We start from the raw sequence: 281,563 nt of genomic DNA on the forward strand, positions 1-281,563 counted from the left end.
ATAATTGTCTGAGAACCGCGCGTTCCGTGGAGCACGTTCGTTTCAGTTTTTGAGGAGGTCTGCTTAAAAAATGGGAAACATTGACATACATATAACTAGAGGGTGTACTGTACTGTCTGCGCACACTCTCTCTCGTCTTAAAAAACGCTCAAGTTCAAAATGCATTGGTTTACATTTCGTTCTGTGTAGCACGAAAACATCAGAGAGACGCTCCTGTTCAGAATGCATTGGTTTACATTTCGTTCTGTGGAGCACGGTTATTTTTATTTATTTATTTGTTTACAGTTTTTGAGGAGATCTGCTTCAAAAATGCAGAAATGGAAATATTGACATATATATAACTAGAGGGCGCACTGTACTATCTGCGCACACCCCTTCTGAAGCCTCTCTCTCTCTCTCTCTCTCCCTCTCTCTCTCTCTCTCTCTCTCTCTCTCTCTCTATCTCTCCCTCTCTCTTTCTCTCGCTCTCGTTTCGTTTTGTGGAGCACGTTAGTTGTCTGAGAAACGCGCATTCTGTGGAGCACGTTTGTTTCAGTTTTTGAGGAGGTCTGTTTCAAAAATGCAAAAATGGAAATATTGAGATATATATAACTAGAGGGTGCACTGTACTATCTGCGCAATCCCCTTCTGTAACTGTGGTAGAAAATAACCAAATTCTATTACTTCAACTAACTAAGAGAGCATGAGGAATCGAGGAGTCCGGATCAAGTATGACAAGAGACTTTGTTGCTACCTGCGAACAAGCAACAACGAAGCCGAGTGAGGTTTGCAAAGACACTGCCGGGTCATAAGATCCCAGCCTTTTTATTTCCACATTCAAAGCTATACTCCATATGGTATGACTGCCCACAGCATGCTTATAAGATCTCCTTTTATGGTTAGGACGGTCTGCCATACATTCCTTTAAGTATGTGGTCATCATCCGCAGTTAATCTAAACATTAGGTGGACGTCGGTATGCCTTGGCCCCAGACTCTCTGGCGCTGTGTGAGTCTCTCCTATGAATTCAGAGGTGATTTTGCTGCTTTCCACTATTATTGAATCTACATGATATATAGGCCTGATAATACTCATAGTTAATATAAAAAGTAACGGTTAATTTCTCCCATATAACCTCTCTCTCTCTCCCTCTCTCTTTCTCACTCTCTCATTTCGTTTTGTGGATCACGCTAATTGTCTGAGAAACGCAAGTTCTGTGGAGCATGTGAGGTTCAGATTTTGAGGAGGTCTGCTTAAAAAATCGGAAATGCTGACATATAACTAGAGGGTGCACTGTACTTTGTACCTGTACCTACGGGGTCGTACACTGTACCTACGGGGTCATACAGGGGATTCTGTGTATCCAGGTTGCATGTTGACCAATGGGCTTTGTCGTTGTTTGGTTGTTGTTTGGATAAGTGGGGTTAACGGGTTTGGGGTCTTTATTGGTTGTTATTTATTTGTTATTTATTTGTTATTTATTGGTGTGTTAATTGTGTGTAGTTCAATTGTTGTGTGATGGTGACCATTAGTGAGAGTGTTGTGTGTGTTGGTCAGGTGTGCCGTGTTCTGTCACGTTCGGTGGTCGTTTATAAAGGCAGTCCGTAGTCGTGCGGTGTATGGGGCACCGAACTGCATAATTGGTTGAACCTGTGCTCCCGTCTCGTCCTTCCCATGCTGCTCTTTCTCTGTCTCGTTTCGTTTTGTGGAGCACGTTAATTGTCTGCGAAACGCGCGTTCTGTGGAGCACATTGGTTTCAGTTTTTGAGGAGGCTTAATCGGAAATATTGACATATATATATATATAACTAGAGGGTGCACTGTACTGTCTGCGCACACTCTCTCCCCTCTTGTCTGAAAACGCTCCCATTCAAAATGCATTGGTTTACATTTCGTTCTGTGTAGCATGAAAACATCGGAGAAACTCTCCCATTCAGAATGCATTGGTTTATATTTCATTCTGTGTAGCACGAAAAAAGTCAGACAATCGTGCTCTTGGACACGATTCAATACATAAACGTTTGTGTGCATGAGTACGAAATCACAGGTTGACGGAAGAGGACATTCAAATATACTGCAATGATCAATCAGGAGCCCCTAAAGGAAGTGATGCAATATTTGACTTCTGAGTCAAGGACAGTCACAACACTCTTAATAATGATTCAGAGGGTTAGTAGTTTAAAAAAATAAACATTTTTTAGCATAAAAAACGAGTTTGCCAAATGAATATGCTTTTGTTCGTTAAAAACTTATTTTAAGACGTCATTCAAACTTAATACTAAGAACAACATGTTAACTTAATAATGTGTTAATTTTGAACAAATATTTCTATGTCTTCCAAACAATAGAGAAATACTAAGTTAGTCCTGCTTGTCTATTTAGTAAGTTTCAACTGAACAGCTTTTTCAAAGTAAAGTGGCACCTGAACTTGCCCGGACTTGCTTGATTGCCACGGACTGCTGCTACAGCCACGCCGTGTCAACAGCAAGAGAGAGACCGGAGGAGAAACCAAAGTTTACAGCAAGCGTTTTTAGGGTAATTAACAGCAGTAAATGTCCCTTTGTTTTTATCCACAATAACAACTTACTGTCTCAGCATCCATTGCAAAAAACCCTTTTTTATCCCTCCCTAAGTGAAAACCACTTGGGTCTATGCTAAATGAGCAGCTTGAAAATAGTCCTCCGTACTTTTTGCTATCGTTGGCCAGATAGCCGTTTTCTGTGGATATGCTTCAAAGGCAGCAGGCCTTATGTGACGTGATTTTGCAGTTGACTTCTGTAGCGTTCACGCTTTCTGTTTAACCACGGGCCACGTCGGTTGTAGACTACACAAGGTGCACAGCTAAGGACTGAAGGAAAAAGAAATGAGGGGAAAGGGTGTGTGAAAGCTTTTTCAGTAGGGCGGGTGTGCAGTGAATCTGTATAAAAGCGAGTTTAAGTTCACTTCATGAGGTTTTCTAACATTAATATGAGTTCCCCTAGCCTGCCTGTGGTCCCCCAGTAGCTAGAAATGGCGTCAGGTGTAAAATGAGCACTAGCTATTGTGGCATCCCGGCCCCCAACGGGAGGGTCCGGGGGCTTGTGGTGGAGGGCGTGTACCACCGCCATCCACCAGCCGGCGGCAGAGAGCAACACAACCCTCACCCCCATCAGCCGGATGAGGGACACCTGGCCGGAGGGAGGACACGTGGGGGCAGACCTCTAAAAGGGGAGCGGAGGACTGACTCGAGGAGAGCGGAGATAAGGACGACACGGAGGCGCCAGAGACTACGAGGCTCGCGGAGACCCTAGCTCAGCATTACCGTTCTTATTGTGTTGCACGGCTTTGAATAAACGCCGGCAACGGCTTTCACCCTTGCTGTCCGCGCTGTTCTTACCACGTACCGGGCACTTGGGGAAACAGGCTGCCACATATGGTGGAGAATGCGGGCAGTCTGACGACCCCCTCTACAACCCCCCTCAGCCGACACGCAGAACCCGGAGGAGATTGCGGCGACGTCCGCCCAGCAGCAGCAGCGGGAGACCGCGGAGAGTCTAGCCCTGCTCCGCGAGGCCGTACTACGGCTCACCCAGCAGTCCGCCGCGACCGCCGCCGCAACCGCCGCTGCGACCGCCGCCGCGACCGCCGCCCCGACCGCCGCCCCGACCAGCCGGCTCTCCAGGCTGGGTCCCGACGACGACGTGGAGGCCTACCTCGAGATGTTCGAGGGGACCGCCCAGAGGGAAAGCTGGCCAGAGGAGCAGTGGGCCCATATCTTGGCCCCATTCCTCACCGGGCCCGCCCAGCAGGTGAGCCAGGACCTACCGGCGGAGGCCGCCCGGCAGTACCCGACCCTCAAGCAGGCGATCCTGGCCTACTACGGCCACAACCTCGCAGCCCGCGCACAACGCGTCGCCGACTGGCGGCTCGACGGCCGGGACGCCGTCCGAACGCAGGTCGCCCAGCTCACTCGGCTGGTGAAGCGGTGGCTGACGGCGGGGGAAGGGCCAAGCCCCATCGATCGGGTGATCATCGACCACACGCTCCGCCGGCTCCCGCCGGATGCACGGCAGATGATGGCCCACCACCACCCCGACACCGTCGACGACCTGGTCCGGCGACTGGAGAATTGGCAGGTGGCCCAACAGAGCGCCCGAACCGGGACCACTCCACGACGCGCCGAGACCCGCCGGGACCCACGAGGACCCGCGGCCGGGGCCACGAGACACCTCCCCGACCCGCCGAGCTGGAGGCAGGAGAGGAGCGAGTGGAGGCGCTGCTATGGGTGCGGCCAACCCGGCCACCTCGCTCGCGACTGCCCGGGGAACCGAGACGTGTCGATGCCGTCGGCCGACGCGGACCCGGGGACGAACCGGCCCTGCATGCTGGCGACCTGCTGGGCGCAGGGGACGTCAGGAAGCCCGACCATACCGGCGCGGGTGATGAACCGGGACACGCAGGCCCTCGTGGACACCGACAGCGTGGTCACTCTCCTCCGCCCCGACTTGGCGGGCGGGAAGGAAGGGGTTCCCATGGAGGTGGCCTGCGTGCACGGGGATACCCGGACGTACGAGACCTGCCACGTTGTCATCCGGACCCCGCACGGGACGTTCACGACGCGGGCCGGGATCGTACCCCACCTCCCGGTACCGCTGCTGATCGGGAGGGACTGCCCGATTTTCCACCGGCTATGGGATCCCGCGCGCGAAAGCCGGAGCCGGAGAGAACCATCCCGCAGAGGGCTGAAGGGAGCGCGACAGGCCTACGGGGCTACCAGGCTTCCGTCCTCCCCCGGAGGGCGAACGGAGGAACACCAGGACTCGGCGGGGAACGGGCCCTCTCCACCGGGGTCCCCGATCCGAGCGGCGGGAGGACCCACCGGCGCCGGGCCGCCGGACCCCGCCGACCCCCCGGAAACCCTCCCGGCCCCCTCCCGAACGGACCCCCTGGAGGCGCCGGAGAGTTCCCCCCTCACCGAGTTCTCGGACTTCCTTCCGGAAAGGGGGGAAGGCTCGACCCGACCCGGCCAGTTCGCCACTGCCCAGCTCCGAGACGAGGCGCTAAAACACGCGTGGAGCCACGTCTTGGCCCACGACGGACAGGCACGGGACTCGGTGAGTTACCCACAACACCCACACTTCAGCCCCAGGTGGGGGCTGCTATACAGAGTAGTGGCAGGAGAGGGCGGGGTGAGGGAACAATTAGTGGTCCCGCGACCGTACGTCAGCAAGGTGCTCTTTATGGCCCACACACACCTCCTGGGGGCCCATTTGGGCATGGACAAAACCCGGGACCGGGTTTTAGCGAGGTTCTACTGGCCAGGGGTAAAAAGGGACGTAGAACGGCACTGCCAGGCGTGTCCCGAGTGTCAGCGGGCAGCCCCTCGAGCCACGGCCAGAAACCCCCTGATTCCCATGCCCATAATAGAAACCCCGTTCGACCGGATAGCCCTCGACATCGTGGGGCCCCTCCCCAAAACCAGCCAGGGGCACCGGTACATCCTAGTGCTGGTGGACTACGCCACCAGGTACCCCGAAGCCCTACCCCTACGCGCGGCCACAGCCAAGGCGGTAGCCAAGGAGCTCATGCTTCTGTTTAGCCGGGTGGGGATAGCCAGGGAGGTCCTGACAGACCAGGGATCGTGTTTTATGTCCCGTGTGATTAAGGAACTGCTTAGCCTCCTCCAGGTCAAGCAACTCCGGACGTCAGTGTACCACCCCCAGACGGACAGCCTCGTGGAGCGTTTCAATAAGACACTGAAACAGATGCTGAGGAAGGCCATGGATGCTGACGGGAAGAACTGGGACCAGCTGCTGCCCCATGTCCTGTTCGCCGTGCGGGAGGTGCCCCAGGCCTCCACCGGCTTCTCCCCGTTCGAGCTGCTGTACGGGAGGAGACCCCGGGGAATCCTGGACCTTGCCAAGGAGGCGTGGGAGAGCCAGCCGTCCCCCCACCACACCACGCTGGACCACGTAGAGCAGTAACGGTGAGAGTCCCCCCGTACAGGGTCCCAGAAGCTCGGCGGGAGGCCATCCAGGAGGAGGTGGGACGAATGCTCAAGCTCCGGGTCATCGAGGAATCACGCAGCGCCTGGCCCAGCCCAGTCGTCGTCGCGCCCAAACCTGACGGGACGGTCAGGTTCTGCAATGACTTCCGGAGGCTGAACGAGGTCTCAGAGTTCGACGCCTATCCCATGCCCAGGGTGGACGAGCTGATCGAACGACTCGGGCCAGCCAGGTACCTCACTACCCTGGACCTAACCAAGGGGTACTGGCAGGTGCCGCTGACCCGGACCGCCCGGGAGAAGACGGCGTTCGCGACCCCGGGGGGCCTATATCAGTACACCGTCCTCCCCTTCGGCGTCCACGGGGCCCCGGCCACATTCCAGAGGATGATGGACCAGCTCCTACGGCCTCACCGGGCCTACGCCGCTGCCTACATCAATGATATAATCATCCACAGCGACAGCTGGGATGTCCACCTCCGGCAGCTGCGGGCCGTGTTGGGGGAGCTACGGAGGGCCGGTCTAACCGCCAACCCCGCCAAGTGCCGCCTCGGGCTGGAGGAGACGGCCTACCTGGGGTACCGGGTAGGGCGGGGAAACGTCCGGCCGCAGGAGAGCAAGGTGGCCGCCATCCGGGACTGGCCCCGCCCCACCTCGAAAAAGCAGGTGAAGTCGTTCCTAGGGCTGGTAGGGTACTACCAGCAGTTCATACCTGGCTTCGCCACGCTGGCCAGCCCCCTCAATGACCTGACCCGGAAGGCCTTGCCCGACCGAGTCCGGTGGTCCGAGGCGCCCGAGAAGGCCTTCGGGACCCTCCGGGAAGCCCTATGCTCGGAGCCAGTGCTCATAACCCCTGACATTTCTCTCCCCCTCATTGTGCACACAGATGCTTCGGAAGTAGGGCTGGGGGGAGTGCTGTCCCAGGTCCGGGCCGGAGAGGAGCACCCAATCACCTACATCAGCCGGAAACTCCTGCCCAACGAGAGGAATTACTCCACGGTGGAGAAAGAGGCCCTGGCCATCAAGTGGACCGTGGGTAAGCTCCGGTACTACCTGGTAGGTCGGGAGTTTACCCTGGTCACCGACCACGCCACCCTGAAATGGATGGCCAGCGCCAAGGACACCAATGCCCGGGTGACGAGGTGGTTCTTGGCCCTCCAGGACTTCCACTTCAAGGTGGACCACCGACCGGGCAAGGAGCACACCAACGCTGATGCCCTGTCCCGCCGGGATGCCTGCCTGGGTTGGGACCCAGCCAACCGGGGGCTTCATCAAGCGGTGAAGGAGTGTGGCATCCCGGCCCCCACCGGGAGGGTCCGGGGGCTTGTGGTGGAGGGCGTGTACCACCGCCATCCACCAGCGTGGGGGCAGACCTCTAAAAGGGGAGCGGAGGACTGACTCGAGGAGAGCGGAGATAAGGACGACACGGAGGCGCCAGAGACTACGAGGCTCGCGGAGACCCTAGCTCAGCATTACCGTTCTTATTGTGTTGCACGGCTTTGAATAAACGCCGGCAACGGCTTTCACCCTTGCTGTCCGCGCTGTTCTTACCACGTACCAGGCACTTGGGGAAACGGGCTGCCACACTATCCTGCTCTGCCTTTGAAAAAACAAAGCTCAGACGCGCTGATTTGGAATCTTTCTCCATATTTCGTCATACGGGGACATGTTACCTCCCCTTTCTCTGTTTTGCCCAATGAGCTACGACCGTGCGTGGCCACATGTTTGTGAGTTTGTTTGTGTGTGTAGTGTGTGTGTGTGTGCGTGTGTGTGTGTGTGTGTGTGTGTTGGGGTGTGTATGTGTGTGTGTTGGGGTGTGTGTGTGTGTGTGTGTGTGTGTGTGTGTGTGTGTGTGTGTGAATAAATACACTGTAACGCAAGTCTTGTACACTTTGTTATTTGGATAACCGTTCTGCTGTTGGTGTTATGGCGCATACCATGTCAGGTTCTCTGACATTCTCAGAGAACCAATGTTACCTCCCCTTTCTCTGTTTTGCCCAATGAGCTACGACCGTGCGCGGCCACATGTTTGCGTGTGTGTGTGTGTGTGTGTGTGTGTGTGAATAAATACACTGTAACACAAGTCTTGTACACTTCTTTGTTATTTGGATAACCGTTCTGCGGTTGGTGTTATGGCGCAAAGCATGTTGGGTTCTCTGACGTTCTATTGATTTCATTTACAGCGTTTAATTACACCAATAGACTACATTACTGTGCTTGGCAAACGACCCATCGCTGTAAAACTGAGGCAGGTAATTAGATTCTGGTTCTGCTTAATACCGCAGTGATCATGAAGACTGCACAAACACAATGATGAGGACAATTCATCAAATGAAAATCTTCATGGCTTCATGGTAATCTACTCAGGACAGGCCTGTTCACATGTGAACAAAGTGGACTGATACACAATATGATTTGTGGCGATTGGACCCCATGTATGTGATTTCTTCTCTTCTCCACAGAGGAAAGAAGCCAGGAACTCGCCAGTGGAGAGAGGTGGGGTCCAGACCCCCTGATGGAGTCCAGGCCCTCTGATGGAGTCCAGACCCCCCTGATGGAGTCCAGATCCCCTGATGGAGTCCAGAACCCCCTGATGGAGTCGAGAACCCCTGATGGAGTCCAGAGCCCCTGATGGGGTCAAGACCCCCCTGATGGAGTCCAGAGGCTGGCTGGATTCAAGACCTCCTTATGGAGTCCAGACCCCCTGATGGAGTCCAGAGCCTGGGGGCGGTGAGGTGGGGAGGCCTGGTCTCCCTGGATCTCTGGAGAGGGAAGGGGCCATTCAGGAGAGGGGAGAGGGGGATATGTAAGGGAGTGCCATGCCACTGGTTAACAGGCAAGGGGAAGCTGATTGGCCGTTAGCGACAGAGGTCAAGGGGGATGTAGTGTCCCTGTTATTACGACCACTCCACATTTAAAATGAATTACACTATATGCTGCTCATCTAGAGCAAACTGAACCCTGGGGTGTGACATAAGTCACAAGTGACCAAACAGGCGGCCACCCTTCATTATTCAATGCGAAATTGCGAAAGAGCGTATACTTTTTAAACTGTTTTTAAGTAATTATGCAAAATCAGTTAGCAGGTTGCATCTTAATACTGCAAGGAAAATACTACTGGCCCTATTAGGGGTTATACCATGAGTGACCTATTTACAGACCACTTTGGGCAGAATTGAAATTTCCGTCCATAACAATAGCCTGCAGAGAGAGAAAGCACTTGAGCCTGGGATAATCCTACTCTCTAGGAAGCCTCTCTCTCTCTCTCTCTCTCTCTCTCTCTCTCTCTCTCTCTCTCTATCTATCTCTCTCTCTCTCTCGCTTTCTCTCTCTCTATCTCCATCTCCTTCTCTCTCTTTCCCTCTCCCTCGCTCTCGCTCTCTTCTGTTATGTTCTATTATGTTTGTCTTTCTTTCTATCTCTTCCCTGTCTTTCTTTCTTGGGATTTTAATCAAACAAAATCGAACTCTCTGTCTCGCTCTCTCTTCCTCTGTCTCTCTCTCTCTTTCTCTCTCTCTCTCTCCGTCTCTTTCTCTATCCATCTCTCACTCGCTCCCTCTCTCCATCTCTCTCTGTCTCTCTGTCTCTCTCACTCCGTCTCTCTCTCCCTTGTCCATTATAATCCACAGTGCTTCCAGAGTCTGAATTAATTTGAAGTTCACACAATGAGCTTACGTGGTATTACACGTGCACACAAATTCAGAAATAGATTTTTATGTAGGAAGTAAACTAACTCTTAAAGTGGGATTCTAAGTGCACAAACACAAAATAAACACATGTCTTCTGAGGGTTCTGTTTGTTACAGTCTGCTGCTGTACAAAAGGTTCTTCTGAGGGTTCTGTAATAAAGGTTCTTCTGAGGGTTCTGTGTGGTACAGCCTGCTGCTGTACTAAAGGTTATTCTGAGGGTTCGGTACTAAAGGTTATTCTGAGGGTTCTGTGTGGTATGGTCTGCTGGTGTACTAATGGTTCTTCTGAGGGTTCTGTGTGATACTGTCTGCAGGTAAAGGTTCTTCTGAGGGTTCTGTATAAAAGTTTCTTCCGAGGGTACTGCGTGATACAGCCTGTATATTGGTAGATGTTGTTTTCTTTACTTCTTTACTTGACATGTTTCAACGGATATACTTCCGTCTTCATCAGAATGAATGCATTACAACTCATAAAGGATATAGATTGATTAATTGATTGTATCTCTCATCTATATATTGCCTATTTTGACCGGAGTTTCAGAGACACAACAGGGGGGAAGTTCTCATCTGGAAAATAAGTTATTCAAGAAACCCTGGAAATTATTTTATTGCAACAATCATGTTCTAAGGAGAATGCTGGAAGTATGTTAGAGGGTAATTTCGGTGTAAAATGGATTTGGGATATGTTTTGTATGACAACGAGTTGAAACGTTCGTTTTGGAGCACAAAAAACGCATATAGACGCTTTCTTCAGTTGGCTGTTTTTAGCCGATTCTATCAAAACGCTATAAACTTGGAACGATGGGAGCACTGGTTATGGTAAAAAACTAAAGCGCTATTTTAAACCACTTAAAAGGCTAAAAGTAGCCTGACACATCTTTGGTAGTATAATAAGGGTCTTAACATATAAAACGAGGCATTGAGAACTTTGTAAGTGTACAGATTGTTTATTAAAAATGATATTTTATACACACAATACCGTCAGTAGATCCCCGTCTACGCCATTTTGTTTTTAAGACTTGTTTTTAAAGATAAGTAGATTGGCAAACACAGATCTTAAGTGTTGCTGACGGATGTCACAAAAGAAGTGTCGGGCTACTTTTAGCCTTTTAAGTGGTTTAAAATAGCGATTTAGTTTTTACCATAACCAATTCCCCCATCGTTCTAAGTTCATAGCATTTTGATAGAATCGGCTATAAACAGCCAACTGAAGAAAGCGTCTATATACGTGTTTTATGCTCCAAAACGAACGTTTCAACTCGTTATCATACAAAACATATCCCAAATCCATTTTACACTGGAATTACACTTTAAAGTAGATTTACACCTCAGTGTGAACTCATTTTACAAACCTTAAAGGTCCAATGGCATGAAAATCTGACTTTATGAGGTTTTTCTAACATTAATAAGAGTTCTCCTAGCCTGCCTATCGTCCTCCAGTGGCTAAAACTTGCGTTCGGTGTAAAACCAGCACTAGGTATCCTGCTCGCCTTTGAAAAAATTTAAGCTCAGGCGCGCTGATTTGGAATGTGGCCCCATATGTTGTCCTAAGGGGCCAAGTTACCTTCCCTTTCTCTGCCTTGCCCGCCCAGAGAATTTGGCCCGCCAATGAGACAATGAACTACGACCATGCAAGCGCCACGTGTGTGTGTGTGTGTGTGTGTGTGTGTGTGTGTGTGTGTGTGTGTGTGTGTGTGTGTGATTACACACACTGTAGCGCAAGTGTATTACACTTCTTTGTTATTTGGTTAACCGTTCTGCTGTTGGCGTTACGGTGCATAACACGTTGGTTCTTTGAGGTCTCTGGTATTTCCACAATGAGACTGTAGTTTGGGTTATCTCAGCCATGTTTGAGAAGGAGTTGGGGGAAAGGAATTGTTGCCAGCAGGCAGCCGGGAGCGGGCAGTGCACGGTTCAGTCTACTTCAGATTGATGTGGAAGTGGAAGAACCATAGACGCCAGAGAACCTGACGCAGTCATTTGAGATTTATAATATCATCTGCAGGCGCAAACAGCTTTTGGCCATGATAATATGTATTATATGATATAAATATTATTTAGATATAGAACTCCAGGACTGTAACGCAAGTAAGTGTTAAGTAAGTGTTGTACACTTTGTTATTTGGATAACCGTTCTGCTGTTGGTGTTATGGCGCATAACATGTCAGACTCTCGGCTCTGGTATTTCCACAACAAGACTCTTAGTGGGGGTTAGGAACTTTGGCTTTGACTCCCTGAAGTACATGAACCACGACATGGAGGAGAAAGGGATTATTGCCCGCGATTGTCTCCCGCTTGAGCCCCGTTGCCCGCTGCCGAGGGACCGCCGCCTCGGCGCTGCCCGCTGCAGGAGGCGGTGGTGCCTAAGTGCTGCCCGCTGCCGAGGGATCACCGCCTCGGGCTCCGGTGGGAGACAATCGCGGCCAACAATCGTGTGCAATAACCCCTTTCTCCTCCATGTCGTGGTTCAGTCTACTTCAGATTGATGTGGACGTGGAAGATTCAGAGACGTTGGAGAACCCGACGCAGTCGTTTGAGATTCATAATATCGTCTAATATCTATATATTATGTGATATAGATATCTATGTATAATATGATATTATTTTGATATAGAGCTCCAGGACTCAGGAGTGTTCTAGAATATTTACAGAACATGGCCTATGGCTGTATGCGCCTCGCCATTGCGATACATCCACTGTAAACAGAGCGCATGGTACAGTGGCCGCAAGCTGCTCAGGGCCACACCCCCACCCTCCTCCTTTACCCGCCTCTCTCCTCCTCATTTGCATTAAAGCTACAGACACCGAAGCGGCACGTTTGGGGAAAGCTCAATGTGCGACTGGCTCGTAGTGGCTGTAATTCTGCACCACGGCTGAATTTCGGGAACGTCTTCAAGTACTCTTTTAGGGGCCCACTAATATCTATATTAAAGCATCCATAAAGTAGCATACCATGGGACCTTTAATGTTGTCCCTACTGAGTATTTCCAGATCTTTTCCAGATTTGTACATGAGGTTTGAAATTCCAGAAATATACACTAGCATTAAAAACGATTGTGCCAACAAAATAATGAATGAAACTATATTTGCAACAAGGATTTAGTTTAACAAGGATGCAACAAGTATAATACTTTTTCAGGAGGACTGCTTTGTGTTTACCATGTAACTCAAGTTAAGCTTTCTGTTTGAGTAATAGAATCAGGTCGTATCCTGTAAACTGTAGCCCAGTTACATAGCAATGTGTGTGCATGTGTTTGCCTGGGACACCCAAGCGTGGCCATGGCACACCTAAATATTTTCCAAATTATATCATTACAACGATTTGTTTTAATTTAAACTAAAATGTGACAGAGCGCAGTGCTCAGCGAGTGGTGCATTAGGACCGTGCAGTGACCAGTCTGGGCGCAAGCATTCGCAACAAAAGAAGCGGGGCAGTGAAGGAAACCCCCCTATTGGATTTTGCGATTCTATCCATACATTTCGGTCACCAAAGTACAATGTGGATTGGGTTAGTGGAGAGCGCGCCATTGCTGTATTTAGGATGATTTGGGGCAGCCTCCAGAAGATTCCTGATGATGGACCATGGTTTGAGTGAAAGTGGTTCTCTCTGATCTGGGGTCTGATCGCTTCTCTGCGGTTCTCTATTCATAGCCGTTCGTTTTAACATTTGTCAATTATTTTTATTTTGTTCATTCATCCCGTTGTATAAGGTCTCAAAAAACCAACTGAGGTCCTCGGACCGCATTTGATCAAAGTTGGCCTAATTGAATCAGTGCTCCGGTTATTGCAGCACGTATCGATCGCTCCGGACTCTGGTTTCCACTGGACACTTGCAGCAGTTATTCTAACAGCGTTCCGGTAAATCACTGTGAACTTGAGGCCACCCAAAATCTCACAGGCGCACCTTAATTATAATTTCTGGCTACGCCCCTGCTGTAGCCTCGGCAGACATCTTGGGTTCTCCTGTTTAGTCAGGTCATGTTTGCTGGTCCTACGGTGTCCCAGAGGGTTCATCATAGGACTCGCCCATCATGGGTTGGCTCCTCTGATGGCAGCAGACTCGTCTTCATTAGTTTGGACCTCTACCAATGCCCTGGGACATTAAAGTAGCAGACTCATAATAGTGTTGTCCTAGTGTTAAATCGCTGTGAAAAGGACTTAAGGACTTAAGATATATTGTTGAAAGGTAGAATAAAAAAACCTCTGAGGCCAGCAGGTGAATTATTATTGCACCACCCAGTACGAATTCCCTCCTACAAATCAATTTATCCTCCACTATGGCCCCCGCGTCTGAGTGCAGGCGACGTGGTGGAGGGCTGTTGTTCACCCGCGAGACAGTCCATCTTTACAGGCCTGATTACGACCAGCATGTGATCAGTGTTCTGCCTGGGATTCCAATTTGTACTGGTGCGTAACTCTGTGAATGCTGAATACTCTTTTTTAATGAGTGCAGGCAAAAGGCTTAAGCTTCTGAGATTCATTATGCCCCCTTCTCCCCCCGCACAGCCCTAGGCCCATGTTCTATAGTAAGAAGTGTGGAGGACCAGTGGGGAAAGGGGTCTGTAAACATGGCGCCTCGTGACTCAGTAATGGAATGGAACTCAACAGGAAATTGAATGAGAAGAGCAGAGAGCTCCCATGACTCACAAAACTAGGTGGTGATTAAAGTATGTCTGCGTACATGTGTGTGCACATGGGTTTGTGTAAGAGTGAATATGTGCATGTGTACGCATGCTTGGAGATAATTGCATGTGTGTTTGTGTGTGTGTGTGTGTGTGTGTGTGTGTCTCAGATAAGGTCTTTGGGCTCATGCATTTATAACCATTGTGCCCTCCATCCATCAGCAACACTTGCCTCATGACCAGCAAGTGATTGTTGAGCAGTAGTGTGTGTGTGTGTGTGTGTGTGTGTGTGTGTGTGTGTGTGTGTGTGTGTGTGTGTGTGTGTGTGTGTGTGTGTGTGTGTGTGTGTGTGTGTGTGTGTGTGCACTTGCTGGTGTTTGTGCAATTTTTATTTCTATGGTAGATGATTGATCAGTAAAATGTAACAAATACTTAAGTCTCCTATTTCTCAACAACAGATGTCCAAGGGATTCTCACATGACACTGCTAAAGACTCCCAAAGACATTCCTCCATCGATAGAAGTGTTATATGCCTGCAACAAGGCTGGCAGAAGGTGCTTTGTTGTGTGTTATGGACTGTTTCCGGTCAGCACTGGTGCCTCCTACTACCAAACACTGTCGATTTTTAGATGTGTGATAATGTCTGTTATCTGTCAAAGAGCGGGTAAGGAGTAACAACGACAAAAACATCAAATGGGAATAAATAGGTTAATTTGAAGCAGTATCCGGAACAAGATGGAAACGGAAGTCCCGCCCTCTATCTCACCATAACCGGCATAAATATGCCTTTCCAATTCACTATTTCTGCCAATCCTTGGACCTGTGTCACATCCCAATACCCCCGGCTGCCCGAGCCACATTCAGAAAGCTTTGTACGGTTTATATATTGCATCGGTTTACCATGCATGCATAATAACACACTAATAATGGTGTTTACACTGCAGAGATTTGTGATGGGCTAGGGTTCACACAGTTCAGTAATTGGCGGGAAACATTTACTGCCATTTTGATAGCAGCTCCTATTCACACATCACCTCTATTCCATTAGCGGGCTGCTGGGTAAAAGGGGATTGATGTTTATACATAGCTTAGGGGGGTTACATATACATATCTACTTGTATCTACTTGAAGAAGAGATATCATTTCTAAAGATGGTGATGGTGGTTGGCTGGGAACCTAGCATTAAAGGTTTGGCTGGAATTCAGTGACACACATAATGTTCCTTATCTCTATATATCTCTCTCTCACTCTCGTTCTTTGCCCTCTCTGCTCTTCTCTCTCTCTGCCTGAGGTGTGCAGTTGTCTTTTAAGTGCTTGCAGGAAATATTTATCCGCACTCCAAAATGGAATAATGACAGCAGAGCCTTCAGAAACACCCTTAATTACTGTAACTGCTTGGAAAGGCAGAAGAACAAAACACTTGTTGCCCAAGTACCTCATAAGTGTGGCTTTCAATTCCTTTTCCAGCGCGCACGTTATCGGGATTGCTACATCGCTGACGTAACAGAACAGTTAATGCCTGATGTTTAATAACACATTAATGATGCTTCATAATGCTTTATAAACACTTAATTCTTGTCTATGCCTAACAAAGCAAATGTAAAATAAAATAAAAAGCTAAATTGATCAATCCAGGTGATTAACAAGTTAAACATAGTTAATAACAATAATTTTATGTAATGGCTCAAACTGAGCTGAAAAGTCTTAAATAATGTTTTTTAAATGTTTTGAATTGATAAATCCAGTCTTTCCATCAAATACTTAAAGGGGAACTATGCAACTTTTTTGGCTTAATTGACCTTAATATAACAGGTTAAGAGTCACCGTGATGGTTCTATAACACTTTATGGGTTGATTGGTCGCTGTTTCGACTCCCCCTAGCGTATCTTGGCGGAAAAAGGGAATGTGCAAGTTTCTGCCGGCGACCCGCCGCCCACTCCCGCGGGAGTCTCGGGTCTTGCGAAGCACCGAATTGCTTTACTGCACTACAGACCTACAAACACGGAACCGGCTCGATATAAACACAAGTAGCGAAGCGATTGTTGCATTCGACATGGATCAGCCGACTAAAAAGAGACAGAGAAACCCAATGTCGGAGAAATGGAAGAAGAGAAAAGGGAGACTGACCGACAGAGAGGCCAGACACGAGTAAACGTTGGGCGAGCTTCTCAGGAATAGCGTGAACAGTAAGAAAAAGAAGACTGCAATTCGGATGCCGACTTGCCATGGCCATGTTGCTCTTGAAATTGTAAGTACCCTTGGGTGAACTTTGTCCTCTTTGTATTGTGGCTTCTTGATGTTGATAGTCTCTGTAAAAATGTGTTTGCTCAACCGTTTTGTTGTGAGCCCTGTATGTTTCTAGCTTGCTTGCTTGCTGGGGTCTTAGCTTACTCGCTACGAAACACGTTTGTTTTCATGGTTGTTTTGCTGTTCGTCTGTCTCCTCCCCAAATACAGGCTAGATCCCCGAATCCAGGTTCTTGTTTATTTAGATCACTAGACCGCTATTCGAATGCCTCCGATTTTTCTAAGAGTATATAGCCTATATCATGTGATATGTCCGCTGGCCATATAATGCAGTACCCTGCACGAGAGCTGCTAGTTAGCACATATTCATTGGTAACATAACCCGTTACGATACGTGAACCTCCATTATAGCTTTAGCCTTGTTATACCTTTGGTGTAGTTCCCCGCTTGTAAACATGTTTGTAAAAAGATTGCTTTGAATTTTTTCTTAGTTACAAGCGTTGGCAAACAGCATTGTTATGAGGCTTGATGACCCAAGACGACTCGGCCTGCCTGCCCCGGTACAGCCACCACCCACATCCGAACTTGTGCCGGTACAAGTGTCACGAGGAAATCCAGAACAGTGTAAATAATGGCAGTGTAAATAATTTATTTTATTTGTTAAATTCTGTTAAACTTGGGACTCCAACCAACATTTTATATTTTATTCTGAAAGTCCACGGCGGAAGTTTGTGTTTGAAAGTGTAGAAGCAACCAAGCTTACATTGTGTTCGAACGGACTACGGCTGAATATATATATGCAAACACTGGTTGTGTGTTGTCCCATGTTGCAGGTATGTTTGCTTAATGCTTTGTGTTGTAATACCACTATACGATCACTTAATGTTTTTTGTTTGTTTGAAAGTTTAGAAGCAACCAAGCGTACGTTGTGTTCGAACGGACTACGGCTGAATATATATACAGTGGGGCAAAAAAGTATTTAGTCAGCCACCAATTGTGCAAGTTCTCCCACTTAAAAAGACGAGAGAAGCCTGTAATTTTCATCATAGGTAAACCTCAGCTATGAGAGACAAAATGAAAAAAAAAAATCCAGAAAATCACATTGTCTGATTTTTTAAGAATTTATTTGCAAATTATGGTGGAAAATAAGTATTTGGTCACCTACAAACCATTTCTGGCTGTCACAGACCTGTAACTTCTTCTTTAAGAGGCTCCTCTGTCCTCCACTTGTTACCTGTATTAATGGCACCTGTTTGAACTCCTTATCAGTATAAAAGACACCTGTCCACAACCTCAAACAGTCACACTCCAAACTCCACTATGAACAAGACCAAAGAGCTGTCAAAGGACACCAGAAACACAATTGTAGACCTGCACCAGGCTGGGAAGTCTGAATCTGCAATAGGTAAGCAGCTTGGTGTGAAGAAATGAACTGTGGGAGCAATTATTAGGAAATGGAATACATACAAGACCACTGATAATCTCCCTCGATCTGGGGCTCCACGCAAGATCTCACCCTGTGGGGTCAAAATGATCACAAGAACGGTGAACAAAAATCCCAGAACCACACGGGGGGACCTAGTGAATGACCTCCAGAGAGCTGGGACCAAAGTAACAAAGGCTACCATCACTAACACACTACGCCGCCAGGGACTCAAATCCTGCAGTGCCAGATGTGTCCCCCTGCTAAAGCCAGTGCATGTCCGGGCCCGTTTGAAGTTTGCTAGAGAGCATTTGGATGATCCAGAACAGGATTGGGAGAATGTCATATGGTCAGATGAAACCAAAATAGAACTTTTTGGTAAAAACTCAACTCGTCGTGTTTGGAGGAGAAAGAATTCTGAGTTGCATCCAAAGAACACCATACCTACAGTGAAGCATGGGGGTGGAAACATCATGCTTTGGGGCTGTTTTTCTGCCAAGGGACCAGGACGTCTGATCCGTATGATGGAAAAAATGAATGGGGCGATGTATCGTGAGATTTTGAGTGAAAACCTCCTTCCATCAGCAAGGGCACTGAAGATGAAACGTGGCTGGGTCTTTCAGCATGACAATGACCCCAAACACACCGCCCGGGCAACGAAGGAGTGGCTTCGTAAGAAGCATTTCAAGGTCCTGGAGTCTCCAGATCTCAACCCCATAGAAAATCTTTGGAGGGAGTTGAAAGTCTGTGTGGCCCAAAAACATCACTGCTCTAGAGGAGATCTGCATGGAGGAATGGGCCAAAATACCAGCAGCAGTGTGTGAAAACCTTGTAAAGACTTACAGAAAACATTTGACCTCTGTCATTGCCAACAAAGGGCATGTAACAAAGTATTGAGATGACCTTTTGTTATTGACCAAATACTTATTTTCCACCATAATTTGCAAATAAATTCTTTAAAAATCAGACAATGTGATTTTCTAGATTTTTTTTGCCATTTTGTCCCTCATAGCTGAGGTTTACCTATGATGAAAATTACAGGCCTCTCCCTCATCTTTTTAAGTGGGAGAACTTGCACAATTGGAGGCTGACTAAATACTTTTTTGCCCCACTGTATATGCGAACACTGGTTGTGTGTTGTCCCATGTTGCAGCAAATAAACCAGTCCAGTGCTCCACCCAACCTGTCTCCGTGAGTTTTATGCAAGAAGCAGAAGAGCTGTGGTGTACCCAAGGTCACATTGGTGCCGTGACTTGTCGATCTCCTGCTGGACGGTGGCTTCTTCGGCGCGATTCGTCTTCTACTGCTGCTCCTCTGAGTGTAATCAGGTGGACATTTTATTTGGACTGTTGAGCTGTCAAAGAGCATATCGATTTTTTTTTTTTTCATTTATTTTTTCAGGTGCTCTTTTGTAATTACTTCATTGCATTTTTTTGAGCGTTGAATTAAATTTGTGACATTGAACATTTTACATTTTTTTTCACAATGAGTTTTAGTCAAGAGGGGTATAGCGCCCCTCGTGCCGTTGGCAGGGGGAGAGGAGTGTTGGGTTCTCCTATGTTCTTACAGTTTGGAACACCTGTGAACGGGCGTGGTATTGTTCTGGGGGGAGATGAGGGTACACCAGGGTTCCCTTTGATCAGTAGGGATGTGTCCCCTCCCCCAAGTCACCCTGTGGGTAATTCACATGAGCCTCAACACACCAGTTCTGCTCTCCCAAGCCCTGAGGCTCTTGCCAATGAGATAGTCAATCAGATGGGGGATGTAATTCAGCATGTTACTCAGAAGGTTGTGCAGAACATTATAACCCAGCTCAGCCCATCTGTTAGTACCCCTTTAACCAATGCTTTCGCTTCGCCAACCAACGCTGACATGTCTTCTTCAAACATGCTTGACGCCTCTCATGTACAGCTTGTATCCCACAGAAAATTTAAAGATCCCCCATGCTTCAGAGGGGAGAGCCCTGACTCTGTCTGTGAGAGAGTGGGAGGACCTCATGAGAACTTATATTAAGAAAAGCAACCTGAGACCTGAGGAACAAGCTGAGGAGATCCTTGTTCACCTTAGAGGTAAAGCTAAAGACATCGCCCGAGTTGGTACTAGAAATAGTGACATAGACATCACCCGTGACCCTGAAGCTATCTATGGTCTCCTACGAAAGCACTTTGACTCTGCCCCATGCTCACCTCTCCCAATAGCAAACTCTATACGACTCTGCCTGAGAAAGGGGAGGGGGCATTTGACTATTGGCTAAGGCTGCACCGTGCCGTTGACATTGCTGTTGAACGGCTGAAAGAGCATGGCAAGACGCTAGGAAGTCCTGGCACTGAGGTAACACTATGGACTATGGACAAGTGGACTGCTCATGAAGTTCAGGAAATCTTATGCGAGTATCATTAAGGTCTGACATCCACTGGTAGCAAGGTAGCAAGTGAGAGGGTAACAATGAATATACAGCAGACTGCTCCTCCACCACCTGTACCACCTACTGGGGGGCAGGGCGCGCCACAGTCGCAGGCCACAGACTCTGCTACCCTTGAACAGCTTATCAGCATGCTGGAGAAGGTGCTTTTGCAGAGACCTGTTCAGTCGGGTCCATCCAGACAGTCTGGCCCAAGACGTCCCGGAATTGAAGGATTACATGACGTACCTTGTTCTGTCTGTCGTGACACTGCTCACTCCACCTTCACTCACTGCCGTGACCATAGGCTCTGTTTTCAGTGTCACTCACCAAACCACTCGAGTCGTGCTTGTCCTGGCCACACAGCCTCAAACACTTGTCAGCAGCCGGAAAACTAGTGGGTCCACACTTCAGGGAGGACAGTGTGGATCATGATAGTGAGTCTCCCAGCTGTGACAGTGATGATTTGGAATCTTTGTATGAATCTCTTTGCTCCTTTGCACCATCTGGAAAGACAGTAATTTTCCAATCAACACACAGACTTCAGAAATCTGACAGCTTGTTCTACACTGATGTTTGTGCTGCAGGTGGAGCTCAGTTGAAAGCCATGATTGATAGTGGTTCCATGTCATGTTCTATAAGTGAAGCTGCGGCTGCACGTCTCTTGCAACACTGCCCTGATTTAAATAGTAGTCCTGCTGATGACATTGTTGTTGTTGGTGCTGGAGGTCACCATGTTTATCCAAAAGCAGTCTATGATTTAGAGGTGGTTATCTATGGCCTCAAGTTGCTCATCCCAACATTGGTCATCCCTGGACAGACAGACGACATGATTGTTGGTAGTAACGCTATCAAGCTGCTCATACACTTGATGAAAAAGTCTCAGGACTATTGGAGACTTCTAGCTGCACCAGTTGACATGGCAGATGATGACTGTAGCAAGTTCTTATCCCTGCTCTCCAACTCTGAAAAGTGGCGGGGGGGGGGGGGGGGCATGCCTGACAAGATCGGCACAGTAAAGTTAAGGCAGAGTATTACACTTGAACCTCTGTGTGAAAACCTTGTCTGGGGCAAGTTGCCTGTATCTGCACCTTTGTCAGTGGGGAGCACAGTTGTTGTCGAACCGACTCAGTCAAGATCAAGGCCCAGAAATGTACTGGTTGGCCGTGTTGTCACACCTCTGTGGGGTGACAGGTGGGTGCCCGTAAAACTGATCAATCCTAGCAGTAAGGCAGTGACTCTGAGGAGAAATTGCAAGATTGCAGATGTCTTCCCATGTGTCGCGGTTGAGGAACTGCCTTCACCTGAAAAGGTTTCTGTCAATATCCAAGATGTCTCACAGGGCTCTGTGGTGACAAAGTCCCCTCAGCAGAGGAAAGAGGTCTTAAACAACTTGGGACTACAAGACTTGGATATAGATGGCTGTGAGGTGTCTGATCAGTGGAAAGATCGACTTTTGGAGCTCGTTGTCAAGTATGAGTTGGTCTTCTCAAGGGATAAGATGGACTACGGGGAGGCTACGGACTTCGTCCACAAAATACACCTTGTGGACGAGAGGCCGTTTCGCCTACCGTACTGCCGAGTTCCACCAACACAGTACGAGAAGTTGAGAACCGCATTGAATGAGATGGAGGAAAGAGGCATTATCCGGAAGTCACACAGTGAGTACGCTTCACCACTGGTCTTGGTGTGGAAAAAGGATGGCAGTCTGCGCATTTGTACTGATTTCAGATGGCTTAATGCGAAGACTGTGAAAGATGCACACCCACTGCCTCACCAACCAGATACTCTTGCTGCACTTGGAGGAAATGTCTTCTTTTCCACCATGGACTTGACTTCAGGATTTTACAAAGTGCCACTTCATGAGGAACACAAGAAGTACACAGCCTTTTCCTCCCCCTTTGGCCTCCATGAGTACAATAGGATGCCCCAAGGTATATCAAACCGTCCCGCAACCTTCATGCGGATGATGTTATCGATCTTCGGGGACGAAAACTTCAGCAGCTTGCTCTGTTACTTAGACGACCTGAAGGTCTTTGCCCCCAGTGAGCAGCTAGCCCTTGAACATCTGGAGATGGTGTTCTCCCGTCTGGAAACTCACAAACTTAAGCTGGCTCCCAAGAAATGCCATCTTCTGAAGAGCTCAGTTAGGTTTCTGGGCCACATTATCTGTGCAGATGGGGTGAGAACAGACCCTGACAAGGTCAAGACTATTGCTGATGTAGGAGAGTCAGAGTTGATGGAAAATGATGGTGTCACGCCTTCCTGGAAAAAGATCAGGTCTTTCCTTGGCATGGTTTTTTATTACCAACATTTCATTGCTGACTGCTCTGCAAAAGCCAAACCTCTTTTCAGGCTCATTTCTGGACGTCAAGTTCAGTCTCAGGTAGGGCTGGACGATATGACCAAAATATCATATCCCGATATAGGTCATTCATATCCCGATAACGATGTATATCACGATATAGCACATTTTCTGTAAATTCAATGAAAATAAATAGTTATATATAAAATGATCACATGGAAAGGCCTAGTTCGTATTACATTTTGAATTATATACTAAAGAAAACTTACTCATGATTATTTTTCTCCTTTTATTTAGAAACTTTGTGCAAATTATGCATGCAACAAAATACAAAATATGAATGTATAAATATAAAAAGGTAAATAGAAAACACTTTTTTGGTTGGTTTTCAAAAATATTAAAACCAACCAAAAAGCTCTTCCGTCGCTGTTGTTTGTGGCGTAGTCTGTGTCACCACGGAAAACGCCACAAACAACATCCTTACACTTCGGCTGAATGACTGGACAGCTTACAATGTTTTGGTCACTGTCTTCATCTAGCCATTGGTGAGTATCTAAAACAATGTAAAAATATATTTCAGCAAGAATAAGAATTTTTATAGTAACAGCCATACATGGTAAACTATGTCTGCAATTGTGTTTCTGAGCATTTAAAAGCCAGTTTAAAAGCTTAAAATCCAGAATACTCCCCCTGACTTTGTAAACAATCAAGTCATGATTTTTCCCACCCCCTAGTGCGCGCCTCTATAAAATACAGTAACAATAAAATATAATTTTTAACTTAAAATAGTGGTTGGTTTGTGGCGTTATCCGTGGTGACACAGACTAGGTGATCCTCACGCAGTCCCCACGACTCAAGAGCTTCCCTGAGACCTCTGGCTATAATTTCTCCCGTGTGGTCATCTGGGAAATAGCTTGTCTGTAAACACCGACTGCAGAGTGTCCAGTCTCGAACAAAGTGTATCGTCAGGCTCATATAGGGATGTGTCGTTCGGCTCGACCACATATCTGTTGTTATAGCGTAGTACAATACCTTGTGGATTTCCTCCTCTACTTTGGCCCGACACTCTTGATATAAATGAGGCAACTGGACTCGAGTGAAGTATTTTCGACTTGGCATTGTGTACCTTGGGTCGAGTGTTCGCACCAACTCACGAAACCCCTGTTTCTCGACCGTGTAAATTGTGGCCATGTCTTTGCAGATGTAAATTGCAATGGCAGCCGTTATCTCCTTCCATCATCGGGAATCTTTGTCATATTGTGTGCCGCGGGCAAAAGCTTCTTGCACGGTCTGGCGTTTGTTTTGAGCACTCGACGACTGTATTTTTGTGGATTTCATCCGTAGACTCTCTCCGTACTGTTTGTCGTGATTCCCCATTGATTGGGGACCGGTTTGCGGCATAAGTACGTTTTTCTGGTCCGTGTCCGACTTTTCAAACCCAAACCACGTCCATGCGATAGAAGTAGCCCATCTTTTAGGTACAAGCTCACTTTCTCTTGGCTGGTCGTCAGAGTCCTTCTCCTGTTCAGAATTGTCACGTTCACTCTCCTCCGTGTTTGGTTGTGTTGCCTTCACGTGCTGTGTGGAAGAATGTAAAGCGTCGTCCAATTGACGAAAAATATTACCGTAAAGAGTGTGATTTGCGGCAAGACGATATAAACGATAGAGCATCATATGAAACGATACACATTTTTATATCGTCACACGATATATATCGTTATATCGCCCAGCCCTTGTCTCAGGCCAAGAAAAGAGCTAAGTTCAAGGAAAAACCCTCTGCCCCATTGGCTATGACACCAAGTGACTGGACTGGTGCATGTCAGGAATCATTCCAAATCCTGAAAAGTGAACTCACTCATGGTGTTACTTTGGCTCACCCTACCTTCGACCAGCCATTCATCCTTGCTGTCAATGCTTCTTTTGATGGCATTGGGGCCGTCTTTTCTCAAGTGGCACCTGGTGAGACAATTGCAAGGCCTGTGGCCTTTGCTAGCAAGACATTGACCCATTCTCAAATGAACTACCCCGCACACAGGCTGGAATTCCTGGCGCTGAAATGGGCCGTATGCGACAAATTCAGTCACTGGCTAAAGGCGAAACACTTCACCGCCTGGACGGAAAACAACCCCCTGTCCTACATTCTGACAAAACCACGCTTAGATGCATGTGAGCAGAGGTGGGTGGCCAAGCTGGCAGCGTTCAACTTCGATCTGAAGTACGTTCCAGGAGTTCAGAACACTGTTGCAGATGCTTTGAGCCGTGAGCCATTTGTTCAGTCATGTGTTGGTCACCGTTTGCTGACAGAGCCCTACATCGCATTATTGGACGAAGTCAACGGCGTTGTCAGAGGCACAGTGCAGGATGCTTTTCGGCTGACAAATAATTGTCAGGTTGTTCAAGGTGCAAGGGCAGAGCCATCAGACCTTAGTGATGTGCATGATCCTCAGACTGAGGGAAGTTCCATCAGCTCGGACGAGGTGTCAGCTGCACTGAGCGCTCATGGTGGTTGTGGTCATCTCAGTGCTAACTTACCGTTGCCACAGTTGCCTGACGAAGACCCTTCCACTGTGATCCCTCAGAGCCAGCTTTTGAGCCTGCAGGAGCAAGACCAAACAATAAGAGGAGTCCTGTTCTATGTGCAGCGAAAAAGGAAAGCTACCAGACGTGAGGCTGCAGCTGAACCTGCCTGCGTCAGTAAGCTCCTTATACATTGGAAAAAGCTAAAAGTACAAAATGGGATTCTGTACAGGGTAAGAAAAGACAACCGACTGAACAAAAAGTTGTCCCAGTTCATTGTGCCAGATGGCCATAAACATGAGATCCTCCTTGGTCTCCATGACAATGCTGGTCATCAGGGCCGTGCATGAACCCTCTCCCTCGCCAGAGAGAGGTTTTTCTGGGCTGGCATGGAAACAGACATAGTAAATCCTTTACGACGATGTGAACGATGCATTGTTGGCAAAACTCTTGAACCTGCAGCCCGTGCACCCCTTGAATCCATTCACACATCTGATCCAATGGAGCTGGTGTGCATTGACTTTTGGACAGCTGAACTGAGTGATAAAAAAACAGTTGATGTCTTGGTCATAACTGACCACTTCTCCAAAATGGCACATGCCTTCCCCTGTCAGAGTCAAACTGCGAAACACGTAGCTCGCCGATTGTGGGATGATTTCTTCTGTGTGTATGGCTTTCCCAAGAGAATCCATTCGGATCAGGGGGCCAACTTTGAGAGCAGGCTCCTAAGGGAACTTTTGGAGATGGCAGGGGTTAAGAAGTCACACACCACACCTTACCACCCAATGGGTAATGGTGTCACAGAGCGCTTCAACAGGACGCTGGGGAATATGTTGAGAACTCTTCCCCCAACTGCAAAAGCCCCTGGTGCTGCAGACTCTAATCTTTACAACTGTACTATGCATGAGACGACCGGCTTTGCCCCATTTTACCTCATGTATGGATGGGTTCCACGTCTCCCTATTGACGTCATGTTCCAGCATGTGGTTCAAGATGACAAAGTGATCAGCCATGGCGAGTTTGTCTCACGGTTGAAGCAGGACTTGAGTGAAGCCTCAGGAATTGCTCGGAAACACAGCCTTGACGAGCAAGCACGTCATGCCAGGCTGTACAACCGCAGAGTGAAAGGCTCACCACTGGCTATGGGTGATCGCGTGTTGTTGGCCAACCGTGGTGAAAGAGGGAAAAGAAAGCTTGCTGACAAGTGGGACTCTACACCATATGATGTTGTGTCTGTGAGGTCTGGGATCAACGTATACAGAATCAGAGATGCCATAACTGGCAGAGAGAGAGTTGTGCACCGGAACCTTCTCCTCTAGGTTGACTTTCTTACTGTGGATGAAACTCCTGCTTCCCTTGTCGACAAAGATAATCTGGATGTGGCATGTGGAAGTGGTCGAGACTCTGTGGAGATGAACAATGTAGATGGCTACAACCAGACTATCGACTGGCTAATCCACTCACCTGACCCAGTCCCCGTCAGTGTGGCTTATTCATCTGACCCAGTCCCCGTCAGTGTGGCTCATTCATCTGACCCAGTTTCCGCTAGTGTTGCTCACTTATCTGTGCCAGATGTATCTCAGTTGGCTCTCGGAGAAGAAGTTGATGAAAACACTGCTATTTGTTTGCAACCTTGCAGTGTTCATGCAGGTCAGGGTGGTGCAGTCACTACTAAATATGGGAGACATGTCAGACCTCCTAAGAAGCTGATTCATGAGATGTCAACACAGAAGGTTGAGCATACCTCTCCTGGTTCAAGTCCTGTGTATGCATTCTTCCATGGACTGTTTAAGTTCTAGATGACCAGGAGTTTTGTTTTCTTTCTTCTTTTTCTTTTTTTTTCCCAATTTTATAGGGGCTGCATCCAAATACTATTTTTTTGTACTTGAGTATGAAATGTGTGTTGCCTTGATCGAGATGTTCAGAAGGTGTATATGTCATCTTCTACTGGTCTGTGAAAAGTATTGGGCTAATTCTTTTGCACTCCCTATGGGGGGATTTTGTATCGACTGTACTTCGCATCGGTGGTTTGGGTCCACATTGAGCAACCCTAAGTTTTTTTCTTTCTTTCTATTTCTTTTCTCGTTATACTGCTCTGGATTTGTCTGTTGTTTAACTGAATTTAAAGGGGGTGTATGTAACAGTGTAAATAATGACAGTGTAAATAATTTCTTTTGTTTGTTAAATTCTGTTAAACTTGGGACTCCAACCAACATTTTATATTTTATTCTGAAAGTCCACGGTGGAAGTTTGTGTTTGAAAGTTTAGAAGCAACCAAGCTTACGTTGTGTTCGAACGGACTACGGCTGAATATATATATATATATATATATATATATATATATATATATATATATATATATATATATATATATATATATATATATGCGAACACTGGTTGTGTGTTGTCCCATGTTGCAGCAAATAAACCAGTCCATTGCTCCACCCAACCTGTCTCCGTGAGTTTTATGCAAGAAGCAGAAGAGCTGCGGTGTACCCAAGGTCACACAAGCATTTACACATAAACATAAATATGTCCCTAATCTTCCAGACACAGCATCTGCCGATGACAACTCTCCTGCGGGGACTAGCGACAGCATACCGTCTCGATCTCGAATCCATTTCCCTGTAATTCCGTACACAAGTGACGTACTTGAGCAGATACATAAATGTACGATTGCTGCGCAAATTGTTCATGCTATCGTTATGTATTATGTTGGCCAACACTCTTACACTGATCTTTCTGTTCAACAACCAAAGATAAAACAATTCTAATCTAGGATATAACATCTCCCCATCAACTATAAAAAGGATAGGTTTATTGTAACACACATACACCCTTACAAAATGTATAACCTTGTCTACTCTTTATGAACATCTACCTTGGACATGGCTCCATGCATTCGCCGGCTTCTTTGAAGACAAATGCACATGGCTAGCGTAGAAGTGGATGGGGAAGGGTCGTCAACGAGTTGTTATGACAGTGTTGTAAAATGTCTCCTCCGAAGCTGTAGGGCGAGCTCAATGTGAGCGCAAACCAAGAAAACAAGAAGTGGCCAAAGTTGCATAGTTCCCCTTTAATAACAAGCTGTGTTAGATGTTCTGGAGGGGCTGAGGTTCAGGGACTTCATCGTGGGGCTCACTGGTCCTGCTGAGGTTCAGGGACTGAGACGTAGGTCTCACTGGTCCTGCTGGTTCAGGGACTTCGTCGGGGGCTCAAACGTCCTGGAGGTGCTGAGGTTCAGCGACTTAGTCGTGGGGCTCAAATCAAACGCCACAGAAAAACAGCCCCAACAATATATCTTCATTAAATGATGCATACAAATATATAGACACACACAACACAGTCTTTGACATAAATCACAATAACCATAACAACGACACTCAGAAGCACAAACACTACATGGCCCCTGCCATTTGCAAACCAAATGAACTGTCCCAGAACAGAAAATAAAGCCCTGATTCCCATGCGGCACGCGTTCCCCATAGACCAGTTTGCCGGACGGACAGGAAGAAGGGTAGTTGAATTGTGAGCGTTGTGTTTTGACAGACAAATGAATGTATGGTTAACTGTGTGAATTATGTATCATGTTGCGCAAATAAATTAAGTGGATTAAACTGTGTTGTGTGGTTGTTGTTTGTAGTTTGGTGCTATGTGTGTATGCAAAGGTAAACGGGGCTAAATGGTAAGCTCTGGGGAAATGCAACATTCGCTTTTCACAGTACGTCACGAATGGTTTCTTCTCCAGATAGTTAACAACACCATATAAGGTTTTATGAGTTTGTAGATAAGTTAGACACAACAAACATGGCCTGTTTGCCATTTCCGCCCAAGTCAAGACCAACCAAAGGTTTACCTGGGCAAATTAAAACATGTAGGCGTGGCTTATTTACCATTCAACCCACTTCAAATATAAATTAATTCTTACCTGTGTTCGAGAGATGCTTCATGAACCAACTCCAGAAAGCAAGCTTGTTGACCTTGTGTCTCTTAATAAACCACATGATGAACATTTACCCCCTGATCTGAACCCAGGTCTGCAGAGCTGACGACCATCAGCTCTCTGCCCGGCCGAGAGGCCCGCTAAGATATGGCCTGGGGTTATTCTTGCCATTAACATTTCGATGAAATCTTTAGATTTCCAAAATGACATTAGGTTTCCATGGAGACCCACCTCAGAGATGATAACGATCAGTTCCATCCGCTGCCACACCCTTATGCCGGCAATGATGTGGTCAAGGGTTGTACTTAAAGTTACTTCAAATAACATTGCTCAGTCTCCAAAAATACATCATGGCATTAGGTTTACATGGACCACATCCTATGGAACCTTATCCAGGGCTGACAACTGATTGTAAGTTTGTAAGCAGATAAAGATGAATCATGAATCGCAGCATTATTAAGTGTTGATAAAGCATAATTAACATAATTAATTAATGGTTATAGTTTGTACATAGTTTGCTTGTATTTATTAGTCAGTCAGGCAATGCAATTATTTAATAATGATAAGTAAATGAGGACGAATAAATTTGGCATAGATCTTTTTCTCAGTTTAGGCCGACAAGTGTCACCAGGTCTCTCATTTATCTCAACGTATGTCGCCCGTACAAAACCATTGAGCATTGTTTTTGCAGTCGAAATCCACTGCTAATGAAATAACTAGGAGAAACAGCCGGCGAAGTAAAAGCAGAATCATCACCAGCAGTGGCTGGTGCCGACACCATTTACTCACAAAATTGGATTTTGGGAGCTTTTAGGAAAAAAGCAATCAGCGCAAGCTCTGACATCCCCTCTCGTCCTCTCCCTCTCTCTCTCTCTTGCTCTTTCTCTCTCTGGCTCTCGCCCTCACTCGCTCTGTCGCCCTCTCTCTCTCTTTCTCTCTCTCTCTCTCTGTCGCCCTCTCTCCATGTCTCTCTCTCTCTCTCTCTCTCTCCCGCTCTTTCTCTCTCTGGTTAATAGCATACCACAACGGAGTATCACAACATCAGAGAGAATCCTCATGAGAACTGATTGATCATTGCTGGCAGCGAGCTCCGCTTTGATTTCCCCCTAATGACTGCATGCAAACAAACGGCTGCATAAAGAAGACAACACCAAATTGGTTCATAAACGCGTCATTAATGGGAAACCGTCTCTGAACAGCGATGAGCGTTTTGACAAAAAGCACTGATGTGAGTTCAACACTTCTAATTGTCACTTGCTTTTGATGCCTCTGTGAAAACTAAACTTGTTGTCCTCTGGTTTGGGTCTCCGTCTTTACGTGGGGTTGATATGTTGCTCGCACGGCTTGGCCAACTTATTTTGGAGCACCTTTTCAAATGATGGAGCTAGCTCATTATTTTATTTAGCTGTATTCATCGTACAGGCTGCAGTATTTTGAGGGGGAAAATCCTATCTTGGATAATTAAAGCGAGTAGAATTTAAGGACTCATTTCACACGGGTTATATACAGTGATGGTATGAATCTCACTTGCCCAATCCGACCCAAACACACTGCAGTGAGTCCCTGTTGTGAAGCTCTTCAAGTGTTGAGTGTTTGCTTGTGGAAGGCCTAAGTCACCTGAAGCATTTAAGCATTCACTTGTGGAACTAGACAGCCTAATCCAGGCATAAGCAGGAACAGAATGAACAAACAAAAATACAATACGATATAGGTGAATTGTGTTCATCTTTAACACTTGTGAAATGACTGCCACTAATAGGAAACCCACACATACCAATTTTCATCAAACATATACACTTATTCTGTCACTGAAGAATGATCACATAAAACAACCAAGAAAACTGTATAGCGTGTGGGATGTGATGAAGCACAAATTGACTTTTCCTTTTGCGTGATCCCGGCTGGGCAGAGGATGTCTGACAGCTGTGATTGAAGAGGTCTGATCCCCTCATTGTTCCTTCTCATGTTTTCCTCCTTTGGAAATTGCTTGGGCCAAAAACAAGGGCTGTACGCACGCAAATAAAAAAGGGGAAGGTCAACGGCTAAATAAGGGATAGCCTGTGCTGCTCGTTCCCTGCGTCACAGCAATGATCACTGTGCCTTGTATTATGAATGTGTGATTAAAGTTTAGCAGATTACAAGCTGACCTCATTGCCTTTGCTTTACCTGAAGTGTAATTTGAATTCGGCAAGAGAACAGAGAAGGAGCATTCACACTATCAATCTTTTTTATGTCCGGAGATAGAATTCAATGGAATGGAATGGAATGGTTTGGCTCTTAATGACGTGCTGATATCATTTTCTAACCGAATGGGACAACAACATGAGGAAAATGCTTATTTCCCTCGATGACAACCAAACTCTGACAAATCGTGCGTCCCTTTCCACGCACACATAGTGACAAATGCACAGACACACACACACACAGATTCATGTACACACACACTCGGGCACTCACACATGCTCTTTCACGCTCCCACTCACTCTTCTGCACGCACGCACACACACACACACACACACACACACACACACACACACACACACACACACACACACAAACACACACACACACACACAAACACACACACACACACACACAGATTAACAGTCACATACACACATTCACATGCATACACTGAGGTAATTTCCACAATAAATGTAGTCTTTGTGCAGACTCACTATAATACGATGATAGGATGCATTCTGAAGTTAATGTTAAGGGAGTGGATTACAGCAACAAAAATAAAGTCAATTGGATTTGGTTCAGTGAGAATGTCCTGGCCTATCTTCGCCCTCTGATAATTTGCCCATTGTTCGGCCCTCTGTTTTCTACTTGTCTCAGGAACTCTTCCCGTCAGAAGCATGTTAGCTGCAGCTTAGCTGAGCTAACACAAGCTGACATTTGAGCGACCAACTTGACGTGGCTGTCAAGCATTAGTTTGGTCCGCTTGGCGCCACATGCTCTGCAGTGTTACTGTTGGTTTGTGTCGTCTACAACTTCAGCCTTGTGAGACCATCCACATATTCAAGGACGTGTTTCCAAGTTCATCTCAGTCTGGCCTCGTCTGGGTTAAAGCAAAAACAAACATTCTGCTGTCGAGGTAAAGGCAAGGCAAGGCTAGGCAACTTTATTTATATAGCACTTTTCATACACGAGGCAGACCCAAAGTGCTTCACACAGAACATTGTCATAAAATAAAATAAAATAATAGATAAGTAAAAGAAAACATAGGCAAAGTAAAAGAAAATGCATTGTAGAGTAATACAATAAAGATAGATATGTAACAGAAAAGAAAGGCTAGGTTAAAAAAAAGTATTATAGAAAGTGCAATGTATTTAAGATTTAGAGGAAAGCTAAAGCAAACGTAGAATTCTTCAGTCTTGTTTTTCAAGTGGTCAGAGTTGGGGCAGGTCTTAAATCCTCAGGGAGTTTATTCCAGCTATTTGTTGCATAGTAATTAAATCCTGCTTTCCCATGTTTCGTGTTTACTCTGGGGATAATTAGCAGATTGGTCTCAGAAGATCTTAGTGGTCTAGAAGGCTTATATAGTGGAAGCATATCAGTTAAATGTAGAGACCTGTAATGAGACCATTGCAGTAATCAAGCTTACTAGTTACAAAGGCATGTACAAGTTTTTGTAAGTCTTTGGTGGACATGAGCCCTTTATTCCCGTAGTACAGTTTTAACAATGACATAATAGGTAAGTTAGTAAGACTCAATAAATGGGTTTGTAATGCTTTTATTAACAACTATAAGAAACTCATGAGACTATTATTAATATTATCAAGCAATCAATGAATAGTTAACACGTTTCTTATAAGTGTTTATAATAAGTATTGTTAATCTTATAATCTCACAATAATGATGTTTATTATGTTATTATTAACACTTATAGTCTTATTAACACCAATTAATGTTAATAAGCATATAATAAGTGCTTATTACCTACTTACCAAGGCTTATTACATAGACCTTAATATAAAGCGTTACCAAGTTTTGTTTTACGCCAGATGCGTTCAACCTTCCTGCATTCTTTTTTCTGGGTTACAGAATCAGCTTTTCTCCAGGGTGCCTTTTGCTATCCAGAAATGGTTTTAACCTCAATGACTTTCAAAATGTTCAAATTAAAGTTTTCTCCAAGATCGTCAGCAGAACATGGGTTGAGAGCTGATAGCAAGGAGATGGGCTTTTTTAAAGTACATTAGAATGTTCATTGATACACCGTTTTTTGACAGTATTTGATTTTAAAGAAAACACAGAGGTGGTCAGTGAAGGGTCAGTCACAGAATGATCAGAAACATTGAGACCATTTGTGATAACCAGGTCTAGAGAGTGCCCCTTACAATGAGTAATCTCAGCCTAAAGCAAACACATGTTGGCCTTCCGTGTACATGTTAGTCTTTAACCTGTGATACAACATGTCTGCCCATCTTTAACCTGTTATTCAACATGTCTGTTATCTTTAACCTGTTATTCAACATGTCTGTCCTTCTTTAACCTGTTATTCAACATGTCGGTTCCTCTTTAACGCGATCTTCAGAATATCTCAGATATTGCTACCCTTTCCTTGGGTGCGACCGTTTACATTTCTTGAGGCAGACTGCAGTGCTTTTTTCTTCATCATAAACTAAACCTCCCGACCTCATCTCTGATTGGTCTTTTTTTTCCAAGGGTAAGATGTCAGCGCGGGAAAGCTGGACGGTCTCAGGGACGACCAAAACACCAGCTTATGGATCACATGCCTTGAGATCAGAGATGTGTTCAGCCTCATGTCATGTGGCTCCTGTCTTGCCAGTGTTCACCATGGGATACAATGAAGCTGATTTGTTCCTAATTGTCTTTTGATAATCCCTTGACCTTGTCCTTCCTTATTCATTTTCAATTCCACCACATAATACACCAGGATGCTGGGATTGAATGGGGTCTTCGTCTGAAAAATCACTCGCACGCACACAGACACACAGACACAGACACACACACACTCTCCACAAACACACTCTGATACATACACACTCACACATATACATACCAGTGTGAACTACGCATGCACACACAAACACACACACACACACTAAACACACAATCCCGCGTGTATTCACACACAAAGCCTCTTATATGTATGTGAGGTTTGGATCAAAAGGCTCTCAAGTGTATCCCTTTGTTAGAAAAAGAACACACACACACACACACACACACACACACCACACACACACACACACACACACACACACACACACACACACACACACAGCAGGCCAAGGGGGAAGTCAGATCAAAGGTGTGATGTCCAGTGCTCTCTGTGTCTGATCCAGCATCAGTCACTTGATGAGTGATGAGCTCTGAAAAATAATCCCACACTGAGCGGCCATATTATGCCTGCATTATCTGCAGGGGACCCTCAAGACATCATTGATTCAATTCGATTTGATTAAATTATATTACATTATATTAGATTAAATTGTATTACATTAGATTACATTAAATTGCATTAGACTGGATTAAATTGAATTAGAATAGATTGGGTTGGGATTTTATTATATCAGATAAATACATAATGAGATTCAATAAGAGTGGATCAGATTCAATTATCATAAAATCCAATTTCCACAATGTACGGGTAGTTGCATTAATGCAAAACTTTCCTTCAATATAATATACAGGACTGTGAAGACTGCAAAGAAGTCAGTATTGGTTGACTGAGTAATCCTGTTTTTTGGTCAGTATTCGTCAAATGTATGCATTTATGCTTATTCATCTTAACCTGTGAATGCAACACTGCTAACGGAACCCTGGCTGGGAAGACTTATGTTTTTTTGGGGTAATCTAATTTGTAATAATCAAAAAATAATGTAAACAGATTTCGGTATTCAAAGGTGGAACTACTTCAAATTTTCCATACCTAGAAAGGTTGTCTTTGTCAACTACCCCTCTTATTACTACCCTGAGGTGCGCTCAGAAGTGGCGAACATTGGCGAACGTTCACAGCGAGCGCGTTGACTTTAAACAATAAAATTTGAAAAATTGTAGACAACGTTCTAAACATTCATCTTAAACTGTAAACAAACTGTTAACAAAACAAATTTGACAAGAAAGGCCATTAGGTGCAGCCTCCATGATAATTGACGAGTTTACAAAAGAAGGACTATAAGTTGTCAATCTCGTAGAAAGTATACTGCAGACAAGGAATTCGGATGATTCAAGAATAGAGGGCTACGTCACCGAAGTTGTGCCCACTTACTGCAATGTCACGTTCAGATCACATTTTAGGATGCACAAGACATCAGTTGAAGTAAGGGTGTAGATAGTGTTATAGAGGAATAAAGACGTGATGTCACCGAGCTCTAGTCGGAGCTTACTCCATTTATTCAACTCCCTAACTCAGGCATGCATGACTCCTCTCAACAGTGCCAAACCAATTAGAACATGGCATGTCATAAACATGCGGAACATAACATGCATTGTTGCAGCAATGTCAAACATAACAGATAGGCTATATGAAACGATTTATCTATTGCTTTATGTGTAGGAAAGGAATTAATGTTTTCAATATAGACATAGGAATTGTTTAAATGTTGCATAGTTCTTGCTATAGTTTAGGGTTAATCTCCATCTGGGAGCACATATCTTGCAGTTCGTGATCCATGTGTGCTTGCGGAGAACTACCTCTTCTGACAGTTTGCCTACACACACACACACACACACACACACACACATGGATGGAAACAAACACAGTCACAGACGCATACACACAGAAATGAACCTGTAGGTGCCCTCAGTATCATCCAACGCAAAAAAAAGAGATAGAAATTAGGGTTTTATAGAATAATAGCGCTAGGGGTCAAAATGACCCCAACAACACCGATGTGTACAAAATGTGTACAGGACATGTTTTCCTTTTTTTGGTTAATTTCATGTTTTCCATGTTTACCCCATAGAGTTAGGAAAAGACATAAAAAAATCTAGCTGAAAAAAGTAGAGACTGTTAACATTGAATGGGGTCCAGATGACCCCTAACATAATAGGAAGGGTAATTCACAAAGCCGCTGAGACCTATTCATACTAAAGATAAATCACTAAGAGTGACGCCCCCTTACGTCGATTCTCGTGCATGAGTTTAGAAGCGGTCTGTATGGTGATTGGTTGTTGATTGCAGGTGGTTGCGGTGAAACTCATCCGCAACATCCACGCAACATAGGCTACAAATGAAATCCTATCAAATAGTTATGGACAGGACAGTTAGCAGAAAACATGCATGATGACACGTTTGTGCAGACCACGATAATGACGTTGCATACACATTAAAGAGAGAGAGAAAGAATAACAATAAAAATACATAAATTGCATTATATCAAGGAGGTAATTAGAAGTACCCTGTAAACTATTAACCAATGAGCATATTTCTAACCCTTAAACACTTAAAATATCAGCCCATACAGCCGTTCAAGTCCTCCTATCGTGATGAATGAAAGCCAAGACAAAGACATGAAACGCAAGCGATAGCTTGCTACTTTTAGGCCTAACATTCTTTGAGAATTGCTCTTAGTAAAAAAAATTAGGAGTCCTATATGTAAGACTGACACTTCCAGTATTTTTAGGAGATTCTCCTAAATTTGCCTTACTTTTAGCCCTAAGAGTCTTAGTGAATACGGCCCCAGAGAAGTAATAAAGGGTGGACTTTAGTTTAGCTACACCAGGGGCCGTATTCACAAAGAATCTTAGGGTTAAAAGTGGCTCATAAGTGGCGAATTTAGGAGAAACACCTAAATAAAAGGAGTTAATAATCTTAAAATTAGGACTCCAAATTTATTTTACTAAGAGCAATTCACAAAGTATTTTATGCCTAAAAGTAGCACCTAAGTCTAGGAGAGTTTTAAAGTCCCTGAGAGGACTCCTAACTCAGTAAGACCTATTCACAAAGAATCTGAAAATGGCTGCAGCCCGGCCGAATGCTTTGGAGACAATGGAAATGACTTCGGTCATTAAGTGTCATTCGGTTGTTGTTATTACAAGTTGACATTGTTTGGATTGTCTTGATTATGACAAGTTGACATTAATCAAAGTGACATAACTAGAAGTTGTCTTGTTCATGACAAGTTGACATTAATCAAAGTGACATTACCAGAAGTTGTCTTGTTCATGCAAAGTTGATATTAACCAGGATGGCATTGCCAGAGGATGTGTCCGTCATAACAACTTGACCTAAACAAAAAATGCACCTATTTTTGTTTTCATGAAATTTTGACATAATGATTATTATAATTAGACGTGCAAGGTTACAGACCAATTTGTTGGTAATATGGTAATACATTTATGGTAATAAATAATAAATAAATGGTAATAAATTGGTCAATTCGACCAATTGAAAGTGTCTATGGACTAAGTATTTTGGGCCAAATGTTGTGTGATGTACAAGACATCACATTAAACTAAGGGAACTATAGAGATTTTGATCTACCTCTTTCTTCTCTGAACCTTCGATGTAAGGTAACTTTCAAGTTGACTCGGTGGACTAGGTCCATCTGGCATTGGTGCCAAGTTGTGTCAGTGATAGACTTTTTGTAAGCCTGAGAAGACATCCATTAATCATGATGTTGGTGAATTTCAGGAGGGGTGTTCGAAACCAGGGTGAAATTACACATCTTTGTTTTATTTAAACACCAAATACTGATTATCATGAAACCAGTATGTCTTTATGCTATGTTAGGGCTGAACGATTTGTGGAAATAGTCTAATTGCGATTATTTCGACCAATATAGTGCGATTTTTCTTTTTAAAGTTCCTTATGTTCTGTATTATTCACTAAACAAGCAGTAAATCATTCTATAGTATGGCAAACACAACATTGAAGCAGTCAACGTATGAACTGCTCTTTTCTTTAGGCAAGGCCTATGTGTTGAAATTAATTGATGCACGAATTGATAATATAATATCAACTTGCAAAGGCCAAAATATGCATATGTGAGGTTTTCAAAGGACATTTTCTCAAAATCTATACAGTAAAATCACACGGTTCCGTGTGTTCAAGTAGTCAGTACAACGGATAATATGGTCATATCAGTCAGTGCCGGAATTTATCTATAATTTTGTCTATAGCCCACTGCTAACATAATGTAATTTGCAAAGGCCAAACTATGCATATTTGAGTTTTTCAAAGGACATTTTCTCAAAATCTATACAGTAAAATCACATGGTCACATGTGTACAAGTGAGCTATAAACAAAAATATACATAAGTACATAAGACCCATGTACCGGAAACGGAAGCATGCAACATACAAGCTCTTTGCAGACGAAGCTCAGTCTGCGCTAATCTTACTGAGGTGAGGGATGTTGTTGGTTTTGCTGCATATTTGAGCATGTAATTTGTTTTGTAGACAATGAAAATGTGTAATGTGCAACTTAAGGTGTTAGCATTAAGGCTATGAACATGCAGCCATTCATTCAACCATGCAGCCAGTCATTTCAACCTACACTTTGTCAAGGCACATTTTAAGAGTTTTATTGTAATTATACACGTGCGTCCGAGTGCTACAGGGTTTCCCCGTGGGTTTGTTTGCTAGGAGTGGAATGCTGACCTGTGTACGGTGTACTAGATGCTCAGTTAGGAGAGGAATGCTGACCCGTGGTGTACTAGATGCTCAATGAAACTTTTCTTTTGGCTCATGCAGGTATGAATGTTTTATCTGTTCTTTATGTAATATCAATGCTGGTCATATTTACGTTTGTGGGAATAAAGCAAATTGCATTAAGTATCTTATTTGATTTATTTTCATATTGTTTTGATAATTATATATTCTATATATTAGAGGTCTGCCCTAACCTAACTGAGGAGGGAAATGCTGACCCGTGTATGGGGTAAAAGATGCTCGGTGACACTTTTCTTTTGGCTATTGCAGATATACAAATAAATGTGAACAGCCAGCCTCCATTGTGGTCCAGTCCTTCCGCACAGCGCAACCCAGCAATGCAGCTCATGCAGATCTAAATACATGTGAACAGCCAGCCTCCATTGTGGTCCAGTCATTCTTCCGCACAGCGCAGACCAATTTATTCGTTACACTGTCATAATGGGGTCATGACAGCCAGTCTATCCTTCATTATATCTTAATGACAAATCAAATGGCGCCACTATACTTGAGGGCAAAGAATGTATTCATTACACTGTCATAATGGTGTCATGACAGCCGGTATATCCTTCATGATATCTTAATGACAAATCAAAATGGTACCAATTTACTTGAGGTCAAAGAATGTATTCATTACACTGTCATAATAGTGTCATGACAGTCTGTCTATCCTTTATGATATCTTAATGACAAATCAAAATGGTTCAACTTTACTTGAGGTCAAAAAATGTATTCATTACACTTAGACTTAGACTTGGCTTTATTGATCCTTTTGGGATGACTCCTTCAAAGGAAATTGAATTTCCAGTAACAATATATATACAATATAAGATAAAACAATAAACTCTAAGCTAACTATAAAAAGTAAACAATAACAGTAAGCAATAAACTCTTAGCTAATATAGAAAGTAGAGATAAGAATAGAAGTAAAACAGGATTCAAGTAAAATAAAATAAAATAAATGTAGAGAGCTGTATAGAGGATAAATATAGATAAATATATGGCTGTATATGGCATTGTGTTGTCATACAGTGTATAAATAAATAAATTATGAATAACAAATGACATTCGCAGAAATTAGCAGTTAAATAAATTAAATTAGCACTTAAATTAAGCGGTGGATTAGGTTATTGGACAAAAAAAAGAAGAAGAGTGTCCAGGTATGTATGTGGGTAGATTAGATTATTGTTATTGTTACACTGTCATAATGGTGTCATGACATCCAGTTTAGTGAAATATCCTGTCGCACATCTATCTGACCAAGTGCTAGGATTGGTCTGTAACCTTGCACATCTAATTATAATAATCATTATGTCAACATTTCATGAATACAAAAAGAAGTGCATTTTCTGTTTGAGAAGTTGTCATGACAGAGAGATACTATGGTAATGCCATCTTGGTTAATGTGAAGCTGTCATTATAAAGACATCACAAACAAATTTAATGTCAACTTGTCATGACCAAGACAACCCAAACAATGTAAACTTGTCATAACAACAACTGAATGACACTTAATGGCCGAAGTCATAAACGTTTATGACATGTTCATAACGTTCATGACAAGTTCATGACATCGTCATGTCATAGTTATGACAGTGTCATGTCACTCTTATGTAGATACCTTGAAATAAATTGTTACCGAAACCTATAGTTCTACTATTTAGATTTAGACTATTTAGACTATCTAATGATTATTATTATTAAAGTGATTTATTCCTATTAGTATTTGAACTAAATAATGATGATTAAAGTTATTTATCACTATTACCATATTAAAAAATTAAGGATTTTTAAAGATACATTTGTAAGATTGCCCCAATGTGTTTTAACCATCACTGATGGTTGTGATATTCCTAAATCATCGGCATTGCAAAGTTGCATTTTCCCTGTTCCCAAACATTTTATTTCGGGACAGATTGTGGTAGAAAATAATGAAAGTTTAAAAGGATACTTGCCAAATGTTGATATTGTAATGACCACAGGCGAGGTAGTGAGCGAAGTAAGTCCATAGGAGCTTTATTAGATTCCTCAAAAGGGGCCGACAGGCGCAGCTCAACCGGAACACTAAAACAACCGGACACACCCACACGGAAGGAAACCCCCGGGACCCCCCACTCAGAAGGCCCGCCCCTTCCTCTCAAACCCTGTGACGCTACATTACCCCCCCTTCACAAAGTTCCTCGCCCCGAGGAATCACAGAAAAAAACAGCCCCCAGAATAAACGTAACTTCTCTTTAACATGACGTGCCCCCCCACATAACAACAGGCACAACGCTGAACAAAATTACTAAACTCATCCTACCGATAGCAAACAAAGTCTTTTAAGTGCCCTGGTGTCCCCCTGGGCCGTCGAGAACCCCCTCCCCGGGCCTCCGGTACAAAGGGAACGGGGTCTTCAGCACCTGGGAGGGGGCGGGGGGCAAAGGGTATCGGATACAGGGGAGGGCCGGTTATCCCCGCCAGCTGGGGTAAAGGCGTCCGACCGAGGCCCCGCCGGTGTCGCCACGGGGGGTGGGCTTTGAGGCGGCAGGGCGGCAGCGAGGGGTAACGGGACCCCCCTGGGCCAGTGGGGAGGCACCCCCTTTGTACGGAGCCAGTCTGTCTCTGTGCAGTGCCACCCTTCTTCCTTTAGGTGGTAGGTGCAACCGGTACACCACCTCACCCAGCCTCTCCAGAACTCGACAGGGGCCCACCCAAGGACTGTCCAGTTTAGGGCATCTCCCCTTCTTCCTTTGGGGATTGAACACCCAAACTACCTCTCCCGCCTGGAAATGCCGGCCTTTGCTTTTTAGGTCGTAATTCCTTTTCTGCCTCACCCCTGCCCTCTGCTGTTGCTCCTGGGCAAATAGGTGGGCCGACTCCAGGCGATCTTGGAGTCTCCTGGCATACTCAGGGCCAGGGGAACAGTCTGGGGCATCCGGTGGATGACCGAATGCCAAATCCGCCGGGGTACGAAGCTCCCTTCCCAGCATGAGAAGGGAAGGCGTGCATGACGTAGACTCCTGCACGGCGGTGCGGCAAGCCATGAGAACCAGGGGAAGGTGGTTATCCCAGTCTCTCTGGTGCTGGGAGGTGAGGATGTCCAGCTGTTGGCCCATGGTGCGGTGGAAGCGCTCCACCAGTCCATCACTCTGCGGCCTCTGGGGAGTGGTGCGGGTCTTATGGATGCCCAGGCGCTCACACATAGCGGAGAACACCCGGGACTCAAAATTTCTCCCCTGGTCGCTATGCAATGTCTCTGGCACCCCAAAACGGCTGAACATGCCTTCCAACAGGGCGTCGGCGACGGTCTTCCTGATCGGGGATGGCATAGGCTTCGGGCCACTTGGAGAAGTAGTCGACGGCAGTGAGAACGAAGCGGTTGCCACGGTCCGAGCGGGGCAGCGGCCCGACCACATCCACCGCCACCCTCTCCATAGGCGCGCCCACCAGAAACTGCTGAAGGGGAGCATGTGAGCGCCCGGTGGGGCCCTTCCGTGCGGTGCAGGGGTCACACCGATGGCAAAAGTCCATGACATCCCTCCGGGACCGGCCCCAGTAAAAACCCTGGCGTAGGCGTCGGAGTGTCTCAGCAACCCCAAAGTGCCCCGACCCTGCGGCTCCATGCATGGCCTCGAGCACAGCCCCCTGTAGGCCCTTGGGAACCACAACCTGCCACCTCTCTTCGCCCGTGGCCGGCTCCTTCCAGGCCTGCTGCAGCACGCCCCGGCAGAGGCGCAGAGCCCCGAACTTGGTCCACAGTCCCTTGACATCTCTGGAGAGGGCGGCCACCTCCTCCCACGGTGGTTTTTGCTGCACCTCCACCCACTGCAACACCGGCTGAAGGTCGGTATCCTGCTCCTGCTGCTTTCTCCAATCGCCTCTATCTATGGTCTCCAACCCTCGGCAGATGACCTCCAACTGCTGCACCGCGGCGCATCCCTCCTCCTCTGCCCGCAGCTCTCTCTCGCGGGCCTCCTTCCTCTCGCAGCAGCGACACCCCTCGGCAGCGCAGGGCCGCCGAGAGAGTGCGTCGGCGTTGGTGTGTCGGGCTCCAGCCCGGTGTTCCACTCAGAAGACGTAGGCCTGGAGTTCCTCCAACCACCTGGCCACCTGCCCTTCCGGCTCTTTGAAGGTCATTAGCCACTGGAGAGCAGAGTGGTCAGTCTCACTGTAAAAGGCAGGCCGCAGAGGTAGTACCTGAAGTGACGGATGGAGAGCACTACGGCCAAGAGCTCTCTGCGGGTAACGCAGTAACGCCGCTCCGCCTTGTTAAAGGCCCGGCTAAAGTATGCCACCACTCTCTCTCCATCGGGCCCCACTTGGGAGAGCACCTCTCCCACCCCGACGCCACTAGCATCGGTGTCCAGCATGAACGGCAGCGAGGGGTCAGCTGGGGCCAGCACGGGGGACTCGCTCAGGGCACGCTGAAGGCTGGTGAACGCCCCCTGGCACTGCTCAGTCCACAGGAAAACATTGTCCTTTTGTAGCAGCCTGTAAAGAGGAGCGGCCAAGCATGAAAAACCCCGCACAAACTTCCGGTAATAGGAAGCCAGGCCCAGGAAGCTCTTGAGCTGCCTCTGATTAGCCGGGGTGGGCCAGTCTGCAACCGCCTGCACTTTCGCTTCCATTGTGCGGATACCCTCCCCCCCACTGTGTGCCCCAAGAACTGTACCTCTCTGCGCATGAAGTGACACTTATCTGGATCTAGCTTCAGGCCCGCTGCACGGATCCGTTCCAGCACCCGGCGCAGGGACTCGAGGGCGGAGTCAAAGGCACTGCCATGCGCTCGTCGATGCGCGGTAGCGGGTATGAATCTTTTTTGGTCACCCCATTTACCGGCCTGTAGTCCGGGCAGAGCCGCCAGGTGCCGTTCTTTTTGGGGACCATGACGACAGCGGACGCCCAAGGACTGTCACAAGGCTCAATTACGCCTGCCTGCAGCATGTCCTCCACCGCTTGGTCACACGCCTCCTGACGTGCCAAAGGGAGACGACGCGGCCGACACTTGATAGGCCTGGCCTCCCCAGTGTCGATCTCGTGAAGCACCAAGGGAGTCCGGCCCACGTCATCCTCCCCCATAGCAAAACTGTCCTGGAACTCCAGCAGCAACTGCCACAACCGCTCCTGCTGCTGGTCGTCCAGCCCCTCCCGGTTCTTTAGCCATATCTCCCTCACGGTCGGCGGCGACGCCCCCTCCTTCAGTCGTCGTGACTGGGCCTGGGCTGCTTGGGGCACATAAGTCCTGGGAAAGGTTACGGACGCCACGGGCAGGGGATCGCTGACTTCGGGCTCTACTGCACACACTGCCGGCGAGATGGACCCCACGGGCGGCCCCGAACCTGAGCCAGTGGGCAACAAAGCGATCACAGGCCCCCCTCGGAAGCTCACCGTGCCCCCGTCCAGATCGAGTCGGCAACCTGTGGCCTTCAAAAAGTCACAGCCCAGAATACATGGGTCCTGCACCGCTGCTACCCACACTGGGTGACGTACGTCCCCTCCACGGCCACAGGAACATAGCATGAATCCCCGTCACCGAGTCGCCCACCACCATCGCCGTCCTTGAAGCTTCGATGACGTCTGCTTCTGGGGGAAGTGGGTCTTGGCTCCCCCGCCTGTGCTGACGTGGCCCCTCCGTTTGTGGAACAGCTGGGGCGGGGGGAGCGGGGGAAGAACTGTTTAAGGTCCGCACATCCCCCCCTGTGCGGGCCCTGTGGCGTTTCCAGGACCCGCGCGTGGGGCAATCTCTGACCAAATGTCCGGGGTGGCCACACCCCCAACAGGCTCTTTGGTCGGGACGCTGTCGAATGCGTGACGGCTGCAGTGATACGGCCCTTATCAGTTCCGTAATTTCTGTCGCCCTCTCGGGCCCCCCTCAGTGACCGCGCCCCACACGATTTCCCTCTCCACGGCCATCTCCAAAGCCGACTGAAGAGAAATTGGGTGCTGTAATTGCACTTGAGCCCGCAGCTCCAGAGGAAGGAGGGCTCTGATGAACTGGTCCCGTGCCAACTCGCTCTGCACGCTGGGGGGCATGTGTGCATATGCCCTACGTGCCAGGCTCTCAATGTCATTAGCCAACACCCTTAGCGACTCCCCCGGCTTCCTGCAGCAGTTACCAAGCTCATTACGAAGGAGCTCCGGCTTCACACATTGTCCAAACCGCCTCTGCAAGGCCCCCACTAAAGCTCCATAATCCCGTCTCTCCCCCGGTGAAAGCAGCAGCAGGCACGACAACGCGTCGTCTGTGAGATACAAAGCCAGCTGCAATGCTTTAGCCTCTACTGTCCATCCCCCAGCGTCAGCCAGCAGTTCAAATTGAGCATGAAACGCCTTCCAGTCAGACCTACCAGAGTACTTAGGCGTCTTAACCGAAACGGCGGCAACTGGGACATGGGGGGCGGCAACTGGAACATGGGCGCCGCCATGTCTGTTTACCTCCCGAGCCGCGGGCTCCCGCTCCGGGCGCGCGGGAAGAGAAGACAACCCTGCGTCGGCCGCCAGCTTCCTTGCAGCTTCTCTCAACCCCTCTCTGGCCTCTTGGGAAGCTCTGCGAAACTCCCCACACGCGTCCTCTGCCCATCTGAACGCACCAGTCTCCTGCTCCACCTCCTCCTCTTTCACTTTCGGAAAAGACATGACCGACGCGAACTAACCGACACACTGAAACTAACGCTGTAGCCCGACCGCGACGTAAATCCAAAGTAGCCCTCCGCTTGGACGCACAACTCTCCACCCACTCCCGTCGTTTGTTCACTTCTGACACCAATGTAATGACCACAGGCAAGGTAGTGAGCGAAGTAAGTCCATAGGAGCTTTATTAGATTCCTCAAAAGGGGCCGACAGGCGCAGCTCAACCGGAACACTAAAACAACCGGACACACCCACACCGAAGGAAACCCCCGGGACCCCCCACTCAGAAGGCCCTCCCCTTCCTCCCAAACCCTGTGACGCTACAATATATATTAGTGGAAAGAAATGTACCAGCAGGGGGGGAGGGACAGCCTCCAGACTTTTTCAACAGTCATTCAAAAGCTCATAGGATGAGACAGACATCCCTCTTTAGCCAATGACATCAGTCTATCTCTCAGTTCACTTAGATGCAAAAATACGTAAGGTTAACTTAAAGCATGAATTATACAAGAATATAAGGTAAATATATTTACAATGGAGCCAAATGTCAAACACTTGATATTACCTGGCTTTCCTTGGTCAACAAGTGCTTGCATTCTGAGGGACATTTTTATGTGTTCCACATTCACGTGTTACCAAAGATATACCCCTGGCCCCTCCAAGACGGCTGGCTCATGTCACGGTGAGAGGAAACACAGGGCTTTCACTCATAAACCCATGTGTTAAGTCATGGTGCATTAAGATCAGGTTAATAAACAAAGCAACGAATGGATTTTTATCAAGACCTCACTTCATATAACTAATGTATAAAATTTAACTTAATGTAACTAATGTTTAATATGTAACCCTTTATGTACGTAATGCTTGAATTACTGTATGGAATGTATTTTTGGACATCGCCGGCGTGAACGTCAAGAGCCCGTAGTTTAGAGCATTGTGATTGGCCAAGGACATCTTGGGGGAGGCCACACAATTAGGATATAACGCGGAGCTCCAAGACTGTCCGCGAGTTTTTTGCAAACCAACTCAGGTGATGTTGTTACTCTCTGCGGTGACAATAAAGTCTTGATCATTCAACCCCAGTCCTTATCGACCTCTCGTAAATTGGTGAAGTATTAGACCGTGGGTTTTATCCACGGCAAGATCAAATTATTCCTGTTTGTTGGGGACGTTATTGCATCCCACACTAATTCAACCACAAGTTTGATACCCTCACAATTTAGCATATATCACTTTATCATTTCGCAGTCCTCTATTGTCTCAAAAACAATTTTGTCTCACAGCAGCAATTTTCAGAAACTTTGTGAACAGGTCTTACTGAGTTAGGAATCCTCTCGAGGACTTTTAAGCTCTCCTAGAGTAAGGTGCTACTTTTAGGTCTAAAATACTTTGTGAATTGCTCTTATTCAATCAATTAGGAGTCCTAATTATAAGATTATTAACTCCTTATTTTTAGGAGTTATCCTAAATATGCCACTTATGAGCTACTTTTAGCTAAACTAAAGTCCACCCTTTATAACTTCACTGAGGCCGTATTCACAAAGACTCTTAGGGCTAAAAGTAGCTCATAAGTGGCGAATTTAGGATAAACTCCTAAAAAAAATGGGCGCGTCAGTCTTACATTTAGGACTCCTCATTTATTTTACTAAGAGCAATTCACAAAGAATTTTAGGCCTAAAAATAGCACCTAATTCTAGGAGAGCTTAAAAGTCCTTGAGAGTACTCCAAACTCAGAAAAACCTTTCCACAAAGAATCTGAAAATGGCTGCAGCGCGACCGTATGCTTTGGAGTCAATGGAAGACTGCGAATTGATAAAAAGATATAGGCTAAATCGTGAGGGTATCAAACTTGTGGTTGAATTAGTGAATAACACTTCGATATTTAGCAACGGGGAAAATGCAACTTCGCAATGTCGACGATTTAGGAATATCGCAACTATCAGTGATGTTACAAATGTACCTTTAATCATCCTTAATTATTTAATATATAAATATAAATAAATCAAATAAACCATCATTATTTGTAATTTTGTCTCATGTACTAATAGTAATACATCGCTTTAATCATCATTAATTATTTCAAACAATAATAGGAATAAATGGTTTGAAGTAAAAAATAATATGACTACTCTTACTTATGATTACAATCTCATCATTTATTGTAAGATGATTTATTGTATTAAGTTTATAATCAGCTCAGTAGCAACTGGTCATGGGAATCGGACCAGTTGGGCTTTCGCTTGTGTTTCACGTCTTTGTCTTCGCTTTCATTCATCATGATAGGAGGACTTCAACAGCGGTATGGGCTGACATTTAAAGTGTTTAAGGCCCCGTTTACACCAAGGGAAAACGCAGATATTTCCAAACGGTCTGGCCTCTCATTTACACGAAAACCCTGTTTTTATCACAGAAAACGATTATTTCTAAAAACTCTGGCAAAAGTGGAGATTTCTGATAACGCCGGTTATGTGTTATCGTGTCAACTGGGAGAAACTGGGTTTTAGGTTCTCAAGCGTCACGTAATGCGCCAGAGAAGGGGAAAATATTAGTTTCTCTAAATACACTGCTATGTATAAACGTGGCCTAAGTGTTTGAAATATGCTCATTGGATAATAGTTTGCAGGGTGCTTTTAATTTTCTCCTTGATATAATGCAATTTACGTATCTTTTTCTTTCTCTCTTTTTAACGTGCATACAGCGTCATTATAGTTGTCTGCAAAAACTTGTCATCATACGTGTATTCTGCTAACTGCACTGTCAATAAATATTTGATAGGACTTAATTTGTAGCCTAGGCTATTTCCTTATTTTTCGTTGATTAAGTGGGCTTGTTTGTGGTAAGTTGCAGGTGAGTTTCACCGAGACCGCCTGCACTCAACAACCAATCACTGTACTGACCGCTTCTCAACTCGTGCATGAGAATCGACGTAAGGGGTAGTTACTCTTAGTGATTCATCCTTAGTATTAGTAGGTCTCAGCGGCTTTGTGAATAACTTTTAAGAAAGTTAGGCCCCTGGTGTAGCTCCATTCTGAATATCTGAAGCCGTATTGCCTAGCGTAAGAGATGTGATGCTGAGGTCTGACGATGTCCTCAGCGGTCTACCTGGTACCAGACCGGTACTAGTACCTGTTAACTGGTACTGGTAGACTGATATTGGTACACCGATACTGGTACCTGTTAAGTGGTACTAGTAGACTGGTAGCTGGTACCAGTACTGGTACGTACTGGTTTGATTTGATTTGATTTGATTTGATTTGATTTATTTGGAACACACACATCTTCAAGGGATAGAAAACAACACAACAAATTGCAAGCAATTATTTTCCATCATGGTCCCTGATGTTGAGAGACAGGACATACATCCACATAAAATATTAAACATCATCAATAAAAACATTATGGCAAAGAACTGCCACAATGTACAATGGTACTGGTAGACTGGTAGATGGTACCAGACTGGTACTGGTACCTGTTCACTGGTACTGGTAGCTGGTACCAGACCGGTACTGGTACCTGTTAACTGGTACTGGTAGACTGGTATCTGTTAAAAGGCAGCTGCACCAGGGCAGTAAGAAGAGGTGAAAGGTGTCTCATTCAAAACATGAATGTATATTAGGCTGTTGGTATCAACTACAACTTTATGAAGATATCTACATACCTTACTCTTTCAGTGCCAAAGTCAGACTGAGAGACAATGCCTCAGAAGGGAAAACCATTTTGTGAGTCTTGGAAACATCAAATTTATTGTTCTAACAGCTATGCAATTGTTTTCAATCCCCTCAGAAGACCATCCAGGCCAGTAGGAGGCAGTACAGCTTTATGTCCAACACAACAAAGGAACATTTAAGAGTATTTGATAGGCTTCTTCTTGAGCAGCAAATAAAACAACAGCATTGCATTCTAAATGAAAGAACGAATGGTCCCATTGTGTTTCTGCAGGAAGGTGTACTGGTGGAGTAACGCTAGGTTGCACACTTAACACCATTAGCCACAGGGAAACACATCGGTGTTCCACTAGGGTTTGTAGGTCGCATGCTCAATGTTTCTCATTACAATTCCTAAGGGTAAATGGAGGTCATGTTTGTTTTAAAACCTCTGTTCCCCCGGCCCTCCGGTCCAGACCAGAATACAGAACTCCACCAATTAATGGAAGGAGTTTTTCGAAAGCTTTATTTTGGTTTGGACTAGAGGTCTAAACACAATTCTAGGTTTTCAGAAATAGCCATTCGTGTGGACGAGGCCTAAAGTCAACCCTCCCCTATCCTTCATTGCACCTTTGTGAAGCAGTCTGCTGGCCTTCTGCCTCTGTTTCCTCTGGCTTATTCACCCAACCTAACCAACCTGCCCAACACACACCCAACGTGTGTTTGTGTGTGTTTGTGCATGCGTACTGTGTATGTGTGGATGTGATTGTGTTTTTCTCTGTGTTTGTGTGTGTGTGTGTGTGTGTGTGTGTGTGTGTGTGTGTATGTGTACGCATCGCTCTCTTGCCTCAAAGCCGAACTAAGCGGTGATAGCTTGAAGCAGAAGAGCTGTTAGAGATGATTCAATATAAACACATTCCTGTGCATCAGCATTACTGACACATGTCACACGCAGCCTGCACGCCTCTGCCAGCGGAGATTAGGACCATTGGAGTCCAGAAAGAGCCCTCTGTTTGGGGCCCATCAGCCTGGTTAGTGTGGGGGTCTGGCTGCTGCCCAGCTGTCAGGATGGCTGTCTGGTCCCTTGGCACCCGCGGCCCCCCTGTCTCTACACTAATTGTCCGGGACAGCCGGGGTAATTCAGCAAGGCAATTGGAAAGCACAGCGCTCTGCTAATGGAATCCTGACCAGAAATTAAACTCTGCAACCGGGAATGACAACAAGGTGATTGACAGCCAGATTAGAGAACACATGCAGAGAGAGAGAGAGAGAGAGAGAGAGAGAGAACACATGCAGGGAGAGAGAGAACACATGCAGAGGAGAGAGAGAGAGAGAGAGAGAGAGAGAGAGAGAGAGAGAGAGAGAGAGAGAGAAAGAGATCACATAGAGGAAGAAGAAAGGGAGGAGAGATGGACAGCAAGGTGATGGACAGCCAGATTAGAGAACACATGCAGAGAGAGAGAGAGAGAGAGAGAGAGATTACATAGAGGAAGAAGAAAGGGAGGAGAGAAGAAATCTTACAATCATTTTAATCAGCGTTAGAAAAAAGCATGTATTTTTATGGCAAAGAAACATGCAACAATAATATTTCATATAAAAAGAAACGCAGTAGAGGATAATCCATTGTGCAAAAATGGGTGTGATGTGTAAACTATCATCAAAAGAAATAAAAAAATAATGCGTAAGAAAGTCATTTAATTAGCGATCAGCTCTCTGTCAATTTCAGTCCCCCTGTCCCTACAAAGTAGAGGATGAGTCGTCTGTCAGTCCCCACAGGGATCACATCAAAGATATGTGTAAACTAAATCCAGAATAATCCCTCACTCTACAAAATGTCCTGTGAGAAAAACACATGTTCTCTGTGTCTCTGAGCTCAGTCCCAACATGCCTCTTTTGTCTTAATACTGCCTCAGTCTTATTGCAATAATGCGTCTCTAAATCTCTACCATGGGAATGTTGTGCAGACTCTCTCTTGGTACAGCATTAAACCCTTTATTACAATTTGATTTGATTATTTTAGTTTTCAGCGGATCCAAGGAAAACACAATGTTGGAACTAATGATAGAATTTTATGTATTTGTTGAGATCAACCGGGACACATTAGGAAATAGTTGAACATTTTCTAAATTTCTAAATAACAAATGAAGACAGAATGGTACATGAGGAATGACCAATCCTTTCAGAGCTCGGTCAGATCCGGTAATTATTGAATGGTTGACCCTCAGTCTAAGTGCTGGAGCCAAAACAGAGTCTGGTATGGCTTGCAAAGCAATGCTTTATAGGTGCTAAAAACAGAGAAATACTTCTACTTCTCTTTTGTATTTCAGTGATTTGTGTCATGATTGATGTCCTTTGATGAGGGCTGGATTGCTCTCTGATGTCCACAGTTTACAGCTCACATTACCGTGCTGACACACACACACACACACACGATGATGATACAATGATGCATGCCTGTGGGAAAATAAGTGTTTGCATGTAAAGAAAGGAAACAGCAATATTAAAAAGAATAGGATGGTGTCCCAGGAAATTCTACAATGGGTGACAGCTGTACATGTAACGTGAGCGTTTGGCTGAACCCAAGTGCACAGACGGGCGAAGAGCATGGAACAGTGTCAATCGTTTATTCCGATTCAGGATCGGCAGGCAGGATAGTCAGACAGGCGGGGATCAGGAGCAGGCAGGGTAGTCGGACAGGCGGGGATCAGGAACCGGCAGAATAGTCAGACAGGCGGGGGTCAGGAGCAGGCAGGATAGTCAGACAGGCGGGGATCAGGAACCGGCAGAATAGTCAGACAGGCGGGGATCAGGAGCAGGCAGGATAGTCAGACAGGCGAGGATCAGGAGCAGGCAGGATAGTCAGACAGGCGAGGATCAGAGAGCAGGCAGGATAGGTGGTAGATCAGGATTCGAATCGCGGGAAAGCACTGTGAAACACAACAGACAATCTGGCAGGGAATGTTTGGGAGGAAAGGACTGATATAGGGGAAACACAGGTGAAGGTGGTTGGGTTAATTGGGAGTGATCAGGGTGGCAGGCAGGTGAATGGGAAAACCAGGGGCGGATCATGACAGTACATGGTGGCTGTGTGAGGAAAAATCTTTCCGACCAAAGATGGACACCAAAGTTCTCCACAGTACAAGGCTGGCACGATTACCAGTGTTGTGCTGTGATTATGTCTTGTTGCTTTCGTCTTAACAGCGGCTGAAATCCACCTTGTTGTTTGCTTAGCATTCAAAGACAAATACATAATGTTGTGGCATGAGATTAAATCCCTCCCTCAAAACTTTATTCATGTTTTTAAAGCAATTATGGACCAAAATAAATCTTTCTTATTTTAAAAAGACAGAATGTCCACTTTATCTGGCAGTAAGATGCCTTGCAGGTAGGACCAGGTGGTTATTTAAAGTGCTCCAAAAGGTCTCATAGAGGCTTCCTGCTAACAGCTGATGCTCCGCTATCAGATTATACCTGTGACTCTACTTAGTGGTGCTGAGGCCAAGTCTCTCATATCCTACACCTGTCATGTCTGCTGGCGGTGGGCAGCCCAACATCTTTCTTAAATCAAAGTTCCACAACATTTCTCGTTAATTCCTTCCTTCCTTTCCCTCACTCGTTTCCTCTGTGGTTTCATGCAGAGCAGAGCTGTCTGTTGTTTGCTGTAAGACGGTTCACTTCGGCTCCGTTGTTCTTTCTCTAGCGTTGTTTCTCTCAGTGTTCTTGTCTTCGTCTGCCCATCTTCTCTCTCTCTCTCTTTCTCTCATGGTTCTCCTCTTATTCTGCTCCCCCCTCTCTCTCTCTCTCTCTCTCTCTCTCTCTCTCTCTCTCTCTCATGGTTCTTCTTTTATTCTGCCCATCACCTCGTTCTCTGTTTCTCATACCTGCTTGTTACTATTTTCCTCCTCCTTTTATCTTGTCCCTTCTCTCCCTTTCTCCTGTTCAGCGTGAGGTGATGCTTGCTTGCTTGCCTCCCTGTTGTCTTCTCCCTCAGTCCTCTTACCTCCTGCTGTTGCCCTGACAGCCGGGGTCAAATGGCCCAGCCCGCATGGATAATGTGCTCGGAGGGGGAGACGCTGAATTATGCGCTCCGCTGCAGGGGGCTGAAGACATACATAATGCTGCCGTCAAGCGCCTCAAGGTCAGGCAGTCTTCCTCATCCCCGCTGGATTCCAGCTGTAAAAGGGAAGATTAAAATATGGTTCTACCTGTTGACACACAGGCCTCTTCCTGTAACTGACTGAGCTGTTGCTCAGGGGGGATCAGGTCAGATGTAGACTGGAGGAGGCAATCTGCTCACAACCTTCATTTTGTGTGTGTGTGTGTGTGTGTGTGTGTGTGTGTGTGTGTGTGTGTGTGTTTGAAGATGGGTATAAATAGTAATAGAATCATTTCAGGGATGTACTGTTTAAAGTTATGCTAGTTAGTGCCAAATGTCCATCTTTTTATTAACACACACTGTAACTGTTAATTTATTGAATATAATTGAATGGGATTCCTTGGCATTCAGATAATAAGGGAATTGTTGAATATTGGCATTAACAGGGTATGTACATTTCAATTTGAAAAGGCCAATATAGCTGCTGGCTCAGGATTTTAGAGGCCTCATTATCCTGGTTTCAGGCCCCTTCCCCTCAGTCTAGTTGATGAGCTCTGTAGTTGGTATGAACTAGAGAGTGTTTATGTAAGGGATAATGTATAGAACGTCGGTCATTATCGGTAAAATAAGCCCCGACAGGACACCCTAAAGGCGCTTATTTTCGATAATGACTGATGTTCAATATATTATCCGGCTTATTAAACGGCTACTTGCCAAAACGAAAAAATAATTTAAAACTGTGTCTTTTTAAAATGTATTTGTTACCATTCGTAGTGTTGATTAGCAGAGAAATAGTTTGCCAAAAATGTTGACGTCGCTTAGCAGCCGAATATGCCGGGGTTGATTACCGGTCTAATTGCGGAGTGATATGAAAGACGTGTCTCAGAGGCAAAAAATCCCCTTTCCTTGACAGGGGTCAATTATGCTTAGCAATGGTCAATTATGCAAAAATAATTGATCACCGGAAGTTGGGAAGGTCCATTCAAGTGAATGAAGCATTCTACAGTATAAAGAAGAGCCGTGTAATAATTTACTTTGCAACATGTTGACTGACAACATGGAGTGCTCATTTCCACTCTGCATGCAAGCAACCACTACTACTGTCCCCTCCCCATCCTGCCCCTTCCACTTGTGGACCTTGTGTCCTCGTTTGTGAAATGGATGTCACCTGTGTTAATTTTTTATTATGATGAACTGTGTTTCGTTATTTAAAGGAGAACCTCTGACCCTGTTTCTAGGTAATGCCATTCAGTTTTTCATTGGTGGGCAGATCTGCCAGCTGTAAATGCCCTTCAACCCGCCCTTCGCCCTTCGATGACGCCTGAGGGATTATTCTCCTGCAAACTAGGGGTGGATGAGGGTGGAGGGGGATGGAGGAGGACGGGGGGGTATGGTGCCCCTGTGTGTCGCTCCCACTTGTCTCTGCCTTCCTGACAGCCTTTAGCAGCGTCCTGGTGTGTTCTGTATGTTTGGATACAGGTAAATGACCTGCGTTGAGCTGAGCTGAGTTTAGTTTCTATCTTTTGGGTTCCCCCTCTGTTCCTCTAAGCCTGACAACAACACTACAAATAAACATGAAGGTAGACATTTTGTTCCCATGAATGTGAAAGCAAAGGTCGGCAAGGTGCTGGCAGAGACTCCATGAAGATCAGGAGTGTAGGATCTGACGGCTTATATGCTGCCTGCCTTCTCTGGCACCCTCCGTCTCCTCTGACAGCAGAGGAGAAGAGAGGGTGAAGGTGTGTTTGTATGTGTGTGTGTGTGTGTGTGTGTGTGTGTGTGTGTGTGTGTGTGTGTGTGTGTGTGTGTGTGTGTGTGTGTGTGTGTGCGGTGTGAAGAGAGACAGAAAGGAAAACATTAATATAGGAGAGAGAAAGAAAGCGTGTGATATTGAGACAGGGAGAGAGAGAGATAGAAATAGAGGCAGAGAGAGCGAGGGAGGTTGTTTACCAAAGACAAACCCTGCCTCCACAGTTGATTTCAGATGTGAGGAGGTGCAGAGAGAGAAGAGATAAACAGAATAAAGCAAAGGAATAATTTAAGGTCAGTAGATCTGTCAGTGATTGTGGTGTTTTTGTCGAGAACAGGGAGTGTAGATATTTTCAGAGCCAGACATGTGCGATAAACCTGAATTTCAAAAGGATATAAGGTCTTGCAGCTAAATACAATCTTCTGCATCATTCTCAGCCTGTTCAAAGTTTGTAATTTTTGGACTTATAACAATTTATAATAAATATTAATAATTATTTCAAGATGGTACTATCATTATGATCTGATTGGCTCGACATATTCAGACGTATTTTCAACTTAATTCCCGTACAGCCAAAGAGATTGTGTGTAGTCTTTCTGTGAGATTATTAATAATAATGATTAATTAACAATCATTATTATTACAGTCAGGCTTATTCACAGTAAATTGTATTTTATGTTGACTGGTGTATTGCAAGGAATGCTTACTACTTGCAAATTTCATTTCATTTGGAATAAAGCTAAAGGTAATAATAAATAATATTGATTAATAAAGGATAATAATAGCTATTGACGAACTTGGCTATCATTGTTCTCCAATTCAGCAATGTCAAATATGAAAACATTTATCGATTCAGACTTGATCAAGTGGTATGGTAAGCTCTCAGTCTTTCCAACACATACATACTTAAACACTGTATGTGTGCTGCTGTGGCACAGCACAGCTGGAACATTTCTGAAGAGCGTTCAGCCCTTAAACTGCACTGCTAAGGCTTGATTAGAGAAACAGAGAAAGAAATGCCTCTCACACAACAACACTCAAATCTCTCCCTCTCTCGCACTCTTTTAATTTCTCTACTGTGGTGCAGTCTATTGCCCCCAGCTGTGAGAGGTGAGGAGTTTAAATAATTGACCACACATTGCTTACCAGTTTGCTTTGTCAGGGCCGTATCCTCATATTGGACCCTAGCAGCCCGATTGCAACATGCTGTGACACACAAACATCCACAGAAACCATTGAAATAGTGATATGACATTCACATTACTCCACTATTGGAGGCATTGTGATTTCGATATCTGTTTGAAGGCATCACTTAAAATGCACTTGAATGTCAAACCTTCACCAAATCTTTGTTCCTCTATTTGCTATTTAATTTCTTGGATTTTAAATGTTTTAGTGTGACTTTTTCTTCATATATATTTTTTTTTTTCTTAATAGTTAATTACAGTCAATGAGTTGTCCACAGTCAATAAAGCACCAGGGCCAGACCAGATCCGTTGCTGCTTGCTGAAGGCCTGCAGCAACCAGCTTGCAGGTGTCTACTGCCACCTCTTTAACTGCTCACTAGCTGAACACTCTATCCCCTCAGTCTGGAAATCTCCCATCAAATGCCCTGTGCCTAAAAAGAGTAAACCCACCTGTGATAATGACTATCGACCTGTGGCGTTAACATCCCTGGTCATGAAAGGCTTTGAGAGGCTAATTCTCACACAACTACAGGCAGAGGTCAGTAAGTACGCTGACCCGCTTCAGTTTGCGTACAAACGTCACAGAGGGGTAGACGACGCCACACTAACGCTGCTGCACGGAGCTTACACTTACCTTGAGAAGCCCAAGTCATTTCTACGGCTGGTGTTCATAGACTTTTCAAGTGCCTTCAATACTGTGCAACCCCTTCTAATGGGACAAAAACTTACCCAGATGGATGCCAATCCCCCATCTCGTACTCTGGGTCCTCTCATTCCTGACAGGCAGACACCAGAGAGTGAGAGTTAACGGCCACCTCCGCTCATCCAGAAGGATCTCTACAGGTACTCCACAGGGCTCTGTCATCTCACCAGTTCTCACCAGTTCAAACTCCGTAAACTCCAGGTCCACCAATCCGTTCTGACAGAATTCTACAGATGTTTCATTGAATCCATAATCACCTTTAACATATCTTCCTGGTTTGGAGCACTGTTCAACATCCATAGGAACCCACTAAATAGAATCATCAAACTGAGCAGCAAAATAATTTGACAAGAGCAGGAATCACTCATCAATATTAACAACCTAAAGGACAAAGCAAAAAGCAACACAAATCACCTTGGACATCACAAACACCCTACACAGCCAGTATTGCCTCTTACACTCAGGACACAGATACAGAGCCCCTACAGTAAGGACAAACAGAGCCCTGTCAAGCTTTGTCCCGGCATCCATAAGACTTTTGAATGATTGAACCCCTCTTTGAACTGTATCCTCTCATTTTAATACCTGGAATCTTTTAAACTTATTTATTTATTTCTCCTCCACTATGGAGGTACTACTACTATTTATTCAATAGGCTTAACAAGGATTTTTTTATTTTTTGAAATAAAGTTATTTGAATTGAATTGATTGGTCAAGCACAACAAAGTCTGACCATAATGACACAGCATTTCACTATTTCACAAACAGTGACTACCAACGTAATAACTAGCATTCCAATGGCCTCAATATGTTGCTAGCACCATATATTTCCAATCAATGGTGATAGGACTACAACTATGGTATGAATATGCTTAGCAAGGGTAAGCAATCTAGGAACTATATTTCTTGATTGTCCATTTGGAAACATATGTAGCTAGAATATTGTAGCTAGAATATATTAGCTAGAATATCTGTGAATACCTATTGTTCTAGTGGTTTGCTATTATTATTATACCGATATTTAGATTTTAGGATAGATATTTCTGTACAGTGAGAATTTCCGAAAACCTTAAAAATTCTTCTACTACAGAACGATAGTGTCAAATGAAAAACTGCAAGATCTATGGAATTGCCTGAATAAAAATTGGTTGTGGTTTCGATCGGGAAAAAATGGCAGAGTTATGGCAAATTCAATATATTCAGATTGGCGAACATTCTCCTGTCAAGTGTGTGTCTGAATGTGTGTGTGTGTGTGTGTGTGTGTGTGTGTGTGTGTGTGTGTGTGTGTGTGTGTGTGTGCGTGTGTGTGTGTGTGTGTGTGTGTGTGCGTGTTAGTGTGCGTGTTAATATTCCGGATTGCCTTTATCTCTGCTGTTGAATCAAATTTGGGGTACATATACATATCCCCGGTAAGCAGGTCTCGAAAAGGTTTGGTGCTGAAATACTCATAGGGCTATGATTCGTGGTCAAAGTTTAAACTATCAAAACGATCTGCATTTCGGCCCCAATGGATAAAGAATTCTGAAACTTGGTTTACATGCCTTATTTACATAGCTGCAAACACAAATAGGATATACATGATCTATGGACGGAATTGGTATTTATTGTGTACAAAATAGCTAAGTTATGGCAAATTCAATGTTTGCTAATTTGCAAACATTAATTTATGAACCCCAAGTCAGCTTTTGAAAGATGCATTTAGTCTTCACATAGAGGCCAACCTCCTGAACATGTGTGTTCAAATTGTGTATGGAAAGTTAAAAAAGTAGGTCACAGTGCCAATTTTGAACATTTTGTGAAACATGGCATGAAATAGAATAATGTTTACTGTTGAAAAGGGCGGCCTATGGGATAGGCAGTGTGGGGGTGACTGCGGAGGTATTTCTGAAGAACTGGAAGTCAGAACCAAGTCGATATGTGCAGAGGGGAGTAAATGAGCGGCCCCTCCCCAAGTGGTACAGCCCAGGTGGGCCGGACTGGCTTTGAACGGCTGATTCCATGGATGTACTTGAGTGTTCTGTGTTTTCCCGCGGATGTGGAGATGCTGTATGGTTATGCTGTTGAGAGCTTAAATAAATGGACAATATAAGTTGACTACGAACAATTATTGAGGTTTAACATTTTGTTCAGCTAATTTGACAACTGACAGCTTGAATTTCAGGTTGTACTTTTTCTTGGTTATGCCGTGGCATTTGAAGTTATCCAGTAACTACTGAGGAGTTACTGGTAAACAGACTAGGGATATTGTAATAATTAATCATTAGCAAACTGACCAATTGTTTATGAAAGCAACTGAATTTTCCTTTGATTTCACAATTAGTTATTAAATTAACAGGGCACTGACGGGATGATTGTCATATTTTAACAAAGATATTCACAATACATATGCATTAATGTTCACAATTAAGGTTGATTATGTGGCATTAGTAATGTTGAAGGCTTAAAAGCAATTGTCCACTGCTGCAGGGCACACTTTAAACCTGCCTCATTTGGTTTCAAGCATTGTTGAGGGCTGGCTTGGGTCCCACACTGGGTCGATTGGTAGAGCTGGATTTGACTGATGCTTAGTTGTTACTCATTCGTTCACCATTCATTTACCATTAGTGAAGCTTTTTGAATCATTCATTCACCAGTAGTTAAGCTTTTTGAATCATTCGTTTATCATTTGTTTACCAGTAGTGAAGCACTTTAAGTTTAGTTATGAAATCCCAAACCACTGTAGATGTAAGGCCTGGTAAAATGAAACAAACACAAAGGCATAACTTTCAAGCAATGCATTTCTCACAAACAAACACTGAACAAAATCTGACAAAAGAGCTGTCTACATCAACAAAACTCAATTTAAATGTTACTGATGTTTCATAAAACTGTCCTCAACATACTACACCCGTAATGTAGTGCAATTGTGTTGATGAATCCAATTGCGTGGTAAATCAAAACCGAATATACGGCCAATATCAAAACGGCTGCTAACTTTTACTCTTTAGCATCGCGCTAACAGAGCCTGTCCCCTCCCATCTTTTTAACTGTATTTATGGGACAGAGGCTGATTAAATCTGTATATTTTAGTAAGTTGGGTGTTAAAGTTAAAGTTTTAAACTACATGTCTGAGTTGTTTGAATGACAGAAGCTCCGCTAGCTCAATGCTAAAGCGCTAACCGGAGCTTACATAGCCTGTACCTTCCTGTCCTATTAACTGTATTTATGGCTATGCCTTTTTTTCTTTGTAATATGACCAAACACAATGGCCAGAAAACCAGCATCCTTTCTTAACCGTGCAAACAAAATAATCTTTGAGTTTTACATGTTCTCGAAATTTTCATTAATTGACGGTCCTAATGTTAATTTTCTTATAGAAGGGGAAATTTTGAGGTACCTGGTCAGGGCTTGGTCAGCCTACAAATCCCAGGTGTGGAGACTGAGGGGAAACTGCGCAGAGAGAAAACTAAAGAACCATCTCTCATTCATCGAGTGGACTCTTTGGTTGGCGAATGACCACAAAGATGCTTCCCTAGGCAGATTGTTGCATGACATTCTCCACTTATTCAAATTGTAGAGGTTGAATCAGTTTGCATTTTATGGAAGTAAATCTGTGCCATCGGGTTTTGAAAATAAAAGCCCATTGAATTATAAGCACTTAATATTTATGCATTGAAATAACGTATCTGAATTGTTTGCATCTGAATTTAACTCTTTACATTTTCAATTAATCATATTCACCTTTATTTTTCAATGTTAAAAAATTCAATGTTAAAAAATTCAACTCATATTTTCAAAGTCCCAAAATTCAACCAGCCAAAGTCACAATCAAAATTCGATGTACCAAATTCGGTGTTAACATCCGGGGACCCACGGAAGAGCAATCGATCCTAGATGCTAGATCTCGGTCAAGCAAGGAGAGCGAGTGGGCGCGTCATTCTCGTTGGATGCCTGACTCTCACGCGGGAGGACTAGGCAGATTTACTTAGCCATGTCCAACGGCAATGGCAGTAATAATGGTGCTTCGGTGAGTACATTTTTCTATATATATATGCCATTAGTGTGGTTTGTTTCTGTAAGATTCAGCGATGGACAATACTAACGTACACTTGTACATAGTGTCACGTCGTTTGTTGTCCAGTACAACAGGACGTCGAATTGAAAAATGCGGTCCATTGACCGCAATAAACCCTCGGCTCATCTGTTAGCTGCAACATAGTAATTTTCCCATGGGCATAATAAAAGTATATATATTATATATAAGCACTATGTGGGCCGGTATTACACCGAATTCTGCCACCCACCGAAAAGTGTGACCCCAGGGGACGTTGCATATTTTCTGCAATATGCACGAGTTTGAAGCGTAGACAGGCATGACAAAAACATACATAAAACATAAGATCTCCGCCCAACCAATTACCTTTTTATTAAAGGTGCTTAATAAATACATTTGATTGATTTGATTAGCATTTTACAGACCCATACAATGCATAGGGCGTTTAGTACGGTCCTCCACTGTTGCTTCTTTATCCATAAAAAGCTACAGTCAGTGTTAAATTACGCTGAATTACCATTGAGCATTTCCTATTATAGGCTACTGTGTAAAATGCTGTTTAGAATTAATGTTAGTATCAAGAAAAGAAAGACCCACCGGTGGGGTGAGATCTTATGTTTTATTTATGTTTTTGTTATAATGCACTCGTGCATGTTGCAGAAAATGTGCAACAGCGCCCCCTGGGGTCACACTTTTCGGTGGGTCGCAGAATTCCGTGTAACACCGGATCCGGCCCGCTACCGTGGTGCGACTCGAAAGCAGAGTCTATCAAATCATGCTACCCTATCAGAAGGGTACCCTATACCCGATTCTGCTCCGACTGCAGAATCACGTTATTTTACACCACTTCTATGCACACTGTAAGAATATGGGGAGCATATTTTGATGCTGGTTTATAACGTCTTTATTGAAGATTTCAGGGGTACAGTATGTGGATAGACCTCTATCAAATAATGCTCCCACTGCAGAATCATGTGTGGGTTTGTATATGCAATAGCTAATAATTATTCAAAAGATCTAATAATACAAACATTTTATTTTGAGTTACGTTATTTCAATGCATAAATATTCAGTGCTTAGAATTCAATGGGTTTTTATTTTCAAAATCCGATGGCACAGATTTACTTCCATAACTTTTATTGATTAATATTTAGGTCTATGACTGCGGCAGATTTTCAGCTGTAGATGCAGCATTTGAATTATAGACTGTTCTTATAGTCATGCGTTTTCTATCTATTGCTGGTTTACATTACATTTTTTTTTCTCCTTCTCCTAGGAAATACTGCTTAATCACCTGTTTGAAAGACTTCGTTCTCGATTGGAACATATTCTGGGTCGCATGCCTCTGGATCTGGACTACTTAGAGTTCACTTGCACACAATAACTTGTGTTTTTAAATGCTGCATCCTCTCAAATTGCTGTTTGTCCATCAATTTTAGATGCACTAACACAGCTATACAGTCAAATCAATTTAGAAAAAGAAAAAAGGAAGCAACATGTTTCAGTTTTGCAGTTTGAGGAAGGGCCAGCTGGGCGCCAGCGAACGGTCATATCCCCAGACTACCTTCGTCAACTTCTCGAACTTAATCTGTCTGTCCCTTATATTGCCAAACTCTTGGGGATGTCAAGAAGGACAGTTTACTGGCGCATGGCTGAGTATGATCTCTCAGTAAAGGCACTATACAGCACCATGACAGATGAAGAGCTGGACCAGTGTGTAAGAGAGATTAAATCCCGATAGCCTCACTCTGGATACCGAATGGTGAATGGACTTCTGCAAGCCAGAGGACTGAGGGTGCAGTATAACCGCGTCTGAGCGTCCATGCACCGTGTTGACACCACTGGTGTCATCTCCCGAATGGTCCATTTAGGATGCATTGCTTGACGGACATATTCAGTTCAAGGTCCCCAGTCGTTGAATCATATCGACACAAAACATAAATTGATTCGGTAATTATTTTTAAACAAATGCAAGTGAATTAAGATGTGTTTGACCTTAAGCAATGTAAGCAACTGTTCTGTGTTAACACTTTTTCATACTTGCAGAATGTACAGTTGACAAATTCTGCCTTTTACCTTTCAGCTACAACATTGTTATCTTTGGCGGCATTGATCGATTTTCCCGTAAGGTAAACACATTTGTCAGGAAAACTGTGGAATGTGGAATGATCTTGATGTGGAGCGGGGAAAAACCAACATTTCAAACCATCTCCCATGGCCCTCTTGACTTACCTCATTTCAACAGTTGTGATAACTTGCCATTCAATTCAAATAACATTTATAAAAGGTGAAAAATATATGTAAATATTTTGAGTTTTATTAACACTTTTGTTAACACTTATTAACAATTAACACAATTTTAAACTGGCTTCCTTTTTTCACTCTAATTTATAGATGAAGGCTGTTGAAACATTTAACAGTTTACGTCCACCTTTTTTTAAAAGCCAAATTGTGTAAAACCTAATGGATGTTGTCAAAGCTTTGATGTGAACACTGATTTAGGAGAAACTGTACATACTTTGTGTGCGCTGAATAAAACAATTCCAGATTTACTACACAGGCTAGGCTCTGTAAACAGGCATGTTGCTAGCTACGGTGGGCCCCTGTTTACATACCAGTTTACAGAGCCTAGGCTATGTAATAACACTGGATATAACAGAGGAAGAACTATTCCATTTTTTGTGTTTGCCAGTGGTCATAAAATTAAGAAAAGTAATAATTATAAAGCAAAAAAATGATGTCAACCATTTATTTATAGATGTTATGCTTCAAACGGGGTCAAACTGACTTTTGACTGATCTGTTTGACAGTCTAACCATAGGGCTAAACATTCAATATTTCCAACAGCCATATTAAAACATGAAAAGTAACTATCTGACACGACAGTCTAACCATAGGGCTCAACATTCAATATTTCCAATAGCCATATTAAAACGTGAAACGTAACTATCTGAAATGTTAAAACAAAACTCAAAAAAGCATAACTGGTGGATAATGTAACATCCAAAATCTAATAATATCTTTTTGCCTAAAATGTAAGAACTTTACATTATAGAGTGAGTCAATAATTGGAAAAAATATTAAGCTAATGCCTTCAATGTAGAGTGCAGTATCATACACAAAACCCTATAATGTAATACAAAGAAAAAGGTCAAATTTAAAAAAGGCTGTAAGTATCAGCAAATATTAAAGGGAATATCCAAAAGCTCCTTGTGAAAGTTTTTGGTCACCCCAGACCAAATCCTGTTTGGCATGATGAAATGCTGGCCAGAACATCAGTTTTAAAAGATGTATAATCTTTGTAATGCCCTGGGACCCGCAAGGCCTGAAAGCAGGTGGAGGCTGTGGGGTACCTGCCAGTGACTACTTCTAGAGAGGCTCCTTGGAAGGATCTCCCATCCAGTCCAAAATTTGACCAGATCAGTCAATTCGGTTGGTGTTGCTATGAAGGAGATTAAACAATGAAATTCACCAAAAATATATAAATGAGCTCAAAACAGCAACATTACAATGAAAAAGAATTCACCTAAATGTGAAGTAAATACTAAACATTTATGTAGTCAAATAACATTTTAATAGTACTTTCAAATGCATTGTGTAAACCTACCATGAGCAATGTACTGGACAACAAACGACGTGACACTATGTACAAGTGTCCGTTAGTATTGTCCATTGCTGAATCTTACAGAAACAAACCACACTAATGGCATATATATATATATATATATATATATATATATATATATATATAGAAAAATGTACTCACCGAAGCACCATTATTGCTGCCGTTGCCGTTGGGCATGGCTAAGTAAATCTGCCTAGCCCTCCCGCTTCAGAGTCAGGCATCCAACGAAAATGACGCGCCCACTCGCTCTCCTTGCTTGACCGCGATCTAGTATCTAGGATCGATTGCCCTTCCGTGGGTCCCCGGATGTTAACACTGAATTTGGTACATTGAATTTTGATGGTGACTTTGGCGGGTTGAATTTTGGGACATTAAAAATATTTGAGTTGAATTTTTTAACATTGAAAAACAAAGGTGAATATGATTTATTGAAAATGTAAAGAGTTAAATTCAGAGGCAAACAATTCAGATACGATATTTCAATGCATAAATATTCAGTGCTTATAATTCAATGGGTTTTTATTTTCAAAACCCGATGGCACAGATTTACTTCCATAGCATTTTGGTCACCTGCCGTAACACTGGCATGTGTTTTATGAAAAAAACATTAGTAACATTTAAATTTTGTTTTTTTTTGAGTTTTGTTGATCTAGACAGCTCTTATGTTTGGCAGATTTTTTTCAGTGTTTGTTTGTTTGTGAGAAATGCATTGTTTGAAAGTTAAGCCTTTGTTTTTGTTTAATTTTGCTATGCCTTTCATCAACAGTGGTTTGGGGTTTTATGACTTCGGCATGTGCTTCACTACCGGTAAATGAGTGGTGAACGAATGATAAAAAAGCTTAACTACTGGTGAACAAATGATTCAAAAAGCTTCACAAAGGTCAACAAATGGTGAATGAATGGTGAAAGAATGAGTAACAGCTGCATGACTTTACATGAAGGGACACAAAAAGCTTCACTACTGGTAAAAGAATGGTAAATGAATGTTTAAAGGGGACATATTATGAAAACAACACTTTCCCCGGGTTATTTGGGTCTCTGGTGCTGCCACACGCATACAAACTTTGAAATAAGTCTGTACATGCTTTTCTGAGTGAGATATGTATTTCTGAACGCACCTCGCCTACAGTTACACAACCAGCGAGTCAGTTTTGGCGCCGCTTCCTACATAAGAAGCAGGCACATTTTAATATTACCACCCACTTCTCCATCCCCCTCCAATACAAACAAGCAAGTCAAGTCAAGTTTTATTTATATAGCCCATTTCATACAAAGAAAGGTATCCTAATGTGCTTAACATAGCCATGAGAAAAAAAAATCACATTAAAATATATCATAAAAAAGATCACATAGATTAAAATAGTTAAAATAATTTAAATAAAACGAAAATATGGAAATTAACCAAATACAAAACACAATACACAAAATGCAAAATATAAAAGACACAACACAAGAAAAGAATAATAAAAGCTAGAGTAATGGAATACAGTTGTAAGAGTGGGTTAGTTAAAGGCATCTGCAAACAGTTAGTTTTTTAATCTGGATTTAAACATTTTGGGAGAAATCGTAATATGTAGGGGTAGGTGGTTCCATAGACGGACCGCATAGCAACTGAAAGCCTCTCCCTGCTTAGTGCGCGCCCTGGGTTGTACCAATGTGTACTTTTCTACTGATGTAAGTGTTCTGGAGGGACTGTACATTTTAAACATGTCTGCTAAATACAGAGGTCCTTGGCCATTGAGTGTTTTAAAACAAGCAAAAGGGCTTTAAAATCAATTATGTTGGTCACAGGTAACCAGTTTAGTGATTTTAAAACTGGTGTAATGTGATCTCTTTTTTTGGTTCTGGTCAGTAACCTCGCTGCTGCATTTTGAATCATTTGGAGAGGTTTGATTGTTTTCTGGGGGAGACCAGTAAAAAGACCATTACAGTAGTCCACCCTGCTGGTAATGAATGCATGAATAAGCTTTTCTTGGTGATATGAAGTTTTTTGCCTTTGCAATAATTTTTTAATGATAAAAATCAGATTTTGTGATTGCCTTCATGTGGCTACTGAAACTTAGGTCACTGTCAATAATAACTCCAAGATTTTTTAACGGTGTCACTACCTTAAAACATTTCGTGCCAAGTAGAGCGGCAGTCTTAAGTCTGTGCTCCTTTTTTCCAAAAATTATGACTTCAGTCTTGTACTTTAACTTGACTAAGACATTGATAGAGGGATTCTAGGGGGGCAAATTCACTAGGGGACAGGGTGTTAGGCTTTCAGTAGAAAAGGATCCAATTGCAGACAGATGGCTTGGTTTCAAAACTTTTTCTGAGTTTATTTCCAGCACGGCACAGGCAACACACTGGCACGATCCGACAGAGACTGATGGGCACACTGAGCTTAAATACCCACAAACCAATCAACACACATTAGCAACAGGTGTGTTCACAAAAAGGCAGCACTTCAAATAAAAACAGGAGTAGCAACTTAAGGATCCCTTACAGTACCCCCTCTCCTCCAGAAAGTCTTTTGAAAAAGAGAACGGTGGGGGTTGGGGGGAAGCTTTAGATGGACAGCAGCAGGGCCAATAATTATCTTAATGGGGTAAGGACCAATGAAGTGGGGTGCAAGTTTCCAAGACTCTACCCTGAGCGGAATGTCCCGGGTCGACAGCCAGACACGCTGTCCCACACGATAGGGAGGAGCCTTAGAGCGATGGCGGTCTGCCTGACTCTTCATCTTGACTGAGGCACACTGCAGAGCCGTCTGTGTCCTTCTCCATGTCTGCCAGCAACTGCGGACAAAACTGCGGACTTCTACCTCCTGAGCAGGGAATAGGGGGGGCTGGTAGCCAAGACAGCATTCAAAAGGGGAGAGGCCTGAGGAGGCAGATCGGAGGGAATTAATTGAATACTCAACCCAAGGTAGCTAGAAGCTCCAGGAGAACGGTCTCTCAGCTGCCATGCAAAACAACGTAGTCTAAAGTTGTTGGATTGCCCGCTCCGTTTGGCCATTGCTTTGAGGATGGTCACTGAGGACAAACTGACAGAAGCACCAATGAGAGTCCAGAAGGCTTTCCAGAAGTGAGACGTGAACTATGGGTCCCTGTCGGAAATTACATCCACAGGCAATCCATGGTACTTGAACACATGTGAAACGACTAAGGCAGAGGGATCTTGGGTAATGGACCAAGATGTACTGATTTGGAAAATCGATCAACAACTGTTTGAATAGTGGTGTTACCATCAGATGGTGGAAGACCAGTAACGAAATCCAGAGCAATGTGGGACCAGGGTCTCTTGGGTATGGGTATATATCCTCTTCTGCTGCTCTCCAACGAAGGCGGTCGCTTCGCTCTCTGCTCTCTGCTCCCTCTGCTCCCTCCCGGCTCTTATCTCTCCTGCCTCTGCTCTTTGTCTTGTGCTGTCTCTTTCTAAATCTGTCGAAGCCTCTCTCTGTATTTCTATCTGAAACCTAAATCATGGATCTGATTGGCTGGTCTCTCAACACTATTGATCAAATTTTCTCGACGAGAAAACTGGGCAAAGGAGAGCCCGCCTTCCCTGACAGAACGTTTGCAGCGGGATACACGATGGACTCCTGGGAGAAGTGGAGGCCTTTGTGTCTCGCCATACTTTCCGTCGAGGATGTTGAAGACGTCTACATAATTGGGATTGGGACAGGATTCCTGCTATCATAATCCCAATTATGACTCAAGTGATACTTGAATTTAATCACAAGCTGGAAGGAATTCTTGGACTTATTTACAAGATGGATACCATTCTGGAGAATTTGGACCGGGCATAAAGGGGCCACCAAAATTCGGCTAATTTGGCTATTTGGAATATTGCAGAGAGTACCAAAGGGACTTAAGGCAGGCAAAAATTGCAGAGTCGGCCTGATCCAAAGCAATCGTTATCTTTATTCGGCACCCCCACATCGGCCTTGGAAGGCTGATATCTCTCCACTCTCTTGGATGTTATACAGACAGTTGCTCTGCCCCCATAGCTTGAATGCGGAAGACATGAGGGGAAGAGGGTACCGGTCTTTGACTGTGATGTCATTGAGGCCATGATAATCAATACATGGACGAAGGGAGCCATCCTTCTTAGCAACGAAAAAGAATCCTACCCCCGCAGGAGAGGATGAGGGGCGAATTATGCCGAATTATTGGCTTAGTCCAACTATGATTGGATTAATAAGATGCATATATACACCTTAGTCAGACTATAATCGAATCGAATTACTCATTGTCGAATTAAGAAACCTAGATTATTCGATTGTTAGTCGAATTAAGCGTGCATGTAACGGATCGGATTGCATGGAATCGGATTTTGCGTTCTGTGCATGCTCAAGATTTTTCCCGGGGGCCGTGATCCGGAAGTATATGGAGAATATAGTCATGTTGTTGTCGCCGTCGAAAAACGGGAGACGGCAATTTATTTAAAAAGGTGGCGAAGAAGATGGAGGAAGCCAGTGTCGTGCCAACTTAGTTACCCCCTATAAGAAGTGTACCATCATCAACATGCATTCAGTACACGCTACGCTTCTGTTACGAGAGTAGCATGTGTGTGCGCGAGAATGGCAGTGTGTGTGTGTGTGAGTGAGTGACCTCAGTGAGTGAGTGGACGAGCGAGGAAAGCGAGCGGTTTACTCCAGCTTGACTCCTCCCGCTGCTCCACTGCCGGAGGAGTCCGCATACGACCGAGGTCGGAACAATGGAGCGTCAGAGAAATGACATGGACCCGAAAGTGAACTGACAGCTGCCTACTGAAAACATCTTTCTCGAATGCTGCGGCCGCCTGAGTTTGTTGTTGCTAGTGACGTAAAGAGGTCAACTGGTGGCTCTATTACCACTAGTTGAAATGGGCACAGCGCCACCTATCATACCGGGGTAAGAAATGCTTCGGCCAATGAATTGATTTTCTCACCGCCATGTATACTCGGACAATTGCAGTTGTCCGATTGAGGAGCATAGTCAAACTATGGCCTTAATCGGATTAAGCTGTGCATGTAAACATACTGAATGACTCCTGAATATACTTCTCCATGGACCCATATTCAGGTCGGGAGAGCGAGTAGAGTCGGCCCCTAGGTGGCGCCTTACCTGGCAGGAGGTTGATGCCACAATCATAGGGGCGATGAGGGGGAAGGGCAATGGCACTGGATTTACTAAATACGGCCTTGAGGTCCATGTACGCAGAGGGGACGGCAGACCGATCAGGAAATTCACCAGGGGGGTCCACAACTGCAGGGACAGGGAAATGAGCTTGGCAGAGGCAGAGTGACAAACAGGACGGGCTCCAGCCCAGAACCTTGTTGCGGACCCAGTCAATGTGAGGGTTATGTTTCTTCAACAAGGGATGACCAAGGACTACGGGAGCATGAAGGGACTCAATAATGTGGAGCTGGATCTGTTCACGATGGTTGCCAGAAACTAGAAGACACAGGAGCAGACACATGGGTGATATCAGCAAGCTTCCTACCATTCAAGGCATTGGCCACTAGGGGTGAATCTTAAGGAAGAATTTGCAGCCTCAATTGAAAAGCTAGTTTAGTGTCAATGAAATTCTCATCAACCCCTCATCAGTGGTTGCTGCTGACCAGCCCACTCTAGAGTAACAGGAAGCAGGATTGAGGAGGACTTGAAAACTCACCAGTACTCCTCGTCTCACTGATGAGCACCGCCTTTTGATGGACAAGAGACGGAGTAGTGGCCAGACTGACCACAATACAGGCACAAATTGCAATTGAGTCTCCGCTGCTTCTCTGTTGCTGTGAGGTGATAGTGGTTAATTTGCATTGGCTCTGGAGGTGTGGATGGGTTGGATGGCAGGGCAGGCCAGGCCGGATGAGGAGCTGCTCCTTCACCTGGTGCTCCGCCAAAGTTTCTGTGAGCTCTCCACTTGCGGCGCTGCTGCAGCCGGGAGTCCACAGGGACGGCCAGGTCCACAAGAGCTTCGAAGCTGACGGGAGGTTCCTGGGTAATCACTTCATCCTTTATGGTCTCTGAGGGACCATTGAAGAAAACGTCAAACTAACTATCTGTATTCCATCCACTAGAAGAAGCCAGAGTCTGGAAATCTATGGCATAGTCCGACACAGAACAGTTTCCCTGCCGGATATGCAGCATCTCCCGTGCCGCCTCTCTGCCGTGTTTGGAACGATCCAACACCTTCTTCATCTCTTCAGAGAATGTGAAGAGGTTGCAGAAGGTCTCCCTGGCTCCGCAGACTTCTGTGCCCCACTCTCTAGCTGGGCCAGACAACTGGGTAATGACATACGCCACTCTTGACGCGCTTGATCAGTAGGGAAAGCTGACAGTTGTAGTTGGAAGATTAGTTCGCATTGGGCTAGGAAAGAACGACAGGTACCTGGCTCCCCTGAATAGTGTTCAGGAGGGGGCAGACGGGGCTGAAGGGTTGGGCCGTGGTACGACGGGGTCCAGGGGAGCTGCTGCTGGAGGTGCCCTTGAGACTTGGAGTTGTTGAACCTGGGCTGCGAGATCAGTGAGCCCAGTTGAGATGGCCGTTATTGTTCTCCCAATCTCTTCCAGTTGCTGCTATTGTTCGAGGACCGTCTTCCACTGGCTTGCTTCTGCTGGATCCATACAGGTTGGATCGTACTGTTAGGCTTTCAGTAGAAAAGGATCCAATTGCAGACAGATGGCTTGGTTTCAAAACTTTCTCTGAGTTTATTTCCAGCAAGGCACAGGTAACATACTTGCACGATCCGACAGAGACTGATTGGCACACTGAACTTAAATACCCATAAAACCAATCAACACACATTAACAGGTGTGTTCACAAAAACGCAGCACTTCAAATAAAGACAGGAGTAGTAGGGTAGAGTCAAAAGTACATGGCAATCCAAAACAAACAGAAAAGCACATGACACCACCAACTGACCTTCAAAATGTAAATAAAAGCACATGTTGCCGAAAAAACAGGAACTTAAATATCAGGATCCCTTACACTGGGCAAGTCAGTTTTGGTGCCGCTTCCTACGTAGGAAGCAGGCATATTTGAAATATTACCACCCACTTCTCCATCCCCCTCCAATCAGAGCATAGATATGATTTTGTAACGGCAGAAACGGCACATTCTGAAGGGACTGAAACAGAGGGGAATAGCGGTAGGCAAGATTTTTTTCATTAAAGCTATTTCCATCAAACAGCTTCAAAAACATGTTTACTGGAACTCATATACTATGTTTACTTGTTGGGAAAACACCATAATATGTCTCCTTTAAAAAACGCTTAACTACTGGTGAACGAATGGTTCACGAATGAGTAACAACTCAATATGATGCATGACTTTACATGAAGGAACACAAAAAGCTTAACTACTGGTAAACGAATGGTGAACGAATGGTGAACTAATGAGTAACAACTCATCATCAGTCATATCCACCTCTACCAGTCGATCCAGTGTGGGACCCAAGCCAGCCCTCAACAAAGCTTGAAACCAAGGGCGGCAGGTTTAAAGTGTGTCCTGCAGCGGTGGACAATTGCTTTTAAGCCTTCAACATTACTAATGCCACATAATATAGCTTAAATGTGAATATTAATGTATATTTATTGTGAAAATCTTTATTAAAATATGACAATCATACCGTCTGTGCCCTGTTAATTGAATAACTAATTGTGAAATCCCAGGAAAATTCAGTTGCTTTCATAATCAATTGGTCAGTTTGCTAATTCACAGAATGATTAATTAATACAGTATCCCAAAGTCTGTTTATCAGTAACTCCTCAGTAGTTACTGAATAACTGTCACTTAGGGTCTACTCATTCACCACCCAGCCCACCAAGTCTGAATGTGGTTTTGTCTCTTTTGGATTTTGAGACGCATTTAATTTACAGGAAACAAGCACACTTTTACAAGACACAAGTTGACTCCTCATAGAATGAATGAGACATGTGTCTGTCCTAGGTCACTCAGCAGCCAACAGGCCAGGTCTGAGGTGACATATTCACAGCCAACGGGCCAGGTCTGAGGTGACTTATCCTGCTCACAGTCAACGTTGAGCATTAGTGGAGCGTTAAGGAGGGCTTTACAACACGCTCCCACATCGCTCATCCCACTTTACTAGCTGCTTGGTTAAAAGATTTGGTCAGGAGGTACCAAGTCGTTAAATGTGCATTTGGAACTTCAGATCAGACGATTGACCCTCTTTACCCAGAATGCAGTTCTGACCTCCAGTGCCCAGAATGCAGTAGAGAGGAGAAAAAGAATATGCTTTTATCATAAAACACTTTCATTTTGAATGAAAGGTTAAACATTCCTAAATGACAGCAGCAGATATCCAGCAGTTTGTATTGCAGCATATATTCTTTGTATTTTAGGCTACAGACCTGCAACACAATAACTGTTGTTACCTTTCGAAATAACACTAAAAGTGGAGCCTTCCTTATTTCTAGTTCACCTTTTCTGTTGGACAGTGAAGGACACAAACACAGAGCTGCATAATCATGAGGAAAACAACATTACCGTCCATTCTCCTCTGCATGGGGCAAGGACAGTGTCACCTTGTGACTCACAACACAACAGCCTCATGCTCATCCTCAGCTTTATCCTGAAGACTGCTGGCTGTGTGTGTTTCTGTCCCCCCCTCTCCCCCACTATATTCATTTTATGATCATTTCCTCTATGTCATTCCTCTGGACTTCATAATCACAACCATAACTCCTAACTATCTCCTGGCATGCTGAACTTTGTGTGATCCAACATGTGTCCAACATATTCCTGTATTTATGGTTTTGAAGGCTTTCTTTTACATTGACATTCTCTCCAGCAAATATTTATGAACTCTGCTCGGTCCTAATCAGAAACAGACGGTCTTTAAGAGGAACATCTCTCTCTCTCTCTCTCTCTCTCTCTCTCTCTCTCTCTCTCTCTCTCTCTCTCTCTCTCTCTCTCTCTCTCTCTCTCTCTCTCTCTCTCTCTCTCTCTCTCTCTCTCTCTCTCTCTCTCTCATTACCCATTATTTCATGAATTATACATATTAAATATTATATAAGCACATCGATCTATCTATCCGTCGTTGTGTTGTTCTGTTGTCCTTTCTGAGGCTTTCAATTCTGGTGAGTTCTCCATGGGAGCTAAACACGATGATGAAGAGTTAAAGCAGAATGACCACCAATCAGCAGAACCACTAGGCCTATTTACAATGGGTTGGAATGAATGCATATGCGGTCAACATTGTGCTCTGTCGCGAACTCTATGGTTGTGACGCATCAGTCTCATACTGCCACCTAGTGGTCAACCTCATAAGACCAGACATGTACATCAGATATCGTTTGTGGATGCGATTATTTTATTTGTATGAAATTGATTTCAATGATTTCATTGAAAAAAAAATGACACATGAGTCATGGAGTAAATTAAAATGGAATGATTGGCACCGATTTGTCCAGATTTGATTTGGTTGATTTGACATCCAACACATTTGCACTTAAAAAAAGCATGTTCTCAGAACAAGCTTTGTTTAATAAAAACAGAAACTCTCACACACTCACACTCTCTCTCTCACACACACACACACACACACACACACACACACACACACACACACGCACCACATTATATTTAGATGATGCATTCCTTGTCTCCGTGTGTTTTGCCGTCAGATCTCAGCTGTCTCTCACTCTGTCCGTCCCAGTCTGGTGTTTCTTAACATTCAGTCTGTCCCTCAACATTCTCTACCTTAATATATCTCCATCCCCTTCCCTGCTCCCTGTCTCTCTGTTCCTTGTCTCTCTCTGTGTTCCCTGTCCCTCTCTCTGCTCCTGCTCCCTGTCTCTCTCTATTTCCACTCCTTTTTTCTCTCTCTATTCCCACTCCCTGTCTATCCCTCTGTTCCCGCTCCCGCTCCCTGTCTCTCTCTCTATTCCCACTCCCTGTCTCTCTCTCTATTCCCACTCCCTGTCTCTCTCTCTATTCCCACTCCCTGTCCCTCTCTCTGTTCCCGCTCCCTGTCCCTCTCTCTATTCCCGCTCCCTGTCTAGCCCTCTGTTCCCGCTCCCGCTCCCTGTCTCTCTCTCTATTCCCGCTCCCTGTCTCTCTCTCTATTCCCGCTCCCTGTCCCTTTAAAAAAAAATTTAAAAAAAGAAAAGCGGCATAAATTGGTAAAAAACACTTCAGAGGAATTAAAAGAACTAGTACACAAATTTAACATAACCAAGTGCAAGACATCCTGCACATGAGACCAAGTGTATAACATTCTGCACATCAGAATGTTCCCGCTCCCTGTCCCTCTCTCTATTCCCACTCCCTGTCCCTCTCTCTGTTCCCACTCCCTGTCCCTCTCTCTATTCCCGCTCCCTGTCCCTCTCTCTGTTCCCACTCCCTGTCTCTCTCTCTGTTCCCACTCCCTGTCTCTCTCTCTGTTCCCGCTCCCTGTCCCTCTCTCTATTCCCACTCCCTGTCCCTCTCTCTCTTCCCGCTCCCTGTCCCTCTCTCTGTTCCCACTCCCTGTCCCTCTCTCTGTTCCCACTCCCTGTCCCTCTCTCTATTCCCGCTCCCTGTCCCTCTCTCTCTTCCCGTACCGCTAGCTGTCCCTTTTTCTCTTCTTTAAAATGTTAACCTGACCTTCCGTCTGTCTGTCTGTCTGTCTGTCTGGTTTTCTGTCTCTCCATCTCGCTGTCCGTCCATCTGTCTGCCGTGAGGCCAGCAGTTGCCCCGGTAGAGCATGTGTAACGGATATGATAGCGCCGTAATATCCAGTCTGTTCCACACCGTGCCTGCTGTTACACACAATCCTCCCCAACCTCCAACCAGGCAGCTGCCAACCCCATCTTAGAGCCCACCCCCCCCCCACACACACACACACACACACACTCGCATCGCTCACAGCCCTCCGTGCCGATGGAGTGGGCTGTGTGCGTGAGGCCTGGGGTGGGTGGGGGTCACCATCAGAGGGTGGTGCTCCAGTACTAGCAACTCGGCCCTACCTTCACTCTGGCCTCAGTAACAGGAGTGCACAGTGGCTCCATGAACTGAGCTGGGAGGTCACTTTTTGAATATCTAATGACATCTTGGTTTCTGGTTGCTGCCACTATGATGCCTCGCCAGATCTTACTGGCATGGATCCTAAGTTTACTTACCGGTAAGTGTGTGTAATGTCTGTATGTGTGTGTCTGTGTGTGTGTCTGTCTGTGTATGTGTGTGGTGTAAGAGTTGATTAGGAGTTAGTTGACACATTACTTATTATGTAAATGTTCAGCTGAATGTATTGAAGGCTGCTCCTTTAGTCTGCTATCAGGCATACAGCATGGGGACTGAATATTTAGACTTGATCTTCTATATCGTCTATATCATCTACGTATGCACAGACTTACAAACTTGATGCCTGAATAGTTTGTTAGTTCTTTATTCATTTATTTTGTACAATTGCTTCCCATTTGGAGGTGGTTGAGTATTGTTTCCCCATTACAGTCCCACAGTCCATAGAGCAGAGCAGCGTTCCTCCAACAGACATTACGGCCCCATACAAAACTACCCACTACTATCATGTTTTTTCTGGCCAAAATATAAAAAACAAGAAAATAAGTTGTCTTAGTGGTCCTCAAATAAAGTGTGATCAACTGAAAGACCCTGGCAGGATCATGGTAAATGTATATCCTATGATCATATGAATATCATAGATCAACATTTCTCTGTATTAAGGTTGATAAAGAAGGATCAAAGAACAGATAAATACTGCCCTCTAGTGGTTCTGAATGTGCTGACATCATCCCCCTTTAGTGGTTTCTAATTGGGAGCTGTACTTTTGCTGAATTCAAACAGATGGATAGCCCTTAATTCTGATGGATATTATGTATGGCAATAAAATAAAATAATTTAAGCTCACCCCCTACACATTCTAGCTGCACAGATAGCCAGGAAAATGCTCTAGGCTGGAAGCTCTCCTGTATCGGCGATAAGCTCACTGTCTTTCATTGTGTAGTGGGAAGAAAAAGAGAAGCAGATGTACTGCTGTCGAGCACCAAACAGCTCTGACCGACTAACCACTGAGTCAGGCATTAAAAGGACAGATACTGTTGCAGCCTGCAGCACTGTGTGTGCGTAGTGGAATGTACCTGGCGGTGTATTACACCTGGAGGCCTTCCAGGTTTTCTTCATCTGATGTTAGCCACCGTCCCATCTGGGCTGCTGCTGTTCTTCAACTTCCATCCGTGCTCATTTGTAGTAAAAGTGTGCAGCACTATATTCAAATCTCCCTTAGTGTTTGCAGAAAGACATTTATTTGGTGTTAACATTTCCATAATGATGATGATCAATTGATCAAAAACATTCAGAATTTAGGCTAGAGTGAGGATTGTTGTCAGATGCATGCATGTAAAACAAATATGGTGTTTAACCTCATATAACTGAACTGAGTGATTGACATGTCCAAGTGTCCCCTTCATCCCACCCCACCTAGTCTATTTTAGTCAGGGGCCCGTTGAAGCATTCATGAGAACATACTAAAAGGAGAGTAACATTCATGCTGATCACACACACACAAAGAAGGATTAAAATGGTAATCTACTGGGCAATTTTCGTATACACATGATCCAAGTCCAAAAAATAATATTAATACTTCTCATAGCATAAGAAGACGCTGGCCTCTTCGTTCTGAGGTCAGCAGCAGTGTTTCCGCTAGAAAAAAATGGTGCCGGTCATGTGACCTGGAAGATTTCATTTTAACGTTTTTTTTTATTATTTTTTTTTACTTCTTTCGATATTTGGCAGCTGTGAAGCGTGCCGCTGCTGACTTAAAAACAAATGTATCGAGAGTGTCTCTGCTGCTTGCAATGCACATAAGCCTTGTGACTCTTCCTTCCCCAAGGCAGCTTTGCTGAGCAGTCTTTAATAGAGTTTAGATCGGGCCCAGAAAATCAAGCCCAACCCGGCCCGAGCCCGTGCACGTTCTGTCCAAGCCCGGCCCGACACATTAACTGTAATTATGAGCCCGAGCCCGATTTCAACCCAACATTTTTTTATATACATGTGTAACTTCGTACACATTTGTTACTTAGGCCTACTCTGCTAAATATATATGTAAGGAATAATGTATAGAACGCCGGTCATTATCGGGAAAATAAGCCCCGACAGGGCGAACAGGACAAAAACGCGCAGCGGAGGTGCCTTGCTTCGCCCTGAAGGGGCTTATTTACGATAATGACCGGCGACGTTCTATACAGTACACGGCTACTTGCCGAAACGAAAAAATAACTTTGCATGGTGTCTTTTCACAATTTATTCGTTAGCAGCATTCGTAGTGTTGATCAGCAGAGAAATAGTGTGCAAAGACATTGACGTCGCTTAGCAACCGAAGACGCTTGGGTTGACAAGTTACCGGACTACTACCCATGCAAGTGAACGGAGCGTTCCACGGCATTGAGAAGACCCGTGTAATAAAGGCCTATAATAATTCTGTTTATGGCATAGATTTCTCCAGAGATTAGGCCAATAAAGCAATGATTAATTAAAAAAAACAAAACACAAACGCTCGATGAAATGCCCGGCCCGACCCGGCACGAGGATAATGGTGGGTAATATTGGTCAATCAAAACCCTCATTGTTTTACATGAATTGGCTAAACAAATGACCACTGTAGCATATTTAAACACAATTCAAATTGTGCAGAGAGAATTATTTCCATTGGTCATTCTGACCGGAGACATTTAGAATTTTTTTGTCCTCCTCATTTTTTTCCAGTCAATGACCGGTAATAACCCGACAACGGAAACTCTGGTCAGCAGACAGCGTAGGACCACAGAACTCCATCATGTCTCTACACCAATCTAATGACTTTATTTTGGCTTTGTCGTTTTGTCCAGAGTTAAAGGTCCCATGACATGCCACCAGGCTTGTAACGGCTAATCACACTCACACCTGGTGGCATGTCATGGGACCTTTAAGGCTTAGTTATGGTTCGACGTTGACGCAACACTAGGGGGTTTACGGACCCATTACGTCCTTGCTGACCCTCCTTGCGTCTACTATAAGGGCCTAGCGTGCGAGTCCCAAAAATTATAACCTCACGTCGAGGTGGGCTGTGATTGGTTCGCTAACTAAAACATGACGCAGAACCAAAACAGGTTCATGGCTGCAGCAAAGCGCCTGCGTGGTCATTGCGTTGCATCGACATGGAACCATAACTGAGCCTTAACACAAAAGTTCTACCTGACTGCTCCTGTGTCATTTATTATCTTTTTAATACAACAAAAAAGGCTTCAAATATCTGGAATTTGAACGGCTGCCAAACTCTAAGATTGAATCACAGAAGAGAAGAGAATTGAGGCTTGAAGAGTTATTCTTGGTCGGCTATAATTGCCAAAGCCAATTCTAGCCGGCCAAACTTGAAAACAAAAAAATAAAATATAATTCTTGGTTTGATTTCAGTGATTGGTTTCGTTATTTTGTTGACTTTTGCTGACTATCCTTAAGCGTTTGAAACTTCATTAAGCCATGAAGCCCAGTTTCGATTTCAATAGGCCTAACACTGTAACGATTGGCTGAAGATAGAAAAGAATTGTGAGAAACTGTAAACCAAGGATTACAGTAAATGTACAGATTTAACATGTGTGGGAGCCTAATAATGCCTGCGGACATTATATCATGGCCATTCTTTGCTCATAGACCATCTAGCACCCCCTGTTGCTACTGACAGTAAACTTATACTAATTAGTTAAAACTAATAACATGACCGACTAATCATAATTAAAGCAAACATTAGAGATGTATATACTGTCATCACTTAAAATTAAATGAATCAAAATTGAAAAGTGACTCACTGTCCGATCATTTGGAAATGTCCGGCCCGCCAGAAGTGATGATGACAATGTTTGTTTCTTCATGTGCTCCAGCAGTTAAATAAAATGGGAGTTCAAACATTAAAAGCAAGGAAAGGCAGTGATTGACAGGTCCAAGTGTCCCCTTCGTCTGGGCCTCTATTTCGGTCTGGGGCCTGGCGGGTGATTGACTGATGCTAGCAGGAAACCCAGAGACCACAGCAGACGAGAGGTCAAGGGAAGTAACAGTGACTGACACACACACACACACACACACACACACACACACACACACACACACACACACACACAGTTGTCAGGATTTTGATTTTAAGATAAAGAGGCAGATGTTGTCGATACCTGTTTGAAGGCTTTCTTCACAACAAACATTCACATACCGAAAATACCTCCATATGACCTGCTGGCACCAGGGAGAATAGCTCCTTAGGACCTGTGGGCACCAGGGTATTTCATGTGGATAGCTGCAGGCTGCTAACCTAGACACAATTTGAGTGTGTGAGATGAACACACAGCTGTTGGCAAAGCTGTTTTCACAAGGAAAAACAAAGAGAAATTGGTGCCATTTTTACGTTGATTTTGTGGATTCATTTCAAGCACATTATATATATATTTTTTGAGTCTATTTTTTTGAGTCTCTATTTTCCCTTTAACCTAAATGTATTCAATTGACTAAGTAATAGTCTAGCAGCAGACCTACCTGTTGATAACCATCAAGGGGTTGCACAGTATTAGGTATATTTTCACTTCTACAAATCCCTAGGTTGGTTTTCAATATTAGTACAATGGTAGTTATGGTGGATTTCTGTGTTTGTCTCTTCTAATTCGCTGCTAATCCATTCGAATCAGTGTTTCAACTAGATGTCACGTTAATAAAAACACGTTGTGTGTGTGTGTGTCTGTCTGTCTGTCTGTCTGTCTGTCTGTCTGTCTGTCTGTCTGTCTGTCTGTCAGGCCTGGCACTAGGCTCCGAGGCTGAGACCCGTTTGGTGAAGACCCTGTTCACCGGCTACAACAAGGTGGTGCGGCCCGTCAACCACTTCAGAGAGCCGGTTGTGGTGACGGTGGGGCTGCAGCTCATCCAGCTCATCAGCGTGGTGAGAGGCTCATCAACACATCTGCATTCACATTGATTCTTCCTTAGCGCAGGTGAACCCCTTCCCTATAACAAAGTGACCCATCACCACCATTCCTTTTAACATCGCTCAGGTTTGATGGACTTGGATACATTGCAGTCCCATTATGTCCCTTTTCACAAATTTCAACCAATTTTAGGAAGTCGTTAAATAATAATGATAATGATGATAATCACGGATTAGGTTGAGGGATATTCTGGATTCATGATTCAGCTTTGGACTAAAATGCAGGTTTTGTTTCAGTTGTTGCCAGTGTATTAAATTCCCTCAGAAACCCGCTTTCAAACCAGTCACAAAACAAAGCTACAAAAAATTGAAGCAGACGAAGGCCACTCAAGTTGGATTCTCCTCGTTTAGAAACGTCTCCAACTATCTAAATGTAAAGATCTTCTCTTTCACCTCCCTCCCCAGGATGAGGTGAACCAGATTGTGACCAGTAATGTCCGTCTAAAGCAGGTAAGAGATCCGCCTCTTGTTCTAATACCTCATGTGGCAAGGCCCGATGAGCAGAGCTTTAAAGATGTTCATTCTCCACAGAGGTGGACGGATGTGAACCTGAACTGGAACCCTGACGACTACAGTGGAATCAAGAAAATAAGGGTCCCATCGAAGGACATCTGGAGACCCGATCTGGTCCTATACAACAAGTGAGATCCACACATCAACAAACAAACTGTTCTCATTAAACCCTCTGAGGTCACTTTTATGGGTCAGCCTCTTTGGCTAACCACCGCAGATGATAAGGAGATAAATCAGGGGCCATATTCACAAAGCTCTTTATGTTACCGCTAGGAGTGCTCCTAACTCGCAATTTCTTTTTTTACGTAGAAGTTTTTATTTAAAAGTAATTCACAAAGCCGCTGATAGGGAAGTGGATTAGGGCCATACATGAGAAAAAAAATTGTTCTGACTTTATTCTCAGAATTCAGACTTTAAACTCAGAGTTCTGACTTAAATCTCAGAATTGTTACGATGCCGACCTACCGCAGTCGTCATTACCTGGGTACACAGCCGTAACCTATGTCGGTCCCTTCGTGGTGCGTTGAACTTGAGGTATGTTCCTAAGCTTTCCCTGGGTGAGTGCGATCTTACCTATCTAGGGAGTTAGGTGCGAGGTACCCACCACAGGTCCACAGCCAACGTGGGCAAACAGGGGGTTAGGTGTGAGGTACCCACCACAGGTCCACAGCCACCGTAGGCAAACAGCTCCATGTCCCGCTGCACCGGCACCTAGTCTCCTGTTGCCCAGCCCGCGCTTGGTATTCAGTCTTTTAATTCCAACGTGTATATATAAATCGAAAAGGTTCCCTCAATGAAGTGTCGAGCAACGCGTGTCCATCGGGTTACATTTCTATATACGAGTCCCAACTACAGAGAGCCACCTCCCGAGACTCTCACCTCACAACGGTCTACCCACTGCACCGTCCTTCAACGGATGACGGAAGGCGTGGCTGACGGATGGGGGAGTAGTCTTTGCAGAGGCATACGTCAGCCAAGCCCGAGCATACGCAATCTGATTGGATGACGGATCCGTCGCTGCCTGAAAAGTTGAACATTTTTCAACTTTCTTGACGAAGCCGACGGAGCCAACGGATCAGATGGATCCACAATGCATTGCGTCTCCGACCCATTCAAAGTCAATGGGATCCGTCCGTTGACGGATGCAGTGGGCAAGAGGGGGATGAGCACCTCAACACCGCCCCCTCTGTGTGACGTCAGTACTGAACCTAACCCTAAGCACACGCTACCCTACCGTAACGGAATTCTGCCTTTACAGTCAGAAATTCTGAGAAAAAATTCAGAATTATGAGTTTGAAGTCAGAATTCTTATTTTATTCTCAGAATACCATAGATCTGAGTTTAAAGTCAGAATTCTGACTTTGATCAAAGAATTCCGATTTTTTTCTCAGAATTCTGACTTTAATCTCAGAGTTCGGACTTCAAAGTCAGAATTCTGATTTTAAACTCAGAGTTCGGACTTTAAACTCAGAATTCTGACTTTAATCTCAGAATTCTGATTCTATAGTCAGAATTCTGAGATTAAAGTCAGAATTCTGAGTTTATAATCAGAATTTCTATTTGACGTCCAAACTAGGTCCAATATTTGGATGTCAAACCATGACCCAATTTGGATTTAATTTTGACGTACAACATTTCACCTTTGAACCGGGTAATGTTTTTGGACGTCATTTGGATGCATATGACAGCTGCAGGAAATGTATACATGATCCCACTGCGCAATGTACCGTCGGAGAGACGTCTTTTCTGTGTCATTATTGGTCATCAAATTTCGTTCCACTAAAGGGGTTGTTTTGTAACGCCAGGCGACGTCTTTTGTCGACGTCTACCAAACGTCTAATGTTGACATCCATGGGACCTCCGTGTAAGGGCTATTTATAGTCCAAATGTGAAGTCGGAGTGTCGTCTTTTCGACAGCAAATTTGGGTCCACTGAAGGGGTTGTTCGTGGCTGACGGATGGGGGACCAGTCTTTGCAGAGGCATACGTCAGCCAAGCCTGAGCATACGCAATCTGATTGGATGACGGCTCCGTCGCTGTCTGAAAAGTTGAACATTTTTCATCTTTCTTGACGGAGCCGACGGATCCAATGGAACGGATGGATCCACAATGCATTGCGGATTACGGATGCAGTGGGCAAGAGGGGTAACAAACATCTAATGTTGACGTCCGTGGGACCACCGTCCCACTAGGCAATGTGGTCTTTCTGTGTCATTATTGGACGTCATATTTCGGTCCACTGAAGGGGTTAGACATTTGGTAGACGTCGAAAAAAAGACAGTTGAAAAGAAAGTTGTCTGGCGTTACAAAACAACCCCTTCAGTGGACCGAAATTTGACATCAAAAAATGACACAGAAAAGACGTCACTCCAACGACACATTGCGCTGTGGGAAGTCAAAACTATAGAACTCTGAGATTAAAGTCAGAATTCTGAGTTCAAAGTCAGAATTCTAAGAATACAGTCAGAACTCCATTTTTTTGTGTGGCCCTAATCCTCTTCCGTACGCTGTGACCTACTCATACTTAGGATAACTAAGTGACATCCCCTTACGTCGATTCTCGTGCATGAGTTTAGAAACGGTCAGTACGGTGATTAGTTGTTGAGTGCAAATGTTACACCACACAGACAGCGACGGTACTAGTAGTGTATAAAGTTTTAAGACTGATCTCATATCCTCAACATACTTAGAGGATTTGCTGTACACCTAGACATCATCTAAATAAGGAATACATATTTTGTCTCTGAGTCCTTCAAGCCTCTCTTCCATACTGCATTGGAAAGCTGACGGTGCATTAGTGAGGCCAAATGGAATTTGGTTCCATTCATACAGCCCCCATGGGGTTGTGAAGGCTGTGAATTTCCTGGAGTCCTCGCTAATGTAACCCTGGTGGTAAGCTTTGCCCTGGTCCAGTACGCTGAACCAAGCGTTCCCACCCAGCCCATCAAGTATCTCCTGAATGCGCGGTATGGGGTGCCTGTCTGGGACTGTCTTTTTATTAAGCCCCCTGTAATCAATACATAGTCTCAGACTTCCGTCTCTTTTTTGTCACGCAAACCACTGCAGATGCATATGGTGAGGTGGATTTACATATGAACCCTTTATTTAACAAGTCCTGTATGTCAGCTTTTACCTCCTCATACAATGGTCGTGGTATGGCATTATAGGTTTCAGCTACAGGGGTATTATCATTAAGCACAATGTCCATTTGTAGATTTTTAATACAGCCAACTTCCTCTTTGTCCCTTGCAAATGCACTTGACTCTTCTCTGAGCATTTTTGTAACGACAGTTTGTTGTTCACTGGTCAAGTTGTCCAAGTTGGCAGGAGGACGGCCAAAAAACGTTTTTTTTTTTACGTCCCAAAAACCAACAGTCCGTTTTTACCAGTGATGTTAATTGGACTGTAAGCTCCCTGATTGCTGTGTTGTTCTCCTCCATTTTTTTAAATAGGGGGTTTTCTTTAGTTGGTTTGCTAGGTTTAGCTACAAGCACAGTGGTTTGAGACATTTTCATCTTCACTTCTCTCTACTGAGTTCAGATTTGCCCGATGAGTGGTTTTGTTGGTGGCTTTAATCTTTTGGGTCCTCTCATTTACATTTTATTGCGCAACCTGCATATTTTGTAGCAGCAGCTCATCACTACTTTCCTCATCCCGCAGATACATTCTCATTTCTGCTCTTACGTTGTCGTTTGACAAGCCTGTCATAATGGACTGTGAACACTGGCTTTGGACTAGCTCTTTGTTATATTTCAGGCCAGACTGGGCACGCTCAGATGCAAACAGTACCTTTTGACGCAGATCTAACACTCGGACCAGAAAATCTAGCGGTGTTTCCCCAGGTCCCTGCACAGCTTTTGTCAGTTGTTGGTACAATACAGTGGCATCCTTTAAATATCTCAGGATGCATTTCGCATTCCTATGTTTTAAAATATCAGTATGTAACTATAATAATAGGCTATATAGGAACATTTTAAAAGTATAACAAAAATGGAGGCCTATTCAAAATATTTACATACTATTATTTTAAAATGAAAGAGAAGTTTTGTTTTATATCATTTGTTTATATTTTATAAGTCGCTGACAGAGGAAACCCATCGCAACGGCAACAGAAATCCCGGTCGGATCCATCCGATTGTTTGTGTGTGTGTGTGTGTGTTTCTATTCTATTCTCGCTCATTTGTAATTCTCATTTGTATTCTTATCAATAGCCTACTCTCCAATAATATAAAAATAGGCTATATAGGAACATTGAGAAACGGCAATCTCATACTATCTTTTTCAAGCCACTGATTGTTCATATGTAGGGTACAGCTGGCGTGCCGTGTGAATACGCATAACTTTTCATTTACATTCATTCAAAATATTAACATACCATTTTAAAACGAAAGAGGTTGGTGTTTTGTTTTATATAATTTGTTTATATTGTTCAGTAGTATATGCCTACATGAGGCCGTAGCATAGTTAACAGACGAGCTGAGGTGGTGACGTCATCGAGTCCGCTGCTGTTCCAGTTGCAGGTGCGTACTCCCGGCCGCGAACTTCCAAGTCCGCAGTCCGCGTATTTGGTATTGAGAAACGGCTAGCCAGTGCTAAACGCAACATTGCGCACAGCAAACCTATTTTTAACAAAGAAGCCAACTAAAACAGTATAGACAAACGACTTACAGTACTAGGTTTAACATCATTTCGGATATGTATGCGGTGCTTTCCCTGGATCGAGAGACTCGAAGATACTCTGGCAACTTTTAGAGGATGGCAAAAAGCAGAAGAGAAACCGAGTTCTAAACAATCAACTTCGACGGCTACAGAAACATCAGTGAGTGCAAAGGCGTCACACATAAACGGGACAGGGAGCCGACTCCGTCGAGATTGCCTCCCCAACCCCGAACACCTATTGCTCCCCCAGCCCCTAAATTGTTGAGGCCAACAACTGAAAACAGAGCACGACAAAGTGTTACCGAGGTAAGTAAAAATTTAGAAACATAGCACATGCAATAGCTAATGATGTAAACAAGTGTAATGCAAGCACAATTTGAACAGTTCTCATGTTTATAGTCTAATGTAATGGAGAGTTTGATGACTAAGTTTTGGGGGTTGGATTGTGTTAGCATTAGTCCCATGTAGCTAGCTATGGAAGTAGCCTATGGGACTAGGGCTATGTATGGTCAGATTGGACAGATTGGAAAAGTAGCTACCAGTATCCCATCATCCCAACAAACAAAAATGAATGCCAATAAAGTATAGCACAGTATACAACAAACATTATTATGCATGTAAACAATAGTTACTGACTAAAGAAGATTTTGTTTTGTGTCTCAGGTGGTTATCCATTATCCCTCCTGGCCAAAGGCTGACAGGATAGTGTGTCAAGACAACACAGCAGGCATAGTGGAAGCCATCGCAAAGAAGAACTGGAGCGGGGCTGCCAATCAGCTAACCAGACACAAAGAACTCTTTGGACCACTCACTGAAAAATTCCTGCAAATCATAGAGGATGAGTGCAAGAAGATCTGCAGTCCCTCTACAGATCATGCTGTCCAAGTCGTCAGCAGCAGAGTTGAAGGCATTTTCATTTAAAAATTTGCAAGATCTCCAGCGTATGTCACCATTTTTGTTTTCGATTTTTTTTACGTATCACTAAACAGTCTGCTAATACCGCTTGTGCTGCTGCAGCTATAGCTTTGAGAGGCAGAGAACCCCGCTTGTCAGCCTTCTCATACTATGTGAATAGTGTCCTACAATATGCTGGGGTGAAGAAGGCAGCTTTTAAAAGACTTTGCAAATTGGGCATAACAACTAGCTACACTAATGCTGTTAGAAAGCAACTGGCAAATACTTGCAGAGAGGATTTTCAGCTACTGAATGTAGCCAATTAAATATTCCTCAAGGAAGATGAAGACACCAGCACAGCCAATGGTGGATCTGTTCCAGGAAGGGAAAACAAAGGTGCCAAAGGAGCTACCAGAACAAGCACACTTGATGGCGCTGTGAGGGACCTGGATGAAGCCATGCATAGCATGAGGCAGTTTGTCTTGTCAGGTAAGAAAGGCCAGTTGTTAACATTGTACAATTTTTTTATCCATTCAGCTGCTTGTGATCTTACTAATGTGGTCTAATAATAATAATTGTAAAAATATTAATAGCTTTAACTTACAGCGCCTTTCTAAGTACTCAAGGTCACTTACAATCTATGTGCTTTGTGTCAACACACTATCAGTGTCCTATTTCTGTTAAGGCTTGATGATTGATTTTTTTTCTTTTCTTTGTTTATTCCTTACAGATGAACCTACGCAGAGTACTCAAGGGAACACCACTGTCACATAGCAGGCTATTGGCGTCACCACTACTCCTTTACAGATGGAGCAGCAGCTGGGGTCTGATGGTGTTACAGCTGTGTCTGATGGTGTTACAGCTGCCTTCAGTACAATAACAGACACTGAAATGGCAGATCTGGGCATAGCAATATTGCCTGAAGAAGCACCCACAGAGCCAACTCCGCCATGCACATATTAAATTATATTTGACGATCTGGACTTCTTAAGCCGCACACACCACCAGTCTATCAACCGGGCGAAAGAATCAATACACTTGATCCACCACATAGCTTTGGAAGACAGAGTCCCTTCAAACCAACTCAACAGACACAAGCCACATTAGCCACTAACAGATTCCGACATTGAGAAATCCCTCCCTAGTCTTGACTCGCAAGGCCAAACGCGCCGCGATTATGTTGTCCTGGGAAGCCGAATCTTGACAAAGTACCTAGACGCCTTCAAGCCGCTATTATCGCCCGTGGTTCATCACATCCCTCACCAGTATTCTGCGGAAATGTCAGAGCCTTTGACCCACGTAAGTATTAAATGAACTACACTTAATTCTGAGTTTTGGCATTCTGTAGACTTTTTGACTTGAAGAAGCATACAACCTGGTAGTTAATTGGTATATATCACCCCAAACTTTAATGCTATTTCAATTCATGTGTTCCTTCCTCATAGCACCCCCTGGACTTCTTTTCAAAGATGAGAACCAGTCTACAGAGTTGGCTGATGTTCTACAGCATCTCCAGAATGAGTAAGTAGGCTGGGGTGGGCAAAACTGAGTCACATGATCAGCTTTGGAAGGGTATTGATTAATAAAGCTTTGACATCTACTTGGTGTGTCATGTAGGTATGTTCCAAAGGGCCCAGATGGACCGCAGAGCATTTTAGTCTGTGGTGACAGACTGACGGAGGGGAATAGCTGCGGCATACAGTGGGCCTTTGCAGAAGGAGAAAATGTTGACCACAGGCTGGAAGGCCTTGTCTTTAAGTTTGAAAATTGGCACACAATCAGAAACCTTTTTGAGGTGAGTGGCCTTATCAGGGCAGGACTGTTAATACTTAAAGGACACCTGTACTCTAAAATAACATCAGGCACATAACATCAGCACCCGCCCCTACACGTCACCACACCTAAGTTTGTTCACTTTTGGCACAATTTGGACAATTCTCTCACCCTGTGTACCTACTTATGTTGCCAGTGGTTTAGGGATAAGTGGCTGTTTGTTCAATTATTATGAAGGGACAGCACATTTACACTGTTATACAGGCTGCACTGTCACTACTTTACATTGTAACAAAGTGTCATTTCTTCAGGATTGTCCCATGTAAAGACAGATTCAATTAAGTACAAAAATGTTGGCATTGTACTTACTTCTGAGAGATACTGTAAATGTATTCATATTCATCAGTGTTTTATCAGATCATGTGATTTTTTTCCCTTCCTCACCAAATGGCTTTGTTGACTCAGTATAAAATGAATGGCATTTTAGGTCTATCATCGGGTCTTTTACAAAGAGGGTTCGGCAAGGGATCATGGGACACTCCTTGCCAATATGAATAAGTTGAGGTATTCATACCTATAATGAGTTTCAGTAAGATAGAAGTGCTATTTTGTGCATTGTCTTTGGTATTCTTTGTTGTTGTCCATTTAATATCTGCATGTTTGTTTTAATATTTGCATTCCGAATAAAACTGCATTTTTCACTGTTTTCAGGTTTTTCCCTTTAACCGATGAACCCCAGCCACCATGAATTAAGGATCGGTACTTCATCATGACTCATTCTGCTCTGTCCTGTGAAGGGGGATGTCGTCCAGCCTCCATGAATTATGGCTCGCTACTTCATCACTCATTCTATTCTGTCTGTATGTCTGTTTTTCTGTCTGTTATGTAGCTCAGGTGTGTGTGTGTGTGTGTGTGTGTGTGTGTGTGTGTGTGTGTGTGTGTGTGTGTGTGTGTGTGTGTGTGGTCATCTGGCGAGAGTCAGGTTAGGAATGTAGTCCAACCACCATGAATTACGGTTTGGTACTTCAACATCACGACTTCCTCTGCTCCAGTACATACTATCACCATCATCAATAACAAATCATCTTCTTACAGATGCAGCAATGCAAAACAAGGTCCACATGCTGCATTCAATGCCTACATGGAGTTTGTGCAGAAGGACAATGCAGCTCTCTTCCTGGCTGCAGCAATGCAGCACTTTGGACTACACAATGTGTCAGGTATAACACTTGAAAGAGTAGAGCTCTATTCTCACATTGAAACAAACTTCTAATCCCTGTTAAATGCCTGTATATCTAATACTAGCTGGTGCCATAAAGGCCAGTCACCCTTTTGTGCAAGTGCAGTGGTATTCACTGCACATGGGCAAAGAAATGTGCCCAGTCTGGACCATTCTGGGAGAGGCAAAATGGCCGCCTGCATCCTCTCCTTCATAAATACTCCCTGCCCCCATCCTACCCCTGATGCTAAGTGCCAAGCAAGGAAGCACTGGGTACCATTTCTTTGGTATGCCTCGGCCAGGGATCAAACTCACAAACTCCCAATCTCAGGGCAGACACCATCAACAAGGCCACTGGCCTGGTTAAAACATTTAGAAGAATGGTCCAATTTTATTGTTTTGTATTCTTATTTTTTAAATGTAACATCACAGCTAACATGCGTCTCACATTATCTGTCTTTTTAATGTCTCAACAGATGTCCCAGACGGCTTCATCCCCGACCACATCTCAACTGTTTCACAAGAGGACAAAAGGACCTGGCTGCATGGGGAGTGTCCCAAATTGTTGACAAATTTGTCATATTTGAGGACATTTCAGTCATTGTAAGCGGTGTCACAGTTACAGCCATTGACCTGCCCCAACAGGGAGAGAAGCTCTCTTGCCGTGCCAAAGGTTGCAAACGAGTGTACAGGAACAAAAAGGCTAGGGAGAACCATGAGAGAAGAGAGCATGGGTTGACAGTATCTCCCAAGGCAGTTCCAGATACAGACAGGCATAGTTCAGAGTTAGACCACAAAAACAACACACTGAGGCTAGGCTGGGTTTTGGCTTCTTCTTGGCTGACCTGCAGGATGCAGTTAAGGAAGGAGATGGAGAGAGGCTGATGCAATTATATACTGTAGCGTTGACGTCCGCAAGGCTTATGGGCATGCCCAGTATGCCTACAGTACACTCCTTCTAACCTTGCAGGTCAATGTTACACTTTCCCCTCGCTTAGCACACAGTCTGACCTGGAATAGGTTTTGGAATGGGAAGGGAGGAATGGGAAGGAACACTTCACTAGATCTACATCTAGAACACCTTACCACCTTTTTGAAACGCAGTGGTCCAAACCTGACAGATCAAACAGTAGACAGGGTCAGCAAGTCCATTGGGGTCCAGAAAATGTTGATGGAGACCACAGACAGAGAACTGCAGGTATCCAAGTCGACTGGCGTGCATCAGGCTGCTCGTCAGACTGAGGACTTCTAGTTCTGGTGGAGGTTTTAAGAGAAGCTGAGCTGTTCAAGGACCACCAAGGTAGAGAGTTCTCAGCATTCCCCCAATTTAGCAGAGATCTTCCATCCAAACTCAAGTGCACTAACCTAAGGGGATGGGTGAGGTCCAAATTGAAGGAGTGGCAAGATCACACTGTTTAAAATAGGTTGAGAATGACCCCGTATAATTGTAAATATTGTAAATATAAGTATGTGTTTTAGTATATATATTCAATCTTTTTAATAATATAACTAGTAATGTTTATTTAGAAATTAGTAAATATTTATATATTTACTTAATAACAGTAGATTCTGTCAACATTATTTCTAGCGTCATTATTTCGTACATTTGTTTGCATTTGTTGCTTTTACTTGTATACAAAATTATTTACATTGTTTGCAGTGACAGTCATTCAAGGTGATTAGTACAATAACATCTACTAGCCTGCTGCTAGTTTGACTCTGTATCGCTGCTGTGTTGTGTTTCGATTTCAAAGTCCTCATCTTGCTCATCAAAATAACCTGTGAAATCAATGTCTGGCTCTGTGAAGCTCTCCTCAGATAGAGTAGGCTCTGTGTATTCAAAATCGCCGAAAACCTCACTGACCATTAGGAGAATTTTCCTTGCATGTTGTACTCTAAATACTGGAAGGTTGTTTGTAATATAAGCAAAGTCAAAACAGATTCCTGTTTTGGAGTAGGCTCTACACAAACACCAGATGAACATGAACACATCGAGTGGCAGTAGGTGCAACAGAGATGACCCGGCTCCAAGCTTGGGGTGTGCTCTTCAAAGTGACTAAAGAGGGCTTTTCTAAAACAGCCCTGTGTCCCTGCATGAATCACTGCTTTCACTGCTTTATCAACCCTTGGTGATGCTTTGATAGCATACAAAACTGCATGTGAAGGTAAAGAGTTTCTCCCAGCCCGCCCAACCTGTTACACTATATCTTCCAAAACCTCTGGTGCCCCATACATGACAACATGTGAGACATTAGGAAAATTGAGGCCCATCCCCAGTGCAGTTGCAGCAATAACAACCCTGCAGATACCCTCACCCGCAAAGGATGCCAGCACTCTGTGTTTGTACTTTGGCAGTGTCTTTTTGTGGAACATTCCTATCGGCAGGTTCTCAGCCTTATGCTCTGGATCTCTGTCCACCCATGCATCTTCTCCAAGTTCGGCTTTGAGACGGCAGAACACTCTTCCAACTGCCTTGAGCGATTTACAGTAAATAATTATAGGAGACATCAACAGTCTATTCTCACTGACCTCCGTCACCACCCAATCCATGCAGTCAAGGGCATGACTAGGAACATGCTTCAGCCCAAGCCTGATGTTGCTTCTGTTCGGGCTCACAGTTACTTGAGTTGCCTTCTCCATGTGCAGCAGCTTGGTCACCCGGCCTCTGCTGACAATATCAGCAGATGCTGTCAAAGCCATGACAGGCGTGCCTGAAAGACAACACATGCATAATATGAAAAGGGGGGATCACAATAACCTAGGCAGCCACACTGCTTGGACCCTAATAACAATCTTACAGGATTAACTCACCTTCTTTAACAATGGATCGGAGTTCTCCCAGCCGAGCAAAGCTCCCTCTGAAGTAGGGCTGCACAATATATCGAATTTTTATCGCGATGACGATATTGGCTTCCCACGGTGACATGTTGTGTTCTCGCGATATTTTTTTAAATAATGCTTCCACAAAAAAAGGGAAAACGAAAAAAGAAACGAGCCCCGCCCATGCAGTATACGCTCTACCTCCGCTGCAAACCAAGCGCTCGCTGTACACCTGCGGTCTGCGACTGCGTGAGTACATCGGCGGCGGCGCGAAGCCTGGAAAAGACCGATTACTTTGAAAGACAAACACAATTAGGCCTACAATGTCTGAAGCAGTTGAGGTCGACGAGCTTGTCCCTCGTCGCGGATCTTCTTCCGTTATATGGGAATATTTCGGATTTAGGCCAAGTGATACAAACCAGCAAAAAACAATGTGCAAAGGGTGCCGGAGAGTTGTGGCTGCTTCGCATGGCAACACAACAAATTTATTCAGCCACCTGAAAGCACACCACAGAATCCAATATGAGGTTTGCATGAAGGCCAGAAGTGTTGCATCGGCTGCTAACGTCAGCTGTCCCGGTCCCTCGTCAGCTGCAGCTCAGACTTCAATCAAGGCTAGCATGTACAGCGCAACATCATATGCCTCCAAGTCACAACGACACACAGAAATCACCGATGCAATAACTTTCCATTTGGCAAAAGATATGTGTCCAATAAATACCGTCAGCAATGAAGGGTTTAAAAAAATGGTTAACACACTGGACAAAAAGTATGTAATCCCCTCGCGAAATTATTTTTCCACAGTTGCATTACCTGCACTGTATGCAAAACGCCGAGGAGAAATAGAGAGGGATCTCACAGCTGTCGAGTACTTTGCCACTACCACTGATCTATGGTCAAGTAGAACGATGGAACCGTACATGAGCTTGACAGTTCATTTCACCGATGATGATTTTGCGATGCAGAGTAGATGCCTGCAAACGGCATTTTTCCCGCAAGACCACACTGGAGAGTTAATTGCCCAGGGACTGAGGGAAGCGATGGCCTCTTGGGGCTTGCAGGAGGAGAGACTTGTCTGCATTACAACAGACAATGGGTCCAATGTTGTCAAGGCAGCTTCTCTCAATAACTGGACTAGGCTGCAGTGCTTTGGCCACAGGCTCCATCTAGTAATAGGTGAGTTGAATAATATATTTATAAAAAGATTTTAAAAGAAAATGCTGATTGTGTTAATGTGTTTGAATACTTTTTAAGAAACAATTATATTATACAGCGACTGTTCTTATCCCTGCTAAACTAACCAAATAAATGTACTTAGTAACAGAAATGTATTCGTATATTAGATAGGCCTACAACAATACTAATTTAATCTTGAATAATATGATTGGGGTTGTTGTTTATCAATTGTTTAAAAAGCACAAGAAGAGAAGGTTTAACTTGCTTTAATTTAACATATGTATATTTCATGTTTCTTTTTAGAGAACGCAATGAAAGACCCTCGAATTGACAGAGCAGTGGGTCTCTGCAAGAAGCTGGTAAGCAGCTTCTCTTACAGCTGGCGGCGTAAAAGGCAGCTAGCAGAGGCACAGAGGGAGTTGAAGCTGCCAGAGCATACGCTCAAGACCGAGTGTCCCACAAGGTGGGGATCAAGGCAGGCTATGATTTCTAGAGTCCTGGAGCAGCACAAGGCCATTGCTCAAGTCTTGTCCGATGACCGAAAGGCCAGACACCTCATCCCGAGCTGGCAGGACACAGACATCCTGGAGTCCATCAGTAAAGCCCTTCAACCTCTCACTGAGTTCACTGATGCACTTTCCAGCGAAAAGTACATCAGTGTTTCCTTTGTGAAGCCTGTCCTCCACCTGTTCAGGTCCTCCATCCTTAAAGTGCAGGATGATGAGTCAGATCTCACCTGCACCATCAAGAATAAAATCATGACCTACTTGGACGACAAGTACAACGACCCTCTCACACAGGAACTGCTAAATGTGGCCTCTTCGCTGGATCCCCGGTTCAAGCTAAGCTACACCAGTGAGGACGATGTTGGACCAATCCAAACCCGGCTGATTTTGGAGATGGGGAGGACTGCACATGCAGCCATGACAGTAGGTATTTATAATGAATAAATACAACATTTAATACAAATTAATTACATTAAGTGGATTAAATTTATGAATATAATCAAGCAATGTTAAATTTGTTTTGTTCTAGATCATTGATACTCATATTTTTCACTTTTCAAGGAGTTGGGCCAAACTGATCCCCATGGTGAGACTGCTGAGGATGTCACACATCCAAAAAAGAAAAAGACCTTGGGGAGCTTCTTCAAGACCACTGAGGGAACCACACCGAGACCCTCTCCCGAGCAGCAACAACAGGCTATAGCCTCTGAGCTACAGTCTTACCTACAGTCAGGTAACCTAGACACTGAGGAGGACCCGCTGAGCTGGTGGAGGGAACACCAGCGACTCTACCCACGACTCGCAAAGCTGGCAAAAAAGTACTTGTGCATCCCGGCTACAAGTTCCCCTTCAGAGAGGGTTTTTAGCACTGGGGGAAATGTGGTGACCTGCCTTCGCTCATCCCTCAAGCCAGAAAATGTTGACAGGCTGGTGTTTCTTGCCAAAAACCTGTAAACTCTAAGGCAGTGCCCTTTCTGCATAGTCCTGCATTTATTTGTTTTGATTTTTTTTTTCGCTTCTAGGAGGTCACGTGAATAATAACCTATTTTACAAGTTCAACATAAATCGTTTACAATTTAAACATTGTAGAATCTTTGCCCTGTTGTTTTAAGTTGGTGTTATGTTAATGTTATGTATTCAAGTTTATGTTATATATTGTGTTATGTTATGTATTCAAGTTTCTGTGAATGTTCAATAAAAAAATGTATCACTAAAATCAATGAATAATCGTGGTAAATAATCGTGATATCAATATTGATCCAAATAATCGTGATAATCATTTTGGCAATAATCGTGCAGCCCTACTCTGAAGGCTGGAACCCCTTTTGCAGCTTCGCCCCTGATTGGGAGAAAAGCGCTCAGTGAGTAAAGATAGGTTGTTCAACGTTAACATACAACACATACGGGGTTAGACTAGGTTTGTCTTTATACTTCTATGGGTTTAGGGTTAGCACTGGCTTAGCATGAGCAAACTAGGCAAGAAGGACCGGATGAAAATGGTCTCCACTCAATAGCACACGGGGTAAGTTGGAAATGATGCTATATGTCCAAAATTCTGAACATCCACTTTAAATGCATTAGCCTGGGAACTAGACACTCATATGCGCCAGAACAAAAACAAGGCATCACGAAACGAGCACTATTTTATTCCAACTACTAGGCTACAAATGTTCGTGCTATGACAGCGAACATCGTTTCACATGAAATAAAGAAACGTTAGTGACAATTGTAGGGTTTTTAACTTACCATTTATACGTGACATGAACCTCGTCGACTGATCCCCACTAGGTTCTTCAGGTACACCTCTGAAGCAAGCATGCTCCTCCATTTCTCGTTTAGCCACGACTCGGGACTTCCAAATACCAATGTCCGTGGAGGATTTCGTTTTCGCTTTTTCCTCCCATCTGCATACCTGTAACACCCAATTTTTCCAGCCTCTCTGATCTGATCCTCTATGAGAGCAATCGGGGGGGACACGATGATAACGATGGAGTGCTGCACTCGTCCTATTTCCTTCACTACCAGCGGAGCCATTTGGTAGATCAAGCTCTTGCCAAACCTGGTTGGGAGAAGGGCGAAAACATTGTTTTCCACCTACAAAAGCCTTCCAAGCCGTTCTCTGATGTTCTTTTTTTTTTTTTTTTCAATTATGTTTTATTGATTTTCTGTTATCAAACAAAGAACAACACAGCACAGAACTTGTCAAGTTACAAAAGAGTAATGAGATATAAAGGTCACATAAATACATATTTGGATCATATAAGCATTGTTTACAGCGGAGTCATGTCAAAGGAAGAGACTATACAAACTATTTATTTGTGAAAACAAGGTTTGTGCGTCCTTTCTGCAAGAGCTCAGCAAGATCACTAGGAAGATAATCAAGAAAGGGTTGCCATACATCATAGAAAGCATTGGTGTTACCTTTTAAAACAGCACTAAGACGTTCCATAGGAAAAACACGAAATGTTTCTCTGTACCATTGTGTAACCGAGGGTGGCTTCTCCTGAATCCACTGGAACAGAATACATTGTCTTGCTAAAAGCAGAAGTTTATACAATAAAATCAACTGTCCAGTGGGTAGAGGGAGCTGTGCCGTGGTTACACTCAGAAGGAACAAAACTGGGTCCAACTTAATCTTTTGGTGAAAAATTTAACTAAGCTCCTTAGCAACGTTTTCCCAATATCTGGATATTAAAGGACATTGCCAAATACAGTGGTAGTAGGTTCCTATGCCTTTATTACACTTAAGACAGAGGGGGGAGAACTCAGGATTAATTTTGTGTAGAAATTGAGGAGTACGTTGTATTCTGTGTAATATTCTATATTGACTCTCCCTGAGTCTGTTGCATGTATATATTTTCGTAGCAGACATAAAAAGCATTGGACCAGGCCTCTGTGCTAAGTTCAACCTCCAAGTCCTTTTCCCATAGATCCCTCGCTCTGTCAGAATTAGCAGAGTTTAAAGGCATTAATTTTTCATAAAAAAGAGAAATAAATTTCTTGTCATTGAGGGTATTCAAATTAAAATGAAGAAGGAAGCTTTCATTAGGACTCAACATTGGTTGATCATTCGGTAATTTAAGATTAGAATTTACAAAATTGCAAAATTGCAATAACTTCATCTTTATTCTAGCTTTCTTTCCGTGCCATATGAATTTAGACAACAATCGTTCAATATCCAAGATTACTTTCCTATTGATCTTTAATGGCAGCATCTGCATAGGGTACAATATCCTGGGAAGTATATTCATCTTAATTAAGCTTATTCTACCCATCCAGGACAATGGGAGATCAAACCACCTGTCAAGGTCACCTTTAATTTTTGTCAAGGTAACTTTGAAATTTAGTTTGTACAGCTCCTTAATATCTGCTGATACTTTGATGCCCAGGTAAGTAAAACCTGAGACCGACCACCTGAAAGGGAAATTGACAGGGGCCGCCCAGGGCCCAGAGCCACCTAATTGTAAGGCCTCTGACTTGTTGTAGTTAACTTTATACCCCTATATCTGGCCAAATTGATTAATGATTGATATTAAGGTAGGGATGGAGTTCTCAGGGTTTGTAATAAACAATAATATATCGTCAGCATAGAGTAAAATCCTGTATTCAATGTCTCCTAACTTGACACCAGAAAGCCCCTGGTGGGTCCTTATAACTTCTGCAAGAGGCTCGAGGGCGAGTGCAAATAATAAAGGCGAAAGGGGGCAGCCCTGACGCGTACCCCTGCACAAGGGGAAAGCATCAGACACTGAACCATTCACAAGGACCCTCGCAGCCGGAGATTTGTACAACACTCTGACCCACTCAACAAAGCCTGCACCCAAACCAAACCTGTGAAGAACATCGAATAGATACTCCCACTCCACCCGGTCGAACGCTTTTTCAGCATCCAGTGATACTGCAAGAACCTTGTTTTTAGTATTTTGTGCGAATTGAATAACATTTAGGAGCCGTCGGACATTGGAGTGAGAGTATCTACCCTTGATAAATCCTGTTTGGTCCTGCTTCACCAGAATGGGCAACACCTCCTCCAACCTCCTAGCCAGAAGCTTGGATAAAATTTTACAGTCAACCCCGAGCAAGCTTATTGGTCTATAAGATGTACAAAGATCAGGGGGTTTATCTTTCTTTAAAATTAGAGATATATGGGCGAGATTTAAAGTTGGTGGAAGTGAGCCCCCGTCAAATGACTCCATAAACATGTTAGTTAAAGGACCCACCACAAATTTTGACATCTTTTTATAAAATTCGGGACCAAAACCGTCAGGACCTGGAGCCTTCCCACTTTGTAAGGATTTAATTGTATCCAGGACCTCTTGGGCCGTAATCGGCCTACACATATCTATTCTGCTTTCCTCAGATAATGAAGGGAGTTTAATATTATCAAAAAAACTTTTCCTTGGAACTGACGTAGTTTGACACTCAGATGAGTATAAATTTTGGTAGAACTCTTTCATTATTTTACTGAGCATTTTGGTTTCAAAGTGTTGTTCACCCCTCCTGTCTCTGAGCTAGGGTATTGCATAGAACCCCGCCTTGCCCTGGGCTAGTCTAGCAAGTAGCCGGCCAGGTTTGCTACAGGATTCAAACAGTCTATGCCTGGCATAAAATATTGCTGATTCTGCTTTTTGAGTTAGAAGTTGATCTAAAGCAGATCTAGCTGCTTCCAATTTCTTCAACACAGATGTGGAGGAAGAAGCTTTAAATTCTCTGTCTAAGCTAACAATATCTCGCTCAAGCTCTAGCTGTTTCACTAATGTAGTCTTCCTTTTTGCGGCCGTGTAAGAAATGATGGACCCTCTAAGAAATGCCTTGCCTGTTTCCCATAGAGTAGATGCAGAAACCTCAGGTGAGTCATTTGTGGAAATAAAGAGTTCCCATTGATTTTCTAAATAAGTCACAAATGCAGGGTTGCTAAGAAGAGACGGATACAGACGCCAGTGTCTAGAAAAAGGGTCATGGTAAGGTGGCACCACTTCAATAGAGACTGATGAATGGTCCGAGAGAACACATGTGTTTGGTGCATAGACACTTCCTATAAGAACCCGTTCACCATATAGAAACCCAGTGATAGTAACAAAGTAACAAGTAACAAACCTCCCTTCTGTATCTCGAATAACTTTATCTAGTGTGAATGGAAGACATTTGTGGATAAGTATTGCTGCCCCTCTGCTTCTTGAATTGAAAGAAGAGTAATAAATTTGACCCACCCAGTCCCGCTTTTTAAAAAGTAGCATTTTTCTCTGTTGCTAAATATCGAAGTGTTGTTCACTAATTCAACCACAAGTTTGATAGCCTCACGATTTAGCCTATATTGCTTTATAAATTTGCAGTCCTCCAATGTCTTAAAACATTTTGTCTCACATCAGTCATTTTCAGATTCTTTGTGAATAGGTCTTACTGAGTTAGGAGTCCTCTCGAGGACTTTTAGGCCCAATCCCATTTCCACCCCTTACCCCTCCCCCTACCCCCTTACCCTTGCCCCTCCATAAAGGGGGGTAAAATGTTCCCCTAAGAAATGAGACACCCCTCCATTATGTTGCGTCATCATCGCTTAAAGCTTGCGGACTGCTATGTCAACAGAGGCCAAGAGTAGGCGTGTTTCTGAATGATAACTAGTAATAATAATAATAATAATAATAATAATAATAATAATAATAATATCAGTCTTGTATAGCGCATTTCTAGGACCCAATGCGTTTCACAAAAGAAAAAATAAAGTAAAAGGGCTCAGAAAACAAAAAAAAAGGATTCATGACAGCTGCCAAATTTGCTGGCCGGCTTTTCCTAAAAGCCCTCCATTTAAAGTGTGATCCTTTGGAAGCTTCATTTCAAGGGCTACGCAGCCCTACGTCTTGGCCTTAGCCCTTAACCCAAATGAGAATTGGGACAGCTCTACCCCTAAAAAAACAAGGGGGAGGGGTAAGGGGAAGGGGTAAGGGGTGGAAATGGGCCTTAAACTCTCCTAGACTTAGGAGCTACTTTAGGCCTAAAATACTTTGTGAATTGCTCTGAGTAAAATAAGGAGTCCTAATTTTGAGACTGACGCAGCCATCATTTTTAGGAGTTTCTCCTAAATTTGCCACTTATGAGCTACTTCTAGCCCTAGGATTCTTTGTTAATATGGCCTCAGATCATTTAAACTGCGATAATCCAGAACATAATAAGAGTACAGGGCAGAAGCAGTATAAGACAATTTATGAAAAGAAACCATGAATCTACAAACTAATAAACAGATAGTGTGTAAAGAAAGAGGTTGAAATGTTGGTAGACATTTGAGTTAGAAATGACAGTTTACATTATGAAATCAATGCATTAGTGACCATCTGATGTAAATATGTAAACACAGAGCCATCATTTCACAGTTCTCCTCCATCCATTGATCATTCTGGTTCCTCCTCTTCATGCCTCTGAACCCTCTGTGCGGCCTCCTTCTCCCTCTCTCTCTCCTCCCCAGTGCTGACGGGGACTTTGCCATCATCCATGAGACCAAGGTTCTTCTGGAGCACACCGGGCAGATCACCTGGAACCCGCCCGCCATCTTCAAGAGCTACTGTGAGATCATCGTGCTATACTTCCCCTTCGACCTGCAGAACTGCAGCATGAAGCTGGGCACCTGGTCCTACGACGGCACGCTTGTGGTCATCAACCCGGTGAGTAACCCGATGGGGGAACTTGTACACACAGGCACAAAAACACACGTACGCAGGCACACTTGAATACGTGCGCACTGAAGCACTCTACGAACGCACACACACACACACACACACGCACACACACACACACACACACACACACACACACACACACACACACAATCACCCTCAAACCGCACACACACACACAAACAAACAAACACACACACGTTCATACTCTCATACACACAAACCTACACACACACACACACAAATATAAGGGATGGAGATAGCCTAGTCTCTCCAGCCCCCTATAGGATCTGGGACTATCTCAAATATGCCTTACGCGTCCCAAACTATGAATGTGCATAAGGTCTATTTACTTTGTTGTGTTTTCCTTGCTCTTTACTGTGGTTTGTTGGTCCCAGCTTGTGAAACAGCAGCCGTGAGCCAGTGCAGAGAACACTGCACTCTAAGTGCATGCTGAGGAGTAATTCCACCTTGACTCTTTATAATGCAAAGGTAAAACATTAATTAACATTAGTTCATGCAGTTAGAAGCATTAGCTAACAGTTAACTGACTAATGGTGTTCATGTTAACTAATTAAATGACCCTTTAAAGCAGGGCTATTCAATTGGCGGCCCCAGGGCCGGGTCCGGCCCCTGAGGGATTTTGTACCGGCCCTTGGAGTGAAGTGTAGTTATTACATATGGGTAATGAAAAAAAATATCCGAAAAAAAAATAAATACTATGGTTAATTTTACATTATTTCGTGCAGTAGGAGGCAGTATGCACCCAATTAAGCCGGTGGCAAAACACGTAGAATATCTACCTGTTTCGGCCGGACATATATTTTGGGGGACCACACATGACCAATCAAAGAGGCCGATTCGCGCTCTAGTGCCGCGCTCTTTTGCCGCGCTCTGACCGCTCTGACTTTCTTTCAAGCCAAGCACGAAGTTTGATTTAAAAATGTCTCTCTCTACCTTAAAAAAAAGAAAAAGTTGACTCAGAGAACAGGCAGTTCAACAATGAATGGACAGAGAAATACGCGTTTATTGCCGTTGATGCGAATCCTGTGTGCTTAATCTGTAACGAGTGCCTCGCCGTGTGCAAAGAATATAATTTGAGAAGGCATCTCAAGACAACCCATGCTAATTTTGATGCTATTTTCCCACCGGGCTCTGCTGCTCGGAGGCAGAAGATAACGGGCCTTACATCTTGTTATGAGCAAAGACGTCGCATTTTGTTTCGGGCCTGTACGGATCAAGAGAGAGCAACTGCGGCATCATTACGAGTGGCATGGATATTGGGCAAAAAGAAAAAGCCGTTCACAGACTCAGAGACGGTCAAGGAGTGTATGCTGGCATCCATTGAGGAGGTGGTAACTGATGAGAACACACGAAAAAACATTATCGATTCGATCAAACAAATTCCAATTTCTGACACGTCAAATATGAGGAGAGTTGAGTCCCTTGCATCGGACGTTTTCGAGACGCTTTTGGACAAGCTGAGGAGGGCAGAGGTGATGTCTTTGGCCGTGGATGAGTCGACTGATAACAGTGATGTTGCACAGCTGTGCCTCTATGTGCGGTTTTTTGATGGGGAATGTTTTCGTGAGGATCTGCTTGGACTAATTCCCATGGAGGGGCACACTACTGGTGAGATTCTGTTCACCAAAATTGCTTCATTCTTTGAGGAGAATAACTTGGATTTGGCGCGCGTCAACATGTTGGTGACGGATGGTGCGCCCTCGATGGTGGGCAGGGATCAGGGGCTAGCCGGGAGGATGGCAGCAGCGGCTCCGCAGGTGAGATCGCTACATTGCTTCATCCACCAAAGCCTCCTGTGTGCCAAGCTCAGTGGTCAGTTAAAAGAGACCATGGACTCCGTCATGGGAATTATAAACTTCATCCGTTGTACCTCCAGTTTACAGCACCGCCTTTTCCGCAAGCTGTTGACTGACATGTCTGCTGAATATAAAGATTTGCTCATTCACAATGACATTAGATGGCTTAGCAAGGGAAACGCTTTGAAACGTTTTTGTGAACTAAGAGAGGAGATTCTGGTGTTTCTCCGGTCTTGAGTTGCAGGGCAGAGATAAAACAGTCGCAGAACTTGTGGAGAAACTTCATGCTTTTCAAAGAAAGCTCTCACTCTTCTCTGCTGATCTTTGTCCTGGCAAGATGCTCCACTTCCCCACATTGAAAAAATCTGGCCTGCAAATTACCGAGGTGATGTCAGGGTTTATTGACTCATTGAAAAACAATTTTGCCACTAGGTTTGAGGATTTCAGCATCTCCAGTGAAGTGATTAGATTTGTGAAGGACCCTTTCTGTGTGAATGTTGAGGCAGACTTTGCATTGAAAGGAAAAGAGCTGGTATCGTCATTGGATGAGGGGTCTTTACAACTGGAACTCATTGACATTCAGTCGTCAGATGACTTGCGACAGTCATTGCAGCAGGCAGGTTTTGAAAAATTCTGGACCCATGAGGTCAGCCGAGAGAAATTTCCGCATTCAAGGGGTCTTGCACTTTTTCTTCTGACAATGTTTGACTCAACATACACTTGTGAGTCGTCATTCTCACACATGAATGCCATTAAAACTCACAATCGCATATCCCTCACTGACCAGCATCTGCAACAGTGCTTGCGCATTGCCCTGACAACATATACACCTGACTTTACTGCTCTTGCCAAGTCAAAAAAATGCCATTTTTCTCATTAGATGGCAAATGTTGGCAAACTACATGCAAGGTAACAGGCATGTTAGTCAAGCAAGAAATGAGGATTTATTTTTGAACAGTATGATGCAATTAACATGTTATTCACCCCATATTATGCTCTTAATATTTTTCTTGATGTGGTATTATTGTTGAATGCCGTTTGAAATGTTTTGCCTTGATAAAGTGCCATGCACTGTTATGTTGTTATAGTTCTATTCTGTACCATACTATGCACTTTGGTTTTATTGTTGTTGGTGGATATACATTTGATGTTGCCTGTAACTCAAATGAGTGCAATCTTAAATACCTGTGATATGGCTGAACTAGACTGATTGTTAAGGTGTCTGATTTATGTTCAAAATGGAAAGAAGTGAGTACAGTAGTAGTCCATGCGTGGATTTATGGGGCAGTCTATTTTATTTTTTTAGAAGGAAAAAAGTGTGAGTTGGATTCAGTTACCATTTAGCTGCATTTCTGTTTTTAGCCAGTGGAGAAGGGGGACAGTTTGATTTTTCTGAGAATTATTTCCCTCTTTACTTGTAACACTGAAATTTATCTCCTCATTGTCAATTGAGGATAACGAGCTGTAAAGTTGGTACAGTTATGTGCTATTAAGTGGATGTTTTCTGTTAGTTAATTGCATTTCTCTAATTGTCTGTGTCTCGGATTTTTCAACATTGTATTACCATTTGAATGTAACAATGCCTTGGGCCTATGTGTCTTACTGCATCACAATGTTCATATGTTGTTCTGCATTTACAAAATAGATTATATTGACTCCTTCAGTATGTTGTTGTAATTTCTTTGTTACCATTATTACTCATATTCTCCGGCCCCTTATTTTGCCTCAGTTTCATGAACTGGCCCCAATTCCAATTTAATTGAATAGCCCTGCTTTAAAGGTACCTAAAGTGCTTTTACATTGTATTTACATAGACTTCATCCACTACCAGTATGTATATCCCAGTATGACCACCACACACTGGTCACAGTGGAGAGGTGAGGAATGAGGCTATCCAATCAGAGGCTGGGGGATGATTAGGGGGCCATGTTGGTACAAGGTCCAGGACACAGGGTTAGCCCCCCTCCTCTTGTGATGAGTATCAAGGGATGTTTAGTGAGCAGCAGGGGTCAGGATCTCGGTTTAAGCTCTTATTGAAAAAGGTGCGCTTCCCAAAGATACAGCTGCCCTCTGTCCTAGGGCCAGAGGGATGAGCACTTCCGGGTCGTTCTCTGTATGGTGACATGAGGCCAGAGGTAGGAGCACTCCCTAGTCCTTCTCTGTATGGTGACATGAGGCCAGAGGTAGAAGCATTCCCTATTCCTTCTTTGTGGTGATATGAGACCAGAGGTAGGAGCACCCCCTAGTCCATCTCTTTCCAGAATGATGAGCAATCTCTAGTCCTTCTCTGTATGGTGATATGAGAGGGAGGAGCACTCCCTAGTCCTTCTCTGTATAGTGATATGAGAGGGAGGAGCACTCCCTAGTCCTATTCTGTCCAAAAGGAGGAGCACTCCCTAGTCATTCTCTTTCCAGAGTGAGGAGCCCTCCCTAGTCCTTCTCTGTATGGGGATATGAGAGAGAGGAGCACTCCCTAATCCTTCCGTAGAATGCTGGAAGACCCAGCCTCTCTCTCACCAACAACGCTCCTGTTGGAGGCTGAATGCGCTGCCAAGTATAATATTTAGGTGTCTGAAATAGGAAACAGCACTGTCCAGAACAGCTGGTCAATGCCTTACACCAGAGATATTACAGAGAGAGACAGAACAGCTGACAGAAGAGTTAGGAAGGACAGCAGAGACATTGGGGCAGAGTGCTAGAGAGTATGAATGCAGGGATTGGGTGGTGCTACATCTCCCTCAATTACAACACGATCCACGATGTATCCATGGTACGTTGTGCGCGTATGTGAATATCTGGGAAGCTCCACATCGCGACCCAGAGAAGGTACACGGCCCATTGACAGTTGATGGATGGAAGGCCAAAATGGTCACATTCACGCCTCATTATACACTTGGATTAGTTTAAATCAATGCAAAATCCTGTGTTTTATTTTTACATCGTATTTTATTAGGCTGTATAATGCACCGTGGACAGCTGAATTAGACATAAATTTAAATCATTCCTGTGATGAGGTTTAGATGTTACCCTTTTGACCGTCCATTAAACGTTGATTGCACTAAAGAGATGTTGTGTATGGAGTAGTTTGCCCGCTCTGGGCTACTGTAGAAACATGGCGGCTACCGGCAGAGGAGATATAAATCTAGCTAACCAAAACACAAAGCTTCTTCACAAATCCTTCATGGGATTATACCCTTAACAAATTCAAACAGATTTAGGAATGTCATATTTCATTTCTGCCAGGTCTGTGTATAGAATCACGTCATTCTATACACTCTAAAGCTTGTGTGCCGTCCTCGGTATGTCTACTTATACCCTGACGGCCAGCTAAACTCTTTCCCAAAACACCAAGACACTGCAGAAGTATTTCTCACTTCCACAGGTTTATTGGAAGCACATGGGAAAAGGTGAAACTGCTACACACGAATAAAAAGGCAGAGAAATCTGAAATATCATTTGTAATCATCTCAAACAAATAAGCAAGAATATTTACTTGTAAACAGCATTCTTTTAGGTCATTACAACACTATTAGCGTCGTCAAATGACCCATGTGTGACCTAACATGGTATTCGTGTAGCCGTAGTACATTTGAAGTATCTTGAGATGAAAACTATCCAAACATTACACTAATGTCAAAATAGTGATGAATACTTTCAAATTAAATCAAAATACAAAGAATACTTACCAGCGATGATATGTAAAGCACAAGATGTTGACAGATTAAATTAAATTGTTCTGGATTTAACAGATTTGAACGAAACGCTTAACCAGCTAGACCCGACCAAGTGTTTACTTCCTGGAGCCACGCGATAGGCCGATTAGAACCCTGTGTCTTAAAGTGAACAGTTCAGTTCAGTTCAGTGGGAAACAAGGGAAACTTGTCTTGCAGTCTGGTACACATAAAAAACACAATATACACAAGAACACACGACAAAGAGATAGACAGAGGCTAATATAAGTTAAAAAACGGTCAAACTTATCTAGTCATCAGATTCAATTACATTTACAGGTATGTGCAAAGAATTGTGTAAATTGAGAAAACGTATTGCGCTAGGAATAAAAGAGTTCTTTGTCCTATTTGACTTAGAAAGAGGGACTCTAGAATAGAAACACATCCTGAATAGAAACGCATGGAAATGCATATTCCTGGAACACATAATTCTGTAATGCTGACTAAATGTAAAGCATGGATTCTTTACCTGTAAAGTTCAAATTCTTACTCACAACAAAACTCTACCCACCTGACGTGGATACACGTCACCCCACAGTCCAAGCACAGTCCATCCTTTTTTTTACTAAACAGTCCATTTACTGTGCCTCTGGAGGTAGAAGAACTATCTCATTGACTGGCCTGAGAAAGAGGCTAGTTCCGTCTGGTTTGATGATCTTCACCTCAACCTGGTGCATTTTCCCATCTTTGCTAGGAAAGGACTGTGTAATCAGTCCAAGAGGCCATTCATTCCTAGGTGCTTGGCTGTTCTTAAGGAGGACAACGCTTCCAGGCTGAATGTTTGGATTAGTGGACTGCTACTTCTTGCGGGCCTGCAGTGTTGGGAGGAATTGCTTCCTCCAGTGGCTCCAGAAGGTGTTGGACAGGTGCTGAACCTGGCGCCACTGGGACTTGTAAAGCTCGGCAACTCCAAACTCACCCGCAGGAGCAGGAACAATTTTCATCTTTTGTGTGAGAAGAGCAGCTGGCGTGAGTATGAACGAGTCATCAGGCTCCATAGTTAGGCCTGTCTCGATAACAAATTTTTCTGGGCAATAAATTGCCCCAGAAATTATTGCGATAAGCGATATATTGCAGTTTTGAGACCATTTTCAACTAATATAATGGTAATGGCATAATAATGCCATTAGTACAGCCTTTCGAAGATCATTAAACTTTAATTTTTAAAGAACAATGGAACTGGACGTCTGGAAGACATTTAAAATATGCAGAATAAATTAACAAAACAACCAAAAACAATAAATAAAATGGACTCTATTTTAACAAAAAATGCTCTTGAATGAAAACCAATAAATAAAATTGAAACACTAAATAAAAAGGATGTAAACAAGATTGCACTTCAGAAAATAATAAACATTAGGCTCAGACATAGAGGCAAACCTGCCAGTTAGGACCTTCGTGCAAACAAAAGTGCAAACTAACTAAAAACATGACTGAAAGCAGATGCCTCAACAGGTCATATGCAAATCTGTGGCTTCTTTAGTCTTGCAGATTCCGAGCAACAAATACCAACATGTTGACTTTGTGTGGCTTAAGGCAGGATCTCTCAGGAGTAGCAATGTTGCCAGCTGTGCTGAACATACTCTCTGAGCTGGTGCTTGTTGCACAAATGCAATGTATTTTTGGGCCAACTTGGCCATCAAAGGATATTTTCTTTGATTGTCATGCTACCACATCAAGGGATCACAAGCTGCATCAAGTGCATCTTCTTGGACAAATCTGGTCAGCTCTGTATCAGCCTGCACTCTTTTTGGTAATGAAGCCTGGGTCTGACTTGTGAGATGAGCTCTTTTGTTTTTAAGGTGGGTGTGGTAGCAGTAGGTTCATCCACGTTTCCTCCAACAGCTTTGCTGCAGCTCTCACTTCTGGCACCTTCTCCATTTTCTTCTTGCCCTTTTATGTCCAGTAGCTCTTGGACAAGGTGTTGTTTGACATCATCGGTCCAATCCCAAAGTGAGGTATAGTAAGGTATAATTAGCAATATGAAGAGCTGTTTGGGAGCCTCTTGTTGGTGAGCTGATCCAAATGATCCGGCTCACTAAAAAAAGGCAGAAATTCCTATCTGGTTGCGCATTGACAGTAGCGTTGTCTTGTTGTTTACCTTCCTAATTTCCGGATTTCCCTATGGTCTCCGCGGTAAACGTCATAACGCTTTGAACTGTGGGTAATTCCCTCAGGTGAATTCTGCACTGATGCAGACCCACGGAAAGAGCTCGGTAAGTGTGGACTCAAACCCTCACGCCTTTTGTAATTCGACATTGGGACAGCCCTAAAGCCTTAATACTTTTGCGAGAATGCGCATCAAAGTCAGTGAGTCCGGACATTGGGATTGGGCCATCCAATGCCTCTGCCTCCTCCATGCTGCCATGATACCTTGGATTCAAGATGGTGGCCTTTCTCAGGAGGACTTGGATTGCAGGTGATTTGTATTTTTCAGTCAGGACCCTGCACATGTTTTGTTTAATGCTGGCTGTCAGTGCAGTGTCATCGGGGCCTGGAGAGAGAAGGTCATCTTTAATCAGTTCCAGCACAGGTTTAACTGAGGACACTGTGACAGATTTTTCCCCTGAGAGGACGTCTGTGAAGTCATCTAGTGGTTTCATTGCTGCGTTGATGGACTCCAACACAGAAACGTCCTGCCAGGTTGGATTTAGGTGGCTATATTTTCTGTCTTGAACCAGGACACTTCTTATGGCTGGGACTATATCAACATTCTTAAACAAATACTACTTTTTACATTTCCATTAATTATCATTATTAATTTGTATGTTATATTATTTTTATGCGCTAGTGCATACATCTACAGTCTCAATTAGATTCTACAGGTTATTCTCCAAGTCTACAGGCTATTATAAAATAAGAATAACAACTCTTTAAATATTTTGTGCTGCAAATTAAACTATAGAATTGAGATTTATTGCACAGTAATACATTATACAACGAAATTCAGTGCACTGCACTCACTTCTGGACTCATTAAAAAAAAGTACAGTAATAAATAGTCAATAAATAATACATTCTCATCGTCTCATTCACTTAGTCAGTACATTCATGTCATCATGCACTGTACCATCAACTCAGTGCAATTGTATGCATTAGATGCATTTAATTAAACTATTAATGAATTAAACATCTCTCACCAGTATTAGACTGTGTTGGGGTAGATTAGCCTCACTCTGTGCCTTCCTCAGGTCTCTCCTCTTAAGCCAGCTCAGGTTGAATGCGTTGACCAAACTTTTACAGAGTCCTACTGCACGCGCTGTCCAATCTTTGTCGCTGTCCAGACCATGGCACACAGCAAGGTGGAGGATGTGGCCAAAGCAATTGAGCAAGGACCAGCCACGATTCCTTATTGCAGCAACAACGTTAGCACCATTATCTGTAGTGATACAGACTAGTTTGTGCTCATCCAGTCCCCAGTCTGCTAAAGCAGACTTCAGGTTTTCTCCAAGGATTTCAGCAGTATGATTATCTGGGACATATCTGGTCTCTAAACACTTGGGGCCCTAGCTTGCATCCGGCGCAATTGACTTAATCACTGGCGCATGTGTCATTGCTAGTTTGCAACTGGCGCAGAGCCTTCTTTTCCTTCCTGTGCCATGCGTCGGTAAATTAGGGAATGATCTTGCACCCCAAGGGGCGGTTCGGCGAAAGGAGGAGGCGTGGTCTGGCGCAAACGTTCCATGGTGCTATTTTGCAGTTTCAGAAACCACTTGTGCCACAAACCAGGAAATACCTGGTTTGTCAGTGGCGCGTTGAACAGCTGATATTTTAAGGGCGCATGCATAATGTTGCTTGTGCACCTCGCACATACATTTGCTTCTCTCATCTACCTAGCCACACATTCTTGGTAAATTATTTGGGAAAGAACAGCTGATACAGCAGTAATAAGTTGTACTTTTAAATCAATGCATCTGTAAACACCGTACAGCAAACACATATTTTCTTGACACAGACATCGTGTACATGCCCATAACTTTTAGGATTGATGAGTATTTGATTGTGAGAAAACATTGTTTTACCGCGAGTGAGTGTTAAAAAGAATGAATAAATGCGGGCGCGCGTGTGTGTATGTGTAAAATAATTAATGAATGCGGGCGCGCGTGTGTGCGTCCATCTGTTTAAACATACGCAAACTAAACACGTAACGCATAATACAGTCCATGGCAATGTATATTAACGGGGGGGGACATGCATATTAGGAACATAAGCCGATAACAATAATGCATACAATACTGAGGAAACGATGTTTATAATGTATTGCGTATATCATTAAATAGAACCACAGTTACCGCATATCATGTGTGTTAAGTTTTCTTTGCCAAAATTTATTTTCGGACTCAGTATTTCTGAAGTTGCGGAAGAAAACCTTATTCCATGTGTGAATTAGGCCATATTATTTGGCCATAAATTGAGCCATTTGAAGTTTGAAATTCATGTGCATCTGTCTCATCGGAGACTGCATACGCGCTGTCGAAATATCAACTCGTCAGATTCAAATGCGCTCATGGCTCTTAAAGGGGATCGGAGCTGGCACTCTCATTGGTTTATTGCACGTTACGCCCAAACCACACCTACAGGTAATCAGGCTACTTCAACCCTTTTTAGATTCGCGCCGAGCGCAAGAGTCATTTGCGCCCAGCGTAAACTAGCGACATCGCCAACAAACCGCCAACGAAAGCTACTTGCGCTTGGCGCTTCTCACTTGCGTGTCAGAAAAAAAAAAATAGGGCCCTTGGAGTGCAGGGTCCAGTCAGCAGTTTTGTAGTGCATGGTCAAACTCATATAGGGGGCCATGTTTTGTACCACATATCTGTAGTGGCAGAGTAAAATGGGATGTCTTTGATCTCCTTTAGTATGTCGTCTTTTACAATGTTGTACAGTTGTGGAATTGCCGTTTGTGACACGTATGTTCTCCCAGGCAATTCGTACTTGCTGTCAAATGTTTGCAGAATTCGTCGAAATGCAGGCTTTTCCAAGATACTAAAGGGCATCATCTCTCTAATGATGAAGCGAACTACACGTAAGTGAGCGCGTACCATTTTGCACTGTCCTGTTTGTACTTTGTTTGCCGACTAAACACCCCAGTGATTGTGGACTGTTGGGAAGATGGAGAATTCCGATTTGTTTGTTTTTTCCCAAGCTGGGAAAACTGCATCGGGTGATTGTGTTTAAGGTGAAGATTCAGGTTTGTTGTATTGGCGCGTTTCTTAATATTGTTTTCAAACAAATGCGACATGTTGGGTCGCTCAGGTTAGTTGGGTTTGAAGCCGAAGTGTTTCAAAACGGCAGCTGTCGCGTTTGGCCTAGACACCAACTCCATCTTTTTATTCCTCCAAATTTTTGTTCTCTTGCTCTCCTCCTCACGGATCTCTCATGCTGCACTCTGTGTAACGCCAGGGCTCCGTCTCCCACACAGAGACCATGCAACAAGTGACTGACACGTGACGAGGGGGTTTACTAGTTGTGCCCCAAACTCGGCCATTAAGGCAGCGCTGCAGGAAAGGCACCATTAACCATCACCAACTGAATGCCTAACCCTAACCCTGTCTTGAAGAATTCAGTTGGGGTAAAAAACAGCAGGCGAGAGGGCAGATACACTGGAGTAAAAACTTTTGATATCCAGTCTCTTTGATAGATAGACACGAATAAAACAAACGTGCAAATGGAAATTATTGCGGCCGGCAAAAAATTATCGCTCATTTTTATCGCGTAATTAATTGATTTATTGCTTATCGCGACAGGCCTATCCATAGTCACTGGAACAAGTGGCCTGTCATTGATGATCGCTGCAACTTGCAAAGTCACCAGCACTTCGAGGGTGAGCTTGTCTTTCAGCTGGAGGAACATTTAGTTGAAGGTCGTGCCACGGTGAGAGCGAATGTGTTTGACCGGCCTGCACACTTTTATTTTGAGCGAAGCCGCCTCTGGTCCTGCGTGAGGAGACGTTCCATGGGCTGAACACATCCAGACCCACGCAGGATAACGGAGGATTCTTTTCTTCCCTCAGACAATCCAAAGGCGAGCTGAACGGACCGCCCCCTCTGTAAAGTGCTTGAGAGACATGAGACGCCTCAGCGCCAGTGGGCTGTTGTCTGGGACCCGTGGGCTCTTGAAAGGTAATGGAGCCACCCAACTGTTGTTTGAGTCTTTTCGCAGTCCATCATCCATTATCTCCATGAACGTTGCATCTTGAATGGAGGGAGCCATCTGGTTGTCATCCCTGGTCCGCCTGTACACCGTGCATCCAAGGTGGTCGGTTTCACAGAAAGGCTGGTCCTCAGAATACGCTGGGGGCTCACTGGTGGCTTGGGTTTTGCTGAACCTCTCCTTCACATGGAACACGTTGGGGCACGCGTCGAAGAGAGTGGGCCGTTGCAGATCTGTGGTGTTCATGTGGAACGTGCTAATAGTCAGTGGTCCATAGACATTACTTAGGCACACAGTTCCAACAATGACCAACCCCAGTTCTAACTTCTGTGCGTAAGGCAGGTGAGGGCCATTCATATATTTACAGACTTTATGCACTCTCATAATGTCCTGTCCTAACAGAAGCATAATAGGGGCTTGTGAGTCAATGTCTGGGATGAGGTGTGCCACTGACCTTAGATGAGCATGATGAAGAGCTACTTCGGGGGTCGGAATCTCCTCTCTGTTGTTCGGTATGTTGCTACATTCTATGAGGCTTGGCATCGGGACGTGAACAGTTCCATCTAGAGACTCACTTCATAACCACTGGCCCTTCTGCCTGCTGATTGCTTCACTCCAGCACATGTTCTCAGTGTGTAAGGAGCGCTTGGACTTTGGCCGTTGAACATGTCAAAGAACTGTGGGTGACCTGCTGCTCTGCTCGTCAATAATCGCCTACAGTTTCAAGGCTTTTTTCTCTGTGGCCGGCTGGAAACACTTTGACGAGGCATATCTTCGAGCAGGAGCGGTCTGTGAGTTCCCCACCACAGACTTTCGTGCATTTGTTGGTGACCTGAGACTGTGGTGAAGCTTCATCCTCCTCCCCGCCGTGCTCAGAAGCAGGGTCAGCCTCCTGCTGCCAGGGTGTGGGTCCAGGGTGAAGCACTGTCTTGTGTCTGTTGCTCTTACATTCAAAACACTGAACATTGAGTTTGCAGTTCTTTAATATGTGAGACGAGGAAGAGAGACATTTAAAGCACACATTGTTTTCCCTGAGGAGTTTTTTGCGCTTGTCAATGGGCTTCTCACTGAATGCCCGGTACTTACGGGGAGGGTGTGGCTTTTTATGCAACAGACACAGTTTGTCGCCATCGTCAGATTTTGTTGGAGGCTCACCCATGTCAGATGTGTCTCTGGGTAACACCTCTGTCTTGTGGATGGACACTTCCCGCTGTCTGTTCGGCTTCCACGCTGTCTGTGTAGCCGATGAAGCTGAAGCTTGGGTCATTTGCGATGTGAGCCTGCTGGCTTACAAAATCGACAAAGAAGCCAAAGGGAGGATAGCTCACCTGGTTTTGACGCTTTTAGGCTGCACCATTATTCACCCACTTCTCCTGGAGATGAGACAGGAGTATCTGTACAATTGGTTTGACGCCTCTCGCCGTGTCAAGGAAAGCTAGGCCTGGTAAGTCTCCTTCAGCTTTAGCAGCCTGCAATTCCATCATTAGATCACCCAGCTTTGTCAGCTTAGGTCCATCTCGGTTTATCATTTCTGGAAAGCTGTCAATGCGTTTGAACAGAGCATTTTCTATTGCTTCAGCCGAGCCATATGTTAGCTTGAGCCTTTCCAATGCCATGGCCAGTCCTGCTTCTGGCTGATTGATGGGTATGGCTTATCTGCTCAATATGCTCGGCTGACTCCTTCCCGAGCCACTTTAGTAGAAGATCCATCTCCTCGCCCGGTTCCAGGTTTAAGCCGCTGACGGCAGTCAAAAAGAAACGCTTCCATGCTCTGTAGTTTCGGGGTTTGTCATTGAATTGAAGCAAGCCTGTAGCCACAAGCTCACGGCGGGCCAGATACCTGACAAAGTAATTTATGTGTGAACTGCCGTCTTTGGAGTCTGGCGGTAAGGCATGGCATGCGGGTGTAGGCCGGGTGTTGTGATTTTGTGGTCTGAAGTGGAGTGCAGGAGTATCATGCTCACCGTCTCCAGGCAACCTGTTGAATGGCTCGTGGCTGTCCTCGTATGCGCTGATGTAAGGCTGCTGTGAGACGAGACAATGTGGAGCAGTATTGTTCTGATGCGGATAGAAAGGACTGGCTTCAGGCTTTAGTGGTGGAGGTGGCATGTTGTGGCTAGGGACCGGCGCTGTCTTTGCCCGTGTGTCACCGTTATCACATGAATGTAATTCTGAATCCCTTTCTTTAAGTTGATCAAGCAAATACTGCTTTGTGCGTTGTGAGGCTTCTAAAGGAACAGAGTCTATGTTCAGGTCACAACTATGTCTCTTACTCTTTACATCAGCAGCAGCACCAGATCCTCCTTGCCACTCTCGCCCAGCTTGGCATAGCTGAATCTGCCCTTTCCTGGTTCACGTCCTACCTGATGAATCGCACTTATCAGGTAACATGGAATGGCTCCTTGTCCAAACCTTGCACGCTTGATACAGGTGTCCCTCAAGGCTCGGTACTGGGGCCTCTTCTGTTCTCCCTCTACACCAGATCTCTGGGCTCTGTAATTACATCCCACGGCTTTTCCTATCACTGCTATGCTGACGACACTCAGCTATTTCTCTCCTTTCCCTCATCTGACATAGCCCTGATTGCAACACGCATATCTGAATGTCTGGCAGAAGTCAGCACCTGGACAACTGCCCATCACCTGAGGCTTAACCTCAACAAGACTGAGCTCCTCCTAATACCTGGGAAAGATTGCCCACACATGGACTTACTGGTTACTGTTGAGAACATCACTGTATCTCCTTCTCCAACTGCCAAAAACCTTGGTGTAGTGTTGGACAATCAGTTATGCTGCACCGCAACCATCACTGCGGTGGCCCGATCCTGCAGATTTGCACTTTACAACATCCGCAGGATCCGGCCCTTCCTCACAAGGGAAGCAGCTCAGCTTCTAGTCCAATCACTGGTCATCTCCCGCCTCGACTACTGCAACTCACTCCTGGCTGGACTCCCTGCCTCTGCGATTAAACCCTTGCAGCGCATCCAGAATGCGGCAGCGCGCCTCGTGTTCAACCTACCAAAGTTCTCACATGTAACCCCCCTCTTCCGAGACCTCCACTGGCTCCCTGTAATAGCTCGCATCAGATTCAAGATGATGGTACTGGCATACAAGGCAGTCGATGGAACTGCCCCTGCCTACCTCCAAGCATTAGTAAAGCCACACACCCCAGCTCGATCCCTCCGCTCAACTACCTCAGCTGGACGTCTGGTACCGCCATCGCTAAGAGCAAGCAAAGATCGATCAGCAAAGTCACAACTTTTCTCTGTTTTGGGACCTCAGTGGTGGAACGAGCTCCCTACAGATGTCAGGACCGCAGAGTCGCTCACCAGCTTCCGCAAAAGACTCAAAACTCACCTGTTCAGAGTTCATCTCGACTCACCACCATTGAATGTTGTACGTCCTGGCACTTGTACATTGCACTTATTCAAGGTACTTAATTGTGTAGCATTTACAGTAGCTGCTATCGCTGCTTTACACGGGGAATGGGTTAGCCTAGCGATTGTAATACTTGCACTTGGTTCTATGAACGTCTTTACTGTACCGACAGCGATATATTGTTTCACTTCTTATGACAAATGTACTTATTGTAACAAATGCACTTATTGTAAGTCGCTTTGGATAAAAGCGTCTGCTAAATGCCCTAAATGTAAATGTAAATGACCCACGTGTGACCTAACATGGTATTTGTGTAGCCGTAGTACATTTGAACTATCATGAGATGAAAACTATACAAACTTGAGATGAAAACTATACAACGGCAACACTAACATCAAAATAGTGATAAATACTTTCAAGGTAATTCAAAATACAAAGAATACATACCAACGATGCTATGTAAAGCACAAGATTTTGACGGATTTGATTAAATTGTTCTGGATTGAACAGATTTGAACAAAACGCTGAACCAGCTAGACGCGAGTTTACTTCCTGGAGTCAAGCGATAGGCTGATTAGAACCATGCGCCTTAAAGTGAACATGTCCTGAATAGAAACGCATAGGAAATGCCTATTCCTGGAACACATAATTATGTAAAGCTGACAAAATATAAAGCATTTATTTTTTACTTGTAACATTAAACTTCTTACTCATAACAAAACAGCTTTTTCCATGTCTGTTCTTGAAGCCCTGTCTGAAAGGCTATAACAAATACAAAGTTATCATCTGGCCTTTCATCGCTATCTTCTTCTTCAGGAAAGTGACAGGCCAGACCTGAGCAACTTCATGGAGTCAGGGGAGTGGGTTCTGAAGGACTACCGTGGCTGGAAGCACTGGGTGTACTACACCTGCTGCCCCAACAGCCCCTTCCTGGACATCACCTACCACTTCCTCATGCTGCGCCTGCCGCTCTACTTCATCGTCAACGTCATCATCCCCTGCATGCTGTTCTCCTTCCTCACCGGCCTAGTCTTCTACCTGCCCACTGACTCAGGTAGGTGGTCTTCAACCTGCTGCCCACTGACTCAGGTAGGAAGGTCTTCTACCCACAGACTCAGGTAGGGAGGTCTTCTACCTACGGACTCAGGTAGAGAGGTCTTCTACCCCCAGACTTAGTTAGGGAGGTCTTCTACAAACAGACTCAGGTAGGGAGGTCTTCTATTCACAGACTAAGGTAGAGAGGTCTTCTACCCACAAACTCAGGTATTGAGGTCTTCTACCTGCTGCCCACAGATTCAGGTAGTGAGGTCTTCTCCAACAGACTCAGGTAGAGAGGTCTTCTACATGCTGCCCACTGACTCAGGTAGAGAGGTCTTCTCCAACAGACTCAGGTAGAGAGGTCATCTACCCCCAGACTCAGGTAGGGAGGTCTTCTACCCACAGACTGAGGTAGAGAAGTCTTCTACCTGCTGCTCATTGACTCAGGTAGGGAGGTCTTCTCCCACAGACTCAGTTAGGAAGGTCTTCTAGCCACAGACTCAGGTAGGGAGGTCTTCTACCTGCCCAGACGCAGGTTGTCTCGGCCGTTCTTCATTTGGGCGGTGGGTACAGAAGATGAGGTCAGCTTGACTTGGTTCCAAAGATTTCAAGCACTCGCGACTTCAAAAAAAAAAGTTTTATTTTATTGTTTAAATTTATTTTAACATACAAAAATGAACCAAACTGTCTTCTAAATCAAGAAAATGGTACTGGAGAACTAAAAAACCTGTATAATTAATATATGCAGTCGAAAGACTTTTTTAAACTACCACCTCTTTCCCTTGACATTTCGTGTCTGACAAACACGCACCTGGCCTTATATTACCTGGGTGGTGCCAAGCCTGCACACCAACACCTACAGGTTAAATGCAATAAATACATTTCCAGCCTGCACTTTTGCTGCAATTACATGTGACTATCTTTTCCACATGGACTATTCCCACATCTTGGCGAGGACATTGTATTTTCATAAATAATAAAATAATAAAAAGTAAGACCCAAAGAAAGTAAAGCAGAAAATCAATATCCCCAATTAAACGTCTGCGACACAGGTAGAACAACCTCAGTGCCTCTTATCATGTGGGGTCTGAAGTAGGCATTTAGTATTAGTCCATCTCGGTGCTCCTCTCTCTCATCGTGTTCTGGTGACTCTCTCTCTCTCAGGGGAGAAGATGACCCTTTCCATCTCATTGCTTCTCTCTCACTGTGTTCTGGTGACTCTCTCTCTCTCTCATCTTGTTCTGGTGACTGTCTCTCTCTCAGGGGAGAAGATGAACCTGTCCATCTCGGTGCTGCTCTCCCTCACTGTGTTCTGGTGACTCTCTCTCTCTCTCAGGGGAGATGACCCTGTCCATATCGGTGCTGCTCTCTCACGTGTTCTGGTGAATCTGTCTCTCTCTAAGGGGAGAAGATGACCCTGTCTATCTCGGTACTGCTCTCTCTCACCGTGTTCCTACTGGTCATCGTGGAGCTCATCCCGTCCACGTCCAGCGCCGTGCCACTAATCGGAAAGTACATGCTCTTCACCATGGTGTTTGTCATCTCCTCCATCATCGTCACAGTTATCGTGATCAACACCCACCACCGCTCGCCCAGCACCCACACCATGCCCCACTGGGTCCGCAAGGTACAGCTGGGAAATGGGCACATACAGCACAACATGTACCCCCCACACAAATAAACCCAGATACACACAAAAATAACCCAGATACACATCCCACACACAGATAAACCCACATCTTGTCTGCTACTCTTTCTCTTAACCCTCTGTATATGATTGTGCGCTCTCTCTCTCAGGTGTTCATTCAAACCATCCCCAACATGATGTTCTTCTCCACCATGAAGAGACCGAGCCAGGAGATCTGCCAGAAAAGGCTCTTCCCCATCGAGATGGACATCTCTGACATCTCAGGTCTACACCAAACACAACACCCACACACACAGTTTGTAAATGAAACTCTGATTCTGATGTTGAAACACACGTTTGCCATGTAAACATGCTAACACACACAGGTGCTATGCTACAAGTGTAAGCAGACTCCGTAGTCCGCTATAACCTTTGACCCTTTTCCTGTTTGAAGGGAAGCCCACCCCGACCAACGTGCCCCTGAACTCCCCAATCACCAAGAACCCTGAAGTGCGCAGCGCCATCGAGGGCGTGAGCTACATCGCAGAGACCATGAAGTCAGACGAGGAGGCCAACAACGTGAGTCCATACTGCCTCTTCAGTCAGCCATACGTATCCAGTATTGTTAGCACAAAGGTCAAAATGTTAAAATGGAAATTTATGGAGTGTTCATAAATTAATTTGTCATTTTGAAATGTTGCACCAGAGTGCAGCACTGAGCGGTTGCAGGTCACATGAGATGAGGTGACAGTGAGTTAATTTTTTCACGCTTCCGGATATGCACTTTGTTTGAGGTATGTAAATGGGTGAGACAAAGGCCCAAACAAACTAAACTGGGTGCACATCAATGTAAAGATGACTGCATAGATGCTATTGGTTTTCAACTTTACAACCTGCTGGAAACACCTGGCAAGCTTCGAACAAAAAAATCGTGAAATCTTGAAAATAAACAAAATAAGTTGTCAAAGGAATCGTCCTATGTTGTGCTCTATGCCATTTTCGTCAAGTATTAATAATCCTCTGATCAATGCAGAGTAGATACTGTTATAGCGTTAGACTGGAGCACTAGGTATTGGACAGTGATCCCTAATGTGTACAATACTAACAGAACTGAGGATTATCCAGAAGAACCTTGTATTAATGACCAGATGGGTTGTATATCCACATTGCTCAGAATCAGTGGTCTTGCATGTGTCGAGGCGTGGCCTGTTGTTGACCCTGAGTCCCCAACCCCTCCAGGCGGCCGAGGAGTGGAAGTTCGTTGCCATGGTGCTGGACCACATCCTGCTGTGCGTGTTCATGGCTGTGTGCATCATCGGCACGCTTGGGGTGTTCGCTGGACGGCTCATCGAGCTCAACACGCTGTAGTGAGCATGCCTCCTCTGAAGGCAGAGTGGTCCACCTGCATATGGAGCCCAATACACAGAGAAGGACTCCTTCTGAGTCTGCAGTTCACCTTTTCATAATACACATCTTTTTGTGTATGATGCAGTTCATTTTGCTGATTATTAATTCCAGGTCATGAAGACCCAAACATATTCAAAGACTTGGACTTAGCTAAGACAAGCAAGCATTAGGGGGACCTGGTTAGACATACCAATACGTCTTCCCATATGGATGATATGACATTTATATCTGCTTCATTAATCACCAGCACTAAGTCAAATGACTTAGTGTTATTCTGGCATATCATATGATTATATTATTGGATTGTTTTCTACTTGTTTACACATTGTTGACACATTGAGGCATGGTTTGATTGAGTTTCCCGGCCTATAAAAATCTATAAAAAACATGAATGGGTGGAACTATAGTCTGTTAAATCCCCATGTGTCCGTACCCTTTTTATGTGCCTGTATTTTCCTGTTTGTATGCATCTCATAAAAACAGTATATACTGTACTGTATAAAAATAAGTTCCAATAACTAAAGTAATGTGTAAATCCCATAGTATGTGCTTTCCTTCAGATTGATGACCTGATAACCAGCACTCCCATGGCAGTAGTCGCACCCCCCACGCAGAGGCCCCTAGTACCCTCAAGATGATACCATTACAAAACGCACATCCCCACAAGGGCTACAGCAATAACCAATAACAAAATCATGACACTATATCAATTGCAATGTTTCCAAAGTGTATTTGATGGCAAACACAGTAAATCCAGAAATGGTAAAATACTGAACCTGCAAAAGCAGTCATATGCTTGAAAACCTTATTCAACAGACATGGCATTTGAGAGCTTAAAAAGCAATGATGTGATATTGAATTGAACCAGCATTTTAATAAATAATTAGTCCAACATTGCCATCAGGGTTAAATCGACTGTAATCTGCTTTACATTAGCGCTAAGATAATATACAACGTAAACACATATCATAGCAGCCAAGGCACACGGAGGGACTGCAAAAGGTGCCAACCAAAACAACCAGAACAACAATGGTTATCTGGAAGAATATCTATATGCTAAAACAGTGACTGTTAAAATGTTAAAAAGGCTCAAGTAATGCTTGCTAACAAACCTTGTAGAAAGTGTCACCCAACCCTCTCACACCAGGACTGGTTTCAGTGGCAGACTATTTACATGCAGGAATCCTGGGTGCATGTAGCCTAGAGTAAATTGTACTTTAGAGTAAAATCACCTAGAATAGCTAGAATAGGACTCATTTCTTAATAAATTAAATACAATTTTCAGAAAGTGTCTGAAAACAATGTACAAGTAGGATGAAGATCAGCCGGCTTCTGAAGACCTAAACTGTCTGGTTTGGATAAAGCAGTTTAATTAGCTCAAAAGAAACCCCTTAATCAACTTATTTCAGATGAAAAGTAGGTACTGGAGTTACACTGTGGATATGGATGATCTTAGTGTCTATCGCCAAATACATACACAAAGTTTTTAAAACACAGGATAAGATGTACATATGGATTGACGTTATATTATGTTGACAAGACCATAACAGGATCCTACATTCTGATTATGGGAGAAATAAATACAGAAAAAAACAGCACACATTTTAGTATTCAGTATTCAGTCAATGTGTCATGCATGTTCATTTCTGTGAGTCACACAGGAATAAGTCCAAACTAGTGGTATTTACCTCTCTGATTATTTTTATCAGTTGAACATGGCCACCTGGTTAACAGAGGGTTTTGTTGGAGCCTTTGGTAGACAGGATGGAGACCGTTCTAGTCATGACTCCTAGCTCATAAACCAATATCCTCCTTATGGTGACATTATAGGTATCGCCCTCAGACACAATGTGAGGATTTAATTAAGATTGCAATAAATATAGTGTTTAAGATCCAAATAAAGTGAGACAATGATTACATAATTCTACTTTGCAGTTATTTTAAATTATTGTTAAGGTAAGCCCATGCTATAGTCAACATATCAAATATCTTAAAACTAATCAGAAATCAGAACAATATTCCAGAATTTGCTACATATTCTAACCATTTCTATACTCTATACAAATAGCATAAATACAATAAATAATTCCTAATATGCGTGGTACCCCAACGGCAGCCCCTACTAGTACCCCCTTAAACCCCAAATAGTGGTCAATTATCCAACAAAGAATTCCAATCCGATGATGACTTCAGGCCTGGTCAACATGTTTACTGAAACATGGTAGCATTACTCTGCGTTTAAAGTGACTGAAAACAAAGCTTTGAAAAAGTGTGCTGTGCATTCATATATTGTTGTTTCACTCATAGTGCACGTGCCAAAACATACAAACAATGGTAGACTACAGTTGTGTTTAGTTGAGTTGAATCCCATGGTAGCATGGCCTTCATCATGTGTTGGACTGGCACCTTAAGAAGAAGCCCTCTGAGACATGCTCCTCAGGTCGTATGTCTGATCAGCACCTTCTCTTCTAGAAGGAGAGATTGTCCTAGAAGGAATCCCTTTAAAAACAGACAGAGAAATACCTTTGCAAGATTGTGTTGACAAGGCCTCAATTTATAAGGGAAATAGAGTTGCACCATTGCAGGAGATAATACATTATATACTGACGTTGTAATATGGCCAATCAAAATCCTTGTTTTTCCTATAGTTGGCTATGTTGCATTCTATATTTTGATCAATTCTAAGAGCTATAAAACCACGTTCTGATGGGCAGAAACCACCTTAGCCTAAACCATAGTTACCACAGTTTCTTGGCCGACTCCCTAGCAGTCATCTAGATATGTGCTATGAAGAACTTAACTGGCATTTGTTATTTGAGGAGAAGTCTGTAGCCAATATGAAGCCAATGATATATTATACGTGAACATGGCTGGATAGAAGGGAACTAAAGAATATTAGCATTACCCACAATAATTGTCATCATCAACGCCTCAACAGATTGCCTGTCTTTCACAACCTGGGAGAAGAGGGGTTCATCCTCAGAGTCTCACTGCAGATCTGACGCATGTACTTCTGCTTCTTGGCCTTCACTAGGAGCCTCCTCCAATCCAGCTTCTTCCATTGGTTCTTCAGCATGCTGCTGCTCCTCCTCCTCCTCCTCTTTCTGCTGCAGGGACTCCTCTGATTGGCTGTTGTCCACCACCTGCCTGCAAGACTCCTCCACTTCCCCTACCTCCCTCTCGTCTGAGGCAAGACAGAAAGACAGAGAGGTGAAGAAACAAACGAGAAGCAGAGGATGGGAACGCGGTAACAGGAGAAAATGAGTTTGATGAAGAGACGGAAACAAGAGCATCAACTGAATTAAATACGCCTTAAAGATGAACCAAACACAAATAAACCCGTGTCCAGGGCAAGCAATATTCTAATCTAATGATCATCAGGATTACGGATGCCAGGAATACCCAAAATCTGAATGGGAAACACGTTCTGCCAGAAGCCTGCTATAGTTTTCATCAATGTACACATATCAAAAGTCAGTTGAACCTGTATTATGTTATAGTCCATGTTTAATCAGTTAAACCAGGGTTTATACAGAAATTCTTAAGATGAATTTACTACCTTTTTAATACCTTCACCATATTTTTTAATACCAGCATGACTTCCAGAGGTGTCTTGCTTCGCCCTGAAGGGTATTATTTTCAATAATGACCGGTGACGTTCTATACATTATTACACTGCTCCTTGCCAAAACAGCAGAGAAATAGTCCGCCAAAGACGTTGACGTCGCTTAGAAATCGGACACGCTGGGGTTGATAAATTACCGTACTACTTACGGAGTGACAAGAAAGACGGTAATCAGGCAAAATAAAACCACATTCCTTGACAGCGGTCAAGTTCGGTATGCATAAAAGTACAGACTGACCAATTGCGAAATACTGCAGCTGCTGATGCCATCTCTCTTAAGTTATAAAGGTAGCCGCACCCACCCCAAACCAATCAGAGTAAGTGTATGTATGTCGATTATAGCGGACTACACCACCTCTTCTATTCTGCATGGAATTATATTCCGATCAGAGAATTGTATTACGATTGAGCTGTTCTTCCACTTCCAATCGGATCAGAAGTGTCGATGTAAACACGGCTGTCTACCGGTCACACCAGTCTCACGGTAACGTCAAAATACATACCGTAGCGCAAATTCACACCAGTGTACTTTCTATAGAGGGATTATCAGTCTGCGTCACTCCCCGCTCAACGAGCATGTCATATGCAGAAAGAGACGAGAGCGACAACAGCCGCAATCATGTCTTGATGTGCGTGTTGTGTGTGTTGGTTGCACAAACCGTTTTATTAAGACTGATCCCATTTATTCTACTTCTTGATTGCTAACATTATAAAACAATTCAAATACTTTAATATTTATGCTTTTTCTTATTCGTATTGCATGCTTATTAAATGTATACTCTGTTTGAGGTCATCTCCCTCTAAAAGTAGTCCCCTTTAATTACGATCGATCAAACATGTTTTTGACACCTCGAAGGGCATTATCCCGCTTATACCATGGTCACTGGCCAAAGAAAAGAAATTAAGATCATTCATTTATATTTTCATGCGTTTTACAATCCAAATATAAAGTTTTTCACATAAATAGGATTGACCATAGCTACGACTTGGCAATGGGAGGTATTTTAGTCAGCTGAGCTATGAGCCAGAGAGCTAACGTTATGGATTGTACATATTTATAATTCGAAATTCGTCCTAGCCTTTATACCACAGATATTCTAGGGTCTATAACATATAACCGCGTTGTCTGATTAGTTTAATTCATTTTTCACCATTTACCAGCTCTCGTTTTGAAGAATAATCACCGCTCCATTAGTTTCAATGGGAATCGCGACGGTCTATAATTTCAACATAAAGTGTACATATTTATAATTTGAAGTTCGTCCCCGCCTTTATACAACAGATACTATAGGGTCTTTAGCATATAACCGCATTTTCTGATTACAGTTTAATGTAACAGTAAGCTGACAACATCGCTAATAAACACCACAACTGCAAATTAACCGCACAGAGATAACCATGGCAACCGGTCAAACAAATGTTCTTTTTGCGATCATTCTGCGCGCACATCCGCCGTGTTGATAAACAAATAATCCCCCTATATGTTTATACCGTACAAGTATTTAAATATCGACTCCTCCAGCCAGAGGTCCGAAAATGTGCATTTCCCTTTATTGTCTTTCAATTGATTAACAGAAGCGAACTCGTGAAGGGGTTTGGCAGCAAGCCAGCCGGGTATATCCCGTTTGTTTCAGCGCACGCACCGCGTGACATCATTGATATCACTCAGGTCCTACTTGCAACATAAAAATAAATCCACGCAAATTTAAGTAATTTTAGGAGATAGGCCTGCACGTAAATTACACAAATTGAAAAACTCATAGGCCTTGTTGGAAATGTAATACCTCGTCAGATGACGTTTATTACTTTTTAATACTTTTTAATGGCCTTAATTTGGGCTAATTTCATTTACTACCTTTTAATACCTTTTAAAAGGTATTAAAAGGTACAAAAAACAACCCCGCGGAAACCCTGTAAACCTGTATTATAAAGTCTATAGGCATTTTTAAAATGCCAATCCGGAAAGGTCGCGGCTTGGCACACCCTGCAGGCAATGTCTCGCCTTAACCAGGCAATGTCTTGCTTGGTTAAAACCTAGGGGGTATATTCCACCTTCGTCAAGGAGCCGGCTTTCTTGGTTCATTGGAGTAGGCGGGACTACACACGGAGAGTAGACCTCTTTAGAATAATTTGCATATTCCAAATACATTTTTGATTATTTTGGTCTTCTTTATTTTTCTGCCCACATGTTTTTTAACCAAGACGAAAGCCTTGTAAGGAAAGTTTCCAAGTCCCGCCCCTGGTACCGCGATGCCGTCAATTTGCATTTACATGAAAATTAACACCCCAAATGTGTAGGGTTCAAGAGGAGAAATTGGTGTGCGAAATCAAGCCGGTATATTACCTCGGCCAATGTGTAAAAACAACGATTTTCAATCAGAGAAACCTGTATTATAGTGTCTATGTTTAGCCAGTTCAACTAATCTTCCCATAGGTCATGCATGGCCCTGCCTGATTGGTTGACCTTAGAGTCAGGCTTTCCCTCACCATCGTGTACGCTCGTGTCCCTGAGGTCGTGTTTTTTTGTGTTTGATTTGGCTTTAATAATGCAGAGTCAAATAAGTTCATTCGGACATGAAGAGATCAGAAGATGGAATTTGAGAGTGAATCTGTTGACATTGATCCAGTAAAAGTGAGAGGCAGAAGATTAAACAGCTGATGCAGGCTCCGCATCCCAAGAGAGGGACACGCATCCATTGAACTCCCTGCAGTTCTCCCTCCTCTCAAAGCCAGAAAACACCTAACGCTGGCACATTCAAATCCCGATGGGTTATAAATAGTTATACACACCATCCATGTTAGACATTAATAGTCAGACACTAAGGAAAGAAACACTGAAATCATTGCGACACTACGGACGATAGTCCTGCCAGGTAAAGAGCCATAATAATTAATTAAATGTCTTTTCCAATTGGTTGGATACGAATGAAGGGATAATTCACAGAGCTGAGCCCAGGGGAAAAACGACTACATGACGACGCTTGTGGTTTGTACATCTCTCTCCTACCTCAGCATTGACCTGACGACCTACGCTCTGGTCAGTTCTAACTCTCTCCTACCACAGTATTGACCTGACGACCTTTGTTCTGACAACCTTTGACCTGACGACCTACGTTCTATTCAGTCATAACTCTCTCCTACCACAGTATCGACCCGACGACCTTTGATCTGATGCCCTTTGACCTGACAACCTACACTCTGTTCAGTTATAACTCTCTCCTAGCGCAGCATTTACCTGACGACCTTTAACCTGACGACCTTTGACCTGACGACTTTTGACCTGACGACCTACACTCTGTTCAGTTATAACTCTCCTACTGCAGCATTGCCCTGATGAACTTTGACCTACGCTTTGTTAAGTTAAGTGGACTCTTCTCATAGCTTATTTTAATATTAAGGACTAAATGCCATTCAGACAGTAAAATCGCACCAGATGTTGCCCCTGATTGACCCAGGGAAAGAGACGGTGTGTTAGTGTGCATCAGGGACCATCTATAACGTTACATAATCTACAGCAGAGCAGGACTCCACAAGGTGGGGTGGGGAATTAGCTTAAGCAATTGAGATTGAATGAAAATCAGAGAAGAGAAGGAGAGAAGAGAAGGAGAGGAGAGAGGGGAACCTGGATTCTGCAGGGGCTGTGCCAGTGGGTGCTCTGGGGGCTGCTGGCTCTGGATAAAGCTGTGGACAGAGGTCCATGGAGTCGGGGCGCTAGCTAGAGGCAGAATCACACCATTAAAGATGAACTGAACTGAAATAATCAACATCGATAACGTGTTAGTTATGACCATTATAAAAAAAAATGACACAAAAAAAAACTATACAGCTTTTTTTTAGCAACAAAAGATAATGCGTCTTTTAGTATTAGAGCGCCGATGACGTTACTGGCATGGTAGGACTAGGTCGTTGCTGTAGACACGCGAACGTCTACACACTCCACGGCGGAAAATAGTGATTTTAATATGGCTGGTTACGCTTTTGAGCCTGTGAGGGACATGCCTGTAGTGTCCGACTGCCACCCGGTGGAGAGGGATCAATTTCAGGCTCCAGCTCCACCTTCGGATCGTGTGGGTGTGACTGTTGTGCCTGTGGGTGCTGCCGGAGCATGGACACTGCCATTGAATCAGTCTGCTGCCGAGAGGTCCCGGTCAACCTTGAACATCTAATCGTGGGATTAGGCTGCATAACCATGCATAGGGCATTTCGGATGCTGTGCAGCGAGAGAGAGGTTTTGAAAGTGGCCATGCTCTCTCACTGGAGCGCCTCATAAATAGCAACCAAGTAATGCGGCGAAAACAATCTTTCCCCCTCCCTTTTTCTTTGATGTGTTTTGACGGACTCATTGCGGAAACGCAACAAGCTGTACAAACGCTGTAGTACCTACATATTCAAGGCGCTGGTTCTCCACAAAAAAAAGTGGAGCGCATCAAGCCTGCGCACATCCAGCCTGCACGCTGTATAAAAACATTCAAGTTGAGGAGGAGATAGTAGTTGTTTAATCTTTTAGATTGAGTAGAAATACTTTTTAATGTACAGTTAGGAATTAAATTGACCATGGGGCTGTATTTAAAGCTACAAAAATAATACAAAAAAGCCCTGTAACTTTCAACCCAACTCTAACGTCGCTTTAGGCGTCCACACGAATCCTAACACGAAACCGCATAAGTCCGGTTTTATGTGAAACCACCCTGGGACCATGGACCTATTTAAAGAACATGGTTTATTATCAGCCTAATAACATGGTTATTAAAGACATGGTTTCACAAAAAAATCGGCTCCGGGTAGCAGGGACCTGAAAGACATGTTAGATGCACTTTGGGAGATACACCCGCGGATCAGCATAGATGCGAGGCGGATTCACAAGTGTCATGTTTACTTTAGGTGGATGTTGGAGGTTTACTTTCTGGTGGATGTTGATGGATATTGCACAGATACATCTTACTATGAAACTACTTCTTCGCGTTTAACTCCCTCTGCATCAGCAATCGGCTAGTCGGCAAACATCAGGGTGAGTAGAAAGGGACATTTGTTGAACTTCTGTTTACAGACCCGCCATGGTTTAATTAGCAGCTTGGAAACATAGATCTGTGATATCATCAGAGTAATAGTTAATACACTTTATGGTCGGAGTGCTAGCTTGTGGAGATTGACATGACAGGGGCTATCGGAGGGTAAGTCAGTTTTAAGGCTGCCAGCCATGTATTAAGGGCTGGTTTCCTATTCAAAGGTAGCCTGTGGAAAAGTATGATTACCTCAGCTGCCATGGCCCTATATAATTCATTACTGCAGCCAGGAGCAATGCAATAAGATGATCCTCCTGTAGACCTGGTTGTTTGCTTTTCCGTAGCCATTTCAGCGAGCCTCAGAGCCTGACTCATTGCCTGCTATGGCTGCTAGAGCCACAGTGTAGGAGTAGGTTACCATGCCAGTGACGAAGCTGATTGTTGAAATCCAACATGGCGGCGCCCTGTAACACTTTCACCGTACAATTTAATCCCTTTTAGCAAGTTCAGCCATTTTTTGTATTGTACCAATGAGACGGCAGACAATACATCTGTTATATCAACTAAATTTCAGTTCAGTTCATCTTTAAAGGCTGAACTCAAAGGTTCAGCAATGATGATGCCGGTGTTACACCGAATTCTGCGACCCACCGAAAAGTGTGACCCCAGGGGGCGCTGTTGCATATTTTTTGCAATATGCACGAGTTTGAAGCGTAGACAGGCATGACAAAATCATAAATAAAACATTAGATCTCCCCCAACCAATTACCTTTTTATTAAAGGTGCTTAATAAATACATTTATTTTGATTTGATTAGCATTTTACAGACCCATACAATGATAGGGCGTTTAGTACGGTCCTTCACCGTTGCTTCTTTACCCATAAAAAGCTACAGTCAGTGTTAAATTACGCTGATTTATCTTTGAGCATTTCCTATTATAGGCTACTGTGTAAAACGCTGTTTAGAATTAATGTTAGTATCAACAAAAGAAGGACCCACCTGTGGGGGGAGATCTTATGTTTTATTTATGTTTTTGTTATAATGCAAAGGTGCATGTTGCAGAAAATGTGCAACAGCGCCCCCTGGGGTCACACTTTTCGGTGGGTTGCAGAATTCGGTGTAACACCGGCACTTTGACTTCCCCATTACATTTGAATGATGAAGAGCCTATACAGATATACTACTTAGATACGTTGGTCATTCTAAATCCAGCCAAACACAACGATAAATTCAATGTCTCTTAAAGCTAGGATAGGCTCGTTTTTTAAAAAGCTTTTTTTTGTCATGTTTGGTGAAGCTGCCCCCTCATCTCACCAGCAATCAATACATCCAAAAAACAGGTACCTGTGGCAGGCCTTGTAATGCACGACAGGCCTTTGGTAATGCCTGAGACAGGCCTGTGGTAACGCCTGAGACAGGCCTGTGGTAACGCCTGAGACAGGCCTGTGGTAACGCCTGAGACAGGCCTGTGGTACCGCCTGAAACAGGCCTGTGGTAATGCTTGAGATAGACCTGTACTAACGCCTGAGACAGGCATGTAGTAACGCCGGAATCAGGCCTGTAGTAACACCTGAAACAGGCCTATGGTAAGGCCTGAGACAGGCATGTAGTAACGCCTGAGACAGGCTTGTAGTTACGCCTGAGACAGGCCTGTAGGAAAGCCTTTAGTAACGCCTGAGACAGGCCTGTAGTAACGCCTGAGACAGGCCTGTAGTGACGCCTGAGACAAGCCTGTGGTAACGCCTGAGACAGTACATACACAACACAACGATAAATTCAATGTGTTTTAAAGCTAGGATAGGTTCATTTTTTAAAAAGCTTTTTTTTTGTCATGCTTGGTGAAGCTGTCCCCTCATCTTGCCAGCAATCAATTAATCCACAAATCAGGTACCTGTGGCTGTGGCAGGCCTGTACTAACGCCTAAGACAGGCCTGTAGTAACGCCTGAGACAGGCCTGTGGTAACGCCTGAGACAGGCCTGTACTCACGCCTGAGACAGGCCTGTGGTAACGCCTGAGACAGGCCTGTGGTAACGCCTGTATTAACCCCTGAGTCAGGCCTGGAGTAATTGCTGAATCAGTCCTGTGGTAACGCCTGAGACAGGCCTGTCATAACGCCTGAGACAGGCCTGTGGTAACGCCTGTAGTAACGCCTGAGACAGGCCTGTAGTGACGCTTGAGACAGGCCTGTAGTGATGCCTGACAAAGGCCTTTAGTGACGCCTGACAAAGGCCTTTAGTGACGCCTGACAAAAGCCTGTAGTAATGGCTGTACTAACGCCTGATACAGGCCTGTACTAACACCCGACAAAGGCCTGTAGTGACGCCTGACAAAGGCCTGTAGTTAATTTAACTGGTCCTGAGTAAGTTAGTGTAGCTAACCATGAGCATGGACAGAATCAGGTTTTGTTTAATAATGTGCATATTCCACCTCAAATGTGCTCATAAATACTAAAACAGTCCAATTATTCTGTATATGCATTGTATGGACTGAATACAAATGTATTCATCAAGTTCTGTGACATCTTAGCCAGCAGTGGGGAGGGGGGGTTGTTAAGAATAAAAGGAGAATGAGGCAAACCCAGCAAACAGGTGCAGACTGCAGAGCTATACATCACTACATCTCTACTTGTGCCTTGATGCCTCATGTTAAAGAAGATCTTCTAAAATGTTGCATACGTTATAAAATGTTATGATTGTACAACTAATGAAAGTTAGGTGTACAATTAGATCATCCTATTCACAATAGTGAAGTAAAGTCAAAACCAAAACAAAGGCAACATATTGGCATAGTATGTTCCATTTTGACACAAAGGAGCAGCTCCAAGTAAGACAAGACAATTCCATTAAAGGGGCCATAGCCATAAAGAAAATGCGTGATCAAAAATAGATTGATCTCCTAGTTGATCTGTCAATCTCACATCTAGAGATACACTCCTAGTTGGGACAAGAAAAAACCTATTGAAAATGTCACGACTAATCAATCTCGGGTGTAGGAAAACAAGGGCTCTTTAAAGCCTAAAATTAAGCAGCCTGCTGTGGTTTCATGTGTCAGTACCTCCAGACGGGGCGGCACTCTCCTCTGTTTCTGAGCCGGAATGAGGCACCGGCCCTGGGGAAGGGGACTCGGCCCTCAGCCTCCTCTCGAAGCTGAACTCTGGAAGCCTGGGGGCCTGGGGGCGCGTCTTGCGGGCCGGGTTCATGAAGTAACAATACGCACAACGGAAAGCTGAACATGGAGGAGGAATGTGAACAAGACAATTAACAAAGCAAAAGATCAGCTTAGTCACACACATCTACTCCAGAGCTAATATGGATCTAGCTGCCATGTGCTAGTGTGCCCAGTGGCTCATGCCAGCCAACGAGTAAGTTACCAAACAGACTTACCTTAGGCAGCTCATTTTTTATTTACATTTTGTTTTACCCACAGAGATTTCCTGAACAGAATCAATGCAGAACTCACAAATCAGGATTACAGATGCCAGGAATACCAAAAACCTGAATTGGATACACGTTCTGGAAGGAGAGGAGTACTGCTTTTGGTAACACTTTGTGGTGACAAAAGCCTTATTTAGTTTCTATCGATGTACACATGTAACTCAGTTTAACCTAGTTTATGTTAACTCAGTTTAACCTGTATTATAAAGTCTATGTTAACTCAGTTTATCCTGTATTATATATTCTATCATTAATCAGTTTAACCTGTATTATAAAGTCTATGTTAACTCAGTTTATCCTGTATTATATATTCTATCATTAATCAGTTTAACCTGTATTATATAGTCTATGTTAAGTCAGTTTAACCTGTATTATACAGTCTATGTTAATTCAGTTTAACCTGTATTATACAGTCTATGATAATTGTCTATGTTAATTCAGTTTAACCTAAATTATATAGTCTATGTATAATCAGCTTAACATATCTTTTATAGTCCACGTGCTGACTGGCCACGCTTTTTTTTTACCTGCTTGTAACTTGTAAACACTTGTTGTTGTGTAGATAACAGTGTTATCTACACAATGAATAATTGCATAGATAACTGTTGTCGTTACCTGTGCACTTATCACAGTTCGTGTGGGTTGGTGGTTAGCATACAATGTTGCGGGAAACACAGTAATGGGTACGGTAACGTCATACAGTTACATTTATATTATGATTGTCTTACCCATGGAAAACAGCACTAGAATACCTCAGACAAAATTATCTTCAGCTGTTAACACAGCTTTAATACATTTACTCATCCTTGAACAAGAGTTCTGCCCATCACATTGGTTTTCACTGTCAAATGGGGAGAAGACAACAATTCCACCGTCTTCAAACTCAAATTCTTATCATGTTGATTGAGACCCCTACCAGCAGAAATGATATAGTATACCTTCAACGACTAAGTAGCCATGGCTTAACGACATGTACAAATAATATAAAACATGTCAATAACCTTCACTGGGGGTCAAGCAGTGAAGCTGCGAGACAACCTATTGTTTTCGTACGTTTTCTTATTGGGTGTCAAGCAGCGAAGCTGCGAGACAACCTATTGTTTTTGTACGTTTGCTTATTGGGTGTCAAGCAGCGAAGCTGCGAGACAACCTATTGTTTTTGTACGTTTTCTTCTTATTATTATGCTGCCATGGGAGTCTATGGCAGCCCATAGAACGCCTTGGTGAAAAGTTGTGAAATTTGGCACACTGATTCAGGACAGTTACATGATCCCATGAAGCAAATTTGGGGTCGCTAGCCCATGAGTTCTAGCGCCACCAACAGGTCAAAGTTGGACATGCATTCATGTTTATAACTTTTGACCCATTCATCCAATATTCACAAACAAGGTTTCATTGGAATCCTTGGGCCAAGCCGAGTTCAACGCACCCTGTCGTCATTTTGCGCCATGATAGATTTTCCGCCATCTTGGTTTATGTCAAAAACATTCAAAATACATCTCCTATCACAAATTTTGTCCAATCATCTCGAAACTTGGCACACATGATCTTCAGGCCATGCTTGATAGAAAACATCGAAAGATTTTTCAAATTCAAAACCGTTTGGCCGCTACAGCCAATCAAATACGACCGCGAAGCTGCCAAATCTGAAGTTAGCCAATATCTCAGCAGCCCTTTTACATATCATAACCAAACTTAGTACATGACATCATCACCCATGACATCATCATGGAGACACTTGATGAATTTGGTGACCTTGTACCTCAGGGGGACGTCAAACAGGAAGTGAGCTCATTTCTCTGCAAGGCCTTCATGCATCCAAACCAAACTTGGCTCATAGTCTTATGACCCTATCCTGATGATGCCCAAATAATTGGGCATCATCAACGCCTAGGGGGGCGTTGTTAGCAGCAAGTCTATTCCGGCCCTTACAAAGCAAAGTCAATGTATTTTCATTGTGATAACCATTTGCCAATATCATCAGGTAGCCACCTAACCGATTACGTCTGTCCAGCAAAATTAGCTTATTGAGTCCCATTCTGCTTGACCCCCACATTGCTGCTCGCAGCTATATTTAACAGTTGATCTCGCATGGATCACATGAGAAATAAAGCGGAACGTGTCTGTATATGGAGATAGTACAGTGAGTAAAAAATGTTTTTTGTTACCTATATATTCAAACTCCTCTTTCAGAGCCATCCCATTGTGAGAAAAACACTGCTGGCAGATGAGGGCATATCTAGAAACACACAAAGACAATGGGTTAGGATTATTTAAACCATCCTGTCTTAAGCCCTCATTCAGCTCTTTAAATGTTGCTGGATTGGAATATGAATCTTCTTAGATTTCCCCAACTATCAGTGGGTTTCAAAACAATGCAACCAAATGAGTGCATTACCAAGGTAGTAACTTGCCTGGTTGATTGTATATTTAGTGAATGTAAAGCAGCGTTACTCCCTGATGCTCACCTGTTCTGGGGGCCGTCTCCCACCAGGTACTCTATGACGCGGTCCACCGTGCCTCGCTCTCTGGGCAGGACAGGCCTGGCTAACGGAGGCCCAGGAGGGTGCATGCCTGGGGAAGACCGGGTCACTGACACACCAATCTCTAATATTCTTACAAATCTCTATGTCTACACTTAGTTCATCTTGAGTCCTATGGCTACTACCCAGCACCCTGCAGTTGTTTTATGTGGCTAGCAGCACCACACCAAATTTTATTGTATGCCTCGATTGTTCTCAGCCTTATCCCCTTTGCATAAAACAATTAGCTAAATAAAGTAAATGTTGACATATTCTGTACTGTTGTTATTTTTTTTTTTTTTAAATGGTACAAGCCAGCTCTCTGGTCGGATAGCTGGACTGGAAGCCTACCTTCACCTGGGATGGGAGAGCAGGGTGTTCGGTGTATGGCCCCCAGGTGGACAGGGGTTGACAGAGCAGATCTCTCAGGGGGACCCCCTGGAGCTGAGAGAGGGACCAGGGAGGAAACACAGACAAAACAACCCTTTCTGCGTTACTCTTCTGTAAGACAGCTGAATGTAAGACAGCTTACATTCACAGAGAAAAACCTAAAGTAACATAACCTACTAAAACTCACCCATATTCACAAACAAGACCAAAGGAGCCACAGAAAGGGGGGCGGGGAGAGAGTACATTGAGAACGTTGAGAGTCGGGGACGGATCATGTGTGTCCAAGGTCGGGGTGTTTGGAAAAGAGTTGGGACAGTGGGGGAGGGTGAACTGACTTGTGGAAAGATTCCCGAATTTGGTTCCCCTGTATCTGTACCACCCAACCTGGTATCACGCGATTTTGTTGATACCAGATTCCTATTGAATCGTGTCCCAGAGCATGATTGTCCGACTTTTTTCGTGCTACACAGAATGAAATGTAAACCAATGCACTATGAATAGGAGCATTTCTCTGACTTTTTTGTGCTAGACAGAACGAAATGTAAACCCATGCAGTTTGAATGGGTGCATTTCTCAGACGAGAGAGAGCGAGCGAGCGAGAGAGAAGGGCTTCAGAAGGGGTGTGCGCAGACAGTACAGCGGACCCTCTAGTTATATATGTGTCAATATTTCCGATTTTTAAAGCAGGCCTCCTCAACAACTGAAACAAATTTTTCATGCTCCACAGAACAAAATGTAAACCAATACATTTTGAATGGGAGCGTTGCTCAGACCATTTTCGTGCTCCACGGAACGAAACGAGAGACAGAGAGAAAGAGAGAGATGGAGGCATCAGAAGAGGTGTGCGCAGACAGTATAGTGCAGTGTTTCCCAAACCTTTTTTCTGGGGACTCATTTTTTTTAAACTACAAACCATCGCAACTCAATTCACAATAGGCCTTATCTATAAAATCGTGAGAAGAACAAATTTGTACATGAATGAACATTCCTGAACGTTTTTACTGCCAATTCCACATCCCCTTAAATATTAACTGAAATCAGCCATTTCGAAGAGATAAACGACAACTTTGTTGTGATATATATTTTTTATCTATATATATATATCTATATGTGTTTTTTTTTATTTATTTGGCGACTAGATTCAAATCTCCCGCGACCCATTCTTTCGGAAAGACTGGTATATAGTGCACCCTTTAGTTATATATATGTCAAGATTTCAGATTTTTGCAGACCTCCTCAAAAACTGAAACACACTTTTCGTGCTCCACAGAACGAAATGTAAACCAATACACTTTGAATGGGAGCGTTTCGGACAATTTTCGTGCTCCACAGAACGAACGAGAGAGAGAAAGAGAGAGAGAGAGAGAGAGAGAGGCTTCAGAAGGGGTGTGCGCAGGTAATACAGTGCACCCTATACTTATGTATGTGCCAAAACAACAAATGCATCAAAGGGTAAATGTAGTGTATAAGGGATACTGTGATTTCCCCGCTGTTTACAGCAGACCTCCTCAAACCATTTCGTGCTCATGCTCACAAAATTGAATCTATTGAATAGTGCCCATAGCACGATTTTCTGGCTTATTTTGTGATACACAGAACGAAATAAAACCATTGCCTTTCAATTTAGATATTTTCTTCGACTACAGAAGGGGTGTGCGCAGATAGTAGAGTGCACCCTCTACTTATGTATGTTAAAACAACAAATGCATCAAAGGGTAAATGTAGTGTATTAAGGATACTCTGACTTCCCCGTTTTCTTCTTGGTTGCCATTGGCCTGCTTGCACTGTTAGTGGCAAATTCCATTCCAAAAGCTTTACAGCACGACTATTGTTGTGAACAGTGTTACCAATACATAATTTATCTTTAATTTTTTTACCTGATGGAATTATGTTTTCTTTCCCTACGAGAGTTTTGTAATTTGTTATTGCATATTAATTAAAAAATATTAAAAAATAGTAATAAAAAGAAAAATTATATATATACTTTTTCTTTTTTTCAATACATTGGTAGTCAAGGCGGGGCCCTATTGTTGTTATGGCGGCCGCCTTAACCATACAGTGCTGGGGGAAACACTGGTTGTAATTTGTCTATTTTCAATTGTTTTAAGAAAAATGAAGACACAAGACCAAAAGTGATGCCATTTTAAATGTATCATGATCTGAACCATTCACTAACATACTTTACACCATATCAAACAGAACGGTCAAAGTAACAAACAATTAAAAGAACAAGAAGAAGATTATTTCATAACTATTTACATGGGCTATAAACCTAAAATTGCTTGAGGCAAATGTGGATGTTAATGAATGCTTCAGAATGTTGGTCAGGGTGTTAAGCCAATTGAGATTGAGGGACTTCATTTATAGATCAAGTCAATCCTCCTCGCAGGCTCCGCAGCTCGGCTGCGGGCAGCCCGGCCCCAGGCTCCGCAGCCCGGCCCCGGGCAGCCCTGCCCGGCCACGGGCTACAAAAACGCCAATTCATACTTTGCAGTCACGTGACTACCATGGCTACCTGGAGGGCAACAGACGCCAACAAAATGGTGGCGAACAGCGGCCAGCCAGGGGAATTGCAGCCTTGCAGATTTCCAATGCTACAATCAATCAACTATTTAGACCATAAGTGTTCACATTATATATCAAGAAAAGATAAACATACTCGGAGCTTGTGATCCACACACAGCACCCGCTGATGTGTTCATTGCTTTGAAGTTGGCAACGTCTCGACCAGACGTGGAGTTTGGAGATATTTACATTTATCTTATAGAGAATCCGTCACCTTATACCGCACAAAAAATGAAAGCCTACAAAAGTACGGATAGCTAACCTTTTTTCAAAAGTGTTTCACAACGTTGTCATATGGGAGGTGAAAAAGAGTAATATCTTCATAATCAAAGCAAAGTTGATTGAGTACTATCTACCCGCAAAACGATCAACAAATAGCTTTTTTCTGAATCAAATAACTTTTAAGTAGCTCTTTTATTGACCAAGTAATGCGGTAGCGTCGACACAAGTTACATTTTCTCAAGCATTTCTGAAGTTCCAGCGTGGCGGAGTTTTTTGCTGCACTAATAAAACTGCTTAGGATCGTTTGGTGACGCCTCCGCCAGTATTGCCAGATTGGGCCAGATTTCCAGCCCAATATGGCGACACAGGCTTTCCCCATGACGGCAGAGGAAGGGTTATTTTCATTTTTAAATAATCGTAATTATAATGTGCAATTAAACAATATATATTACTTATGGCAAATTCTAATCTTATAGACAATAATACAGTTTTTCTCCTTTTTGGATGGGATCCGGTAAAAACATAACCCCGGCTTCACTCCTCGGCAGTTAAAACATCCAATCGCACAGCAACTATCTGGCATATCGTTTTCACATCAAAATACCAACTTTCGTTCGTATGGTAAAACTGGAGCGTCCTGGCAGATCCTTGATTAGGTTACTAAGTTGCTAGAGAATGTTGTTCTTGCCCGCCAGCCACTCGTCGCGACGTCACGTGTAAAGTATGAATATAAGCGAACAGAGCCGAACTGTACCGCAACGAACAGTAGCGCACCGCTCGGTGGAAACGAGGCATACGACTGAGCGGGTTCGTTGGTAGCCTGGTCCGACCAGACTCTCGTACTTCATTTCATTTGCACAGAGAATCTGGACCTACTCAATTGACAAACCTTAACTCACTTAAAGGCGGGTGTCTGTTGAAGTTTACCTATTGGATCTGCCCAGTGCCACTCAGGATCTGACATAACCAATCGCTAACGTTTGGCCGGGAATCTTTACAGCCTTGCGCGCAGGCTGTAAACAAACCAAACACTGTGCGTGAAGATGTCCGTCAACGAGAGCTGACTTTAACGTCATTGTTCTCAGCCACTCCCTCTGTTCGCTGATTGGACGCAGAAAATTTGGATGGAGAAAACCCACTAACATGCCGCAGACATAGTACTGAAGGGAAATTCAAATTGAGCGGAAGTACTTAGGCGGGCAGAGCCAGGCTAGTTCGTTGGTTTTCGTAGCCTACACTTGAGGGGATAACCCCTCCCTCTGAGCTGCTGCCTATTGGTTAATAGCGCAGCCAGGGATCCAGCCTTTTCGTGAATAGACGTAGGCGGGATCCAGATCCCTTAGTTAGTCACACCCAGTCAGAGAAGGACTTTCCTCCTCGTTTCCATTAGAGACTAATCTCTGTCTTATGCACATTTACTCTACTGTTGGAGGTCATGCTCCTTTTCCCGCCTTTTCGAGATAGCTAGAGCAGGGTATATGCAGGAATCATAGAGATTAATTTACTACCTTTTACTACCTCCACAATATTTTTTACTACCAACACGACATCAAGCAGCGGGGCGGGGGGTATGCAAAGCAACACTTACTACTTACTATAAAGGTATAAATGTGACACTGTCATACCCATCATAAATAATGTTGAGTCGAGTTTCAGTTGTCCTTACCTTAACCTAGCCCTTATCTGAATTTTAACCTTGGCACTTCTTAAAAACAAAAGACACTTAACCATAAAAATTAATAAAGATTAATAATAAAGTGTGTCTCATCACACGCACTTACCCACAAACACACATTTTCACACACACAGACTTAGGCAGGGAATTACTGTCCCAAAGGAGCAATTTATTTTAACAATTTAACTTATGTAACAATAACTTACACAGGACTTTGGACTTAAAAACTGTCCAAAGAGTCCATGGAGTGGTAATGAATGGAAATCATGGGTATTTAATAGTTGATGTGATGCATGACAGTTTGAACATGTTTGAAAACTAATTTTATGAGAGAAGTTAACAATAACAACTTACAGTGGGGCAAAAAAGTATTTAGTCAGCCACCAATTGTGCAAGTTCTCCCACTTAAAAAGACGAGAGAGGCCTGTAATTTTCATCATAGGTAAACCTCAGCTATGAGAGACAAAATGAAAAAAAAAAATCCAGAAAATCACATTGTCTGATTTTGTAAGAATTTATTTGCAAATTATGGTGGAAAATAAGTATTTGGTCACCTACAAACCAGAAAGATTTCTGGCTGTCACAGACCTGTAACTTCTTCTTCTTTAAGAGGCTGTTTACCTGTATTAATGGCACCTGTTTGAACTCCTTATCAGTATAAAAGACACCTGTCCACAACCTCAAACAGTCACACTCCAAACTCCACTATGGCCAAGACCAAAGAGCTGTCAAAGGACACCAGAAACGCAATTGTAGACCTGCACCAGGCTGGGAAGTCTGAATCTGCAATAGGTAAGCAGCTTGGTGTGAAGAAATCAACTGTGGGAGCAATTATTAGGAAATGGAATACATACAAGACCACTGATAATCTCCCTCGATCTGGGGCTCCACGCAAGATCTCACCCTGTGGGGTCAAAATGATCACAAGAACGGTGAACAAAAATCCCAGAACCACACGGGGGGACCTAGTGAATGACCTCCAGAGAGCTGGGACCAAAGTAACAAAGGCTACCATCACTAACACACTACGCCACCAGGGACTCAAATCCTGCAGTGCCAGACGTGTCCCCCTGCTAAAGCCAGTGCATGTCCGGGCCCGTTTGAAGTTTGCTAGACAGCATTTGGATGATCCAGAACAGGATTGGGAGAATGTCATATTGTCAGATGAAACCAAAATATAACCTTTTGGTAAAAACTCAACTCGTCGTGTTTGGAGGAGAAAGAATGCTGAGTTGCATCCAAAGAACACCATACCTACAGTGAAGCATGGGGGTGGAAACATCATGCTTTGGGGCTGTTTTTCTGCCAAGGGACCAGGACGTCTGATCCGTGTGACGGAAAGAATGAAAGGGGCCATGTATCGTGAGATTTTGAGTGAAAACCTCCTTCCATCAGCAAGGGCACTGAAGATGAAACGTGGCTGGGTCTTTCAGCATGACAATGACCCCAAACACACCGCCCGGGCAACGAAGGAGTGGCTTCGTAAGAAGCATTTCAAGGTCCTGGAGCGGCCTAGCCAGTCTCCAGATCTCAACCCCATAGAAAATCTTTGGAGGGAGTTGAAAGTCCGTGTTGCCCAGCGAAGGCCCAAAAACATCACTGCTCTAGAGGAGATCTGCATGGAGGAATGGGCCAAAATACCAGCAGCAGTTTGTGAAAACCTTGTATATACTTACAGAAAACATTTGACCTCTGTCATTGCCAACAAAGGGCATGTAACAAAGTATTGAGATGACCTTTTGTTATTGACCAAATACTTATTTTCCCCCATAATTTTCAAATAAATTTTTTAAAAATCAGACAATGTGATTTTCTAGATTTTTTTTTTTTCATTTTGTCTCTCATAGCTGAGGTATACCTATGATGAAAATTACAGGCCTCTCTCATCTTTTTAAGTGGGAGAACTTGCACAATTGGTGGCTGACTAAATACTTTTTTGCCCCACTGTATATAACAATAACAATAACAATGTTACCGGTATTCGTCAGGTGATAACTTTAGCTGGCACACAGAGAGATAGAGAGAGATACAGAGGGAGAAAGGAGAAGGGGGGCTGTGGGAATTGAGATGGCAGAGGAAAGGAGAATACATGGAGACATATGTAGAGAGGGAGAAAAGAGATGAGAGAGGCAAGAGATGAATGGTCAAGGAGAGAAATGTGAGATTATACAGTGACAAAAGTTTCAGTTGTGCAGTCTTTTCTTCAATCCTTTCCTCCAATTGGTGGAGTTCTTTTTTTTCTTTTTGCCTTCTGCGAAGTGTGTTGGACTTGGTGATAAGTTCAGCCATTTTTGACACGGCCTTTCCCTCAGCCTGCTCAGCCAACTTGTCCACGTCATTTCCAAGCGACTCACAAACACGGCTTAGTACGTCACGCTGGGTTCTGTGGTCCAAAAGCTCCTCCTCCACTGCCTTCCTCTTCAGAGCATGTGCGGCACTCTCCTTGTTTTTTTTCTTTCTTTCTGCCAACACTAATGAGTTGTGCATCCCCATAAAGCTCTGAATGTTCGTTCTGAAGGAGCTTCATCATCTTGAGATTGACATTTGGGCCATCCATACTGACAGACAGCAGGTGTCTTAAATTGAGTTTTGCAACACATTCCTATGAATTGTCACAAAAAAAAGAAATAATTTGTTCTTTGGTTTTTGGTTATTCATGAAACTCTGCTAGACAGTAAATACAGTCCCAGTAGCTAAGTATATGTCAATCATTTTTGCGTGATCAAAATTTAATTAGGCCATCAACCACATCCCAGGTGTGGACATTGCAGATTAAATGTTCCATGTCTTTTTAGGACTTCAAAAAAATCTCTAGATCCGCCACTGGGTGCAACGGATCACAAAACTCATGGTTCGGATCATGTCACGGTTTTTTAGTCACAGGTCGGATCATTTTCGGATCAACAACAACAAAAAAGATAAGACCAATGTGACTTTGAATACAATCTTCAAATGTGTAAAAACAAAATAAAGTGAAATATTAGGTAATAATCCTGCTTCCTTTAAGCATGGTAAATACTTTAAAAAATTGCTTGTGTCCGCGGATCACTTGCGTCCCGAACCGTGAGGGTTGATCCATTGCACCACTACATAAAATGTTCAATTAAGCAATATCACACGAGAGGGAGTGCTGTTGTACTGAATATCAGCACGGCTGTGATTCGGTCATAGGTACGAGGCCGTAGGCCGAAGATATTCACAGCAAGACAGGGACTGAACTGTTGCCAAGCGACACATACACACACTAGCTAGCTAATAACATTAACGGTACATGTATAGTGATACATGTATAATTAAAAGTCCTGGCACTGTTATACTCTATATCAGCAATCATGGAATGCCTCTTGTCCAATCAAATTACTTGGTCGGAACTAACTGTTGTATAAATAGAGATATAACGACAATAAGAACAATTATTATTATTATTCACAGCCGTGCTGATATTCAGTACAACAGCACTCCCTCTCGTGTGATTGCTTAAACATACAATCAATTATCCACTTACTTTAATGCTTTCCAGCAAGTCTTCAGCCCTTGCATGCCCAAGGAACTGTGATCCAAAATATGAAGACGCCACGCGGTCATCTTTCCAGAACCGAACGTGAATATCCATCTGTTTCCTCTTAAGCGACTGATTAAAAGACTCGTCGAACATCAGCACAAATGGCCCAGAATCATTGATGCTATCTGTGAGAAGTTTCTTAAAATGAGGAGCAATTCCAAAACCGATCATATAGGCTGTTTTATCTTTGCCACACGCAAAACTTGTGGCTATTTGGGAGTCCGTGAACATGCTCGCGAACACTGCCCCTATACCTTCGTTCGAATTGTACGAGTTGTGTTTGGCTGCAGTGTTCAGGCACCAGAGAACCTCAGCCCTGAGGGATGACATTTGAAATTGTGATGGTAGTAAGGTCTGTCCGTCTATCGCTGCTGAGGTGCCAGCAGGGCTAGTGGCATTTGCTTGTGTTGCCGCGATCCCTGTAGTCCTAGTGCTACTGCTGCTAGCACCGCAAAACAATGACATAGAGAGGTGCTCCCCCCTTGCACGAAGCCGCTGCTGGTGAATGCTCGAAGCGTTGTGTGATTTAATCACTTTAATACCGTTCCATGTCACATTGATCGTTTTTTTGCGCAACAAGCAAAAAGCTTCTCGGTCATTTCCCATCACGGGTTTCAGACAGTCTTTAAATGTTGGGTCGTTAACCCACGTTTGTGAAAACTTGCATTTACCCATTTTCTCACAGAGCTAGAAACTCAGCCGTACAGAACTCTGAGGGGAAAAGGTGGAAAATGTTGGCGGCGTCACTATAGCAACCAGCGACGCCAACTCAGTTCAGGTCCTGTTAGCACCGTATACTGTATTTTTTAGGCTAGACAAAGTTAAAACATGTAAACACAAATATTAAGAAAACAATGGAAACTCACTATATATTGAGGTGGTGATGAAAAATTTACTACCAAGTCAAATGAGGTTTTTTACCTTTTACTACCTTTCAAGGGCCTTAATTTTTAATTTTATTTTTTACTACCTTTTACTACCGCGCGGACACCCTGTAGAGATGCCAAAATGTATACGCACGTTTCCCGGGGTCCCGAGAACGACATATCCGAGATTTGGAGTTCTAGCCCTGCTTATGGACAGTAGGTGTACACTAGACATAAATAGGAAGCACACTCGGGAGGAGGAATGACCTCTCACAAATGATGACTTAATTGTTTCAAATAACCCTGCCTCGTTAAATCAATGAGCTTGGTTCTATGTTCTGGGTTTGTTCAGAATATTGTGCATATAACATGTACATGTACTATATGCAGGATATATGTGTGGATGTTAGAGAAAATGAAATAATGGCCATAGGTCGTTAACAAGTGCATATGGATACATACGATAACTGTGGGAAGGGGGCGGTTGATGGCAACCACCATAGCAACCATGGCAGTCAAGTGTCGTGGATGCAGGCCCATTGAAAACAATAGGGCAAGTCACATGTTTAGAGCCGTTATTGTAATGCAATTTCCGGGTCTGCTGCAAAAATTGGATGAATCGGATTGTTGTTTTGACAAATCCATAACTACAGCTTGCAATGCGCAGCCCTCCCCCTCTTCTGAAGTCCAAAAAAAATCTCCCGATTGAAATGCATTGGTTTAATATTGAAATAATTATATATTGAAATACATATTATATATATATATACACAATTATTTAGTTACAATAATATTATGAGTAGACCAAGTAGCTTTTATTCAATTATCGTTATAACAAGATCTGTATCTGACTATTGAAAATCCACTTCCACCAATGTGGAAGAGTGGTTCAGGTATAAGCAGACAATATTAAAATATTTATAATATAAAAACTAGGCTATAAGTACAGCATATCATACATTTGACTTGTATATAGAGTAAGACTAGATGTATGTATAAGGTTATAGGCCGAATTTGGTCGCAATTCATCCTCTTCTGGCCCACAGATCGTCTCATTGTGTCGCGCTGCTCGGTAGTGATGGGAATTGAGAACCGTTTCTTGTTCAGAACCGGTGCCCAGTGAACCAATTCCTTGGAATCGTTAGCATGCCTGCTTAACGATTCCGCTTATCGGTTCCGGTCGTTCCAAATGTGTCACGACGCCACACACTCGCTGCTTTGTTTTGGTTCAGAACGCAGCAAACATTGCGCCGAGGGAGAAGCGCTCTAAAGCTTGGTTGTATTTCACGCGAAAAGACGACAATATGGCCATTTGCAACAATTGTAAAGTTTCCATTTTGTCAAATGAGGGAACTTTTTAATCCCAAATTATTGAAAACGCTAGAGGTAACAGTAAAAAAATTTACAGGAAAACAACCTCAGCAGGAAACTAAAGGCTTGGAATTAAAAGTTAGCAATCAGCTGGTGAGAGCCCCTGTTGTTCTGGCACAAGAAATTAATTCCTTCGAAATTAAATCAATTGATGATTTGGTGAAACAATTCACATCTTTCAAGGGTCCTGATCAACAGGTTCCTGCTCTATCTGACAATGCTCATTCCAAATTTTACATTGAAGAAATCACAGAACCAGAATTTATTGATATCATCAACGGCTTTGAACAACTCTAAAGCCAAGGATATTTATGGACTCGACGCTAGCTTTTTAAAATCACATAAGGAGGCTTTACCACCCCCAATCATGCACTTGGTTAATTTATCTATAAAAAATTAAATTGTCCCTAAGGCGAGGAAATTGGCCTCAGTCACCCCAGTATTTAAAGCTGGGGATAAATCTGACATGAATAACTATAGACCAATCAGCATTCTACCTATTACTTCCAAAATAATTGAAAAATGGATCACTAAACAAATCATTGAATTCCTCAGCAATAGCCAAACACCTTTACATCCCATGCAGTTTGGGTTTTGGCCACACCACTCAACCGAGACAGCATTGGCCAAAAAATCTAATGTCAGCTAAATAGAAATAGATGCGATGGTGCCGTATTCCTACATTTAAAAACAGCTTTCGACACGGTCAATCACAATGTGCTGCATCTAAATTGTCCCATTTAAATTTTTCTGCTCAAACGATTAATTGGTTTCACTCATACCTGTCACACAGAGAACAATGCACTGTGGTGGGCGGGGCCAGTTCTGCTTACATGGGTTGTCCAGTAGGGGTCCCCCAAGGGTCCATAATGGGGCCCATTTTATTTTCATTATGCATTAATGATTTACCGGAATACTGTTTACATGTTAATGTCCAGCTTTACGCCGACGACACTGTAACTTTTACTAAAGGAAAAAATCCTTAGGAGGCAGCACGTGTGCTCTCAACAGCTCTTACAAACATGCAAACATGGCACAATAGATCGTGCCTTATCTTAAATGCAAAAAAAAACGTTTGTTTATACTTGTCGAAGCAACCTTCTACTACTATGCTTTCTCAATCTGGGGTGTTCTTGGGCACAGAAGAGTTGGAAGTTGTTAATGAGTTTAAATACTTAGGCGTGACTATAGACTCGAGAATCTCTTTCAAAAACCAAGTTAAAATGATATCCAAAAAAATGTAATTCAATCTTTGTAATTTTAAGCAAATCAGAGGATCCCTGTCAGATGCAGCTGCTCTGATGTTTCTGCACTCAATGACACTTTCACATCAGAACTACTGCATCACCAGCTGGTCTATGTCGGGTTCCACTATCCTAAAACCAGTTAAGCTTCTATACAAAAAGGCACTCAAGACTAAATTAAATTTTCCTCTATATGCTTAATTTATAAAGCACTACATGGCCTGGCGCCACCCCCACTGCAAGAGTTTATTAAATACAGACAGACTCGGATCACCAGAGCTGTTGTAAATAGGGACTGTGAAGTTCCTTTTAGAAAAACCTCCTTCAGCCGTAACGCACTGTCCATTAAAGGTAGTGCATTATGGAACATACTACCCACAACTATAAGGGAATGTCCCACTCTCGCCACCTTCAAGAGCCAAGTAAAGGTCTGGCTTAGAGCCAACCAAACGTGCAACCACCTATAACTGTATGCTGTACCGTATTTTCCCAGTAGAGCATACTAATGAATCGTGTCTCCGTTTTAACACATGCTAATGAATTGTCCTGTTTTTCTTTTTCTTTCTGTTTCTCCTTGTTTTATATAGCAAATTTTACTATTGTATATCGTTCGTCATTTGTACTATAACATCAACCTGCCTTATGGAATACAGATGGCAATTAGCTCCTTGGCTACAATCTGGCACATTTATGTGTACTGCTGTACATGTTTATTAATGTGCATTGTCATGAAATAAATAAATAAAATTAAAGTAGCAAAAGCTGAGGGGGCAGGGGGGGAGTTTGAGACTGAGGTGAGAGTCGGGGGAAGGAGAATAACCCGAGGGACTCATGCTGCTCGGACATTCCATGAAGGGAACACTTTTGGGATATATATATACACGGTGAATTAAAGACTGGATCAAGGCGCGGGCTGATCAGCTGGACTGATGGTTCATCCAACCTGGACGAGGAGCCGGTGCGGAGTGTGAGAGACAGACCTGTGGTGAGTACCTCGCACCTAACCCCCTAGATAGGTTAGATTGCACTCACCCAGGTCAAGTACCTCAAGTTCAGCACACCACGTAGGGACAGACTTGGGTTACGGGCTGCCTACGGTCAGCATCGTAACAAGTAAGAATAAAGTCGGACAATCGTGCTCTGGGACACGATTCAATAGATTCCTTTTCGTGCGCATGAGCACAAAATCGTGTGATACCGGGTTGCACCTCCAGAACTGGACTTTGGGGGTGTCAGGGTTAGGGTCAGGGGGTTCTAAGCGAACAGGGTTCTCTGTGTTAAACGGCACAGAGTGGAGCTGTGGCAGTCAGGGACAGCCGTGTGGTAAGCTGTCCCCACGGGGAACTTCATGGCATGAGAATCCACTCTATGTCGAATAAAAGAGCACATTCTAACCCTACGAGGACAGGGTGGGCGCACAATCCTTTACATTGCCAAATAAATATTAATATGATTTAGTCATGAATACAAAACTTTGTCTTCCGTTTCTCTGATATCCTGTACCCGTGTGGGAATTCCCTTACCCATTGGTGTGGCGCCCGGGGCCATTGGAGGGCCTGCCCCCGGGGGTGAAGTCATCATCACCATACCAGCCGGGCCCACCATCGGCATGGGCCTGATGGCCACGCCCCTCTGACGAATCTCTGATGGGAGGGGCAGCAAAGCCTTGTCAGCAGTACCAAGACAAACCTTTCCGATTCAGGATATAAAGACTCTAGTCAAAGGGAAAGGCCTCCTGAATAGTGCCGTGTTGGTGCAGTTCAGTTTGTTAGTGATATGCACACCGGGGTCATGCAAACTGTCATTGGGCTCATATATATAGGGTTCAACCTTCCTATTGGTTCTACTGTCCTATTAGTTCTACTGTCCTATTGGTTATACCTTCCTATTGGTTCTACCTTCTTATTGGTTCTACTGTCCTATTGGTTCTACGGTGTGGATCACAGTTCTACTTTCATATTGGTTCCACTGTGTGGACGCAGGATTCTACCTTCCTATTGGTTCTACCATATTATTGGTTCTACTGTTTTGATCACGGTTCTACCTTCCTATTGGTTCTACCTTTCTGTTGGTTATTCCGTCCTATTGGTTCTTCCGTCCTATTGGTTCTACCTTCCAATTGGTTCTACTGTGTGGATAACAGTTCTACCTTCCTATTGGTTCTACTGTGTGGATCACGGTTCTACCTTCCTCTTGGTTCTATTGTGTGGATCACAATTCTACCTTCCTATTGGTTCTACTGTATGGATTACGGTGCTACCTTCCTACTGGTTCTACTGTGTGGATCACGGTTCTACCTTGTCCTGGTCGTGGAGTCATCTGGAGACATACTGGAGTTGACTCCAACTCCTACAAAAAACATATGAAAAACATCTACAATCAAGTCTTCAACACGTGTTTAAATTCCCCTATTCCCGCCTGCGACCGTGTTGCAATGCCAAGATAAATGCAAGATAAAAGAGACACCAGTACCACACAATTCCATCCCATCTGGTAGGGGTTGTTTAAATATTTCTTGCGGCGCACTAGTAAAATAAAGGCTGGTCCTGCTGAACTCTGAGTTGGTGCTGCATGAACCTATGGATATAGGGATTGAAATAGCACACAACACCGTGCTCACCGCTTTCTTCTTGGCCTCGGGGTCAAAGCGTTCTAGGATGAGCTTGGCATTCTTGTAGGTCTCCGTTTCCATCACTTCCTCCAGCTGAAATCAAAAACCTTTATCTCCACCTCAAGCTAGACATTTTAGTTCTGTGTTGAAATATTAATGATTTTATAATCTTCCTCATTAAAACACTCTGCTAGTGCATCAAATGTTACACGGTTTGTTACTAAATAACTACAACCCATTCATCTAGCTGTTGGGACTGTATTTGACACATTACCTGCAGAACTATTATAATTTGAAAGAAAACAACAACATGGTACCCCATGCACACAGAACAACCCAACTAGCACCCTTCACAAGCTCTGATTGGATGCTCATATACTTACAATCTTTCTTTTAGACACCTTCAAATCTTCTAATTTATCATCTAAAAGTAGAAATAGAAACAATGTGACAAAGTATCTCCCCAGTGGGCAGATGAGAACTCCAGACCTGCCTCAGTAATGGCTGGGACAGTATGGCACATTTCCATAAGGTGTAGTATTGTAGCCCGGCACATACAGACCATGATGTCTGTAAAGTCTGCCGTTGGCAGCACTTGCGGGATATATTTACATTGAACTAAATTGAAAGACAACATGGAACAAAAACATAGAACAAAGAAGAAACCAAAAAACACACAGATGAAACTGACAGGCGAGGAGAGATGCTTACTGTTTCGTTCTGTGCGTTTGGAGAAGAGATAGACCAGCAGTTTCCTTGAGAACCACACCCTGAGGGAGAATGACGGCCACAACAGATGAGAGAAGATACTGCTATTTTCACATTGGTTTAAAAGCAGGGTTAATATTAAATATTGGTTCCATTGTGGTATGCTGGTTGCTATAGCAACACCAGTGATATAACGTCGTACTTTACATGCAAGAGGTATAGTATATATTAATGAAAAGACTGATAAATCAATGTTATAAACGTATGCCATTCAAGGAAACCAATGTGAAATGAGTCCATATGGCGCTAAGAGCAGAAAGCTAACCTTATTCAATTTAAAATTTAACATTGACATTATCCCTAGATGCAGATATACAAAGGCAAGTCTGGGCAACTTGATTGTAAAATCCATTTCATAGGAACCTATGTGATGCTGCATACTCACAGCACAGGAACCATGAAGAACGGCAGGGCCATGGCGATCCTCTGGATCCATGACTCAGGGAGGTAGAGCCAGTAGACGACCAGACAGGTCAACAGGTACAGCACTGAGGAGTAGAGGAGGAGCCTGCCAACCCACAGCTGGGGAGAGACAACGCAGGACAGTCATTCACGTATTGATGGACACTGGGTGAGAAATGCAAAGGCTCAACTTCTGCCTCTGCCGATATTGGCACCTGCCCAAAACTCATATCCAGCAATCTATAGTGATTGTTTCAATGCGTTAAAGGGATACTTCACCGGTGGAGACATGAATCTGTATTGAAAGTGGGTCATATATTTAGTCAAATAGTAACGTAAATAGGGCTGCAACAACGAATCGATAAAAACCGATTACTAAAAGCGTTGGCAACGAATTTGGTCATCGATTTGTTGAGTCGCGCGATTAATGCGGCACTGTTTACAGCCAGCCGCCGACAGGTTGGTTCATGGTTCATGCACGCCCACAGCGAGCTTTAGTGTGAGCGACCACAGCTTGTATTTTGGTCAAACCTTAACACTGGACTGTAGGCCTATATAAAAGTGTTGTACCTTCACTGTCTTTGGGTTAAAAAAAACTCCTTCAACTCAGTATCCATCTAGTCCAATCAAAAACTCTGTCAGCTGCTGCTGTTGCAGACAGTGTGCAGACGGGCTCGGAGTCGGCACCGCGTGCATCAACAGTCATTCAAAGCAGCGGTAGTAATCACACAACCGGACGGTGTAGAAAGTCCCGTCAGTTAAAAATAGTAATCCAGTTTTTAAATTCATGTTAAAATCGGCAGGATATAGAGCTATTTATCTTAAAAAATAGTAGCAAACGGTGACAAATATGATGTGCTCAGGTCGGCTCAGTAATATGATTGATGTGTTCAAATGCAACACATAAGAAAATTAGATTTTGGCGAAACTTTTTTTCCCAGCAATATAAAATAGATAGTAAAGATGGAATTATGACATGTTTAACGTCCTATCTTGAGCTATGATCATCTTATCAGCAATTAAAGCGATAATACAAGTTATATTTCAACAAAATAATAGAAAAGTATCAATAGTGGTATCAATAAAGACTTGGATCGTTAAGGAGTCTTGAAAATGGTACCAATATCAATAAAAATTAACAATCTCCTGTCATCTGAGAGAAATTAAGATGATTTAATTTATTTTTAACCGTTAGCATTTACCGGTTAAAGATCTTATCGGTTAACCATGGACATCCCTTATATACTGTATAAATGTAAATCATACATTGTATGTTTTTTTTGTGTTATCTCAGTTATGTTTTTTATTTTTTTATCATTTAATATTACTTTTAATAGTTCCGGGACGTTGGAGCAATAACCTGCTGTTTATACACTTCAGTCTGCACTGTGAATTTGAAGTAATGTTAAGTTTTTGAATAAAGATGCGGCAATTACAAATGTTTCTTTTTTTATCCGATTCATCGAAAAAAAATCGACCGATTAATCGATTATTAAAATAATTGTTAGTTGCAGCCCTAAACAAAAATTTCAAATTTTGTGCCTCCTTGACCGAGAAAAGGCAGGCAGTGACTTGTTGACCGATGAATACGACGACAACTCCCACAATGCCAATCAACGTTCACTCCCTGAGGGACGTAACATAACAGCCAATCAGCGTTCACTCCCTGCAGTCCAGTGTGAACAGCAGCATGGAGGAGAAGTGATTGTTGCCGTTTGCGGACTCCCGGAGCTCTATATCTAAATAGTATAATGTTATAAAATATATAGCAGTGTTTCCCCTATATGCTGAAATATGACTGAATTTCTTTTTTTGACTAAAGGAGAGGAGAGCTTCAGCTTATCTCTTTAAATTATGAATGTTATATTATTTTGAGCTACGCAAAATAATATAACTATATATATAAAACTATAAATATATATTCCGTGCGCTACGGACGCTGGATATGCGCTTCATATCGAGGTAAATTCACACACTTGTGATTAAAGCATGTAAACGGAGAGGAGAGGAGAGCTCCTTCTTATCTCTTTAAAAATCAAATGTTATATTATTTTGCGCTACGGACGCTTCATATCAAGGTCAATTCACACACCTGAGTAAAGCATATAAACGGAGAAGAGAGCTCCGTCTTCTCTTTAGAAACAAATGTTATTTTGCGCTACGGATGCTTCATATCCATTATTCCCTTATTGACTCTAGATCCCCAAAACGTTTTCCATATAGGCATGGGCTCTTTATGGTCTTACTGCAACCTTAAGTTTTGAAAAATATATCTCTACTTATTTTTAAGGAATTTATTTTAGCAAAAATGTCAATATACTGTTTTTTTAGCATCAATTTCAGTAGCGTCGCCATTATTGACTCTAGAGCCCCAAAACTTGCTCAACAGAGGCATGGCCTCTTTATGGTCCTACTACAACCTTTGTGATGGGGAGAGGGGAGGGAGCGGGAAGATGCATTGGTTTGAGGCACAGACCTTTTCGATTGTTGTAGTATTTGTGTTATGTGATTTTACTGTATAGGGTGGTTGTTGATATAATATATTTTTGGTTAAATAAATGCAAATAATGGTTTTAAAGATTATACATGTAACATGTTCAATCTCTCCATATTTCCCCTGCTCATTACTGTGCACAAATGTACTGTATGTACACCCTTCTGTTGCCGGCAGACACATAGAAACCTCCCGGCAGGGTGCGCTTTGTGAGCACACAAAAAATTTGCAAGCATAAAAAAAACATTTCACCTCCGCTGCTGCAACTCCATCCTAGGGGAAACACTGTATAGGTATATATAATATAATACAATATATATATATATATAATATCACAGCCAAAAGCTGTAAGCGCCTCTGGATGATATGAATTAAAAACTGCGTCGGGTTCTCAGACGTTTCTGGTACTTCCATAACAAGTAAAGACTCGTAGTGGGGGTTATCTCGGCCAGAGTCCTGCACGGGTTCGGGTTCCCGACAGGTGAACTAGGGGTGGGCGATATATCGAGTATACTCGATGTATCGCGGCTTGTTCTACATGAGATGTAGTAAATGACTATATCGTGAACATCGAGTGTATGTTGTTACGTCAGTTTCTAAGCCGCCGCGACCGAGTGTGACTTGCTTTAGCGCAGCGCTTTCCCGCTCACAGACACAGAAAAAAAGTCACACACACTCGCTCAACTTACGTCACATACACGCGCCCACACACACGCTCGCCCAGAGACAGAGAGGTGCCGAGGCAGCGCGCATGTTTGTTTGGAGGAAACGGGGAACGAGGAGACGAGAGCACGAAAGAAGTGAAGAGAGTTTAGCTATTTTAAACGTTAGCCCTACGTGTTGAATTTAGAAACGGCAATGGAAGATGGAGCCGCCGAGGCGGATGAACTGGTTCCAAAAAAGAACAGCACTGGATCCATCGTCTGGCGGTGGTTTGGTTACCGCAAGGAAGATGTTGCACAAACAACGGTTATCTGCAAAATATGCAGCAAACCCGTTGCCACAAAAGGTAGTAGTACCACAAATTTGTTCCACCATTTGAAAATTCACCCACTACAAAATGAAGAGTGCCTGAAACTCTGCATGTCCACATCTCCCGGTCCCACACAAACGCCAAAGCAATCAGCCCAGACGCAAATGACTCTGGCTTCTTCGTTTTCCAAATCAATCCCGTATGACAAAAAAAGTCCAAAATGGAGAGAAATCACGGCCGCGGTAACTAACTACATCGCCAAAGACATGGCCCCAGTGAGTGTGGTAGAAAAGCCCGGATTTCAAAAACTTGTAAAGACGCTTGACCCAAAGTATCACTTGCCTGGTCGCAAATATTTTGCGGAGAAAGCTCTGCCAGAGTTATACAATAAAGTGAGAGAAAAGGTGACCCACCAGCTAACAAATGTGACCCACTTCTGTACAATAACGGATTTGTGGTCCAGCAGAACCTGTGAGCCATATCTCAGTTTAACGGTACATTACATCGACAACTGGGAGTTGAAGGGTTCATGCCTCCAAACGTGCTTTTTCCCGGATGATCACACAGGCGAGATCATCGCGCAAGGATTACAAGATGCTCTCATGTCATGGAACTTAACAGAAGCTCGTCAAGTGTGTATCACCACTGATAATGGCAGTAACATCGTCAAAGCTGTGAGCCTCAATAAGTGGAAAAGACTGCAATGTTTTGGCCATCGGCTGCACCTCGCGATTGGTGAGTTTTTGTCTCCTTTTTTAATTATTATCAGCAACGTTATAACGGCCTGCTGGTAAACATAACACTAAGAGAATACTTCATAATGTTTCATGCAATTATAAAGTATGTGTATTAAATATATATATTTAATACACATCATGCACACACACTTTTACAGTGTTATGTTTACCAATAGGATGTTATAACATTGATGATAATAAAAATGATTATTATTTTCTCACAGGAGTGTAATATATATATATGTGTGTATTTTTGGCTAAAATGGATTTTAGACAGATTTGTAGAAAACAGTACTGTGCAAAAGTCTTAGGCACCCAAGAGTTTTTATATAAATTGTCTTAGATGTTAATTCATTTTTTTCTATATTAGTGTGTCAGTACAAACTTTTAATTTAATTATTTTTGAAAGCATCTTCATTCACTTTAGTTTTTTTACAATTAAATGTAGACCTTTGCACAGTGCTGTATTTACAAAATAATTGGCAAAATTATTTTTGGTGTTAAGCTGATTGACTGAATTGTTGGTTTTTATATTCTCAGAGAGAAGCATGAAAGACTCCCTTATTGATCGTGCTGTTGCTGTTTGTAAGAAGGTTGTGAGCAGCTTCTCATTCAGTTGGAAGAAGAGGAGAGACCTAGCCACAGCGCAGCAAGAGCTGAACATACCTGCACACCAGCTGATCAGTGAGTCTCCTACCAGGTGGGGTTCCCGAGCAAAAATGTTTGAGCGGGTGCTGGAGCAGCAGCGAGCTATTTCACAAGTCTTGGCCTCCGACAAAAAAACAAGGCATCTTGTTCTGACCTGGCAAGACCTGGAAGTCCTCGAGTCAGTGCACAAGGCTCTAAAACCCCTCCTGGAATTCACCGATGCTTTATCGGGTGAGGGCTACGTCACAGTGTCCTATGTAAAGCCTGTGCTTCATCTCTTCCACTCCAGCATCTTGGCAATTAAGGAGGATGACACTGCACTGACCCAGTCTATCAAAGTCTCCATCCTGGATTACCTGAGGGAGAAATTTGATGACCCTGCCACCAACGACCTGCTGGACATGGCTGGCTTAGTGGATCCCAGGTTCAAAACAAGATACGTAGCAGAAGACAAGGTGGAGGAAATCAAGTGCAAAGCCATATCAGAGATGGAGGCGATGCTGTCTGAGTCTGACCATGGCACAGCTGAGTCGTCTTCTTCACAGCCTCATCAAGCGCCAGCAGAGCCACCAAAAAAGAAAACCCTCGGAAGCTTCTTCAAAAGGGCAACAACATCCTTTGCCACATCATCACAGAGAGAGCGGATTGAAACAGAGTTGTCTGCCTACTTGCAGTCTGTCGATGCTGACAGTGAATCAGATCCCCTGCAGTGGTGGAAGACCAATGAGGAAATGTTTCCAAACCTGAAAAATGTGGCGAAAAAGTATCTGTGTGTGCCCGCCACCAGTTCCCCATCGGAACGATTATTTAGTTCCAGTGGGAATATAGTTACATACCACCGGGCAGCTCTCAAGCCAGACGCCGTTGATAGGCTTGTGTTTTTGGCACAAAACCTCTAGATAACCTGTTGGTACTGACTGGTTGTCACTCATTTTAGTTTGCCGTTTTTGAACAGACCTTTTGTTTGACATCATGCACAAAAAGTGCATTTTAACTTATGTTGATTTGAAAAGTGCACTTTAATTTATGTTTTGAAATGTGATGGGGTTTCTGCACTTTTTCCATTGAGCTCTGTTTTTGTTACGGGTCATTGAGCTTGAACTCTATAGAAATAGGCTACAGTATATAGGCCTACATCTACATGTGGCATTATTTATTTTCATTTACCAGCTGCTAAAAGCTTATGTGCATTTTGCAATTACCTTGAATAAAAACTGTTTTGTTAAATTTAACTTTGTTGTGATTTACCCCTTTTGCACACAAGTTTAAAATTGTTCTAATAGAAACCTCTAATGAATACAGTATAAATAAGAATGGTTTAATGCAGACATATGTTGCAGGGACTACTAGAATCATCATACTGGTGTGACTATACATCAAAGGGTTGAATCAAGGATTTTTAAGTGCTTTAGAGGAAATGTCAAAATATCGAGATATATATCGTGTATCGCGATATAGCAAAATAATATCGCGATATCATTTAGAGGCCATATCGCCCAGCCCTAAGGTCAACCGCACAATTTCAATGAGACGGGGGAAAAATAATGTAGGTACTGTGTCGGACATGGGTGCTGGTCGGGTCGGACGCCTGAACAGTGCGGGTCGGCTGCAGGTTTTGCGATTGTGAGCGAGACTTCTCCGGTGCTGGAGATGTCGGAGGCACGCACCCTTTTTGTTTTCAACTCTCGGAATTCTGAGAGTAGGCCTAGAGCAGTGATGACGCACTCAATAAAATGTCTGCCCCCGTGAAGAGATTTATTTTCTTTGTAGTTGTACCACGTTGCTCATTTTAATGTCAATTTGAAATGCTCTTACACACTTGATTACATTGCTACTTTATTCCGGTAACCAATTTATGCATTGCATGGTCTTGCTGTGCGTGCAATACAATGTAAAGTTGCGTTGTTTGTTTTCGAGCTGGTTTGCTAAAGAGGATATTGTAGCTAACAATAAACAACGACTAGCCAATTTCATGACACAATCACAAAGTCTAACAGGAACGCTATAAATGCTCCGAGACCGGAAATGACGTCAAAAGTGCAACTTGGATGGCTGGCGTCCAAGGATTCAGGAACACATCATAATGGTGTGTTCCTGAATCCTAGGACGCCAGCCTTCCTACATCTCATACGCGAGCTCCTGCCCCCCTCATTCCTTATTGGTGGGCTTACAAATTTGCGGAACCAGTGGTTTGTATTCCTCTGCCCTTCTAGCAGGCAAGCAAATGTCCACTGAAATGACGTCAAACGTGTCATATATATTTTTTTAATATATATTATAATAGCGATTTTATAATGATGACAGAACGAATGATAGAGGTTCTGTATCGGTGAAGTATCCCTTTAGGTTTACCAAGTAGTATCGACTTGTTGACATTTAAGGTAAGGTCATTTAAGGTAAGGTAAGGTTGTTTGTTTTTAGACTACTCCAAGCATCCACTCTTAACTATATACACAATTTAGGTCTGTGAACTACACACAATGACCATCCATTTAGTTAATAAATATATAGTTAAAAGAATTACATGTTAGCTCAATGATGGCTTATATTATGGCTCCGCTTCATTCCCTGGCAGCAAAGGCGGCTTACCATAACTCAATGTGTCCTTCAAGACCTTTACAGAGGAGACAGGCTTTATACGAGGACAAGACCTTTAAAGACGCCAGGCTATATACAAGGACAGGACCATTCCAGAGAAGACAGGCTATACAGGTGAAACTCTAAAAATGTGAATATCATGCAAAAGTTAATTTATTTCAGTAATTCAACTTAAAAAGGTGAAACTCATATTATATAGACTCATTACATGCAAAGTGAGATATTTCAAGCCTTTGTGTTATAATTTTGATGATTATGGCTTAAAGCTTATGAAAACCCTATATTCAAAATCTGAATATTGTGAAAAGGTTAAATATTGTAGGCTCAAAGTGTCACACTCTAATCAGCTAATTAATCCAAAACACCTGCAAAGGTTTCTTGAGCCTTTAAATGCTCTCTCAGTCTGGTTCAGTAGAATTCACAATCATGGGGAAGACTGTTGACCTGACAGTTGTTCAGACAACCATAATTGACACCCTCCACAAGGAGGGAAAGCCTTAAAAGGTAATTGCAAAATAAGTTGGATGTTCTTAAAGTGCTGTATCAAAGCATATTAATAAAAAGTTAAGTTGAAGGGAAAAGTGGGAAAGAAAAGGTGCAAGGGCAGTAGGATGACCACAGCCTAGAGAGGATTGCCCGGAAAAGGCCATTCAAAAGTGTGGGGGAGCATCACAAGGAGTGGACTGAGGTTGGAGTTACTGCATCAAGAGCCATCACACACAGACGGACCCTGGACATGGGCTTCAAATGTTGTATTCCTCTTGTCAAGCCGCTGCTTAACAACAAATCATGTCAGAAGCCTCTTACCTGGGCTCAAGAAAAAAAAAAACTGGTCTGTTGTTCATTGGTCCAACGTGCTCTTTTCTGATGAGAGCAAATGTTGCATCTCATTTGGAAACTATGGAATGGAGAATGGAGAGGCACACAATCCAAGATACTTGGACACCAAGAGTCCATTGTGAAGTTTCCACAGTCTGTGTTGATTTGGGGAGCCATGTCATCTGCTGGTGTTGGTCCACTGTGCTTTATTAAGTACAGAGTCAATGCAGCGGTCTACCAGGACATTTTAGAGCACTTCATGCTTCCTTCAGCAGACAAGCATTATGGAGATGCTGACTTCATTTTCCAGCAGGACTTGGCACCTGCCCACACTGCCAAAAGTACCAAAACCTGGTTCAATGAACATGGGATTACTGTGCTTGATTGGCCAGCAAACTCGCCTGACCTGAACCCCATAGAGAATCTATGGGGCATTGCCAAGAGAAAGATGACAGACATGGGACCGAAAGGGGCCCAAACCATGTACAGAGTACATATGCATGATTATACTTTTCAGAGGGCTGACATTTCTGAATTTAAAATATATTGTTTTATTGATTTCATGTTATATATTTAATTTGTCTGAGCTTTTGAATTTGGGGTTTTCATAATCTGTGAGCCATAATCATCAAAATTAGGGTTTTATATCTAGTCTATATAATATATTTGTTTCACCTTTTAAGTTGAATAACTGAAATAAATGAACTTTTGCACAATGTTCAAATCTTTCGAGTTTGATCTGTATACAAGGACAATACCTTTACAGAGGACAGGCTATATCCAAGGACAAGACCTTAACAGATGACAGGCCATATAGAAGGACAGACCTTTAGAGAGGAGACAGGCTTTATACAAGGAAAATACCTTTACAGACATGCTATATACTATACATAGACAATACTTTTACAGGGGAGACAGGCTATATACAAGGACAAGACCTTTCTGAGCATAAGGCTAAAAAGCTTATAGGTTCATAAACCAATATAATTGCAAGCAACCATGAAGGGGTCCTAACCCTAACCCTAAGGCCTAACCCTAACCCTTTACCGGAAGTTAACATATCAAAACAAACACCAACCATGTTTCTAACGCATACTGTGTCAAAATCCACTGTCAAACTGACGTTTTTTTTAATTACGTGTGTACCGCTTTAAGGCCCGGCCTGCATTGTAGAATGGCTGCGGTTCAGAAAGACAACTTCAAACAAATGCATCCAATTGCTATTTTCAGATATCGACTTCAGATTTGGCATGGGTGTACTATGGATTCTACCCTTTGTAGCCATATTCGACTGCCGAGGCCACGTGATTTTGACGCAATGTTAGAGCTGTTTAAACATCGGAGATATGCATGTATTCACTTCAAAATGTATACCTCTGCCGTCTTTGGCCTTATTGCTATGAATTTAACACCATATAGTCCCACAGTCACCTGGTAAATGTGTGCCGAGTTTGCAGCTTTTACGACTTTCGGCGCCAATGGAGTTAATGTGTGTGTGTTTTGTCAAGTTGTGGTCACTGCACTATATCCAAATGGTCTGACCGTATGGGTTGCAGCGTGAAAGTTGTTCATCATGACTAATGGTGCATGTATAACAAGTTTCATACATATTGCACTTTCCTAGTGGAAATGGCAGCCTGTTGAGTATGTTGCAATTCAAAAGGCTTGTTATAGCGCCACCTATTGTTCATCCATCCTTGATATCCCTCACTCATTTCACGAGTTCTACAAGCCTGCCAATTTTCAGATCTTTTGACCATGTAGTTTTTGAGATATGGCCAATGTTGTCAGGAAAAAAAAAAAAATAATAATAATACTAACGATTACAATAGGGTTCCTACAGATTTCTTAGGACCCCTAATAATATACTAACGATTACAATAGGGTTCCTACGGATTTCGTAGGACCCCTAATAATACCAACGATTACAATAGGGTTCCTACGGATTTCGTAGGACCCCTAATAATACCAACGATTACAATAGGGTTCCTACGGATTTCGTAGGTACCCTAATGATGTGGCCACCATAACTGATAAGAAGCTGCTCACAGTATCCTACACTGTGGCCCAGAAGATCGCTCAAGCTAAAAGTTCCATACGACTGGCAAAACATTGGTTACGCCTTGTGCACACGTGATAATTTGGGAATCATTTGGGAAGAAAAGGCCAAAAAGGTATCAACCATCCCAATGTCAAATGACGGTGTTAAACACGTTTCTCATCAATGCCAGAGGATATAACGATACAGTGCTCTAAGCGCCTCCGAGGTAATGACCTTGCTATCTAATTGAAAAAGTCCAGACATACAATAACATAAAATAAGTGGTACCATGTTCTGGCACAGGTTTTGTTTGGTAAAAAGCTTTATGTGACGTCAAAAAAGTATGACAACATCAATAATTTCATTAAGGACTTAGATGTGACAACTGCTTTGGTGCTTGCAGACAGAGTCCCAGCTGTGTCAGAAGTTCAAAGCAGTGGCGGTTTTGGGCACGGGCGAACCCCGGGCAGTCACCGGCGAACCGGGCAGCCACCGGGGCAGCATTTTTTCATGACACGTGGGGTGCGACACGAGCACTTAAAAAAAATAATTCACTGTATATACAAAAAGTTCTATATTATATTATTATATATATATATATATAATATTATAAATACAGGCCTATATTCCTGTTTTGGTTTTTCTGAATTGTGGGAAATGGCTAATAAAAATAGGTAATACAAAACGATTATGTGGTCACCAAGGTGAATTGGTTTAGTCTTGACTTCTGGTCGTGAGTAACAGTGCTGGGGGATGGGAAATCTGTCGATTGTCGAGGGCCAAATAAACAGAGATGGATAGGAAAAGGTCAAACTCAAAGCCATCAGAGGCCAAATTAAGGAAAAAATAAAAGAAGAGGAGAAACGAGCAAAAGATAAAAGGTATGCAACTATGTTCTCTCTGTATGATTACGATTTCCATGTGACATGTCATGAATCAGGGCTATTGTCAATCAGGGTTTATAACTCATTTGTTAGCCTTCTTGCTATGATGCTTGCTATGCTTATAAAACAATAATTTGTTCTTAACTCAACAAACACAAGATCTAATTTCACCATAAGAGTGTGCTTTGCAACAAAACTGTTATAAGTTCAGTTATTATTTCTTTCCATAATTTGGGTTAACGTTGGGCCTTGTAATTAGCCAACGGAATTTACATATCTGTAGGTAGTTTCAAGGACGAACATTTGCCATTTGCTACAACTCTATTTCGTGTCAGAGTTTAACCAGTCATAACTAAAAGTATGCCATGCAAAGAATTCAAGGCAATAACCAAGGAGCTATTTTTTCCTCCCTGAAAGATAGATTAATATAGCGTCTAATGATAGACATTTAGCAAGTAAGGGTATGTTCATTTAAATTGGCTATTCATGTATGTTTTCTATAAGAGTGATATTATAGCCTACTGTCTTTTGATGTCAATTTCAATTACAATTCAATTGCAATTTCAGGGGCACTTCTAAAATATTTTGGAGCGTCCTCTACCACTGGTCAGGATGAGCCACCCAACTCCCCCGCTAGACAGGTCTCTGCTGTAGTCTCAGTGCTTCAGGATGAGGAGCTGCCATCTACCTCATCAGCTACTACAACCTATGCCCTCAGCTACTGATATGTCTCCACAAATATGACATTGAGGATAAAGACCTCTTTGCCTCTACTTCTCCCCAGCATGAGCCTTCAGGTTAGTTTTTGCCTCTGTGTGTGTGTGTGTGTGTGTGTGTGTGTGTGTGTGTGTGTGTGTGTGTGTGTGTGTGTGTAGGGGGTATACCTAGGCTAAAAGACAACTGTACAACTGCAATTTAATGTCATTTTTATATTTCTGATAATTTATGTGTTATGTTTGAAACAGTGATGAAAACAGTCCAGAACACCTAAATTGCATGAAAGCATGGAAGGAACTGGCAGTGAGGTTAAGAAGTGGAGAAACTATTGATAAGCAGACAATGGCGCTTCTGGAGGTTGAGAGGGTGAGATGGAGAGCAGTGCTGACACGTCTCACTGCTATTGTGCAGTCACTGGCAGTTTGAAATTTGGCTCTAAGGGGACACACAGAAACACTGTTCACACCATCAAATGGGAATTTTCTTATGGTTGAACTTATGGCCAGGTTTGATTTCACTATGAAAGATCACCTTAACCGTGTTGAAAGAGGAACAGCAAGTCACAACATCTACCTAGGCCATCATGTGCAGGATGAGGTAATTGATTTGTTGAGCAGCAAAATCATATCTGCTATAGTGGATGATATCAAGCAGGCAACGTTTTTTTCAATAATTCTGGACTGTACCCCAGATATAAGCCACACAGAACAGATGTCAGTGGTCATTAGAGTGGTGTCACTGATGGAGAAGCCCCATATCAAGGAACATTTTATGGGATTTTTGGAGGCAGAGGAGTCCACAGACCAGCACTTGTTGATGCTCAAATGATTCTTCAGTATGGCCCATCTTTGGGTGGAGGCTGAAACCAAACACCAAAATAGCTCATTGCATCAACAGATCCCTTAGCAGAATCACACACAACTAAATTCAATGTATGTGCCCCACATGGCACAAACAGAGCTCAGGGATTATTTTCTAAGAGCCTGGCTTGAACTCCCTTATTTTTGCCTCTCATGTTTGCCCCGTTGTCATATGACTATCCTTAAAGATGTGGGCAGAAACAAGGTGGGAGAGCAATGTCAATAGTTTCGAGCCTATGAGGTACAAAGAAGCTGCCGTGAGAGAGGCTTTAATTGAGGTGAGAGACCACACCAAAGACCCTGCTATAAAGGCTGAGACCCAGTCTTTGTCTGAGGAGGTGGGGTCGTACCGCTTCAGCATCTGCACGGTTGTCTGGTATGACATGCCATCTGCAATACAGCATGTCAGCAAACTCATGCAGTCTCCTAATATGCATGTGGACCTAGCTGTGCGTCTTCTGAAGAAGACTGAACGAGGGCTTCAGAGCTACAGGGCAGGTGGCTTTGTGACTGCACAGATGGCAGCCAAAGACCTCTGTGAATAAATTAATGAGGAGGCTATTTAAAAAAAAAAAAAGGCTGAGGTCCATAAAGCACCACTTCTCATATGAATCTCATGATGAGCCGATCAGTGACGCACTTATGAAGTTGGATGTTGGATTCTTCAACGTTGTAGTTGATGCAGCCATGTCAGCCATCAAGGAGAGGTTTTCCTCATTGGAAAACGTGGTTAACAAATTCTGGGTTTTGATCAATTTCCCAAGCCTTGCAGATGAGGAGCTGGCAGAACAATGCGAGGTCCATAAAGCACCACACTGCACTTTGAAGGGCCCTCTGATTTGGACAGTAGAGAGCTTCTGCAGGAACTTAAAAACTTCCCTGACTTGCCATCAATGATCAATAACCATCTGTTTCATGCATGATAAGGTTCTTTCGGAGATCTACCCTAACTTTTGGACTGCTCTCAGGATTTAACTTACTCTGCCAGTCACTGCGCTCAAGCAGAGAGGAGCTTTTCAAAAACTAAAATTGATCAAGTTGTACCTTAGGTCAACCATGTCTCATGTATGGCTCACTGGCCTTGCTGTCATCAGTATAAATCACTCAATAGGGGAGCTGATTTCATATGATGATTTTGCATCAAGGAAGGACAGAAAGGTTAGGTTTTAGTTTCTGTTTTCTGTTCTTGGTGCAATAGTGTAATAATTAGATTTTCACATTTGTGCTATTTAGAATATTTATTCAATATTTTATTTGTATACACCATTGTAAATATTTTTCATTATTGTATCACTGCTCTTGTCAAATGTTGCGCTCGGAGGGGTCTCACCCGGGGCATAATTCGATATAGAACCGCCATTGGTTCAGAGCATAAAAGCTATCACTCCCTGTGCCGCCTCAATGCACATGTTCTGAGACGGGCCACCAATGACCTTGAGCCCAGTCTTAATTAAGCTTGGAGCAATATACTGCTTTTCACAGTCTCAATAATGGACTGGTGTGAACTTTGTTAAGGCATGGGCCACAAACCCTGGCCTATCCACTGTGTGAAGAGATTGGCTCTAGACATCGTTGCCTGCTCATGCACTATGAAGGGAGAGGGCTAACCAGGGGGACAATGTTGATGCGCCTTTACAGGCTCGAAGAGAAAGGGCACACATTTCTCTCAAAGATATATCAAGAACATTCTGTGCCCCTCAGCAATGATAAATGGCTGGCTCAGCTGAGCTATCTCGCCGACACTTTAGAGGAAATCTCAAGCACATAGCATGCACACAGTGCACAGTGGAGACATTCAAAAGATGGCTAATAATGTGGAAAACTTAAGCCTCAAGGTGCCTTCACAGGCAAATGTTCTACTCTTGCTCACGCAAACCGCACACTTTGCTTGCTGGAGTGATTCAGCATCAAGCAAAACTCACAGGAAAGTTCAAATGTTTCAACTCAAGCGAATTTGCCTCATTTGCGTGAGTAGAATCACACAATAGTGTCTTGAATCAGGTTGTATGGGCCGCGCCATTTAAGCCATCCACGCCACCTACTTGGCTGGCGGAAAACACACATTTGTGTCTTTGTCATAGGGAACAACAGACATATTTAAGGAGCTGCATTCCTTCCTTCAGGGGAAGAAGAGAGACTTCAAAACAAACACCAGTTAGGACAAACACAGCCACATTTGTAATTATGAGTATAGGGGCAAATAGATCAAAATAACTAAATTTATCTAGGATTTAGCTAGGATCTAGGTTTCTATATTTCCAGGTTACATCCCACCTGTCAAGGCTGGTGGACAAGTTCAAGAAATACAGTCCATCACTTACAGAAGAGGATCAGCTTCTCAACTCTAGGTCAAGAATCCATTCACTGAGAACCTTGAGACAAGCCTGCCAGAAACCTGTGTTGAGTCTTCTGGAAGAACTGTTCCAGATCTCTTCAGACTCCACCAAAATCTCTACAAGGACTGTTTCTTTCAAGTGCGACCAATCTTAAATGTGTCTAAAGGTACGGCCACACTGAACGTGTAACGCGCGTAACGCGCCTAACCTGCCGCTTGATCATTGTGTCACAAAAATGGTTCAACACGCCTAACGCGCCTATGCAGCTAGATGAGCCCGCCCAAAACTTATTTTAGCGCATGTAATGCATCTACGTGCCAAAACCAATGGTTTCCTATGCAAAAATGCAGATTTCCTACGCCTCTAATGCGCGTAACGCGTTCAGTGTGGCCGTACCTTAAGAGAAGCAGTCATCTGACCCAGGGCAGTGACATTGTTTCAATGGAATGGTTGCTTTGTACGAAGTGAACCAGTGGAGTTGTAGAAGTCCCTGTGGATAAGTTCTTGTTCTGTGAGCCTACCTTCAGCAGACGTTGGTTCTTGGTTCGGAATTCCTCTCGGTCTTTGATCTCCTACAAAATAAATAAGAAGCCCAGTCTCAATACACTTGTTAAGTGACAGAAAGTGAGATTTACACCACTTTACACCATTAACTGGTGTAAAGACTATAAGTGCTAATAATAACATAATAAACATGTTTATTGTGAGATATAGGACTTTTATAAGCACTTGTTAACTATTTATTGATTGCTTAATAACATTAACAATAGTCTTATGAGTTTATTTTATTTGTTAATAAACACATTACAAACCCATTTATTGAGTCTTACTAACGCACATCTTGAGTGAGTGTGATCTGTTTTGTGAGTCATATCAGATCCTTTAAAAAAGACAGGAACAAGCACAGAAAACATGGATAAGAGGAAGAGGTCTGAACTGGAGGATGACTCTTCTGGCAAGTTTAATAATGTAATGGCATAGTAACGTTAACTTGTTCTAGCTAGCCAACTGTTTGGTAGCGAACTTTTTTGGCTAACATTACTTCTGAAATTACTTTCTTTCAGAGGCTATGGCGTACTAGATTTGAGCTCACGTTTAGCTTATGCTATCATTTGAAACTAGGTAACCAAATGTATCTAATTCTTACAGTTGTGTCATGAATCCATGTCTAAATGGCTTAATTGGAACCTACCTGCTAATTGTCTACTGTGGTCAATGTTCTTTGTGTTTCTTTTTACAGTAACAAGAAAGACCAGCCAGAGAAAACCTCAACAATCCCCCGAGGTAGGGCTGGGCGATATGACGATATATATCGTGTGACGATATAAAAACGTCTATCGTTTCATATGATGCTCTATCGTTTATATCGTCTTGTCGCAAATCACACTCTTTACGGTAATATTTTTCGTCATTTGGACGACGCTTTACATTCTTCCACAAGGCACATGAAGGCAACACAAACAAACATGGAGGAGTGTGAACGTGACAATTCTGAACAGGAGAAGGACTCCGACGACCAGCCAAGACAAAGTGAGCTTGTACCTAAAAGAGGAGCTACTTCTATCGCATGGACGTTGTTTGGGTTTGAAAAGTCGGACACGCACCAGAAAAACGTACTTTGTAAAGTATGCCGCAAACTGGTCCCCTCACCAGACTCAAACACCACCAACCTATTTTACCACCTACGAAAGAATCACGACAAACAGTACGGAGAGAGTCTACGGATGAAATCCAAAAAAATACAGTCGTCGAGTGCTCAAAACAAACCCCAGACCGTGCAAGAAGCTTTCGCCCGCGGCACACCATATGACAAAGAGTCACGACGATGGAAGGCGATAACGGCTGCCATTGCAATTCACATCTGCAAAGACATGGCCCCAATTTACACAGTCAAGAAACAGGGGTTTCGTGAGTTGGTGCGAATACTCTACCCAAGGTACACAATGCCAAGCTGAAAATACTTCACTCGAGTCCAGTTGCCTCATTTATATCAAGAGTGTCGGGCCAAAGTAGAGGAGGAAATCCACAAGGTATTGTACTACGCTATAACAACAGATATGTGGTCGAGCCGAACAACCCATCCCTATATGAGCCTGACGATACACTTTGTTCGAGACTGGACACTCTGCAGTCGGTGTTTACAGACAAGCTATTTCCCAGATGACCACACGGGAGAAATTATAGCCAGAGGTCTCAGGGAAGCTCTTGAGTTGTGGGGACTGCGTGAGGATCACCTAGTCTGTGTCACCACGGATAATGCCACAAACAACATCCTTGCACTTCGGCTGGTATATATCATATATACCAGCCGGATCAGGATATGATATTTTGGTCATATCGCCAAGCCCTACCCCGAGGCCATAGAGATGCCGGACTCAGATTTGTCTCAGTCAGTTTTTTTAAAATGTTGATGCTCAAGAATATTTTTCATTAAAGAAGTTCAGAAGTTTTTAAATTTTTATTTTTTTTTTTCAATAGAACTGTCTTAAAGTGTGTTTTTGTATTTAGTGTTTTTTTTATTTCCCATTTTATCAACCTTGACAACATATAGTAATCATTAACTGTTAATAAGTGTATATTAAGTGTACGATTAAAGACTTATTAACCTTAACAAGCATTGTTCCTGCTTTAGATCCCATACCTGCAAAATGAATAATTAGCAGTTTAGTAAAGGATTTATTAACCTTAATAAGCATTGTTAAACTTTAGTAAAGGTTTAACAATGACATAATACGTAAGTTAGTAAAAGTCAATAAATGGGTTTGTAATGTGTTTATTAACAACTATAAGAAACTCAGAAGACTAATATTAATGTTATTTAGCAATCAATAAATAGTTAACAAGTTTCTTATAAGTGCTTGTAATAATTAAATTTCTGTTGAGAACAATTATTTTTATAAGTAAGCATGAAAGTAATATATTATAATTAGGGGTGTAATGGTACACAAAAGTCACAGTTCGGTACGTACCTCGGTTGTTAAGTCACGGTATAGTACAGTACGGTACGGTTAATAGTTAAGGGGAAAATTTAAAAAAACTGCTTGTTTCTCAACAACGGAGAATGGCCGTAGATAAGCAGCAATGAAAACACCAATAAACTTAGTTATGGCATTTGCATTTCTGAATTCACAGACAGGGGTTGTTGAAATAGTGTTGTGAGCTGGGTTTGCACAGCTCGTTTCTTTTTTTCACAGCAACGGTGATAGTTACACCTGGATGGTGCCTTCTCAAATGCGGGTGCATGTTAAAGTGCTGTACGTAGACACGGAGAGCCCTCTCCATAGCCGGAGAGACTCTCCATAGCCGGAGAGCCATGGACCCATTGGTCGACGCAACAGAGATGGCAAGGGCTGTGATTGGTCCTCTAACAAATCATTTCCTGAATTTTCTGGTTCGACTTTGCACCTTAATTAATTTGTACATTGTTTACTTTGCACCTTAACCACTTAATAGCCATTTTTAAATTTTTGCACTGCGCCTACTCTAGAGAGCACTGCTCCTTCATAGTATGATCTCTAATCACATGCTTGGTCTCTTTGGAAAGCTGAGAACCTGTAGTATTATATACCATTATCAGAATAACTATCATTTTCTGACACAGTGCTGGGAAGGCTACAATATTGTTTTTCCTTCCAGCCGGTTACACACACCTCTAAAACCAAGCTGATTGTAGTAGCCTGGGTAACTCCATATCCCTTGGGAACACTACTGAGCGGTAGCCCTAGGTCTTGTGATGCTGTGTGTAAAAGCAGATCAACAAAGCATTAAAGATGAAGTCTCCAGCTCCTTTTATGTAATGATATGTCCATTCATTTGGTCAGGGTCCTTTTGGAGACTGAAAAAGACCTTTGGCTATCCAAAATGCATACTGTAAACAAAAGTGAACCCAAACATGTAGAAGCATAATCTTGGTCTCAAATGAAAGGTGACCCTCTGGGCTTACTTGTGAACCATTTAGATAGCATACCAGATTTTCTAAGTAATGAGACAGGCATAATCACACACAAATCCAATTCTTAGCTATTCCGCCTATGCAATTTTGACAAAAGAAAAGCTAAAAGAAAGTGATTTGGCTAAAACTGCAATGGTATAAACACCAAAACTGAAATAGTAAAAATACCATAAATAACTATGTACAAATAAACAAAAATAAGTAAAATTACAATAACAATGTACAAATAAAGAAAAATAACTATTTACATGATTCCCTTCCTCCCTCCCCCTCCTTTCTTCTCTGGGCGTTTAGCCATCTTTCAAAATGTTCATAAAACCAAACTCACAAAAATAAATAAAAATTAAACCACACAAGAGCGAGCAAATCAACCACCTGCTCCACACTCGCACTCTGGGGACGAGCCTGCTACTTCATGCACACCCCTTAAGGTACGGCCACACCAAACGCATTACTCGCGTTAGGGGCGTCGAAAATCAGCATTTTTGCATAGGGAACCATTGGTTTAGGCGCGTAGACGCGTTACACGCGTTAAAGCGGTGCGTTAGGGGCGTTAGACGCGGTAGACGCACGTAATGACGCACGTAAACGCACCAACGCGCCGAGTTCAGAAAATTCAACTTTTAACGCGAGTAATGGTGCTTGCACACCGCCGCGCGGCAACCGCCCTTATAACCGCCTCGCTGCCGGAGGGTTCAGCGCGGTGATGTGAAGGGCAAGGCGTTTTCAAAAGCGGCTGCTGCTGCTGCTGCCGGGTGGCTACCGCCGAAAGTTTCAACACGGGGAAAGCTGAGCGGTAGGGCAAAATCTGTGCGCGTTCACGTGGGCGGCAACGGCTTCCTGGTTTTCAGCCGCTTTTGTAACTGCCTCCCCTCTGCCGCCCTTCCCTCATTGAAATGAATGGAGGCGGCGAGTTGCCGGGCGGCGGTGTGAAAGCAGTTTAACACGTGACGCTTGCACAGAAGCACATGGCGGACATCTTACTCTTTATTCTGGATGGAAATAGTAACATAGTTGCGCCATTAAAAGTGTTTATGTAAACATTTTTAGCTAGAAATGTGCATTTTACTTTCATAATGTTCGCTCGGTGAATGTGAAGGATGTTTGGTTTGATAGTTATGACGAAGTGGGAACGCTCCATTCACTTGCATGGGCAGCGTCTTTGGTTGCTAAGCAACCTCAACGTCTTTGGCGGACTATTTCTCTGCTGATCAACACTACGAATGCTGGAAATACACCAGACACACCATGTGAAATTATTTAACCCGATTATTGTTATTTATATCCGAGATTATTTAATCTAACCCGATCTAAGCTCTATCATGTACCCAAACACGGCGGAGTTTGGGTTTCCTACCTCGGACTCCTAAATATAGCGCAGCGTTGAACCATTTTGTGACACACAATGATCAAGCAGCAGGTTAGGCGCGTTACACGCGTTATCCAACGCGAGTAGCGCGTTTGGTGTGGCCGTACCTTTACGCATTTGTTTTCCCAACCACACGTAAGACTGTGTTTGACATGCTGGATATCATCAGAAAGGTCTTTTCATTGGCTATTAGGATTTCTAAGGCCCGTCCCCGACCGTTGCTGTCTGCTGGTGTAGCTGTCAAAGTATACATGCCCCGTTTTGATAGCGATCGCCTCATTGGCTTGTAAGGCTTGTTTACAAGGAAGTATTGGTCTTACAGACATGTGTGAGGGCTCTACGTCATCGTGAGACCCTGGCGAACACAGTGGATACCATGTCAGGCGACAATAGCGGAATTCAAACCCTAAATCGCAGTTTTCTACAAAAAAACATTGTAGCGTTTCGGTTTTCGATTTTTCAGCTGCTTTGTATAAGATGGCTTGTGCGTATACACAATGAAATTATATTAAAATAATATTGATTTTCGATTTCTGTGGACTCTCATGAACATTTCAAGACCCAACATGAAGTATCAACTCATTGCTAAGGATATCCACAACGATGATAAAGCAAGAATGCACCAAGGGAGGGGTAGGGGGAGGGGGAGGGGGGCTATTTTGACCTAAGACACTAGGATATATTTGATCTATATTCGCTAAAAATATTTATTCCACCGAATGGTTGACATTGGATGACATTCCTGAGATTCTAAGCTTTCAAACGGTGTATGACATGACTATATCACTCAACCTTATGATGCCGAAAATTGACCCATGTTGTGCGGAAGGGGTGGTGTAACTAAAACTTGCCCGCCGGCGGGATTTGACGATTCAGTGGTTAAGGACCAATTAAACACAGTAATATTTAAAAAGCTTTGGAAGTTTATTTACAACACTGCTTACATGGTTTGTAGTCAACATATAAGATAGATCGGGCGGCGAATTGCGTTGCATATCCGACATCCCGACGGAGAGCTGCTGAGGGGTTTCCGTAGTTACTGAGTCGGATTACGGAGTCGGAGTAGTATACTTTGGCTAAACGGTCCGGGTGGAACTCCTGACTTCAAGTTTTAAATTCTGCATCGCAAAACAAGCCTTTACATTCGCCATATTAACGCTATGTACGCCACATTTACAAACCGCGGTACACCTCTGTAACCGCACCTGTACCCTAAGTGCCTGTACCATGACAGTTCAGTACAAATACGTGTACCGTTACACCCCTAATTATAATATAACATAGTGCGAAAGAGTGTGTTTGTACCTTATCCAAGTTTTCAAGTTTTTCAACTGTGGTTGGCTTTGTCTGAACAGAAGATAGAGAAAAAAACAAGAATGGGGCATATACGTAGAGAGATAGATAGATATATAGATACTACAACAGACATTGGCTGGGCTGGGAACATAAAATCATTTTGAGATTACTCATTTTAAATATTACACAACATATACATTAACAAATATTCAATATGAATATTTCAGACCTGAAATTACAAGTTATTTAAAAGAACCAAGATTGAATAGAAAGACAGGACAATGTATTTATTGCACAATGGTAGCCTCCAATTCTTATTTACCAGTTAAACACAAACTTAACACAAACATGCTTGACTATTTTCCCCTACTGCTGTTTCTATCTCTCCCTCATTACTCCCAATCCCTCTGCCTCGGTATCTCTCATCTCCCAGTGTTGCTCAGAATAGAAGCTGGCTTCATTCCAGATAGGGTAAAGAGGTTTAATTTCTCCTCTAACAGAGCAAAACATATACAATGTAAAATGTATCCCTGCAGACCCAAACTATTCCTTACCTTCCATCTGGATATGACAGCCCCCATATCTGCAGGTCTGCCGTTTTCTTTGAGCTTTTGATGTAAAGAATTTTGGTTAAATAAATTATAATCAACTAATTGGCTTAATCATACATGTCATTGCATTTTCATCATAACATATTGAACAAGTAACAGTCATACCATTACATTTAATGGCGTAGTATGCATTACATTGGATGTCATTTTGATGTCAATTTTGCCCGGGTTTTGAAGCAGGATATAAGATGAAATAAGATTAGTAAACAATAATAATAGCTGCCCTCGTGATGTGAGACAGGTTTTACATTGATGACAGTCCGTTTATTAAATACTTATCACACATCTCAATAGCAGTTCATGTAGTTTGAATGTATTATTTTAAGTTAGAAAGATAATGTTATTATATATTTTACAGATATGCACGCTCTTGTTACAGCGATTTGACCAAATACACGATCATCCCAACAGCAGAATACAAAGTGCCCTAAACAACAGGCCAACTAAACACTTCCATATGTCTGCATATCTGTTCATATGTGCATATGTGTACAGTGGTGGGTCTAGGGGGAACTATAGGGGACTAGAGGGGACTTGGTGGGACTAGAAGGAACTAGGGGGGACTAGAAGGGACTAGGTGGGACTAAGTGACGGATTTAAGACAGCGCCTTAAACGGGACTGAGGTTAGACTTTAAACGGGACTAAGTTAGACCTTAAACGGAACGAAGGTTAGCCCTTAAACGGTATTTGCATGGCAGGCTGCTGCTTCAATATCTTCTAGAGAATATAATCTAGAGGTACTTACATTAGTGACCACGGTCCAGACAAACTGACGTAAACACGGTCCGGACAAACTGACGGTCCAGACTGACAGCTTCAGCTAGCAGCGGGAACACAACAGTGACGTCAATGTACTTCCGGTCCAACGTGAGTTTTATCTTCCTTACTGTATATACAATATATAGTATAAAGTAGAATGGCGCATTGGGGAAAATAAGAAACACTGAAGTTAAATATTTAGGAAAAAGATATTCAGAGTTTTTACAAACACAAATTAACTGTTTTGTCGATAACCTGACGTCAGCAACGCGTTGACGTCATATTCAAGCGCCATGGAGGGAGTTTCAAGTGTGTCTTCTCTCTCCAACTAACTCCAGTCAGGTAAAACACGGATTACTGCCATTTAGAGACGATATAAACTGCTGTGACAACACCTCACTTATACTAAATCAGTTAAAAAATAACGAATTCACGAAAGATTTACTGAAACTGTATTCACGACTGAGTTACGTTACGCACTGCAGTCCATTTAAATGGGTACTTCACCAGTGGATATATGACGGTTATATGAAGTAAATAATTCTATGTATTATATATGTGCAATTTTTTTTTTAAAATCGGTTCATCCTATCCTGAGAAAAGGCAGAACGTGTCTCTGGCTCAAAAGTAAGAAATCCTCAAACTACCACAATGCATTGCTCCGGCTGCATCGCCCGCCTGTTACCGTTTGGAGGGGGAAGGACCCATGATCCTAGCACGAGAAATCTTTGTGTAAACATATCCCCGTGATACGTTGACTAGTTTAGACTTCTGCCCTCGTTCTTTAAAACGCATAATTTGTCTATTACTGTACAGCATAAAAACATTTGCTAATTACAGTAGCTCAGCATATCAAGTATTTGTACTCAACCTTTTCTCCCCAGTTGAAATAAGTGTTTATCTTATACAGTAGGCCTACTTTTGTATAACGGCACTTGGGTTAGTAAACAAATCACAACAACCGACATGATTTGAAGTTTTGTTCATGAAAAAATGTGAACTATTTACAAAAATAAAACGTGTAGGGTGCGTTTGCTAGAGTCAAAATCGTCACAGCTCATCTTGAACATTACTGTCTCCTGGTAGCCACGGTACTGCCCATCCTGTGCTGGGTAATTAGCTCTGATGGCCTAGACAACACAGGAAGCCGATACTGTCTTGAGAAAGAAAGAAAACAACATTAGCAAAGCAAGATAAATTATGCCTTGAGTAGTCTATACAGCACTACTGTGCGTTCACACCAAAGGCTGTAAAGCGTTTTGAGCGATAAACGCCCAAAACGCCCACTTTCTGTTAGACATGAGCGATAGAGCGATAGGAGCGACAAAACGCTTGAGCGATAGCTTTAAAGCTGTAAAGCTGTAAATTAGTGTTGACTCGTTCGCGAACGAATCAGTTCGAATGAACGAATCGTTAAGACGAACGAACTGAACTGGTTCCTCTCTCTCGTTCGCCTCGTTCGTTCTCAGAGTCGACTCCTCCCAGACCCACTAGTCGCTGACTCGCTGACAGTTCGTTCACTCACTGTGAGTGGTGAGGAGGGACCGACTGAGAGACGTCACGACTCACGAGAGCCAGCCAATCGTATGCTGTTCTAGGACTGAGTCTAGGACGCTCTCGTTGAATTTGAGTCAATGAGAGACAGAAATCAACAGGTTTAATGGGGAAAAAACAAATGGGCTTAGTGAGCGAGCTATCTATTATTCACATTGGCCATCTGTTGCATGGACGTATTTAAAGGATGCATTGTACATATTTATAATTCGAAATTCATCCCAGCCTTTATACCACATTTTTCACAACCTACCAGCTCTCGTTGTGAAGACTGCTCACCGCGAAATTCGTTTCAATGGAAATAGCGACAGTATACTTTCAACATAAAGTGTACATATTTATCACACCCAGCCTTTATACCAGAAACTCTAGAGTCTATAGTGTAGCGACCCTGGGACATTTAAAGAGTTTGTGTGTTATGTGTTGCATTGTATTTCGTTGTCCGTTATGCCAGTTGTTTTCTGTGCATGCATTGGATGTTCTTCTTGTCAATCAGTGTGGGGGGCGAATCATCCGGTCAGCTGGGGGAGGGCCTTGGGAGAACAGGAGGGTGGGGGCTTGCACGTTGAAGGGACCGGGTTGGGGGGTTGCCCGGGTAACCGGTTGTTGTTAATGTGGCTTTTTGCCGTTGGTTACGGGTTTTCAGTGACCTGGTTTGTCACCGGCGAGGTCATTACAATAGCGTATAACTGCGTTGTCTGATGACAGTTTAATGCATTTTTCACAATTAACCAGCTCTCGTTTTGAAGGCAGTGTTAATTTTGGCAGCTAGATTTAGTCTTTGGCTGCACAGGGTTCTGTTTATGGGAGCCTAAAACACCCGGGACACCCACCATCATTGCTTAATCAAGTCTATTATTTTGCTGATATGTCAAACATCCAATAATCAACTACACCCCCCATCCCGCTGCGTTTGGTTAAAGTTGTAATGTTGACGTATGAGAATGAGAACGAGGGAGGCGCTGAGTCTGAGCCGTTCATTCCATGATTCTACCGGAAACTCGACTGAACGAACGAACGAACTAACGAACGAGGGGCTGAGTCTGACTGACTCAGAGAACCGTGTATGATTCGATTCACCGCTACCGGAAACTCGACTGAACGAACGATTCGCGAACGACTCCCCTTGGCGAACTGAATCACGCGAACTGGTTCGCGGAAACAAATCAATAAATGCATCTCTACTGTAAATGACAGTTGAAGACAGCTCAACTCTATGCAATGAGCTAGTAGCGTTTTGGCTGTAAATGACCGCCAGCCAATCGGAATGTAGATGTCTCTCGCCGGCGTGGGTCCCAGTAAACATAGGCGAGAACTTTAGTTCCTAGTTCCTACCACACATTTGTTCCTTCATCATGGTGCGTGAGAGAATAATTGCGGCTATTGCAGGGCATCGTATTTGTCCGCGATTGCATAGCCAACGTGGTCTTATAATAGCCCGATCATTAACTAAAAAACACATAGAAAAATAAAGCATTCAGCATACCATGATTTCAACAATGTATCAGGGCATGCGCAATCCGCATTACGCAACAGGGATGGTCGCACAGTGGAATGCTGATGGAAACCAGCGGACGAGCGGAGGGTGGAGATGCGCGCATTTCAGAAGCAGGGAGATGCCGCACAGAAATCTATTTCTAATTTGTCAGTTTGCCGTGTGTCTGCCTGGCACAAATGCTCCCGTTGAGTGGATCTTTTCCATAATAAACAATACTACACGCACACGATAGCGATCAACTAAGCTATAATCTAGCATATAAGCAATCGCTCCATATTTATTCAGTGTTTCATGTATTTATGTTTATTATTCTTTTTCAATTTACCAAACTTATGACTATCTTGTGTTTTTGTGGCTCGGCATCAGCAGCAGCACTTGCCTCAACTACGAGCGTGCAAAAAGCGCGGCTCCTTTAAATGGAAAAGCAAAATCGCAATATGAGCTGTAAATATTTTGGACAGCGTTGCGTTTTGAGCTATTCGGCGATTTTGCATCTTTTACAGCTTTTGGTGTGAACGTACGGTTACACAGACTTCAAGCTACCGTAACGTAGCCTATGCTCTGCCAATAAGATCGGCTTCTTTCGGATAACTACATTGTCACGTTCCCCGGTACTCAAAACTATTATAGCCAAAAAAAAGAAACACTCTATGCTCAGATTTCTGTTTCTCCTGGCGGGCTTTGGCTGGCGTTTCCAGTTCACTTTCTGGGTCCGGAAATATGTATCCAATACCCAACTTATCAGATGAAGCGTAAAGCCTGGGTGAGAGGTTACACACATGGCCCCGTCCTCACCAGATTCAGCCATTTATTCTAGAAGAAACTGGCATCGCTGAAATTCACTGCAGCACAGGGATTCTGTCTATAGGCGAACAGAGCAATCCTGCGTGCTCCGGCTCCTCGTCCTCGGCAACAGGCAAGGCTTGTTCAGCTGCAGCCGCAGCAGCCACCTCTATTTGTGTCAATTCTTCCTGGCTGTATTCTGGCTCGTACTAATGGCCCTGCATTTCCAAATCCAACAATAGATTTTCAAAATCCTCTTTTGCTGTTTCACATTGCAAATTTGTTCTTGCGGTGAAGAAACATGGCGGACATTGTGTTTACATCTTGTACGCGAGCTCCCGCCCCCCATCATTCCTTATTGGTGGGCACACAAATTTGAGGAACCAGTGGTTTGTAGTCCTCGGCCCTTCTACGTCATCTCGGGAGAAAATTAGATCAGGAAAGCTGGGCCAAGGGAAGACTTGGTTAGATTGAGGGGGGAAAAAACATATTTTTTACATTACAATAGCGATTTTATAATGAAAGAACGCCGGTTCTGAATGGGTTAAGTATCCCTTTAACTGTTGGCCAAGTTTTTATAGATTCTATAGACTTATCTAATATTCAAATAACAATGTCTTGTGTTTCTTCAGCAATATATATAGGGGAGAGTGGAATAAGATTAGTCAATTGTACTCATGTGGTCCTCTAGGCATGGAAAAATAAGACGGAAGTTGTATGAAAACATCGACCCTGTCAATCAAAATGATAACAATGTATCTATTTTTTTTTGGATTACATTGCTACTTTATTCCCCAATTTTTGCATTTCACGGTCTTGCTGTGCGTGCAATACAATGCAAAGGTGGGTTTGTTTTCAAGCTGGTTAGCTAAAGAGGCTAATGTAGCTAACAATAAACATCGACTAGCCAATTTCATGACACAATTACAAAGTCGAACGGGAATGCTATAAATGCTCCGAGACCGGAAAAGGCTGGTGTCCGAGGCGTCTGGATCACACCATAAATTTACCAATTTACTTTTTCAAGCTGAATAACCTTTTCCAAATAGTCTTATATATTTGCTTGAGTTAACTTTAAACAATATAAAACCTGTCAATATATCTGTATTTTTTTAGTGCGTTTACGCAAGAAAATCATTATTATTTTATTATTGGGTTAGTCAGATTATTGGGTTAGTCCGACTATGATTGGATTATTAAGATGCATGTATACAACATAGTCGTTTATACATAACTTAAATCGAATTCGATCATTTACCATAGTCGAATTAAGACCCCTAGATTATTAGATTGTTAGTCGCATTAAAGGGGACATATCATACCACCAGGTTTGAGTGTGATTAGCCATTACAAGCAGGTTTGAAAATGTGCAGCATTGTGACATCACAGGTCGGCGTGTCCACCTAGATGTGTGCTGGATAGATCAGCCTAACAGCCTACCCAGTGGACTGTAGCAAACGTTGCTCATCTATCTGTCACACATCTAGGTGGACATGCCCACCTGTGATGTCACAATGCTGCACATTTTGAAAACGGCTTGTAATGGCTAATCACACTCACACCTGGTGGTATGAGGCTTAATTTACCTTAATATAACAGGTTAAGTGTCATTGTGATGGTTCTATAACACGGCATTACGTGTTATACGGCACTACAGACCCACAAACACAGAACCAGCTCGATATAAACACGAGTAGCGAGGGATTGTTACATTCATCATGGATCAGCCAACTTAAAAGAGACAGATAAACCCAATGTCGGAGGAACAGAAGATTTCATTTACATGATTAATCTATAAAAAGCAATACAGACAAAATATTTCTGAAAACGTTCAAAAACTGCACTTGTGTAAAGCAATGTGTATTGCTTTCCAGATGCAAATTGTAAATACCCGGCGCAGCGTGTGAAGGCAAAGGATTGTTGGTATTTTGGCTTGTTGAGGATCCATCGATGCATCCTTGAAAAATCTCAGAATTCTCAAAAATAAAGGACGCAAAAAGGGAGCGAATTTCTGAGTGTTCTCAACATTGGAACAGTTCTTGTCGGCGTTCTATGACGGAGCATCTAGGGCTGCAACTAGGGATGGGCATTCGATTAAGTTGTCTTAGTCGATCGTCGGGAGAATTAACGATCAATTAGTCCATTAATCGTTAATATTTTACATTAAAATTTAGTTACGACCAAGTATAACAACACCGGGACTTTTAACTATACATGTATCACTCCGCTGTTTATGTTCTGCTAGCTAGTATGTGTGTTGCTTGGCAACAGTTCAGTCCCAGTCGCGGATCCATTTGTGTTGGCGGTGCCAAATAAATCATTAAATAAACAAACAAATGTTAACTAATTAATGGTGCTTGTAGAACTGTTGTATAAAAGCAATATCACACTCGAGGTCGTGCTGTTGTGGGGAATATCAGCACGGCTGTGATTATCTTCGGCACAATCACAGCCGTGCTGATACAACGCAGTCCCTCTCGTGTGATATTGCATTAGTATTTATATGCTATATCCAAAATGCAATGAAAATACAAAAACAGCGTGTTTTCGTCATTGGGATCTTGATTATTAGATGAACAACTCAGTTAAACCAGATCCGTTCAATAGTTATGCGCTACTCTGCTCTAAGCAACGGAGCCTGCAGCTCGAGGCCGGTGCTCATAAACATAACTTAAAATAAACACAACCCTAGTTTCTTCCCAAAATAATAACAATAATAATATAAAAAAAACAATCATGTTATAACTTAACCAAAAATATATTATACCTAATTCGGACAGGTTTTGCCAAATGTAACGCAAAATATAAAAAAAAAGGCAGAGAAAGAAGGCCGAGAACAATCAATTAGGCTTAGTAACAAAGCTTCTGAAAATAGAACCAGTAACTCACACAACTTCAGCACCAGTCTACGGATTTTTGTTCAGAAAGATGGCAAGATGGAAAGAAGGCCGAAAGTAATGGGATATGTGTTCGAGATGGACACGTCTTTCTCTGCAGACATAACCGTGGTGGCACATTTAAGTGCTGACAGCACAGGCTGATGGTGTGTCCTCCATCATCTGCCAGTGCTCATCCTTCAACTCCAGGATCCTGGCATCTTGAAGCTTAGTCACGGTTCGGTCCGAAAGCACAGCTGCAACAGCCCACCGCTGCTCCACCAGCCGATCAAACATCTTGCACACGGAGTTCCACCGTGTTTTACAGGACTGAATAAGCCGATGAGTTGCGAGGCCCATTTGCTCCTGTTTCTGTTGCAGTGCATTGGTTGCTGCGGTGCTGTGATGGAAGTGGCTAACAAGTTTACTAGCCGCTGATATAACCCGACATAGATAGATGGCAAATCCAACATTTATGGCTAACTGGAGTGTGTGTGCAAAGCAGGCAACGGAAATCCAGTTCACTCTGGTGGGACTGTTGGCGGCAACAATATTGGCCGCGTTGTCATGAACGCATGCAATAACTCGGTCTTCAAGTCCCCATTGCTCTACAGTGTCATTCATTTTATCAGCGAGGTTGTCAGCTGTATGCCGGCCTGGCAGGCTTTCTGTGAGCAGGACCGCTGAGTTAATATGCCAGTCATCACTGATGTAGTAGCAGGTGATTGTGATGTAGCTCTCGGCTGTTAACGCGGTCCAGCAGTCTGTGGTTAGAGCAACTCTTTCAGTTGTGCTCAATTCTTTTAGCAGCTCTTGCTTCCGTTCTTCGTAGTGAGTTTCTATCAGTCTGGTGATGGTACGTCGTGACGGAATGTGATATGCTGGTTCCAATAAGTTTATCAGTTTTCGAAAACCTTCGCCCTCAACGATACTTAGGGGCAGCATATCCATCTCAATGAACTTGCAGATCCCTTGGGTAATTGTCTCTGCTCGTTGAGCATCGCAGCTCCTCTGTGTCCGTGCTAACATCGAGTTGATGCTAGGCTGAGACTGAGAGCACGATGCACCGCCACTAACCAGGGTCGGATGCGCGTTTTTCAAGTGGTACATCATTTGAGTCGTGGCCGTCTTGTACTTAAACACAGCTTTGCAGTGTTGGCAGTGAACTAAGTCATTTTTTAAATCATAATGGTCCCACACCAGACTTCGCCGTGGCCTCGTCCGCTTCATGATTACTTTTGAAACACACAGACTCGCAGGTGACCGAGCAGGCCTGTGGCGTTTTTGTTTTTTTCAAATATTGCCCCCGGGTGGTAAAATGTTTAATTGCACACTGCATTAGTTTAATCGATGAAAAATTTACGTAATCGACGAAATTCTTAACGATCAATTAGTCGATCGTCGATTAACCATGCCCATCCCTAGCTGCAACAACAAATCGATACAATTTCCACCGACAGGTTGGTTCATGGTTCATGCACGCCCACAGCGAGCTTTAGTGTGAGCGACCATAGCTTGTATTTTGGTCGTATTTTAAAACTGTACTGTAGGCCTATATAAAAGTGTTGTACCTGCACTGTCTTTGGGTTAAAAAAACTCCTTCAACTCAGTATCAATCTAGTCCAATCAAAAACTCTGTCAGCTGCTGCTGCTGCAGACGGGCTTGGAGTCGGCACCGCGTGCATCAACAGTCATTCAAGGCAGCGGTAGTAATCACACAACTGGACGGTGTAGAAAGTCCCGTCAGTTAAAAATAGTAATCCAGTTTTTAACTCCAAGTTAAAACCGGCAGGATATAGAGCTAGTTAGCTTAAAAAAAAAGTAGCAAACAGTGTCAAATGTGATGTGTTCAGGTCGGCTCAGTAATATGATTGATGTGTTCAAATGCAACACAAAAAAAATGAAATTTGAGATTTTGGCAAAAACTTGTTTTCCCAGCAATATAAAATAGATAGTTAAGATGGAATTATGACCTGTTTAACGTCCTATATTGAGCAATGATCGTCTTATCAGCAATTAAAGCATCTCCTGTCATCTGAGAGAAATTAAGAGGATATAAAAAAGTTTTTAACAGTTAGTATTTACCGGTTAAAGATCTTATCGGTTAACCATGGACATCCCTTATATACTGTATAGATATATAAATACATATCATACATTGTATGTTATTTTTGTGTTTTCCCAGTTATGTTTTTTTATTTTATCATTTAATATTACTTTTAATAGTTCCGGGACGTTGGGAGCAACTAGAAATTGCATTTACTGCAGAAAACGCGTGTGAATGCTGACGGCTGACTAAAAAGCGCAAAGCATTGCTGAAAATGAAGAAATGTAAAATGTATTGAACTGAAGAATCTGAAAAGTAGTAGCTGAACTAGTAGTAGTAGTAGCTGAAGTAGTAGTAGCTGAAGTATTAGTAGTAGTAGCTGAAGTATTAGTAGTTGCTGAAGTAGTAGGTAGTAAAGAGAGCCTGGTAAAGGCTGAACATTTTTAATCGCAGGGGGTTGATATGACAGTCTTTCCCCGTTGATATCGAATAGTGTGACATTCCAAATTATGTTACATTGTTCCTCTGGTATACTACCTACATCGCTGGCATCCTTGTTTACTTCGTCGTTTTGAAAACATTCTAATCCCTCTTCAATATGATAATTTTTTGGTTTTGGCCGTGTTGCTTCACCTATTTCCTTTGATAGAGTTATGTCAAATTCTCGGCATCTTTTCATAATTACGTTCCATGGTTCTCCGTCATATTTATCTTCAAGATATTCGTTATGGTAACTCGATCCTAAAAACAGAAAACATTTCATCGAACATATAACGTACCTATGCTGATATTGGATACCTTCTGTTCTAATCTATTTAAATTGACCTCTTGGTTATATTCTTGCTGTCTCCGTTCTGTTTAGCAAAATTCAAAATCGTATTTAGAATTTACTACGTATACTGCATCCTGACGATTCTTACTACAAAAATAACAGTTATGTGCCTCTATTTGTTTCCCAGTAAATTCCACCCATTTATACCAGTCTGCTCTGACCCTTCTTGTAGACAGCCTCTGTTTGTTGCTTCCATTCCAGTTTATTGTCCATGTGCACACCCAAGTATTTATAGCTCTCTACCACCTGCACTTTATCCCCAAGGATAGAGATGGTGCTTAGCTCAGGCCTGGCCATCCTGAAGTCCACCACCATTTCCTTGGTCTTTGTTACATTTAAAACAAGGTGGTTTTCCCCACTCCATGCAACAAAGTTATCCACCAGCTGCCTGTATTCTGTCTCATCTCCACCACTGATACACCCCACTACCGCAGTATCATCTGAGAACTTTTGTAAATGACAAGCCTCAGAGTTATACTGGAAGTCTGAGGTGTATAGTGAGAAGAGGAAAGGGGACAGCACAGTCCCCTGCGGCGCTCCTGTGCCACTGACTGCCTGCTCAGAAACATACCTCCCCAGCCTCACAATCTGGGGTCTGTCATTCAGGTAATCCATGATCCATGATATTGTGTTGGTGTCTACCTTCATCAGCTCCAGCTTCCCACGTAACGTCTGCTTTACAAAAGTCTCTTCAAGAGACATTGGTGTCGATGTTACTATCCCAGCCGTAATAGTTTCGGATTTAAAAGTTGATATTGCGGTCTCATTTATCATAATTTCGGAATTTACCATTGATATTGCGGTTGCCAGTGTTGTTTCCTCTCTAATAGGAGATACATTAGTGACTAAAGGTTGTGCTAAATCCCTGACATCAGTAGTTTCATTAATCTTACTTACATCTAGCGTTGAATTGAATCTATTAGTGGTTACCCATGAATCTGTCCCATTATTTCTAACTGGAGGTTGATCTACTTTATCGGTGGCTGTGGTTGTGTTTACTTTATCATTATCTGAAGATTTTAGTGAATTGCTTTGTTCTATTTCAATGACCTTACCCGGTTGATTTCTGATCATACAAGGGGCTTCTATTTCTAGTGTAAGATCGAATGTTCTTTCTGACACTACTTTAAAAAGCAAATATACTTTCATATGTAATTTATACTCGTTGTTGTAATCCCATGTCTTCTGTGACTTTACTGTTAAACACCATTGCATTGGTTTTGGCAGGCTGGATTGTCCTGTGTTTCTCTTACACTTCCTTCAGTACCAGCCCCTGATTCCTGTTTTTTTCCAGGTCTGTGTTGTCTCCGTAGTCCCATCCTTCCTGGGGATCTGTCCTTAAGCCAGTGGAATCTGGCCCAACACGTAGAGCACCAGGAGCAGGCTCGCCATCTTCTGCATCATCGTGTGGTTGTTGCTCCTGGCTCGGCTGGGTCTGGTCCTGGGGTAGCTGGTCAGCCCCAGGCGTGTCTGCATCTGGCTCCTCCACACGCTCCTCCTCACACTCTTCCCTTGTCCTGGGTTGAGCGGCTTTTGTGCAGTGGTTGAGGTGATACCACGTGGCACTTCCTTCCACCTGGATGGCTGTTGGCGTTGTTGACTTTGTATGGTCCTTCTGTCCTGGGCCCGTTCCAATTCCTCCTGAACACCCTTAGGTACCCTTGGTCACCTGGCTCCACCCTTCTTGGTGGTACCTCCTCCAACTCTGGAACTTTGTGTTTCTTTCGCTGGAATTACAAACTTATGTAGAGCAGTTAGTTGTCCAGACATAGCGTCTTAACACAGTTTCCAACTGTTCTAGTGGAGGTCCTTTATGGGGCCCTCGAATGGCAGGTGAAGGCATGGGGCGACCCGTAGTATTTCATGCGGGGTTAGATGCGTCGTTCTGTTAGTTTGCATGCGATTACTCATTAGCGTCAGTGGTAGTGCATCAATCCAATTCAATTTAGTACTTAAATTAATTTTGTTAATTTTTTCTTGAGCATCCCATTCCTCTCTCCACCATACCTTGTGATTGAGGATGGTAGACGCAACCTAATCTTTGTTTGACATGCAGATGCTGAATCACTTGCTTTAGTGTTTTCTGAATAAACGCTGCCTCATTGTCTGAGCTTATTTCTGATGGAATTCCATGCCTTGGCATGACTTCTCTAGTCAGGAACTTGAATACTGTAGCCGCACTTTGGTCTTTTGATGGGACTGCTTCTACCCATCTGCTGAACCTGTCAATGATAACTAACATGTACCTTTTACCACCTATACTTTTAATCATATCAACATAGTCCATGACCAAATGTCTAAATGGTCCTTCAGGTGTGGGAATGTGTCCCAATGGAGTAGTGATTGTTTTTCTTACATTGTTTTTTGCACATACTTCACACTCATTTAGCTGGTTATCAATCATTGCTTGCAAGTATGGCGAAGAAAAACCCTGTTTTCTAATTCTCCTCAATATCTTTTAGATATATAGGCCTAATAATAATCAAGGTTTGCCTTAGAATATAGTCATTAATTTCTTCCATAGTAGCTGAAGTACTAGTAGTAGCTGAAGTAGTAGGTAGTAGCTGAAGTAGTAGTAGTAGCGGTAGTAGAACCTGAAGTAGAAGTAGCTGAAGTAGTAGGTAGTAGCTGAAGTAGTAGCTGAAGTAGTACTAGTAACTGAAGTAGTAGGTAGTAGCTGAATTAGTAGTAGTAATTGTTGTAGTAGTTGTATTGCAGTGGTGGGCTGTCAGGGCCAGCAAGGCCTTCTCTGCTGGCCTAAACACTATCAGAATCACTGACTTATGTTTTTAATATATTTTTTTACCATGAATATGTATTAAATTATTTCCATTAGTCTATTCTCTTCATTTCATTTCTTTAAGAGAATGGCGGAGCTATTGCGTGTGTGTGTCTGCGTGTCAATTAGAGCAACTGAAAACAATGCTGGTTTGAAACTAAAACTGTGATTCTGAAAAATGTGTAAATGGGTTTAAGAGAATGGCGGAGCCATGCGTGTGTGTGTGTCTCTTTAAGAGAATGGCGGAGCCATTGCTGTGTGTGTGGGTGCCTGAACGTCCTCACGTTCTGACGTCAACGGAAATCAATGAGAGCAACTGAAAACTATGCTGGTTTGAAACTAAAACTGTGATTCTAGTAGTAGTAGTTGCTGTAGTAGAAGTAGCTGGAGTAGTAGTAGAAGTAGCTGAAGTAGTAGTAGTAGCTGAAGTAGTAGTAGTTGCTGAAGTAGTAGATAGGAGAGCAACTGAAAACTATGCTGGTGTGAAACCAAAACTGATTCTGAAAAAAGTATAAATATATAGTATTGAAGATACAAATGTGTAGATTTGTTTATTGGTTTGAACGATGGTAAACGGTTGAAATTTGACCGAGTTACGATGTCCTAAGTAATTTATGTGTCAGAATGGGCAGACGGCTTCAATGGGACCAACTGTAGAATATGACGGTTTGAAACTAAAACTGTGATTCTGAATGAACTATAAATGATATCGAAATTCCGTTTGCATATTATTGAAGATATAAATGTGTAGATTTGTTAAATGGTTTGAACGAAGGTAAACGGTTGAAAATCCATTTAGTTACGTCTTAAACAGTTGAAGTACCAGAGGACTCCCATGCCTCCCATGTTAAAAAAAGGTGGAAAAAGCTGAATAGTTTAAAAAGTTGAAAGAGTGGAATAACGCTTAATAATAGCCATCATGTCGTTAAAGAGCTGAACGTTTTAATAGTTGAATGGTTTCTGTAGCTGAAAGTTTGGCGGAGGAGTTGAAGACCAAAAAACGGCAGAAGAAGAATAACTAGAATTGCAATCCCTGAAGGTATTGCGGTGTGAATGCTGACGTTAAAATGATCCGCTACACTGCTGAAGCTGAACGTTGAAGAATCATTACACTGAATCTAGGAAATCTGCGGAACATTGTGAATGTAGAATGAAGTCTGTAGGATGAAGTATGAATGAGTTGAAGGGTTTCGAAGTCATACTGCTAATGTCTGCTGATGCTGAAATGCTCAGCTACACTGCTGAAGCTGAACGTTGCAAGAATCATTACACTGAATCTAGGAAATCTGCTAAACATTTTGAATGTAGAATGAAGTATAAATGAGTTGAAGGGTTTTGAAGTCATACTGCTAACGTCTGCTGAAGGTGAAATTCTCCGCTGCACTGCTGAAGCTGAAGGTTGAATCATTACACTGAATCTAGGAAATCTGTTGAACATTTTGAAGGTAGAATAAAATCTGTAGAATGAAGTATAAATGAGTGGAATATAGTTCAAAACGTGTGTGTGTGTGTGTGTGTGTCTTAGGAGAATGGCACAGCCATTATATGTGTGTTTGGGTGTGTGTGTGTGTGTGCCTGAACGTCCTCACGCTCTGGCGTCAACTATGAAAACTATGCCGGTAAGAAACTAAAACTGAGATTCTGAAAAAACTATAAAAGCTATCGAAATTTTGTTTAGACATTATTGAAGATACAAGTGTGTAGATTTGTTCAATGGTTTAAACAAAAGTAAACGGTTGAAAAATGATTTGGTTATGATGTGTTGAATTGTCAGAGGTTGACCAGACAGCTTCAATAGGACCAACTGAAGAATATGACAGTTTGAAACTAAAACTTTGAATCTGAAAAAAGTATGAATTATATCGAAATTCTGTTCAGATTTTATTGAAGATACAAATGTTTAGCTTTGTTTGTTTGTTTGAACGATGGTAAACGGTTGAAAAATGATTTAGTTACGATGTCTTTTAGTAATTGAAGTGTCAGATAGGCAGATGGTCTCAATGGGACCAACTTAAATATAACTTTGAACAAGACTGGAAAAAATATATTCTGTTAAATTCAATAACTTCTGATGAATAAAAACAGCAAACTATAATCTATATACAGTATATGAGGTAGTGTACTGAAACAGTCAGTCCTCAATAGCTCCAGTCAAGCAGAGGCAGGTTGTAGTACAAGAAGCAAAGTTTCTCTGCATTCTCTCCTTTCAAAGAGCTTCGCCTATCCTCATAAATATTCCCTATGGGGCTGAACACTCTTACGCTCGCCACAGAGGAGGGTGGACAGGAGAGGTACTGCCTTGCTAAAGCTGACAGTCTGGTGAAACGGTTGGTGTTGTGTTTCCACCAATCATATGGATTTCCACTCTTTCTGTCAATGACAGGCTCTCTGAAGTACCGTTCTAGCTCTTCGATGATCCCCTCTGGTTCCACTGCCTCACTGGTGGAAGGAAGGAGCACAGTGTCGTACAGCGAGTCTAAGAGACTGGGTACTTGGTCCTCTGTTCTCGGCCTTTTGGGGTCGCTCTCCTCAGGTGGAGTTTCAGTTGCAGAATCTGGTGGACTGGTCTCCATAGCCTCTTTCAACCAGGTTTTCACTTTTGTCAGCATTTCTGGTACCAAAGGACGCCCTTTGTATCGTGGGTCAAGGACACACGCAAGCACCACCTCTTTAGAGTCCTTAACTTTTGAAAACCTTTTTTGCAAGCTATTCAGCATGGCTTTTCTCATGGTTTAAATACCCTTGGTGGTTGGTCCCTCTGACTCCAGTAAACGGTGCAAAACTTCTGTGCATGGTAGAATGCAGGATGTGGATGAGTCTGCTCTACTACATTCCAGTGTCACCTCCTCCAGTGGTCCAAGGGTCTCTGCCAGGTTCGATGCAACGGACCATTCCTCTGCTGACAGACATGAGAAATGTCCATGGTCGCTAGCATATGCAGTGATGGCTCTTTTTTGTTTGATCATCCTCACCAACATGTGTAGTGTAGAGTTTCGGCTTGTCTGTATTGCCTGTATGATAGAATGCTGTGGGACACCTAGCTCCTCCTGAATTTTAGACAGGTGTTGCACTGCCGTAACAGAGTGGTTGAAGTGTGTAGCAATTTTCTTGAGCTTTGCCAGAATGTCCACCACCACTCTCTGGGAACTGAGGCCATCATTTATAACCAGGTGCAGTATGTGAGCACTGCAGCTCAGGTCTGGCATCTCAACAAGGCGCATGCCTTTCACCATATTTGCCCCACCGTCCCTGAGCACAAGCATGACCCGCTCCGCATCAATTTCCCATTCCTGAAGCATGGACAGAAATGTCTCTCCAATGTACTGTCCTGTGTGGGATTGTGTCAAGGATTTAACATTCAAGACAACTTGGACCTTTTTCCAATTCTTATCAATGAAATGAGCAGTCAAGCTCATGAGTGCTTCATTTGAACCTGACCAACAGTCAGTGGTAAAGGAAATGCTCTTTCCTGCATTTTCAATTGACAGCAGTTTCTGTATTTTGCTGACGACTCCTGTATAAATCTCGTCCATCTTCTTTGCGCCGAAAAATGTCTCTGTTTTTAATGGGTATCTGGGCTCTGCCTTGGCCATAACCCTTTTAAATCCTGCACCCTCAACAACTGCAAAAGGCAGGATGTCAGTGGCTATCATCTCCATCAGGAGTTTGTCCATTTCTTCAGTTCTTGGATCATTTGGAGTCCATTTTATGGTTTTCTCTACCACTTGTTTTAGGGTTGGCTGTGTCAATGATGTGATTGGAACTTGAGGCTGTGCATCTTTTTGCGCCTTGTGGTAGATGTCTTTGTGTTTTGATTTAAGGTGTGCCCACAAGTTGGATGTATTTTTAAATTTGAGGCTGCCAGATCCCTGGCTCACAGAGGCTGTACAGATGTGGCATGTCATTGTACTTGATGGGCCTTTTGTGAAATACTCCCATACTTGGCTTCGGCCACCACTTGCCATCTGTCAAAATATAAAGTAAAAAAGCCAGGTGAGACATACAAAATAAAAACAAAATTATTGCTGCTACAGACACAACTATTACTACTACTATTATTATTATTATTATTGACAGTAATGATTAAAAGAAAATCGATGATGATGATATCATCATCATTTGTAATATTATTAAACCAGTCCCTCCAGAAAAACGTGATTATGCGATCGCATAATTCAACGCATAATCAGCCAAAGTCCGCATATTTATGCGAGGGCCGCATTTTTTCAAATATGCCGCACTTTCACCTCATAAATTGCAGATTTCCGCGCAAAATATGCAGGGCTTGCATGATTTCCTAATCCCCACATTTTCGTTGCAAAAAAGTCACATATATCTTAGTAGAAAGTTGAAAAATGTTGCGTTTACTTCACAAGGGCAGCCATTTCCCCCTGTTGCCATGGGAACGTTATGAAGTGACGTAATTACGCGACGTAATTACGCGACGTGAACGTCATCGAAAAGCTGCATTTTTCGCAAGTTCCCGCAATTTCATCGCATAAAATTGCATGAATATGCCGCATATTTCATCGCATTTTTTAAGAAAACAATCACAAAAAAACGCCTCATTTTTCTGGAGGGACTGTTAAACAAGACAAAGGTCACTCCTAATGTTTTTTGTGCGTAATATAGGGGTGTCAAACTCATTTTTGGTTCAGGGGCTTTCTTTTCACAAAACATTATGAACAATCTGAATTGAATTAAGGAAAATAAGTGCAATTTCAACAATATATTATATCAATTTCATTTACACATGTGCATTACAATTTAAAGATCAGTGGATGACGTGGATCTACAAAGCCACAGAACATTAAGTAAGAGAGAGAGAGTAGAAGTAAGTAGGCAAGTTTAAAAAAAAACATAGTTTTCCAAATAACGGGCCGGGGAGAGATGATACGTCTCATTGCTGTCACGCTATTAAAGAAATACATCTTCAGTCACATTGTCAAGAGTTAAACCGACAGTCAGTCAACTATACTGTAACAATTAACGTTAGCTAAATTCTTTTCACTCTCAGCTAACGCATAACAACAGCAAAACCGGACATGGTAGTCATGAATTAAGTCATGCTTATCGACTTTAGAGAATTGATGGGGATGTTCTTTTTATTGTTATTCAAGCAATGTATGTCTCGTGACAGTTGCCAACTTACCATGAACACACTTGCACACATGAGCAACACCGATGATCTCCGTCGATCTCCGTCATTCACTCTGTATGACTCTGGCTGAATCAGGGGTTTTGGAGCGCCCTCTGGTGGACAAACTATGCAACGCCAACATTTTTAATTTTTTTTAATATTCATTTATCGGCCATTATAAATGCTGATACCGAATAGTTTAAAAAATGCCTTATATCGGCCGATATATCGGTCGGGCTCTATTACTAAAGGAGCTGAACGTTTTAATGTTTGAATGATGTTTCTACGTTGAAGTATGTCGAAGGAGTCGCGTTCTCAAAAAGTGGCGGAATAATAAAATTAAATATGTAGCATTTCTAAGATGTGAATGCTTACAGTATTCACACCAATAATAAAGATTTCAATATCTAGAGTGTGAATCCTACTGCATAGAGTGTGAATGCTACAGCATTCACACTAATAACCTGGTGGTTTTACACTTCAGTCTGTACTGTAAATTTGAAGTAATGTTCAGTTTTTGAATAAAGATGCGGCAATTACAAATGTTTCATTTTTTTTATCCGATTCATCGATTAATCGGAAAAATAATCAACCGATTAATCGATTATTAAAATAATCGTTATTTGCAGCCCTAGTAGCATCCTTAAAAGGGCGGCCGTTGAGCATGCTTCCTTCACTTTGGGAAACAGCCTGCGAAAACTGCTCAATGGCGCAGGGCAACATCAAGGAGCGGTTTGCTTCCGCATCATTGACGCCTAGCCACTCCCTAGTGCAGTGGTTCTCAACCTTTTTTGAGCAAACGCCCCCCTGACCCTGATCCTCTGGCGCCCCCCTGACCCTGATCCGTTGGCGCCCCCCCTCCCAAAAAAATAATAAATAAACTAACAACCCCAATCACGCTCGTGTTATATTGTTTAAAGGTGTCATTGAATCGTTTGCATTGATTTTGTGGTGGTCACTAATAGCAATGAATGAATGCCCTCTGAGTCGGTTTTGGTGAAAAAAATATAAATAAATATGAATGAATATTCATGACATGCAAATGTCTTACCTCTGATTGGCTAACAGCACTGTCCCATCACTGTAGTAAACCCAATTAAACTTCGAGAGAGAGAGAGAGCGCTCTTGGCCAAGAAAGAAGAGTTGAGGAAGTTATGGTTGGATTGAACATTCATTCACCCTGACCGAGGCCTGGGCACTCCCGTCGTGACCTTGGGCAACGCGGGCACCGCGACCGTGGCCACGGCACCCCCGTGTCTCCCGCAACTAGTGAATTAATGAATTTCCCGAGAACTGCGGGCACCGTGACAGCGGCCCGGGAACCGCGGGCACGGCACTTCCGCGTCTCCCGCCGTGCCCCGTCAATGAATGAATGGCCCGGGAACCGCGGGCACCGTGACAGCGGCCCAGGCAATGCGGGCACCGCAGCCCGGGAACCACGGGCACCGCGGGCACCGCAAAAACATTGCGAGCTATATATTTTGTATTTGAAATGCAACAGTCTTTTCATGGAGACTACGCTCAGAGCAACTCGAACTGAACAACAGCAAGAGGAAGGAGGAAAACGGGCTATGAAACAAAATTAGTTTTTGTTTTTTTTGCTATCAGCCATGTTTGATTGTGTTTGCAAATTTGGGTTATATTTATCAGCGTTATATAGAGATCATGACGATAGCTGATGTAACGGGAGTCCGGGTGTGTGCAGGACCGAACCGCGCTGTATGACCACTGTTACACTGAGCATAGGCTATTTATTTCAGGTAGCCTATTTTTGCACCAAAAAGATTTGAAAACCATGAAAGTTTAAATCCCCCCCCAAAAAAGAAAACAAAATCACGTTCCCAGCGCCCCCCAAGGTTGTGCGAACGCCCCCCAGGGGGCGGTACCGCCCCCGTTGAGATACCATGCCCTAGTGCATGACATGCCGGATGGAGAAATATTCTCTTTAACTAGAATTGTTAGCATTGTAGCATCATAAGCGAGAGGTCTGAGCAACCACAGTCGCATTGTTTACTGACCATGGAAGTATAAGTTAATAACCCCCCCGATGATTCTCTATATGTGATCTTTAAATTACACTCCTCCTGCCATCTGGAAATCAATTATTATTTAACAATTATTATGCCGGGCCGAAACAACATTTGTTTCACTACGACTCCTTTCAGCTGCCCTCCTGCAAAAAATACATAAATAAAAATTAAACGCTTGAGGTGGTGTTTTGAAAAGAGAAAACGTATCTTTTATTAGTACATGGTATAAAGATAATTATGAGCTTTGGATTGATATCCAGATTTTTTTGCGGGGACACATTCCTGTTCCCCACTTGTATTGGAGTGAACGAGGATATCTACTTCTGGGACTCCAGGAATCGACGGACTCGTCCACAGCCCGCTAAAACAGCTGCAATACCAGGCTTGACCGCGGAGCACTAGTGGATTGCAGAAGTATGCACTGCTCCTGGGGGCCTGGTTGTCGCCGGCGCAGAACATAGAGGAAGCCGGTGTCGTGCCAATATAGTTACCCCCAGGAAGAGTATCCCCGGCCGCAGGAGCGAGCATGAATTCAGTGCAGGTGGAAGCACACAGACACTACGCTTCGAATTCACCCAAGCCTGAATTAAAAGTACATGTTTTTCTAAATGTTGGTCATCAATGAGGTTGCAAAGTAGTAACTTCTGGCAAATCTGTCAAATTAAATATTTTTTCCTTCCGATGTGTTTACGATCTTTATTCATTCATTGTGCCGCGGTCAAACTGACAGGGATATTTAACAATTATTCGCCGAAGGCGAAGTGAATAGGGGGGAATAGCCCCAGAGACCGAAACTCGAGGGGGCTATTCCCCGCTATTCACGGAGCCTGAGGCGAATAATTGCTTTAGTATATACTAAACGTTAATAGGGATGTCAGTTTCGGTTAATTTTGCTTTCAAAAGACCGACACCCATTAACCAGTAACTAACCGTTTAATTTTTCAGAAAAAACGCAGAATGATGTGAAATACAAGAAAGTGGCGCTTTCCTTTTAGTTCAACGCTCCATTGACTCAATGAGCTTTGGCTCCGCATTTCAAAGTGCTGTCCATTTAGAGGTGCTGACATTTTAATGTTTTGTGTTGTAAATGTCTCGCCTTTTTATTTTATTTTCTGTTGTCTTTACTAAAGTTTTTTGCTGCATTTTGATCAGGTTGTCATTGAAGGGGTGAAGCAATAATGACCGGCGTTCTATACATTATCCCTTACACGTTGCATATACATGGAGGTGTCTTACTTCAGGGCGAAGCAAGACACCTCCGCTACGCGTCGGTGTCCTGTTCGCCCTGTCAGGGCTTATTTTCGATAATGACCGGCGACGTTCTATACATTATCCCGCTTATTACACGGCTATTTGCCAAAACGAAAAAATAACTTCACATGGTGTGTCTTTTTACAATTTATTTGCTACCAGCATTCTTAGTGTTGATCAGTAGAGAAATAGTCCACCAAAGACATGGACGTCGCTTAACAACCGAAGATGCTGGGGTTGACAAGTTACCTGACTACTTGCGGAGTGATACCAAAGACGTCATTAGAGGCAAAAAATCCTTTGTTTTCCTTGACAGCGGTGAATTATCAAATATAATTCACCGCTGGAAGTTGTGAAGGGCCCATGCAAGTGAACCGAGGGTTCCACGGCATTGAGAAGATAATAATAAATGCTGTGTAATAAATGCAAATTAACCTATAAACCGACATGCTTAACCGGTCAAAAGTATTCTCGGCAGTTAGCCGGTTATCGATTAACCGTTGACATCCCTACACGTTAACACTCAAGATAAAACTTTATGCTGGGATTTATTTGTTTTTATTAGCGGTTTATTTGTTTTTATGATCGTGACGAGGCAACCGTCACACAACATTTTGCGATGAAAACATTATCCCGAGTTTGAGATCGCAAACATGGGATATTGCCCAATATCCCAAGATAGCGCACCAATCAAATTGCGCCATCTTAGGAGGTTCACGTGTATCATATACTAATATCTGATATTATGAATCTTAAAGACTGCGTCGGGTTCTCCAACTCTCTGCTACTTCCACAATAAGTAAAGACTCGTGGGGGTTATCTCGGGCCATGGTGGAGAAGGAATTGGGGGAAAGGAACTTTGGCTTTGACTCTCTGAAGTCCAGATTGAACCGCGATATAGAGGAGAAGGGGATTGTTGTCGGATTTGGCCTCCACCGCATTGATGATCCACAAAAGCCGGTCAGAACAATGAGATGTCGGAGCGGAGGGTTTATTTTTTTTTTCGTAATAAAGGGATTTCGGACTAGTGGCTGTAGGACCAATGGTTTTCAGTGGACTGCTGTCCACTGAAAAGGGGACACAAAGGGGAACGCCGCCCAAGTTGGTTTTTGCTGGTGACGTGAAGATGTCGGGTATAGCGCCACCTATCATACTGGGGCATGACATGCTTTGGCCAGTGAATCGATTTTCTCACCGCGATGTATACTCAGAGAATTGCAGTTGTCCAATTGAGGAGCATAGTCGAACTATGGCTGTAATCGGATTAAGCTGTGCATTAAATGTACTGATCTCCATCTCTTTGCTCGCTCTTTCTTGCCATGATAGCTTTCTACAATGTTAAAAATACAAAAAAAATGAATCAGTTGTGTAATACCACATTGAAATACGACTTAATACTTACTTAACTTAACTTCAGTGCATCATGGTGGGTTAAGTTGAAAGGCTCGACTTAACCCACAGCATGTGGCTAACTTTGCCCCACAGCCACAAAAAAAAAACTGCCTAGTTAGAAATTCTGGCTCATCTTTAGCTAAATTATTTATACCTTGGAAAATCACCAAGATGTTTGGCATATATTTTCGGCGTTGATAAATTTGCTTTGACATAGAAGTCATTATACTGGTTACGCTAAAAACTTACTTTGACAAGCAAAAAAAAAGTTTATAGTGAAAAAAACATACTTAACATACTAACTATGTGCCATGTTCCATTTGCCATGTTCACAGCCAGATATAAATGATGGGTGTTTTCAGATTTTTGCCTTAATGCAGAGGGTTGCCTAAATATAGGGGGCGGGTCAATTTGCCGACTGGCTTATCTTTCCCCACTCTCCCCTACATATCATCCTCATACTTTAAGGACAGGTTATGTGAGGTGTCCCTGTCTCTGAGAGAGCGATGAGTAGAGAGGGATCCCGGAGCGGTCCGTGGAGTGGTGAGGTCGGAGGAGGAGGATGGAGAGGTGGGGCCAGAGGAGGACGAGGACGAGGATGGAGAGGAAGGGGGGCCAGGAGAGGAGGAGGAAGAGGAAGAGAGTTTACTGGGTCTACCTTCAGCAGCCAGAGGAGTAGGTTCCTTTCTGAAATGTCGGACATTAAAGAAAACGTGATATGAGATTAGAATTTTTGTATTATTCTTGTTATTGTATATGGATTTGTTTGTATTATTATCTATTATACAGATATAGATAGACTTATTGAAATCAAAATGCCTCTGTTTCTCTCTGCAGATTTATATCAAACCACGTTAGACAGTTTGTGTCCTTATAAGGGATGGCCCCTCTACTTTACTGAAGGTACAATTTATCCTTTTAATACATTTCAATCCTTACAAATATTAGAATGACTGACTGACTGATTTTAAAATTAGACCAGTTTTCAGTATAATGAAACCGAAATTCCATGTTTCTGTTTAGGCATCTATTGTATTACTGTAAAATATTAGTTTTCTTAGAGATTGATTTCAGTGTTTTGGTATTAGGTATTGCTTTCAGAATCTTCTTTAAATTCCTGAGATAATCAGTCTAAGGTGTGTGTGTGTGTGTGTGTGTGTGTGTGTGTGTGTGTGTGTGTGTGTGTGTGTGTGTGTGTGTAGGTTTCATTGAGAGTTCACCGTCTGTGGAGAAGATCAGAGTTTTTGAACAATACTTCACCTCCAAGATCGACCTTTACCACAAGGTCTGTTAGCCCAAACAATAATTTAGCCGCTATGGAATGGACTATATGCAACAACATATAAGCATTGTTCATTATGAATCTAAATTATCAAAGAATATACAGATGTTAATCTCGAAATAAGAGTTTTCTGCCTTTAGTCAATGTTAATATTTGCTGTAACGGCGAACATATTTTAAATGTACTCTTGACACGTTGCTTTGTTGTGATAATGTTAAAATGTTGCGGTTATTGGACAGATATACAATGCAATATCTGTTCTTCCTTTTAAATCCAGTGTTGATAAGTGTGTGTTTTATGCTTACCCAGGATGACATTGAGCGGCAGGGCAGTGTTCTGGTGGACTATGCAGACCTCATGGAGAATGTTCTTGTGGACGACACGCTCCATGAACTGGGTACAGAGCTGAAGGAAAAGCCAGAGGCCGTCCTTAACTGTTTAGGATTGGCCATTCACCAGGTACACAGACACAGACAGACAGACCGATGCCTCTACAGCGCTATCATAGTACACTCCTCTGAACAGCCATCCTATTGAACACATATCAGATACACTTGTGATTGGTTTGCTGGAGATCTAAAGGGTGTGGTCCAGTTGTTATGCCAGATCAAACATGAGCTGCAGGTTGGTTTGGTCCCCAGGCGATGTTTTTTAGACTGATGGAGAATATTTTTTCCATTGTAGAATATTATTTATTTTTCTTGACAAAGAGAGAGATTCTGGATCGTTTTCTTTTTGTTTAGGTGTTGACCACCGACCTGGAGAAACAGGCTGCAGAACTGCAAGGGGAGGAGCTTAATACGGCTGCATCTATTATTAGTATACCTCACATTAACGCCAGGTAAAATATCAAACATTTGACGACTTTACTCTCATCCAGACTTCATTCAGTATTTACATCCAGTCCTAGAATCAGACACAGCATCCAGACTCACAGTCCAGTGTTAGAGGATCTTAAACGGTTCTATGCACTCCAGGCTGTATAACTTTGAGCCACCGACCCCCCTGCGCACACTGCGGGCCAGTGTGTTCGGCCGCTTGGTGTGTGTGAGAGGCACGGTGGTCAGAGTGAGCAACATCAAGCCCATGTGCACCAGGATGGCCTTCCTGTGTCAGGGATGCTCGCACACCCACTCTGTCCCGCTGCCCCATGGAAGCTTCACCACACCGGTCAAGGTACATGCATGCACGCACACGTACGCACGCAAACATGCTGCCACCACAGAGGCAAATCAACCGCTTTGCTTCAGCCACTCAATGGTGTATCGCCTGGTGTAGCAAAACGAAAGAACCCATCCCAACTGAGCGATGGCGAGACAATGTTAATGAGAAGTGAACTCAGTCTACGCTTTAAGCATGTGCATGTTTCTGTAAGTGAACAACTTCATGGCCGTCTACGATTTACGCTTTTGTATGTTAGAGAAAATATGCAACAGTGACCCCTGGTGTCACACTTTATGATGGGTAACAGTGTGCGGTTTAACACCGGTCCGTGAAAATATTGTCTGATATAGTACAGGTCCGTGGCGTGAAAAAGTTGGGGACCAGTGGCATAGACTACTGTTTTCAAGTCAAGATCATAGAAGACTAACATGTAAAAAAGAAACACACACACAACTTTGAGTTCATTTGCCCTTTAATTTTGGGTCATGCTCACACATACACTCAAAGTTTTTTATCCACAAGTATATGGAGGAGTTTATTTGAATAAATATATAAACTAACATATAATTGTTTTGTGTGTATGTTTGTCTTCACTCTAAAAGTGTCCCCAGCCTGAGTGTCGGAGCCGTTCCTTTACTGCAGATAGAAGGTCTCCTCTCACACACACTGTGGACTGGCAGACCATCAAGTAGGTCTACAACCAATAACACTAAACTACTGTGTCCATCCTTCTTTACACCTATTCTCAGACTATTCTGGGTCTAAGGGACCAATGCAGGCAACAGCTGATGAAAAAGTATATAGTGAGAACCCTGCAGCCGTGATCTGCAGAACGGGCTGCGATGTATCCTTGGGCACATAGCTCTGTAAATGTCCGTCCTCTCAAAGTGTTTTCTGCCACTGATTGGCTCCAATTATATCCTTTCATTATGGAAATGATCCCTACATAGAAACACACCTTTTTCATTACCCTTCGCTTGAAATTGTTTGTTGTGTCCAACCAATTTTCACATGAGTTGAGTTAAGTTGTTGCAGACCGCTAAGTATGTTTCCTTATGCTGCATAGAGTGCAGGAGCTGATTTGTGGGGAGCAGAGGGAGGCTGGAAGAATCCCACGCACAGTGGAGTGCCAGCTGACCTCTGACCTGTGCGACAGCTGTGTCCCCGGCGACACAGTGACAGTCACAGGGATCGTTCGGGTGGCTAGTGATGGTATGCACTCGCATATGCAGACAGAAACATGCACATGGTTCCTCAAAGCTGCACTAGTTACCATCATGTTGGCATCGAAAAGGCATATCGAGCAGATTGCCAAGACTGAGAGGGCAGAAGCAAAGTCATTTTAAAACTAAGTTCTCCTCCCTCGCTACTCTGATCTAATTGTACGGGCTTGAATGATTTCCTGAACCCATCTTGGTAGAAAGGCCCTGCCTGGTCAGAAATTTGTCGGGAGTGGTCAAAATACAAATCGTCTCAGTTGTCTAGATTCATAATATACATAATATAGATATAATTATAGCTCTTAAATCATATGCATATGATTTAAAATGCGCTCTAACTTCTGAATGATAGATGGATTGAGTGGTTGTTTGATAGGTCGTTAAATCCATTGACGTGTCCCTAATGGGCCGGGCGCCCTCCATACGGGTCATACCACATGCTTTCACTCGGTCATTCAGGCCCTCTTCATGGATTCTGGTCTTTTGAGGTAGAATCGTGCGGTATTAAAGGGCCCTATTTTGCCACCAGGTGGCTAATCAAACTCACACCTTCAAAAAATCCTCTTGGGAAAAGGTCTTTAACACACCATAACCAGAGTGTTTGTGGGTGTGTGCAGGCACTTCAAAGGGAAAGAAGGACCAGTGCATGTTCCTGCTCTATATTGAAGCCAACTCAGTCAGCAACACCAAAGGTACGGTCTCCTCAACCCCCACCCTGTACACGTCTGGAGACCGGATTACTGCTCAATCATTTTCCTTTGCTTCTCATTTCATGTTTGTTGTTTGCTTTCTGTCTGTGTTGCTGCATTTGCCTAATTTGGTCTATAAACCAGACAACTGATGTCTGTTTTTATGTCTGCAGCATTCAATACAGTGTTTTAAATTGTATATTAAATTGACCCTTCTCATCAAGTTCACTCTTATTCCATTGTTGAGTCAAAATAATGGCATGTATTAAATTATGTGTTGCATTAAAATATGTATTTTCTGGATATCTCTGGTGATCCACAAACAGGTGGTTATGTTAAACAGTTTGTCTTACGCTCTCTTCTACCAGGACAGCGCTCTGACCTGGGTGCTCAGGACTCTGGAGGGGAGGAGTTCAGTCTGAAGGAGTTGTACGCCATCCAGGAGATCCAGTCCCAGACGGACCTCCTGAGACTCCTAGTGCAGTAAGATACTAGTAGCTGTAGGCCATCCAGGAGATCCAGTCCCAGAAGGACCTCCTGAGACTCCTAGAAGATACCAGTAGTACGGGCGGGCAGAGGCTCAGGGGGGAAAGCAGGTTGTCTGGCAACCACACGTTTGCTGGTTTGACCCCGGCTGTGTGTTTGTCATGGTCTCCCTGAGCGAGACACCAAACACCAACTGCTGTTCCCACTCGTGGTTGACACAGAACCCTGATTGTGATTGGTTAAACCGATTTATCGCAGGTTAGAGCCGGCAACATTAGACCATGGTGAGATTCCATTCAGCTCCGGGATTTTTCATAATTTTATGGAAAACATTGCAACAAACAATCACGACCAAGTAGTAGTGTGAAATCACATGAACCCTTCTCTCCTCTGCGCCTCTTCTTACCACCTCCAGATCCCTATGTCCTGCCATCTACGGCCACCTGGTGAGTCCCCTCCTGCTCCAAAACACAGTGGGTTCAATCCCTCCATTAAACGAGGAAGTCCTTGTATTGGATAGCTAGACTATAGGATGGATGTGCATTGATGAGACTTTGGGCCTCACCATTGGATTAGCTGGTGAAGGCGGGGCTGGCGCTGGCTCTGTTCGGAGGGCGTCAGAAGCGGACAGAGAGGAACTGCGTGCCTATCCGAGGAGACCCCCATGTCCTGGTGGTTGGAGACCCCGGCCTGGGCAAGAGCCAGATGCTCCAGGTAAACAAGGACCTCTCTGGTCAGCTGCACCATGAAGGGAATGATTTCATTCAAGCCCCCTGCAATTACCTCACTGTGAAAGATTGCATTTAAAGGTGACATATTATTTTTTTTTATTATTATTTTGGTGCAAAAATAGGCTACCTGAAATAAATAGCCTATGTTCAGTGTAACAGAGGTCATAAAGTGCGGTTCGGTCCTGCACACGCCCGGACTCCCGTTACATCAGCTATCGTCATGTGTCGTCATCTCTATAGTAACGCTGATAAACAACTACGGTCAAGCCAGCCGACCCAGTTTTTTGCTGTACCTGTTTATACTAGCCATTAGGGTAATAATGTCTCAGAACTAGTTTTAAATTAAAAGCATTCGTCTGGTACATACGTACCAAAAGACAGTCAATAAAAGCAAATACTATCAAAGGAAATGTACGGACGTTGTGATATGTATTTTCAAAATAAAACCCCAACAAATTGACAAATGTAAGCTTATGCCAATAGTTTTTTATTGGAGATTTAAAAGGAAACGCCCTGTTATCACACACTCATTCCACTTCAGGGTTATAGTTTACTACCCCATAGGGTCACCCAAGAAATTTCAGGACATTCTGATGTGTAGTTTCAAATTAAAAGCTCACTAGAAATTGAAATATGAGACATATTAGACATGATTTTGGATTCAATTTAAAAGGAAATGCCCTGTTATCACAGACTAATTCCACTTCAAGGTGATAGCTCTACACTCCATTGGGTTACCCAATACATTTCAGGACATTCTGATGTGTAGTTTCAAATTAAAAGCCCAGTAGAAATTGAAATATGTGACATACTACATATGATTTTGGATTCAATTTTAAAGGAAACGCCCTTTTATCACAGACTCATTCCACTTCAGGAATGAGTCTCGACCCCATAGGGTCGCCCAAGAAGTTTCAGGACATTCTGATGTGTAGTTTCAAATTAAAAGCCCACCAAAAATTCAAATATGAGACATGAGACATTCTGATGCGTAGATTTTTTAAACCCTCTCCATGTAAAGATTTCTGACGTACAATATTTTCTATGTATTATTAAAAATGAACACTACAATTTATAGGCTACAAATGTATCTGTCCACAATCTGAAGACAAAACTGAATAAAAACATCTTATGAAATAATTTTGAAAATCTTTATTCAAACAATTATGCATTATATAAAAATATTATAAAATAAAAAGAACTAGACATTTAAAAATAAATAAATAAATCTTCGTACTAAAATGCAGTCAGTCCAGTTGTGAAAAACATAATTGATCTTTTGACATCCTTATATGTATTCATAGAACATAAATCAAATACCGGTAACTTAACTAAGAAAACTTTCTAAGGAACTCATTATTTTCATTATCCTCTTATTTAATGTTTAATTGTATTTTAAAAAAACTAGTTAGCCTTGTAATAGCCCACAATGTAACAACGTAATATAATGTATTTAAGAAATGTAATAAAACCCATTATGTAAGAAAATACTAATAACGTATTCATTTTTTCCCATAGTATAAAACTGTATTACATTTGGGTTCACTTAATACCTTATGGAGCAAAATAAACTGTAATGTAATAAGTGAATCAATTGTAATAAGGTAACATTATAGGCTCTTACAAGCCTTGATCACTGCACAGTCTGACACCCACATATAACCAGATTAGAGTTTCGAAACTTTCTTCGAAAAGTGTGACAGCTGATCTGATCTGCATAACACACACTTGCCTTCAAAAAATCTTTATATGTTACAGTTAAACTTCATATTTGAATAGAAGAATATATTTTACTTTCTATCTTTAAAGTCTGTATTGGCACTTTAAAAATAGCAAAAAAGTTGACTCTTGTTTGAGCCACTAATAGCATTTTTATTTAATAAAAAATTGCAAAGTTTAATGAATAAAAAGATATATTACGGGTGACCCTCTGAACATACAGTTGATCATCACACTCTTTTACTTTGTCTTACTCATCAAAATTAGGTTTCCTATATTCGCAAGACCGTATTATTCTCATCCACTGTGATCCTACAAAGAGAAAATAATAACTTTCAATGTAAATCCCAATATGGTAAAAATATTGAAACCAGGAAAAACATGTGAACAGCAATGAGGCCCATGTGCTGGAGGAATAGGTCCAAAAGGAAACATGGGAAATCAAACAGGAATAACTAATTGTAATGATAGTGATAGAATTTTCAAATTAATTATAAAGTAATGCATAAGAGAAGTATGTATAAATTGATGTCACAACTAGAGTTTTTAATAATACATAGAAAATATTGTGTGTCAGAAATCTTTACACGGAGAGGGTTTAATAAATCTACACATCAGAATGTCTTGAACCTTACAAGTTTACCCTATGGGGTCGTGAACTATAACCCAGAAGTGGAATGAGTCTGTGATAACAGGGCATTTCCTTTTAAATTGAATCAAAAATCATATGTAATATGTCTCATATTTGAATTTTGGTGGGCTTTTAATTTGAAACCATGCATCAGAATGTCTTGAAACTTACTGGGTCACACTATGGGGTTGTGAACTATAACCCTGATGTGGAATTAGTCTGTGATAACAGGGTGTTTCCTTTTAAATCTCCAATAAACTATTGGCATAAACTTACATTTTTCAATTAGTTGGGCTTTTATTTTGAAAGTACATATCACAACTTCCGTACACTTCCTTTGATAGTATTTGCTTTTAATGACTTTTAATTCGGTATGTACCAGACAAAACGCACCTTTCCCTAATCCCTGACATATGGTGATGAAAAATATTTGAGGAATGTTCCTTTTCAAATGGAATGACAACAGGGAAAACTGCAATAAGCGCTCTAACGAATAACAGGCAATGGCATTAAGGACGCTAGGATCACTTTATATATATAGATATAGAGCACCATGCAAAGTCACGTGGAGGCAAGATAGGGCAAATTGACTAAAGGATCTGTTAATTGTAATAAATAGTCACAATATTGTGCTATATAATCACAATTATTATTTTTGTCACAATTGTGCAGCCTTTCTTTGCCTCCCAGAATCGATGTAGTGTATATTAAAATTACATTAGATATCTTGTACACAATGTGCCATTTGCTTAAAATGTGTTCAAAAATTGTGTGTGTGTGTGTGTCACCTAAAGGCCTTGTGCAATGTGGCTCCCAGAGGAATCTATGTTTGTGGAAACAGCACCAGTACTTCAGGTATGTCCTCACCAGTACTTCAGGTATATGTCACTTATGTGTATATATCAGTGGCGGCTGGTGGTTTTTAAAGTGAGGGAGGAAGGACTGCGTGCTTGGTTGCCATTGGCCTGCTTGCAATAGTTAGTGGCGTATGGTGGCATAAGTATGTGAGACTCAAGTTGTTTCAGGGTGTTTTGGGGAACTATAAAATAGCAGGGATAATTACGTGAAATGATACAAATCCACCAGTGGCAGCATTGTTGTTTGAAAGCTGGTGGGCAGCATGTCTTGGACTACAAGGGCAGAAGGAAAGGATGCAAAACCAATTAGTCAAATCAGGCCTACTCTTCATTTGTAAAACTAAATTAACTGAAGCTATTGGTTGTTATTTGGCTATATTTATTTTCAGCTACAATTGTAGAAAAATTAAGACACATGACCAAAAGTGACGCAATTTCAAATGCATCATGCTCTGAATCATTCTCTAACATCCTTTCGACAATATCAAACAGAATGGTCAGAGTAAAAAACAATTAAAAGAACAACAAGAACATTATTTCACAACTCTTTGCATGGGCTGTAAGCCTAACATTGTTTGAGGCAAATGTGGATGTTAATGGGTGTTTCAGAATGTTGGTCATGGGTTTAAGCCAATTAAGATTGAGGGACTTCATTTATAATACAAGTCAATCCTCCTCGCGGGCTCCGCAGCCCAGCCGCGTGCTCCGCAGCCCGGCCGCAGGCTACGGAAACGTCAATATAACCGAACAGAGCCGAACAGTAGCGCACCGCTCGGTGGAAATGAGGCACACGACTGAGCAGGGGCGGGGGGGCTGATGGACAAGGAGTCCAGACGGCAAGGGGGGGGTGCAGTTCAAGATTGCTCATTCGTGTGACCTTAATACAACAGCAAGTGGGCACTGGGCGTAGTGTGGGGCTCCGCACCACGGCCCAAAATACATTTCAAAGTGGACCGGCCCACCAGGAAACCTCCTGATCTTCCCGATGGCCACTCTGCCTCTGCGACTGAGCAGGTTTGTTGGTTCTAGAATCCTAGACTTGAGGGGAAAACCCCTCCCTCCATGCTGCTCCACAGCCAGGGCTCCTGCTTATTGGTTTATAGCACAGCCATGCGCTATGAACAGACGTAGGCGGGATCCAGATCCCTTAGCTAGTCACACCCAGTCAGAGGAGGGCTTTCCTCCTCTCTCCCATTGAACTCTATGTTATTCACCAGCCGCCAACACTTTCGGGCGAATGGGAGTCAATGGAGGCTGAGGGAGGAACATCCTCCCTGAATTAATTGTCAATAGGAGACAGGCGGTGCTAATGTCCCTTTACCGAGGGAAACGAACATTACATATACAAAGGCATTAAAGTAGTCATATTTAAGGGCATTAATTAATTAGTAGTCTGGGCAATCAACATTTTTTATTCTCAACAATGTAAAGGAGGATCTTCCTTCCTCTCCTCACTGGAGAAGCCTCCACTGGTATATATGTATATGTACTGTATGTGTGTGTATCTTTTGTGATGAGTGTTTGTGTGTTTAGGGCTGACAGTGAGTCTGTCTCGAGACCCGGGTTCAGGAGACTATGCACTGGAGGCTGGAGCTTTAGTCCTGGCTGACCAAGGTCTGAGTTGGTGTCTGTGTGTGTTGGTATGCGTTGGCATTATATTCTTCCTCTCCTTCCATTTTCTTCTGGCTTCCTGGCGTCAGTCTCTCCATTTAGCTGAATCTCTCATCTCTTGGACGTACATCTTCTGCATTTCTCTTTCTCTCTCTTGTCTGTTTTGGGCTGTACACACACATCATTTGTGCTCCATCATTTGCATTTCGCTCTTTGTTTCTCCCTCTGCGTGTATCTCTTGCTCTGCCTCTCTGTGTGTTCTTCTGTGTGTTCTCATGTGCAGGGTTTTTCGCAGAAAATGTGTTAGTTAAGGTGGTGGAGTTTGCGTCAGACGTCTGACGTCGTATTCAAGGCGGCAGGCGTGTGTTGCTTAGTGCTGTGGGAAACCCTTCATGTGTATGAGTTCTCATGTGTATGTGTTCTCGTGTGTGTCCTCTGGCAGGGCTGTGTGTTCTCATGTGTGTGTTCTCTGGCAGGGCTGTGTCTCATGTGTGTGTCCTCTGGCAGGGCTGTGCTGTATCGATGAGTTTGATAAGCTGGGCAGCCAGCAGCAGGCGCTGTTGGAGGCGATGGAGCAGCAGTCGGTGAGCCTGGCCAAGGCCGGCATCGTGTCCAGTCTTCCCGCCAGGACCTCTGTCGTCGCCGCAGCCAACCCAAGCGGGGGGCACTACAACCGCTCCAAGACCGTCTCCGAAAACCTGAGGTAGCCCCCCGAGCAATGTGGTGTAAACTGTGCGAACATGGCGGAACCTCAGGGTTTAGAAATGAGTGAGCCCAACCTAATCTCCAAGCTCTCCTCTCGTTGCTCTCTGAGGATCAGTCTTGCTTTGAACACGTTGAAAAGCTCTCGTTAAAATGTAAAAAATGATACGATGATCGGATTAGTTCATGACGGAAAAGGAGCGCCACATCCACAGAATCCCAATACGATGGCGGTGCCTGAGGAAACTGCAGCTAAGGACGTAGTCATAACCATGTAGAAATTTGCACACTAGGCTTTTCTCATATGTGGAAATGAATTACTGCCCATCTAAGGCCAGACTGATTATTCATCTCTGCTCACACAAGTCTAATGTATTGGTATTCTAGATATATAAACTGAAAACATTGGCTGATTACAGAGTGTGGCGTTGAGGGAAGCCCTTGTCCACGAGCTCTAGACGAAGAGATGGCAAGGTCACCAGAGGAAGAATGTGTTTTGTGTGTGCGTCCTAAAGAATGGTATTTTGTGTGTGTCTAGAATGGGCTCTGCTCTGCTCTCCCGCTTCGACATCGTCTTCCTGTTGTTGGACGTCCCAGAAGAGTCACATGACCGGCTACTGTCTGAGCATGTCATGGCAACCCGGACAGGAAGGGGTGGGGTAGGCAGTGCCATGGTCAGCAGAGCCAATAACAGCCAATTGGAGAGCTCCTTACTCCTGGAGGCCTCTGAGGCGCCTCTATCGGAACGGCTGCAGGTGAGAGAGACCATCCCATGACGTTATCTGGTGGAGACGTGAGACACAGGGGGCAAGACTAGGGGCGAGAATCCACACTGAATTATGTCCTAAAGAATGAGCTCATTAAACCGGGCAGCAAGCTTTTTGCATTTACGATGTGGGGGTCGATTTAACAAAATTATTGCCTTAAATAATGAAACTTTCATTGACCAAAGTTTGCCTGGCGACAATTTCTCCTCGCACAAGGCTAGCCGAAATATATATTAAATTATTCTGAAGGATGCCGCCCACTGAGGGTCTAAATCTGTTTCTGGTGGAAGGTGCCCGCAGGCGAATCTGTGGACGTTATCCCGGCCGGCTTGTTGAGGAAGTATGTGAGCTACGCCCGGCAGTACGTCCACCCGACCCTTTCGCCTGAGGCGGCACAGACCCTGCAGGAGTTCTACCTGTCCCTCAGGGTGCAGGCTCAGTCGGCAGACTGCACGCCCATCACCACCAGGCAGCTGGAGTCTCTGATCAGGCTGACCGAGGTGAGGTTTGATCAGTCAGAAAAGAGAGCTGGGTCTGGGGGGGTCTTGGTCTGTGCGGGTCCGGGTCTGGGTCTTGGGGGGCTGGGTCCTGGTCTTTGGGGGTCTGGGTCTGGCGGGGAAGGGGGGGGGGGGGGGGGGGTTTCATGGTGCCCTAGGAATACACATAGATGGATGGATCTGTTTCTCTTAGGACCATGGGGTCAATAGTCTGAGAGAGGTTGATTCCCAAGGCTGCTCGGGACTCCAGCCATTACTGCAGCTACTCTGATCCTAAGTGCTGCTTTACGCTGTGATGGTTCACAGCCTTATTTGTAAGTTGCTTTGGACAAATGCCAACGCTAGATGTCTAAATCATAGCTAGTTGAATGAGATGAACCTCAAAAAAACACCTTGTGAGCGGCATTTACAACTTTGTGAACAACAATAATTGCTCTATTTTACGAAGGGAATTAGATTTCCAGCAGGCTGTGGGAAGATGACTGCCACGAACATGAGTCCAGAGATGTTATTAGTTTTGATTAGGGATGCACCGATACGAAAATTTTGGCCAATACCGATATCCGATAGTAATTTTGCTTTTATGGCCGATAATCGATATTTACCGATATCGATATATATATATTTTTTTTAAAAAGTTTCTGAGATTGTAAAATTTTGTGCAGACTGAAAATCCTGCAAACTGAATTTTTGAATGTCTTCCTTTATTTTCAGAACGTATTTAACTTCCAAATATCAAGGTTACAGGGCTACCATAAAACATAAGTAACCAACCTTTACCAACCAACCTATACTCTAGGTTCTATAGCATATAACCCCGTTGTCTGATTACAGTTTAATTCATTTTTCACAATTCACCACCTCTCGTTTTGAAGAATAATCACCGCGCCGTTCGTTTCAATGGGAATCGCGACGGTGTATACTTTCAACATAAAGTGTACATATTTATAATTTGAAATTCGTCCCAGCCTTTATACCACAGATATGCTAGGGTCTATAGCATATAACCACGTTGTGTGATTACAGTTTAATTCACTTTTCACAATTTACCAGCTCTCGTTTTGAAGATTAATCACCGCACCATTCGTTTCAATGGAAATTGCGACGGTCAATACTTTAAACATAAAGTGTACATATTTATAATTTGAAATTCGTCCCAGCCGTTATACCACAGATACTATAGGGTCTATAGAATATAACCGCGTTTTCTGATTACAGTTTAATGTAACAGTAAGCTGACAACATTGCTAATTAACACCGCAACCACACAGAGATAAAAAAAAAAAAGTATTTTTGCGATCATTCTGCGCGCGCATCCACCGTGTTGATAAAAAAATAATCCCCCTATACAAATGGCCAAATCCCCCTCCCCCTCCTTCTCCCTCTCCCGACATACACAGCAACTCGAGGATAACGGTTGTGGATATCGGCCCAATTTTACTCATTGGACCGATGCCGATATGTTAAAAAATGACGAACATCGGCCAATACCGATATTAATGCCTATATATCGTGCATCCCTAGTTTCAATTGTTATCCACAGCGGTCTGAAGCGCCTACCAAGAGTATAAACACTGGGTGGACTCCATCTTGGCTCCGATGAGCTTGCTCACTCAGATATTTGACAGTGATGAGGTTGCTCCATGGATGGACCTGTCCTCTTGTTTATACACCAGCAAGGTGTCATTTACAGAAACTATGATGACTGAAGAGGGCAGAAAGAATGAATACATAAATACAATTCATTAATTACACTGAATGATGCAATAACCGTGTGTGTGTGCGTGCGTGCAGGCCAGGGCGAGGCTGGAACTCAGAGAGACGGCAGTGAAGACCGATGCTGAAGATGTAGTGGAGATCATGAAACACAGGTGGCCACCGTAGAAACAAGGGTGTTAAACTAGACCGCTTTGGAATACTGTTGTTTATAACAGTATTCCAATGTTGTTTTGTGTGTGTGTGTGTGTGTGTGTGTGTGTGTGTGTGTGTGTGCAGCCTAGCCGATACCTACTCTGATGGGCTGGGCGGCCTGGACTTCCAGCGCTCCCAGCTGGGCTCGGGGATGAGTCAGCGCAGCACGGCCAAGCGGTTGGTCAACGCGCTGCACTCCCACGCTCAGAAGACCAATCAGAAGCAGTTTGACATGCAGCAGCTAAGGTCGCTGGCTGAGAGGCTGAACATACAGGTAACAGCCCGTCAACGCAAAGGGAACACATTCACACTGAATGGTAGAACATATACTGGATGTTAAAGATCCCATATCATGCTTTTTTAGGGTTAATTATTGCATATGGAGGTACTACTAGAATAGGGTCACATGCCTGTATGTTATAAATACCCCTTATTATTCTCACACTGTTAATTTTTTGCAAAACCAATTCAGCATCTTTCAAAAATGTTCTGTTTTGTATCATGTCGAGTTTCCAGGAGTTTCGGAGGTTCGGACCTTAAGGTCGGAGGAAAGTGCTTTGAACACTCTGTTGGGTCCAAGTTTTCGCTCAGAGTTTCGTGCAGAAGTAAAGCAACCCGAGTCCTCCGAGATCATGTCACAACAATGGCTGCCGATTGCATTAATAGACTAAAGTGAACTTGCAGCAAGCACTAAGAGGCGGACTTAACACCCATTCTAACATTTGCATTGCGATGCAGTGCTAATGTCTGATTCAGCAAAGAAGTGCAAAGAGGTCCCTGCGGGCATCAGTACATAGTCTAGTCTCACAAACAATCTTTTTTTCCGGTTTTATGTAATAGCCTACGAACTTATGAGGGGCTTTTCCTGAACACTCTTATTTTGGAAGAAGGGAAGGTTTATGTAAAGACACGTAAGAGCTTCCGAACCTCCGAGCTGTTTTGAAGGCACATTAATGCCCCCCTACCGAGTAGCCCAGTCTGCTGTGATTGGTCAGCACGCCCACTCTGTTGCGATTGGTCAAACGCTTTGCGTATGCGACGGCAAATTCACGCCCCCGAGAAGTTGTAAACATTGCGTGTAGCCATGAGTCGGGACCTCTGCACTTCAGAACCGCCCACTGCAGTCTGATGTCACACTGTTACGAAAGTAAAGTTTGAGCGCAAGCTGTTTCACACACTTAGGAGGGGCGTCCTCGTGGGCACAAATACTCCCCCTGGCTCTGACTTAATTTTTCTAGTTTAGCAGATGTAAAACTTATACATACCACATATACCGTTTAATAGCACGATTACCATGTATGTCCGCTTGTTTATGTGTTCCTTAATCGTGCTCTTTGTGTTTCAGGTGGTGGACTTTGAGGGCCTGATCAGCTCTCTGAACGAGCAGGGCTTCTTGCTGAAGAAAGGAGCAAAGTTGTACCAGCTGCAGACCATCTGATCCCCCACTATCACACACCGCTGGATTTGACCTCAACCCTCGTTAATAATCAGTTTCTACTGTGTTACTTTGACGAACATCTACTGCTGGACTTGTGGCTCATATTGGAGGTGCGATGGTGGTCATCTCTGCCCAGACATAGATTTCAAACATTTATGTATGAAGAGTTGAATGGTTTTGATGGCTTATTAAATGTTGCGTTACAGTGTGACACTTTTATAGGTTTGTTATTTATTCATTATTTCTTATAGTAATTGTAAGCTTTATGGTCAGAATACAAATAAAATGGAGTTTGTGTTTGAATTGTGTTAGTGTCTCTGTTGGAGGTGTAAAGTCCAGTTAACAGCAGGGGCCTCTACGGATTCTCTTTTTTGCATAGGAAATTTCCTTTCCTAATGGCTGGTTCAGACTACACGATTCTCAGACATTCCTCCACGATTTAACACGTCACACTATACGATCACAGAGCCAGGAAATCGGGCCTTGTCTCGTCGTAAGACTGGCCACACTACGAGATTCAAGGGTGCGATGCTCTCTACTTTGTATCATTCACGTTTGCAAGATATTTAGAAAATCTAAGATTTAGAGCTAACATAAATGCTTTTAACATTTTTGTCAAAGGTTCCAGTAGTTTTTATATCTGCTCAATGCAGCAATTCCTCACAGTAGTTGCGTTGCGCGTGACATGAACGATACAAAGTAGACGCAGCAACAACGTAGCCTAGCAACAAAGTGTCAACAATGGATCCCGAGTACCTAGAACTAGGCATTATGCTTTCTCTGCACAGAAACGGAAAGGAAGAAAAGATTGTGGACTCGTTATTGGGTTGCACGAAGAGGAGAGCTCGGGATGTCGGTGCTACATACCGAACTGGAGGTAATGTTTTATGAACATAAGTTGAACACTGCGCGTGAGCTCCAGCTGTTCGCGGAGTTCCCTCACGCAACTGGGGGCGGGGTTCCCTCATGTCAACAATGTATACGTCATGCGATTCCCCAAAAAATTCTGACACGCCAAACTCTTCGTCGTAGGGATTTCGAACGTCGCAGACGAAAACATCGCAGATCGCAAGCATGTCACATTACAAGACCTCGTCTCGTCGCCGACCTTTCAAAATCGTGTACGATTCGCAAATTTGTCTGCGACGAAAGAATCGGGGTAAAATCGGGCTGAAATCGTGTAGTCTGAACCAGCCATAAGGTGATGACCCGGAAGTACTTGGAGGAAAAGTGGACGGTTCGAATTCTAAAAATGCTTAGGAAAGGTGCCTCAATGCATCCTTTAGCACCGGTTCCTCCTGAGCAACCTTTACGAAAGCAAAAGAGATTATGGTAGCCCATAATCCTTTACGGCGGCAATATTTAAAGCAACAGGCCGCCAACAAAGTTGACCGACTCTACGCGAAGACGCACGAGAGACGCGGTAAAGCAGGAGAGGAGCGAAGAAAATGCAATTGATAATAATGGATACCAATTCCAGAAACATTATTTGAATATAAATGAATTCATTTGTTGCTTGTGTTTAAGCACACAATATACACCGTAAGAAAATAAAATGCCGGCTTCACGTTTAAGAGAATACTTGGGGCAGTTAATTTCAACATAAATTGAGCCTCTTTTTTTTCCACATGTGAATTGGGTTTCAAGTGGCCTAAAATATTCCCGTTGGCCAAGTCCGACCTAAGTGATTCTCTCTGTTGGCGACAACACTAGACGCTAGAGGTCAGCAATGTCGCCGTCGCGCAATGACGTCGGTTAGGAAAAGTGGAGACGAATTCCTTTTAACAGTGCTGTCTTTTTCTATGTTCGAAAGGAAGCAACTCTTCATCTCTCCTTGACCCGATGACGTTTTCGACAAAGGTTAAGTAAAGGAGGCATAAAGGTTAGGAGATTTGAATATTCGTAGATGCCCCAGGACTTTATCATTGATGCGCCTCAGAACCAGTGTTGCCAGATTGGGGCAGATTTTCCGCCCGTCTGCCAACATTGGCTTTAGCTGGTGTTTTACCCGATCTGGCAACACTGCTCAGAACTGAGTTGCCGCCTTTACGACGCTGTGACGTAGCGTGCCGTCTCGGAACTCGGCAACATGGCGGCCCGCAGGTGGAAGCTTCTGTACGCAATGAGTTGAGCTCTGATCGATCCGATACACCATGAAACAAGGAGAGACGTTCAGCTAACAGTGGAGCTGAGATGTTTCGTATCCGGAGGAGCGCTGTGCGGCTGTGCCAGCGGGGCGAGGCGCTGTGTCCGCGGGGGGATGCGGGGTCGCTGGCACGGGGTCAGGGGGGGTCAGCGCGTCAGGCAAACAGGTGTCGCCCTGAGACGTCATCCTGGCGGACCCCGCAGACACCGGTCAACCAAGCCACAAGACCGAAGCAGTTCAGAGGGCATCTACAGATATCTGCCTGCACGGAGACAAATCTAAACATGCACTATTGCCGGACTAGTCCGTGGCTGAGCCCGAATGGGAACCCTCAGGTGAACCCGGCCCTCCTCCGGGGAGGTCCCGGCTTGCCTTTGGCCCATGTCCAGCCCCTCCTCCGGGGGGGTCCCGGCTGGCCTGGGGTCCCGCCCCTCCTCCGGTCCCCCGGGGCTCGTGGGCTGTGCAGCGGGAAATCCCGGCCACCTCAGGAACCTGACCCGTCATCGGAGCAAAATGAAAGTCAAGGAAGCTCTGTCCATGTCCCGGGACACGGGCTGTTTAAGTTCAAAGAGCTGGTGTGTATACCACAGCCCACTGACTGCTCCTCACGTGCTGGTTTAGACTTGTTCAAGGGTAACATTTGTGCTTGTGGTGAATACAACCATATACAGATGTATAACTATTGACTAGAATAGACAACATGATTTTGATTAAACGTGATTAAATGTGTTTGCCCTTGAGTTAATCACAACATGGTTAGAGTGTTTTAAATTGTATAATAGAATATGTATCTTGAATACCACCAAGTCTGTTGTAAAATTCTGTGTTGATGCTGTGCGTTCTCTTACTATCTCTCGTTCTCTGCTCATTGCGTCCCCACTGAATGTTTCCACGCAGCACGAGAACCCATGGACCGTCCCCAACCTGCTGTGTGTGTGTCGGATCGTGCTGTCGCCCTACCTGGGCTACCTCATCATCCACCAACACTTTTACCTCAGCCTGGCTCTGTTCACACTGGCTGGGGCCACAGACATGGTAAAACACACACACACACACACACACAGATATGTGTAAATGCTGCTTCATATTAAAGATGGCACCCATGGTCTGTGCTCTGTAGTAAATGCCGTGCACACAGAGTGGTCAGTATAATACTAACGGATTAGACCAAATAAATGATCTTCAGTAGCACATTTCATTGCTGCTGTACAGTGAGGCAATATGTTCATAACATTACTTTTACAGTGAATGAATCAACACGAGTTCTCGCTCCTCGACATGACGCTGCAGTACTATATAACATAATACTACAGGAGTTATCTGAACCTGTTTGAAGCACCCCTCTGTTTTCTGCTCTGTCTTCAGTTAGACGGCTACATTGCAAGAACATGGCCCAATCAGAAATCAGCGTTGGGCAGTGCACTTGACCCATTGGCTGATAAGATACTGATCAGTATTCTGTACGTCAGCCTCACCTATGCTCAGCTCATACCAGGTAAGGTTTGTTTAAGTGGTGTGGACAATAATGGTGGTCTTTTTCGTCTGAGTTTGCTCGCGCGAGTAGACAAACTTTACTTGAGGGAGTGATTTGCGCAAGTTTGATCAGGCAAACCTACTCACGTGATTGTAGGAGCAAGGGCTTCCTCTTGTAACTGCCAAAGTTTCTTTCCGCCAACTCCTTCTCAACCATGACCGAGATAATCACACCTACCAGTCTTCCACTTGTTGTGGAAGTACCAGAGACGTCGGAGAACCCCACACACCCCCACACACATCTTAAACATCGTTTAAGATTCCTAATATCATCCGGAAGGCGCACACAGCTTTTGGCCGTGATAATACATATTATATTATATAGATATCTAGATATTATGTTATATTATATAGATATAGAACTCCGGGAATCCCTTTCTCCTCCATGCTGCGCTCTGGACTTCATGGAGTCAGTGCTGATAGGCATTGCGACCAAGCAGTAGAACCTGGGTGTTCGCGCAAGTGAAATTTGCGCAGACCTGGGTGTTCGTGCCGCACTATTCATGTGCGGCTGTGTGAACGCACCTTTAGGCTGGTGACAGATACAAATCTTGCATTTTCCTTAACCAAGAGAGCTGCCACTGACTTGTTATGTTTCATTGCTCTATTGGGTTGTTTGTCTATCCAATCGTGTCCAGAGAAATTTTGGTCGGCGCATGTTGATAACATTGCTTGGAAATGATAGAAGGAAAATGATTGAAGGAAAAACATTATGATTGCCTTTGTTTTTCCAGTAGGCTACGTTAGACATCCTCAATTCAGTGCCATGAATAATATGAAGTTTGCCCACACAGTGGAATACAAGTATTTATTTAGATGGAAGTGTTACCTTGCAAATCCTCTCCTCTAATAAACGATATACTAAAACGATAAATTAAACAATCCACATGTGTCTCGACGACATCGAGGCATGGTAATGTGTAATGATTCATGCAGACAGATACTACTCACTACGCAATACTTCACACCTGCAAACTTTTCGCTTTTCGGAGACAATCGCCGTTTTCTTGGTCAATTGGGTCATACACATGAAACGCGTAGAACCGGAGAGGTTTTTTTAGGGGGGGGGGGGGGGGGGGGGGGCTGTCCTTCATATGCATGCCATGAAGGCTAGAATTGCGAAACATTATTGGATGATTCTTATGATTGACATTTCTCTGGGCCAATCAGAATCTCAGCACTTGCTTCAGAATCTTGAAGCACACAGCGCCAACTGAGCTCGCCTTTGGATTAGACGCCTGGCTACCGCACGAGTCTGATGAAAACTCTTAACGTCAATTTGAAGTAGGGGTGTACGGTATTTAAACGGTATAGAAAGTACAACAGTGTGAATTGGCGCTACGGTATGGATTTTGACGTTACCTTGAGACCGGTGTGACCGGTAGACAGTGTTGTGTGTAATGCGTAACAAAGTAAGTGACGCGTTAATACAGTAACCTAACTACTTTTTCATGTAAAAAGTAAAGTTACGCGCAGCTACTGAAAATATGGTAATGAAACATAGTTCCTTTTTCAATTCTGCGCAACGTTACTTTTCCCAGGGACAGATTTGACAGCAACACTGCCTTCTCAGGCAGTATGCTATTCCGCAAGCACGCAGGCGCGCCGCAGTGCTTGCGCAATAGTCCCTTCACAAGCTTTCTTTCCACACCTTACGAGACAGACGGTGGTAGCGTGAAGCTGTCTCTGCATATCAGACATTGCTTCCGCAGGCATTTTCTAAAGCCAGTCCTTACGACAAAATGCTAGCGGTGGAACAAGATAACAACACCGTCATTGTTTACCTGTGTAAGGACATGGTTCCCTTTCAAAATGTCGATAGGGCTTCGAAGAGATTGTCAAAACACTCGATCCCAGGCCTTTCCTGCCCGCACACACTTCAACAAAATTAAAATGCCAAAGCTATACGGCAAGTTCTGCAAGTAAGTGGAGAAACAAATCCCTACTATTAAACATTAGTGTTTTTCAGAGATGGAAGTAACTTGAGAAAAGATTTTAATTTTTTTTATGCAGTTTTGCTGCCTTTCCAGTATTTACCCCTTCAGAAGCATTAATATCGAAATTAGAAGAAAAGATTAACATGCCATGATATAATACTATAATACTATAATACATTTTTGTCCATACCGTACAGCCCTAATTTGTAGGAACTATCTTATGTTAAATTCAAGTTAAGTCAAGCTTTTTGGAGCAAAAACAACAGCTATTTGTTTGCTTGATTCAACTAACGTTAGCTACCGCTTTTTTGATGTGATATAATTTACAATAATGTTGTATTTTTAGGACCGAGTCAACGCTGAGTACTGCACTAACGTAGACCTTGCATAAAGTTAGCAAATTCTAAAAACATAGGGCTATTTAGATAAATAATCTGGCAAGAGTGTTGTCCTAGGCTAATACACCAACAGCAAATTTCTGTATAATAAAGGGGTACATTTTGCATCCAAGTCTGTCATTTGAAATCTTTCCATTGTATTATGTGCTACAACCTCCTTAATGAATATTCACGCTAAATCCCGCCCAGGTTATCTCAGAATTCGAGTAGCCGTATATCTCGAAACACCGATCAGTCCTTGGACCGATGACTTCCCCCCCCCCCCCTGGACTCGGTCGGGACAAACTACACTATTGGCGAGCCCAATGGCTGAGACCGAGACAAGTCCGAGAGCAAATACATCAAGTCCAAGAAAAGTCAGAGACAAGAAAAAAAGTGTTGAGTGAGTGAGGCCTACAGCTTATTAATTAAACACTGGTATCGGTTCGGTACTTAGTATCGGCCGATAGTGAAAGCCAAGGTCTCGGTATCGGGACTGAAAAAGTCAGATGGGTGCATCCCTAATTCTGCAAGCTGTGGCCGTCGCTGCTGATTGACTGTCAACAAAACAATCCAATAAACATTAGGCAGTGCAAGGTGTCCATATTGTAGAAAAATCATAAATAAAAATAGATTTTATTTGTTTTGATCATATCTAGCATTAGCATTAGAATCGCAGTTAGCATTAGCATCTCAGCTACCAATATTTAATCAATTGATGCTACTTCAATAAATTACGTTTAGTACACACTGTGAATATTTTTTGGTTTGTTGTTCAAATACATTGCCTAGCTTTTTGCATAATTGAAAGCGTTTTGTTTTACCACATTTTTAGATTTTTTTTCTTTTTAAAGATTGTATCATCGATGTTGGGTGACTTCCCTTCTGTTGGTATTTTAAGCGAGATCCCAAACAAACAGAGCCGGCTCGCTAAAAACTATCATGAACGCAGCTTGAAACCCTACAACACCCACCCCTTGTCGGTGATTGGTTGGAATACTATTTATTTTGGTTTTGAGTGGTTGGTAGTACCATTTGTTTTTGTGTACGATCTCGGAGCAAAGGCTGCCTTACAGAGACAGGTTTTTTTGACGGCCTGCTTATTGGGCGGGCAGCTAGCGGATGGTGAGGAAAGATCAGATGAATGTGATAATTTATGTTTCGTCCTAGAATCGCTGATGCAACCTTTTAACTTTTTTATTAAATAAAGAATGAAATATCACCAATGACAAAGATCTTTAAAGTTAGCTTCAGATGTAGTTTACAGCACATTTCAAACATCGTTTTTTTTTTCCTATATTTTTATCTGAATGGTAGAATATCCAAAGCTTAAACCGGTAGGCAGTAAAAACCTGGAGCCTGTGGTGCGGGACTCCTCCTGAACTGTATGAGGTTGTGCCTCTCCAGTAAACGGATGAGTTTGTCCATCTAGACCCCTGAAAAAGGTTGTGGAATGGCGATGTTCCTCTGATGGAAACGGGGCCATCGATAGGCGATAAGTATTTCCCAGAGAGGCTGCGTCCCTTGCGGTTAGCTGTTGTCTTATGAATTACTGATAGTAGATCTCAACCATTACTGATACATTGCTTTATGATTCAATGAGTTATTGAGTTTGATTTGGGGTGTTTTTCCTTTCATCTGCCCTTAGCTCCTCTCACGGCTCTGGTGATCTTCAGAGACATCGGTCTGATAGCCGCAGTCTTCTGGGTCAGATACAAGACTGTGCCTCCACCGGTAAGAAGCCCTGCTGTTCCCCTCAGTCCCGGGCTCGAAGCCGGTTCCCCACGTCCACCTGTCCCAGGGGATCCCTGGATGTGACACGGGGGCAGAGGGGGCTCCAACCAGAGCCCTGGGAGCAGGCACCAAAAAATGTTGATGTTTGTGTAAAATAAACATCTGTTTTAACCCTCTTTCCTCCTCTTCTCTTCATTGCAGGTGACCCTCAGTAAATTTTTTAATCCATGTTACACTACAGCCCAGCTCAAACCCACGCTATTCAGCAAGGTAACACACGCACACACACCCACGGGCACACACACACACGCATTAAGGATTGCCCATGAAATACCCTCTGTTTTTGGTTTATCGATTGCAAACACATCCACATTGAAAGACATAGTGGTAATAGATAATGATTGAATAGTATGTCTGTGTGTAGGTGAACACAGCCATCCAGCTACTTCTAGTAGCTGCTTCCCTCGCTGCTCCAGTCTTCAAATACACGGACAGTCTTCTGCTGCAGTCGCTATGGTAACGCACACAAAGAATATACATCGTCGTCCTGCAGCTGCTGTCTCTTAAGTTACACCGTTACAACCAGCCCCCTGGTTCTGGTCCCCCTCATCGTGTGTTGTTAGACATGGTTGCCTCAGAGCCCGGCTTCACTTCCATGTGCATCAGGGTATTGGCACAGGAGTGATGAGATGTGATAGTGACGTCTGCTGCAGCTACTGCTAGCTCGGGAGTAAAAGTAGATCTGTCCCCAAGAGTGTTGCTGTGGGCGACATGTCCCGCCCACAGACCAGTGCATTGTGGGGGCTCTGAGCCGGGTGACAGCAGACAGGGCTATTTGGATATGTTGTGTGAATGCCCACAGACGGGTTGCATCAGGTGAAAGGCAAAGCAGATAAAAAATTGGACCATTCAATTTATTTTTCTACCCTCAAAATAGCCACCCCGCCCACCCCTCCCACACAATTAATGTATGTTGTCAGCCTGGCACTTAATGTACGAACTTATTGTAAGTCGTACTTAGTTATATTACTTAGTGTAGAGTCTTATTCTAGCCATCGTTGTTGTATACAGGAATGGGTTAACCTAGTGATGTCAGTGCTTGGCACATGGTTCTATGAACATCCTTACTGTACCGACAGCGATATATTGTTGTTTATCTTTTTCTGACAAATGTCCTTATTGGAAGTCGCTTCGGATAAAAGCGTCTGCTGAAGGCCCTAAATGTAGAAACACCATAAATTGCTATTAGCAACGGTGGGGCTGCACTTTGCACCAATCAGATCCCTTGTTGGTCCTTGTATCCTGTAGGTATGTAACGGCGGTGACGACGGCCGCCTCCGGCTACAGCTACTGGCACTACGGCCGCAAGACGGTCCAGGTACTCAACACCAAATCACCATGACAACCCCCAAGCAGAAACGCACCTGGCGGTGGCGCGGACAATGGCCGCGGCGCAGACAATGGCTGCTGATTAACGAGGAGACGGCCCCAGGCGAGACGCGGCCGACCAGGAGGATAAGTGGGCCGGTTTGACATGACAGGCACGCTGACATACGGCGCTCTGATGCAGGTTGCTATGACGACCACTTAGCAACGAGATGACATTGACGGAGCGGCCTTGATTTTACGCTAGCGGCCTCTTGGTCTGGAACAATGGAACACATAACCAGAGATGTTCTCACTGTAGCCTGGCCAGTCCCCGATTCTGTACACTCATTTAAATAATTTCTAGATGTTCCCATGACAACCATATTTTGTCAAATCAGTTTTGTAAGTCAATGATTTATGATTAAAAACAAAGGAAAGCATAGATACATCTGTGTTTTTTTTGTTCTTACCCCTGATTGGTTAACACTAAGGTAAGTTCAATTGATAAATGACTAAGGAAACTCACAAACACGTCACCATATCACATACGGTTAACATAGTGGGTCAGATCTTACTTTTTAAATCGTCCAATGCTTCAAACAACATTACACACAATTTGTGTGGCTTTATAATTAGTACTAAGTCGTACTTTCAGAAGGACTGCAGGACTTTCTGCGAAGAGTTAACTGATCCTTGTTTATTTAGCAGTGCACCTAAAGCAACGTCTATCGTGATCACTAAAGGAGCTTGAGTGGACATGTGGATGCAGACAGGGTTTCTGAGCTTAGCTAAGCTATGGTTGTGGAGCAGATGGGGTGAGTCAACTGGAGGTCCTGGTGTCAGCTATCAGTTAAGTGGGGCTGGTTAGTGTCAGCCATCAGGTTAGTGGGGCTGGTTAGTGTCAGCCATCAGGTTAGTGGGGCTCATCAGGTAAGTCGGACTGTCTCGCCGTCAGGTTAGTCAAGTGTTTTCTGATGGCCATCAGGTTAGTGGATTGTTTTCTGATGGTCATCAGGTTAGTCAAGTGTTTTCAAATGGCCATCAGGTTGGTCAAGTGTTTTCTGATGGCCATCAGGTTAGTGGAGTGTTTTCTGATGGCCATCAGGTTAGTGGAGTGTTTTCTGATGGCCATCAGGTTAGCAGAGTGTGTTCTGATGGCCATCAGGTTAGCGGAGTGTTTTCTGATGGCCACCAGGTTAGCGGAGTGTTTTCTGATATCAGGTTAGCGGAGTGTTTTCTGATAGCCATCAGGTTGGCGGAGTGTTTTCTGATGGCCATCAGGTTAGCGGAGTGTTTTCTGATGGCCATCAGGTTTGTCAAGTGTTTTCTGATGGCCATCAGGTTTGTCAAGTGTTTTCTGGTGGCCATCAGGTTAATCAAGTGTTTTTTGATGGCCGTCCCTCCACCATCACAGAAACATCCCTGAATGCCCCTTGGATTGGGGCTCCCAAAAAATACTCCCAAGCTATTACTTTTTGAAAAGACAGTGGCCCAGTTGCTCAATATAATCCTTGTTACCTTACTGAACTGACCGTTTCACTTTTAAACCCCACAGGAACTTGATTTGGCCTAATTAAGCTGCACAGGAACAGTGTATACTGCATACTACACAGAAATTAACGTTTTGTAGGGTTGACGTGTTGTTCGTTGTGTCCTGTCAGGTTTACCTGGATAGGCATTTATACATATTGGCAAACATGTATTCTGGAGCGTTGTATGTTGTTTGTTGTTTGACTTTCAGATGTAACGCAGAAGGGTTCTCTCCTCCCGGCAGCTGTTGAGCTCGCACTTTAAACTGATCGTAGGGCAAAAATACAAGAGGAGCACAATAGAAATACAAGAGGAGTGCAATAAAAAATACAAGAGAACAGTGGAAATACAAGAGGATCACAATGGAAATACAAGAGGAGCACAATGGAAATACAAGAGGATCACAATGGAAATACAAGAGGCTTCTCTGTCCCTAAGGCTAGGTCAAAACGATTAAAATCACTGAAGGTGGAGAATAATTTTGGTAATACTTAACAATTAGGATACATAATTAGCCATTCCTTAATGAAGTTATAAGCATTTACTAACAATTAACTAACAGTTATGGTCTAGTTATCCCTTACCATGTTGACTTATGGTGTTGAATAATGTATGCATTAATACCTTTTGTTAACATGAACGTGATTAGTATATTATTACAAAAACATTAGTTAGCTGTTAATAAGCTGTTAGATAATGATTATACCTTTGTAAATTAGTATTATTAATTGTAAAGTTGTACAAAATGTTGTCTATTACATAATATAACAAAATAACATAGCTAATCATGTTATTCTACTTTAAAACTAATGTGACAAAAAAATGAATCCCTGAACACATTTTGAAACAAGTTCTAGAAACAACTCAGAGTTACCCCTAGAATGGTCGTTATCAGCACTTGTAGTAATTACCGTTATCTCCTTAACCTTGGAACATTGTGAAACCCTGTTATCATGCTGTTTGAGGTAGAAAGCCCGGCACTGCTTCTGGGAGTTATGGAATCTATTTGCAGTGGATCTGTTGGTATTTTCAGCATCATGCAATCAGTGTCTCTCAAAGTGTCCAGAGAAGGGCCTGCCTCCCAAGCTTGCAGAAATGTCCGCCTAACTTTATATCAAACCTGGCTGGTTATGAAACAAACTGATTCAGAGATGTTACACGAGGGAGAGGTTCACACAGTCACATACACAAATCCATATGGATGGAAACACACACACTCGCTCTCTCTGGTCTTGAAATAGCTTTCTGCCTCCTACTCTCCTTTATATAAGATCTCAGCATGAGATCTTATATAAAGGAGGGTATGTGGTGGTGCCTGCCTGTATGTGTTTACGCCTGTGTGTGTGCGTGTGTGTGTGCGATGTGGTTGGGCGTGTACATGTTTGTGTGTGTGTTTGTGTTTAAACGTGTGTGTGTGTTGCCTGTGTATGTGTTGTCAGTTTGTGGGCAGCATGAGTGTCTTTTCTAGGTCTATATCTATAACTATTATAATGTGTGTGTGCGATGTGGTTGGGCATGTACGTGTGTGTGTGTGTGTGTTTAAACGTGCGTGTGTTGCCTGTGTATGTGTTGTCAGTTTGTGGGCAGCAGGAGTGTCTTTTCTAGGTCTATATCTATTACTATTATAGTGTGTGTGTGTGTGTGTCTGATCAATCAGGTTAATAAAACAGTAAATGGCTAATAACTTTGAGGCCTTAATGAAGTACACAATGAAATCTTACTGAATTCAGGGTTATAAACATTGTTCCACAATAAGAAATCACAATCAATTATTAATTATTAACACGATACTGAGACGGCATAAGTAAACAAGCAAAGTATTCAAGACATTTTAACAGTTAGTACAGTTTTTTGTGTGAGCTGATCTTAAGTATATACCTTACTTTTTATTACTTCTTATTACTCGGTACTGCTGCATTGGTACTTCAGGGATTTCCAGCCTTTAAATGTAACATATAAAAAACAAGCAAAGCTTATACAGTCCTCACTATAGATTAGCTCATTCAGAAGACCTAACTTAAGCCTTCTAACTTCAACAATATATCATACAATACCACACCAGACCATACCAAACCACACCAAACCACACCAAGCATACCAAACTCTACCAAACCAAGCCTTATAACACCACACCATATCACTCCATACCAAACCACACCAGACCTGACCATACTGGCGTGTAGTGTGGCATATGTGATACTGCTGCATCATCAGAAAGGCTAATGTAAAACATTGTGGCTAATGCATGTTGAGTGTAGACATGTATTGTGGATTGTGATCACGGAGCAGGGAGATGGAGAGTGGGAGAGTGGTGGATAAGCAGGAGTCATACGAGGCCATGCTGGGCACCACTCGCTAAAGGCCTCGTATGCCCTAGCATTCACCTGCTCATGGAAAGCATTTCCACTAAGTCAAGTACTTGTTGTCATAGGTGTCTCTTCAAAAAGGGCAATTCAATTTACCACTGCAAAAGGAACAAGCAGACATTCACACAATAAACAACATTGGATAGAAACACATTGCTCAAACTAATGATTTCCCAAAGTGCTAAATGTTTTGTTAATATTAAAGAATGGGGTCAAAGCCAAACCAGAATTCCCTAGTTAGACATAATCTCTGTATGATTTACACAACATATAATGCATGAAATTGTGATTAGACATTTTCATGGTAATCGTGTGATAGCTCTTATATTGTGCATTATAAACCTATTATATATATATTTATAAACTATATTTAAAGGCTGGAAATGTCTAAAGAGTCATGCAGCAGGACTTTTGGGTATAAGTATTAATATGTTTTGGTTTGGTTTGTTGTGGTATGATTTGGAGAGGTTTGGTTTGGTTTGGAGAGGTATGGTTTGGTATGGTTTGGTATGCTATGCTATGGTTTGGTATGCTATGGTTTGGTTTGGTAGGGTTTGGTATGGTAGGGTTTGGTATGGTATGGTTTGGTAGGGTTTTGTATGGTCTGGTAGGGTTTGGTAAGGTTTGGTAGGGTATGGTTTAGTAGGGCTTGGTATGGTCTGGTATGGTTTGGTACGCTATTGTATGGTTTGGTATGGTTTGGTAGGGTTTGGTATGGTATGGTTCGGTAGGGTTTTGCATAGTTTGGTAGGGTTTGGTATGATTTTGTAAGGTTTGGTAGGATTTGGTATGGTTTGGTAGGGCTTGGTTTGGTAGGGTATGGTTTGTTATGGTAGGGTTTGGTATGGTTTGGCATGTTTCAGTTGGGCTTGGTACGGTTTGGTAGGGTTTGGTTTGGTAGGGTATGGTTTGGTCGGTCTTGGTATTGTTTGGTAGGGTATGGTTTGGTATAGTCTAACAACACTTACATGCTGTATCCATGGTTGAATTTCTTTCAACCAATCATCCAAGAGAGATGTTAACTGTAAGTATGGGTGTTTTACCCAACACACCTACACACACATGCATGTGCAATATGTTTCTAGCATTGTAATTGTCTGTATGCTCCATCAGAATGCTTGCATGATTACATCTATTGGCTACCAGTTCTTCTAATCCTGCTAATGGTATATATGTATTCACGTAGTACGTCATCAGTTGTTACACTGAGTGAGGAATGTTCTTAACTGTCTTTATGTGACTGTTTCCCTGTATTTCATTTTTAAACCTAACTCACTCCATGTTCAAACACCCACTCTTTATCTCCACACTCCCCTTAGCTCCTCTCTCTCTCTAACCAGCTTCTCATTCCTGTCTCTCTATCTTTTAATCTCCCTCTCTCTTTCATCTTCTACCTACTCTCCTGACCTCTTCCTATCTCTCTCTCCCACTCTCCCTCGCTGTATCCTTCCTGCTCTCTTTCTGTATTTCCTATTCTTACTCTCCTCTCCTCCCCCATCCGTGGGAGGCCGCTGTGTTGTGCGCATGTCATCGATGAGTCAATTTGTGGAGGCAGTACACCCATGCCGCACACAGACACATACACACACACACGCACACACACATCTCAGAGCATCTGTTTAAGGCCATCTCTGAGAGACGCAGCACCAGCAAAAGGAGAGTGTGTCAGGAGAGGAGAGAAGTGACACACGGATGAGGAGAGAGAGACACACACATTAGAGAAACACAGAGGAAGAGATTGAAAGGAAAGGAAGGAAAGCAGACGCCCAGGGAGGGGGCGGATCAAAACATTAAGAGGAGATTAGGAGAAGAAAGAGTGAGCAGAGAGAGAGAGTGAGAGGAGAAACACGGCAACAAGCGTGAAGAGCAACCAGTCGCGAGGAGCTGCTCCAGGAGCTGCTTCAGGAGCGTGCTGCAGAGACGCCGGTGTGTCACGTCTGTTCCGGACGCTCTGCGCTGTAAACCAGCCAGACTCAACAGCAAGGGACTCAACACGTGCGCTCTGGTTGTGTGTGTGTGCGCGCAGGCGGCGGCTAGCACACAGGTGCGTACAGGTGTTCTCCTGTATGAGAGAGGATGGCCAGCGCTCAGCCGGGGGTTCATGCTCTGAAACTCCAGACCCCCTGCGTCTGCAGCGCGCTGAGGAATGGAAGCAACTTCACCAAATGGGACGACGTGAGTAGAGAGAGAGACACTGGAGTGAGGCCATTGTATCTTTTGTTTTGGGCCAATGGTTCTCCATCGTACACTGAGGAGAGACAGCGGATGGAGAGGATGTGTCCAGGGATGTGTTGCCGTGACATATTTTCATTTTTTTAAGCATTGACTCTGTTTTTGTATTGGTTGATTTATATTCTGAAACACAAAAAGTAAGAAAGTAAATAGAACGTGTTGCTGAAACCGATAGTTGGGTCATTTTCTACCTGTAACTGTGTGTGTGTGTGTGTCTTTGTGTGGTTATGCTGAAGTGCAGTGCTTTGGGAAGGAGAAATGTGCCAACAGTTGCTATGGTAACTGCCATGGTTGCGACCACCTTAACAAGCTGATGTGCTCGTGAAGGAACGGATGTTTGGGTCTGCAATGATGAGCTTGAATAGGTGAACATGCTCAGACAATAACATTATTTGGTGCTTGCGTGTGTGTGTGTGTGTGTGTGTGCGTCTGTGTGTGTGTATGTACGTGCGTAAGTGCATGCGTGTATGTGTGTGCATGCATGAGTGTGTGTGTGTGTGTGTGAGCGTGGTTATGTGTGTGCATGTGTTTGCGTGTGTGTGTGTTTTTATTATTGTTGTTTATTGTTTAAAAGGATCCCCATTAGCTGTCACCAAAGTGGGACGAGCTATTCTTCCTGGGGTCCACACATAAAGACACAAAACATAACAATACACAAGATACAAATCATAATTCAGGTAACAATGATAATGTAAAAGGAGTAAATCTTTATCAACATCATCAACAACAAATTATTCAGATAAAGTTATTACATTCATGGGTATTACAATCATTGCATTCATACAGTAGGTATGTCCGTTCCCTACTCACAAATTTAAATTCTCAAATTCTCGCATTCTCAAATGGTATTTGAAAGAGAATTTGCTATTAAATTGACGTATATTCAATGGGCAATTATTCCAATGATTGATGGCACGATAAATAACTGTTCTCTTTAAAGCATTTGATTTTGGATTTGGTAATATCATCTGGCCATCATCGGCTGACCTAGTAAAATGAGAATGTGTGTGTGTGGGTGTGCACGTGTGTGTGTGTGCGTGCATGTGTGTGTGCATGAAGGAATATTACACTACTAGAATATACTTCCAGCCCTCTCCTATGATTGGTTGAAAGACATTCCAGCAATGGTTTAAGTGCTGTTAGAGCAGCAGTAGAATATTGAAAAATAATAATTGATTACTATGCCAACCTTCAGAAACTGGGCAGCCAGTTAGCCATCTGTCCTCATGCTGGTCTCCTGGGTCAATTCCTCTGTATCTCCAGATGTAACGTCTGTCCTCAAACTGGTCTCCTGGGTCAGTTCCTCTGTATCTCCAGATGTAACGTCTGTCCTCAAACTGGTCTCCTGGGTCAGTTCCTCTGTATCTCCAGATATTACATCTGTCCTCAAACTGGTCTCCTTGGTCAGTTCCTCTGTATCTTCAGATGTTACATCTGTCCTCAAACTGGTCTCCTTGGTCAGTTCTTCTGTATCTCCAGATGTTCCTCTACATCTCCAGATGTTACATCTGTCCTCAAACTGGTTTGCTGTGTCAGTTCCTCTGTATCTCCAGATGTTTCTCTGTATCTCCAGATGTTACATCTGTCCTAGCGCTGGTCTTTTGGATGCCTGTGAATTATTTCTGATACAATCCCATATCTAGTAAATTGTTGTAGCTTTAATCCAGTGAGTCAATGTATGGAAAAATGGATGAGCATCTCTTTCTGAAAGTCTGGTTTGATTCAAGATCGCCTCCGCGTCCAGCAGCAGCCTCAGGTATGTTCCAGAAGCTTCACATGGTCCAGAAGGACCGGGTGAGCCCGGCAGATGCAGCCAGCCCCATGGTTGTGTGGCAATAGAGATCAGATTGTGCATTCCACACTGTGCTCTTTATGGTTGTCATCACAACCATAAACTTTGTGAGTTTATTACTACAGCCAGTGTGTGTCTATGTGTGTCTTTGTCTGTCTGTGTGGGTGTCTGCTTGTTTGATTGAGCAGTCAGTTGCAGTTGCCTGCCAAGCTATGCAGATAGACAGAGGTCTTTGGTTGCAGCTAATGAGATAGCTGTTGGAGGTCGTTATGACAACCCTGAACAGAACGTTCACACGCTGTGTGAGAATGAAAAACTACCTTGCGTGTGTGTGTGTGTGTGTGTGTGTGTGTGTGTGTGTGTGTGTGTGTGTAGGTGTGGGGGGGGGGGTTTCTGCGGGTCTATATACTCACACTATAATATATATCAAGGGGTGGTTAACTTAGATGACCTGTTGTCATGACAACTAGATATATGCAAAGTACTACAGCACTGCAAGCTTATGCTTGAATGTGGGGGGGGGGGGGGGGGGGGGCTGTGACATATGTGTATGTGTATATGTTGTTGCTTCATTTTATTTCAAACACAGCCTGTGCCCCTCCCCTCTCTGACCAGGACCTGTCCACCTTGGCCCCTGTCACCCTCCAAGTGGATCCACACGGGTTCTACCTGTACTGGACTGACCACAACAAGGTAACACAAATATATATACATCCTGATAAGAATTATTTATATGTAAGTATATATGTACATATATACATATATGTAAGTATGTATGTATATGTGTTAAAAAATATATATCCTGTATATATACACATATACGGGATGTGCATTTGCATACATATATATATGTATCTATATATATGGATATATATACAATACATCCAGTGTTTTACTGCCCCTTTCTGCCGCTCAGGCCTTTCCCCTGACAGACACACCAGACCACCAACACCTCCTCTGCATAATTTATCAAGAGCGCTCATTAGATATATATTATCGGTATAACAACAATGGCATCATTAGAAAACAATAATGTGTAAATACAGTGTGAATAAGAGCAAGTGCATCATACCATACATCTGCACACATGTACATACACAGATGGTAACACACATCTACAAATATATAGCCAATGTCTCTCCAGGGGGCCTTTCTCCCGTACAGGGGGTGGAGGAAGCATTTAACCTGTCAGATCAATGTTTTAGTGTGTGTGTGTCTGTGTCTGTGTCTGTGTGTGTCTGTGTGAGCATGTGTGTGTGAGCGTGTGTGTGTGTACGTGTGTGTGTGTGTGTACACGCGTGCGTGCGTGTGTGCGTGTGCGTGTGGGAGAGAGAGAGAGACAGAGACCAGGAGATAGTGTTCTCCTGGTCTCAGCTTTAGGTGAGTACTGCAGCAGCACTCTGACTCTTTGTGGTCCTCAGGAGACCGAGCTCCTGGACCTGACTCTGGTGAAGGACGTCAGGACTGGCCGCAGCACCCGAACCCCAAAGGTACCTGGAGCCCGCCCCCTGCTCCAGTGCTGGTCTGTCCACAACATCAGGGCCAATAAGAACAATGTGTTATCGCATTAGGCACCATGTGGCTCAGGAGGTAGAGCGGGTTGGCTGGTAACCGGAATGTTGCTAGTTCGATCGAGTGTCGAGGTGTCCGTGAGCAAGACACCTCACCCTAACTGCTCCTGACGAGCTGGCTGTCACCTTGATGGTTGACTCCGCCGTCGGTGTGTGAATGTGTGGATGAATGGGTGAATGTTAGGCAATATTGTAAAGCGCTTTGTGTGGCAACTGGTTAGAAAAGCACCATATAATTGCAGTCTATTTACTATTTGTTATTAAATAGGAGGCCAAGCTGCGTGAGCTGCTCGATGTTGGGAACCTGGTTGGTCGGCTGGAGAACCGCATGGTTACCGTGGTTACGGCTTCAGACCTCGTTAACGTCAACCAGCTGAACTTCATCGCATCGCAAGAGGACGAGGCCAAGGTGCCCGAGACTCGTCAAGTTTAGTCTGAGACGAGAAGGGTGATGGGGATGGTGATGATGATGAAGGGGGGAAAAAATACATAAATTTCATAAATGTTTTAATTTATGACAATTAGGTATGAAATTCTCAACTGAATAATTGTCATTGTTATATTGATGATAACTGTGATGTGAATGATGATTTTGACCATAGTTATAAATATTCTCAGAGTGACAGATAAGGATACATAATGATGTGATGTGTACAAGCATGGAACTGGTGAGGATGTGAGTCTAAAGACTATGGGCCCTATCTTTCACCTAGCGCAATTGACTTTCTACACCGACGCATGTATCGTAGCTAGTTTGCACCCGGCGCTAAGCTGATTTTTCCCCGCAGCAACCCCGCGCCACTAAACTTGCGCCCTGAGAGGCGTGTCGGTGATAAGCAGAGGCGTGTTGTGGCGCAATTTATACATTTTGCTATCTTACAGATCGATAAAGCAGTTGCGCAACTATGGGGTCAGAACAGTCTCATTAATATTGGATGCACAGAGAAGGATTCACATATGTATTTTGTGATTTATATATAAATTACTCCCTTCTCACAAATACATTTCAATGCACACACAAATGGATATCGGTATGTATAAATGTAAAATAAATCCATAAACAAAAATAAGTTTCACAAACACATTTCTGATCCACACACAAATGTGTGTTTTAAATAAATGTAATATAAATCCATAAATATATGAATTAAAAAAATATTTGCAATTTTCATCAAAATGTATTTGGATGTTGTTAAATTTATATACAAACTGTTAAACTTGAATTTACAAGACGCTTTTCATTTGTGAACTTGTCATTTGTGTGTGAACTGGTCTGTACTTATGTGAATTTTTGAGACTCTCCTGACGTGGTTGGATTCACAAATGCATTTTTTTCAACAAAGAACTCTATAGACAATCAGATGCCTCCCTCGTTTTCACATGACTGCAGTGACTGGGTTTTTACAAACGGCACCGACAATCCCAAAACCCAGTCGATACTAGATGGAAAAAGTGTGTGGTTCAAAACGTGACGCAGCTTTTACTTCTTCGCCACCTAGAGATTGTTATGTACGATCATTCAAAAAACCCATGTTATTTCCCATAGACATTTGACAGAGGGAACCGGGAGGCTCGGAGGCTGGACTCAGAGGTCGGAACTGCAGTCATGTGATTGGCTGAAAATGAGGGAGGCATCTGATTGGCTACATAGAGTTCCTTGTTGAAAAAAATGCTTTTGTGAATCCAGCCACGTCAGGAGAGTCTCAAAAATCCACATATAAATACAGTCCAGTTCACACACAAATGCAAACAAGTTCACAAATGAAAAGCTTCTTGTTAATTCAAGTTTAACAGTTTGCATATAAATGTTACAACGTCTGACATTGCAAATATTTTTTTAATTAATATATTTATGGATTTATATTACATTTATTTAAAACAAGACACATTTGTGTGTGGATCAGAAATGTGTTTGTGAAACTTATTTTTGTTTATGGATTTATTTTACATTTATACGTACCGATATCCATTTGTGTGTGCATTGAAATGTATTTGTGAGAAGAGAGTAATTTATATATAAATCACAAAATACATTTGTGAATCCTTCTCTGTGCATTCATTATTATTGAGACTGTTCTGACCCCATACGCAACTGACCGAAAAATACCTGTCTAAGTGCACTAGCCGCTAGTGCACTTAGACAGGTATTTTGCAGGTATGTTGCTACTTTCGTCAAAATAGCAACACCAACTGCGCTATCCGCTAGTCACTAGCGGATAGCGCAGTTGGTGTTGCTATTTTGTACCGGGTCGGAACTGCAACATGAGCTTACACACCAGTAGGCTATACACAGCACAAACATGCAAACGATTTGCCTAATTGAAATATTATGATGATGATGTGGATTGTCGATTTGTTTTTTTCCATAGGGGCTGCATGAATGAACACTGTAGTAGGCTATGCCATGCGTTAAAATAATAATAACAATAAACTCGAGCAAAGTAGTCTATATCCCAGCCTTCCAAAACAAAATCTCGTTTTAGGGTAAATGATAACGTTGGTTAAATTATTTGGGAAAGAACCGCTGATACAGCGGTTATAAGTTATAGGCCTACTTTTAAATCAATGCATCTGCAAACACCGTACAGCAAACATATTTTCTTGACACAGACATCGTGTAAAAGCCCATAACTTTGAGGATTGATGAGTATTTGATCTTGAGAAATCGTTTTATCGCGAGTTAGTGGAAAAAAGAATGAATGAATGCGCATATCATATGTGTGTGAATGAAACCGCATATCATGTGTGCGTTAAATTTTCTTTGCTGAAATTTACATGACGACTCAGTATTTCTGAAGTTGTAGAAGAAAACGCTATTTCATGTGTGAAATAGGCCATAGTATTTGGCATTAAACTGAGCCATTTGAAGTTTAAAATTCATGTGGACATGCATCTGTCTCATCGGAGACTGCAAACGCGCTGTCAAAATATCAACTCGTCAGGTTCAAATGCGCTCATGGCTCTTAAGGGGATGGGAGATTGCACTCTCATTGGTTTATTGCACGTTACGCCCAAACCACACCTACGGGTAATTAGGCTACTTCAGGGCAACCCTTTTAAGATTCGTCGGGCGCAAGGGTCATTTATCCGCCGGTATAATAGCAACATCACGTAGAACCGCCCACAAAGCTACTTCCGTTTGGCGCTTCTCACTTGCGGTTCAGACTGTTAAAATAGGGCCCTATGTGTTTGTCATCTCTGAAGATGTGGTGTGAGGAACTCTTTGCTCTCTCTTCCAACCTTCTGAGCCACAATCTCAATAGAGACCAAAGCCTCCTCAAGGCGTGAGTATAATCACACAAGAACACAAACACAAACATGCAGACACACACTGAGCTACTAATGCTCACACTTGGTGAAACCAGGCTGGTTTCGCTTTGCCTGGGTCTTACTTTGGATTAGCATGCAGACAGCAAAAAGTCCCTGTTTTATGATCTAATGTATTAAATATATGCAAATATTTTTGCAGAGGAAAATGCCACATTATGACTGGAAAGGTGACAATATGTGCCTTTTTTCCCTTATGGGGAGGGTCTACTAAAATACTGACGTATCAGCCTTAAAGATCCCATATCATGCTTTTTTAGGGTTAATAATTGCATTTGGGGGGACTTCTATAATAGGGTAACATGCCTGTATGTTAAAAATACCCCTTATTATTCACTTCTGACTTCTGCATTTCAGCCCCTCCCACTGCACAGTCTGACGTCACAAATGAGCACACTTTTTGAGGGGCATTCTCGGAGGGCACTAATACTTCCGCTGCCTCGGACTTAGATTTTTTTAGCTTAGCAGACGTAAAACATATATGCATACGTCATATAACAGTCTAAAGCAAAGGGAAAAGTCGAAAAGGCATGATATCATCCTTTAATATCCCAAGTCTGAAATACAAATGGAAGCGTTGTAGCATAATAACTACAAATTGGGCCAGTAAAATATGTTGACTTCCTTACTTCCAGATATGTGAAGCTGAGCCTCCAGCCCAACGCCGAAGGCAGAATCCCCGTCAAGAAGTGAGTTCCTGTTCCAGTCCTGATGGCGTCCATTGACCTTTTTCCTGATTGGCTGACGTGTCCACTTGTTTGCAGCATCGTCCGGCTGTTCTCCTCAGACAGGAAGAGGGTGGAGACCGCCCTGGAGAGCAGCAGGCTGCCCTTCGGACGGGTACATACCCAATGTACTATCACATGCACAACATCAGAGTTAGGGATACAAAGTAAGCTCTTGGAAGACACTTCTAGCGGCAAAGCATTTGGTTTAATGGATCGTGACCATGGGAAGGCACATAGGGAGGATTTGCCAAGTATCTTCTGTGAAACAATGGGTGAACATGAATGTCATCGGGAAACGTTTAAAACCTAGGTGGAAACATCCGGATTTAAGTCTGATAATAACAACGATAAAGGGGAGTAACTGCCGTGTAGACTCCTGTTAAGCCAGCCATGGTCAGAGAGATAAAGTTAATTTTCTCAACACTTTGGGGGAAGTGAAAATGAATAATGCAACGCCACATAAGGATTCTACACAATAATGAGATCAGGCGATCCACTGGGCTCCAGTGTCAGACCTCTAGTCCACAGTGGAGATGCAAATGCTAACTAGCATCACACCTTTTATTGGACAGAGGAAGGGAGCTGACTAATGTATATAAAAGCCTATTAACTAGTAATAAGTAAGGGAAGTTATATCATTTTTGATTTGAGTATTGCATGTTACGCTTAACAGCTCTGACAATTGTCATTGTTAAGCCTACCTGCATTAACATATGAAAATATAACAAATATGTAGTATACATCTTGTGTTGAGATTGATATGTATGTTTTACATTTCTGAAAGGGTGACAGTATAAAACTGGAAGACTTTCCACCAGAAGTCTACCGGAGCTTCCTGGAGAATCTTTGTCCAAGGCCAGAACTCACCAGTGTGTTCAAACTAAAGTAAGATAGCCCTGTGTGCGCCCAACACAACGTTACACAATATGATGTCACACTGCCACCAACACACTGTTACACAATATGATGTTACACTGCCACCAACACATTGTTACACAATATGTCACACTGTTACACATCATGATGTCACACTGCCACAAACACACTGTTACACAATATGACGTCACATTGCCACCAACACACTGTTATACATTATGTCACACTGTTACATCATCAGGCCTGTATTAACAATGTGGTTTGTGTTAATATTCCTCAACTATACCCCCCCGCCACCCCTGCTGTCCCCCTGCCTGATATCAGACACAAGTGAGGGGATTTTTCTCAAATGTTATTTAATAACTTGTCTAACTACATACATGTGGGCACATGATCAGTGAACAATATATTCAAATGTCTCAATTCAAAATGTCTATCAATTCAAAAGCACAGCACTCAATTCAAAATGTAAAAATCAATTCTTTCTTTTGGCCTCCTCCTCCTTCAATATCTCAAACAACATTTTCGTACTTCTCACACTCCAACACATAAGAGTGCCGTGACTCTAAGAGACGTTATGCATTCTCTAAAGTTATGTCATGCGTTTGTGAAGTGTTAGTAGTTGCCTTGAACCTGGTTAGTATGCTATCCCAAACATCGGTCATAATCGCGGTCTCCTATTTATCAAGCGAAGCGTTTGCGCAATTGCGCGCACTTGTGGACCAACTAAATTCTGACAGATCGGGGAGGGGTAGTGAATGTGGTCGTCTTTATTTATTTATTATTATTAATATTATTTTTGTAAAATTAATATTCATAAATGAGTAATGTATGGTCTGTCAACAATTTCAAGTGAATAATATAAAAAAATAAGATATATATTTTTAAAGCTGGTTGTCAATGGTTGGTTCTCCCTGCATGGGCCCAAGTGCCCTTATGGATAATCCGGCCCTATACATCATAAACTATGATGTCACACTGCTCCCAACACACAACATGATGTCACACTACTGCTAACACACTGATACACAACATGATGTCACACTAGCTAACATGGCTGAAGCACTTCTTAAAATACTTCTGTCCATACCCTTTTTTCCCTTTGCTGTCAGTGATACGGTCTCGGCCGTACATGATACTGTGGACCTATTTAGCTAGAAACGAGCTGATTACGTACTGCCACCGTATTTTAATTTGATTCCTCCCCAGAAGACCAGGAGCTAGTGGATGAAAGTTTGTAGTAATGGTGTGTTCCAGATGCCTCGTACACCACCTGCACGAGTTGCTCCTGTGACGTAATTTCCTGGCTTTTAGCGCTTTCCCCATTTGTTTTTGTGATTGTGCCATGTCATTGGCTAGCCATTGTTTTTGCAAGCTACATTAGCCTCTTTAGCAAACCAGTTTGAAAACAAACACAACTTTACATTGTATTGCACGCACAAATCAACATTAAAATGTGTATTTCATCTACTGTCCAATTCTCGGGTTATTTTTACAGACTTCTACGTTATCCCATTTTTTTTCGTGTCAATCTAGCGCTTGTCACCTTGCTCATCTGAGTCACTAGCAGCTACTGCACGAGCTGCAAGAATTCATACGCAAATGCAAAGAAGGAACAAATGTATTCCAATGATCGGATACATGGGTCATTTTTTTTTTACCAATGATCGGTTTATTGAACGGTCTACACCACCTGTTTTAATCTGATAAAAAAATATAATCAGTTTCAGAAGAATCCTATCACTTGAGGTGTTTACATGATATGTTTTTAATCTGATTATTATTTGGGAGATAATAATTTGATTAAAAGTGAGAATTTAATGTCCATGTAAACCCGGCTACTGCCACCAACACACGGCTACACATTATGTCACACTGTTACGTCACACAATATAATGTCACACTGTTGCAACATACATTATGATGTCACACTGTTACATCATGATGTCACACTGCTACCAACACACTGTTACATAATAAAAAACAAAAGTTAGACGATTGTACTGGTCTGGGTGGATCTGAGCAGCAATCCCACTATCCAGTTCAGCTAAACTAATTGATAATGAATAACTCCAAGAAGCATGGTGCCGATTAAGAAGGTTTACTCAAATTCAAAGAGTGAAACTGAAACACAAACATAAATATATATAAGTTACAAAACGGGATGCACTCAAAATGCAAAAACACAATATAACATATTGTAATAACTGAGTGCACGAAAGTTGGAGCTTTACTGTTTCTCTCCACAGGCAATAAACAGATTTGGAAAACATAGCTGGCGCCATATAAAATGGTACAAATCGATGATCCAATAACCAAAATAATGCTGTTTATGCGTATCTAAGGACCTAACAAGCTGCAGTACATACAAACATTGCGATCATACAGCTAGCAAGACTAGGAAGGTGGAAGATGCGATTTCTCTAGTGTTAATGGAAGTAGTAGTCAGCGGAATCACTTCCGGAATGTCCACTTCTGGTCCGACCGGAAGTACTAACAAATAAAGACGGCTCGATAAAATAAAAGCCTCAGCATAAAAACAGCGACGAATAGGGTTCAGAGCACTACCCCCCTGGGGTCTCTAACGAGCCCAGATAAAACCAAAAGTACTACTCTTGTGGAGAAAGGAGGAGGACCACTTCGGCCACGGGACGGGAGAAGACTCTCTCGGTGCCTTCCTTGACGACTCTGATGTCCACTTCCCTCACGACCCCGTCCTGGCTTGGAAGGGCCTCCACGACAATAGCCATAGGCCACTGTTTTCTCTTGGCTTGATTGTCCTTCATTAGGACACTTGCGACGGCTTTGAAGTGTGTGGAGATACTCTCATCGCCACCTGTTCCTAAAGGTGTCGGCTAGACTCTGAACCTGTTTCCATTCTTCCTTAAAGAGACCTCCTTCCCCAAAGTCACCTGGGGGAGGAGGGGCTGTACAGGTCTTCTGGGTCAAGAGCATAGCTGGATTAAGGATGAGAGGAGACTCCGGGTCTGAAGACACTGGGACAAGGGGTCTTGCATTCATCACCGCAGTAATCTCAGCCATAAGGGTGGTCAGGACTTCGTGTGTGAGATGCGATGATCCGCATTGAAGGAGCATGCAGTCGAGGATGCGACGGGCGATGCCAATCATGCGCTCCCATGCGCCCCCCATGTGAGATGAGTGGAGTGGGTTGAATACCCAGGTGCAGTTGTGTTCCTGGAGATATTTCTCCACGGTCTCTATTATGGATCAAACGTGCAACTGTGGTGGTGAGAGAGGTCCATTTTGAGAAACGCTCAAAGCGTGTGGGGTCTGTAAGGTGTCGAGAGACTGAGGTTCACAGCAATCTCGGGGCGTAAGTCGGAGTCGGAAGCGGGGTTAACAAGGTTGAATGTCTCTTGGGCTTTGAGAGGGTGGGGAGATGGATTCCGAAGAAAGGCTGGTCCGGAGAGCCATGTTGTGCTGCTTAAGAGGGCCGCTGGGATAGACCTAGACCCGTGGTGAGCTGGGTTGCGGTCGGTAGGCACATGCCTCCATTGGTCTGGGGATGTGGACTGTCGTATCAGTTCAGGATTTCAGAAAGGATTACTGATATGGCGCAAGATATTGAAAAAACACTCAAGAACACTGCAAGAGACTGAGTATTTTTCTCTGGCCTGTGACGAGACAACAGACATCACACACACAGCGCAGCTTGCCATTTTTCTGCGTGGGATTACGTCTGAGTTTGAAACAAAGGAGGAGTTGCTGTCTTTGCAAGCCATGCATGGCACTACTAAAGGTGAGGATTTGTTCAATCAAGTTATTGTGGCCATGAACAATTTTGAACTGCCATTTCAGAAGTTGAGCGGCATCGCCACTGACGGAGCTCCTGCAATGGTTGGCGCGCAAAAAGGATTGACTGCTTTAGTCAAAAAAGAAATGAGCCGACTGAGTCTGGATCCAAGTGATTTAGTTGTATGCCACTGTATCATACATCAAGAGTTTGTGTGCACATTCCCTGAAGCTTAACAATGTGATGAAAACAGTTGTGTCCACCATAAACTTCATTAAAAGCAGAGGGCTGAACAACCGCCAGTTCAAGGAGTTACTCAGCGAGCTTGAGTCAGAGTATGGTGATCTGGTTTATCATTGTGAAGTGCGATGGCTGAGTCGTGCAAATATGCTCGCACGGTTTTATACACTGCGGGAAGAAGTCAGACGCTTCATGGAGATGAAGGGTAAACCTGTCATGGAGCTCAGTGATGGCAAGTTCCTCCGTGATCTGGCCTTCATGGTGGACATCAGCAAGCACCTGTCAGAGCTAAACATCAAGCTGCAAGGTCCCAACCAGCTCATCAGCTCTCTGCTTTCAAATGTGAAATCATTTGAAGTGAAGTTAAGGCTGTGGCAAGGACAGCTGAAAAGGGGAAACACTGTGCACTTTCCCACCCTACAAGAACAAAAGCCTGATGTTACGACTGAATATGCTGGTGAGTGTGCAAAACTCATCCAGGCATTTGATGAGAGGTTTCATGATGTGAAAAATATACAAAAGGAACTCGACGTGTTTGCGACACCATTTAATGTGCAACCGTCTGATGTGCCAGATAACCTCCAAATGGAAATAATTGATCTGCAAAACAACAACGAGCTCAAAGCCAAGTACCACAACCTTTCTCTGCTGGACTTTTACAAACTGTATGTTCGTGCTGAGGATTTTCCCATCCTGAGGAGACATGCCCTGAAGTTTGCATCTCTGTTTGGGACAACGTATCGCTGTGAACAGTTCTTTTCAAAACTGACTCTTGCAAAGACTCGCTTCCGCTCAAGATTGACTGATTCAAACTTGGAAAACCAGCTTCGAGTAGCATCATCATCACTGCCAGCTGACATCAGACGCCTTGCTAGAGAAAAACAGTTCCAGCCATCACATTAGGTGAGTCTAGAAATGCAGCAAACATGAGGCTTAGTAACACGGCAGTTATAGACTTTTTTTGTCTTTTTTTTTCATCTTTAGTTATGTGTTCATAATGGTATGGCCCTGTGAGGACTTTGGAAAAATTGAAATGGCCCTTGATGTGAAAAAGGTTCCCCACCCCTGATGTAGACGAAGACCCGCCTTGCTTGATTATGAATGTACCCAAGGACCTTGCTGTCTGAGTAGTATGTGATACGGTCGACCTCCAGGTCCATCTCTTCCACGATCAACTCTGCAATCTCGACTGCAAGCACAAACACAATTCCAGTCTAGGGATAGAGAGGTCTGGTTGAGGCGCCAGCTTGGCTTTTCCAAAGACGAAACCGACCTCAGTCTGTCCCTCTTCAGTTCACCGTAGACAACACTCCTCTTTGTTGTCGTCCATGGCCTGGAATGTGAAAGTGTCCAAAGCAATGTTCCAGGACACTCAAAGGCTGCGTTGTAGAAGGAGGTCATCGGTGAGGAGGTTGAGATCCTTGATATCCTTGGCACGATCTTCTAGAGGGAATGCTTCTAGCACAGCAGGTCTATTGGAGGCTATTTTATGCAGCCTGAGGTTTGACACTGTAAGCATCGTTTGGGCACGTCTGAGGACACTGATGGCCTCTGCTTCGGTAGGGAAGGACTTAAGTGTGTCGTCTCCGTAAAACTCTTGTTCGACAAACCTTCTCACGTTGCTGCCAAAGTTCTTTTCTTCTTCCTTGGCTCTTCTCAGGCCGTATATGGCGACGGCGGGGGATGGGCTGTTGCCGAAGACATGGACGCACATTATGTAATCCACAATGTCACTGTCCGGGTCGTTGTTGTGGAACCACAGGAAGCGGAGGAAGTCTCTGTGGTCTTCACGCACTATGAAGCAGTGAAACATGTGCTGAATGTCGGCGTTGACGGCAACAGGTTCCTTCCGGAATCTCATGAGCATCCCCAAGAGGGTATTGTTGAGATCAGGGCCTGTGAGGAGTACGTCGTTGAGAGAGTCTCCTTTGTAAGGTGCACTGGAGTCGAACACAACACGGATCCGTCCTGGCTTCTTTGGGTGATATACCCCAAATGATGGGAGATACCAACAATCTTGGCCTTCCTGTAAAGGTGGAGCGATCTCTGCATGTTTGTTAGTAAGCATCTTCTCGACAAACTCTAGGTAGTGGGCTTTCATCTGTGGCTGCTTGCTTAGAGTGCGGCGGAGAGAGCTGAGGTGGCTTTTGGCGTAGTCTCTGTTGTTGGGCAGTTGTTTTCGTGGGGACTGGAAAGGAAGTGGTGCGTCCCAACTTTTCGACTCGTCTTGTCGATACTCGTCCTCCATGATCTGCAGGAACCTCAGGTCACCCATTGATCTCATCTCTTTCACCTGGATTTTGCTGCTGCATGGGCTGAGGAAACTGGGCCGTCCATTTTCCAGAATGGAGGTTTTAAATGTTCCGACGTGGGGTGGCTTGTGCACTCCCCCGAGGCACACGTCGCCGCCGCCGACCCATCCAAGGTCCAGCTTTGGGGCATCATGTGGACCGTTTATTTGGCTTCTTACTTTGTGTACTCTCAGAATGTCTCTACCGAGCAACAGGAGTATGTGTGCATCTGGAACCAGGGGTGGGATCTCGTCTGCGATGTGTCTCAGGTGTCCATGGTGTTGAGCAGCATTGGGGGTTGGGATCTCCGAACCGTTGTTTGGGATTTGGTTGCATTCGAGGAGTGTGGGAAGAGGGAAACTGGCCTTCTCATCGGCTGACTCCACAACGTATCCACGGGCCTTTCTGCCAGATGTCTCCTTGAGACCTGAACATGTCCTGAGTGTGTATGGCGATGGACTACACGCCACGTTGAAGATGCTGAAGAACTCTGACTTCGGCAAGGAACGGTTGCTTTGCTCGTCCAAGATAGCGTACATCCTTCTGGACTCCTCCCTTCGTCCTTTAGGAAAGACAATGACATTCTTGCCCTCTACAACATGTAGACTGGAAAGGAATACTTTAATTTCTCTGACTTTAGAGCAGCTATTTATATTAATATTTGACAAAATGCTACCAATACCAACCTGGAAAACCATGACACTCATACACGGATGGCGAGCACACGCTGATACACACTCAGCTGTAGCTCAGTTTTTGTGTTCTCAAACCAAAGCTTAGAGTTCACCCTTGTCTTTCTGTCTATCCCTAATTGTGTCATAGCTAAAATACAATAGATTAGGTAAAGTGGTTAAGTAAAATTAGCTTTTGGCACAAATCCCATTCAAACTGTCAAGATGTGTCAGCAATACTGTACAGGAGGACTGTTTGATGACATGTTAACATACTTGATACTTATAGATTGATTGATTGATTACAGTGTTTCTACCTAATATTGTATCTTTCACATTCAAACAGTTTATACCTTCATGGTATTCCAAGACCATAGAGAAACTATAGTTTCACAATGCAGATTAGCTAAATTGAATTAAAAGTACTTTTCCAATGTGTTCAAACTAATGCATGCTCAGGAGAACCCTACCTTTCTTGTTAAGGTCCCCATGCAAAGAAAAGATCCGCTGTTGTGCCTTCTCGCTTACGTTGTGTTGTCTGAAGAGCGCCTCCAGAGGGTCCCTGTAAAGCGCCTTGTCCTCTGCACTCAGGAAGCCATAATACAGCACCTTATATGCAGGCAGCATTCTCTTTGTGGCGATGCTCACATTATATGCAGAGAGCCAGCGATGCTGCACAAACCTCTGAGGATTGGTGGCAGGGATATGCATGAACTGACACACTTCCTTGAGGTACATCAGCTAAGTTAAAAATAAAAAATTACTCGCCTGTACAACTACAACGCATACATGTATTAAAGATTAAAGAAAAATATAAAAGTAAATATAAAATAAAAATAGCTGACAAAATGCATACCTGATCTGGAGACCACTGATGATCTGTGTGCAGATCTGAAAATAGTTTCTCAAGGAAGAAGTTAAAAGGGTCCGCAAATTTTTTAGCTGCATTGTGTATGTGATGGCAACTGTCCCCATCTATGTCCAGCAAAGTGTGAATGGCGGATCCTGGTCTCCAGACCTGACTTGCTCCCTCCCATGACACTGCACGAATCCATCATGATGCTCACCAGATTTTGCCCCGGAATTCCAATTTCACTGAAGAAGTCAGTGAGAGACTTTTCCAAGCTGGCAGCATTCACTTTCTGGATTTCAAGAGAGCCAAGATGCTCTACCACCACCTTCTCCTTATCCTCATGGTAGTAGCTAACAGGGTCCAAAACTAACTTTTTCACTTACCAGCCAGGCTGGCTGGTAAGCCTGGAAATTTTTTACCAGCCAGGCAGATATTTTACCAGCCAACCAAATAAAAATTGCTTTTAAGTGTTGTGAATTGCTATCAGTATTATTTAACATGTCATTTGGGTCTAATATGCGATTCTCAATCAATATTTTAGTAGTATATGCACTAATACTAGTAGCAATGTATGTTAAAATATGAATCACTGTTTCTGATTTTAGCTCAACCAGACTGCAACAGCCCTATATAAACATGAATATCTGACCAGTGGTGGACAAAGTATTCAAAGACATGACTTAAGTGAAAGTTCTTTTTTTTTAATTCATGTAAAACCATAACCGTAACCCTAATATTCATTCTTCCGGATTCCACCTACGAAAAACACCGGTCACATACAAAGCGGGGAACATAGGGATGACCCCGTTAGATCGGTCTAGCACACAGTCTATACATTATTTTATCACAGGGAGTAAGTTGTAACGTTACGATGGATGGTTTCCATTTGATAACGAGCGAACGAAGCCATAATATTGATAACTCAGAACGACAACTCACTTCACTCAGTTCAGACAACTATACGCTCAATATACAACAGTTAGGAACCAATCAGATCGCTTGATTTATGCCACCCGTTTTATATATATATATATATATATATATATATATATATATATATACGTAATTTACCGTTAAAATATTAATATATTCGGGCGCAAACAATCCCAGAATGCACTCGCCCGTGATGTGGGCGGGGCGTGATCTCACGCCCCGCCTTCCCGCAGGCCGCAGCGAGACGTACTTGGAGAACTCTGCTGGAAAGACACGTTACTCTGTCAGGAAACTAGCAGTTCTACTGGGCGCGCCAAACAACACCAATGGGTACGCTGAATGGTGGCATCACGCGCTTACGTGCCAAAAGATCGTCTCTGCTGAAAAGACACATTACTCTGTCAGGAAACTAGCAGATACCAGCGTCGTTCTCCTCCAGTAACGAAAAATTAAATTTTCGCCGGTAAAAAAAATAATAACTCGCCAGAGTGGCGAGTGGTCTTAAAAATTTACCAGCCAGAGACAAAATCTACTCGTAACTGGCGAGTGGCGAGTGTTAGTTTTGGACCCTGGTAGCTAACCAACATTGCAAGCACTTTCTTGTTGCTGTTACAGGTGCTTTCATCCATATTAAGAGAAAAGGGACATTGAGATGATAAACTGTCCTTTCAGAGAAAGTATGTGCAAGGCCATTAACCATTTTGTATGTGGCTGCTGTGCGTGACAGTTTTAACTGTGCCAAAGCCATCTTGTCAAGTGCAAGAGTCTGTGCCAAATCAACAAGGACAAGAGCAATTAATAATGGAAGGGACTGCTCTGCAATGAGTCCCAGAACCATAGCCTAAAAAAGGAAACAATGGAGTAAAATACACTAAACACATTCTCAGAGAACAATACACTTTTGCTTCAAAAAAATAATATACTTAAAAGGTGTCTTTTGCACTTTTGCATAGGCCTACAACACTTTCCCTTTATGCTTCCTTAACAACCTTGCCTACCTCTGCGTTAGCTATGCGATCAGATGTGGGCACAGGGGTCAGAATCTGCTCCCTTATCCTTTCAGGTCCTTGTGCTGGTGCTGGCATTTCTTCTGTAAGGACCGGTGCCACACTACGTGTTGTGATGTCTCGTAATTTTCGAACATTGCATACACTCTTACAGTGTGCCACTAGTGTTTGGGACCCTCTGTTTGAATAATTTATCTCCTTCATGCATAGTGTGAACCTGCCATGGCCTTTCTTGTAATTTTTTTTAATACAATGAGACAATGGGAAAATGTGTGTCTTTGTGTCAATAGTGGTTAAGATTTCTAACTTCAGCCAGTTCCAGTTCCAGCTGCACTTGCACCCTAAATCAACCTGCTTCACAGACAAAGCCTCGTCCTCATTCAATTCCCTCATTCTAAAAATAACAGAAGAGGAAACAAAAAAAATCATACCATTTGAAATGTAAGATGACTTATACTTATTGATATTTATAAATTACTGATAAGGTCCGAAACATGTGGGCCTAGTCCATGGTGAATCAAATTGCAAATTTTAAATCCTAGTTAATTTCTACATCAACATTTACTACCTGAATCGTTTTTAGTTTACCTCCCTACATTAGATAGAATCTGACTAAAAGAGTCACGAAACAATAAAGCTTAATGCACAACAGTTTCGACCGCCTGTTTAATTCATCATGTAACACATCACAAGCTGTCACGTTCACTAGATTACCCACGCCACACTAATTGGTAACAGTGTTATCTCTAACTATGCAGGTCTATGCGCTAGCTAACATCAGCTCAAGTTAACTGATATCATGGATGAAAATGACCAGACGTCCGAGATCAACACCGGGACATAAGTCCCGAAAAGGCGGAAAGAAACGGGGACATTTCCTGTGTGGCCATCAGTCTGATTGATATAGGCCTACCTTATTTTTTTATCTTAAAAAGAACGGGGACAGTCTTAATTTTATTTTCTCAGGGACAGGCAAACAAAAGCTGCGACTGTCCCCTGAAACCGTGAACGTCTGGTCACTCCATCATGGATACTTCCAAGACAATTAATATTCATGTTAAACTTTCAGCAAAAGACTGCAACCTTACCTTATGCAGAGGTCTTGCCCTTTTTGCCGAAAAAACTATCCGAGTCAACTATATCCCAATTGCTTCTGTAACTGACATTTTTCAAGCAGAGCGTTTTTTCACCGTAAAGACTAGTGTATCAGACCACTATATACCACTGGAAAGCTCTCGTTCTTTACTTTCAGAAACCGGTCGAAAATTTTGAATTGCCCCAGCCATTCAGGAGTTACGGTACATAGAAGCTCACATTACAAATACGTCACATGCTGGTGAATCTTGTCTCTGTGATTGGACGGTCGTTCTGCGGAAGTGGTGTGGGCAAGCTCTATTTCTCCGCTTGATATTTTTTGAACGATCTAGATAGCAGAAACGGTTAGTTACGGGAATGAGAAGTGCACATGCGCACGAAAGTTCCAGTGCAAATTAGACCCCCCCCCCACTCCTCGGATCTGCATGAATCACACAAGTGACCCATTTGGCCGTCAAAAAAGTGAGTCTCACTTAAAAGTGAGCTGTTTGCATCCCTGATATCGCAATAACTAAGTGCACGAAAGTTGGAGCTTTACTGTATCTCTCCACAGGCAGTAAACAGATTTGGAAAACATAGCTGGCGCCATATAAAATGGTACAAATCGATGATCCGAAAACCAAAATAATGCTGCTTATGCGTAGCCTAACAAGCTGCAGTACTTACAAACATTGCAATCATACAGCTAGCAAGACTAGGAAGGTGGAAGATGCGATTTCTCTGGCGTTAATGTAAGCAGTAGTCAGCTGAATCACTTCCGGAATGGTCACTTCCGGTCCGACCGGAAGTCTTAACAAATAAGAACGGCTCGATAAAGTAAAAGCCTCAGCATAAAAACAGCGACGAATAGTGTCCAGAACTATGATGGCACACTGTTTTACATTACATTATGATACATTACATTATGATCAGATTGCTTATAACAAAGCTTATACAAAATAAGTCATATCATACAAATACTACAATTAACTGATATCACCCTTCTATTAACACGTTATTTAGTCTAAATGTGTAACAAATAACTCTGAACATCTTGAGTCATTGCTAATCAATACTGATTTAAATACTGTTATCAATATAATCCCTTACTTTAACTGATATATTCCACACATAAGAAATGCTGGCTGGTACCTCTCTCTTTGCTGAAGAGCCAGTGTTTTAAAAGGGGTAATTTGTCTTATATGATCATCAACATAGTAATCTATGCCATAGCCGTATCACTGAGGAAAAAGGGGTAAAATCCCATGTTTTCACCATTCTCCCTAAACCCTTTGTGAAAGTTTGGAGGAGCCTGTGTTGGTGTGGTGGTGTTCGAACCTGTTGTCCTCCTCCTCTCTTCTGTGGTGGTGTCCTCCTCTGGGGTGGTGGTGTTCTGTCCTCCTCTGGGGGGCTGATGGTGTTCTGTCCTCCTCTGGGTGGTGGTTTTCTGTCCTCCTCTGGGGTGGTGGTTTTCTGTCCTCCACTGGGGGTGTGGTGGTGTTCTGTCCTCCTCTGGGGGGTGGTGGTGTCCTCCTCTGGGGGTGTGGGGTGTTCTGTCCTCCTCTGAAGGGGGTGGCGGTGTTCTGTTCTCCTCTGGGGGGGGGGGGGGTGTTGTCCTCCTCTGGGGGTTTGGTGGTGTCCTTCCCTCCTCTGTGGGGTGGTGGTGTTCTGTTCTCCTCTGGGGGCAGGTGGTGTTCTGTTCTCCTCTGGGGGCAGGTGGTGTTCTGTTCTCCTCTGGGGGCAGGTGGTGTTCTGTTCTCCTCTAGGGGTGGTGTCCTCCTCTAGGGAATGGTGTTCTGTCCTCCTCTGGGGGGTTAATGGTGTTCTGTCCTCCTCTGGGGGTTGCCCGTGTCCTCCTCTGGAGGGGTGGTGGTGTCCTCCTCTGGAGGGGTGGTGGTGTTCTGTCATCCTCTGGGGGGTGCCCGTGTCCTCCTCTGGGGGTGTAGTGGTGCTCTGACCTTTCCTTCTCTGGGGGTGTGCAGGGGTGCGGATGCCGGGCTGGTCTCTGTCCACCAGCTGACGGAGTTCATCAACAACAATCAGCGAGACCCCCGGCTAAACGAGATCCTGTATCCGCCACTGCGGCCCGCACAGACCCTCGCTCTGATGGACCGATACCAGCAAGACAAGGGGCTGCTGAACAAAGGTGTGTGTGTGTGTGTGGGGGGGGGGGGGGGGGGTATTTGTGTGTGTATGTGTGCGTGTGTACATATGTGTGCGTGGCTAAAAATGGACAATGTGATGAATGTTGATGAATCACTTTTGACAGAAGAAGCTGCTTGAATGATGTGATGCCTCAGTCTAATGAGGATTTTGAATTAATTCTGGTCCAAGACTTTTTTTTTCTCAGTGGATCTCAGAAGTTCTGTTCGACCGTTATATTTCTAAGAGATTTAATATTAATAATTTAGAAAATAACCAGTTTGAGCTATTTCTGCGAGGCGGCCATTCAATTCCCCGCTCAATGTGCCAAATATGGATCCTTTCTGACTGAAGGCTTCATAACAGTTGTGAGCAATCCGATGGGTGGTCAGAGACTCAACATCCATATCTTTACATGTCAATGGCTTGAACAAAGACACATATTTAATATTGTTTGTATCACTTACATCTGTTTGATTGTGTGTGTGTGTGTGTGTGTGTGTGTGTGTGTGTGTGTGTGTGTGTGTGTGTGTGTGTGTGTATGTATGTATGTATGTATGTATGTGTGTGTGTGTGTGTGTGTGTGTGTGTGTGTGTGTGTGTGTGTGTGTGTGTGTGTGTGTGTGTGTGTGTGAACCTGGATGCGTGTGTGGTGTGTGTGTGTGTGTGTGTGTGTGTCTGTGTGTGTGTGTTTGTGTAGGTCTCATCTCTCTCCAGTCATTCAGTAGTTACCTGTCCAGTGATGAGAACGGAGTGATACCTCCAGAGAAGCTGGACCAGTCTGAAGACATGAGCTTCCCTCTATCTCACTACTTCATTAACTCATCACACAACACATACCTGACCGGTATGCAAGCACACACACACACACACACACACACATAGGCACGCATGCACGCACGCACGCACATACATACAAGCAGTTTTACAAACACACAGACATACACACACATACACACACACACACAACCACACACACAAACATACATACAGACATACGCAAACACACAAAAACACACACAAACGCACACACATACATACAGGTAAATACGCACACACACAAACACACAGACTCACGCATGCAATCACGCACGCACACATACATACAAACAGTTTTACACACACACTCACACATACACACTCATACACACAAACACACACACACACACACACACAGACATACAGACACACAGAAACACAAAAGGACACACACAAACACACACACATACATACAGGTATTCAACGAATGGTAATAACTATTTGAACCTATGCTGTGAATGACAGCGGGTCAGCTGGCCGGCAGCTCGTCTGTGGAGATGTACCGACAGGTGCTGCTGGCCGGCTGTCGCTGCGTGGAGCTGGACGTGTGGAAGGGGCGCACTGCCGAGGAGGAGCCCGTCATCACACACGGCTTCACCATGACCTCTGAGATCCCCTTCAAGGTCAGGAGGAGGACAGGAGGACAGGAGGACAGGAGGAGGACATGAGGAGGACAGGGGGACAGGGCCAGGACAGGACGACAGGAGGACAGGAGGAAGACAGGGGAACAGGAGGACAGGGGGGCAGGATGAGGACGGGAGGAGGTGCAGGAGGAGCAGGAGGAGGACAGGAGGAGGAAAGGGGGACAGGAGCAGGAAATGAGGACAGAAGGACAAGAGGAGGACAGGAGGTCAGGAGGAGGACAGGAGGAGGACAGGGGGACAGGAGGAAACTAGGACAGGAGCAGGACATGAGAACAGAAGGACAAGAGGAGGACAGGAGGAGAAGAACAGTACAACAATAAAATAGCAGAACAGAACAAACAGAAGATCATTAGAACAGTACAAACAAAAGAACAGTAGAATTAGTACAAATTAATACAAAGTATATGTACAAACAGAAGAAACAGTAGAAAGGGTAGTAACACAGAGGCCGAGTATTTAACTGGTCCGGCCGTATGTTTGATGATGTTACCTGGTACTCCAAGACCTCCAGGAACAATTAATGCAAGCATGTGCTAATCTACCAACCAATCAGAGTCCATATACCAGTCCCTCCAAAAAAACGCGATTATGCGATCGCATAATTCAACGCATAATCAGCCAAAGTCTGCATATTCATGCGGGGAACATTTTTTCCAATATTCAAATTTCCCCGCATTTTCGTTGCAAAAAAGTCACATATATCTTAGCAGAAAGTTGAAAAATGTTGCGTTTACTTCACATAAGAGCAGCCATTTCCCCTGTTGCCATAGGAACGTTATGAAGTGACGTAATTAGGCGACGTGAACGTCATCGAAAAGCTGCATTTTTCGCAAATTCCCGCAGTTTTTGCAAGTAGCCGCAATTTCATCGCATAATATTTACATAAATATGCCGCATATTTCATCGCATTTTTTAAGAAAACGTGCCGCATAATCAAGGATTTTTGGCCGCAAACACAAAAAAACGCTGCATTTTTCTGGAGGGACTGATATACATGTTACCCTATGTTTTGTCTTTATAGGAAGTGATTGAAGCCATTGCAGAGTGCGCTTTCAAAACATCCCCTTTCCCTGTCATTCTGTCTTTCGAAAATCATGTTGACTCGTGAGTATCTATCTATCTATCTATCCATCCATCCATCCATCCATCCATCCATCCATCCAGGGTGCGATTTGCCGGTGGGGATGGTGGGGATTATCCCCCCCTCTGGTTTACACGTCCTACCCTCTGCTGAATTATTTTTATCCTCGGTGGGGATAAAAATTATCCCCCCCACCCAAAGTATTTTCACCATTACATCGTAATAATTAACAACCAAAATACACAGGGTCCGTCTTCATTTTGAAACATTTTAAAATGTTTCTCAAAATTATCCCCCCCTCTGGTTTTTTCACAAATCGCACCCTGTATCTATCTATCTATCTATCTATCTATCTACCTATCTATCTATCTATCTATCTATCTATCTATCTATCTATCTATCTATCTATCTATCTATCTATCTATCTATGTCTCTCTTTCTAACTCTCTATCTATAGCTCCATCCATCCATCCTTATGAATCTATACTGTCTATCTACCTGGCTGATTGTCTGACTGACTCGCCTGTCTGTCTGTCTGCCTGTCTGTCTGTCTGTCTTCTGATCTGTATATATTTATCTGTAGCCTGAAACAGCAAGCCAAGATGGCTGAGTATTGCCGTTCTATCTTTGGGGAAGCTCTGTTGATTGATCCCCTAGACAAATATCCTGTAAGTTTATGCACACAAAACACACACACACACACACACACACACACACACACACACACACACATACATATATAGCTATATATATACATATACATTTAATATATTTACATATACAGTTTATTCCAGCACATGTGTATTTATGTCCTGTGTGTGTGTGTGTGTGTGTGTGTGTGTGTGTGTCTGTGTGTGTGTGTGTGTGTGTGTGTGTGCGTGTGTGTGTGGTTGTGTGTTTGTGTGTGTGTGTCAGCTTGAATCTGGGGTCCCCCTGCCCAGTCCTCAGGAGCTGATGGGTAAGATCCTCATCAAGAACAAGAAGTCCCATAAAGCCGCGGTGGCCCCTGAAGTCAAGAGGTTGACTGACCAAACCTCCAATCAGAACGCAGAGTCCACGTCGCCAAGCAACCACATCGGCGGTACGCTTCACACACAACACTGAGTGCTGATCAATGTTCCTGATGTCCACCAATGCTGGGAATCGGTCATACTTGCTTTTATTTCAGCTTCAATCCGCCTAGCAACAGGAAGGCCACTGTAATACGACACAGTGTTCAGCAGAATCATGTGTTATGCAACGCAACATTTCATTCTTCTTGAACAGAGATAGAGGCCGAGAGTGAGGAAGACGATGAGGATGAAGACGACGAGGGTAAAAAGGTCTGCTGATGCTATCGTTGTCCATCTTATGGCACTTATGATGATTCTCCTGATAGTAATGCTCATGAGGATATTGATGCTGTGGTGCCTGGTGTCTCCTGCAGGGGTCAGCAGAGAGAGAGGCGGTGGCCACTGAGGAGATGTCCACCCTGGTCAACTACGTCCAGCCCACCAAGTTCAACTCTTTTGAGGCATCCAAGAGTAGGAAACACACACTACTACCACTACTACTACTATGGCGACTACTACTACTACAACTACTACTACTATGACCTCTACTACTACTTCCACTACTGCTACTACTACTACCTCTTCTACTACTATGACCTCTACTACTGCTACCACTACTGCTTCTACTACTTATACTACTACTACTACTACCACTACTTCTATTATGACCACTACTGCTTCTACTACTACTACTACTATGGCCTATACTAGTGCTACCACTACTTCTACTACTTCTTCTTCTACTATTACTACTACTACTACTACTACCACTACTGCTGCTACTACTACTACTACCACTACTTCTACAACTACTTCTACTCCTACTACTACCACTACTGTTATTACTAATGCCACTACTATGACCACAACTACTACTACCACTACTGCTACTACTTCTTCTACTACTGCTACTATTACTACCACCACTACTACTACTACTACTAAAAACATATTTAAATATTGGCACTGCTTTTGAGAGTAATTCGTTGTGAACGCTAAAAGATAGGTCTTAACATAACCCTAAAAGTAAACGTCATACAATAAATTACAATACATGAGTTCACAGCTGCACATGTATATTGATTTTATTTATTATTATTGACAGTTAGCTGAAGATTGTACTCCCTGTTTTCTAAGTTAAACACAGAAATCAACTTCATTTGTCCCAATGTTTGTTATATGTGAAATGAAGCAAAAAAGGCTCTAATTCTCCGGTAACGCAGCCGTTCGCGACGCCTCTCTTCTTCGTAGTTTCTTCTATTTGTCTCTAACTCATGCGCCAATCTTTCATCGATCGATGCTGCGAATGTTGTGAATTCAACAGAATATATGATGCATCGTTGCAGCAACATTAAAGATGACCGCGATGCGTTCTGCCCGTTCTGCCTCCATGTTGTCTGCGGTCAAACCAAAACAAACTTAGATAAATAAACTTAGCGAAGTCCCGCCTCTTCTGGTAGAGCCCATGGGACCTATGAGATCGAAAAATATGAATGGGTTTCAATGGAGAGAAAGTAATTATCTTCTGGCCAAGTCTTTATATGCCCTGGATAACACATATGTTGCTTGTGGATTTAAATGATAATTTTTCATGTCAAGAGTTTGACCGTTTATTGTGCAATTGTTCAGTTAAAGGCTGTAGAGAAAACATAATGAGAAAGACTTCATGTCTTGTATGTGACATCACGCTCCCTGCGACTGGCGTGGACAAGACCGACAATCTCCCCATCAGCATAACTGAAACTCTCCACATGCCCCGATTTATAATGGTTTTCACCTCTTTCGATGCTTTTATCCTCCCCTTGGAAAAAAACGGTGAAGTGGAGCAAAGAGATCGCCATGTCTGTACCGGAGTTCCAAGTGCGGGTGGTGACGTACATCAATCACGTCGAGAGCAGCGAAGAGCTGTAGTTTACAAAGTGGCCTCACACAAAACCTAACATTATCAAACTCCTTCGTGAAATTTTTTAGTTTTCTTTGCATGAAAAATTATCATTTGAATCCACAAACAACATATGTGTAATCCAGGGCATATAAAGACTGGAACCAGAAAATAATTACTTTCTCTCAGATAAAACCCATTCATATTTTTCGATCTCATAGGTCCCATGGGCTCTATCGGAAGGGGCGTGACTTTGCCACTCTATACCGCCCCTTGCAAGCCCACACCCCTTAACCCCCTATTGATAGAGTGGCGAAGTCACGCCCCTTCCGGTAGAGCCCATGGGACCTATGAGGTCGAAAAATATGAATGGGTTTCAATGGAGAGAAAGTAATTATTTTCTGGAAAACACAATGAAAAAGACTACATGTCTCGTATGTGACGTCACGCTCCCTGCGACTGGCGTGGACAAGACCGACAATCTCCCCATCAGCATAACTGAAACTCTCCACATGCCCCGACTTATAATGGTTTTCACCTCTTTCGATGCTTTTATCCTCCCCTTGGAAAAAACCTGTGAAGTGGAGCAGCACTACTGCAACTACTACAGCTACTTCTACCACTACCACTACCACTACTACTGCTACTACTTCTACTACTACTACTACTTCTACTACTACACAGGTCTACCACAGCATGACCAGTCATTTGACCTGCCACACTACTATATTTATGACACCATTGATCCTCTAAACTCTTGATTGTTTGTGTGTGTGTGTGTGTGTGTGTGTGTGTGTGTGTGTGTGTGTGTTTGTGTGTGGGTGTCCAGAGGCTGGCAGGTGTTTCCAGATGTCGTCCTTTGTAGAGACCAAAGCACTGGAGCACCTCACCAAGTCCCCTGTGGAGTTTGTGGAGTATCCTTCACATCACCATAGCAACGACACACCACTTCAGCATGGCGACGACACACCACATCCCAGCAGCTAGGGTGACCAGATGTCCCGCTTTGTGCGGGACAGTCCCGCATTTCCATGACTTTGAACGCGTCCCGCAAATTGAGACGTTGTCCCGCATTGTAATTGACAGTCAGACTCGATTTTTTTTTTTTTTGGAAATGCCTGATTTATCATCTAGCATTTATCAAATAGCTGCGTGCGGAGACAGCAGGGCTGTCATCAGGGGGAGGGGCAGGTTGTTTGATCATGTCAATGAAACTTGGTCTCAGACGCAGGTTAAGGGCACGCCCACCACCAAGAAGCAATGCAAGGGCGATCCTAGTCAATCGCCTAGGGCGGCAAATGCGTTGAAGGCGCCCTCTGGTGGCGGCCTTAATTAATTATGAAATATAACTAAATAAGCGAAATAAAACACGTTTATCAAATATGTTTCTAAATAGAACGGACAAGGGGGGAACGGGGGATTATCTGTTATTGCGGACTGAAACCCCCACTGGAGGTCCCAGGTCCCCTCCTCTCTCTCCCCCCCCCCCCCCCCCCACTTTGTCCCGCATTTTCCCGCACAAACGTAGTCTTTGTCCCACTTCTGGTGAATTGGGATCTGCTCACCCTACGAGCAGCCCTCTTCTGCATTTAAACAAATGTTCGATCGTCCTTCGAAATCCACACATACATGAATCAAAGCTCATAAAGAGACAGCGTCCCTATAACACGGAACGAAAACATGTCAATAACACAGTATGGTGAATTATGTCTATAGAGTCCACCACAAGACTACACTTTGTTGCTAAAAGGTAATATTACGCTCCTCCTTTAGCCTCCCGAAATGTCTTTATACTTTGTTGCTCAAACTTAATATTACCTTCCTCCTTGAGCCTCCCGAAATGTCTTGTGATATTGATATCCCCTCTCCCCCCTGCCGACTGTTTTAGCTGATTTATTTTTCTAATGATTTGTTTGTCGGTTATATGTGACTGTGACTGTAGGCTACTGCAGCCTGTCTTGACCAGGTCACTTGAAAAGGAGATGTTTAATATCAATTACGTATTCTTCTGGTTAAAAAAAACGAAAACAAAAACAATTTAAACTCTCACGTCAGGTAACTTTTTATGTGGCTTTATATCAAATAGACATTCCATCTCCTTTTTGCTCCATGTTGAGCCACGACTCATTTTCAACCGACGGTCCTACAATGTCCTGCTAATATTGGAGCTACCGCTAATCAAACAATATTTCTCATAATGCGCGCGGCTGAGCAGGAGCCTGTTACTTCCGAAGAAGCTCATGAATTTTAGAACTGGATTGGACTGAGGTGCGGTCGCTTTCAGAATCAGAATCGGCCATTGCGTCAATAGACACACAGGAATATAACTTGGCATCCAGTGCTTAACACACAACAAGACAGACAGTAAAATACACATAGCTCTAGTAAAACATGATATAAAAATCAGTTGTATAAATAAGGAATAATAAAATTGTCCAATTCAGAGGAGGGGGGGGCGGTGTGTAGTCATTGATTGACGAGAGAAATAACCTTAAAGTGCAATTCCGGCGCAAATTGAACCCAGGGTCATTGTTTTGGCATGAAAACCCATCAAATAAGCCCTCCATATACCTTTTTCATTGAAAATCGAGTATTATAGTTTGCCCGGCGCAAAGTTTTGCGTCTATGAAATTGGCTTGGGGCATTGAGTTTCGCTTCTAAATCGGCATTTTTGAACCACTAATATTGTTAAAAATAGCACCAAACCTCTGCAGTAGCATAACTAGGCTCCCTACACATAAAACAAAGCACAAACAACTTAGTTTGCAAACCCAGAGTTTATTTAAAAAGACAGTTTAACAAGCATTACCGGTAAGTCTGTGTTTACAGGAAGTCGATTGCCGAATGTGGCGGAGTTCAGTTCAAGGAGGAAAGTTTGGGAATTTATAATTTATATAATTTATATTTAGAAATAATATATAGCAAGTGTTGACACGTAAATTAAAGGACTTGCATATGTAAGTTACACTTACAAAATATTTGTTCGCTACAATCAAGCATGGCACGTTGTTGACGGAAGTGACTACAGGGAAGCGTTGGCGGCATGGACATATAAAGGTTGGGGGCCAAGCATAGTAGACGGCATATTCAACAGATAGGAACCGAAATGGCTGAGTCTAACACAGATTTCAATCAAACCAACATTTTATTTGATTTCGATGGGAGCTCGTACCTATATGAGCCAGAATACACGGAGGAAGAGCTGCAGGAACAGGATGAAAGGAGTCTGAGAATGGGAGAACAGCCAGCGGAGGAGGTCGAAGAAGACCACTCTCGTGTGTGGGGATTTTTTAGTGTGCTTGTGGGTACTGTGAGCCCATGGGCATCGAGCCAGAATGTTTATGCTGCCAGGTGTGTGACCTTTTTCGTCGTGCCCTGGACGCAATGAATATAGAAACACGCTGTGTGACTGCTATGGAGGATTTCCCATCCCTCGTCAACCGCGCCGTACTGGAAACCTTTTTCCGTGTCCCGAAAATAAATTGGAAGAGGCGACTGATTCCGGAGGGAACTGACGGACAGTTATCAAACAAGTAAGTTGTTTGATAACGTTATATGCATGGGTGATCTAGTTTTCATCATAGCTAGTTTTGTACTGGTAGAGTGGTACTACTGCTAGTGCTCACTTTTTGCATTTTTATCCAAGGATGTTATGATGGCATACGCATTCTTTTGGAAATACAGTGCCATGAACGGTAACGCGTGTTTGTATGCTACGTAGACCAAGCCAATGTGTTAGAGATGCCTACATGACCACATAGGCCTATTTCTGACCCTTGCTTTTGTCTCCCTTCCCCTTTCCAACCCACCCCCAGTCAATACAGACTAGTTGCCTATCGCGTAGTCTTGGAGTAGGCCCTTAGGGGAGAGCGCCTTGGCTGCAGGGAAAGGAGAGTGCTGCCCAGCTGTGAGTTGAAAGCCATTAGGAAGAAGTACCCCCCCCCCCCCTCACTGGAGAGTACCAAGGTTTCAAGGAGGCAGAAGACATTCACAGAATATTCTGACCATTTTGATAATGACAATTATGTGAGTTTCATGCGAATAATGGACATTTTTATCACAGTCTAATGCTCATGCAGATATTTGTATAATACCTATCAATAAAAATAATTTGTATTTCAAGAACTTGTTTAGTGTGTAAATAAGGAATAGAAATCACAATCTCAGAGGTGCTGGAAAGGTAAATTAACGATTAGACTTAATCACCGCACACTCAATCTCTTTGGTCTTGTTTAATTCCAATATTTCGGCCTTATCAAACAAACAAGACCACAGAGATTGAGTGCGGCAACCAAGTTTTTGGTTGCCGCAATGTTGAAGGAGAATATTCAACACCGATATCAGAATCAAATGTAGCATACCTATTTAGATCAAATTAGTGGATTCATTTCATACTAATATAACAGCTACTTCTGTGTCATACAGGTTCAATCTTGTATCTGATGATAATATCTGAACTGTAAAATGTTGAAAGCTTAGTATGCAGCATTTGTCTTTGAGCAACATAAACGGATCTTGCTCTGCTGTTACAAATGGGATCAACATGTAAGCTACTTCATTCAACTCTCACAACCATTCAGCCCCCATCCCCCACCCATCTCAGCAAGACGGCCACGACCCCCCTTTTTTTGACACCTTGAGGAGCTTCAATTGATAGATTACCATTTAATTAACCAGATGGTAAGGTAGTATTGGGGGGCAGTGCTGCCCTACAATGGCAATATGAATTCCTGGCTTTAGCCAATGCAATGGACTTCTCTTTGCAACGTTTGTTTTATTGTTTGTTGTATGTTATTGTACTTTACACAAATATATAACCGCAATTGTTAAACGTTCTGATGGCTTTATTCTACCCGGTTGACACAGAAAACGATTGACATGGTCCGGAAATTCCCACCACAAATCCTTATACACAATAAATCGAGGTTAGCCTACCTGGACAACTCACAAGATCATCTTTCACTTTCTCGACACAGCACATTCGGCAATCGACTTGTGTGGACTTCCTGTAAACACGAACCTACCGGTAATGCTTGTTAAACTGTCTTTTTAAATAAACTCTGGGTTTGCAAACTAAGTTGTTTGTGCTTCGTTTTATGTGTAGGGAGATTAGTCATGCTACTGCAGAGGTTTGGTGCTATTTTTAATAATATTAGTGGTTCAAAAATGCAGATTTAGAAGCGAAACTCAATGCCCCAAGCCAATAACATGGACGCCCAACTTTGCGCCGGGCAAACTATAATGCTCAATTTTCAATGAAAAAGGTATCTGGACGGCTTATTTGATGGGTTTTCATGCCAATGACCCTGGGTTCAATTTGCGCCTGAATTACACTTTAAGGAAAAAGCTATTTTGGTGGCTTGAGGTCCTTGTCCTGATGGCACGGTACCACCTACCCGAGGGGAGCAGCTCAAAGACATTTGCAGGATGAGACTTATCAACAGCAATTTTACCTGCCCTCTTCCTGACCCTGACCTCTTGCAGGTCACTGATTGAGAGCTGCCCCTGTCCAGTCAGCCTTTCTGCTGTGCGCACGATACGTTGCAGCCTGTTCTTTGCATTGGCGGATGCTGAGGCATACCACACAGAGATGGGCGAAGTCAGAAGGCTTTCAACAGTGGCTCTGTAAAACCTGGCCTGAACAGAGCTGGAGACGTTCAGTTTCCACAGCTGCCTCAGGAAAAACATTCCACTGTGCGCCCTCTTAATGACGGAGGAGGTGTGTGGAAAAGAGTTTCCTTGATGCACAATGTTGTCGGTAAAAAGCATATTTTTACTTAAAACATACAATACCACAACAGTCAATTCACTTGCACAACTCAAGCCTCCCTCCAGTCTAGAACTCTGGCCGTCTTCAGGAGCACCAGAATGGGTGTGGCTCAATTAACCTATGAGACAGCTGCAGACTATTACAGGGCTAAAAGCCAGACAGGAACATGTGCATCTTTTAAAATATGTTTTAACACAGTGAAGATGCCATTCACATTTTCACAAGGTGTTTTCCTCCCATTTCCTCCCATTTCCCACAGGAAAACACCTGAAACATCTCAAGCAAACTGCACCAGGGTTAATTTGGAAGCGAACCGAGACCATCTCTTCTGCTAGTTCTTGGACTGGTTGTTTGGTCCGCTCCCGAGTTCGATAGTTTGTATTTAACGAACTCAAGTAGCTGTAATGTTACAGCTGTAATAGCTGGAATGTTGCAGGGGACTACCGTGTCCTTCTACATGAGCTTGCACAGCACATTGGCAGCCTGGAGACCAGACCGATCTGCAGCTCATGTTTGATTTGCTTTGGCGTATGCGTTTGTCTCCCCTTCCAGACTGATTTCCGGCAGACCTGCCAATCACAACTTCTATCTAATATGAGGGGGGCTTGATACGATGTACAGAGGAGCATTGAGGCATATACATAAACAACCAAGATGACTGATGTTGATTATATGGCAGCTTCTGGTTGGTCTATCCAGTGGTGTCCAGAGACCTTCTGGTCTGTGTCTGTTGAGTACAGCCCTTGACAAATTGAAAGAGGTCCGAGACGCATCTGAGAATTGGTCCTGCGGTTTCAGACGAGCAAAACACCAGACCAGACATCATTGGTTAATTAATTACAGTAAATATGATGAAAGATAACGCAGCAGGAATTGCAATCACCTGTTCGGACATTTGAGGCGATAAACAAAAATATACCCCAAAAATAAAACTAAAACAAAAATAAACACTTTTCTTTTTTTTTTTATTTTAGTTTATTTAACCTCTGAAAACACATTAAGGGGAAAAAAACTCCTTTGCAATGGTGCCGAAGGTATCTTTAGTTCTTTTTTTTGTGCTGAAGTATCTCATGCCTTAACCCAATCTCTTGACCAGATACAATAAATCCCAGCTGAGTCGTATATACCCTAAGGGGACGCGAGTGGACTCCTCTAACTTCATGCCTCAACTCTTCTGGAACGCCGGCTGTCAGCTGGTGGCGCTCAACTACCAAACGATAGGTGAGAGTTTAACCTCTGAACTCTTTCTCTGTCCATACTCCCTGCTGTTGTCCAAACTGCTCCCAGAATACGTGATGCCAAGGTTCCTTTGAGGTCAACCTTAGAGATAAATCTATCCTTAGGAGCTGGTGACCTAAAATAACTGTTTGATATTTATATGACAGATAAAATTGCATGACACCAGGATGTAGGGGGTTAGTTTTATGTTTTTATTTCCATTTATTTATGTCAGTGCTGTTTTTTTTGGAAATGTCTGTCTGTAATTATGCAAATATGCGCAGAAGTGAAGAATCTCTGTATAAAATATATTATTTAAGAAATGATATTGCACGACACTGATCATGTTATTTAAATTGGATAAATGTGTCTCTCAATGCAGTTTAGTGTAAAGTGGATGAAATGGGACAAGACTTTCAAACCCCTCATTTTGCCCTTGTCTACAAGAGCAGACCCACTGCACCAACTTCACTGATCAGAGTCCAGCCTCTGCTCTTAAAGACGATACCTGATTACCTCCACCATCACTGTTTCCTCTAAAAGAGACTAGATTGCAAATCTAATCCTGAAACAGTATTCATACCTCATCATCTGTACTTTGAACCAGTATGGCTTGCTTCCTCTACCGGTTCCAGACCTTTCCACACAGCTGAATCTCTTCATGTATGAGTACAACGGCCGCAGCGGGTACAGGCTGAAGCCCGAGTTCATGAGAAGGCCGGACAAACACTTTGACCCTTTCACAGAGAACACAGTCGACGGCATTGTCGCCAACACTCTTTCTGTCAAGGTAATCTCCTTCTTGTTCTTTCTCTATCACATGTGGAGTGCTGTGATGATTATGCAACAAGGCCTTTGCAACTAATACGTAAAAAACTGCCTATTTTGATTTATGCCGAGTTTGTATCACATCCTTTCATGTAATCATATAGCATCATTCAAATTTTGATAAGATAACTTTAATACTGGGACAAAGTTTTCGACAATAGATTCAAAGAAATATTAAACACAAAGGTGTAGTTGAGTATTCCATTTTTTGTATTTATTCATTTAATATGTCAGGTGATCTCAGGCCAGTTCCTTACTGAGCGCAGAGTGGGTGTGTACGTGGAGGTGGAGATGTTCGGACTTCCTGTTGACACCAGGAGAAAAGCACTGAGGACCAAAACCTCTCAGAACAACGCCATCAACCCTGTGTGGGACGAGGAGGCAGTGGTCTTCAAAAAGGTGAGATTGACAGACGTATGAGAGAAGGTGAGATATACAGAGGTATGAGAGAAGGTGAGATAGACAGAGGTATGAGAAAAGGTGAGATAGACAGGAAGGAAGGTAGGAAGAAAGGCAGGAAGGAAGAAAGGCAGGCAGGCAGGAAGGAAGGCAGGCAGGAAGGAAGGAAGGAAGGAAGGAATGAAGCCAGGAAGGAAGGAAGGAAGGAAGGCAGGCAGGCAGGAAGCAAGGAAGGAAGGAAGGAAGGAATGAAGCCAGGAAGGAAGGAAGGAAGGCAGGCAGAAAGGTAGCAGGAAGGAAGGAAGAAAGGAAGGAAGGCAGGCAGGCAGGATTGAAGGAAGGCAGGAAGGAAGGCAGGAAGGAAGGCAGGAAGGAAGGAAGGAAGGAAGGAAGGCAGGCAGGAAGGAAGGAAAGCAGGAAAGAAGGAAATCATACTATTATAATAGCAAGCCTGTCGGAGAAGTTGGCTCCACACTTGGTCCAGTATGCATGTGCCAAGCAGCCTGCTGCTCACACACACACACAGCACGCAAGCATGCACATACATACTGCATGAACGCACGCACGCAGACACACACATACACACCACTCAGTGGAAATGCGCCATTACATAGGCCTACAAGCTAACATACACAGAAATGTATTATTACCCTTCTCCTTGAGCCTCCCGAAATGTCTCGCCATATTGATATCCATATCCCCCCCCTCCCCCTACCAACTGTTTTATTTTTCTAATGTTTTGTGTGAAGGCTATGTGTGACTGTAGGTTAATCTTGCCTGTCTTGGCTAGGACACTTGAATAGCACATTTTGAATCGCAATGAGGTAATTTTCTTAAACTCTCACGGCAGGCAGCCAATGTACAATCCGCCATCTTACCCTCGCAGCCCCCTTTCTTCTTCTCCCCCACACAAGCCTGTGCTTAATCACAATTTTCAGTTTAAGAAGAAGCTGTTTGTTATTATTTTCAACAAACCAATAGTAGTTGCCATGTATTTAAAAAATGTCAATGCACTTTGAGCCCTGAATAACAGTAAAAACTATTGAATAATTGATTTGCATGCATAGTTCACTTTCCATTGAACAATTACCCCTGTAACCCATACAATGACTCATTTTATCATGTAATCAAATGCTCACACTATAAGGAGAAAATTATTATGCTTGCTTCATAACGTAAGGAGAGAATTATTATTCTTTTCATTATGTTATAATAGGTGAACCGAAATGTAACATTATAGGCAAAATGTTATTATATTGTGCGCACAGCAATTTGTTACATTATCGACTGGGGTTTCATTACAACTAGAGGTTGAGCGTGCGCAACACTGCACGGAAACTCTAGTCCCAATAAAACTCCAGATTTACCAAGGCTGCTGCAAATAAATAAGGTTTTCGTGGAAACACACAGTTTAGTTGGTTGATTAGTTGGTTTGTTTGTTGCTTAGTTAGTTTGTTAGTAAGTTATTTATTGAATTAGTCAGTCTGTCTGATTGTTTTCTCAGTCAGTTAGCTGGTTGGTTAGTAGGTCAGTTTGGTTGTTTCTTCACGTTGATCTATTACAGGTGATTCTTCCTACCCTGGCCTCGCTGAGAATCGCTGCTTTTGAAGAGGGAGGAAAGTTCATCGGTCATCGCATCATTCCAGTGTCTGCCATTCGACCAGGTGTGCTCCATCACAGGGAAAGAGTTACTACGACAAATGCCTTATACAGTTCAGAACAAAACCTTTGTAAAAAATTGACTAAAAGCTTTAAAGGGTAAAGAAACTGTATTTAACTGGAATATGGAGATATGTATTTATAAAATAGAAACATATCTTTTATTGACAACTATTTATACCCCTCACATCTTATCTTTTGTAGAAATGTAATTTTGTTAGATGCAAGCCAATCAATCTGCCATCAATGGCAGATTGATTGTAGCCAGAGCTCTAGCTTTGACTCTGAGTCGCAATCCAATACTTACCATTGGTACAAACAGGTCCTAAATCCAATTTGAAACCAATCAATTAGCTCCAATACATTACAAATGTATGATCAAAACTTGAGAAAGTATTTGTGATATTTTATTTAACTTGCAACTTGAATAAAGTGTTTTTGTTATATCTATTTGTACCTCAGGTTATCGCTACATCGGTCTGAGGAATGAGAGGAACCAGAACCTGATTCTGCCTGCTGTGTTTGTGCAGATAGAGGTTAAGGATTATGTACCGGACACTTTTGCAGGTATAAGGCTCCAATACGTACAGATTCACAGACACACGAATAGACACACGCTGACACACCCATTCATATGTGCAGATGCATCTATCACACATACATCCAGACAGCACCCTGTACACATGCATATCAACATCGAAATGCACTTTAATGTTAAACTTTTGCAAATTACACCTGTAATTGTGCATAATATATTGTGAGATATTCTGATATGTCATGCGGTCATCAGCTCAGTACCAGCTGTGTGTCACATCCTAGTGTTATTCTTCACACTGGGCAGATGTGATCGAGGCGCTGTCCAACCCCATCCGCTACGTCAACCTGCTGGAGCAGCGGTCCAAGGCGCTGGCGGCCCTGACCCAGGAGGACGGAGAGGAGGAGGCCCACACTGAGGTCTGAACCATGCTCCTCTTCCCTCTAATTAAGGAGAGGAAGAGGCCCACACTGAGGTCTGTCCGAACCATGTTCCCCCCCATTACTTAAGGACAGGAGGAGGCCCACACTGAGGTCTGAACCATGTTCCCACAAATTATTTAAGGAGAGGAAGAGGCCCACACTGAGGTATGTCTGAACCATGTTCCTCTACTTAAGGAGAGGAGGAGGCCCACACTGAGGTCTGAACCATGTTCCTCAATGCCCTCTACTTAAAGGGAAACACAAAGAGCTGAAGTGCACTGATCAAATTAAGGGATATCTCAAGAAGTAAAGGTTGTTAAATTGTCAACCTTTTTTCTAACTTCTCATCCTCATCTTCAACCCGCTTATCGGAGGTCAATTCGTGGGGGCAGCAGCTCAAGCATGGGACCCCAGACTTCCCTTTCCCGGGCCACATTGACCAGCTCTGAAGGGGGGGAGCCTGACGGGTTCCCAGGCCAGTGTTGAGATATATTCTCTCCACCTAGTCCTGGGTCTTCCACGAGGTCTCCTCTCCACTGGTCGTGCCTCCTTTTTAACTCCATTTAATTAATTTATTTATATTTTAACATAAGTACGTGGTGTTTTATGAGATACTATGAAACATTCTCAAGCTGGAGACTGTATCCACCAATATAATTGCAATACATCACAATCACATCAATGTGGTCCTTCAATAAGTTGATATTTAGCATGTTCTAGAAAAGTACAGGTAAAAAGAGTACAAATTGTGATGATGTAACTTATATGCCGTTCAATCTGGGGATATTGTAGGTAAGGATGGAGTGAACCAGACAGACTTTAAGAGAGTCCTTAGATAGAGGACAGGGACAGACCAAAGGATAACAACGTACACAAACCTAATACTACTATCCAAACATTCAAAGTTTACTCAAAGTTTACCCAAACATTCAAAGTTTACTAAGATAAGCTTCTTTGAAGCTTATCTTAATGTCTAAAGCCCTGTTTCCTGTTCAGGAGGAGGATGAAAGCTCTGTCGACCGGAAGAACGACCCAGGGCCAATCCCTGTAGAGAACGGTCTTAGCCCGGCCCCTGGGCCAACCAGCCAAACGCAAATCACCACGACACCAAAGGCAACCGCCGCCAATCAGCAGGCAGCAGCCACAGGTAACACATTCTGCTCAAGTGGCAATCCTCCAACACCAAATTAAACAAATACAGAACAAATACATACACAGTCTGCTACCACTTATAGGAATACCACATAGCATGGGTTTAATGTAACACAAAGCCAGGGAATCAAACCAAAAGCTCTTGACTCCCCTTCAATTCCACTCAAACCCCCGTTGACTCAGAATCAGATCATGTCCTTCAGCACCACGGCCAGTGCCTCTTATCGCTCTCTTCCAGCAGGGGGCAGCCTTCAGCTGCCTCTCAATTCAAACTCAGCTTCAAACCTCCGCAAATGTCCTTCAAGAATTCCACCTTATCTAGTTCTTCTAACTCCTATTCCTCCTATTCTAACTCCTCCTCCTCCTCCTACTCCTACTCCTCCTCCCTTCTATTCCTAAATATTCTATTCCCATTTAACTATTTTCCGTGATCTTGTGATGTTGTCTTCCATTGGTGGTCCAACAGAAGCGGCCAAGCCCGCGGCCAAAACAGAAGACCTGGTGCTCAGTGTTCTGATAGGTTAGTCATACAAATTACCATTATCACATTAATACCTGAATTCAATGTTTGTATGTTCAGATTATAGTGGGTTCTTCTTCAATTATTCGTATACATTTAATAACATTTACCATAAGTCAAATTGACCGGAGGGCTAGTCTCCTCGATATTCAGACATCTGCATGTGAGATTGCTTTAATATTTTGTAAGAAGCGACCCCTGTGACCCTTATACCGCATGCCTGCACATTTGTAAGTTAAATCATGTAATATAAATATAATCAATAAACAGTCTGCCAGAGCACCCAACTCTATAATCAAGACGCTGAACATTCTGACGACCAGCCGTATCAACAGAGGGTCAGATTCATAGGCCTTCACTGAGTGACCCTGTCCCCAGACCTCCCGCTGTGTTCGCTGGACAGCCTGCAGCAGCTCAAGGGCTACCAGAAGGAACAGAGGCGACAGTTCAAGGAGCTCAAAGAGCTGGTGAGACGGCACCAGAAGAAGACCTCTGAGCTCATCAGAGACCTCAACAACCGCCACAAGAAGACTGCGCGACAGCACAGCAAGAACAGGCACAGGGAGAGCGCTTGCGTGTGTGTGTGTGTGTGTGTGCATCTGCGTGAATGTGCATGAATGTGTGTGCGTTTGGGAAAGTGCCTGTTTTTGCATGCGTCTGTGCATGCGTGTGTTTGTGGGTGCGTTCATGCGTCTCCGTGTTTGTGTGTACGTGTGCGAATGCATCTGTGCTTGCATGTTTCTGCGCTTGCGTGTGTGTGTATGCATGCATGTGCATGCTTGTGTGGGTGTGTGTGTGTTAATGTGTGTGTGTGTGTGTGTGTTTCTAAGGAGTGAGTCTGCAGAAGGCGAGCGGGAGGAGGAGCTGCAGCAGCTGAAGGAGGAACAGCACAAGCATCTCCTGGCTCTGAGACAGGAGCAGTACTTCAGTCAGAAATACCTGCAGAGGGAACACATCAAAACGGTGGGCCTCCCACACAGCCACATCATCACACTGCTGCTTCTGCTTCTGCCATGTTTGGAACAAAAAGGAACTTTATATTACCCTTGCAACTACACACTATCAATGCAACAAACCAAATACAATCTCTAATGACGTTAGTCAACTACACACTATCATTGCAACAAACCAAATACATTCTCTAATGACGTTAGTCAACTACACACTATCACTTCTACAAACCAAATACATTCTCTAATGACTTTAGTCAACTACACACTATCACACCAAAACACTAAATACAATCTCTAACAAAGTCAGGCAATCCAGCCAACTGCTGCCCCATTGTTGTCACTGTTTTGGACCTGGACCATATTGTAAACTGGTTGTGAGGGTGTAACAAACAAATGGCTGAATGTTCCAGCGTTCCCGTCTCAGGGTCCTCCTTGTCTTACAGCTGACCGAGCGACTCACCGGCCTGGCGGAGGAGAATCACAACACTCAGATGAAGAAACTCAAAGACATCTGTGATAAGTGAGCCAGTGCATACATATGAGATTAGAGTAGGATTTTATGTACATTAGGGGTTACATATCGTGATGTCACATCGCAATGACCGTCTGCATTTTGGAAGTATAGTAGCACTAAAATGTTAACGTTACTAATAGCGTTTTGGTCATTGTTTAGTAATTAACATAGGATATACGTTTTGATTCACATAGGATACGGTATATTTACATTTATTCAGGACTTTACATTACTACTCTCTTGAGTACTAAATTGCGGGCTATCGCCAACAAAAAATCCCATGATGCATTCTGATGTCCAAGCCCTATAAACCTACTCCCGTTTTGGGTATTGGGCATTTCGTTTACTACAGTGACTGTTAACCCATTTGGATCGACAAACTGACGCAATGCTCAAAGTCAGCCTAAACACATTTATTAACCCAGAACAGACCAGCATGGACAGCAGAAGACATTGGGAGTCCTACCTTCACTGTGATGTGAGCTCCTCTCACTGTGTTCTTCTCTCTGGACAGGGAGAAGAAAGAGTTGAAGAAGCAAATGGATCGGAGGAGAACAGACAAGATCAACCAGGCAAAGACCAAAGAGAAACATCTGGCAGAAGAGTAAGCTCTGCTGTCCCATATATTCAAACCATCCTTCTCCTTCCTGTACACATCATCACCCACCCCTTTATGGACCCTATCCATTACTAACACCTTGAGCCATAGACAAATACGTCCTACCACCACATATCATTCCCATAACATACCATGCAATACTTAATACTAAAACCTATAGGGTTATTCAACGATGCATCTTTCAAACTGTCTCCTGAGCAACGACACGTAGTAGGGATGTTACAGCACACTGAGCTCTGGGATTTAACTTCATGAGACCAACCCGTGTTTGGCCCTATGAAAGCTCCTCTCTGATGAAGGCCTACTGTCCTTGTGCCTCTGTATGAAGGGAGAAGATTGAGATCAATAAGTCCTACGTCACCGAAGTGGTTCAGAACATCAAGCGGGTGAGAGAGGAGGACTCGGTCTGTTACCTGCTAGCATGTCTTCCAACTTGGTACCCATCAAGCAATATTTCCTACAGGGTCTCACTCTCTATGCCTGTGTCACTTCTCTGTCTGTCTGTCTGAAGCTGGAGGAAACCCAAGCCAAGCGCCAGGACCAGATGGGGGAGCAGAACGAGCAGCTCCTTCAGGAGATACTGGAGCAGAAACCTACGGTACACACGCACGCACAAACTCCATGTACACGCACACACACACGTACAAACTCCATATCACACACACACATACAAACTCCATGTACACACACACTCAACACATGCACACAATGTAACAGCTGGGTGAGCAGCAGGGGAAAAAGGACTCAAAAGCACGACTTAGGATACACAGGAAATGAGTTGTTGATCAGGCAAACAATCCGGCAGGAAGAAGGCAAAGACATATTCGGGAGTAGCGTGCAGGAATGAAAAAAACAGGAACCGTGAATACTGTTAGGAAAATGCAGGGACGCTTGATGCAAAGAACCAAGACAAACTGGCACACACTGGGAAACACGCTGACTAAATATACTAGGAGGGGAATGTTGATGAGAGACAGGTGCAAGGGGGCGGGATGTGACACCCAAACGCTCATGTGTGCACTTTTTCAACCCCAGCTCCTGGGAGCCGTGGATGCTGAGTTTCAGGACAAGTTCCAGATGTTACCGGGGGAGATCGAGGACTTCCTGCTGGACAGGAAGTTGTCCCGCGGTCACAGCAAGTCCCGCTCCTCAACCCCGCATGACACTCTCTCAGAAGAAGACGGATGATATGAGAGAGCGAGAGAGAGAGCGAGAGAGAGAGAGAGAGAGAGATAGAGAGAGAGAGAGCACAGACAAAGGGAAGATGGAGAAACAACATATGAGATGGTGTATATATATTTTTTTTATATATATATAAATATCAATGCTCTTTAACTCTAAGGATTGCAACTCTCAGCATTTTCAAGGCCTTGATATTCTGATCAAATCCCCAAAGCTTGTCGCACTGCATGATATAGGATCAATCTTTCTATAGATCTATCTATCTACCCATCCATCTATCTATTGATCTATCTATATATCTTTCTATCTCTCTCTATACATAAGTGAACATATTGGAATTGTTAAGGTCTTTTATTGGTTCTGACTGAAGACCAAACTGTATCCGTGTACATCTTTGGGTTACGAGGATTTTAATCCAGCCCATTACTGGAACTAAATCACCCAAAGTTAGTCAAATCCAAAGGCATTTCAGTTTGTGGGTCTGTGTGTCTGAGTGTTTTCTGGGCTCACAGCGAATACATTCGAGCAACGATTATATCCACGTATCTTTTTAAGGCTCATGCATTTTCTTTCTATGTATTTCATGTTTTAAAATGCCTACTTTATGCGGCAAAACATCCATTCTACAGCCTCTGTCCTCCACTTTTAATCAATAACCAGAATCAGCTCCACCGGTAAGAGGGAAGGTTGAGGCTGCAGTCGAAAAACAATACTTGAAGAACAACGACAAGCTGGTCCACCATCTCAGCGAGAACCTGTCAAATCTGTAAATTCTACAGTATGAAATCAAAATGACACATGTTGCTTATGAACCAGCTGATGTTAACATATTTCATTTCTGAATTATTCCAATAACAAAACAAAGGTCATTTCACTATATTTATGAATGATGGGCTTTCTGAACATTATATCAACTGTACATTATGTAAACCAATGCATTTGGGTTGGGGTAAAGCAGCATGGTTTTATGAGGGTTAGGATAATATGTTTAAATGTGTGTGCGATGGTGTAAATTCCCCGGTCCAATGTCTGTTTGAGATGTACAGATTGTTGAAAACATGTTTTCACATCTGACGACATGTGTTTTAGAACATGCTTCTAAAGCATTGATCAAATGCACCTGATGGATGGATGAATGCTTGTTGGTAAAACCAAAACTGTTTTGTATGCTTTGTAAATCTGGCTTTTGTAGTGAACCACACAGTAATTATGGTATTTGTAATGCAGCTATACTAGCAGGGAAAATACATTATAGCTTAGTTTTGATCAACCAAAGTCCCAAGGAACTGACTAATATGCTCTAATTTTACTTACTTTTACTTAATTTTATTTTTTTTAGTAAATATTACTTGCTTGCTTGAAAATGGAAAATACACCAAAAGACTGTTAAAAGGTTTAAAGTAATAATATTCCAATCGGCCCCAGCATGTGCATGTGGGTATGTGTATTTCATTATTATTATTATTTTTAATCTATTTCAATCTGCACTATGTACGGTTACATTAGCATCCTCTAGTTCCTCAAGGTGTAGCTACAGTTATTATAGCTATATGCTATATCATCACCAAGAGTCCCTGGATAGATCGACTCATGGTTGGTTAGGGTTTGAGAAAAGTAAAAGATATTTTTTTAATGGAGCAAATGGCTGATTTAGTGTGTGCATGTTTAAGAGTTCAATGGTGGTGGGGGACCATGAATCAATTGGGTAACCGTAAAACCAAATACAATGGAGAAATCTACTATACTAGTTTTTGTAAGAACATTGCTAGAAACGTGTTTTTCCAACATTTTCTCAAATTCTGTGGACTTTCTAGCATTGTCTCCACACAGTCAACAAGATATCATGTTGTTGTCGAATGGGCATTTTGTAAGAACCTAACACAGTCTTCTGTGGAACATTGTAGATCATTCTAGACTGGATATCCAGACTCATTTATCTACAATATTTTGTAATAATGTAAGGTCCAATGATGTATTTAAAGCTGTATGTGATGTATTATAAATAAATTCAGTTTGTAAATACCACATTTAAAGAAACACCTATAGCTCCCCCGTGTGTTGCTAACTGATGTCAGATACAGTGGCTGATAATCTCCAGCGATATGCCTTGTAAAACCCACACCTATCAACTGAAACTGAGCATGCTTTACTGTTTATTTCATGTTTTATTTAAAGTTTATTTACCTGATGCTGTTTTGAATTAAACACATTTAATGCAAATGTGATGATTTATTCTGGTTTCAGTGGACCTATGATACATATACCTATCATATAATATAATATTGTTATTATGAGCCATGGAAGAATGAAATGGAGATCAGATGGTTTAGGAGAGGTAGAGCTATCGTGTCTGCTAGAGACACGATAGCTCTACCTCAGGCCTTGTACACCCTTATGATGGAGGCCTAAGATTATAGGTAAATTGTGAAGTAAAGCCCCTGGTCAGCTTGTCTGGGTCTGACCAGTCATGGTGGGCGGCTGGGGGGTTCTTTAAGCCCCCCTCCCGCCGCTAGGGGGCGGTACCAGCCTTATAGATGACGTCACACGTGGAGAGGAACAGTCGCTCCTCAGCTTCAGCACCGAGAGACGTTCGAGCCACTGCGGAACATCGCTCTGTTTTCATTTAGGTCCGCATATTTACCTTGATAACAACGATGGATAACTCCGGGAAAGAAAAGGAAGCCGTCCAGCTGATGGCCGAGGCGGACAAGAAGGTTAAGTCGTCCGGATCATTCCTAGGAGGGATGTTCGGGTAGGATGCTCTCTCTCTCTCTCTCTCTCTCTCACACACACGTGTGTCTGTGTTTGTCTCTCTCTCTCTCTCTCACTCTCTCTCTTTTTCGCTCTCTCTCTCTCTCGCTCTCTCTCTCGCTCTCTGTTGTGTGTGTTGGGTTAGGTTTCAATCAGGCAGGTCCGCATTCCCTTCAAAGACGGATTGCTTGTTATTGTTCATTTCACATGTCACTGTTATAATATAAATATAATATAACATAGTCCATCACAGCGGGAACAGCGGTCACATGTCGCGGGGGGCGGGGGGGGGGGGGGGGGGGGGGGGGGTGTTGCGCAGTCAGAAGCCTGCTGCATAGATACCGACTAGATACTGACAACACGTTGACACCGTGCGGTGCAGAAACGGGTGGATAGCATATAACCTAATATTAATCAGCTTCAAATATCTGAAGGAGGACTTTAGGAAGATAGGCCTATGGAAAAACGTCCTATATTATAATTAGCATCAAGAAATGATACAATCATCAATTCTCTAAAACTCTATTTAGTTGTCATTGTACAAAAATCCAAAGAATATTCAATCCAATGAATATCCGATTCACATGTGTGTCTGTGTTTGTATGTTCTTGTGTTAGGGGGAATCATAAGGTGGAGGATGCCTGTGAGATGTATGCTAGAGCTGCCAACATGTTCAAGATGGTAAAGAACTGGAGTGGTAAGACAAACACACGAACACGCATGCATGCACACACACACACACACACACACACACACACACTAGCATGGGCTACTCTTATGCAGGACAACATGTATCTATGCACAGCGATCTCTCGGCGTGTCGGGAGGCAGGGCCTTCCCATTCGCCGCCCCCTCTCTCTGGAACCGATCCAGGACTCATCTCTCCTTTCTTTCTCTAAGACAAAACTGCAAACACAACTTTTACAATAGCTAACTCTCCTCCCCTCTCTTTCTGTCACCTAAGTTGTATGCTTTTACTTTATGATGAGGATTCATTTATTATGTAATCCAACAATACATAATGAATCCTGATCCTATTTCATGGCCTTCTTGAAATTAAGGTGTGGCCCTGCAATAAGTTCAATGATTGTCGTTGCTGATAGAATGCTGATAGAGAGAATGCATTACACACTGCGTCATTTTTTAATATGTTGTATATTGACCTTGTTTTATTTTTCGAAGAAATTTCTTGAATGATTATGCTTCCCTTGTGTGTGTGTGTGTGTGTGTGTGTGTGTGTGTGTGTGTGTGTGTAGCTGCAGGCAATGCGTTCTGCCAGGCCGCTCGACTCCACATGCAGCTCCAGAACAAACTGGACTCAGCCACCAGCTTTGTGGATGCAGGAAACGCCTACAAGAAGGCGGACCCACAGGGTGAGACACAAACACGCACAGGAGGGTGAGACACACACACACACAGGAGGTTGAGAAACACACAGGAGGCTGAGAAACACACACACACACACACATACACAGGAGGGTGAGACACACACACAGGAGGGTGAGACACACACATACACACACACACACACACACACACAGGAGGGTGAGACACACAAACAGGAGGGTGAGACACACAAACAGGAGGGTGAGACACACACACAGGAGGGTGAGACACACACATAAGAAGGTGAGACACACACAGGAGGGTGAGACACACACACAGGAGGGTGAGACACATAGACACACACACACACACAAACACACACACACACACATACACAGGAGGGTGACACACACACAGGAGGGTGAGACACACACACAAGATGTTGAGACACACACACACGGGTGTGAGAGACACAAACACACACACACAGGATGACACACACACACACACACACACAGGAGGGTGAGACACACACAGACAGGAGGTTGAGACACACACACACGGGGTTGAGACAAACACACACACACACAGGAGGATGAGACACACACACAGGATGTTGAGACACACACGCACGCACACACACACGCACACACACATGAGTGTGAGACACACACACACACAGGGTGAGACACACACACACACAGGAGGGTGAGACACACACAGACAGGAGGTTGAGACACGCACACACGCACACACACACACACACACAGAAGGATGAAACACACACACACACACACACACACACAGGGTTGAGACACACACACAGGACGATGAAACACACACACACACACTGGAAGGATCTAAACATACCTGTTCCTGCTCCTCTGTGCCTGCTTCCTGTAAATCGTTTTCCCTTCTCCCCTCCTGTCAATGTCTCACTCTATCTGTGATTCTTTCTGTCTGTCAATCTGTCTGTCTCTCTTTCCCTAGAGGCCATCAACTGTTTGAATCAAGCAATTGATATCTACACTGACATGGTTAGTTCTAACTAAAACCCAATATCTAACCCTAACCCTGTTTAGTTACTTATTATCGAGGGTTATTATATGTTTTGGGTTTTTGTATGTGTTCTAGGGTCGTTTTACGATCGCAGCCAAACACCACATCACCATCGCAGAAGTGTACGAGTCTGAGCTGGTAGACATTGAGAAGGTAAGGGGAGGTTTGGTGTCCTGAATGTGTTACAGACATTTCAGTTTCAGTGAAACCCTGGAGAGCAGCATCACTGATGGAACAAGCTTTGATTGGTCACATGTGATTGATTCGACCAAATCTCTGTTGAAGGCACATTCCATCAATTTGCATGGGACTTCACTTGAGATTTTGTGAAGAAAAATGACCTGGCTCCAATTAAAGCCAATCAGAAAAGGCCTTTTCATGAATGTGTGTGTGTTTGTTTTTGTGGGTATTCAGGCCATCGCTCACTATGAACAGGCAGCAGACTACTATAAGGGGGAGGAGTCTAACAGGTGGGTGTTCCATATTGATTTAATGTAGCTGTTAACCTCTTCAAATAATTCACCTTAACACCAGAACTTCATTCTTTTGAATGTCAAAGCATATTATACCCCTGTGATGATAATGATAATGTGTGCATTTCTGTGTGTTGTTGTGTGTGCATGTGTGTGTGTGTGTTTGTGTGTGTGTGTTTGCTTCAGCTCGGCCAACAAATGTCTCTTGAAGGTGGGACACTACAGCGCTCAGATGGAGCAGTACGCGAAGGCCATCGAGATCTACGAACAGGTAACAGCCAACAGCGTGTGTGTGTGTGTGTGTGTAACGTGTCTTTTTTAACTACAATTGCTTGTCCATCTATAAAACCGGGCTAAACTGGGTGTATGTATGTGTGTGCTTGTGCGTGTGTGCGTGTTTTTGCAGGTTGCCACCAGCACCATGGATAACCCACTCTTGAAATACAATGCCAAGGAGTACTTTTTCAAAGCCTCCCTCTGCCACTTCATCGTGGACGAACTCAACGCAAAGGTAGACTTACCCTCTGTACGCCATGTCACTGCCCCGCCACATAATGATCCTCTGTACGCCAGGTCACTGCCACATAGTGAGCCTGTTGGGAACGCCATGTCACTGCCCCACCACAAAGTGAGCCTCTGTACGCCATATTGCCACATAGTGAGCCTGTTGGGAACGGCATGTCACTGCCCCGCCATATAGTGAGCCTCTGTACGTCATGTCTCTGCCCCGCCACATAGTGAATCTGTTGGCAACTCCATGTCCCTGCTCCACCACAAAGTAAGCCTGTTGGGAACTCCATGTCACAGCCTCGCCACCGAGTAAGCCTGTGCGGAACGCGATGTCACTGCCACATAGTGAGCCTGTTGTGAACACCATGTCACAGCCTCGCCACCGAGTGAGCCTGTTGGGAACGCGATGTCACTGCCACATAGTGAGCCTGTTGGGAATGCGATGTCACTGCCACTTAGTGAGCCTGTTGGGAACACCATGTCACTGCCCCGCCACATAGTGATCCTCTATATGCCATGTCACTGCCACATAGTGAGCCTGTTGGGAACGCTATGTCGCTGCCCTGCCACATAGTGAGCCTCTGTACGCCATGTCTCTGCCCAGCCACATAGTGACCCTGTTGGGAACGCCATGTCACTGCCCCGCCACATAGTGCGCCTGTTGGGATGCCATGTCACTGCCCCGCCACATAGTGATCCTGTTCGGAACGCCATATCACTGCCCCGCCACATATCAAGCCTTTTGGGAACGCCATGTCACTGCCCCGCCGCATATTGAGCCTGTTGGGAACGCCATGTCACTGCCCTGCCGCATAGTGAGCCTGTTGGGAACGCCATGTCACTGCCACATACTGAGCCTGTTGGGAACGCCATGTCACTGCCCCACCACATAGTGAGCCTGTTGGGAACGCCATGTCACTGCCCTGCCACATAGTGAGCCTGTTGGGAAGGCCATGTCACTGCCCTGCCATATAGTGAGCTTATTGGGCAAACAGAGACCTGTGGGTTCAGAAACCCAACTCTCTGTATCCCAGGTTACATATTACATATTCGCTGGCCAGTGTTATTATTATATAAATATATGAATATAGAATAGTGCATTATTAATGTTATTTACTATTCATAATAACTCTGCTTTGTACTTATACTGTATTCTAACTTACTTACTGACTTACATACTTGCTTACTTACTCACTTAGACCTAGTTACTTAATTACTCACTAACACACTTGCTTAAAATATTACTTAATAACCTATTTACTTACCTACTTACTTAATTACTTAACTACCTACTTACTTACTTACCTAATTACCGACTAACTAACTTACTTACTATTCAGTTTTTCTTCTCTGTGTTCGTTTACTTCTAACTGTGGGTTCTGTGTCCAGCTGGCCATTGAGAAGTATGAAGAAATGTTCCCAGCCTTCTCAGATTCCAGAGAACTCAAACTGCTCAAGGTAAAGGCTGCATCACAATACTTATTCCAAATGTACTTCATCCGTGGCTCATTTATTCATGAGAATATTCTATTTGAGATCGATTTCAGTTGATAACACTAGTAGTAGCAGTACGCAAATGGAGCAAATCAAGTGGTTGTTTTTGTGTTGCCATAGAAACTGCTTGACGCCCACGAGGAGCAGAACAGCGAGGCGTTCACCGAGGCCGTGAAGGACTTCGACTCTGTGTCACGTCTCGACCAGTGGCTGACCACCATGCTGCTGAGGATCAAGAAGACCATTCAGGGAGACGCCGGGGACCTGAAGTAAAGCAGAGGTCCAAGAAAGGGATGGGGGAGGAGAGGATTTATAATGGGATAGATAAGGGAAGGGAGGAGGAAGAAGAGGATTTATAACAGGATAGATACAGGGAGGGAAGAAGGAAGAAGAGGATTTATAATGGGATAGATACAGGGAAGTGAGGAGGAAGGAGGGAGGACAGGAACGGAGAGGGTTTAAAATACAAAAATAATACACATACAGAAGCAAGCAGAAGAAAATAGAAAAGGGTAGAGAGGAGGATTTGTGGAAATGGTGAATGAAGGAAGGAAGGGAGAGAGGGAGAGAGGGAGGGAGGGTGGAACTGAGAGAGGGAGGGCGGGAGGGAGGGAGGGAAGGAGGGAGGGATTAAGGGGGAGTTTTCAGTTGTATATATTTATCTGCATGTAACCCCTAATGACCTGGCCCTTAACCCTCTGTTAACCTTTAGATGTCCTCAGAAATAACCCTTTTCCTTTCCCAGACCCAACAGTATTGGTTTGTTAGCACTGGACATGATAATGTTCAAAATAGCAAAATTGTGTGGTGTGTGCGCGCGTGTGTGTGTTTGTGTGTGTGCGTTTGTGTTGTATGTGTGTGTGGGTATTGGTGTGTATGTGTCTGTGTGTGTGTGTTTGTGTGAGTGTGTGTGTGGGGGAGGGTGTGTGTTTGTGTGTATAGGTGTGTATTTGTGTGTGTCTGTGTGTGTGTGTGTGTGTGTGTCTGTGTGTGGATGTCTGCGTGTGTGTCTGTGTGTGTGTGTGTGTGTGTTGTAGTTCGTGTGTGTGTGGCGTGTGTGTGTGTGTTGTAGTTTGTGTGTCAGGTGAATTACAAAAACAGTAAACGGGACTTTGTGCAACTTATATCAGAGAAATATATATATAAAAAAGATGTTATTTATAAGAATAATTATAATTGCTTTTTATTGTCCTACTCAATTGACAAACGTAAACTCACTTGAAGGCGGGTGTCTGTTGAAGTTTAAATATATTGGATCTGCCCAGTGCCACTCTGGATCTGCCAAAACCAATCGCTAACGTTTGGCCGGAAATCACGTTGCGCGCAGGCTATAAACAAACCAAACACTGTGCGTGAAGATGTCCGTCAACGAGAGCTGACTTTAACGTGATTGTTCTCAGCCACTCACTCTGTTCGCTAATTGGACGCAGAAAATTTGGACGGAGAAAACCCACTAACATACCGCAGACCCAGACGTGCGGTAGTACTGAACGGAAATTCAAATTGAGCGGAAGTTTTTAGGCGGGCGGAGCCAGGCTAGCTCAGTGTATCAGTCTGTCTAAATATGTTGACCTTCTGCTGATCTCTGCTATCAGACTCCCCCCTCTTACCCCATTGGTCGGTTTCCCTCTGATGGGGGTTATATTTGTGTTTTGGCCAATGAGTGGATAACAGAGTTAGCATTATCCCCAGATGTTCACCTCTGCCATTTTGCTACCTTGGTTGTGCATGTCTAATGTCAGTTGGTATAAGTGTGTCTGTGTTGATATGTTTAGAACACCTGTATAACCTGGTATAATTTGGAACGTCAATAAACAATGTACCACAGTTAACACAATATGAGATAATTGTTGTCTTATATATTATATTATATTTTGTTGCATGGGAGAGGGTAAAACTACTAAAAATTAACAATAACATTTTAAAACAAAGTGAAATTAGTATCCATCTCACCATAAAGAAATGTAATTATGTAATTATTTATTATACTCCGCAGAAGTGCTAGTCTTCAATGGAATTAAAGTCATGCCCATACGGAGTCCATCATATGTAGGCAGATATGCCTTAAATGTCGTGGTTAATGTGGGGAATATGTTAGCAAAACTAATGTATAAATTTCTAAAACATTTACTCAACATTCAAAAACAAAGTGTGGGTCAAATGCCAGTTTTTCTTTTAGAGCGGCAAAGTCACGCCCCTTCCGGTAGAGCCCATGGGACCTATGAGATCGAAAAATATGAATGGGTTTCAATGGAGCGAAAGTAATTATTTTCTGGTCCCAGTCTTTATATGCCCTGGATTACACATATGTTGTTTGTGGATTTAAATGATAATTTTTCATGCAAAGAAAACTAAACATTTTCGTGAAGAAGTTTGATAATGTTAGTTTTTTTCCAAGGGTAGGATAAAGGCATCAATGCTTTTATCCTCCCATTGGAAAAAGCGGTTAAGTGGAGCAGAGAGATCGCCATGTCTGTACCGGTGTGGGTACCAGATTGACTCGGCTGCCAGATCGACGGGGTCCTAGATGCGCAATAATGACGCACTTCCTGTAAACGCTGTCTTTTAAATGTGCATGCACGTTTCATTCATTCCCATGTTATTCCCAAGTATTAACAATCTCCTTTTGTTTTCTAATCTATGAATAATAATCTATTGTACAAAGAATGATCAGATAATATTTGTGGCTTTAGATTGATGGCTAACGTGAGATAATAAACGTTGGGGGGGGGGGGGGGGGCTTTCATCAATATAGGATTAGTTTTGTAGGTGATAATTACTTTAACATATGTGAAAACAAAAATATATGTGTAACTGAGCGTTTTATTGTTGCCTTGGGTAATATATAAAAGAAGAATCGGTTAACTCCATTCACTGAAAGTGGCGATCCACTATATTTCCAGCGCTCCCAACACAGTGTTCGCGAAATATTTTAATTTTATTTGCATGAAAAATTATCATTTAAATCCACAAACAACATATGTGTAATCCAGGGCATATAAATCCTGGGACCAGAAAATAATTACTTTCTCTCCATTGAAACCCGATCTCATAGGTCCCATGGGCTCTACCGGAAGGGGCGTGACTTCGCCACTGGCGTTTTCTTGCTTTTCTTCCAGATGTGTTGGGGTTAGACACTGTTGTGGTTAGACAGTCCAGCAGGGGGGGGCACGAGGCTGAATCACCCATTTATGACTTATTTATTGATTTATTTATGACATTTAGTGCCTCTAGCCAAAAATTCTCTACATACACAATCCTTCATACCCAAGTTAATACACACACACAACATACTTCTTACACATATGGAAGCATATATGTAGCAAAATTCAAATGGCAATGCAATTTGCAATTCAATAAGTCATTACATTAAAGGGTAATTCCGGTGTAAAATGGATTTGGGATATGTTTTGTATGATAACAAATTGAAACATTCGTTTTGGAGCACAAAAACCGCATATAGACGCTTTCTTCAGTTGGCTGTTTTTAGCCGATTCTATCAAACGCTATAAACTTGGAACGATGGGGGCATTTGTTATGGTAAAAACTAAATCGCTATTTTAAACCACTTAAAAGGCTAAAAGTAGCCCGACACTTCTTTGGTAGTATAATAAGGGTCTTAACAGGAGGATAGGTAGATTGACGAACACAGAGATTGTGACATCCGTCAGCAACACGCAAGCTCTGTGTTCGCCAATCTACTTATCGAATCTTAAAAACAAAATGGCGTCGACGGGTGATCTACTGATGGTATTGTGTGTATAAAATGTTTTTAATAAACAATCTGTACACTTACAAATATCTCAATGCCTCGTTTTATATGTTAAGACCCTTATTATACTACCAAAGACGTGTCGGGCTACTTTTAGCCTTTTAAGTCATTTAAAATAGCGATTTAGTTTTTACCTTAACCACTGCCCCCATCGTTCTAAGTTTATAGTGTTTTGATAGAATCGGCTATAAACAGCCAACTGAAGAAAGCGTCTATATACGTTTTTTGTGCTCCAAAACGAACGTTTCAACTCGTTATCATACAAAACATATCCCAAATCCATTTACACCGGAATTACCCTTTAAGCAATTGACAATTCATTATGCAATTTAATAATGTAATTTGTAAAAACGTTATTCAAAGTGTATGTTAACATGCAAAGTGACAATGAAATCCTGAATAAAATTTGCAAAAGTTATAACAATATAAATAGATTAACATTTTGTCTGATTTTTTGAGTTCCTTTATTCAAATTGAAAAGCTATAGCGTCCCTGTGATGCAATGCACTTCGCTACGAAATTCAAATTACATTTCAATCCGCAAAACACTTTGCAAAAGATTTTGAAAAACGTTTTGCAAAAGATTATGCAAAACGCTTTGCAAAAGATTTTGCAAAACCTATCAGCCAATCGCGTCTGGGCGGGAACTAGTCACTTCATCGTCAGACCAGCTGACCAACCACGACACTTGGCACTTTATTTTCTATGCCTAGCATTGTGCCAGGTTTGACTTGGTTGACGTATTTAGTAATAACGTGAACATGGCGGAAAAGACGGTCGCGGAGCTGCTGCGGGAGGCCGCTGCAGCTCTAGGGGAGCAGCGCGATGCAGGGTACGAAAGAGCGACCAACATGCCTGCACCGGATAAGGGTGCGCAAACCGGTGTTTCAGTTCAACCGTGTTAACTGGTGACCATCAGCCGAATGCGTCGTTTGTTGTCGTGGCTACGGCAGCTGTTGGAATAGGTCCATGGTTGGAAATCGGGAAAAGACTCGTAGCTGTCCTTGCAATGCTTCTTTGATTTGTTTTCAATAAAATGTCAGGAACATATCCATCTCATTCGTACTTGGAGTCGAATTGGAGGAAATTTTAAGTCAAAATAAATGGAATGTTACGTATTTTAAGCACATAAGCTGCCCCCACATAGCCACAAGGAAGCAGGATCGAACACACAAGCTGCATTACCTCCACATAGCCACAAGGAAGCAGGATCAAACATATAAGCTGTAATTACTATACATAGCCACAAGGCGAGCAGGACCAACATATAAGCTGCAATAACTACTCCAGCCACAGATGGCAGCACCTTTAGACAGGTGAGGAAGCTGGAGCCAATACGTCAAATAGGCCACGCCTACGTCACATAGGCCGCACCTACTTCACATAGGCCGCACCTACTTCACATAGGCCACGCCTACTTGATACAAACGGGGAGCGGGAGTCAGATGAGGTCAGAGACATATGGCAGACCCGTTGAGAGCCTCGGGGAAAGCCCCTGGGGCTGGAACATAGCTCTGCGGT

General features: G+C 43.3%; 6 protein-coding genes across 10 annotated transcripts; 5 read left to right on the forward strand and 1 right to left on the reverse strand.

The window, feature by feature from the left end:
* Nucleotides 1-75,427: 75,427 nt before the first annotated feature.
* Nucleotides 75,428-119,643, forward strand: LOC307071290 (acetylcholine receptor subunit alpha-like; the record flags this gene model as incomplete). The annotated part of the gene is made up of 10 exons (XM_079730275.1): nucleotides 75,428-75,476; nucleotides 80,122-80,264; nucleotides 80,715-80,759; nucleotides 80,841-80,950; nucleotides 100,326-100,521; nucleotides 116,427-116,664; nucleotides 118,052-118,275; nucleotides 118,446-118,560; nucleotides 118,730-118,854; nucleotides 119,515-119,643. 10 exons carry the CDS (start codon nucleotides 75,428-75,430, stop codon nucleotides 119,641-119,643), a joined length of 1,374 nt encoding a protein of 457 aa, XP_079586401.1.
* A 745-nt stretch (nucleotides 119,644-120,388) lies between these two features.
* On the reverse strand, nucleotides 120,389-173,122 carry lnpk (lunapark, ER junction formation factor). Of its 4 annotated transcripts, none has more exons than XR_013811615.1 (17): nucleotides 173,026-173,122; nucleotides 172,223-172,276; nucleotides 171,678-171,719; nucleotides 165,573-165,623; nucleotides 149,928-150,064; nucleotides 149,486-149,544; nucleotides 149,158-149,198; nucleotides 148,784-148,867; nucleotides 148,461-148,512; nucleotides 147,687-147,806; nucleotides 134,620-134,712; nucleotides 134,215-134,320; nucleotides 133,915-133,985; nucleotides 131,367-131,537; nucleotides 126,930-127,022; nucleotides 122,588-122,866; nucleotides 120,389-122,181 (listed from the first exon to the last, which is right to left on the reverse strand). XR_013811615.1 is itself a non-coding variant. In XM_079730100.1 (17 exons), exons 2-16 carry the CDS (start codon nucleotides 172,247-172,249, stop codon nucleotides 122,670-122,672), a joined length of 1,344 nt encoding a protein of 447 aa, XP_079586226.1. In that variant the 5' UTR covers nucleotides 172,250-172,276; nucleotides 173,026-173,122; the 3' UTR covers nucleotides 120,389-122,181; nucleotides 122,640-122,669. The 4 variants fall into 4 exon arrangements, 3 of the variants coding, with proteins under 3 accessions (XP_079586226.1, XP_079586225.1, XP_079586227.1); XM_079730100.1 differs by having other exon boundaries at nucleotides 122,640-122,866; XM_079730099.1 differs by having other exon boundaries at nucleotides 120,389-122,866.
* A 215-nt stretch (nucleotides 173,123-173,337) lies between these two features.
* Nucleotides 173,338-211,119, forward strand: mcm8 (minichromosome maintenance 8 homologous recombination repair factor). The gene is made up of 21 exons (XM_079731066.1): nucleotides 173,338-173,381; nucleotides 195,690-195,896; nucleotides 196,059-196,124; nucleotides 196,424-196,506; nucleotides 196,813-196,962; nucleotides 197,247-197,344; nucleotides 197,481-197,679; nucleotides 198,270-198,355; nucleotides 198,734-198,879; nucleotides 199,505-199,579; nucleotides 199,945-200,059; nucleotides 200,478-200,508; nucleotides 200,639-200,776; nucleotides 203,938-203,998; nucleotides 205,534-205,614; nucleotides 206,119-206,314; nucleotides 206,852-207,068; nucleotides 207,371-207,580; nucleotides 209,372-209,448; nucleotides 209,573-209,762; nucleotides 210,834-211,119. Exons 2-21 carry the CDS (start codon nucleotides 195,728-195,730, stop codon nucleotides 210,924-210,926), a joined length of 2,481 nt encoding a protein of 826 aa, XP_079587192.1. The 5' UTR covers nucleotides 173,338-173,381; nucleotides 195,690-195,727; the 3' UTR covers nucleotides 210,927-211,119.
* Nucleotides 211,120-213,030: 1,911 nt separating this feature from the next.
* On the forward strand, nucleotides 213,031-220,392 carry crls1 (cardiolipin synthase 1). The gene is made up of 7 exons (XM_079730747.1): nucleotides 213,031-213,647; nucleotides 213,970-214,107; nucleotides 214,438-214,567; nucleotides 218,568-218,653; nucleotides 218,855-218,923; nucleotides 219,078-219,169; nucleotides 219,962-220,392. The coding sequence occupies exons 1-7, from the start codon at nucleotides 213,120-213,122 to the stop codon at nucleotides 220,053-220,055; spliced, it is 1,137 nt and encodes a 378-aa protein (XP_079586873.1). The 5' UTR covers nucleotides 213,031-213,119; the 3' UTR covers nucleotides 220,056-220,392.
* A 5,601-nt stretch (nucleotides 220,393-225,993) lies between these two features.
* plcb1 (phospholipase C beta 1) lies at nucleotides 225,994-268,739 on the forward strand (the record flags this gene model as incomplete). Its single annotated transcript, XM_079758663.1, has 32 exons — nucleotides 225,994-226,092; nucleotides 228,557-228,634; nucleotides 229,363-229,431; nucleotides 229,781-229,921; nucleotides 232,717-232,796; nucleotides 233,475-233,528; nucleotides 233,604-233,679; nucleotides 234,352-234,452; nucleotides 247,249-247,412; nucleotides 248,109-248,255; nucleotides 248,693-248,850; nucleotides 249,893-249,975; nucleotides 250,536-250,620; nucleotides 250,868-251,033; nucleotides 251,219-251,274; nucleotides 251,379-251,475; nucleotides 253,716-253,800; nucleotides 259,753-259,877; nucleotides 260,510-260,664; nucleotides 260,937-261,101; nucleotides 262,666-262,765; nucleotides 263,223-263,327; nucleotides 263,602-263,714; nucleotides 264,714-264,864; nucleotides 265,336-265,389; nucleotides 265,768-265,945; nucleotides 266,220-266,352; nucleotides 266,786-266,862; nucleotides 267,371-267,460; nucleotides 267,804-267,861; nucleotides 267,987-268,073; nucleotides 268,511-268,739. 32 exons carry the CDS (start codon nucleotides 225,994-225,996, stop codon nucleotides 268,661-268,663), a joined length of 3,483 nt encoding a protein of 1,160 aa, XP_079614789.1. The 3' UTR covers nucleotides 268,664-268,739.
* Nucleotides 268,740-271,311: 2,572 nt separating this feature from the next.
* Nucleotides 271,312-276,543, forward strand: napba (N-ethylmaleimide-sensitive factor attachment protein, beta a; the record flags this gene model as incomplete). Of its 2 annotated transcripts, XM_079758494.1 has the most annotated exons (10): nucleotides 271,312-271,409; nucleotides 272,026-272,105; nucleotides 272,665-272,781; nucleotides 273,725-273,771; nucleotides 273,869-273,946; nucleotides 274,208-274,263; nucleotides 274,453-274,537; nucleotides 274,673-274,777; nucleotides 276,166-276,234; nucleotides 276,391-276,543. In XM_079758494.1, 10 exons carry the CDS (start codon nucleotides 271,312-271,314, stop codon nucleotides 276,541-276,543), a joined length of 888 nt encoding a protein of 295 aa, XP_079614620.1. The 2 variants fall into 2 exon arrangements, with proteins under 2 accessions (XP_079614620.1, XP_079614621.1); XM_079758495.1 differs by lacking the exons at nucleotides 271,312-271,409; nucleotides 272,026-272,105; nucleotides 273,725-273,771 and having other exon boundaries at nucleotides 272,674-272,781.
* Between the last annotated feature and the right edge of the window lie 5,020 nt (nucleotides 276,544-281,563).

The sequence above is a fragment of the Pollachius pollachius genome, assembly GCF_949987615.1.
Source record: "Pollachius pollachius genome assembly, chromosome: 2".
Lineage (NCBI taxonomy): Eukaryota > Metazoa > Chordata > Actinopteri > Gadiformes > Gadidae > Pollachius > Pollachius pollachius.

What these genes read in the sequence shown, in the direction of transcription:
- lnpk (XM_079730100.1), bottom strand. Translation starts at nt 172,249, where the DNA reads ATGGGGGCTGTCATATCCAGATGGAAG. An exon ending in CAAACGCACAGAACGAAACA is followed by an intron (nt 149,199 to 149,485) that starts GTAAGCATCTCT and finishes TTCTACTTTTAG; the next exon opens with ATGATAAATTAGAAGATTTG. An exon ending in ACAGCCCCTGCAGAATCCAG is followed by an intron (nt 122,867 to 126,929) that starts GTTCCCCTCTCT and finishes GTCTTGCCTCAG; the next exon opens with ACGAGAGGGAGGTAGGGGAA.
- mcm8 (XM_079731066.1), top strand. Translation starts at nt 195,728, where the DNA reads ATGAGTAGAGAGGGATCCCGGAGCGGTCCGTGGAGTGGTGAGGTCGGA. An exon ending in CTCCTGAGACTCCTAGTGCA is followed by an intron (nt 200,060 to 200,477) that starts GTAAGATACTAG and finishes TACCACCTCCAG; the next exon opens with ATCCCTATGTCCTGCCATCT. An exon ending in AAACAGCACCAGTACTTCAG is followed by an intron (nt 203,999 to 205,533) that starts GTATGTCCTCAC and finishes TTGTGTGTTTAG; the next exon opens with GGCTGACAGTGAGTCTGTCT.
- crls1 (XM_079730747.1), top strand. Translation starts at nt 213,120, where the DNA reads ATGTTTCGTATCCGGAGGAGCGCTGTGCGGCTGTGCCAGCGGGGCGAG. An exon ending in CTATGCTCAGCTCATACCAG is followed by an intron (nt 214,568 to 218,567) that starts GTAAGGTTTGTT and finishes ATCTGCCCTTAG; the next exon opens with CTCCTCTCACGGCTCTGGTG. An exon ending in AACCCACGCTATTCAGCAAG is followed by an intron (nt 218,924 to 219,077) that starts GTAACACACGCA and finishes GTCTGTGTGTAG; the next exon opens with GTGAACACAGCCATCCAGCT.